This window comes from Lacerta agilis, chromosome 12 (genome assembly GCF_009819535.1).
Source record: "Lacerta agilis isolate rLacAgi1 chromosome 12, rLacAgi1.pri, whole genome shotgun sequence".
In the NCBI taxonomy this organism is placed as follows: Eukaryota; Metazoa; Chordata; class Lepidosauria; order Squamata; family Lacertidae; genus Lacerta; species Lacerta agilis.
Window position 1 is genome coordinate 33344134 of NC_046323.1, and position 259792 is coordinate 33603925.

At 43.1% G+C, this 259792-nt stretch overlaps 3 protein-coding genes across 4 annotated transcripts; all 3 read right to left on the minus strand.

Moving 5' to 3' along the window:
* Positions 1-2308: 2308 nt before the first annotated feature.
* Positions 2309-12909, minus strand: C1QL3 (complement C1q like 3). The gene is made up of 2 exons (XM_033165778.1): positions 11905-12909; positions 2309-4363 (listed from the first exon to the last, which is right to left on the minus strand). The coding sequence occupies exons 1-2, from the start codon at positions 12490-12492 to the stop codon at positions 4184-4186; spliced, it is 768 nt and encodes a 255-aa protein (XP_033021669.1). The 5' UTR covers positions 12493-12909; the 3' UTR covers positions 2309-4183.
* A 25314-nt stretch (positions 12910-38223) lies between these two features.
* On the minus strand, positions 38224-102530 carry RSU1 (Ras suppressor protein 1). 2 transcript variants are annotated; one of them, XM_033165356.1, is made up of 9 exons: positions 102318-102530; positions 100183-100298; positions 95749-95799; positions 81908-82028; positions 80585-80703; positions 78074-78156; positions 77574-77688; positions 70601-70733; positions 38224-38417 (listed from the first exon to the last, which is right to left on the minus strand). In XM_033165356.1, exons 2-9 carry the CDS (start codon positions 100289-100291, stop codon positions 38315-38317), a joined length of 834 nt encoding a protein of 277 aa, XP_033021247.1. In that variant the 5' UTR covers positions 100292-100298; positions 102318-102530; the 3' UTR covers positions 38224-38314. The 2 variants fall into 2 exon arrangements, with proteins under 2 accessions (XP_033021247.1, XP_033021246.1); XM_033165355.1 differs by having other exon boundaries at positions 100183-100299; positions 102324-102529.
* Positions 102531-105335: 2805 nt separating this feature from the next.
* Positions 105336-239651, minus strand: CUBN (cubilin). Its single transcript, XM_033165105.1, has 67 exons — positions 239529-239651; positions 239269-239398; positions 236619-236711; positions 232114-232152; positions 231372-231473; positions 229917-230020; positions 225379-225505; positions 223807-223975; positions 223565-223696; positions 221959-222054; positions 219535-219656; positions 217090-217276; positions 215441-215553; positions 214450-214684; positions 212211-212392; positions 211254-211416; positions 210968-211158; positions 206801-206960; positions 205188-205366; positions 203472-203634; positions 202958-203174; positions 202045-202175; positions 199423-199609; positions 198241-198401; positions 197051-197232; positions 193363-193519; positions 192238-192425; positions 184800-184959; positions 171623-171804; positions 163743-163917; positions 162172-162353; positions 159075-159231; positions 158349-158465; positions 157605-157718; positions 156559-156687; positions 155544-155676; positions 152774-152979; positions 151543-151724; positions 150875-151067; positions 149739-149936; positions 148761-148907; positions 143246-143436; positions 142401-142584; positions 141084-141258; positions 139123-139301; positions 138801-139010; positions 137637-137777; positions 137172-137353; positions 135847-136018; positions 134489-134695; positions 133795-133944; positions 133237-133358; positions 132306-132531; positions 131013-131200; positions 128686-128845; positions 126719-126868; positions 125147-125344; positions 121168-121297; positions 119404-119621; positions 113254-113462; positions 112067-112229; positions 111021-111229; positions 110385-110541; positions 110081-110256; positions 109478-109643; positions 107085-107320; positions 105336-105531 (listed from the first exon to the last, which is right to left on the minus strand). Exons 1-67 carry the CDS (start codon positions 239645-239647, stop codon positions 105424-105426), a joined length of 10911 nt encoding a protein of 3636 aa, XP_033020996.1. The 5' UTR covers positions 239648-239651; the 3' UTR covers positions 105336-105423.
* Between the last annotated feature and the right edge of the window lie 20141 nt (positions 239652-259792).

A 259792-nucleotide genomic window follows, 5' to 3' on the forward strand; every position in this document is an offset into this window, starting at 1 on the left:
TTTTCTTCTAAACCCTCCAATTTATGATGTATTTTATAAACAAAGCAGTTGAGCAAGATTTCACTTTTAGAAATGCTTGTGTCACAAACTATTGTGGAGACAGTGCCCAAAATCAAAATATGTAATAACAATAACGAACTAATGTAACAAAGCCTATAATTTACACATCAGTTTGTCAAGATATGATTTAAAAGTTTGCCTTTTATTGTTTCTGTGGTTCTAACCAAAGAAAAATGCTGATTTTGCTAATGAAAGTGTTATAACTGTTTAAAATGACAGTCTGGTGATCTAACATTGTTTATTATATTTCCACGCGTGCACAGCATTTGATATCCTGTGGCAATAAATTTCTTGTATTATTTCATATTGGCTGTGCATGTCTAGTTATAGGCCACATTTGAGTGAACTGCATAGAAAAAGGGATTGCACATGTGTAGTGGAAACATTATTCTGCATTTCCCCCCCAAAAAACACTCTGCTGCATCCAGAGTCACAATGGAAGCTTCTTTCCAGGGGGTGGGGGGAATAGCCCCTCTGCATAGGTGAATCTGCTCCTTCATGACTTTTGTCTTGCTTGAAACACGCTATTTGACAATGGGGAAAATCTCCAATGCTTTGCGGTCAATTGATGTATACCAAGTTTACTCTCCATCAAATCAATTGTGAAATCAGTAGATGAAGTCAAATGTATTTTTCATCAAAGCAGAAACATTCAGTTCATATATGCTTACATTAAAATGAAATAAAAATTACTGCATCAACTCACAAACAATTGTTAGGATAATTTAATCAGAATCGGCTAATCTAGTGAAAAGTACTCTTATTTTGAGAGAAGAATATGTGCTGTTGGATACATATTTTGCTATATATAAATAGCATGGTGGAGCATCATGGATTTGAATGCCTTCCAACGAGGGAGAAGAGAATGGAATAATGACATAATTCCAATGTTCCTTTTGGAGAATAGATCTACCTTTTTAATATCTGATTTACAAACATTTAAAAAATAAAGACTGCATTATGAAATAAGGGAATGATATTTTGGAAACTTGAACATACAGTAAGCCTCACTTTCAAATGGAAGTTGAGCTTTCATGGTTTCTGTTAATGGGCTTGTGGTGTTATTTCTCTTTATAAGCAAAATATTAAAATAAGTTCATTTACGCAAGCTCCATATTTGCAACGTGTTGATCCTAAAACCATTATGCCCAGAGTTAACTACAACTGGGTTTTGGTGGAAATTACTTTCATGTAAAAGCATTTAGGAGTGAATACAACAAGAATTAGGAAAGCATTTCAGTGGTGGACTTGAACAGTCCAATTTAGAGTCCTCCGATAATTTCTGCTTTCAATTGTTTAGTGGGTGTTTTTTTTTAAAGCAACAACAACAACAACAAAAAACCTGTCAGAAACATTAATTGTGTCAAATGGTTTTTCATGGAAGTACAACCGAAAAGTCTCTTGACCCTCTTGACATAACCAAAATAGGTTTAAAGTAAACATGTTTTTTTTTTGTTTCACATTTGAGAATGTCTCCTTTTGCATAATTTATTACCTTTTAATAATATACATATATTATACAATCCTATTATTTATTCCGCAATCTGGCACTCTGAGGGCCTTTGTATTGGACTAATGGTAAGACGAAGCCCATCCTTTTTGTTTAAGCACACTTACAGGGCAATCCTGCATGCCTACTCGGAAGCAAGTCCCATGCAGTAGTATCCTGGGTAAGTGGGCATAAAGGTTGCATCTTAATACATCCTCATTACTCCCTTTGTAATCGTTAGTGATGCTTTGTTATACTGTGTATAAAATCTTAAACATTTATGTCAAACAAAATAGAAACTAAAAGTTTTCATCCAGTATTGTTTGTTTCTTGAACACTCATTTCAGTCGGACTTTCAATAATCCATTAAGAACAGCTGTCTTAAAATTTTCTATATACTAACAGGTGCAGGAGAGAGCAAATGTCACTGGTAAAAAGGGTGTAATGAGTTGAATTGGCTCCTTTATTACATGTGTTTAGGAAGGCAAATCAGTATAATAGGCTGCTGTTTTTTACACGTTTTATATTTTATAGTGATTTACCACACATCATTGATCTTCTTGGGGGAAAAGTGATATATAAATAATGATAAATACTGTTGCTTTAACACTAGCAGGCCTGTATATTCCAGCACTTAGCTATGGGTTCTGTTGGTGGCTTTTGGCATATCATATACTTCACCTTCTAATTCCATAGCTATTAATTTATAGGATTGTTACAGAAATAAGATGATGGAAAGGCATTCTGCCCATGAACAACACCATCCTAAATGTAATTGATGGTCTTTCGAATTGTAGGACTTTTTCTGATGCTGCAGTGGAACAGTTTATTTGCATAAACCATCCTAACCACATGCTGGGGCAGCTTGCTCTACAACTAGGGTGAAAAAATGGTTTACTCATCTGATAAATAGCCAGGCACCAACAGTCATATCTCTCACATTCTAACATGATGAAGGCTGCAATCCCATGCATGCCTACTTCTGAGCTTACTTCTGAGATGTCATGCATGGAAGATTATGCTCAAGGCCCCCTTTCTGTATATGCACACATACACACGTACCTGCACGAAATGTTTCAACTTTATGTGTGCAAATATACCAAACCCTACAGACAGGACTGCATTGGATCATTGGCAGTGTGACTGGCACCCTGCTGCGTGTTTGAGAACCTATATAATCAGTTGTACCTGTTTCTATTTATTTACCTTACATCCTGCGTGTGTTTTGGATAGCACCATAAAGGAGACACTCCCATCCAGCAGTATCTAAGTGTGGATGGCGCCCAAGAAATGAAGCACAAGGTGAAAACTATGTAGGTAGGATCAGGCTCAAGCGTCATCAAGTTCTGAAGGGCAAAGCAAATGGGCTGCATCTGGCAACATGTTGGGACAACACTTGCTCCCACAGCATTTTCACTAAGAAACTATCCAACAAGGATAGGTGGACCCCTACCAAAATGGTGCTCCTGAGTATCCACTTTTATGTTTTTTCCTTATAGGCCAATGGTTATTTGTGCCTGTGAAAAAAATGTTGCACCTGGAGACACTGCTGATAGTGGGCATATGACACTGGAAATAGGGTATGGTCTCCCCCCAAAAGATGACCCCCATGGTGGGAAGAAGTCTTTGTAACACTTAACTAGGTTTCTAAAACAAAGGTAAACACCAGATCATATACCTAATGGAAACTGCAATATATTGTCTTGACAGAACTGAACTCTTCTATGGTTTTCTCTCTTTTGCACATTGATTCAGAGCACTGCAAGTGCTTCCATGTGCATGTGGCCCCTTTGCTTTTGCAGAGACTGCCCATTCACTTCAGTGGAGGCAGCAGAATTATTTGCATAAAGGGAGTTTATACAGACTTGCTCCCTCTGTTGAGATGAATGGGTCAGCCCTTGTGGGTGATGCAACTCCTTTTTGCATATGCTGGAGCTACAAAATGTGTGTAAGAAATCAACGGACTGGAGCAACAGAGAAAAACGGAAAACGAGACACAACTGTGCTACAATCATTTTCAACCCCTGACTTGCACCTATATACAGTAAAATTAGAGCTAAGGCTTGAAGCAGGTTAATTTTCTATTTCTAGGTAGTTAAGGGCATAGAAGGACAAGGCAAATAATTCCTTTGGAGGGAATAAGCAAAAATTCAATTATGTCTTCTTTTTATTGTAAAATCATTCCTCACCACATACTACGAGTTGGATCCACACGCATCATAGTTAGCAGGTAAGTCACAAGTACCAAAGCTGATGGATGGATAAAAGCAGCAAGATCATAGCACACCAAAAGTATCATATATGCCGAAGAAATAATTCAGTGCTTTAAAGATTTTTTCCCCTCTATAAAAGTTGTGATCTATATAGGACTTCATTCACATGGACACTAACAACAAGGAGTATTTTGCTTTGGCGATAGTGGATCACACATCTGTTTAACTTGCTCTATATATTTTTTAAACACACTCTCTGGGTTGTACAGATGTGAGTCAGGTAGCATTTTGCCCCCCTTTAATGAGGTGTCCCTCGGCCAGTATCCTCTGGGATTCTTGATTCGTCGATTTTGTTTGTTTGTTTGTTTTGCCACGTGAATCCATCACTTAGAAGAATGTGATTTTGTGTTTCACTTAATTATCAGTCAGCATAAATTATAAATCCAGAAAATGTGCTGTATTTGTTGTTGTTCCCTCCATGTGCTTTCCCTCCATCTAATTTTATGTAGACTTCATCTCCTGGCTCCAAATGTAGAACGACGCTGTTACTGGCATAGTCGTAGTTTTGGTCTGCATCCTGAGCAATTGCACTAGCTCGCACCTAAATAAAACAAAACACAATGAGAATATGTGGTTTACAATTATAATACACGTCAGCTCTTCTGGAACGGAAGTGCACATGTGGCATGCTCCAATGCCCTTTATGATTACGTTCTTGGTAGAAAAAGGTTTTGCCTTTAACACTATGGCTACTGACATATCAAGAGACTAGCAGAAGAGTCAGCCATAGCAAATTATTTTAACTTACACCACCCAACATCAGCTTATTTGACTGAATAATACATGACTATCGTCTATCAACATACGCCTGTAACCTTTAGCAAAATCACTTCTAATAACTAGAAACACTATTTTATGTACAGTATTTGTTTTCCATATGCATAGCCAGGGCCAGATTTAGGTTTTATAAGGCCAAGGTAATGGGGCCTTTTATATGTCCAGCTGTCCTTTGTCAGCAACAAATTGTCGCTGTTTTTTGTGTTGAATATATGCTATATGGTAATTTATGGACCTAATAGGTATCTAAAGCCAGTTGCACATAACAAAAGGCAGGCGGGGCCCATTATTTCCATCATAGGAGCCTACACGACACAAAACACTGTTGCTGTATTTAGGTTTTCTTTTATTTGCTTTTTAGCTTATCTTTTGGAAATCTACATCCAGTGTTTTTATTCCTTTAAAAAAAATGGGGGGGGGGCCAAGAGAGTGGGGCCCTAAGCCATAGCTTGTTTAGTTTATACGTAAATCCAGCACTGTGCATAGCCCATGCTCTTGGGAGCTCAGGGTGGTGTGGGTGAGGATTACTCTTCTTACGTTAGGATGAGAAACAGACAGGCCCAAGGTCAACCCAAGAATTGTACTGCTGGGAGGTATTCAGAGCCAGTACAACACTAGTCACTTCACCAGATCAGTGCTCTAGGCTTAAGCCAAAATATACAGAACTGTGAAACAAGCAGCGATAGCTCAGCTGGTTAGAGCATGATGCCGAGTTCTATGAGCCTGGTGTTTTGCCAGTGTGCTTTGCACCTTATTTTCCTTGAACTGTGCCTCCCACTATGCATGACAAATTGCTTCTGACACGAAGGGGGATTTTTTCAAAGCAGCTTGTGAACATATTAAATGAAAAAGGAATAAGCTAGCATTCCACTGGGCCAGCACAATCCCACCTAATGAGCCTAAGCAGAGGGAGGGGGTTGGGGGAGAAGCCGACCACAGTCTTGATCTCATATCAGATTCAACAGGTGTGTATCAGTCTAACATTGCACTTGACTCCTGTTGGCTTGGCTCGTGATCAGAATCAGGCCCATTGTAGGAGAAAGGATATGAGATTATCATAGAGATGTCAAGAGGGGTAAGCATATAATAAAACCACCCCTTGATGCCTTTGACTTTGAATCAATGAACTTTACGTCATGTTTAAGGCAGAGTTTAAATTGATGTACAAAGAAGATGCAACACAGGAGCAGGAGCAAGCTACAAAATCAACCACCTCCACATTCATTGAATATATGCAGTTTGAAAGCCATTCATGAAATTAAATTAATGCAGTGGACATGTACATCGCACCAGCTTTTCTGCTTTGAGATTATATTTTAAAATCCTGAATTCTTAATAGCTTAAGAGTTGTAAGTGTCTTGGAGTTTTAAGGAATGCCATATTGAATTTCATATAATTAACAAACCTGGCCACAATCCTAAGCCCACTGAAGTAGAACTGCGTATAGACCAGTTTAACAGAATTGTTCAGAAAATTTATAGTTTGGCTTCAGTAGCAAAATATTTAACTATTTATTTGTATGCGATTTATGTTAGTATAACACATCATCTGCCTTGTTGCCTGTTCTTATTCCACCACAGATATACATGACTGCTGGTGATTTAGTGCTTTTGCAAACCTGAACTAAATAATGCATAACTTGGCATGCAATCTCCTGGATATATTTTTTAAAAATCTTTTTGGAATTGAAAAATGTACAGTAAGTAGAAGATAATAATAAATACACAGATCCCTTTCAAAAGTATAAATGACATGTTTCCAAATTAAATTTTCATGTGATATGATCCCACATTAATTCAGAAATGTTAACAATGGATAAGACTTTTCACCATGCTAGATCTCATAAGGTATTAGGAAGCTTAGAAATCACAGAAGCAAGAAAAACCTCCTCTTCTGCATCATATAGCAAGGTTCGGAAAGGCTTAAAAGATTTGTAATTGCTTAACAAATGTTCTAATTTAAGCCGATATACTGTATAATATCCTAGGCAATTCTACTTTGGATTTGTATCTTCAGAAATATGACACTTATTGAAGTGATCTGCCTTGGCTACTCATAAAGCAAAAAGTATCAAATTGTGTATTTCCTAAGGGTTAACGGGTGCTTGGGAGGAGCAGGTGACCAGAAATATTCATCCCTAGGAATTACCCTGTTTTGAGATCATTACTGATATTACAAATAGTAAAGAGGAAGAAGGGATGATTGGTTTTGTTTGAATTATTATCACAGAGTTTTAAGTTCAACCAATGTCTGCATTTTATTAAATCGGACTGCTTAAATTATCACACAAATTCTATCCATGCACTATGTAAATGCTGCACGTTGAATTTATGTAGCATTTTATGTTACAGTCTGATGAATCCTCCCCACACCCCACGAAAAAGCACGAGGTCTATTTTGCTACTGGCTCTAGCATTAAATGTGCTTCATATATCACTATGTAAAGGCAGTGGGCACTCTCCGCAGCAATGGACACTGTCTGCGCTAAAAGAATTGAAAGATCTATCGATTGAACTCCCAAAAATACTTTGCAGATTGCAGTCATTTTGTGTGCAGCTACAATGCCTTGTGACTTAACCTCGATCCCACACAATGCGCGTGCTACCTTTACAAGACTCTTGCCTCTTTTGTTGTTGTTTGGCAACCAATGTAATTTCTTTTTAAAGCCTATAAGGACAATCTTAGAAAAAACCCTCAGTGTATTGCAGTACACGTTAAAGGTGCCTCAAAATTAAAAACAATTAATGTGTGTGTTACATAAGTTTCACAATGGCTCGCCTCACTGGGTTATACAAGTATACAGGGACATTAAAACTGCAAACAAACCAATTATGTTATTGCTTCAGCACTTCTATATTTAAGCTAACTGTTAAGGAAGGCAATGTGTTACATGGGAGTCCTTGAGATATTCAATAAATGTCGCTCTTGAATGATTCCACCCCCAACCCTGCAAGTCATATTCACTCTCAGTACTCATGTTTTCCTACATTACCATGCTGAATCTATTAACACCCTGCTCTCTTTTTGGCCAGTCCCACCAATATTTTGTTTTGAAAGCTCTATTGTCCAAGTTCATTAGCTGCCAGCTTCATCAGATCAAACAGTCCCCCAAACTAAAGCTACTCACTAATATGAAAAAAATGTCTTAAGAATTTCTTATGGCTGAATAAATATAAACTGAGTTCAGAACTGCATGATCAATATTTGTCTATTCTGTTTGTATAGTGACTAAATTAAGCAATTTATAAATGTCTGGAATTACGTACTTAGTCTATCTTCAGGCTTATTTTAATATTTATGATCATAAAAATATGCCATGCACTCTACTGTGTTCCATTTTTATTTCTATCAAGTGTTAATAATGCTTTTTAATAACCAAAATTAAAGTTTTTTTTTCTTCTGAACCAGATGGTTGTACGTGTGAGACATGGCAATTTGCTGTGTTGTATTTAATGTTTAACAATGTGGTCTCCTCTCTAAAAGCAATATTTATGGCAGGTGTTTGCTAATTTGATTAATTTCCACTGATGTCCCTATAATTTCATTTTTACAGTACTTTTGAGAAACCATAAACAAAAGGTTAAGTGGCATATCAGATTAATATACCAGCCTTTGATGCTCTCATCTGTGATCTGCCGTTTAACACAAAGCTGAAGTGACTGAAAGAGCTCTCATCTGGTTACGGTACACTGGTATTCCCCAGTACCAGTGTTCAGCAATTTCTGCTTCATTATTCTGCCTTTCAGGGAAAAAAATCTCTTCAGTCTCAGGCACTATCTACAAACACACAATATCATATTTCAGCTTTTTTGGAACCTTGGCTAGAATACTGTGAAATCATGTTCACTGTGCTACCTACAATTAAGGCTATATAAAGTAATGAATGAAAATAAAATATTAAAACTGAACCCCTAATAGTCTGGTGAGTCGCTGTAATCATGAAAACAATCACCAGCAAACCCTTTGGGGGAGAAACGGTGTAATCTATGCTTACTGGACAGCATTTAGCACCCTACTGGTGTAAAATAACTATTCAGAAGTAAATGTAAAATTCATACTTTCTGATAAAGGTTTGTAAAGCTACCTTATTTCTAAACTTAAGACACGCGATATAATTTGACCAAACTTCTTTTTTTGGTTTTCCCTTTTTTAGGATTAAATGTTTATATTTGATTGTGCATACATCTGCAATGTTTATTATACTTTATTTTCACCCATAAACAATCTATTGGACTTCTGCATCAACAAAGCCCTTCTAGGCTCATGTTCTGACTCATTTTATCTTACCCTGTGCCATTATCAATCTTGCTTACAAAGACAATAATTAATGCAAGTGTGCTTGTGTTTGATATCTATGTCAGATCTCTGGGGGCCACTTTAAAGCCAAAGGAAGCAGGCAGTTGTGCCACCATTTTGACTACTTAAAATGGATTATATACACCTTTCACTTTATAAAGAGGCGTGATCTTTTAATGTTTGGCCTAGTGAAGCCTTTAAGTGTGGCTGGGAAGGGGTGCCAAATTTGGAAGCAAAGCAAATATGATGTAGTTTTAAAAGCTTTACTCTTCACAGACCTTCCTCTTAACAGAGGTTGGAAAGTTCCTTCACCTATGCGACCCTGTGCATGTCTGAGTTAGGAGTAAGCCACACTGAGCACAGTAGGACTTGTTGCTGAGTAAATAAAAACATGTATTGATAGGGTTGTAATGCTGGGTGTTATGTATACTGCAGTGCCAGCGGAGTCATGAATCTTGAACTTATGCTTGCTTGTCATTTACCCTCCCCGTCTCTCCACCTGTAAATGTTGAGTTTGTAAAATAATAATAATAATAATAATAATAATAAAATCTTAAAACAAAACAAAACCTGGCCACTCTCCAGGAGGTTATTATCCCTAAAACCACGAATCTGGGGCGGAAAGTTCCCATTCCCTTGAGCCCAGTCCCTTCCCAGCCCCGGCCATTTTCTTCCTTTCTCGAGGAGGCGTGGGTGTGGGTCACCCAGAGAGATCCTTTCCAACCTGCTCCGTCGTCGGAGCGGATGGAGAGCCTCCCCTGTCTTGAAATGCCTCTTTCTTTCAGGGAAAGTGCGGGGCTGGCGCTCTGCTCAGGAGCTTCTCCTCACCCCCGGGAAGCCGCCCCTCCACAATCCCCACCCTCTACCCGCCTTTCTCCCTCCTGCCCGCCTGGAGACTCCGGCGCCACGAGGAAGGCGCGCAGCAAAAGGCCCGCGCTTTTCCCTCGGCCCTCCGGGCTCCAGCGACCCACGAAAGGAAGGCAGGCCGGGGGGGGGGGGAGGGAAGCATTTCTTGTCGACATTGACCCCCCGCCCCCGTTTAAAGCACACACACGCCAAAAAAAAAACCACAAACACAAAAACTACGCCTGCGCGCCGCGCGTTCTTTACTTTCTTTATCCTCGTTTTTTGCAACCTGGCCAACAAAATCCACGAGGTGAGTTGTTTTGCCCTTAATGACTGATCGCGGCCGGATTCGCGCCGCGTCCACTGGGTCGTTGTAAACCCATTTTGTTGTTGTGGTCTCGCTCATTTGTGACTCTGAGAAGGCGGCTGGGGGGGGGGGCAGGCAGGGAAAGAGAGAGGAGGAGGAGCGTTTATTAAGAGACCCAATTAAACGAGGCGCGGGGAGAGGAGAGTCTCTCTTGCCTCAGAAACGACCACCAAGAGGGGGGGGGGAACACGGCACACAAGCGGGCTGGGTTTCCACTAGACGCCTTCTTCACACCTCGGGAAGTGAGAGTGGGTGGGTGCCCCTAGTGGGGACGCACCCTTCCCGGATCCTCCCCCCCCCCCCCCACAACGTCGGGGCTCCATTTTCGCATGAGTCCGTTTCCCTCCCTCTCAGGAATCCTTTCCCTCTCCCCGGCATAAATTGATTGACCCGACGCCCGCCTGCTTTTTGCGACTCACGGTCCACTGAACCCCATCAATTAGGCACTTTCACTCTCTGTACTTGATGGGAGGCGGGGGGGCGGGGCGGGGCGGAGGGCAATGTGCGCTTTTGCTTCGAAAGGAGGCCAGCCAGACCTTCTGCACCGGGGGTCCCTCTGGCTCATCCTGCCAACATTTATGCCCCAGACTGAACCGCCCCTTCTAACGCGCCCACTTAGGCTCGGGTGCCAGACTACAGCTCCCATCATCCCTGGCCATTGGCTGTGCCAGCTGAGGCTGATGGGAGTTGGAGTTTCACGTCTATGGGGGTCGCAAGCCCCCCATCCTGGGGTTGCCACCAGCCGCAACTCTTTGGTAGGGTTTCCCAAATGGACTCGCGTCCGACGTCCCGTGGAGCCTCCGCTGTTTTCCCTCGCGGAGGAGGGGAGAAAGGAGAGGCGTCCACGTGGATTTGTCTTATGGGTGGGTACAGGCTCAAGGTGCACAGCTTCCTCCCTAATTTAGCCTTTCCTCATAAGGGGGAGGGAAAGGCCCTTCCTTGCCATTTATGCAGCCGCAGGGACTGGGAGAATGGAGCAGCTTGTGCAACGTAAGTCGCCTCGGGAAGCAGCGACGCTTACTCAGTAGTCTGCACATACGGAGCTGACGGGCTGCCTCGGGTGTAACGGCAGCAGGACACTGCAGCCGAGCCCTGTGGCTTTTCCTTGCCATTTCCAGACTTTGCTGCATCCTGTCTCCCGCAGCTCCTTCTTCCTCTGAGCGGGCAGGCTGAGCCCCGGGACCTTTTTAACGATCCCGGGGTTGTCTGTCCGTCGCACCCCCCCCCCTTCCTCACCACGTTCAGGTTCAGCCGTTCAGCACGTGAACAAGGAAGTGTGCCTTAAGTATATAAGCAAAGTCTCATCTCTTCACCACTCATAGCTCCTAAAAGTCTCCAAGCTAGTTTGACAAGAGAGATCTCTTAACATCAGGAATTAAGCGCTGGGCACCTTCCCAAATCTCACCATTCCTCTCGGGCTTTGAGGCTGCCTCTTTTCTACTCACTATCGCTTCCAGGCTTTGGGTTTAGGGCTGGCAACTCTCCCTGGCAGAAATTCAACAGGTGCAGCTTTGTCTCTGGCACAAACGCGCTCTTCTCGCCTTTGCCTCACCTGTTGAATTTCCACCTGGCTGGCCAACAAGGAGAGTCGCGCCAGGTAACATTAACGCAGGCAAACAAAAATAGATGGCAAGCCTGACCTTTTTGGCCTCCACCCGAGCTGCTGTGCCCCAAAGCGCGGAGAGCAGCCGAGGCGCGCTCCCCGCGTGCGCCCACGTGCGGGCTCCCCTCCCACCGGCTTTCTTCCTCTCTCCATCCATCCCTCCCTCCCTCTCTTTCTCCCCGCCAGTCCCCACCTGGTTGTTCTTGCACAGATCGGCCCACATGCTGGTGCCGTCGCCGCCGCGCATGAGCACGTGGTAGGTGAAGAAGTAGATGCCGGGGATGGAGCAGGTGAACTTGCCCGTGGTGGGGTCGTAGTGGTTGCCCAGGTTGGTGACGACGTCGTCGAACTTGAGCACCTCGTAGCCCTCGTGCTGCCGCTTGAGGCCCGCGTAGAAGGCGATCTTGGGCACCGTGCTGTAGGTGGCGGCGCTGATGGCCCCGGCCGCGTTCAGGCCCGGCGCCCCGGGTGGGCCTGGCAGGCCCTGGCGCCCGGGCTCTCCTTTTTCTCCCGGCGGGCCCACTGGCCCCGGCGGGCCGGGTTCCCCCGGCGGCCCTCTCGGCCCGGCCTTGCCCGGGCGGCCCGCCTCTCCTTTGGGGCCCTGGATGAAGGTGGGCAGGGACTGCATGAGGCCTCGGTCCGGGGTGGCGGCCGTGCTGGGCGCCTTGGTGCCGCCGTACGGGTCGCACACCATGCGGCAGGTGCCCAGCATCTCGTAGTGCGCCGACGTGCCCGCCGAGCTGACCAGCACCGGGATGAGGATGACCAGCAGCAGCACCATGACCACCCCCAGCGCTCCGGCCGCGATCAGCCGCCGCCTGCTGCCCACCAGGCGGCTCAGCGCAGGGCGATCCTCTTGCCTGCTTTTGGACAAAATCTTGATGGTGGGACGGGAACCTCCTCGAGCCGAAATCCTCGCGGGGCACCTTCCCCGCGTCCCAGGGGGCTGCTCGCCCTCTTGCTCCTCCTCGCGGCCGGGAGGAGAGCGCCGGAAGGGCTCCTTCGCCCGATCCCCAAGGCCGAGTCCCGAGAGCCTCGCTCCCCGTCGGGGACACCTGTGGCTGCCGCCGCCGCCGCCGCCGCTGCTCCCCTCGAGAGGAGCCGCGCACACTTTTATGCTGCTGCTGGCGATCGACTTTTTTCCCCCGCCTGTGCCAGCTCGAATCAAGTTCCCTTCTTCTGCTCCTCCCGATCGCCTCGCTCCCTCGCTGCCTTCCCGCGGTTTTTTTTTACCCCCCTTCACCTCTCCCCCTCTCCTCTTTCCAACCCCTTCTTTCCGTCACTCATTCATTCTGTCTCTTCAGCAGTCAGCTCTACACCAGCTCTGCGAGGGGATCGGGATCGGAGATTGCTGGGGAAATCCTGCTCGCGCCACAGCCGGATCAAGAGAGAAAGACCGAGGGGAGGAGAGGGGCGCTCCCCGTCGTCAGCCTTGGCCGCCTTCCTCGCTGAAGCTGCCGGGGTCCGCGAGCCGCTCGGTGCCGCTGCCGGGAGCTGCCCACAGGCTCGTCGTCGGAGCGCGCGCAGCCAAGACGAGAGGAGGCTGGCAGAGGCGCCGCCGGGGTAATTTATAAGCGCCCGAAAGCGCAGGGGAAAGGGGAGCTGCCTTGGCATCTCATCCCAGCATCTGCTCCGCTCATCCCACTCGCCCAGAGTTTGGCATCTCACTGACAAGTGTGAGGAAATGTTTTCCTCCCCTCTCTCCCTCCACAACCCCCTCCCCGTCTTACTTTTTTTTTTTATTAATTCTCGCTGAGCAGAGAAATTGTGAGCATTTCCCTTGCTGAGCCCTGAGTGATGACAGCTCCCCCCACCCCGTTTTTCTTTTTCTTTTTCTTTTTGCTGGAGCAGATCAAGGGGGGTGGGGGGGGAGAGAGAGATCTACTTAGCACCTTTTGGATAACCTTCAGATCACTGATCCAGAATGTAAAGGTCACCCACACTTCTTGTTGGATAGTTCCCCCAGCGGTCTCTGTCTGTCATGTGAAATATCACTTTTAATACAAGGGCAGTGTATTACATTTCACCCAGCAAAAAGCCATTTGGAAACAGCATCCGCTCCAACCACTGCCATGCACAGAGTTGGACGTGTTTCCTGGTTTAAATCTGCATCTACCTAAAACACATGGAAAAAATACCCTGTCTCTGTTTCTCTGGAAATTAAATGCGGAACTATGGTAGTATGTAGGATATAAAGGATTTCCCCCCTGCTCTTTGGCCAGACACTACAGCATCATCATTATTATTAGTCGTCCGTTAACAATATTTCCTTAGGCAACACTGTAAATATCTTTATAATAGTGCTCCTTTAAATATATCACGCTATGAGACCCTCCAGCAAAGGCGATATACATCAAAGACAAGGAAGAAGTTTCTGTGCCAACTCAAAGAGTGTGTCCAAAGAAGAGGTAGTGTTTGCTCAACTGACTTCTCCTTTCTTAAACTGCCCTCCATCCCTCCTTCCCGTCCTCCCCACTGGAGATGGGGTGAATGCCATTCTCCGGCAAGGTGACTAAGCCACCAGCTTTCCATAATTTAAACTGGTAGTTCTCTGCAACAGATATCAAAGCTAGTACCATTTCCCTTCCAAGCACAAGGCAGAACGGGGCTGCCTTAAACAAACAGGCCAAATTGATTCCTAAATCATACTTCTGCATTCAGGAGCAATTGGACGTCAATCAAATGCAGGTGACATTTGCCTGTCAATACAGGGATGATGGCTGAACGAGTGTGACTTATTACAGCGGGGCGAGAATCTGAAATGAGCAAAAGCAGCAAATAAGCAAATAACACCATCCCCGGTGAGTGTTGATCAGAAAGCTGTGATCTTGTCTGGGGCTTGCATAGCACGAATCTCTTCTTGATAATACCGCTCCCACCCACACCCACCCCACCCCACCCCCCGTGGACTCCCGTTCTTTTTCTTCTGTTCCGTAACACAATAAGGTCAAAGAAGCAGCCAGTGGGGAAACAAAGATCCATCGATTCTTCCTTTTAAGTAGAAATGTCAGCGGCTCCTTGCACTCTTTCCTAAGAGAATCAAAAAGCAAAGAGTGTGTGGCCACGCCATGCCACAGATGGACCAGCCCAGCTCCTTATCTCCACGGCGTGCTGCTGATAAAAGCCTCAGCTTTTGGCATTTGTAAATATTCCCAACGCCGCCCCTTTTTTCTGGTTTTTGTCAGAGCTCAACCTTTAATAAAGTTGTTATCTCGGAAAGACACAATCCAGTTGCCAGATCCCTTTGCTTCAAGCTCCCAGGCCATCCTGTGAAAGGCTTTCTTCTTCTTATTTTTAACGGGCGTGTGTCTTGTTTATGCTACATCAGCTTCTCCCCAAAGGAAGGTTTTCTTTGTAAAGAGAGAGAAAGATGGAAAAGTCAGAAGTGCAGCCAGTTTTTTTTTTTTGTATTCCTTGCATAAACACCAAGTTTTCAGAGCATCATATTTAGCTATAAAAAGTGTGCACAATCTATCATTAAATATTATTATTGCACTCATATCCTACCTTTCCTTCAAGGAGCTCAAGGGGGTGAACATGGTCTCTCTCCCCCCCCCCCCCACTCCAGCTTATCCTCACAACAACCCCTTGTAGGTAGGGCTGAGAAGCAGTGGCTGGATAAGGTCACCCATGGCTGAATTTCACACATTTCATGGCTGAATGGGGATTGTGCCCTGTCTCCCAGGCACTAGTCCAGCACTCTGGCCACTAGGCTACACTGCTACTGACAAGATCATTCCTCAAATGTGGATCATTATGTAGCCAAAACGTAAGAGGGAAGTGTCAGCAGGCTGGGAGAACCTCAAACTTGCAGAAGTACAAAAAAAAATAGGGAATAAAATCTAAGGGGCAAGGTGTGTGTGTGTGTGGGGGGGAAACAGCATGTTCAATAGTGATTGGATATTTACTGACTTTTAAAGATGAAAAAATGCAGAAGAGAAAAAGGCAAATAAGGCATGGCTTCCTGACTGGTGGAACATTGGAGAGCTCTCTGCACTGCAATGTTTTGTTGGAAGGCTGGGTACCCCAAATGGTGCTATTTTGAGAAACAGGAACGATGATTAGACTATAGCTCAGTTGGTAGAGCATGAGATTCTTAATCTCAGGGTCATGGGTTCAAGCCCCACGTTGGACAAAAGATTCCAGTACTGCAGGGAGTTGAAGTAATTCTGTGATTCTATGCTATTTGTACGGTGTGGTTAGAATATCCACATGCTGGGTGAATCCCAAGGTTTGCAGAAGTAGAAACAATTTGTTTTAAGGGAAGGCCCCCCCACAGGGACTGCCTCAGCTAGCCTGGTGAAGAGGAAGGTGCTGTCCCACTGCCAGTGCTGAACTAAAATCCTGCAGTCAGCCCAGTTGGTTTCTATATGTGGGGTGGAGAGAATCTTGTCCACTTCAGGCAACAAAGTGTCTTTGGCTATCTCTGCTCAAGGAGCATTAATTAAACGGGAGCAGCTCAAGGTGCGCATACATGCACACGCACATGCACACAGATCCATTGCACTGATCTAAGTTCAGAGTGCAGCAGCTCCAGGCAAACAAGCCATCCTGCTGTACTACCCTCAAGTTAATCCTCTTTTATGTATTTAGTTGACTAAGACAAATGGAAAAATTCTAGGCTCCAATTCGACATGCTTGTAATGGCGCACGTGAGAAAGAATGTGGTCCTCAAGGATAGGGAAAGGTTTCTGATACTTCCATTTCTAGGATATACAATGTTAGAGAAGTGTGGTTGCAAGATGAATTGGACTATGCCTGAGCATCTAAGAACAGCTTTTTAATTTTTTTTTACTGCAAGTGAGCACAGCCTTTTCCTACCTTCAAGGGGTTTTCGATGGACAGGCAGATATTTCACCATTTCAAATGCTGATTCTACAGTTCTCAGTCTGTCCTCTCCTCCATGCTTCTCACACGATGTCCATCTCTTCACACACACTTCAGGTATTATGCTCTTTTTAAAAGTGCTACTCATACCTTTGTGCAACCAAATATTCATTTGGTGTCATGAAAAAAGCATACCAAATTTTATTGTCGAAAGGTTGCAGGAACAGCCTCTAAAACCACCAACAGGAAGCAAGTTGACCTGAAGAAACAAGTACTCACTTTTGGAAGATTTAGCATGGAATGCATACTGCACCCTAGGATATAATTTGGGGTTTACTGGGCTTAATTAAAAGTGTTTGAGAGCCACTTTTCACACGATTTACCACTCGGCACATGAAGATGAATCAGTCATGTGCAAAGTTAGTACAGTGGTACCTTAGGTTACAGACGCTTCAGGTTACAGAGTCCGCTAACCCAGAAATAGTACCTCGGGTTAAGAACTTTGCTTCAGGATGAGAACAGAAATTGTGTGGCAGTGGCAGCGGGAGGCCCCGTTAGCTAAAGTGGTACCTCAGATTAAGAACAGTTTCAGGTTAAGAACGGACCTCCAGAACGGATTAATTTCTTAACCCGAGGTACCCACTGTGTTCTCTTACTGCAGCTAGTATTCTCTTACTGCTTCATTCAAAATAATAACATCTGAATAGGTGTTGCAAAAAAATGGATGCCATCAGAACAACAAGCTTGATGTCATTGCTTTGCCATGGAGTGTATTTGATGGCTACAGGCATTCATAAAAATTGTTCTGCTACAGGTACTAAATACATACTTCCATTCTAAATTCAGAGTCCTCTTTGAAGCGCACATGTGGCACTCTTTGCAGCTCCCTCTTGCTTTTTCCTCTGATCCCATCTCTACAGTCACCTTTGATATCCATAATCTTTGATAAAAGGCTTCATTTATTAAGAAATATTTGACACGGTGGGGTTTTTTGCATCCTTTTCAAAGGCCTCTTGCCTTTTTAACTTTGGATATGCTAAAAGAGCTCAGCATGTGTAATCCAAGTTTCTTTGCAGAGCTTGCTGTAAAGTGGTTGAGGGGAAATGATCACAAACCATTGTTTTAGGAATACTTTTGCTCTTATAAATCGCATTATTTCCCTCCTCTGTCTTCCCATTCCACTACTGTCCTCTTGACTCTGTTCTCTCTCTCTCTCTCCACTGTCACGTTGATCTTCCAACCAGCTGTACATATTTACAATTCTAGTCTTTTTTCAGTTCTTTTCCTTTAAAGTTTGCCCTTGTTACAGCTATCACTAAAATAAAAACAATGTATGATCCCTTGTGCTTATCCCCGTTTTTTGTTTTTTGTTTTAAAAAGAATGCACCTCCCATTTATTCAGAGTGAGGACAGTTTTACATTTGTACTTTTGAGACCCTTGTGTGATTTGTATCCAGTTTTAAATGTTGTTAATATAGAATAGATAGAGAGAGAGGGATTCAAATGTATTTTAAATCTTTTGTTGGAAGCCGCCCAGAGTGGCTGGGGAGACCCAGCCAGATGGGCGGGGTAGAAATAAATAATAATAATTATAATATAACAATATATATTGTGTTTGATTATGATGATGATGATGATGATGATGATGGTCAAACATAATATATATTGTAGCTGATGGGTTGTATCTCTGCAGTCATCTTCTCAGGGTGTTGCCTCCCTCCAGGGGAAAGAAGCCCACTGGACACAACTCAGTGGATTGGATCAAGACTTAGCCATACTTTGAATAGACCCAATGGGATTTGTGATGTTCCATATTGCACTCACAGGGGGTGTGTATAGGGAAGCAGCAGAGATGCACAATCCTATGCATGATTTTTGAGGTATGTCCCATTGAGCTAAATGGGTCTTACTCCCAGATAAGCGTCCATCGGATTACCATGCATATGTCACCCATTTTTTTTTTTTTTTTTACTAAACATGAATGTACCATAGAAACATTTATACTTGGGACCTGCACATATTGCTACACACACATAAAACTAGGCTTAAGTAGTCAGGAGGTAAGGAGCACATACTTAATGAGCCAAGTTAAGGGAATGGAAAATTATTCTATAAACAAGAGATAAATAATCTAGATAGCCTACAAAGAGATTAGAACAATGTGGGGTACTACAGCATGTTAAATAACTGCAGAAAGCCTACCCTTTACGGAATCAAAAAAATTACAATAATAAATCCATGATAAATGTGATAATAACAAAGAATAAAAAATACAGCAAAAATAAAAGACGAATAGAGAGCCGACACAAATAATAGCGTGTGCCATAAATTATTTTTTGTTTCATTTGTTTTCATTATTAAAACATTGTTAGTTTCATTATTCATTTGTTTACATTACTTTTGCTTCAACCTATGGTGGCTAACCCTGTTCAGCCTCTGAGGGTCCCATTGAGGGTTGGCCCTGGTTCCAAGGGTCACATGCCAAACTTTGAGCATCTCACGCATGCGCATACACAGCACATTCATGCACTCTGCTCGGGAGGACAGGAAAGGAGGCTGAACAGTCACACATACACATATGCCACAGACAGACAAGCACACGCTCACTTATCATTTGTGCTCCCCATGGCGGGACTGGTGTTGCGGGTTCTCCTCATGCCCCGCACTGCCCGGAGGAGCAAAAGCACAGCACCTAAGCTTTCACTTGAATTTGCCTTCATTATTCAATTTTTTTTCTTTCATTGCCTGTTTCTTTTGCAAACTCTTGTGCTTTCACCTATGGGAGCTATAGCAGCAGAGCTGCTTTCAGCAGCCAGCACCCGGCGGCTGCCATTTTGTTTTCCTAGAATGCCTTGGCAATTGCATTGTTCTGAGGAATTTGGGGGGGGGGATGGCAGTCACAGTCCCTTCCCTTAGAAAGCCATGGGAGAGGGTGGGGAAATTTTACACCCCCAATGACCACATTCTCTCCTGCACAAATGTCCAAGGTCACATACCATTGGTGGGCAGACCCAAGAGCAAAATTGGGTGGAGCAGTGTATATCAGTGTTGTCTTCATACAGCAGTTTTGTTTCGACATGGACATCCTCTGGATTCAAACTACAAGAAAGAAGATTCCACCTAAACATTAGGAAGAACTTCCTGACAGTAAGAGCTGTTCGACAGTGGAATTTGCTGCCAAGGAGTGTGGTGGAGTCTTCTTCTTTGGAGGTCTTTAAGCGGAGGCTTGACAGCCATCTGTCAGGAATGCTTTGATGGTGTATCCTGCTTGGCAGGGGGTTGGACTGGATGGCCCTTGTGGTCTCTTCCAACTCTATGATTCTATGATTCTCTTCTCTGTCCTTCACTAAGGGAAGCAAAATACATTATCTGAGTTTAAGGACACATTCCAGACTGGCAAAAACAATTGAAGAGGGTGTGAGGCCGAGTGAGTGAGAGGTGTTGCTGATGGGAAGGTGTGGCCTGTGGAGAATCCTGACGACCAGATAGACCCTAGATGTGCCCCCCCCCCGGCCTGAATTTGCCCTGCACTGCCCTGGAAGGGCATGACATCTAGAGCATTCTGGGAAAGTAAAATGGCAACTGCAAGGGGCTAGCTGCTGAAATTGACAGCTGTTTCCAAAAAGGAAAAAAAAAGAGAGAAGAAAAAGTCCCCTCCCCAATATACAATATTCTAAACAGGATAATGGAAAAAACACTAATTAATACTCATTTGTTATTCATGACGTTCATTTTCTGTCAAATTCACACCCATAATAAATAAGAAGCAACAAGAGACTGGGACAATAAAATAGTCAAACAGCTGCAGTCTTCATTATTGTTCTCCCCAACACCCTAAATATGTACAGGTATATCCCACAATGCTGTTCTGTTAATAAGTGACCTCTTCTGAAAAAACATCACACACATTTAAAAATAGTTTAAATTCCTCTTTCAATTTACCATAATCAAAAACTGCAGACTTACTTTTTTCAAATTGCTTTTGTTTGTTGCATAGATAATTTAAAAAAAGAAGAAAAGAAAGAAAGAAAGAAAGAACTTTCCCTAACCTCCAAGCCTGCATTCAATCATCTTTCTTTGGACTGGGATTGATCTTGCAAGGCAGTGATTCTCTGGATTCTTCACTGTTTGGAGCAACACAATAGGACAGATACGTTCTTTACCTGAGGCCTAAGGATGTTAACCTGACAAATGGGAACATATTGCTTGCTTACCTTCCCTTTTTCTTTCTCCCTTAGGAGGTAAACAGTAAATATTAAGGGGGCTGAAGACAAATGCGTCTTACGAGGTACTGAAATTAAACAGAATCCCTAAAATCTATGAATAAACTGTGGCATAAATCACACAGGCCTTTTATTAAAAGCTATGGCACTTGTTAAAGTCAGTCCTGGGGAGCGGTTATCCATGAAGTAAGAATGGGGGGGGCTTTGAAATGGAGACTTGGATGCTGGGGACTCAGAAGTAGCAGGAGGGACAAGCCCCTCTATTGTGTCATCTACAGTTCTAGACTCCCATGCTGTTGCTCCTCCCTACCTGCAACCTTACACATGAAATACGGTGATCCTTTATATTCATCAGGAATTTGATGGATGTGCAATAAGAATGGATAGCTGGGAGTGGAGAACTCAAAATTAAAATCCTAAGAGTGGTGAATTGCCAGGAGATTTATTGTTATTTTTCTCCCTTGTCAGCCTCTCAATATATTATTCTCTTTGTTCCCTGCTTATTAATTCCTGAGTTGCTAATGGTGTAATTTACTTTGCAAATTGCAATCATTTTAATTATTCATTTGTAAGGCTAAAAAGAGAGGGTGGGGGGTGATAATAAAGCAGGGAGTGTTTCAAGCCAGGGAATCCTCTTTCAAGATACAGAACAGGCCACTAAGCTGCTGAGGATCGGATCCCGATAAGTGCCAAGGGTATTTTGAACTTTTGCAAAGTCCTTCCAAAGAACCCTTTTCCTGGACTCACACTCTTGATGCTAAACGTCAGTACTAGCGTAGTTTTGCTTGCTCATGCAGTGGTGATATGCCCAGCCTCTCTGGAGAATTTATTCTGGTGCAGCGTGCAGGACTGGACTGGATTAAGGATAGTATTCCATCACAATTGTTACTGTTGTTGCTGCTTTTCCATAAATGTGTGTACTTATGGAGCAAATAACAACAACAACAAAATCAAGTGTAAAACACAACAAATCCAGTTAAGAGCACTACATTTAAAACTACTAAACAATTAAAACTATAAAATGGCAATATGTATTAGACTGAAGCAAGCAGAAAAGCAGCAAACAGCTAAATGTAAAAAAAAACACCATTTTGAATGGGTGGGTTTTCAAAAATTGTTCTGGATGGTTTTGCATCCCTCCTAAGGCAGAGGTAGAAAACTTTTCTCCAGCATGGGGCCTCCCAGCAATCTTCCGGGGGAGGGTGGGGCCAGAGGCAATAGTGGGCGGAGCAATAACTATATATATTGTTTTTGTACAGTGGGCTAGTTTCCCCACACACACTCAGACACCCCTTTATAGCCTCCATTCAGGGGAACATGAGGCTTTAGCAGAGTTCAAGGGCACGTTCCAGCCAGGCAAAAAACCCTGAGGATGCCTAGCAAGGCTGGTGAAGGGTTCAGCCTAGAGAAAGAGGGTGTGGCTGCAGAGGGGGTGTGCCCTGGAGAGAATTCCAAGGGCCAGATAGAGAGGGCTGGAGGGCCGCCTTTGGGCCTCTGGCCTGAAGTTCCCCACCCCTGCCCTAAAACATCACTCTGGCCTGTACCTAAGAGTGGATGCCAGACCAAGACCAGCCAGCTCCTGCAGAAGGAAGAAGCTTCCGCCAAAGAAGATAAAGAAGATTGGCAAAATTAACTATTGAACTATGCAGGACAAATTAGCAATTTGAAGCCCAAGAAAGATACTTTGAGTTTATAAAAAAAAGGGCAATGTTTAATGCATACCTTTTAAGCTTTGTGTATAGGTTTCTACATTAGTATAACTTTTTAAAGTCGCTTGTAATCAGATGAAGAAGGTTTTAAAATGGGATTGTTAAAAATATAAGGTGTTATAGACGTGCTTGAACAAGTCTAAAATAATGAAACCAAGAAGGTGGGCGGAGGGAAGTCAAGCAAAAAGTAATGGTTTAAAAATGTGTTTATGATATTTTTTTTCTTTTTTGTTTTGTTATTATAAAATCGATAAATTGCTTATTTTAAAAAATCACTCTGGCAATGCTGCTTGGTCCAGTTTTGTCAGTGGAAGCCAAGTGGCAATAAGCATCTCCCGCTGGTAAGGTGTCAAATACAACCCCTCCATACCCTCCAACATTTCTCTGAAGAAAATAGGGTCACAGTTATCCATATGCAGATGAGATTACTGGGATGTGCTACATGCAAAGCGTATGCCTTTGAAGACCAGCTGGAAACACCACTTTAATTCAAAAGTTGCAGCTACTGAGGGTGTTGTAAGCCAAAAAGGGCTTATCTTCTGAGTTAGGCCAATAAAACTCAGAGACAAGAAGAGTTAGGAGTCCGTTGTTGTTTATTGCAAAGCAATAGGTTACAGTCAAATCTTTTTGCAAAACTGCAGCCCTGCCCAAGGGTCCAGGCAGGGGTATTTATAACATTTCAAACAAAGGATTTCAGTTTTAACCAATCATGTACACCCTTACCTCATTGCATGTTTAATACGCATGCGCAATAAGCATTGCTAACTAAACTTTGATTCTCAACGTGATCTGTTCCATTGTGTCTCCCCCCCCCCCGTCTCTTCTTCCTGTCTGAGACTGACTGCTCTTGGTCTTTGCCCTGCCATACCAGAGCCTGCCATCTCCCCCTCTTCGGGAGACATTTCCTGATGGGGGCTTGAGCTGGGAGATGAATCTGTGGAAAGTATGGGTGGCGGTTCTCTATAACCCAGTGACTCCCCTTCCCTGGAGGAATCGCTATCTTTTCTCCCAGCTCTAGCTTGCTCCTCTGTCTCTCCCTGCTCCTCCCGAGTAGTCCCTCTATCCCTGACAATATTCAAGGATTTATAGGGGTTCACATTATCACATTCATTATGGCCCTTTGGGCCACTACCACAAGGGTATGTGAATGGCATAGCCAAAAGCTGCTTTCACTAGATTCATTCAGTGCACGAGGTCGTGGTTCCTTTGAACACCCATAATATGCATCAGGCAAGCAATGGTGATCCAACAAGTTACAGTCTTAATATTAGTACATCTTCCATACATTCAGACCCCAGGAACTGAGGGCTGCTACATCAAGCAATACATTGTTTTGAATTCATGTCTAATAAAGAGAAAACATATTTTTGTTGCTGCTGTACTAACTTATTTATTAGATTTATATCCCCATCTTTCTTCCAAGGAGCACGGGTTGGCTACACGGTTCTCTCCCCTCCTCCTTACAACAACCCTGCAAGATGGGTGGTGAAACAGAGATAGTGATTGACCCAAGGGTCCAAGTCGTGGCTGAGTAGGGATTTGACCCCCAGTCTCCCAGGCCCCACACTATCTCTGTAACCACTTTGCCAGACTAGCTCCTAATACTTCTAGAAGCAATAACAAAACTGGATAAGCTCTAATTGCGCCCAATAGGGAATGTCATTCGGCTACCTCCATGAGTCATATATTGTAAAACACTTTGCCACATCCACATTTTACGTATTTGAGGGCCGGCCATGTGCGAAGAGGCCCCGAGGAGATCCTTTGACGTAGGCCTTGAAGGCGGATCTTATCTTCACTGAGGAAGTAGCAATAGCTCCTCAGATAGCTGGTGTCTCCCTCTCCTTCCCTGCCTCCCTCTCATCCCCTTTAACAGTTGCCAGTTTCGGGAAAGTTCAGCTGATGCCGAAGCCCAAACTTCTTTGAGTTTTCCTTTCCAAGCGAGTATGTTTGGAGACCTCCACGTGGGAATCGTAGGAGGCAGAACAGAGAGCAAAAACTCGGGAGCCGATCGTTCTGAATGGGACAGATGGCAACTCTAGCCAAAAATAGCTTTTTCAAGAAGTGGAACACATGGTAAGTTGCATTAATTTTAATAATTGCTTTTTTATGCCTTGATTTTTTTTTTTAAAGCTGGCAAGGACCTCTCTACCCAAGATAATTAGTATACTTCTCAGTTTGTGCTTTGCTGTTATTCCCCCCCCCCAAACTCTACGGTTACTGAAAGCTGCCCACTTATGTCAGGAATACTGTGCAACTGTCGGATATGCATCAGAGCAAGGCTGGTGGGTTGGTGCCTCCTGAAGAATAGCTCTGCTTGCTTTATCAGGAAAGTGCCCGCGAGATCCCGACAAGAAGGGATCTTTTGTTTCGTTACTAACGCGAACAATTTTTGTGGGGGAGAGGGTGCCCCATAAAAGTTTTTAATAGTATTCTGTATTATCTGATTTTCAAAGATAGGTGGTGGGTAGTAGTCCAACCCTCCAAGTTTGTCTGAGCACATTTTGGGAGAAGAGGACATTTTTAAGCTTCTGCAGCCATCATGTAAGACACATTGCTCTGTTGCAGACTAATAAATGACCCAGAGATCTGATTCCTTAGTCATCTCACCTTGCAAAATTGATGACTTTGAAAATGTGTATGAAATTCACCCTTTGCTGCAAAACACTAGGGGGGGGAGCCTAGTCAGGTTCCTAGTAACAGCTGATGGGTGCACCCTATTTTCCCCAGGTTACTGGACTAAAATGCCACCGATGGGAGACAAGGGTGAGTATTTGCCTGTAGGTGCGGTTTGTACTGTTACCCAAGATGGATGCCTCAGTGAGTTGAGACATGAGAAATCAGAAACACCATCAGAATAGAAAAAAAAACATGCTTCAGAGGAGAGAGAGAGAGAAAAGTTGATTCAGTTCCTTCCTTCTGCTGTAAGTCAAAGATGTTACTTTTGACAGGATGGCCAGTGAGCCGTGATTTATAACATTTTCATAGCATTTGCCCTGCTTTATTGGTTTTATTAGAAATACTGTGTGCGTGCTGAGGTTGGGAACTCAATGAGATGGGAAGCCTCGGAAAGAGAGAGGGGAAGAGCCCAACCCTCCACATTTCCTGAAAGAAGAAAACGCCACTCTGAGGCCACATTCACGCCATACATTTAAAGCACTATGATACCACTTTAAACCGTCATGGCTTCCCTCAAACAATTATGGGAGCTGTAGTTTGTCAAATGCTGCTGAGTTGTTAGGAGGCCCCTATTCTCTTCACAGAGCTTCAATTCCCACAGGGCTTAACAGTCAAACCTTCTTCCCATGGAACTCTGGGAATTGTATGCCGTGGGCCAGGAGTCAGCTTCACCTGCTGAGTAGCAGGAGGCAAAGTGACTCCACCTGCTTCTGATTAGGCTACTTGCTCCTGATGAGAACCAGCTGGCTCCAGCTTTCTTCAGCAGGGTTTCCAGCCTCAGTCAGTTGCTGGAAACAGCATTTGTCGTTCCTTGCTGCTTCTTGCTTCTCATGACCTCGGACCCTTGGCTTTCTTGACCCCCGGATCATCTGACTACATGAACTGAGATACTGCTGACCTTAGGACTGGACTGAACCTTGCATATGGACTCTGCCTCCAGGCAAGTATCCTCCCCTGAGACTCGGCTGGTTGGTTGGCTACTCCCTCCACTGAGCTCTAGTCAGTTAAGTATTTCCGGTTTTTTTTATCTGCCCCCCCTCCCCTTGCCTACACTTACGCACCACTTTAAAAAGTCTCAAAACAACTTATAATTACAAAAGCGTACAGGATAGAAAATTTCCAACACACCAAACAGATAAAAGAACATTGATTGATTGAAAGTATTCCTCTTGGTGCATATTAAGTGGCTCCTTGCATGGGGGGAGGTCGGTGCAGAATAGTAGGGATGCGGGTGGCGCTGTGGTCTAAACCACTGAGCCTCTTGGGCTTGCCAATCAGAAGGTTGGCGGTTCAAATCCCTGCGACAGTGAGCTCCCGTTGCTCTGTCTCAGCTCCTGCCAACCTAGCAGTTCGAAAGCACGCCAGTGCAAGTAGATAAATAGGTACTGCTGTGGCAGGAAGGTAAATGGTGTTTCCGTGCACTCTGGTTTCTGTCACGATGTTCCGTTGCGCCAGAAGCGGTTTAGTCACGCTGGCCACATGACCTGTCTGTGGACAAACGCCAGCTCCCTCGGCCTGGAAGCGAGATGAGCGCCACAACCCCATAGTCGCCTTTGACTGGACTTCACCATCCAGGGGTTCTTTACCTTTTAGGTGCAGAATGCAATCCACGCATCCATAGAAATGCTGCATTGTTATTTATGTAAACTGGCGTGTAATGATCCTGCAAACAAGTACTTAGTTTCTTAATACAAAGCATGTGACCTTATCCCAACGAAAGATATGTGGATAACCAATTTCTGCATAGCTTTTGGCATGTTCATGACCTCAGAGGACAATGAGCGAAAGTCTTCCATCAGACAATATATCCTGGAAAAGACCCTTGGAGATGGCGCTGGATCAATTAATTCAAATGGGATGAAGTCTCCTGTGGAAAATGGGCCATCTCTCAAAGGGTAATTAAAATAGAAATGTTATACTATAATTAACCTCCCATACTTCACATAAGCTCTTTTTATGAGGTAAAATATTTCTTTTTTGGCTCTTTAAATTCTGGAGTCCCGTTAAATACAGACAGGACAGATCCCATATAGTTGTAAAGTTGTTATACACAGGCTGTGAACCTGGGAGCAGGAGCGGTTGGTCAATCACAAAAATAATAGTCAATAGTAGGAAGAAACATTTCTTAAAGGCTTTTAATTATAGGCTGCTTTCATGTGTGTAGGATTTTTGCATCTGCGCTCACAAAGACTGGGGGCTTCAAAAAGCAAATGCCCTATGAGGCGAGTTGGTGAGGGTTTGCCCATCACTAATTCACATATCATTGGATGAGAGAATGGGGGTTGAAGTGGAAGTTTGTCTGCCTGGAAGGAGTAAAAGGTCCCACGTTGAATCTCCAGCATGTCTAGGTAGGCCTGTGAAAGATTGTCCGAAACTCTGGAGAGAGCTGCTGCCTGTCAGTGCAGACATTGCTGAACTAAATGGCTCATGGTTTGACTCATTATCAAGCATCTTCCTAGGTTTGTAAACATTTCCTAATCAAAGTCACTGTAGAACCTGGATTGCTTTGGAGTTTAAATTATTTCAATCTGTCTTCACGTATGGTCCTCACAGTCCCCAGAAGTTTCAATAGTTAAGGAGTAGCAGCCCATTAATTCTATGGCCCCTTAACCTTGTGTTTGAAGGGCCTTCCTACTCATTCTGAGCAGGATCCTGTCCCAGAGCCCTGCCTTGACGGCCCCACTGCCTACCATGGATGAACAGACTGAGAATAGCCAAAGTTTAAGCTTAAACCCACAATTAGGTGTCCAGAAAGTGGCTTTGTCTTCAGAATTGCTGAGGCGATAGTCTCCCCATAATCCTGCTTTGGTTGCAAGGGTGTATGTCCTAATGAAGATGCATGGCACCTATTATCCCGTTAGTGTTAATGGAAGGGAGAGACACCGATTAGCAGAAGAATGAACACCAGCATATTATGCACAGTTAACATTAAACTGCTTGTGGAATGCTGAGGTATTTTTCTACAGAGTTTAAAGGGCTCTCCCTCACTGAGAGCTGTTGTCTGCTCTCCAGGATGATGGACTCAGTAGTGTGACTCTCGAGTCACTTGCAAAGAAACGGCTCTTCACATTATTATTATTTTTATTTTATTTTAAAAATATGGCTTTATTGGACCAAAGCATTTATTTGAATACACCTATCCCTCCTTTTGATTCAAAACCCTAGAGGTCTCTGTTGGGGCCATGCCAGAAAGCTGCAGCTATAGTTCCTTGTGGTGCTCTGGCTATAGGCTCCGCTTCCTGTTCAGTAAAGGTTGAACCAACATACTCTTGATAATGTGTCTGTTCTGGTTGACAGCTAACCTTTGCGAAATCTCCACTGCAAGATGTCCACTGATTTAATGCTGCCGCCTTGTCAGGCAGAGATTCTATACATTGAATATTCAATCTCACTTCTGTTGCAAACTAAACTTTTCCTCTGGGAAGGAGCTATACAGGCCATGTTTGGGAGTTTGGAGTATGAACTTCCTCCTGAGCTAATTATGAGCCATAATTAAGGACTCGGCTACATTAGTAATGAAAAATTGTTTTCAATGCATTATAACACCGTGGCAGCAGATAGCGCTGTAGAGTTCAGTCTTTCGCCAACGTGATTTCCCATTATGACATTTACAATGTGTTTTCCTGAAATGTTTTGTTTGAGGTGTCTGGTTCCAGCCTATGTTAGCTTGAACACCCACAGTGGTTGTGTCACAACCACCCTAAGATGGCTGAAATATCCCTGCTGTTGGAAGATTAGGCTCCACATAAGGTGTTACGGGTGCCACCAACAAATCTAAGGAAAGGGCATCCTGTGTCGCTGCCACTGTCTAGGGTTGCCATACATCTGGGAAATCCCAGACATGTCCTCTTTTGGGAGGCCAACATGCCCATCTGGGGGGATTTCTACATTTTAAAGGAAGTGTTCAGGTCTGAGGGTTTTTTGGGGGTGGGGTGGGGGTGGCTCAGGCTCAGGTGAGGGCAGCTTGGGCCTGTGTGTCTCTTTCCCCGGCTTGGGCTGTCCTCTTTCTTTGCTCTTCAAGACATGGCAACCCTACCACTGCCAGGTAAATTTTGAAGGAAAGGGGGGGGGGACAAAATGAAAGAGGAGCCTGTGTGGGGATTGGTCCTGCATAGCATCATGATCATCATCATCCAGGAGCACACCTGGACTATGAACTTACTCGTTTAGGAGGGGTGTGTGACTCCACCCAAAATGCAATTGACCAATCATCCAGATTTAGGAACTACCCATCGCAGGGTCTTGCCAGGATTCTCACTCCGTTTCTTACACTCCGCACAGGTACAAGCTCTCTGTTGTAACAACAACAACATCATCAACAACAACAACAACATTTATTATTTATACCCTGCCCATCTGGCTGGGTTTCCCCAGCCACTCTGGGTGGCTTCCAACAGAATGTTAAAATACAATAATCTATTTGTACACGTGTTTGCATGAAAAAGCCTAACTTGTTGATTTGTACAGCCCAGCTATTTGTGTACACAGGTACACTAGATGGTACACTATTGCATTTGAACAACTGTACAAGTATACAGCTCAACTATTTGTGTACAGTGGTGCACAGATTGTACACAGAGGCAATAATGCTTCTGAATACCAGTGGCCAAAAACCACAGGAGGGGAGAGTGCTCTTGTATTTGAGTTCTGCTTGCTGGCTTCCAACAGGATGCCGAATTGGATGGGCCACTGGCCTGATCCTGCAAGCTCTTCTTATGTTCATGTTTTCAGGATTCACAAATGGCCCCATGGGATCATACTACAAACACATTTCCTATATTCCCCCCACTGCTGATCTTCACCATTTCACAACTGAACACAACAAACCCTAAGCTTGCTAGATATGTTTTTTTTATCATGCATATGCTGCAGTCCTTGTTGACTAATGACACCCAAAGAATTTTTTTTAGCATTGCCTAACAGCGTTTAACTGCTTTGTTTTACAGGACTATATATATATATATATATATATATATATATATATATATATATAATATATATATGACATGCATGATATTTAATACTAGTTGTTGTTCAACGTTTTCTTCTAGGATTAGCCAATAAAAAATAATAGTTAATATAATTATGCACGCAAATGATGTAGCTGGATGTTCTTCAGCATCAGGCCTTCAATATCTGACAGCATATCAAAATAACTCTTGAATGGTGCGCCTGCCATCCACTTGAAAGGCTCAGTTGATTAATTGTCACACCAGGAGGGGTGTTGATGCATGGCGCTGTCAGCCACACAGAGCTCAATTTGAGCAAGGCTCAGTCCCAGAAACTTTTTCTTAAATGCCAATGCTCAGCCCTGGAGAATGCAAAGCACGGTGAAAGAGGGCGATGCATTCCTGAGCATGTGCAAAGTGCTCTTCCCTCCCTACCACCAGTCAGCCTGCACTCCTGTTCCAAATCAGAGGGCAGGGCAGAGTGGCCTGCATTAGTGGAATGAAAGCTATTTGGCTCAGGATTTCTGAGGGATTCAATTTTAGTTAGGAGGGCTGAGTGGCCCAACACCCGCTTTCCATGCAGATGATCCCAGCAGGGATGTCTTAGCCATTGAGGCTACTGGCACAAGGCGCCATGGCCTGGGGAGGGCGCCTGCGCCCTCCAGCCCGGCTGACAGCGCCACTCTCACCCACCTCTTCTTGGGCTGTGGATGCGGGGAAGCTGTCGGGGAGCCTCCCATCGGCGCTGCAGCCAGGCCTCCCTGGACGGCAGCACCACGCCACCACTTCGGCCGAGCACAGCTGGCAGCGTCCCCACCCACCCCTCCAGCTGCCCACCATGCCTGGCCCTGCCCGGTGGAGCACGAGGGGCGCTGGAGGGATCTTTGCGCCAGGGCGCCAGATTTACTTAAGATGACCCTGGATCCCAGCATGCCCAGTTAAAGCAAAGGTTTCAGGGAGGTGGGGAAGGCCCCTCAACTGATCCTCCTGAAAGCTTCTGCAGCCAGCCAAGAGCTGGATGGACCAAGGGTCTGATTCAGTAGTACAAGGCAGCTTCATGTGACATCCAGGCAGGCCTGCTCCTCAGCTAGGGATGCTTCAAGAATAAGCTTATGATGAATCCCTAATCTGCACCTCCTGGGTGAATGTGCAGATTGGAAGGCAGTGGTCCTTTGGTTTTGCACTTTCTCTGAATTCTATGATGCTGTTTTTGGCTCCGAAACGGATGAAACCGTGTTTACTAATGTATATTTCAGGATGATGTGTATTTTGAGAGAAGTAAGTTTAGAAATGCACATTTTCTGAGGATTCATCCAAAATACATATTTATATACACATTTTGGTGCGGATTAAAAAGGAATGCAGGATTGGTGCGGATTAACGAAGAAATGGGATAGAACAAATTCACCTCTGAATACATGCAAAGGTTATACAGACAGGAAACGGACTGATCTGTCCAACCCTCTTCATTTTAGAAATTAACCCCTGTAGCTGCTTCTACAGGATATCTAAACATTAATCTAGATTTGAATAAAAGAGCAGGAATTCCTAAATGCCTTCATAAAGGGCAAACTGTGTTGTAGATATGTTGCACTCCTGTATTCGGCTCTTCTTTGCATTTGCAATTCAACCATCTTGTCTTCTGGCATTTGAATTGTTGCCTACAGACTATAAATGAGCTAATAATAATAATACAGCAATAATAATAAAAATAATGTTTGCTACATAGAGAGTAACTAAGTGACTTACATTTTAAGAGCATAGAGTACCGGTATATAATAACATCAGGAAAACAGAACAATGAATTATAATAAAAGTCATAGACGATGAAAATTATTACAAATTATTACTTGCCTTTCAGCCTAAGGTCTCAGGGTGTGTTGCAGCAACTAAAACACAACATTAACATTAAAACACAATTATTGCACAATATTAAAAACAGTTTAAGACTACCTAGAATAACTTAATCCATCAAAAAAAAATCAGCATCAAAGACCTATCAGCAAAGCAAAAACGTCTTAACTCGATACCTACATTAACATTCATCACTTAATGATGGCTGTCACTCAGATGTGTAAATAGTTTCCTGTGGAAGGCAGGGCACTTGAGTTCCATCATGCTCCATGCAGGAACTGTGAATGCGCCTTGCAACGTGAATGCGCCTTGATGCTAAACCTGATGAGTTGTGAAGATGTATTTGTGAACAGTTTGGGATCTGATTGAAAGAAACAAATAGCCGCCTGATGTTCAAACCACATAGCAGGGACGGGGAACTTGTAGCTTTCCAGTCGTTGTTGGACTGCAACTTCCATCAACTTCAGCCTGCCTGGCCCGTGCTCAGGAGTGATGGGAGTTGTTGTACAGCAACATTTGGAGGGCTACAAGTTCTTCTGCCCCCGACATATGATACGCGACCCTGGATCAAGATCCAGGGGAGCTAGGCGAGAGAACAGTGTGTTCATCTGAGGAGGAGGAGAGTAACAAGCAGGAACAAGATGATTAGGCTAGGGCAGGGGTGGCCAACTCCCAAGAGACTGAGATCTACTCAGAGTTAAAAACTGGCAGTGATCTACCCCTGTTTTTTAGGGGTTGAGGTCAAAGTTTTTAGGGGTTGAGGTCAAAGCTTTTTTAAGGGGAGCCAAAGTTTTTGAGCTTCTTTGGGGAGAGCCAGTGATCTACCACAGACGTCCGGTGGTCTACCAGTAGATCACAATCCACCTGTTGGACATGCCTGGGCTAGGGGAAGCTCTCCAGATGTTTTAGATGACTACTCCCACCATTCCTGAGAATTGGCCATGTTGGCTGGGACTAATGGGAGTTGTTGTCCAAAACATCAGGAAGGCACCAGCTTGGTGAAGGCCCACAGAACAGTTTCCACACGGCCTGGATTCCTGATGGTCACCTTGCAGCTGCCTGAGCCTGAGAGCCAGGTCTTGGCTTCTTCTCTGTAGGTGACTTAGAAATTGACTACAAACCTTTGATTTCCACGATGTTTCGTTCACTGCCAAAGCACAGCTCTGGTTCTTTTAAGGGCTTGATCGTATTTTTAGCACTTCCTTCAGCAATTGTTGCATGGCTGCCTCTGAATTATTTGGAATCTTAATTGGTGGAGCAGATGCAAGAGCAAGGATAGGAAAGGGGGGGAAAAGAGAAAGAATTCCCTGCTGAATTTTCAAGGACGTGCTTGTCAGGTCTTTGGGAGACATTTATGCTCTAAGGTAACACTCTGGAAATGTTTTTTTCCCCTTGTATGTTACGAGCAATGGAATGGATTTTTTTTTTCCAGCGCTGCATCTTAGTTATTTTGCTTTCTGTTCCAGCTAGCAATATCATACCCAGGGCACATAAAGGATAAATATTGCATTTTGGATATCTCCCCAGCCTGCCATTGCATTCTAATGATATAACAGATAGACCCACTGACAATTGAGTTTCCACCCTGGCCCGACAGTTGTAAATGCCCCAATTTCAAGTAAAAAAGATTTGATTTTTGTGTCCGGACTCAGAATAGATTAGCCTTGGGTCCACACGCTACATAATAAGCAGCTGCAGTCCCATAAATGAGCAGAACATGAATGAAACACAACACTTTAGATGGCGAAGGAGTAAAGCTGGAGGTTCGTTGGGGAGAATGTAGGAGAAGATAACCTTCTTCACCAGTTGCCAGAAACAGTAGGAGGGGGAGCATGGCTACCGTGGAACAGGATAGAATAGAATCATAGAACCAACTGTAGAGTTAGAAGGGACTCTGTGGATCATCTAGCCCAGTGATGGCTAAACTTGGCCCTCCAGCTGTTTTGAGACTACAGTTCCCATCATCCCTGACCACTGGTCCTGTTAGCTAGGGATGATGGGATTTGTAGTCCCAAAACAGCTGGAGGGCCAAGTTTGGCCATCACTGATCTAGCCCAATCCTCTGCAATGCCGGAATATGTGACTGTCCTATCTCATGCTCGAATGCATCCTTGGCACGCTGTAACCAACTGAGCTATTTAGGTTGCTGGGCTCGATGGATTGGCCTGATCCAGCAGGCTCTTAGTTTCTTAACCTCTCCTCTTTCTACCAAGCACACTTTGATATGGAGGCGCCCTACTTCCAGCTTAAGTGGCTTGTAGAACAGTTTTCCTGCCTCAATTTACCACCCTTTAAAAATGTGCATGACTGGCAAGCGCCCAAATGGAGTATCTCGACAGCAGTTCACTATTTTTATCACTGAAATGTTAGAAGATATGCAGAAATGATTTAATCAGCAGCCTACACTTTTGAGAAATCCAAGCTTTAAAATTATATAGACCTGAAAGAAGAAGGAAAACTTGCTTCAAAAACTGGTCTAATGACTGGTGACCGGGTGTTTACAAATGGCACCTGCAAGATCTTGACTGTGAGTGTCATGCAGGGCTTATTCACGCTTATCTTTCTCTGCTCTGACACGAGTGTTGAAGCCTGGAACTCTACCCGGAAAGAGCGGGGCAAAAGTTAAGTGTGGCTAAGTCCGTAGGAGTTGGAGTGCTGGCTTAGGAACCTGGGAGACCCGAGTTCAAATCCCCGCTGAGCCATGAAGCTCGCTGGGGTGACCCTTGGGCCAGTCACTGTCTCTCAGCCTAGCCTACCTTGCAGGGTTTAGAGCAGGCACCCCCAAACTCAGCCCTCCAGCTGTTTTGGGACTACAACTCCCATCATCCCCAGCTAACAGGACCAGTGGTCAGGGATGATGGGAGTTGTAGTCCCAAAACAGCTGGAGGGCCGAGTTTGGGGGTGCCTGCTTTAGAACGTAAAATTTGGGATGGAGAAAGAACCTTGAGCTCCTTGGAGGAAAGCTGAGATAGAAAATAATACTTTGGAAAAAAACAAAACAAAACAAAACCCTTGCAGCATGGAGTGCTCCTGTTCATTGTGCCAGCCAGTTGCCCATGCCCTCCTCTCCAATAGTCCATTCCATCCCCTCTCCCACTTGGTTTCCAGTCATCGGTTGTTTGGAGCTTCCCCCACACACCTTAGGGTTTTTTTTCTCCCCACCAAAAGTTTCTTGTACTTCTGCAAAGCTTCATGTTTCCACAAGGCTGCTAATGCATCCGTTTTGTGTGTAGATCATGGGGGGGGGGGAGCCTGTGGCCCCCCAGAAGTTGTTAGGACTCACGTATTCCTATCACCCCTGACTGTGGGACTTCGCATGTTCTTTAAAGGTGCAGGGCACATGCAGTCCAGGTCTGGTGTTTCTGAGTCAGAATCGCAGAAGCTTGTTTTAAATGAGCCCAAGAAGTTTTCATAGCTTCCGTTACGTATTTAATGCAAAACTAAAATGTAGCGGGTGGCGCTGTGGGTTAAACCACAGAGCCTAGGGCTTGCCAATCAGAAGGTCGGCGGTTCAAATCCCCGCGACAGGGTGAGCTCCCGTTGCTCGATCCCAGCTCCTGCCCACCTAGCAGTTCAAAATCACGTCAAAGTGCAAGTAGATAAATAGGTACTGCTCTGGCGGGAAATTAAACAGCGTTTCTGTGCGCTACTCTGGTTTGCCAGAAGCGGCTTAGTCATGCTGGCCGCATGACCCGGAAGCTGTACGCTCCATCAGCCAATAAAGCGAGATAAGCACCGCAACCCCAGGGTTGTCTGCGACTGGACCTAATGGTCAGGCGTCCCTTTACCTTTAAAATGTAGTCTGAGCCGATATTCCCCCTCCCCCCCCCCACATGCCAAAAGATCTGAAAAAGTTTGCGACAGGTTGCAAAGATCTTGATTTTAAGAGGGAGAAAACATATGTTTTGGCACTAGAGCACAATTTATGACTGCACATTTTTTGTTTAGCTGTTAGACTCCTACCAGATGGAAACCTTACTTTTTGTTTTTATGTCGTGCCACCATATTTTATTTTATTTTTTTAAAAAGCGGGAGGGAGACATTATTTCAGATATAGATGTCAGCTGCTTAATCACCTCCCAACTATGATTTCTAGGTCTGGATGTGGAGCAGGCTTTATGTAGATAAAAATATTTCCTTCGGTAAAATCCACACACTAATTTAGAACAATCCTTCAATCCAAGTTTCTTTTCTTTTCTTTTTTTTTTACATAGGAGATTAAATTCTATTTAGGTTCCTCTCGTTAGCTACATTAAAAGACAATTAAACATTTGCAGAAAGTTTTTTTCTTCAAATGGGAAAGTTTCTTAGAAAAAAAAAAGCTTCTAGCAGCTGGTAGCCCTCCTTAGTGATAACGTTTCCCCATTTTCCACCCAAATTTACAGGGGAAGGTGGGAGGATGTTCAAGGAAAGCATTGTTACACACCAATAAGAAAGGAGAGAAGCTGATTAAAATTTATCACGTCTTGCGCAGAAAGTGCCATGTTTTAAATGAGGTTCCCTAGTAGTGCTAAAAAGATGCAAGCTTGGGGTTGTTGCCAATGCTTGATACACTCAGAGTAGATCAATGGTCAGGACTAACTTTGATTCATTCAGTGGGTCCGAGTAGAACTTGGTTGGATACAATTCTTAGCCCCTTTTTTTGCTGGTGGTGCAGGAGGTCGTTTCCTTCCATTTTGGGAAACAACAACAACAAGTTTATTAAATTTGTGAGGTCCATGCCTTTACACAAAATACCATAAAACATTATTAAAAAGATAAACAATAAAATTATTAAAATAAGTTAAAATTCATGCCGCGCTGTCCCAGCAAAGGAGACTACCCAAAACCCTACATCTGTCACCCCATTTTGGGAATTGGGAGCATTGGAAGAGCCGTTCCGAGACCTACAGATCCAGTTGTACGTGTGACTGAGCTTGTGTCGGTTCTTCTTGGTGCATCCAGAATTAGGAAGGCCACTTCCACGTCATCAATGGGGTGGGTAGAAGATTTGCATGCTCTGTTATTGAATGTTGCTGTTGATGATGTTAATATGAATTTAGGAAATTGATAATTATTTCATTTTATTCATTGATCGTGTATCCGGGCTGTAAACCGTCATGGCAGTCCAAGAGAACTTGAAGACACCAAACTAGCTGAGCTCAACTAGTGGCAGTTAACGTAGCAGTGACACCAGTAGTTTGGTGGTAGATCAGGCTTCCTTTTTATGCAGAAAGCTACAGGCTCGTGCACAGACGTCACCATTTTGAATGATCTGTTGTGTGGCAATGCTGGAAAAGGGCTCAGCACAAGATAATTAAGAGCCTTTGCCCATCAGATGGGACTTTACTGGTCTAGATGGACCAATGGACTGACTCAAGATAAAGCAGCTTAATGGGTCTCCTTAAATTTTTACTGATGTAGCAGAGTCCACAGTAGGTAACATTCTAAAATGCGTTATAACACTGACACCAGATGGCGCTGTAGAGCTAAAATCGGAACTCTGACATTTTCCATTGTAATAATAATAATAATAATAATTTATTTATACCCCGCCCACCTGGTTGGGTTTCCCCAGTCACTCTGGGCAGCTTCCAACAAAATATTAAAATACAATAGTCTGTTAAACATTAAAAGCTTCCCTAAACAGGGCTGCAGTCAGATGCCTTCTAAAAGTCTGGTAGTTGTTTTTCTCTTTGACATCTGATGAAAGGGCGTTCCACAGGGCGGGTGCCACTACCGAGAAGGCCCTCTGCTTGGTTCCCTGTAACTTGGCTTCTTGCAGTGAGGGAACCGCCAGAAGGCCCTCGGCGCTGGAACTCGGTGTCCAGGCAGAACGACGGGGGTGGAAACGTTTTTTTCCAGAGCATTTTCAGAACTTTTTAAATAGCTGTGTAGATGCAGCCTGTGTTTGCCCACTCAAACATTATTTTTTTAATGCACTTTAAAAGATGTACCATGTATAACTGAACCTACTTCCTCGAATATAAATGAAACATGCCACAAAATCCAGGAAAGGGGAGAAGAACATATGGTACAAAAATGATTTTATTTGGGAATATTACATAAAATATGATTGAGGCAATAAAGTGTAGCCAGCTGTGTGAATTAGTTAAGCCAAAAGTACATTTCATACATGTTTTGAGAGTCAATAAAGTGGTTTACATTGGATCAAACGGCTATATGATTTAAGCAGAAATTAATAATTATAATGGATTACTTAGCCAATGCACTTTACACTTTGTGAGTAGCTGTGGATATAAAAAGGTATTCTTGTTTTTATTTTTATAAAAACATCCATTTCTGCTAGCAAAAAAGTATATATAGGAATCGGACATGCAAAAAATTAAAATAGAATTAGAGGAATGGTGAATACAGGTGGCTTATTTGTTCTTGGCAGCTAAAGGCTTCCGGCTGATCTTCTTGGACTTGTCATTGTTCTTCTTGGGTGGTTCGGGATTCGCCTGCATGTGTCTGCCATAAAGGCTATGGAGAAACAAGGAACACAAAGAATTTGTGAACTCAAGTGTAGCATATAAAACAATTATTACTATCATCATTATTAATTTAGTTATACCCAGCTTTTCCCCCTGATGGGACTCAAGGAGGCTTAGAAAACAAGAGTGTCATTTAATTAAAAATTATCAGTCCTGACAGCTACCTCATCCTCCATTTGTGATTGTGTTGGAGATGGCTCACTGGCAATGAGCCTATTCTCCACACATCATTGTTCCATATGTATGCTGCATATGTCTTACAATAATAATAATAATAATAATAATAATAATAATAATAATAATACTCAAAGCTGTTTTCAACATTGAGAAAATATATCCCCAAAATAAACAAGCCTTGTTTATCCATTAAACAAGGATCCAACTAGTCTGATCAAATATCTAGGCCTCAGCTGCCCCAAAGAATCACTGCCCTACTGGGCATCACGGTCACCATTTGGGCAGTGGTTCCTCCCAGGTTTCTTGCAGTGCTTCACAATGGAAGGCTGATGGGAAAAGTGTCACAGTTGACACTGGCAGAGAAATTAAAGCAGAATAACTTGTGCAGGGTGGGTGGGTGGTCAGAATGACAAATTCTGTGGACATGTGCTGGATGTTCATAATGTTCATAAACCACGAGGAATGTGACGACAAATTGCTGGAAACATAAGTAATGCTTTGGAAGGATTTAATCTTGCTTGCTTGAACTTGGAAATGGGATTTCAAGGTCGGTTCTGTGCTGTGACCCCCCCCCCCCCCAACCTTCTAAGATCAGGGTTTCCAAAGTGGTAGACTCGAGTTCCCACCATCCTTGACCATCAACTATGTTGGCTGGGGCCGATAGCAGTTGGAGTCCATCATCTGGAGGGGACCAGGCTGTCTACTCCTGTTCTAAGACGTCATCCTATTATGTAACCATATGCCAGCAGTTTATGTTTGTATTAAGTTCATGTTCTGTTTTATTTGTTTTGTTGTTAAAATTTGAATAATCTATCTAATTGTATCTTAAAACAAACAAACAAACAAACAAACAAGTTCTGCATGCTATGACATTTCTACTACTTCCAAGCCAAAGCGTAAGAGTTTTTACACAACAGTTTTGTGGGAGGAAGATCCAGGCTTCTTAAATTCTTAACCTTGGAGACATTGACAAAAATTGGGTTGAACTGGCAAGATGGAATGTCGATGTAACAGAGAGTGAACTGGCTGCGTAACCAGAATACTCGAGGGCTTGATAAAGTGACACAGAGCAATGGTGTCAGAATCTTCTCTGCCTGCTCACACATGATGGATTGTTGCAAGAGAGCTACCAACACATCAATGCCACATTAATACAGACCCCTGATTAAATGTTGACGAAGTATCCTACAATTAAGATTGCCGGCACTCACAGGAAAGCTAAATAGACTCCAAGGCTGAGAGGATTTACACTGAACACCAGAGAGCAATTAATGGATAATTTATGAGTAATTCCTACTTAAAGCAAAATTAAAAGCCTTCGAGACAAAACAGGATACGAATGTAAACTTGCTCTGTTGACAAAGAACCTTTTGGAAGATACTGTGTGTGTCAAGAAAGAAAAGAGATCCCGAAACTTTCCTGTTTTGAAAGGGGACTGCTCTGGCGGAAGTGAGGGAACAGCTTAAGAAAAACCCGGCACCTGTTGTATGCAAACATAATCTCAACCAAGCTTGACACTCAGCCTTCAGAATGAATTACTCTTTCTTCTTTCTTCTTTAAAAAGCCAAATAGTCACTTTCTGGAAGTAAGGGCACTGGGGAAGTGCTGTAACTCAGTTGCAGAGCACATGAACTAAGTTAAAATAAATAAATTCCATGCTCAATTCTTAGCATCTCCAGGTAGGTCTGGCAGAGACCTCAGTTTGAGAGCTGTTGCCAATCAGTGCAGACAAGGGTTGGGAAACCTGTGGCCCTCCAGATGTTGGGCCAAGGTTCTTGAACAAGGTTCTTGATCAGTTTGTCATGGACCAAGATCTCGGTGGTCTTGGAGGAAACTGGTTTTCTAGATCTATTTCAATTGGGGTTTAGGCCTGATTTTGGCACTAAAACTGCTTTGATCACCCTGTATGACGGGAGAGAGACAGGGGAAACAGTTCCCTGTCAATTCTCCTCAACAGCTTTCAATACCATCAACCATGCTATCCTTCTGGAGCGGCTTTCTGAGTTGGGGGTTCAATAAGGCTTACTCCCAGGTAAGTGGGGTTAGGACTGCAGTCTTAGCGCTTCAAACAAAAACAGATGAACTCCAAACATCCGTTCTTCTCAGCAAGTGCCATCATAAAGTAAACTAGTAATTATTATGATTATTTGCAATTATTCACCACTTACTACATAAAATGTCTCAAAGCAACTTAGAATTGCATTCCAGGCTCTCTTCAGTGAATATGCTGGCAAAGAGAGACTCACAGATGTAACTGTGGTAACGCGGAGGCAACAATAAAAATTATTCATTAATGATTTGCAGTAACAGGATAGTAAGATAAGGATCGCGGAAAAAATTCTGAGTAGGAAGCCACTTACAGTGCAGGGGACACAATGATCTAGGTTGGACTTCTTGACCCTTGAGTGTGTGTGCAAAGGCCAAGAGAACAAGCATAGAGCAAGGCATCCCTAATGATTCTACCCTCTGATTTACACAGATAGACGTGTGTGCAAGTATCAGAATCTACAGTGTGCAAAGAAACTCTGAATATTATGCATTTAAAATGTAAAAATAAAATAAAATACACTGAATCCTAACAAGTTTCCATTTGTCCTTCCTGTTAACGCTACATGTTCACACATTAGCTGTTGATTATGTAAGGCCAAGTAAAAAGACTAGCTTGCAAATTACTCTCCCCACAACGGCCAGTTGGTGCGGAGATGGTGATTTTTAAACGGGATGCTCCATGCAAATCTCCGCAGAGCAATAATGAGATCATAGCATAAAACCAAGAAAATTTCATGTCCTTCAGACATCTGTAATTATGCTGTGTGGCAACTAAAAAGTTGTTGGCGCTATAATCGTAACTGATAAATGGCACAGCCTCTCTAAACAACAACGCAGTGAGACCCGCCGCATTGTGTGCAGATTCCTCATTAAGGAAAAGGGCAAATAGTTTTCTAGAGGATTTAATGTCAGTCTGAAAATACTTTTTTAAAAAAACCCACCAAAACCCTCCATAATAAGGTTTTCTGGGTTTTTCTTTCTTTTTGCTATAGAGTCTAGTTATAAATACTCTCTCTGCAACAGCACACAAGTGTATGTAATATGCAAATCTATAAACGAAACCAAAACAAAGGTAGCCGAAGAAACACTGTGCAATCTGTACCCTGCCCCACTGAGGGTAACAAATGAGAACACTCTGGCTGCTACAGCAAAACTAACAATAAGGGAGAAAGATGCTCATTAAACTTCATCATTCTGTCCACTTTAATGATGCCTTTACTTAATAAAAATTCCCTGAGCAGTTGCAGGGATATTAGGCAGGGTCTTTGGTTATGTATCAGGGGCCTAAGCTGTCACTAGCAAGCCTGCAGTTCAGGAGGGGCAATCCCAAGAGGAAAGAGCAAATACAGCCTCCTTTGTAATAAATGCAAAGAGAATCAATAACTGCAGCTTGGTACATTACTTAAGCATTTAAGAAAATAGGTGATCTGTCTAAATTAAAGTGCGAAGTGCTAAATGCTGCAGTTTAAAGCATAAATCAAGAGGCCTGAAAACCTCAGACACTGAAGCTATAAATCCTTTTATTAAGGCTTATAACGTTAACAAGGGCTATTAAAGGGGCTGGAAAATGTGAAAATATTTTGAAAGTAATTCCACTCCCAGTTAAGTTCCCTTTGCTAAGCACTGAAAATGTCAACAGGCCAGAGCTATGCTTTTTGAAATGGGTGGGCTGAAAGGGAAACAGAACAAACTCAACTACAAATACATATGATGCTCTTGGGGGAAACACTCTACATGTTTGTGCATGAGTCCATTATTTATTTGTTTGTTTGTTTTTATTATTAATTATTATCATCCCCATCATAAAACTGGCTGATGAAGCCTTTTAAGTTATGAAAATGTGGCAATGCAAGATGCCACCGTGGAAATAGGAGGTTTATGCCTCTCTGGGAAAATGCATTGATTTCTCACTGCATGGTTAAGCCACATACTCAGTCCTGGAGAAAGTGTCGTTTTTAGATGCTTTAGCAGTATGCCTGAGCGAAATAACTTGCACAGCAGAATGAAAATATTCCTGCAGATTTCAGAATTGAGACATCGCTCTCCTCTAGCCTGCCTCAGACTTATTTCATTGCGTTGGCTTGATGCCACAATATTTTGACCTATTCTGGAATAACACGCCTATATTTTCACCATTTGGTCTTTTACAAAAACCAAGCATTAACAGTGGTACCTTGGGTTACAAACACTTCGGGTTACAGACTCTGCTAACCTGGAAGTAGTACCTCAGGTTAAGAACTTTACATCAGGATGAGAACAGAAATTGCGCAGCAGCAGGCCCCATTAGCTAAAGTGGTACCTCAGGTTAAGAATGGACCTCCGGAATGAATTTTGTGACCAGAGGTACCACAGTATTTCAAAATGGGCAGTGTTACTGACACGCTGCGCCAGAAAGTTACGACTCTGCATTGAGACTTTTGTGTTTAACAGGGAAAAGCTCAGGAGGGGAAGGGAGGGCCGCATATTGTAGGGTTGCCATATTTTAAAAAGTGAAAATCAAGACACAAAAGTTTTTATGGGGTGGGTTCCCCCCCCCCCCAGTTGTTGAAGTTTCTGAGCTATTTTTAAGGAAAACCACCAAAAACAACACTGCCAACACGGGTTGCCATATGTCTGGATTTTCCCGGACATTTTAGCGATTTCTACCCGGACACTGCTTCCGACTGCAGTATTCTGGCTATGCCTGGGAAATTCCAGACATATGGGGACATGGGAGGTGGGGTTGCTGCATACTTCTCTGCCACTCTCTGCAGTGTTTGAGCCCTCACACGTTCTTTTGAATTCTCAAGCAGGCCTACCGTCCTCAAAAGCCTTGACTCCCCAGGTGGTTGCCTTACAAAAACTTTTGCCCACAGAGCAAAATGGGGTCAATCATTTGGCTATTTAGGTAAAAGGGAAATTCCTGCGTAGCAGGGCCAGTCAACCTCTATAGTCTTTTGGCCCAGAAGAATCCGAATTACCTGTAGATAGCTGGCCCTATTATACCCACTGGTATCACTCAGCTAGAAGAGCATCATGTGCTTTATTGTGTGGGCGAAAACCAGTCACCTGACTTCACTGTGACATCAGGCGACAGCAAAAGTTCCAGGAGTACCCCCAAGCAACATATGTGCTCCTTCAGAGGAAATGTAACCCCATCAAGAGCAAGCAACCTCCTATCCATCCAGTCTAGGGAACAGCCCACCAACAGTGGTTCAGTCTTATCTGGATTGAGCTTCAGTTTATTAGCTCTCATCTAGTCCATTACTGAGACAAGACAATGGTCCAGCACATCCACTGCCACACCTGCAGAAGGAGAAGTAGAGCTGTGTGTCATCAGCATATAGCTGACAACATACCCCCAAACTCCAGATGACCCCACTCAGTAGATGCTGTAGATGCTAAATAGCATGAGGGGTAAAATAAAACCCTGAGGAACCTCACATTGAAGGCTCCACAGGGCCAAAGAGAACTCCTTCAACATCACACTCTGGAGATGACTACCCAAGTAGGACCAGAACCACCGCAAAGTGGTGCCACCTACCCCAACTCAGACAGTTGCTCCAGAAGACTACCATGGTTGATGATATCAAAAGCCGCTGAGAGGGCAAGGAGAATTAACAGGAGGACATTTCCCCTGCCATTCTTACACCTGTCATTATACAGGGTGACCAAAAGCAGTTTGTGTGCCCAAACCAGGCCAAAACCCTGACTGAAATCCTGATTGGATCTAGAAAAATCAGCTTTCTTCAAGGCTGTCTGGATCTGGTCCGTGATGTTCTTACGTTATTGCAGGCTCTCTCTCTCTGTTTCTCTTAAAAATGGACAGAAAACCGTCAAAAGTTGGAAAGCTTTCCCAATAGTATGGCTGGACACTCTATGCAAGGGAGAGTGCCAGCTGCAGATACAGCACCAATTTGAAAGAGAAGGATTCTAGTTTTGCATTATATGTTCGGTGGGATTGGTGTTGCTCTCTTCCCCTCGTTGCCATGGCCCACATTACATGAGAGTAGAAAGCCTAGAGTGTGGGATACAAAGTCATATTTACAAGCCTGAAAATACATAACGAGGGTGATTAGATATAGGCTCCAATCCCGTGGTAATTCCCAGACCCAATTTTAAATTCACATTTTAAGTGGCATGTCATGATGTTGTTTGTTTGTTTGTTGTTGTTTTACATCTCACAAAACAAAACTTGCAAAAGCACAAGATTACCACTGAGGCCTTGTGGAGAAGAGTCTGCTAATTAGCAGCTGCTTCCATTATCTGTTGCTACAGAGTTCCAGGGTTGTACATATGTGTTTTCTGCATGACTGTGTCGAAACTGTACAGGTTGCAAAGGGGGCCCTTTCCCCACTTATTCATCAGCACTTTCAAAGCAAAGCAACCCACCATCAATTAAGGAATGAAACAGACATTATGAAGGGCCTCAGCAATTTTTCATAACCTCTCACCATGGAGGTAAGACTGATTGAGAGTTTATTCGGGTGTGACTCTCACTCTGTGCCAGCCAATCTTTATAGTAAAACTGCAGTGAAAATGTCACTTGCTGTAATGAACACAGATCGTAAGTTAAGCCTCTCGGATATTTCTCTATTAGTTCTCATTAGATCCCCCCCCTCCCGCATTTGTTACATTTTTCAGAAGGAGGGGGGGTGGGGGAAATAACCATGGAACATAATCGGCTCATTGTTACTTTAGATGACCGTGTTAAAATGGTAACTGAGCAATAAGCAAACAGAGACAGTGCCAGAGTTGTTAGCGCTGTTCACGTTCTGATAGTTAGCTTTCTAGATTGTCTTAGGTCTCTATGGGCTACATCTGAAACCTAATGAGAAGATAATGAACTGGAACACATCAAAATTAGGAGGACTAATCAAATAATTGGGTGTACCAAGGTGATCCATCCTGAAGCTTTTTATGTATCTCAGTGTGTTCATGGAGCATACTCAAGACTCTTGTAGTGCCAGCCCACCCTATAGTTCGCTAGCACAATACAAAGTGCTGACCTTGGCCCTGTATCTGAAGGAGAATCTCCACTCCCATCATTCAGCCCAGACACTGAGATCCAGCTCTGAGGGTCTTCTGGTGGTTCCCTCATTGCACGGTTACAGGGAATCAGCAGAGGGCCTTCTTGAAAGTCGCACCTGCCCTGTCAAGGAGATATATAACTATACAAGGGTGGCGCTGTGGTCTAAACCACTGAACCTCTTGGGCTTGGTGACTGGAAGGTCAGCGGTTCGAATCTCCGCAATGAGATGAGCTCCCGTTGCTCTGTCCCAGCTCCTGCCTACCTAGCAGTTCGAAAGCACACCTATGCATGTAGATAAATAGGTACCGCTGCAGCGGGAAGGTAAACAGTGTTTCTGTGTGCTCTGGCACTCGTCATGGTCCTCGGTGCACCAGTAGCAGTTGAGGCATGCTGGCCACATGACACGGAAGCTGTCTGTGGACAAACGCTGGCTCCCTCAGCCTGAAAGCGAGATGAGCGCCGCAACCCCATAGTCACCTTTGATTGGACTTAACCGTCCAGGGGTCCTGTACCTTTTTATAACTATAAAACTTTTAGAAGACCTCTGAAGGCTGCCCAATACAGGGAATGTTTAATGTTTGATGTTTCACTGTGGTTTTATAATTTGCTGAAAGCTGCCCAGAGTGGCTGGGGCAACTCAGTCAGATGGGTGGCATAATAACCATAATCTATTACTTATATGCCACCCATCTGATGATGATGATGATGATGATGATGATTAGGCTCCCAAACTCTGTGTGGTTCACCAGAGTCAGGGATGAAAATGGGATGCTTGTATAAGAAACCCTGTGGCATGGATTTGCCTTTCCCCAAGACTGTTTCCTCTATCGCAGGCCTATGTGATAGAGTTAAGTTGGGAGTGAATGGATCTCCCATGTGCTGACACCCTTGTATGTAACACAGGTGTAAGGCTCTCAAACAGTGTCAGTAGCAGTGTTTGGATGTCATGGTAAGCCACAGTTAACGGTTTAGCACACACATGCCCAGTGTTCTCACTTGGTTCCTCCCTGCTACCAGAGTTCCCAGATTCAGACAGGAAGGGGCATTATAAACCTGGATCCATGTGCCAAAGCCAATGTCTGACAGGAGGAGGGAGGGGAGCCTGGCCCCAGCACTCATTCATAAACCATGCTTTATGAAGTCTCAAGTGTTCATCCCAGCTGGGTCAGTGGTACGTTCTTCTTACCTGGCTATTTTATTTGTTCATTTATACTGTCACTGAAAAGTATTACTATCCAATTCCCTTGGCTGAATGGTTGAGAACCACTTGCTGTGGTTTACTGTTGGTAACCCTGAAAGCTTTGGTAAATAAAAGAGTTTTATATCTGTTCTTCTAATGCAGGGATATTGATTAATCATGCAAGTTGAATATGTGTTGTAGTTTCAGGTAGAAGGAATGTTTCTGCTATATATATATATATATATATATATATATATATATATGCACAGAGAAATACCAAATGTTTCTCATATGTCTGCCAACACATTTAACTGATCCTACAAAAAGAGAGAGAGACCCCTGATGTGTTCACCTGCTGATTGATGATCATAGAGAGTAGAGACCGAAGCATGAAATCTTAATGCAAAGACATTTCAAACTGCAGCCAAATCACCAGGGAAAGACAGTCAAACAACTTAATTCTGCAAAGTTTGTGACAACATCAGCGACTTAAGAATTGGTCCTGGTTTTTCCTACTTTAACTGTCTGCCGATGCTCAAATATTTACTACCGTGCAACAGCTCACACTGACACTCTGCAACATCAATTCCTGTTTTATCTTAACCTGAGAATTAAAACATGAATGCTCACGGGTTGTATTTTTAAGCAAGGTACATGCAGTATATTTTCCTTCCCGGGGGGGGGGGGTTTAGCACCAAACACACCTGCTACTATGATATAAAATCATTTTATATTGAATGTCCACTAGGCTACAAAATTGCCACATAAAGTTTATATGTTTTTTAAAATGCTGTCTTCAAGCTTGGAGAAAAAGCAGTGAAAGGGGCTGGAATCACAGATATGCTTATTTGGAATCAAGTTCCAATGAAATCCATAAGACTTTGCTTTTCCATTTAACTTTGCTTCAGATCAGGGTCCAGCAAGGACAAATTCTCAACACATAGAAAAAATTCAATATATATTTCTGATACATTGAGCTGTTGATGCCTTTGATTATTTGGCTGCATCTACTTCAAATTCTGTATTTAATTAAAACTGGTACAGACGGTTCCTGCATCGTTAGAGTTTGAGAATAGCAGGTGCAAAATAGGCAAGGTGATATCATTTATTGGACCAACCTCAAGTAGTTCTTATAATCAGGTATATAAGTGAAGATTAGTATACAGTTTATGTAACTAACCGCAACACACACACACACACCCCACTTACAGCACAATATGCATTATTTTCAACTGGGAATTAACACCTTATCATAGTAACTGAAAATGTAAACACCCCAATCTAATAATGTCTTGTAAGTTGCAGTGATTTTTATAGCACCAGGGACTCATTCAGCCACTTCCATGCAAATGCACCTATGTGGTCCTTGCAGAATTCTCATCTCCACCGAAGACGCTCATCCCTATCACAGAAGGTAGCTAAGCAGCCACCCCTTTTAAAAATGTGTTAATTTTGGCTGTGGAAATATATACAAAAAATAATAATCCCCCAATACAAATCAAAACAACTTCGATATTTCAAAGAGCACCAGATATTTCCACTTGTCTTACAAATGCTAGAACTCAGGAAGAGGTATTATTGATTGGTAATGAGCTTCCACTGAGATTGAATTAGCTGATAAGTGACTTGATGTTCATTATTGTCATCCCCAACGATAGGTTCAGATAATGGCATTGGCAGCTGCTGCTGTTTGCTGGCGTGAGGTCCAAGGCAGACACTGAACTGGAGCTTAGAAGGCAAAAGGAACCTCACTTACTTCTTTCTGAGTAATCCCTTTTGTGATCTTGGGCAGTGAGCAGAGCACATGTACTGCAGACGGGAGGGCCCTCTCTACTAGGGGTACCAAAGAGCTGCTGCCAGTCAGAGTCTGCAATATTGAGCTAGATGGACCTGGTCCAAGCCCGCTTCTTCTGTTCCTATGCTGAGGCATTTCCTTTCCTTTCTGTGGTTCTTTATTACAGTAATATATGAAGCAGAGATGTTTAAAAATGTCTAAAAGGCACCCCTGTCTTCAGCTGTTTTTGACTCACTATGGAGAAAAGGATTAGCCAGCACAGTCAGACCCTCCATTGCGCGACTGCATCTCTCGTCACGCCTAGACACTGGCCATGCTGGCTGGGCCTGATGCGAACTGGAGTCCAACATTGTCCAGAAGCCACAGGCTTCCCACCTCTGCTTTAGCATGTCCACAAAGGTGTATTGGGTTGGACAAAGTTAAGCAGCAGGTGGAAACCAATTCCAGGTGTCAGCTGCAGTCATTGCTGCTGCCCTTCCGCCTGCCTGCCAAAGTGTGGTGGCCAAAGGAAAAAGTGGAGCTGCAGCAACCAGGGCTGGGTTATTTGGAGGCTCATGCTTATGCACTACAATCAGCGCATAAGCCCATAAGATGCCACACTGGAGCTCTTGCACTATTTGGAAGCATTGCTATCAGACTGCGTATACATATAAAGCGACAATTTGATTAAAGGTCCACAGATGGTGGATGCTCCCTCTCTCCAAATTACTATTCAGAGTGCTTTCAGCACTTAAACAAGGCTGAATCATACACACACACACACACACACACACAGAGAGAGAGAGAGAGAGAGAGACTCCTTTTGACTATCAATAAAACCTGCTGTCATCCGATATCTCTCAATAGCACTCACAGCTAAGGGTGGTCATTGCAGCACAATATCCCCATGTGCTATAACCTTATGCCATAATCTTAGGTTTGGGGAATTCTGTGTCCCGTGATGCACAACTATCTGAACTGAAGGAGATACATCCGGACAATGTCAGCTGAACACATAAAATACGGTGACTCAGTGAAAAGGATAATAAGATATCATCTCATTGAATAGAAAAAAGGAGGATATTAGATAGCCTTAAGAATGATGGATAGGCTTCAACTAGAGGGAAAATTTCAGCTAGATGCATGGCAATCTGAAACAGATCTGAAAAATGTTTACAGCCTTCAGATGAAAGTCTGATACTGTATTGTGGGAAAGGCATTCATTAAATCGCTTGGGCCAGACTTTTCACTAAAATAAAACGTCAGTGGAACATGCCGAGGACCACACAAGGATTAATTGTCCCTTTACTAACTTTCAAAACTCAGCCTAACTATCAAAGTAGCTGCAGAAGACAGTTTGGAAGCTTCAGCTGGGGCAGAGATGCAGCAGTCTGGGTGTGTGGCAACACGAGAACGGGCCTTCTCTGCAGTGGCTCCCCATCGGTGGAATGCTCTCCCAAGGGAAGTTTGCCTCGTGCCTTCATTACACACCTTTAGGCACCTGGCAAAAACATTAATTTTAAACCAGGCCTTTGGTTGATCTGTTTGACATCCTATACCCTTTTAAAATGTGGCTCTTTTCTGGTGTGTGTGTGTGTGTGTGTGTGTGTGTGTGTGTGTCAGTGTCAGTCATTGGGTTGTTGTTTTTATTCTGATTATATATGTTGTGATCTTTTCTGTGAACCGCCCTGAGACCTCTGGGTATAGGGTGGTATATAAACTCAATCAATCAATCATAATACATGCTTGACAAGCATGTGCTTGCTCCCATATGCAACTGAGTGTGCAATGACCATACCACCCACTGGCTTTGGAGGATTACCAAACGTGAATGCGGTCCTCAGCTTGCATGTGATTGCGTACTATGGCATTGTGTTCGCATCCTGCTCTTCTGTACATTAAAGGTAAAGGGACATCTGACCATTAGGTCCAGTCGTGGACGACTCCGGGGTTGCAGCACTCATCTCGCTCTATAGTCCGAGGGAGCCGGCGTACAGCTTCTGGGTCATGTGGCCAGCATGACTAAGCCGCTTCAGAGCAGCGCATGGAAATGTCGTTTACCTTCCTGCCGGAGCAGTACCTATTTTTCTACTTGCACTTGACGTGCTTTCGAACTGCTAGGTGGGCAGGAGCTGGGAGCAAACGGGAGCTCACCCCGTTGCGGGGATTCGAACCCCCGACCTTCTGATCAGCAAGCCCTAGGCTCTGTGGTTTAGAACACAGCGCCACCCGCGTCCCTTCTGTACATTAGGGGTAAAAATAACCACAAAACAATAATATGTGAACTAGAGGGCGAAATTCACCCCCCACCTTATTTTTCCATAAGACTGCATCTACAACTGCATGAAGGAAGAAATGAGGATTATGAGCCAGGCAATGCTAGGAGTCAAGTGGCAGCCTGTTCTGTGATTGCAGCCATCTGTTGAAGTAACAAGAATCACAATTGCTCTCTTAGTGGTTCTCTCTCTCTCTCTCTCTCTCTCTCTCTCTCACACACACACACACACACACACGTACATGTTGGTCAGTGTATTTTAATTAACTAAGTAGCATGAATGGTATTGAGACTGTAGATGAGGTTTGGGGGAATGTAGCATTATTCAGACTACTTATATTTAAAACAATTAAAAATTACAACCAACGATGAGTTAAAAACCAGATAAAGACACATGTTAACATTCCACATATGTGGATGGGCTTGACTAAGTGACCTGGAAGGTTCAGCTCTTAACGGTCTAGGCATTGTAACTGTTGTGCTTATAACTGTTGTTGGTATTTGTCGTTTGCAAGCCACTTTGGAATTCATACGAATGGAAAGCAGCGTAGAAATACAAAGAATGAAGCAGAGCACTCAACCTCTCCAATCAGTAGCGTGCTTGTGCATACAGTCATGTAGAAATGGGGGGGGGGCCTTGCATGTGTGAGCTGCCCTCTGACCCTCACTACACTCTGCATCTGATGAATCAAGCTTAGCCCCTCTTAAGTGACGGAGACAGAACTGAAAAGAGCTTTGATATTACAGTACCACCTCGGGTTACATACGCTTCAGGTTACATACTCCGCTAAACCAGAAATAACACTTCAGGTTAAGAACTTTGCTTCGGGATAAGAACAGAAATCGTGCTCTGGCGGCACAGCGGCAGCGGGAGGCCCCATTAGCTAAAGTGGTGCTTCAGGTTAAGAACAGTTTCAGGTTAAGAACGGACCTCCAGAACGATTTCTGTTCTTATCCTGAAGCAAAGTGCTTAACCTGAAGCATCATTTCTGGGTTAGTGGAGTATGTAACCTGAAGCGTATGTAACCCGAGATACCACTGTATGTCCTACATATAGCCCAATCCGATGAAAGTTTACTCAGAGCTCCCCTTGCCCCCATGAGATCCGGCTGTCGTGATGCGAATATTTTGGTTTCGTTGAGGCTCTGGGTAGTGGCAGTAGGGTTGCCAGGTCTGCTTCCAAAAAATAGCAGATAAGAAAAATTATATATTTTCTTACAAACATTTTAACACGTATTAAAATACCATTTCATCATAAAGCTTTTGAATAAAAAAAGTCCACTATTTTGTGAAAAAAAAATAGTGAACATAATGTGAAAAAAGTGGACTGTCCACTCAAATAGTGGACACCTGGCAACCCTAAGTGGCAGCAGAAGGAAAGTGTACTCATAACGGATCAGAAATTTATTTACTAAAGTTATATCACACCCTTCCTTCCAAAAGGAGTTCAGGGTGGCAAATATGCATGTGATTAAAATTTTATATATATTAAAAAACATATATTGGGTTTAGACATGTAATGGCTATGTTTAATACTTGGTTTCTAATCTTTTCTGTTAATATTGTTTGTAACATGCCCTAGGCCTTAGGGTGAAGGCTCAAATTCAATAATAAATAAATAAATACAAAGTAAACCCACTAAGTTCAACTGGAACTGACTTGCATTAGATATAGGACTGCACTGTTTACATCACTTGGAAAAGATACAATCAGGCCCCCACCCATCTTGGTGGAGAATTTCTGGGCTTCTCTGAATAGGAGGATATGTAGCTGTGTAGCAAAATTTGAATGGTTTGATAGTCAAGCATTTAACACAGGCTGATGCAGTGTATAAGTTATTCTTTACTACCATAAGCAACTGAAAGTTTTATGTTATAAAAAAAGAATTTGGGGTGGGGGGAGAGAGAAACACCTGTAAATGCTCATTCTTCAAGTCTGCATTTGATACTTTCTATGAGCAGATAAATTTTCAGTGTCACCGTTCCTGAGTTTTGCTGCTATTTTTATTTCCGACTTGACAGAATATTCAAAGCTGACAAATGTGGTAGAACAGACAAAATTATTAAAAGCTTCAATTTACAGCAAACAGTTGACAGTTTGCTTTTGCAGCTCATAAAGCAAAAACCTTGGAGATGTAAATACACAGGTATTTCCATGGTAAGGCAGAGGCAGCATGCCTCAGAGAGGTCTTGAGACGGTGTTCACGAAGTATTTCAAATGAAAAGAACACCTCAAAACATATACATTCTTTCTAGCATACCTTGTAACTAAGGTCAAATCAAAATGGCTACCTAATCTGTCATTCCCATTCGGAGCTATATGACTTGGGGTAGCCAGTTCAGAGGTGTGGAGTTTGCTGATTTTTTTATTTTATTTTTTGTGGGAGCTGAGGGGCCAAACCATTCTGTTTCATTTGCTTCTGGGAAGAGGAGCTTGTCAGAAATGGCAGCAATTCCTGCCCCAAACCCTAGAGAGCCACTGGGTATAGATCAGGGGTGCTCAAACCTCCCACCCCCGGGTCCCTTTTGAGAAGGCTAAACATTACTGAGGCCCACCAGCCATGAGATAGAGATGCAAGGGCAAAGCCAGTCAGAAAACAGGGGAGGTCGGTGACTGGCATAACCAGTCGGCAATCAGCAACATCACTTTCTGTTGATCTCTCAGCCCACTTTGGAGGTTGCCAAATTCTTTGCTATGGTGATTTCTTTGTGCCCCGGAGTTCCATAATTCGACTTTCCTCAGGTTAAATACAGACATTGATTCTGGAGGTATCATGGCTCAGCCTCCCCAATTTAGGCAGAATTTGCCGATCCATAGGCTCTAAGCTTTCTATTTACCGGTAGTCAGACCAAGTGGAGAAGGCATTCTGTTTCATGTATTTCCCTCCTCCCCACATGCCTCTCAAGGAACGTATACTCATTTCCTGCCATTTTTACCCTTTTACACTTAACTTTCTTTCACCCCTTCTTTCTGCTTCTTTTATTCCTCTTATAACAAGCTCTCTTTCTTGTCCTCTTCCTCTCCCTTCTCCGATTATTATAAATGTAGTACTGCTAGTAGTTTTGGAGCTGCTGGATGCAGCACCTGCCCAACCCAAAGGCTACTGACTCCATGACTGGAGAGGGGGACAGGGGCAGGACTGTGGTCCCCAGCCTAGAGTTCGAGAAACCCTGATGTGGGCAGTACTGAGTTAGATGGGCCAGTGGTTTGATATGGTATAAAGGCAGCTTCCTACAGTACAAACTGAGCCCCTGCTGTCAAAGGTGGCAGATTTTTAAGAGTTAAAAAAGAAGCCACTGCTCTGCTAAGCACCACTCCTCCCAAAAGGAAACACAGGAAGTCAGTTTCCTTGTGATTAATCATTTGCACAGGATTATACCGTATTGGCCTGAACGTAAGCCGCACCCGAATATAAGCCGCACCTTTAAAATTCAAGGGGGGGGGGGAGAAAAAAAGACAATACCTGAATATAAGTTGCTCCCTCAAAATTCCACAGGCACTCACATCCGTTCTGTTTTACCGTATGTCTGTTTCAGCAACGATATCGTAAAAGCCAATTCTTGTAAGGTCACAAGTTTAAGCTACACTTTAACTTTTCACGGTCGGAATTTGGGAAAAGAAAAGTGTGGCTTATATTCAGGCCAATACGGTAAAGCCTGCTCTAGCCCGAGTTGAACTATTGTTCCAGCTAGCCCAGTACTGCTTACACTGACTGGCAGCAGTTCTCCAGGGTCTTTCCCAGCCAAATCTGTAGGGATTGACCCAGGGACCTTCTGCATTCAAAGCAGATGATATACCACTGAGCTTCCACTTTCCCCCTTCTTCTGCACATGTCTTTAGAAACTCCATACCTCACACAGTTGGCGGACCTTGGGATCTCAAATTTCAGTGGCACCCTGTGCAACATCAAAATTCGGCACCCCCTCGTTTCTCATTCTACCTCATAGTTGTGGTGCCCCCCCCCACAAAAAAACTGGTTGTGTGCCCTTCAATTTGCCTCCGCCCCTCACTCTTGAGTGTTTTGATGTTATCCAAGTACCGGAACCATTTTGTTCAACAGTGTTCACAACATTCTCAGAAATGCGATTCTCAAAATTCTTGGAATATGCTCATATTCAACTAACAAGGTGCTTTTAAGCCATTAACTGCAAATTCCACAGTGTTTCTCTATAAAAATAGGATTAAGCTAAATGCGAAGTGCTTAGCACAAACAAGCCCCGCTAACATTGCATCCCTAGTTGCCGGTGCTATCCAGCACTAGGCATGTTGCTAAATCCTCTGAGCGAAAGGGAGGGAGAAGCTGGTGATGTATGTATATGATATGGGGGGGTTGAAATCAATCATCAGGCATTTATAACTGATCAGCAAAAAGGATGGAAGAAAACACAAGAAAAGGACAGAGGGCAAAATGCAGATTGACAGACAAAGTTCTCCACAAGGAAGTGAAAGGAAGCAGACGGTGAAGATTTTCATGCTAGAAGCCGTTTCGCTCATCTACAAAGACTAAACTACAATTCCTAACAAACAAGGTAATAAATTGGTTGGTATTTTAAACTTGTCAAGAAAATAATTCAGCTAGACCTTTTGCGGATTGACCATAATTCACATTTATTTGCAGCTTTGAAGCAAAGGACAAGGTATTGGGATAATAAAGGTGGCGCTGAAACACAAGTGAACAATCAAACAAAAATTACAAAAAAAAACCTGAAGAAGTAGTGATTTGCATATGTTCGTATTGCAGAGATGGCTGAGAACCTCAAGTTTCACTGATTGCAGCAATAATTCTGAATGCAAACCAGATTCTGCCAGGTTCTCACTAAATTCTGTCAGGTAGGTTCCACACTCTCTTAGTCTTTAAGCCAGACGGGGGGAACTTGCGGTCCTTAAGATAGTACTGAACCACAACTCCCATCAGTCCCAGAAAGCATGGCCAATGGCCAGTGATGATGGGAGTTTTAGTTTAGCCACATCTGGAGGTCCACACCTGCTTTAAGTGAAACTTATTTACTACGGCAGCCTTTCTCAACCTTGGGTCCCCAGATGTTGTTGGGACTACAACTTCAATCATTCCTGACCACTGGTCCTGCTAGCTGGGGAAGATAGGAGTTGTAGTCCAACAACACCTGGGGACCCAAGGTTGAGAGAGGCTGCACTAGGGGCTCTGATGTGTAATATAAACTAGGGTCATAAACAGGGGCTGCTATGCCTGAATCTGCTGAATTGTTACTGTTCATTTTTTACTGTTTTGCCCTGGCTTTGGGGGTAGTGTTATAAGCGTATAGTTAAATTGGTTTTATATTCCATTTGGTTTTGTATTTCAATCTACTTTATGAGCAGCTTTGTGGCGCATGTGCTCAAAAAGCAGATTACACATCTTTTAAATAAATACAAACACAAATACAAACACCCCACCAGCTTTTATTTTATTCAAATGGTCAACTGTGTAGCTTATTCTGTGTCGTATCCAGTGTAGCACAGCTCAGTGGAAGAATACATGCTTTGCATGCAAAAGGTCCCAGGTTCAAATCCTTATGTCTCCAGGTACGGCTGGGAAGGAACCTTGCCTGAAACCCTGGAAAGCCACTGCCAGTCAGAGTTGACTGTACCAAGGTGGATGGACTTGTTCCTAAAAGGGTGCTTTGAGGGCCACCTCCTCTCACACTGGCTCCCCATACGCTAGGGTTACCAGACATCCCTGTTTCCTGGGGATAGTCCCCGGATTTGCGAATAAGTCCCTGGACAAATTCCATCCTCAGAATGTCCCCAGATTTCATCTAATGTCCCCAGGAAATGCAGCAGCGGCAGTCTCAGCAGCCCTAGCTGTTGGCTCTGGCTGGCTTCAGGAGCTGCTCGGAAGTCCCCATATGATGGTGGTGCAGGGGCTCTAAGATGCAGCTTCCGGGCTGCCTCCACCTTCCCTGACTCCAGCAACTAAGCTGTGAAGGGACGCTTCATGCTGCCTATCGGAGCAGCCTCCCAACTCCTACTTGCATGCAAGCAGGAGCTGCGCGGGGATCTCTCAGCTGTGAAGGGAGGCTTCATGCTGCCTATCGGAGCAGCCTCCCAACTCCTACTTGCATGCAAGCAGGAGCTGCGCGGGGATCTCTCAGCTGTGAAGGGAGGCTTCATGCTGCCTATCGGAGCAGCCTCCCAACTCCTACTTGCATGCAAGCAGGAGCTGCGCGGGGATCTCTCAGCTGTGAAGGGAGGCTTCATGCTGCCTATCAGAGCAGCCTCCCAACTCCTACTTGCATGCAAGCAGGAGCTGCGCAGGGATCTCTCAGCTGTGAAGGGAGGCTTCATGTTGCCTATCAGAGCTTGCGTGCAAGCAGGAGGGGGCAGGGATCTCTCAGGCAGGCAACGGGAAGCCTCCCTTTCCAGCTGAGGAATCTCCGCCCCCTCCTGCTTACACGCAAGTAGGAGTTGGGATGGGGCTGCTCCGATGGGAAGGGAGGCATACCGCTGCCCGAGCCTAGCCGCCGCTCTCTGCCCTCCTTTTCCGCCTTCCATGCCTGACCCACCGCATACCGCTTCACCACCACCACCACCACTGGAGAACCAACAATTCAGGGACTGCCCAGGCTCATGGAGAAAGGAGATAGAAGCCTCAGAGGAAGGGGAAACGTGACAGTTGAGGTCAAGGCGGCAGCCACCCCAATGCCACCACCATCGCTGCAGCATCAACGTCCCGAATGTGTAGTATGTATGTATGTATGTATTTAAAGTGTCCCCGGATTTGTTGAAAAAAATCTGGTAACCTTACCCTATGCTCCCCCTATGCTCTCAGAAAAATCCACTTGAGGGTTATGGAACAGAATACAGGGGCTTCAGAGGAAAAATCAATGTAACTCAGGGTGGTGTAATCTTACAGAAATGCCTCTCTGATCATGCAAGTCGCATTTCGGATCCAACCCCGTATTTTGACTACTGAAATTTGGAATTTTGTTTTGCCTTGGGCACCAGGGTGTTGGGGGTCCTTTCCGGCAGCAAGGACTGTTCTGAATTCTGAATCAGGCAGCAGCGAAAAACTGCAGTTTGGTTTTAAATGTTTCTTCTGATCTATAAGAAACAGTACCAGTGAGTAAGATATATATATATATATACACACACACATGTATGTGTTGTGTGTGTTTTAATAAAAGCTTGGTTCCCACACAGAGGAAAGATATGTACATTTTTAGAGAGCTTCAACTCTGAACTGAATCGCCTCTCAGCCCTCAAGAGACTTTTCTGTCAGTATAACAAGCTCGAAAACAAAATATGAACGACAAGTGCAGATAGTTAGCTGATTGAGAACACAGAGTGAAAAGTAACCATATTAATCTCTTTCTTCCCAGAGATTGTGCAACTTCCAGGCAGAAATATCGATCCTGACCTAGTCTACAGCAGCATGGATTTATAATCAGTGTTCCAAATATAAGTTGGAGAAATTTGTTCCAAAATGACAGCTTTTATCTCTTTCCCTCTAAATTTATCTTAGTTGGGTTCCTAATGAAAGGTCATCGTTGTTAAAGAATGTTTCCTTGGTGACCAGGAGGGTGTGTACAAGGTTGTTACAACATCAACAAGCCTGAAACTGACATCAGAAATATTGTCTGGTCACTTCTTGCTACAGCACATGGGACTCATTCCAAAGGGATTGGATGTGTTAAGTCTGCAGCAGCAAAATACAACAACCAAGAATCTTGTGGTATCATAAAGACGGGAAAATTATGATGGCGTTAACGATGGGGTGGGGACTACAAGTCTGCTTCATCAGATGCATGAAATGTAACCCAGTTACAGGAATATAGAAGATTGTGGTTGTGGAGGTGAGATTGCGAATGGTAAGGTCAGAGGGAAATGAAATGCAGAAAGCACTGTGATAATCATGATATTAAACAGTTGCCATTCTTAAAACAGATATAGGACAACTGCATGCAGTCTCTGGCAGTGTGAAAGTTTAGATTCTTTTCCGAAAGAAACGTAGCTGAATTAAAGCATTACTCATTAATGAATTCTGCAAAGTTCCCCCCATATGTATTTACCTAGCAATTCACTCTAGAGCAATGGTTCTGAAACATTTTTTCTGACGGACCATTGGAAAACTGGCAAGGGTCTTGGTTGACCCCCTTAATTATTTTTCTGACTGTTGCAGCTACTGTAATGTGTTGTGCTGTATTATTTTTATTGCATTTTTTATTGCTTCTTCTGTTTCTTATACACATAGTATTTCACTGTGTTACTATTTGAATTTCACACAATTCAAATTGTAATGCAATGAAATACCACGTAAGAAATAAAAGGAGCAATAGCAATACAATTAAAAACATGTACAAAGCTTTAATGCAAAGGGTGTGCTATCTCCCATCTTCAAACGCTAATCCACAGGCATGCTGTGGACCATTAAACGAAGCTGCCAGACCACTGGTGGTCCTTGGAGTTTAGGAACCCCACATCTAGAGTAACCTACATGGAATTGGCTGCAGGGAGACTGGAGAAACAGGGGAAGAAAATGGGATTAGGGATTTGGAGAGGAAGGAATGCTGACCAACCAACTCGAGGGAAGCACAGAAATGTTTTGCACATGTGCACATACTTATGAGGTGTGTATGGGGAGTGGGAGTAGAGAAGCTGATTATTTTGCTTATGCACCACAATAACTGGTAGCTGGGCCCAAGTTCAAAGTCCACGGGGTTTAATTTGCAGCGTTTAGCTGAAATTTCTGTTTGTAAGAGCAAAAGGCAAACAAGCATTGGGTACGCCTATAGGACTAATTGCAGGATTTGATAATTTCCTATCTAGGCCTATCTACTCCAGTACTCTTGCTCTCACAGTGGCCAACAACACACCTATGGGAAGCTTGCAAGCAGTGATCTTGGCATTTTCATACACTCTGCCTTCTAGTATGAATATAACCCATGTGGATCATGTGCTTTTAACTCCACCCCAATATTGTCTTTTTTCTCATCTGCTGACCATGTGCTTTTTGAGAAAACCTAACACATGAGCCCATAGTGGCGGCTGTTGCCCATTTGGGACTGGTAGGGTGGAAGGCAGGGAGACCGGCAACAGAGGGAGCCAGAGGCAATGACAGGTGGAGCCACAAATTCTAGCTTTGTCCCCATCCTCCTCCTTGCTGCGTTCCACACTGACACTTAAGGGGGAAGAAGCTGACAAGCGGTGCTGCACCCTGGCCTGGTTGTGAGAAAGGAGACAGGCAGGCGAGGGCTAGCTGAGGGAAGACGGAAGTTGCTTATTATTTTGTTTTTATTTCTTTGATAAATTTATATTCCACCTTCCCTCCCAAAGGAGCACAGGTTGGTGGGGACCAGAATGCAATACCTGCTAGCAAGTAGGAGCTCTGTGCAACTGGGACACCTGCAAAATCAGGTACCCCAATTCTGCAATGTCTCTGCTTCTGAACAGGCGATCTCATGTTGGACTTTCTTCCTACACAACTGCACACAGCACACATTTAGTAAAAAGGGGGTGGGAAATTGTCAGGGGGTGGGGATGCAGACTAAGAACATCAACTCACTCCTTTATCTACACACTTATGCCCTGCATGTCAGTAACACCTGAACAGGGCTTCTGTCACTCTTTGTAGTTTAAGCTTCCCAACTGCATATTATTTCTTAATTAAAAATCCTCCCACATATGTATTTTTTGTTTTTGTAAAAAGGCTGCACCTATTTGCTCCAAAGTCATTCAGACGACTTCTTTTGTTTCTCCTCCTTCTAGAAATAGGAGTTGGCAAATGTTCTATGAGACACTGATAATGCCACTGGGATTCCTCCCCACCCCCCACTCAGGGATCAGCTGAAAATTTACACGATTTCCATTACAATGATAAAGTGGCCAGGATAATATATTGGATCAAGAAACATGAACTGAGCAGTTCATCTAGGCAGTAGCCAGTTATGAATATTTTTAATAAATATGCAAAGATGATATTCTGTCACATAAAATAGCTAGTCAGTGGTAAACCTGCGCTGCATTCTTGCCCATAACGTTCCAATTCCCAGAATTAAATAATCATGTCTATGAATATAAAGAAAACTTTTGCTCTTCAATATCTGCATTTTGCATTAGCTCTATGATTCATTTTGATTACCACTATATTTTATCCATGAATATCTATTTATTTATACATGTTACAGATTTATTTGTAATACCCATTTGTGTGGATGTGTGTGGTGGTTGCTGTCGTGTTTTTTTTTTAAAAAAATCACTGTTGTATTCTATAATGCCAAAATGCATTGCCTATTGATATCTCAATTCCCCCTTATTCCCAGGACAGAGTAAAATGGAAGGGAATTACTGGATTGCTCAGGAGGTATAGCAAGAGAAAAGAACCACCAGGACAATGAAGAAATCTAAATAAATAGCTGTATGAATACCGACTGAACAGGAAAACCAGCGAATATTCACATTCTAGGCCTGGCCTCTGCAGTACATATAAAATGGGTTTGAGCTAAATAGTGATCCAAGAAGTCTCAACATTACAATATGTGCAGCAATAATAGCCACCAGGCCACAAAGCCCCCTCCTCTCCCCACCCCAGGGGCACTTCCTATCATTTCTGAATGTGGAACAACCATGAAAATATAAAACCCCACAAAATTCTTAAGCATTTTGCTGGCTTTGTTATTGCAAATAGCAGAGGAGAGATTAAGATGGTTTCTGGCATATACTATTACTCCTGTAACTGAAGGCTGTTCCAAACAACAAACAAACATACAAGGATTCCCTCCTCATAGGAAAACAACATGCCAGGGGAAATACCAGACAAGAACCTTATGCTCCAGTGTCTGGTTGTCTAAGTGCAGGAAATTTGCTTGCCAACAATTTCACTGTGGGAAGTGTACTCACTGGAGGGAGGTGTGGCAGGAAGTTCCTGAAGCACCAGTGCAGGGGTCACAGTCACAGTAGAAAACCCATTTGGACGGTCTGGATGCCTGTGAAGAATTTCCATCGCTCCCAGGAAGCCTGGGAAATGGGAGTTCCCAATGACTCTTGCTCAATCCATTGTGCTAGGAGGCCTTGGGAAGGCCATTTGCCCAGGCTCCCTAGCAGCCGTGGATGCTCTGACTTGACCTTTGAAAAAAGAGGCCTCTGCTGGTGGTGCATGCTCTCCCTAGTGCCACATGCTTCCCTTTTACACAAAGTTATGTTTGAGGGAGGACTGGCAGTAGGGAGTGTTGGCAGGCATGAACACTGCTGGCATCAGGATGTAGTCATTACAAGTTGGGGCTAAACTTCAGGAGCAGCACGCTCAGCTCAGAATAGGCTGGGTGGTGGGGTACTTTTGAAACGGCCACTGCAAGCCCTCAGTTACAATGTGAGGCACCATCACTAGTTCTTTCATTTTACAGCTTTATCCTAACAATTCCACGTGGCAAAGCTTTCTGGTTGAGCGGCATCTGAATCCAAAGCCAACACTGTAGCTGTACCATACCCCCGCCCACAGTTTGTATTTATTAAACCTTTACCCCACCACATACCGAAAGTGCAATTCAGCTCACGTTGGGCTGGAGGAAAAGATTCCTGCTAAATCTCCTGATTTTCAGTTTGCATCAGAAAATGTTCTGATGCCCTAGAGAGCGATGTGATTCAGCATGCTTATTTTACTTGTATTTAGTAAACAAAGCTAAAAACTTTGAAAATGGCAAGCTTGCAATTCACTGTTAATAATAAAATTAGGAAACAAATAAGCTTCAATGGAAAAATAAAGGGTGGGGTGGGGAAACTTCTCAAAATTTTCTGCCCCAATTCAGAAACCAATTTAGCAAGATCCATCTCCGAGAGGTAGACTACTATGATCCAAAGTTTGGTGGAACTCAAGATACACAAATGGAGCTTTATGTAAGTAGGACTTTCCTTGCACACAGTTCAGCGCTGAGTAATTGGGTGCCTAGATCAGAGGTTCCCAAACTGTGGTCTGCAAGCTTCATTCACATGGTCCATGTTGTGTCCACAGATCTACGGCTGATCGCAGAAGATGGTACATCCATCGTACTAAAAATGCATATTGATTTTTAATTGTATATACATTGCTTTTTAAAAATTTCCTATATTGTTTTTTATTGGATTGCAGCTTGCATTCTATGACATTCTAATTGTAATACAATAAAATACAGTATGTACAAAATAAAAGAAGCAATAAGAATACAATTAAAAATCATACAGCACCTAGCACAGTGTGTTAGAACTGCTAACAACCGTCAGAAAAACCATTAAGCCACCTACCCATACCTGCAGCAATTTTTAAAAGAGGTCTGTGGGATGAAAAGGTTTGGGAGCCACTGGCCACAAAGAATATTCCCACACGACACCTCTAGGAACTTCAAGTGCCATTGGACTCTTTGCCTGCACACTGGATTGGATTTCACAGAACCTATGAAACAAACTTGTTTTGCTACTGTGAACATTTTCAAGAATGTATAAATAAAGCCTCCATTGGCAACAGTAAATACAATATATGACTGCCTGAAACACAGTCCTAAACGATCCTTTACAGACCACTTTGTTCCTCTATTAAGATGCTACTTGTTTCTTTGATTTATCTGATAATAAATTTTTGATGACTAGGTAAGTCCCATAAAATTGCTCAGGAGCAGACTCCATTGATTAGTAAGTCTGAGGAATTGAAACTGTCAGGAATTCATGTGTTAAGGGCGAAATTACTGCCAAACATGTATTAGATCATCCATAAAACACAAGAGGTTCATTTGGCAATATTATTTTGCATCCGTTTGTTCAATCCAGTTTCTATTCATGCTCACCACTGTTAAGCTTTGCATACCTTCCCCCTGCTTAAAACCAACATTAAGCTTAATCCCGTTCTAGGATTGTAAGGAAATGCTGTAATGAAAATGACATTCAGAAGTTAGTTAGGAATCAAGTCAGGGTTGGTGGTGGGGGTTGGGGAGAGGGTTATTTTTAGACCATGAAGTTCTCTGCCGAAAACCGAATCATGTCAAGTTTCTTTGCTGAAGATAAATTACAGCATGTGCTTGCAATCCAACGGGTTACATGGGGAGCTCTGCTTATTCAAGATTGCTTTCTGCCTCCTACATTGCTGCCCAACAAGCTGTTCCTGAAATCCAGCAGAATTCCTGGAGTGAGCCTCTAAATGTAGCAGAAGGAGGGTGAAAAGAGCAAGATAATAATGATAATGATAATAAAAAATAATGCATGCACAAAAGCACTTGCAGATAATTAAAGAGTTCAGCCTGGGGACTGAAGAAACTCTAGAATTATGTGAAGCAAATCTGCAATCGTATCCATGCACAATCAGAATTCAGCATTCTGAGATTTTCTGCTTTCGCTTAACAAGTTTCTAGATCTTATGAGGAACCAGCGTCACATGCATTCCAATATGCATGGTGATATTCCTGCAAAGATATCCATCTGGATTCCCTGTTCCCCAAAGTAAAATTTTGTTGCAGGAGCCAAAGAAAAAACAGCTGAATTTCAGGGTAACATTTCTGCCACTGTTATTTCTCAGCGCTGTGCCTTTGACCTTAAAAAGTACCCTGAAGAGAGAATACATTGCCTAAAATAAAAAATAAGGACTATGCTGAACTGTGACTTGTCCAAATTACACAGAAATCATTTCCACTTAAGCTTTTCGCTGGATAAAAAAGTTGATAAAATCTCTCCATAAAGCAAAAGCCAGTTCTACAGCTTCCCGATAGCCCTCAACAGCAGAGTAAAAAACAGCCAAGGATAACACAAAAGCCTTAAACAATATCAGCTTGAAATAAGAAACTGGAGCTCCATAAAATACCAGCATGTAATAAAACAAGATATTACTGTGTTGAGAATAGAAACAGCAGCCCGTTCTGTTTTATTATAAAAATGCTGCTTTTTAATTTATGTCCCAAATAAAAAACAGTAACGTACATAGTAACTCATCCTGCCTAGTTGTAAATAACCTCACCGGAATGAACAGCCGAAGCATTTTTGAAGTTATAAAGGGTTAAGACTTTTCCTCCATACTTAGCGTTGCTCTTACTAAACAACACGAGGAATGTGATTGGCCTCCAAAGCAAAGGATGTGGACCCAATTCGGCCCATGCAGCCTTTTCCCCCAAAACACACCCAGCTGCCCCACATGCAGCATCATACTGTCATGGCAGATGTGGGGCAGGCGGAGACACGGCTGCTAATGCACAACCGGGAGCCTTCAGGTGTGTTCCTAACTGTGCACTGGCAAGATGGGCTTGCTTGTTGTCACTGCCAATCAGCTGACTGGTGGCAAGAGAACTGGCTACACTACGCAGTCCCCCACGGGGCACTTTTTAGCACAACCAACCCTTGCGGAAAGCAGACCTTGAAGTTCACACCGATCAGCTGATCTGCTTGGCTGGGCTTAGATTTTCCTATCTAGTGTAGCCTGCTGCGCTAGAAATGAAGAATGGCTCACTTGATGCCATTGTGACATCAGGTGACTGGCAGGTGGGCAGGGTCCACTCACCTGTCAAAATGGCCCACCAAGAGGGGGGGTCGCAGGATGCTCTAAATACCCCACCCCTGCTCTAAGGTTTTGTATTTTACACCATTAACTCTTCTGCCTTAGTTTGCTTCTGGCCACACAATACTTTTTCCTCATTCATCTGAATTCACCAGGAATTTCCCATAGTATATTACCACTAAGACAGCCTTTGCCAATGGCTGTGCTGGCTGGGCAGGAGGGCAGTTGCAGTCCAGCAACATCTGTAGGGCACCAGGTTGGAAAACGCTGCGCTAAGGAACTGATGACTAAATATAATGTTGTGGATATTACAGAAGTCTGTATTTTGATTTTGTGTATATGTGTGCGTGTTTTGTTATTGCTGAAAGTTGCATTTTAATCTGTTACTATAAGCAGTCTTGGGACGTGGGTGGTGCTGTGGTCTAAACCACTGAGCCTAGGGCTTGCTGATCAGAAGGTCAGCGGTTTGAATCACCGTGATGGGGTGAGCTCCCGTTGCTCAGTCCCTGCTCCTGCCAACCTAGCAGTTCAAAAGCATGCCAAAGTGCAAGTAGATAAATAGGTACCGTTCTGATGGGAAGGTAAACGGTGTTTCCGTGCACTGCTCTGGTTCGCCAGAAGCGGCTTAGTCATGCTGGCCACATGACCCGGAAGCTGTCTACAGAAAAACGCCGGCTCCCTCGGCCTATAGAGCGAGATGAGCGCTGCAACCCCAGAGTCAGACACGACAGGACCGAGGGGTCAGATGTACCTTTACCTTTATAAGCAGCCTTGTGTGAGTTTTTCTTATAAAGGAAGACTTTATTTGTTTTTTAAACAAAGGAATTAAGCAAGCACTCAATATATTCCAATGAATACAAATCCTACAAGAACTGACTGAGTGCTCATTTTATTTATACTCCAATTAGTTACACTTTTCTTGCTTGAGTTAAGCTCTTGAGAAACCAGTGCAAACACAGTTAACAGATAAATCAAAGGCAAACTTTGGGACCTTTTTCTAAATCAGAATTGTGATCCTCATTACTGACAGTACACTAGGGCTGAAGCTGCACAGCTTTGTTATGGACTTGAGACTTGAGCGGCAATAATGTTTAGGATTATAATGGAAGCAGAGGTGCCTATCCAGTATAAAGACCCATTCTGAAGTTTCTATTGTATTATAGCTATTCTATTAGCATTCTATTAAGTATTGTTGGATTGCACAGCTAAGTATTGGCAGCAGGGCTGTTGGCTCCCAGGAACACACAGTGCTAATGTGGTTATTACTCATATAATCTAGCAGACCTACACGAGTAGAGCATTTAAAATGTTCTTATAGCACTGAGTCCCAGAAACACAGCTATTTCTACCACACATATATGCTAGAATGAGAATATGTGAGACTAGGTGCCCAACAGTGTGCTACACTCTTGGGTTGCTGCCACGATAACTTCCTGAATGTAAACATATAGATTGAGATTTACTCTGATTCACAAGGAATCATGTCAAGGGATCTTTTAACTCCATCTGACAGTTTCCAAGGGGAGAGGAAGTTAATTCTAGAATGGTAATAAATTGGAAGTTTATTCTCTATAAGAATCCTGCTGAAATCAGATGACAAGGTCATACAAACAGCACATTTGAAAGCAAGTGTTAAGACGAATCCATTTGGTGTAACAGCTGCTTTAAAAAAAAACAAAACACCTCTGCCAAATATTTAAGTAAAGGAAATACTTTAGCTTTAGCCGAGATGAAATCATCAGGTAGCAACAAGAACAACAACAAAAGTATCACAAGTGAGAACACTAAAACAATTTGCTTTTTAGAAAAAAGAATGAACCATGGAGAAATGATCTGAAGGACATGATTAATGCTTCGAATATACTTGGAAAAGTGCCGCCTGTTTCTAAGTGCTATCAGCGAAGCCCACCCATCTTTGCTCATTGAGGTTTAACCACATCATCAAGTCACTAATTATGTTACACTAATTCGGTATGATATTTCCAGACCGCAATTCTTCATAGGAGTTTCATTTGCTGTTTTTGCTCTCAACATTTGTGCCTCTGTGTAGTTGCCGAGTATATTATAGCCAATAAATCATACTATCCATCATGTCTTTGTCACTATTCTAGACATACAAGATCCTCAGAGGATACACATAACAAAAAAGGTCACTTTGAAAAGTTGACTAGGGGCACAACCACTCCCCCACCCCAGTGTAGATATTGCCTTTTAGATAAAGCTGCTGTCATTATGCTTTACATGCTTTGATGCTTCTCTGTAGGGAAACAAACTGTTTAACATGCATAAAGGAACACCCCCACAAAGATAACAAAGAGAGCTATTATTTTGGGAAGTACTCCGTGGTAAATTCCTAGGTTCAGTCCTTAGCATCTCCAGGCAGGGCTAGGAGAGATCCTTATATGGAAGGCTGGAGAACCTCTAACATTCAGTGAGCTAATTGGACCAAAGGTCTGACCTGGTATAATGCAACTTCCTATGAGCAAACAATTTTGACTGCTGGAAAGCGAGGTTTCTGCTTATCTGAGAAAGCCATCGTTATGCAGTCACATTCCCAGATAAATGGCAGCAGCAAGGATAGGGTGTGGTCTCTCCGAAGGACTGTGATAATGCTTGTTGAGTGAAGCTAACTGGGCCTCAGTAATTGACGCCATCTTTGCCCATACCTGGGGTGGTTCAATTGGCAAGACATCCATGGTCACCCTGGAGACTGCATAACAATTTCTGCTCAGCTGGTCCAGTTTCCTTTTGTGTTTACATAAGGCGCAAATGATACATGCCTCCTCTTGGGAGGTCTGTTGCTTGCACATCTGTAAACATGCAAAGAAATCCCAAGTACCTCCTGGGAGCAACATGGAAGCAAATGTGGGTACAGGTAACGATTTACAAAGTAATAACTTGCCACGATGTGCACAGAACTGCACTGTAATTCAACAGTATCAAATACCTTGCCAGTTGGGGAGGGCAGTTTTACCACACCCTAGCTTCCCAGGATTGCTGAACAGGTGTGGGTGCAGTGAGGTTTCACTCATGAAAAAGCTGCTTACTGTATGGGTGGTTATCATGGGGTAGAATTTTCCACACCATGGGACTCTGGTACCCAGGAGATTTTGCCGCTTGCGGTGAACGACAAGATGCTGCCCCACCCCCAGTTGCATGTACAAGAGGCAGCCACACCAGCAACTGAGTCCTGCTGGCAGCTTTCATTACGCCCGAGGGGAGCAAGCTCACTTAAGGAATGCCAGCTTGGAGGCATGGCACAGAGAGCTCTATTCGCTCCTGACCCCTCTACAGCTTCCACCCAAGGCAGCTGCTTCCCTTTGCCTGACAACCCTGCCAGTAGCTGCTAGCATAATGCATGGTGCACCTTTGTTAGGCTGCCTAACAAAAGAAATAATTCAAGTGACTACCTTGCAAACTCACCAACATGTTGGTACGCAGGCACTGCTAGGACACTACCTGAATACTATGGTCAAAATAAATTTATCAGTGTGTAGGTAGGCTTAAAAAGAAAAAAAAAGAAAAAAAACTTTTTGTACGGCAATCAATTTCAATTCTTGAGCATATGGCCATTTCATCAGATGCATGTTGTTAATTAACAAAAGTTGAGTGTGCACTAAACCTTCAAAACATGTTTGAAGCACGTTTCTCCCTACCCCTCAAAGAATTCTGGGCACTGTAGTTTGCTATGGGTTGCTGGGAATTGTAACTCTGTGAGGGGTGAACTACAATGCCCAGAATGTGGCATGCCAGAATGCCAGGGAAAGAATGTGCCTTGAATGAACTTTAAAGGTACAGAGTGTGTGCAGCCAAAAATAAATTTGTTGTAATGCTATACAATGCCCCTCATGTGCACACCTTTATTAGAGCAAGCAAGATAACCAGATATTTGTGTACAGTGTTGATATTAAAAGCTGCCTTCTCACTCAGACAGAAAGAAATGCTCCAACCTGCCCTTCCCCTCCAGATGCTGCCACTGGTTGTAAGCAGGGGACTTCAGCAGGAACAAGCATGGCTTGCAAGACCATCTTTCAAACCTACATCCCATCAAAGACGTTTGCCCACCTAAGGATCTATCACACTCTATGTGTAATTACATCCTTCTGTCTGATAAAATGATTGCGCTGCTGAAAAATTACTGGATTCCCATCTCTTTCAGTGTAGCCAGGCATTTCGTTATGGTTTCATCATAACTCCTAACATATGGCAGCTGCAATTTGACATATATCCTCTAATCCATGGGTGGGTAATTCATTCAGCACTGAAGACCTTATTGAAAATGCATCATAAACCAGAAGGTGGAAGCTCAGTTCAATAATTTATGCACCTATAATTCCCTCTGCATAAAACCTTCTTGGCCATGGCGCTTCTGACCCCAGAGCTGTTGCAAAGCTGAGATGCACCTTGTACTTGTGTAGTGTCTGGGCAAATAACCACCAGTATATGACAGGCAGAAGCCTATGTAAGGACCTCCTAATGTTGCTGGAATACAACTCCCATCAGCTCCAAGTAATGGTCAAGGATGATGGGAGTTGTAGTCCAACGGCATCTGGAAAGCACCACATTGCCAACACCCCCATCAAGTAAACAACAGCCACCTAGCTTAGTGGTTGCACCCTACCTAAGCAGCTCCCTCCTGCAGCCACCAGAGGTGCTTCTGAGGAACTGCTTTGCCCTGACGGAAGGAGAGAAGAAGAAGCAGTTCCTTCAGTGACCAAGAGTTTCTTTTGTCTTTCCTGTTTTATTATATAACTTTTATTGATGCCATTTTAAAAAACAAAAACATTACTGAAATTGCTTTGTGAAGTCCACCTGAAAAAGCAGCATACAGTTAGATACCTTAATGTAAATAAATAAAGTACCTTAAGACACGTTCTTCTGAGCTAAGGCGCAGCATAGGTGCTCTCTAGGCACTCCAGGCCACCAACTTTGTGAACAGGAACAGATGCTCCACCAGAATCCTTCCCTTTATGCACCTCAGCTGTGCATTCCAACACACAAGCCAAGGTGCAGGCAAATGGTACGGACTGGGCAGTGGCGATAAAGTGTGGCATAGTCCCTGCTGCTATTCATTCTGGGGAGGAAGGGCTTAATAGGAGCACCTCCATCTTCAGCTTGGTTCAGGTGGGTTGAGTCATTGAGGTAACTGACCCTGATAAGACCACAAGGGCTTTGTGCCACAACTCCATTAAAAAAAGAGAGAAAGAGAAAAGCTATTGAAGACAAACGGAAGCACAATACTCACTATTTGTACGTCTCTGACCGAATATATTCAAACACATGAGAAATGCCCAGCTGGAACTGATCCGCAATAGGGGTGACCCAGGGATTGTTCTCTGCTTTGAAGACTTGCTTTTGACCAGTCAAATCCAAGTTACCTGAAAGGATCGAACAGGCATTTACTCTTCTTGGATAATTTAAACAACTCCGGCATTTAAAGAACCACGAGCGAGAGAATCAACCAAGGTGCAACGTGATTCTAAACATATTTACCTGTAAGGAAAGAGTCCTAATGAGTTGAAGTCAACTTCTTTCTGAGAAAATCTGGATAAGACTCTATTTGTGCAATCAAATCCAATTTTCTGTTAACTCATAAGTACATCCCACTGAGCTGACACCAGTGGGGCTTACTCCAAATTATCCTGCATCCTGAGTATCCTTTACATAAGTGTTGGGAACCCCCAGCCCATGGACCTAATCAGATGCAGGAGGAGTTTTAATTTGGCCCGTGAGGCCTTGAGCCACGCCCACAAGTCATATGTGGGTAAAGACACAGCTGCAAAGGAAAAGCCAGGAACCTTAAAATGCACTCCAGGTTGTTCCTTTTAAATCTGGTACCAGACACAAAACCTACTGGGATTGTTTCCACTCAGGAGCTCCCAATGATCTCCAATCAGCTCAGCAGTGACTTCAAGCCCCACCTAGATTGGCTGGGGTCTTTGTTTTTATGCCCAAGAGCAGGCACCCCCAAACTCGGCCCTCCAGCTGTTTTGGGACTACAACTCCCATCACCCCTAGCTAACAGGACCAGTGTTCAGGGATGATGGGAGCTGTAGTCCCAAAACATCTGGAGGGCCGGGTTTGCCTATGCCTGCCAAAGAGCCATATTCCCTCATGGACAACCTTCCTTTAGTGGGAGGGTCCAGAGGCAAAAGTTGGGAAAAGCATCAGATACGACTCCGAACAATGTTTGGTAGACTTCATTCTGGTCAAGAAGCTTCTACACATAACCCTCTCTTCCTCTTCCATCCAGACCAGCAAGTTTGAAAACACATTCCAGTAGGCAAAAGGCACACAGCATGGCTGTGAGGGTTGCGGTCTGGGTAGGGGTGTGTATGGCCTTGAAGGCAGGCTTGGGGAGCTGACTTTGGGGCTTGGTTACCTGCCCTATGTTACAGACTATCGCAGGGAAACAAAAGTAATTAGAAAAAAAAGCTATCAAACAAAGCTCAGAGTCTTTAAAATGCCAGGTTGAACTATTGTTGTGAGCAAAAATGTCACAAAGCTCTTTCCCTGCTAATGTGAATTTGGGCATGGCTGAGAGACGAGTCTAGGTTCTGCTGAACCATGCCATATGTGAGATTTTATAAGGTAAGTAAGGGCTGTGGATAATATGCAGGGGGGGGGGGCTCTGTTGCCCCCTTGTATTGCATACTGGCAAAGCTATCAGAAGAACCTCGCTTCCCTAGTGCTGGATCAACAAGTGGCAGCAATACATGAAGTTCAGGCATTATACGGGGAAGTGCGTGGTGGCTGAGCTAAGCAGCACTAGAGGGATGGGCTGCTTGAGAGCAGGTGCCCCCCAAAGTCGCTGTGGTTTGCTCTGGTCACACAGTGTGCATTTTCCATGCTCTGTGCAGCACATGAACCTTAATGCAGCCCAGGAGAGAGCCAGTGTGGTGTAGTGGTTAAGAGCGGTAGACTCGTAATCTGGTGAACCGGGTTCGCGTCTCCGCTCCTCCACATGCAGCTGCTGGGTGACCTTGGGCTAGTCACACTTCTCTGAAGTCTCTCAGCCCCACTCACCTCACAGAGTGTTTGTTGTGGGGGAGGAAGGGAAAGGAGATTGTTAGCCGCTTTGAGACTCCTTCGGGTAGTGAAAAGCGGGATATCAAATCCAATCCAGGAGGGGAAAGTGGGTGAGCCTAATGACCTTGGTACACGTGCAAAGGAGAAAGATGGATGCTCGTCTCAGACAGGCCCTCTGAACCATTTGTCATTCCTCTTTTGTCAACTGTCTGAAGGCCTGTTCTCCTCTCGCGTAGTAACATGCAGGCACCAGCACTCCGCCTCTCTGCCAGCCAGGCAGCAATTGCCTTAAGCACTTCATGCTTGAGTGTGCCTGGCTTGGAGCCTCGCACCCTGCCTCCTTTATTAGAGGCTCGGGCGCGCTCCTGTTCTAACAAGGATCAGGCAGTAGGATTAAGCACTGTGACAAAGAGGAACCTAATAAGCGAGAGGCCGGGGTGTCTAAATCTATGCTGGCGAGCTCAAATAACAGATTCGCACAGTTCAACGTGCCGTTTTAAAGGCAGAGGCTGCCGTGGAAGCAAGCCGGCACTGTGATTATCAGTAACCCCCTGACCAATGCTGCTATGGAGATCATATTTTACTTCGAGGCTTATTTGGCAATTGCAAATTGGATTTGCCATGTTATTACCTGGAAGAAGAAAAAACCACAACACAGACACTTGTCTCTAAAGCCCCCAACAGTAAGCACTCACTTATGCTTATAATTCTGCAAGCCTTGCCATTGGGAGAAGGGAACGATCAGCCCGCCGCCACTCATGCGAATTGCAAAAATCTGGCACAATGCTCAGAGTGTAGGTAGTCGGATCCAAAAATCTCATTCAGAGTGCAGAGCAGAACGCTCCAATCTTGAAATGGTTGAGAGGCTTACTGCCAGGACTAAATCACACATAGATTTAACTTTGGCTTTCTCACCCCTCAAGCATAATATTTCCAATAGAGTTACCAAGTACTAAAATAAAATAATTTAAATTGGACACATTTGAGAAGGGAAACAAATCATACACTAGGAGGTTGGGGACCAGCTTTAGTGGAGAAGGGCAGGGCTTCTAGCTTTTCCATTATGGGCAAATGAGGCAGTGCCAGGAAAGGACAGCAAAATGCTAGTTACTTAACTTCAGCCTATCTTATCATGGGGATGAGGGACACCCTTTAGATTTTCTTCCTCAGGCACCAAAATATTGATTCCCCCCCCCCCCGAATGGAAGGAGAGGAAGTTATTTAACTGAATGAAATATAATAATAATAATAATAATAATAATTTATTATTTGTACCCCGCCTATCTGGCTGAGCTTCCCCAGCCACTCTGGGCGGCTCCCAAACGAATGTTAAAACAATACAGCGTTAGATATTAAAAACGTCCCTAAACAGGGCTGCCTTCAGATGTCTGCATCTTTTTCAGGATGTCTGCATCTTTTTGCAGAACAACGTAGGTCTTGCACAAAGTGTGGGGCTGTGTTAGTACCTTGACAGCATTGTATCTGGGTACTTTTCTCCCTGAACAAAGCGCAAACATGGTTTGCAGCTATCCAAAATGCTTGTTGTGGGCAAATGTCGAATAGATGCCTATTACTGTAAACCTTACAAATGTGGGTTGGCCAATGCAAGGAAAATTCAGATGACCCCAACTGGATGCAGAGAAGGAAGAAGGGGAAACAGAAGCCTCTTGTGACCTGGCCACAAGGACGTCAAGATGAGTCTTGGAAAGGAATATTTCTGGAGCAGCAGAACTGGTCTAGCACCACACACACAAACATACATTAAATACTTTCTCAAACAAATGTTTCCATTGCTGGGTCTCAAAAGCTGAGTAAAGTGGAGACCTTCATTAAGCAACATTCATCTCCAAAATGACTTCAAATCAAACACATAATTGTAGAAAATGCTTGAAAACGCTGAGAAAATCTGCCGGGAGGAAATGCTCGTTCTAGCATTAACTAATTAACACTGGAGTCAGAAGAATAAGAGATAGAGGTCAGCAATGTGTTAGAATTTACATCCTGCAAAACTCAAATTTACATGCCAAAGTCATTGGAAATGAATGACCCTCTGATTCACCAAGGAAAAAATTGAGTATCTCATCTTGCTTCAAGAGAGATTTGCACTATTTGGAACATATGTTTAAGTAATTAAAAGGGTAACAGGGTTTAACTAAAAGCATCATTACTCAACAGGAAGTGCTTTTTATTCCATCTCCACCTGTCTGTCCCTTTTTCTTTAGCAGTAAGGATAACATCAGTGGAGACTTGACTTGGGCCTTGAGTAGGTCCTACTGAGCCAATTCAAACCCTCAGTTTAGTAAGCAGGGATGCAAGCAAGCCTTTCCCCTTTGCTCCTACTTGACTAAAAGTGGGACTAAAATCTAAAACAAAGCAGAAATTAGGAGAGTGGAAGAGTGGAAGAGTGGAAGGGGGGGGGGGGAGAGCAGGCCGAGAGAAGAAGCAGATGGACTAAGAGAACTTCAACAAAAAGTACGTTGAATTGGGAAAGAACAAAACCTTACCCAGGGGGTTTATGTTTCATGTACGAGAGCCTGGAGAACGAAGGCCAAGTGTTAGACTGCTGCCTATACTGAGTTGTAAACTTCAAGTAAGCAGCTCAAGAAAGTTAGGAAATTGTTTTGACACTGTGACTGTGGAATGCTGATCCAAAAATGGTGATACAGGACTCTATCCCCTCAGGCCATTAGTGTATTGCCATGCAGACCCTGAGTTAATGGACTGTCCTGGCATTCTGAAGACACCCTATTTTAAACTCATAACACATGAAGGTTTTATATTCCAGAAAACCAGAGTTTCTCAGCTCAGACAAAAATCAGGAGCTATGCTTCATTAAATATTTCCAGGCTGCACGCACAAAAGGTTTATTTGTATCTCAGTTAATTATGCTGGGATAAAACTCATTTGAATCTGGCCATGCTGTTCTCTCATCAGACTTTATCTGTATACTCTCCCCTCTTTCTTTTTTTCTGTTGTCCACCTTCCAGCCCTTAAAAGATCCTCAAGCATTATCATAGATTTATTTTGCAGGCGTTATCTGAAGGATAATCTCATATGCCTGCATTGATCCCAAGATCATTTTCCGAGGCCCTTCTCCAGGTGCTGTTAAGGAGAGGCCTTTTCAGTCATGGCATGCCGGCTGTAGAATACCCTCCTCAAGGAGGCCCACTTGGTACCCACATTGTGGTCTTTCCAGCATTAGTTGAAAAGCTTTCTTCCTTCCCCAAGCTTTTTGCGTTATAGCACTTTTTAGACCCTGGGCACAATGCTTTAACCTGTGTTTGATTTTATATTCATATTGGATTTTAATTTTTTTTATGAGTTAAAGAATAAATTGTACACCATCAAGAGAACTTGTCATTGACGAGCAAGATAAAAATACTGCAAATCAATAAGTGAAACTAAGGCTAAAGTTTAAGTGTCCTTTTCTATTTCCGCTCAGAGGACACACTCTCTTTCTGATACTCTGAAGAAAGAAATTAATTTTATTTTCTTATTTGGATATAAATACCTCCGAATCCAACTTTATTAAAGGCTAAGTAAGGGATAAACCCTCTGAACAGAACGTACAGTTAGGTTATATGTAAAAGCACGCCTGCCACGATTTTCTTCAGCTTTGCTCTACACTTTCAGGATTACATTTTTATTACTTTGAGACCACGTGATTTGCTTCCAAAAGAGAAAGACGACTTGGCCTCAGGACCCAATCCACTGGGGAAGTATTCTTTTTCAAGCCCTTCTGGAGTGACTGGAAGCTGCACAAGAGCAGGCAGCCTCTGCTTCAAGGGGGACTGAGGAGGAGGAGTTCACAGTGAATTCTGCTCAGTTCAAAATTTATTTCTGTAGAAACAAGCATGCAGGCAACCCCCCCTCCACCAAATAAACCATGACTACTTTGGTACAGCTGAGCTGAAATGTATCTCAGGAGACTTTTTTTTCTCAGAAAACATTCAAGCTTTTTTTTTTTGACCCCTAAAAATACTGCCATTTCCCCTTCCAGAATGAGCTAGGGGCCAGGGGTATTATTAATTACTACTACTGCTTATTACATTTGTCAGTCCCTCTATACAAAAAAAGGGGGGGCGCTTGAAGTCAATTCACAAGACAGAAAAAGAAAACATAAAAAGCTGAACAATACAAAACACATAGAATGCTCGTTCAACAACTCATTAATAATCTGATATTGTAATTAAATCTGTTGCTTTGTTTTGGCTTTCCCCCTTCTCTACCTTCTAAAATGCAACTCCAGTCGTTGAGAAATCAAGAGTATATATGGTAAGAAATTTAGTGTTCCCTGTCACTTTATGTGACTGGTTGCAACTCTGTTGTTGAGGTGAATCATGATGTGTCTTACGGTGCAGCACATAACATTTTAAATTCAGGGGGGAAAGACAACACCTACTAAAATTTTATCTATGGATAGTGCTGCTTACCACAATCTCATGAACTGCATTTTGAGGAACAGTGTCAAAGACAGACAGCCAAGGAACTAGAGATGTGAAGGGTGAGAGAGGGGGGAATAGAAAAACTGGGAGGGGTGGGCCCAGTTATTCCTATTTTTCTGGAACACCCCCCCCCCCCAGTTTTAAAACTTATAGCATTTCCCTTTGGTTTCACAGGCTGAGAGTAACTCATTCACAGCCCTAGAGTATAGCACAAAATGATGTAGACCACCATTAGTTCTCCTAGTGGTGCATCAATAAAACTGTGAGCACATTTGCTAAGCTAAGCAGGGTCCCGTATGGTTTCAAATTGGATGGGGGACCCTGCGTGGGAGATTCCTGCATTGCAAAGGGGTTGGACTCGATGACCCCCGAGATCCCTTCCAACTCTACAATTCTATGCTGAATTAATAGTTTGAAAAAGCCATACTGTAAACAAACAAACAAAAATTATGCTAACATGCTGCATTATATATAACACGTTAAATACAATACCAAATGCCACTACTGCCAGGTGTGACAATATTAAGCTTTGCCTCCCATGCTCAGAAATGTTCCTTAAGTATTTGCTCGGCTTGCTAGTTTGTGCTTAGTAGGGGCTGGGGCTGGGGGGGGGCAGGGGGGAGACGCAGAAGCAGCGATGAACACGTTTTAAAGATGCTAATGGCTAAGTTTGGTTACCAAAATGAAGGGCTGTGTTCAAGTAGGCTTTCAGGCACCCTTACAGCAGGAATGTCCGAGTCTTACCTAGCTCAGGAGGCAGCACTGTAAGGCGGTTCCCCTGGATATGAAGTTCTTTAAGCTGAGTGAGTTCACCAATTTCTTTAGGGAGAGATATCAGGTCATTATCCCTAAGGCTAAGCTTTAAGAAAAAGAAAAAAAAGAGAGAGGGTGGTTGAGTGGGAGAGACACAGACAGGCACACAGTGTTGTCAGAACAATTCTCAGTTGAAAAGAAGCAGATGTTTATGTCAAAATCAGCCATAAATAAATATTTTATACTGCAAAGTCCTTTCTTTCTCTTTCTTTCTTTTTTTCTTTCTTTCTGACACTTCACCCCGCCCTAAACATTCAATTCCTCCAATTTAGTTACAAGTGTCTGCTGATTAACAATAGGCAATGCCAAGAATAGGAGGCCCGTTTCTTCAAAGCCCCCACCGCTGTCCTGCAAATTGACTTGATTCTACTCTTACAAGGGCCGCAAAAGCGAATTGATTTTTTTCCCAAGAATTTAGATAAATTACTTACTATCTGCAACTTTGTGAGCTTCCCAATATCTGGTGGCAGGATTTCAAAATCGTTGTCACTTAGATAGAGTGCACGCAGGGTGGCTGCAAATTAAACAGCAATATATAAACAGGGTGGCATACAACCCAAACCATTTGAGGCCTGATCAATAAAAAAGTGTCAGCTTTGATTAATAACCCTGACTTGGTGAAAAGCCTTTGACATACCCAAGGCTCACTATAATAACAAGCAGGTCAAACTTAGATTTACTGGCTTATTGTACTGTTGGGTCCGCTCAGGAAAACATCTATATCCAAAAGGACTGACACAATTAACAATTCCTATAACATTAGGCCCTGGCAGGCCACGGCACACCGTTTCAATAGGAGTCTGCCAGGACAGAAGCCATCACAGCTTATTAACTTCCAATTCCTAGTCATTATCGAAATTTGCATCTACAACCCGCCCTCAAAAGCTCCCGATAGGCTTCACCCTCTGCATCTCTTAGAAGTCTGCTGACAATAGCTGAGAAGTCATTTTAGATCGGGCTGGAGTACAAACACAGCAAATACAAGAATTCATTTTGTACAGATCTGGAACCTAAGAAGCTGCCCTATACCGACACAAACCATTGGGTCCTCCAAGCTCAGGACTGCCTATACTGACTCAAAGCTACTTGCCTGGTTTTCAGACAGAGAATCATTTCCCAGCCCTACCGGGAGATGCCGAGGATTGAACCTGGGACCTTCTGCATAGAAAGCAGATACCTGGGCCAGTGAGCTTTGGCTATTCCTGCTTTATTCCTTTCAAGAAATGATAGCAAATTTGGGGGAAATGGGGATGGGGGTAAAAGGATAAATTGGTTTCATTTTAGTTAATTACCTTTTTCATGGCTCCCAGGTGGCTTAGAACACACCACACCCATCCCAACACTGAACGTAAGGACACCGAAGGAAAAGCAGCCATTTCACCATGGAAAGATGCTTCTGACGGAGACACAACCTCCAAAGCTGGACCAAAATTGCATCGCTCAGACTCCTCAGTTGTAGATCAAACATGTAGGCCACAGAGGCCATTACAGTCATACCTCTGGTTGTGAACGGGATCCGTTCCGGAGCCCCGTTCGCAACCTGAGCAGTGCGCAACCTGAAGCGCTGCGTCTGCGCATGTGTGCGATGCGATTTGGTCTTCTGCGCATGCATAAAGCGTGATTCAGCACTTCTGCGCATGCACAAACCGCTGAACCCGGAAGTACCCTGTTCCGGTACTTCCGGGTTCGGCGCGTTTGTAACCCATGACGAACGCAACACGCAGCATTCGTATCTAGATGTATGACTGTCACTAGGTCTAGTGTCAGGGATGGGGAACCTTTTTGACCTGATGGGCCAAATCTTTATCTCCCCACGGTGAGCTAACGTTAATGGGGGAGGGGAGGTAGTTGGCCCCATGGGTGGGGGGTGAGCTCCCTGCACAGCAGCTGATGCTGATGTTTAATCATGCTTTGTGCCAACCTAGATGTGCCTCTACTGGCCCCACAGCTGGGGTCACATATGATGTGGAGGTGACCGTGGTTTGGGGGAAATGACCCGGTGGGTCAAATTTGGCCCAGGGGGCCAGAGGTTGCCTACCCCAAAGGAGCCAACTTCTAGGGGCTGAGGGGACTGGCCCTCCTAAAGCTGATGAGTATTGCCATTCAAATAGGGTGTGTGTGTGTGTGTTGCATCATGTGATTGATTATGCAGGTTGGGGCTTGCCTGCCCCCCCAATATTTTATTCATGTTGGCACCTCTGCCAACCTCTGCTCTAGTGTGGCACCATGTTAGAGTCTCATGAGAGGGATTAAAACAAGGACAGCCAACAGGTTGCCCTCCAGAAGCTGTTCAACTACAACTCCCATCAACCCTGACTTTTGACCGTGTCGGCTTGGTCTGATGAGAGTTGGAGCCCAACAACATCTGGAAGGCTACCCCTGGATTAAAAAGAAAGGATGGCTCACTTATTTGCTGCAGGCATCTTGCCAGGGGCGGGGGTATTAACTGGCCAACTGGCCTAGCTGGTCTAGGGCAGGGATCAGCAGCCACGAAGCCCTATATTTGCCAAAGGTGCTGCATGCTGAACCCAGGGCTGATAAATAATTGTTCATGGAAAACAGATTATAACATGATGGCTTGCATTTCTTCTCTCGCTTGGTGACCTTCTTAACTGTCCCAGGCGGGTGCTGCATTTGCTGAAGTTTTAGCTCAGTATGAAATGGAATAAAATTCAAGAAAATATGGCCAAGGCGGTAGCTCATACAACACTCCTAGCCGTCCACTTACTCCCACCGAGATCAGGTGACTGTAGATCAAAAGGTACAGATTGCCAAGCTATGCAGAAATATTCAAGGCGGCTCATAGAAGGAGGCATATATCTCTAATATTCTTTTTTTAGAGTTCAGCCTCCCTCAAATAAATTTTACCTGCAGAAAGGAAAGCAACTTTTCAGGATGATTTAACACATTTTAATTTTTTTTTAAAAAAAATAGTTTCTTACTTAGATAGAAGAAGTTTCCGGGAAGGGAATTTTCGTTTAAGTTATTGTAAGTCAAATCAAGAACCTCCAGAGCAGGCAAGGAGCCAAATCCTCGTGGCAAGGTGTTAAGCCTGTTCATCCTAATGTTAAGAGAAGGATGTGTAAGGTATTCATTTGGGATATGAAAGCAAACATGTTATTTCATTTAGTATATGCAGGCAACTGCTCATTTACATGTGTTCAAGGAACACACAACTGCACAAACGCGCATCACCGCAAACCCAGAAGTGGCACAAAAGGGGGCAAAAACAGCCACAAAAGAGCGCAAAAATGCTGCAGAAACAGTGTTGAGCAATCCCACAAGCCTTTGCAAGTGCAATCCCAGGAGCTCTTGCACCGACCTTTGAGGCCTGTTGAGAGTTGGGAGTTTGAGCAAGGAGGTTGGGAGGGTGTTTGCAGGCCTCTTCAGCAGCATTCCTAATATACGCGGTTTCACTTAAACATGCAGTGCCTTTGAACGTAACTCCCGCATAAATGAGGAGTTGCCTGTATAGCTTGTTTCTCTCTGTTAAGCCATTTCAGACTTTACAGACCACATTCTCTCTTGTACATTTGCTTTGGATGCTGCATAAGGTGACACACCCAACAATAACATAATCTAAAAACACATAAAAAAAGGAAAAACCCACCAATAACACAAAGAAACAAAAACAGCCACATTAAAAAAACTCACAATGGCTAAGGAAATGTCCTTTAAAAACAGAAAGGGTGCTTCCAGACTGTTGCTGTTTTGGGCGGGATTCAATCACATACTGGGAAATTCAGGTTGAGCAATTACAGTTGATTGGGAGATCTTGTGCAACAGATCTGCTTCTCCAAAACATTTGCCTTTTTTCCAATAGAGGAAGTGATGGAAAAAGTGTAGGGCAACACTTTCTTTGGTGCAACAACATCTCACCTCCCATCAAACAAATCAGAATGAATGCTGCTTAAATAACCAGTGTCATCTAACATCTCTGCAAACAAATGAGGATGAAGGCTCAATAAACAGCTCCCTGGGAAGAGAGGTTGACTGGTAAACCGTTCTGAGAATTTTACCTTTGTACAACTGGCTAGTTTCTGCACAAATATCTCTCTCTTTCTCCCCTAAATCCAGGCAACCAAAAGAGGCATCAAAAGAGGTCAAGAACTCATTCTAGCCAGGCAAACCCACCAGAGAAGTGAAGAAGGGCCACTGAGAGATGGAGCCTGGGGAAAGGGCTGGGTTGAAAGCCCCGGAAGGCCACATTTGGCCCATGCCTGTCTTACGAAGCATCCAAGCAACTGATCAGGACGGATACGCACCCCAGGTTCAAGTGCTTCAGCTTCTGAAGGCTGCTAATCTGGATTGGCAGCTCCTCGATCTGATTGTTGAAAAAGTTGAGTACTTCTAAATTCCGGAGGTCTGCAATGTTTGCAGGCACAGCTGTAAAGAGAAGCACAAGTCCCTCAAAAAACCAACAGCAGCATGAAACATGCCACCCTTCTATTTATGGACCAGAAATACTTTCTTTAGGTTCAGAAAATTCATGCATGGCAACTTATCTAATATTCATTGGCAGACATCTATTAAAAAGGCAGTAGTATACCGCTGGTTACAAGGTGATGGAGACAGATAACAAGGGTTGGCTGCTACTGACCTGCTTTCCCAAAGACACCTTGCAGACCACTGGGCAAGAGAATGACTGGACTAAATAGGACCTTTGCTTCACCTAGAAATAACTACTCTTATGGGTGGAATTCAATTGGTGCCCTTCCAGTAGCAGAAGGGTTACTGAGCCAGCAGGTGCCTTCACTGATGGAAGAGGATGGGATGTGATTTTTGCCAAGTCCTCCCTGTGCAGCCCACTCCCATGCCATCTTCCACCCTGATGTGAAGGATCCCCAAACTCCATGGAACACACTTTTGGAGGGTGTTGGGGATCAAAATCCCTCCCACAGACACAAGGGCACCCATTAGATCATACCCCATGTTTGTATGTAACTAAATATACATTATACATTTGCAACCTGACAGAAGGAATGTTAAAGTGATGCAGTGGAGGGAAGAGACCAGCAGAGGTCAGCAGAAAAAACATTATTTTATTTATTTATTTATTTATTTTTAAATAAAATTTATGAAACTTATAATTGTTCAAAATATTGAAACCCCAACGCCCTGACCACTGTAAGGCTTAACTAGTTGAACCCTGTGCCACCTTCATGCATTGCACGGCAATCAAGGAAGCTTGCTGAAGTTACATCTGTGTCCCAGAGGGTCATAACACATGCAAGGGCTGAGGGGCCCCTGGTACAGGTACTCCAAGATACATGTGCTGTGCTTAGCTTGCTGCTTTTTGTGCAGGTAACAATTTTCCTAGAAAGTTGTGCCCTGGATCCATCGTAATAACATAAGAAGAGTCTTTGGATCAAGCCAATGGCCATCACAATGGCCTATGAAGGACCCGAGTGCAGCTTGAGATTCCACAAAACTGGCATAGAGTGGAAGCAGAACGTAATTATCACGGCTAGTAGCCACTGATGGTCTTATCCTCCATGAATTTGCCAAATTCCCCTTCCGAGGTCCTCCGAGTCGGTGGCCATCACTACTTCACCACCAGGCAGTGTCCACACATTCTCAAGCAAGAATTAGAAACCCCATTTTCCTTCTCTGAATGAAGGATGGAAAATCTTGGAACATTCTGATTACCATTTTGTCCCTTCTTACCAGTGAAGATGTTTACTATCCAACTGCTGCCTGTGTCAATTGCAAAGCCACACTCCATACACCATTAAGAATTGTCACTGATGGGCAGGCAAACGGGAAGGAAAATGATGTAAATCTGCAGACTGAGCGTGGGTATTCTTGCATCAAAAACACAGTCTCAAAAGACACCTGGATTCCCACAGGGAACAACAACAAATGCACATCTATATGCTATAAATTGATCATATGGATGCCCTAAATAACATTTTTATTTGGCTCCATCATGAATAAAATAGAAGCAAAAATGCATTCCAAATAAAATAGCCCATTTGGATTGCTGTTTAAATAACCTATTATCCCAGGCAGACATTCATTTAAAATTCAGTTAAATTGTAACAATTAAAACTCAACTTTAAATAATGGACTGTTCAGCTGGGCCACTTTTTGATTCGCGTCCCAGGAGGTAACTGCTGTGATCAATACACACACATACAAAAAGGTTACATCAGATTAGCAACAGATCAATGTGTTGATACTACCTAGAAATATGAAAAAAATACAGTTGCATGATATGAATACTACTACTCAGATAAAGATTAAGACTCTATATGGGTTTAATTTTCATGTTGAGCTATTAAGGCGAAATCTAAGCAAGCAAATAATGTTTACATGTTTTGGGGGATTGTATCCATTCAAGCTTTCCACTGTATTATCACCCAAGGACACAATTTCAACATGATCCATATTCCAGTTAAACTGAATTCCTAAAATTTATGCCCATTCAGACACAATGAAGTCTATAGAAATAATTGGTTTGCATCCTTGTGTTTCAGATTATCTGGATAAAATGGATCTGGATGTTTAACAGCAATGTAGATAACAGATTGAACAACATATACATCCAAATAATTTGCAAAACTATCATCGAGGGAATATCTCATAGCATAGGCATCGCTCCCCATCCCATTAAACCCAATGAAACAAATATTTACACAGTAGAGTATGAGCCCTTCATTTCCTAGGTTTTTCTTATCATTACTTTCTTCAAAATAAAAAAAATTAAAAACTAGACCAGTAGCACCTTAGAGACCAATTAAGTTTGTTGTAGGTACAGCATAAGCTTTCGTGTGCACGCACACTTATTCAAATACACTGAAGAATACACTTCAGATACACTGGTTTCAGTGTACCTGAAGAAGTGCGCATGCACACGGAAGCTTATACGTAGAACAAACTTAGTTGCTCTCCAAGGTGCAACTGGACTATTTTTTTATTTTTTATTTCGACTGCGTCAGACCAACATGGCTACCTGCCTGAATCTAGATTACTTCCTTCAGTGTGTATGGAGGTCCTGGGCTGCCCAGGTGACAAGACACACACACCCCGGCCTTGCTGATGTGACCCAAAGGAAAACAAAGCAATATGTTTGGCACCAGTTTGGCTGCCGGAAGGAGGTGTACAAGGCGCCATCCAACTGTCTCAGGGACTCCACTCCGGATTTGTGTAGGGTTTGGATCTTAAGACTTTTTTTTCTCCCAAAGACAACCCGCAAGGCAGCAGAGGTCTAAGACTGAAGTTGTTCTAACAGATGAGTTACCTTCCCAGGTTGATGAGCCCCACCTGCCCCTCACTTTCTTCTACAGAAGAAACTGCCTTCTGCCTAGGCCTGCACCCCAGGGTGGTCACTTCGGTGCTGCTAATGCAGAAGCTTGACTTCACCCCTGGAGGCACACTCTATTGTCTCTTGAGACAGATGACAAAACCTTCATTCAGTACTGAAATAATTTCTAAACACCCCCCCCCCCCACACACACACAGTTATACATTGGGATGGTGAATCTGCGGCCCACCTCATGGTGGTTAAATACAATTTCCATCCATTGGCTATGCTGACTGTGCAGGGTTCTAGATTGTGCAGAAGCCTAAGTGACTACAGCAGGCTGTCCCCCCTAGCAGTTACCCCTCTGACTAGTAGAGAGAAGTGTATGTCCACGTAGCTGGACCAATCCTCAGGGAAAGGCTGGGTGAACAGCATGCGCTATGAACACAGGGAAAGCAAGCAAAAGGATTTGAGCAAAGTATCCCTCCAGCAATCCCATATCCCCAAACTGCATACAGGCAGACATGATGCAGATCCCTAATGCAATTAAACCCTGTTCTGTGGGTACCGGCCCTTTTGACAGGATGAGAGATTATTTTACTCTCCTCACTAAATCAGTGCAATTTAAGAGGACAAACGATGCTAAATGTGAATTAAAGCTAGGTTACGCAGATTCTGTGTGCACTTTGTGCTGAATGGAATGTCCCTCCTCAAGCCACTTTGGTGCAAGTGACAACATTTCATGACAAAGTCTTTCAAATAAAGGCTGCATCTTCTGGAAAATAACTGAAGATCTGAATGCATCCTCGATTAGAGCTGCAGCAGGGGTATTCAACATCTTCAGATGTTGCTGGAATACAACTCCCATTAGCCCCAGCCAGCATGGCCTGTGGTCAGTAATGATGGGAGTTTGAATTGTTAAGCTTTTAAAGTCTTAGATAACCCCTTTTTACCATTTATTTCCTTACTGTTTTGATACATACCCCCTGGCCTTATCTCAGGCATATGAAGCTGTGTCCTAGATATCGCTTTGTCACCACCCCCTCAACCACCTGTGAAATCTACTAACCTTCGCATCATTAGTTAATTAATTAATAAACAAATCAGAAATGAAAACGTCAACTGAGGCTCTGCTTCAAATCCCTCGACCCCAGGAGGCAAGACTGGTGTCAATTATAGGCAGGGGCTTTTATGTTGTGGCACCTAACCTATGGAATGCCTTTCTGTTGTTGTTTTTTAAATAATATTTATTTTAAAAAAATTAACAAAAAAAGACATAATACACATCAACACAACATAACTACATAAAAAGTAACCACAACAACATACATATTTCTTATAACTAACCCTGCCTTTCTGATCAGGGTTTGTTAGGTCCTCATCACTCTATTGCAGTGGTTCTCAAACTTTCAGAATAAAAATTTGCTCACACCACACCGAATTTTTTTTTTATCAATGAGAAATAAGTTAGAAAGCAAAAAGAAACAATTCCTAGCAATTCTTGATTTTGAACATAGTTGAACACAACTACCGTATATCGCGGCGTATAAGACGACTTTTTAACCCCAAAAAATCTTGTCTGAAGTCGGGGGTCGTCTTGTACGCCGGCAACATCATGGGACACTACGCGGAGTTCCGTCCCGCCGCTGGCTGCGTGCGCAGTCTCGGCCGCCATGGAGCCTCTTCCCGCTGCTCCAGCCGCCGCCGCTGCCTCAGCCGCCATGGAGCCCGGGCTGGGCGTGGGCGGCAAGCGCGGAGCGCTCCGTGCGGCTAGAGGGGAAGCTCTCCCCACTGCTTCAGCCGCCGCCATGGAGCCCGGGCTGACGCCAAGCGCGGAGCGCTCCGTTCAGCTAAAGGGGAAGCTCTCCCCTCCGCTTCAGCCGCCGCCATGGAGCCCGCGCTGGGCGTCGGCAGCAAGCACGGAGCGCTCCGTGCTGCTAGAGGGGAAGCTCTCCCTTCCGCTTCAGCCACCGCCATGGAGCCCGCGCTGGGCGTTGGCAGCAAGCACGGAGCGCTCCGTGCTGCTAGAGGGGAAGCTCTCCCCTCCGCTGCCATGGAGCCCGCGCTGGGCATCGGCAGCAAGCACGGAGCGCTCCGTGCTGCTAGAGGGGAAGCTCTCCCCTCCGCCGCCATGGAGCCCGCGCTGGGCGTCGGCAGCAAGCACGGAGCGCTCCGTGCCTCTAGAGGGGAAGCTCTCCCCTCCGCCGCCATGGAGCCCGCGCTGGGCGTCGGCAGCAAGCACGGAGCGCTCCGTGCTGCTAGAGGGGAAGCTCTCCCCTCTGCTTCAGCCGCCTCCGCCGCCATGAAGCCCGCGCTGGGCGTGGGCGGCAAGCATGGAGCACTCCTCTGCGGCTAGAGGGGACGCTCTCCCCGCCGCTCCAGCCGCCGCCGCTACCTCAGCCACCATGGAGCCCGGGCTGGGTGAGTATACCCCAAACTCTGTTTTTCACCTTGAAAAGTTGGGGGGCCGTCTTATACGCCGAGTCGCCTTGTACGCCGCGATATACAGTACTTTATAATATGATCACGGGACATCCAGAAATTATAAAATTATAATTATAAAACAATGCAGCTACATAAGAACACGATTATTCCCAAAATATAGTACTGATTGTCCTGAATCTTCCTGCCATACTTGCCATGCTCTCCTGCTGAACTCTTTGAGAACCATGGCTCCATTGCTTCAGGTGGTTCGTGACGACGTGGCTTTTGTTACTGATACAGTTTTTGGTAGTTTATGCTATTTTTGTGCTGCCGGGATTTGTTAAATGGGTAGGACAGTGTTAATTTTAAAAACCGGAGTATATACCAGAATTTAGGGATCATGTTTGCTTTGTTTAACTTTTATTACGGTTTCCCCCCACCTCGATTCTTTTAGGAGAAATAGGTGGCACTTACTTTTTAAAAAATACCGTATTTTTCGCTCCATAAGACACACTTTTTTCCTCCTAAAAAGTAAGGGGAAATGTCTGTGCATCTTATGGAGCGAATGCATGGTCCCTGGAGCCAAATTGCCCAGGGGCCAAAAGCAGATTGTGCTCTTTTTTTAATGAAGAGATGAAGGGGGTGTTGAAAGGAAGCCGCTGAACAGCTGTTCAGCAAGTGATCGGGAGAGAGATAAGGCTCCCTTTCCAGCTCCGCCTTTCCCAGGCCTCCATTGTTGAATACAGAGAGAGGCTGTTTGTTTCCCCAGCGACATGTGACTGGCTGATTAGATTATCTGTCTGGAAACTGTAGAAATGGCTGTAGGACTAGAAGCTGCAGAACTGTGAGTTGGACCCCATAAAAACGGGGCTTTTCCTCTTTGCAAAAAACCTGCACCACTTTCAGCTGATCCTCAAAAAAGCAGGGCTTTTCCCTTTGCAAAAAAAGCTGCACCACTTTCAGCTGATCCTCAAAAAAACAGGGCTTTCCCCCTTTCCTCCTCTAAAAACTAGGTGCGTCTTATGGAGCGAAAAATACGGTACATACCTATGTGCTAGTTGTACCCATCAACACTTTTTAACCCAAACATATCCTGCCCTTCTTATATCTTGGAACTCAGAGTGATGTGCAAAGGGTTCCTAGGTGGTCTCTCATCCCAGCCAGTTTTTTTTTTGGAGGGGGGTATAAATAATAAAATCATCATCATCATCCATGCATTGACCAGACCAAGATCTGATTGGTTTCAACAACATTTCTGCATCATCCTGGGACCAGTCCAAGGGGGTGGGGGAGTTATGTTTCGAGCAACAAGAAGGCAATGTGTGCAGATTAACCTGGAATGTCAAAATGAAATTCATATTAAACCTTTTCCCAATGTTCACTTTACATAGCAATGTGCTCCCCCCCCCCCCGGACAAGATTATATGTTTTCTAAATCCCTTCAGCATGCGGCCTGACTAAAAGATGGTTATTGATTTTACTCTAAGCTTCAGAAAAAAGGACATTTTTTAGTTTAACGAATGAAAGATGACTTGACACAAGTATTGTACAAAGATATTGCCAGCCTCTATTTTCATATAATTGAGAATGGGTTTGATTGAAATTTCAGCCGTCTTAACCATCTGAGCATTTAACTTGGAAGGATTCACATGAGGGGAAAATGGATTAAAGCTGTAAGCCTTCATATTACACAAGCATTTAAATTTTTATTTTTAAGTTTGGAAGTCCTATGGCTTTTGTTTGCCTGAAGATATCCAGATTAATCTTGATTGTGTTCAAACTAATGCATGCCCTGCAAGACAGCTCTCAACATCCCATTCAGGACTGATCTCATCCAGACCTTCCTAGCTGAAACAAGACCAATGCATTGTATATTTTCTAGCTACCGTCCTGGCCTGCCCAGGATTGCTGTAGCATGGGAAGCTTTCTTATACAAGTTCAGACCATTTAGCCTAGTAGGCTAATTTAGCCTAGAAAGGCTGCAGCTCTTCAGAGTCTTAGGCTAAAGTGCTTTTCATCACCCTATAAACTGATTCTTTCAACTGCGATGCCAGGGACTTAACTTGGAACAATGCAAAGCAATATCCCTTAACATGCATATTGCTTTACTGTGGCTCCAGAGTTAACACAGGCAGAGTTTGCCCATTGTTATTTCTAATTCTGGACAGCAAACTGAACCGTATAAAGGTTTTCAATACCTCCATGTTAAACATAGCTGCGAAGGGCAGGCGTGATGAGACTGCCGTTTAAAATCCGAGCTGCTTACAAGCAAAACTTCAGCTGACTTTTACTTAAGTACCGTATTTTTTGCTCCATAAGACGCACTTTTTTCCTTCTAAAAAGTAAGGGGAAATATCTCTGCGTCTTATGGAGCGAATGGTGGTCCCTGGAGCTGAATTGCCCAGGGGCCAAAAGAGGATCATGCTTTTTATTTTACAAAGAGAAAAGGGAGTGTTGAAAGGACCCCGCTCAGCAGCTGATCAGCAAGAGATCGGGAGAGAGATAAGAGTCCCGGCTCCCTTTCAGCCCCGCCCTCCTTTGTTGAATGTGCTGCAGAGGGAGGTTGTTTGTTTCCCCAGGACATGTGACTGGCTGATTAGATTATCTGTCTGGAAACTGTAGAAATGGCTCCCTTTCCTTAAGATTTTTCAGAAATGTGAGTTAAACCTCATAAAAATGGGGCTTTTTCTCTTTGCTTTTCCCCCTTTGCAAAAAAAGCTGCAAAACCTTTAGCTGATCCTCGGGGGGGGGGGGAAACCCAGGGCTTTTCCCTTTTCAAAAAAAGCTGCAAAACTTTTAGCTAATCCTTAAAAAAAGCCTTTTGCCTTTGCAACAACAGCTGCAAAACTTTTAGCTGATCCTAAAAAAAGCCAGGGCTTTTCCCTTTGCAAAAAGCTGCAAAACTTTTAGCTGACCCTCAAAAACACACACACACACACACAAAGGGCTTTTAGAGGAGGAAAACCAGAAAAATATTTTTTTCCCTTGTTTCCTCCTCTAAAAATGAGGTGCGCCCTATGGTCCGGTGCGTTCTATGGAGCAAAAAATACGGTACCCGCTTCTATTTATTTGTAGTACTGACACCCTGAATTCCCAGCACAGTGCTGCTCAAGGTGGCTACTAAAAACAAGAAAATTCATCAAAAAGTAAATATACCATAAAAAACCACACACCAAAAATCAATAGATGAACAACCCTGGAAGCAAAGACAGCAGTCCTTAAGAAAATATTCATTCCAGTCAAATGAAGCACAGCTTTAAACAGAGAGAGAGAGAGAGAGGAGTTTTCTCCCTCAACAGGATGCCATCATGGAAGGGATGAGGCAAATGTCCCTAGAGAGGAAATTCCAAAGTTTGAGTGTGGCCACTGAAAATGATCCTCTTGTGTTCTCTCTACCCGCAATCTCTTTCAAGTACCGGTATGTGTTTCTAAATTCTGAAATAGGAAACTGCATAGATCAGGGATGGGGAACCTGCAGCCTTTCAGATGTTGTTGGACTACAACTCCCATCCTCCCTGATCATTGGCCATGCTGGCTGGGGCTGATGTGAGTCCAATAACATCCACAGGTTCCCCTGTTTTGCTCAAATGCCTGGATCCACTTCTTCCTTCTGAACCACAGGTTCCTCACCTGTGATATTAATGCAAAGCATCCAGACAACTGTGGAACAGACTGCGCAACTGGCCAACAAGTACTTGCTCTTAACATCTGAAGATAAAGAGCAGAACGAAGCCAGCAAAATCCCAGAACAGGTATGGTTGCAGAATTAGGGTCTATCAAGGATGGAACTGCAAGTTGCCTTATAACTTACAAAAAAAGCATTCAATAATAAACTCCTGCATACAGTCACAAGTTTGCTGAAGTTTCACAAAGTGGCTTTTAAAGAAATAATAATAATAATCTCAATAGTGACCTCCACTGGACAAGTCAGACAATGCTTCTGTCTTTAAAAGAAAAGAAAAGAAAATCACTTCACGAATAGCACTTCTTAAAAAAGAGAGAGAAACAAAAATAACTAACCTTCTGGAAATGTCATGTGCATCAACACCAGCAATTTTTCACATAAATTAGGTCCAAAAAGTGACCTCTCAAAAGTATTTGCAATCAGGTTGAAAGTAATATGCTAGGTAGTTTATGACAACCCTGAACTCCCAAAAGTTGCAAACTAAAGAGTCATTCCTAACAAGACCCAGATAGAGTGGCAATAACGAAGAAACAGATATATTTATTAATAAATTATCTGGTGAGAAGAGAAGAAAGGGAAGTGGCAGAGGCCTTCTTCTAACAAGACTGCATACCTCCAGAAACCAGGATGACCCATTCCTAGTCCAACTGAAAGCTGGAGCAGATTATCATTGAGGAACTTGAAAACTGCTGAACTCTGACAAAAGATATTGGTGGTCATTTTTGGACAGAAGACAGTTTAAGAGAAGGAAAACAGAACCTTGATTGTCCAGAATTCTAATGGAGAAAGCTGCAGAGATGTGAGCCTCCAAATAAGCGAAGCGAAGCGAAGCGAAGCGAAGCAAAGCGAAGCGAAGCGAAGCAAAGCAAAGCAAAGCAAAGCAAAGCAAAGCAAAGCAAAGCAAAGCAAAGCAAAGCAAAGCAAAGCAAAGCAAAGCAAAACATGTATGTGGCTCTCATCACCCCTGGCCACTACTTATGCTAGATGAGTCTGATGGGAGCCAGAGGCCAACATCTGGAGAGTAGCAAGTTCCCCACCACTGTGCTAAGTAGTGATCTTCAGAAAACTCTTTCCAACAACTAGAAGAGCAAGGAAAAGTGGGAAGTAACTGAAAAGTGCTACAACTACCAATGTCCTTGGCCCTTCTAGAGTTCCCAATAAGAGCTTCTGCTCTCCCACTATGGATCCCAGTGGTCTTCAGAGACCCAAGGGGTTCACTTTCCTTTGTAAAAAAAAACCTGGTGAGATGTTCACTCAGATTCACATCCTCTGAGATCTGTTTATTTAATATGCCTTGTTTCCCCATCAATCCCTCCACCATCAAGTGTGTAAGTAGTCTCTCCTTTCCCTCAGTTGCTCCTTGCCCTCTTCACTCGCTACTAGGGTGTCTAGCCCCAGAACTCCCATTGTGACAAGACTTGCTCTGAGCCAGATATTCGCTCTGTTCTTCTTCTGGTATGCCTCCATCCTTGCTCCCTCCCTGCTTGAAATCCCCTCTAAATGGGCCACCCACTATGTGTTTATCCATCAGCTGAGTCAAGAGTCTCTCTTCAAGGCCACCCTGCCAGCCTTTCCTAGTCTGTTTGGCTTACCTCTGCAGCTAACTGTTGGACTGAGCAGGGAGCTGCTGCACTAGTCATTCCTGACCACGCTTAATGCAAGCATGGTGCAATGGATAGCATGTCAGACCAGGACTGAATCCGTTAGCCAAGATTCGCACCTTGGTACAGCTTACTCTCAACTCAAACCTATCTTGCAGGGTGTTGTTATGAAAAAAATTGAGGGGGAAGAACCATTTATGCAATTTTGAGGAGGGATATAAATGTAATAAATGACAAATTTAAAATTAACCATAATCATCAGTAGTAATATCTAAAGGGCCTCCAAAACCTTGTTGAGATGTCTCCAGACTTTGGGAACCCAGTGGAACCCTGCACATGTCTACTCAGAGGTAAGAAGGACTTGCTCCCAGGCAAGATGTAGAATATTCCCCCTCTTTGCATAACCCTCTCAACAAAAATATATGAGCTTACTTGTTTGCTCAGTAAGTTTGTTACCTGTCGCTTCAGGCTCTCATTCATAGCCTTTTCGTGGTGCTCACCTTGGAATGGATCCAATCCATCCTATCTAGGCAAGAGTTAATTTTCTCTCTTTTTTTCTGAAAGGACTATTATCGGTCAAGTAGAAACTAGTTGAAACAATTCCTCAAATTTCAGGTTTGATTGTCACAGATATCCAGAAAGATACATAATTCAATGTGCAACAGCTCCTAAAATCTCCAGAAAAGCCTTATAGTATGGCAGATAAGGAAGCCAAGGTTTAAGGAAACTGAACCTTATTTGAAGAATTTGCATTTAAAATCTATAGCAACCCCCCTTTGCTGCTGCCTCCTTCTCTTTTTGTCTTAATGGCTTGAAATCATGCATATTTCCCCAATGACAGATGCATGCAAGCATATTCTCCTTTGCTGATCTGTGGATGAGGCAGACACTGGTGTGCCTACACGTGGCAGATTTATTGATAGAAAGATGAAAAGCACGCTAAGAAAAATGTATAAAACATGGAGATGTGAAAGCAAAAGAACGAAAGCAGGACATCATGACTTACTTTAATGATATAGGGCTGCCCATTTTTGGCAGGGTGACGGATGAAACACTGAACTGTATCCAACTAAGTTAACAGTAGACCCATTTGAAATGCATGTCCCTATGTTAGGCAGGCCCACTGATTTCAGTGGGTCTACTCCAAGTGTAACTTGCTTTGGATACAACTTACTAACTGGAAAATACCGGACACCATTCATGCATATTTATTGCCTTAGAAAACGGACATATTTACTATAAACAACAGAACAGCAAAGCAGACACACTCATTTATATGCCAGAAAACCAGTAAGAGATGCTAATATGACCTTAGTGGGGCATATCAAGTGTCATCGACACTGTTTTCTCCAAGTCATTTTGAGGACTATCTACTCAGACAATTAATTGTATCTTTTTAAGGGATTAGGTCAAGAGTGTCCAAAGTGACAAATATTAAAAGTGAGATTCAGTCTTTTAGAAGAGGTTGGTAGGGAATAGGCATTTATTTTTATTTATTCAACCTCTACCCCAACCTCCAGCAATTTGCTTGGTGGCTTACAATGGGTAGAAGTTTCCAAACCACAATTTAAAATTAAACACAAATACATTTTTTAAAAATGCATTAAAAATTGTATTAGCACTACTTTAGTTCACTGCCTACTGCATTATTAAGACCTATTTCAGCAGTGCTTTCATAGTAATTGTTAACACGGTTTGCTTTAGCCTGATTTGTTTTATGTTGTCTGTATTTTTTGTTTTTTTAAACACACTTCATTTGTAAATTTTCATTATACAATATAATTTACATTGCAAATACTGATCTATATGTTAAAAATGAATAATATAGATGTAAAATAGGGTACAAAGTATCTTTTAAAATTTAATACACTTTCTTAAATAAATTGATTTTTTAAAAATGATGACTAACCTCTTATTCTTCCTTCTAAAAAAGTGACTCTGCCTGCTCTCCATTCATAGAAGAATTATTTGAGCCTATAAATACATACCATTTATTCCTTGTCTTGAAAATTCCTAGTTTTTCCTCCATATATGGAGTTGCTGAACTCCAACCTCTGATAACTCTAAATCTCTCTCTTTAAACATAGCTGCTAATTTTACAATATTTAGTTGTTCCCAGAGTTTCCCAAAAAGATGTATTTTATGAGTTTTCTGAGAGCTTCCCTAGGATTTGCATACAAGATTCTGACAACCAGCTGTTATAATATATAGGAGTAGAGTTTTATGGTATAGGATCATTCCGATTAAGGGTGGGTTTACAGATCAAGGAAACTCAAACAATTTCGGGGGGGGGGGGAAGAAGCCATCCCATAGAGAAACGTTTCCACAAATTTTCTAAAAGAGGGTAGAAGTGGCAAATGAGGCATGGTGGACTAAGAGTGGCTGGGATGCTACCAATGAGAAAGCTCTATCCCTTATCAATGCTACAGGGAGTTCCAATAAGAGCTCTCAGAAGGCTCTTAAAATGAAAGAGGCCACCCCCCTCGGTCGCGCTGCGGTTTAAACCTCATGCAGCCACACCCCCTGGCTGCCAGATTGGTCGGCCGGGGGGGTGGCGTGGTCGGAAGTCTTGGTGACATGGGCGGCATCCCTCTGCCCCCAATCTTGGTCGCTGGGGGTCCCAGATGCCAGTGTGCAACACCGCCCCCCCCCCCCGGGAAGTGGAGCAGACCTCTCAGAAAGTTCACAATCTTAAAACACGATGTTATGGCAGGGGTGGAGATTCCCTTTCAGCCCAAGTGCCATATTTCCTTCTGAGGGACAGTAGTTAGCAGGGTCAGAGGCAAAAGCAGGTAGATTAACAGATGTAAATGTTTGCTTTGGAGGCAGGCTCCAAACTCTTTCCACCCTCCATCCAGACAAGCTGCTATACTGGTGACAACCAGCAACCCTCTCTCCCAGACCCGCATTTAAAGAAAAAATGCTATGCATTGACCATAACACATAGTTTGGCCCATCATATACTTGGCCCAGAATTTTGACCACGACTTGGCAGCTGGTTCTAGAAAGACAAGAAGCACCACTTGACCATACGCCAGCCCTCTCACAAAATGAACCACATCCACTGGCCTTGCAATCTAAGGAATCGGTAGACAAGTTCATTTGTGCTTAGGCAAGAAATAAAATACTTAGGAATAGAAATGTACTTACTTGTCAGCTTGTTGTGACTGAGGACCAGCTGTGTGATATTGGACAGAGTGACTGTAAATGAATAGAGACAATAAAAGAATAAATAGGGCAAAAATTGCATTGGGGAAGAAGAAGAGAGGCATATTTCAACAGGAGTGCATCTGAATGGTAGAGAATAAATACCAGCATACCTTTCTAGCAAGCCTAACAGGTTACAAAAGATGGCCCTTTGGACTAGATACAGGTAGGTAGCCGTGTTGGTCTGCCATAGTCAAAACAAAATAAAAAAATCCTTCCAGTAGCACCTTAGAGACCAACTATGTTTGTTCTTGGTATGAGCTTTTGTGTGCATGCACACTTCTTCAGGTACCAGTTGGTATCTTCAGATGGTATCTGAAGAAGTGTGCATGCACACGAAAGCTCATACCAAGAACAAACATAGTTGGTCTCTAAGGTGCTACTGGAAGGATTTTTTTATTTTTTATTTCCTTCGGACTAGAGATTGCATTAAAACAGAATTAGACTCGCAACTCAACAAAATTATTACGAAGGGGAAGATTACCACATTGTCACAATTCATATCCTACAGGAAACTTATTCTCTTGGTAACTGACAATTTCTTTGTGATTAATTGCTGTAACTAAACATAGCGTAATGACAGGCAGTTTTGAGAGTTAAGGGGGGGGGGAATGTCACTGAAGATATTTGACAGCAAAACCCTTAAAGGAAGGACTGTGCTCAACTATGTCACCAGATCCACAAGATGGCATCCTAGCTTCATTTTCAAGGCTTTAGAAAGTAGCAGATGATTTCAGAAGATTCCTTATGCTGCCATCGTTAAGACTCACAAAAACAAGACAGAAAAAAATAGAAAGTTGACATTATTACAGATCTTGAAAGGGGTTTGAAGTTTATGCCAACTCGTCATAATTTGAAAATAACTTCTTTACCTAGGGAGCTGAAAATATTATCTGGTAATTTATGTACAGGGCCAGTGAAGGATGGCTAAGTTTAACTTACAGACATTCTAGCCAATATGCTAGCCAATGCATAAATATGCTAGCCAATGCATATTTATTCAGACATGCAAATCCCAGTGAGCTCAGCAAAACTTAAACTCAAGTAAGTGTGCACAGGATTGCAGGCAAGCAGAACGATCCTAACCATGTCTACTTAGAAGGAAGCCCTAGTGAATTCAGTGGGGCTTACTCCTAGATAAGTGAGGTTAGGATTGTGGCCTAAATGACTTATATGCACCCACTTTTTACAGTGTTTGGGTGCACTGTACATGAAGCATACAACATACACTAGTATTCTTGTAAAGGTAAAGGGACCCCTGACCATTAGGTCCAGTCGCGGACAACTCTGGGGTTGCGGCGCTCATCTCGCTTTATTGCCTGTACAGCTTCTGGGTCATGGTGAACCAGAGCAGCGCACGGAAACACCGTTTACGTTCCCACCGGAGCGGTACCTATTTATCTACTTGCACTGCGTGCTTTTGAACTGCTAGGTGGGCAGGAGCTGGGACCGAGCAACGGGAGCTCACCCCGTCGCGGGGATTCGAACAGCCAACCTTCTGATCGGCAAGCCCTAGGCTCTGTGGTTTAACCCACAGCGCCACCCGCGTCCCAGTATCCTTGTACCAAGCCATTATTATTTATTACACCTAAAAGAAAAAGATGGTGACAAATAACATACCAGAAGCATTTCCGGCACAAGGGACTATGGAAAGAAGGAAGTTGTGGAGGAGAATGGCTTTCATCTCCATTAATTTCAGTCAAGGCTTGTACACATTGCATTATCCACATGCCATTAATGTGCCATCACATTCAAGAAGGTAGCTTACAACATGAAACTGAGTTTAAAGAAAGACAAGGCTTAAATGCCAAGACGATGGAGAGTAGAAAAGAATCTAGGTGCTCAAGAATCTAGGGCAGGCAGAAAAAAAAATGAACATAAGAAGATTATTCTGGATCATGAGGCCAATGGCCCACCTAGTCTAGCATCCTGTTCTCACAGTGGCCAACCAGATGCCTGTGGGAAACCTACAAGCAGGTCCTGAGCACAACAGCACTGTACCCACACTTGTGATTCTCAGCAACTGGTTTTAAGGGCTGTACCAAAAGCAGCGGTAGAACATAACCACTGTGCACCCAATGGGACTTACTTCCAAGTAGACATGTATAGGATTGCAGTCAGATACTTCCGCCCTTTTAATTTTCAAGGGAGAAATGACACTTTATACAACACACTTTTAATCGCCAAATGCCTGCCTTCCTGAGGACAAATAGATTTTGCCAGGGGTCTACAAATGTTGGGTTTGGCTTTGTAGTCAAGACCTCTATTTGGTTGCCACCAATTTCATTCTCAAACCCCCTGTGCACAGGGAATTTGAGCAAAAGACAGGGTCTTCTCTCATTTGTGTGGGATACTGAGGAAATAAGAAACAGTTCGAAAGCATGCCAATGCAAGTAGATAAATAGGTACTGCTCCGGCGGGAAGGTAAACGGTGTTTCCGTGTGCTGCTCTGGTTCGCCAGAAGCGGCTTTGTCACACTGGCCACATGACCTGGAAGCTGTACACCAGTTCCCTCAGCCAGTAAAGCGAGATGAGCGCCGCAACCCCAGAGTCGTCCGCGACTGGACCTAATGGTCAGGGGTCCCTTTACTTTTACCTTTAGATGTTTCTCCCAATGCTTGAAAGGGCCCTCTTAGTACACGGCAGTATTGTTTTGCTGACACCGATTTCTTAACCTGCTTGAGAACTGCAGTGGAAATACATGTGGTGCCAGTTGCCATGCTCACCAGAGGGCAAGGGGCACTTGTCCCTGACTGTACACCCTGTGGACAGTTGTACACTCCTGATGTATGTTCAGGTAGACGACTTTTTTAAAAAAAGAAACCTTCTTTTGGCATATAGATGGGGCATTTCCAATGACTAATGTTCATTTTCTCCTAGCCGAAAGAGTTAACGCTTTCCCCATGTGGCCTAGACATTAGCAAGTACTACTGCCTAATTAACCAAATGCCACAATGGGAGCTGAAGTGTGGCATCTGCCTAATAAGCTGCCTAGCTACAAACCAATAAATAACTTAAATATCTTTGACATTATTAAGCAATATGATAATTTCTGATGGGATAATTTAATGTTTCAGACAAAGGGAACTCTTGAGACAGGTGTTGCTACTTATCTAATGTCACATCGTGAAAAAGAAACCTGTTACAGCATATCTGAATTATTTACGAGATAATTAGCATAGACTGAGCACCCGCCTGTCTCCGAAGATTCAGGGGAGAGGTCGCTAAGACACAAAAAGAGAAACTTCCGTTGCTCCAGATTTCTTTACTGCCAGCAAAACCATTACTAATTTATGTTCAATTCAGAGAACATATCATACAAGAAGATTAAGGAAAGGTCTCAGCCGATATGATCTTTTTTACAGTCTTTTTAATCCATGGCGCCAGAAGAAGAGTTTCCCAAAATATGACGTTATTTGCATCCAGAAATTGACATGTTCTTGCCCTCGGAACGACCCTTTACAGTTTATGCAAAAGCTCTTTTAAATAAACCCCAGCTTCTTACTTCCTGATGATCTTCCAATGGTTGCTTCAGAAACTAGCAACAGATAAGCAAGTGGGTGTTCAACTCATGAAAAACTAGAAAAACTGAAGCTGAGGATTATGTAATTTAATTTATCCTCCAATCCTTCAGATCTCACAATTTTGTAAAGTCACCTAAATGCTCCTTAAGTATTCAGGCTCTTGCTGTATTTATTCTCTTACATTTCTGTCCCATTGAGCCTAAGTTTGCATCTATGTACCACCAAGGCATTAACCAAACACAGATTGGCTTAGCTTCAGAAATGTTAGGGTTTCATATGCCAGTTAGGCCATAACCCAATATATTGGGTATCTACAGACCCTTGAGCTATTTTCCTAAGTGACATTAATAATACATTTTTGTTCTAGGAATTATTTTTAAATTAAACCCCCCCCCCACTGTGAATATAATTAACGGTGGATATAACGTGGGATATAACAATTCTAAATGTATATACAAGTCCGTGAAGTATTATTTGGTTTGAACAGTATGGCAGTCATGTGAGCCAGCGTTTCACCACTGCTCTAGGGCATACAGAGTATTTCTCTGGACAAACTTATGTGGGAATCAGACATCCACACATTACATTTAATGTACAGCTGCTCCTTTTCAGGAAATCTTCAGATGATAACACCTCAAAAGCGTTTCAGGGCTCTGATTTCAGAGGACTTCAGAAATGTCTTTCTCTCCAAAGATATATGGTGATATATGGCTCTTGCAGTGATGTGCCCTTCAGCATTTTCTGTGGTGGTGACATGTGTTCAGACCCAAGAATATAGAAGCAACCTTATGCTTGGAAGTGCAAGAAAGCCATGATGGGGGAAAGCAGGGAGAAGAGAAATACGGGTACTTACACAAGCCAGATATGTCCAGCATACTAGAGATCCCTCGATCGCACATGTCCACCTCCAATAGGTTCTTCTCCCTACTCTCCTCCACAATTTTTTTCAGTGATTTGGACATGGTTAAGCTGGAACCAGAACAGAGAGACACAGTGGAACAGGAATGAATGACAAATATGGAAAAGTGATATAAGACAGTAAGAGGCAGATATATTTTACTGTCCCAAATGAGTTAATACAATAGCCCGTCTGAGAGAGAGAAAGATGCTGCTCACACAAGCATTCTAACCACACAGAGTAGCCTTCCCCAACCTGGTGCTGTCCAGAAGTTGTTGGGACAGCAACGCTCAACCAGGCAAGGTGTACTGTTTACACCAACTGTCAAGCCCGTAAGCTACGTACAGCTTTTATTAAGGTGGAAATTGTTTTAAAAACTTATATGCCAACTATTTATCAAAAGAAAATCCTGCCAGCTAATAAAAAGGGACAACAGCAACACAAAACCATGCATAGTTCACTGGAATCATAAATCAAACTATTTGCATAAAAACCTCAGACCAGACAGTGACAAAGCAGCTGTCAGAACTCAAAAACATCAGAACACCAGCAAGAGGAAATATCCAGTCAAAAATATTCAGTAAACAACCACGTCTTCATTAGCTGTCTAAAAGTGGGAAAGGCCTGGAATCCCTCAGGATGGGTGTCACTATAGAAGTCTTACCTGTGGTCACTGTCAAGGGTGCCTCATCCTGTTGAGGAATAAGAACATAAGAGCCTGGGGGACCAAGTCAATGGCTCATCTAGCCCAGCATCCTGTTCTCAAAGTGGCCACCCAGAAAATGATGAGAGCAGGCAGATAGGCTCATACAACAGGTGGCAGTCTTCAACCTATGCATGTCCCAAGCCATTTAGGGCTTTAAAGATGAACACCAGCACCTTGACTTGAGCTCAGAAACTAACTGGCAGCTAACACAGATCACTCAAAACATGTGGGGTAGATTGAAAACGCCCTACACCCATCAGCATCCTAGCTACCTCAACGATAGTCCTTCCTATCGTTTCCCTGCCACTGACAGGTGGAACAATCACAGGGGAAAGGCTCTCATAAAACCTTGAATAACTGGGCTCAGAAGAAAGAAGTTCTAGCAATTGCCTCTTAACTCTGCAAAGAACGAGGCAGTCAGTTTGCTCACACATTAAGCTGGAAATAGGCACAAACCGTGTCCATATATGCACAAGTATTTGCTTAGGGAAGTGTACACTCAGCGATGTGCACAGCTCAGCTAACGTGTGTGCAGGGGCAGACTCTGGTAATACCGTGCCCTGAGCAAGGACAAAAATTTGGCACTTCCCTAAATATTGGATTTCCACAATAATTCCTTTTGGCTCAGTTACTTTTTGTTAATGGATCTTGTTAGCAGATACCCATCTAAACATAGGTATTATCAGTGCTTTTTTCTAAAAAACATGTTTAGGGGTACTCTTATTTTGACTCTAGAAAATAGTTCAAATCGTGAAAAATAAATACAGTAACTGGACAAAAGTACAAAGATTCACAAAATGTTTAGCGGTGTACGTCCCCCCAGAAAAAAGCACTGGGTATTATTATTATTTTATACCGCCCTAAACCCAGCGCTGGTGTGCGCAGCTGCACTCATGTTACACTTCCACGCAAATCACCGCACAAGTGTACACAACTCAACTATTCGTGTACTCCTTGGGTGTTATCACCTCCAGCGTTTCACAGCAGAGATGGGAAACCCATCACCCTTGACCACTGGCCATGCTGGCTGGGATCTGGGCCACAGATCCCCACCCCTGTTTAAGAACCAAGAACCTCCGGGTTCTTATTTTTGCTTTCCATGGCACTCTGTGCAGAAACGCAGGAAGCTCCACTCGCGGGCTGCTGCCCGTCCACCAGAGACTCGACCCCGCTTTGCAGAAGGAAAGGAAAGAGCGACGCCGGCCTCGGGAAGAGAAGAAGGGGCGAGTCCTTCCTAGGTCCAGGAGGCTGTCAGTTCACACGACCAGCAGCGGCCAGGGAAAGGAAGCGGGCCAAGGGGCTCCGATTCGCAGCCCCCCAAAGTACGAAAGCCGGGCAGGCCCCGCCGGAGCTCTCGGGTTTCGGGGGCGACGCAGCAACTCACCGACGGGACGGGACGGGACCGGGGCGCTGCTGGCTGCTCAACTCCGGCCGGACGGGCTCCCCGCTTCACGGCACACGCCCTGCTCTGAGGCGCCGCCTCCGTCCCGCCCGCCCGTCGGCTCGCGGGGCGAGTGCCTCCCTTCTCAGTGCGCAGGCGCCCGGCGGGGAGGGCGAGGGAAGCCCGGCGCGCGCCGCTCCAAGTAAGGCGAAGCGCTCCGGGGAGCAAAGACTCCGCCCGACGCTCGGAATGCGCAGCCGGCGGCTGCCCAACCCGAGAAGCAGCTCCGCCTTAGCCCAGCCGCCATTGGATGGGAGGACCCAGGAGCGAGCCAATAGGCGGCGGGCCCGAGGCTATGGAGAAGCGCGGGCGGTGGCACTGGAGGAAGTAGTTGGGAAGTTTCGCGGGAGGCGTCTGGAGTCTGTTCTTCCTTCCCACTCCACCCATTTTTGCGTTTGGGCAGCCGGATGCCAAAGCGCATCCTTTGCACCGAGACCGGAATATGCGGGGAGGAAGAACGCGCGGGCCAATAATGGGTGGAAAGGGGAATCAAAGGAAAACACTCTGGAAATGAAGGACGCGGGAAGATCCCAGCTGCATCAGAGGAGAAGGTGCATCTGACCTGACATCCTGTTCTCGCAGTGGCCAAGCAGGTGCCCGTGGGGCGCAGGTCGTGCAGGCAGGACGTGGGCGCAGCAGAGCGCTCCCCACTTCTGCCCCCCCATCAGCAACTGGTATTAAGAGGCATCCAGCCACAGCGGGCGCTGCGACTGCCCAGGGGTTTTGGCTTCACCCCAGTGAAGGCGCACTCTCCCGTTGTCTCCCGAGACAAACGGATGTCAACAACTGCCTCCAGCTTTGGAGGTAATGCGTTGTCATCATCGCGACTACTGGCCACTGATAGCCTTAATCTCCACAAATTTAATTTCCCTTTAAAGCTGCCCAAGTTGGTGGTCATCAGCACATCTTGCAGCTGAATTTTTTGTTTGTTTGTTTGTTTAACTGTGTTGTGAAGTCATTGCTTTTGTCCGTCCTGGATCTTCCCAGTGTTAGCTTCATAGGGTGACCCAAGTGTCTAGTAGTTTGACAGGAGAAAAGGTTTATTTTCTCCATAACATGTATATATACTGTATATATTTACACTTCTGCCATGCCCCTCACTTACTCATCTCCCCCACTCCCCAAAATGCCTTAAGGCTTTAAAAGCAACAAATATCAAAAGCTTTCCCCACAGGAGAGTTGCTCCATTTTGGGTGCTCTTTGCTGAATCTTTTCCAACTCCACAATTTCCCTTTTGAGGTGTGGCAACCAGAACAGTAAATGGTATCCCAAGTGCAGTCACACCATAGATTTGTGTAATGGCATTATGGTACATTATTTTCAGTCTCTTTTTCCCATGATTAATTTAGGCCACTGCTGAAATAAATCGGCAAATGTCTCACTTCCAGCTGTCTGTACGTACGGACATTACTGAAGCAGAAGGAAACCAGTCAACTCCACAATGACTACTTACAATCATGGTTCTGCAGTTATGGCACTCTCATGAGAGAGGAACATAGGTTTACTTATATTCACCCTTCCTGTCGACATCCTCAAACCATCAACCCCAGTATAACCAAACAAGCGAGGACATAGCATAAGCATACCCAGCATGACTGATGCTTAATTTAAAAAAACCCATCAATTAGTAAAAAAAAAAAAATGGTAAGGAGGCTACTGATACCCAATCCCAACATATGTATCCCAATGAGAGTTTGTTTTAAGATCCCATTGCAGGGTCCTCTTACTTGGCTTTGCATAGCATACAGGTATCTGCCAGGCTAGAAATAGCACAAAATGCCCCTTGCATTTTGGAATGGGCAGCTCATCCCCACAAATGACTTTTACTCAGCAAGCTTTACTGCCCAGGGTCAAAAACCACATTTGAGAGGTATGTGCACCACTTCCACTCAATTTATCTAGTTATTAAATGTATTAATCGCCTTTCTGTTAAAACCCACTCAAGGCCATTTACAGGCTTTGGCCAGGTTCCAATGAGTGTAAGTGCAACTTGTTTCCATGTGCCGGAGGAGCTTTTGCTTGTGTTCCTCAACATGGGAAACCACTTTTGAAGCTGGGGGAACATTTCAAAGCTTTTAAAATTTGATACACATGGGACTTTGCTGTTCAAAATGGGTGGTGGGGAGGTTAAAACAAACCCCACAGTACATGTTCAAGCCCTCAGATGCACCTAAAGTAATGCCTTGGGTCCTAGCCAATAAAGTTAAATACCGGTAACTCACATACTAAAACCCCAGTATCAATAAAACCAGAAGACAGTATCACAGCACAGAAGCTACCATCATTTGAAGAGAGAAGAGGCTTTTAATGTTGTGCTGCTGCCTTTTTAGAGTCATAGAATCCTAGTGTTGCAAGGGACCTTGAAAGTCACTTACCAGTACTTCAGCCTTCTTCAACCTTGGATTTTCCAGTGTTGTTGGACATTGGCTAAGCTGGATGTGGGGTGATGGAGCCTGTAGACCAGCAATGTTTAGGGACCCAAAGTGGTTGCACAATTATTATTATTATTATTATTATTTTGTATTTGATCCGAAATACTGTGGTTATAGATATAATCAACCACAGTATTTTGGATTTTTGGAAAGTGTGTAAATGTCCCAAATGAGTGATATGAACTTTAGACAAATTCACATATCTTAGAACATAGCATGATTTTCTGTATCCAACAGGAACACTAGTTGATGTCTCCCAGTCCACCAATAATTTTAGTTCAAGAGTGGGGTTTTTTGTTTGTTTTGTTTGTTTGTTTTGCAATGCTCCAGTCTTCCCATCGTCTATATAGAAGAGTGATTTTGGAGAATAGTTTGCTTAGGGGCACTCAGCTCTCATTTGGCGTCATTTTCAGTGTTGTGTGCCCAATAGCAAACAGATACATATTCTTACAAGCAATCACAAATAGCTCAAAATCATTTGAATTTTTAAAAATACACATAACAACTGCATTGACCAAAATAGTTTTATTGTATTTATGGAAACAATTATATTCTTTGAAGTCTCTTCAATACAGAGAAGTGCTGAATAAATGTATTTTTTCCACAGAAGCATTATTTCAGCTGTTCCAAGTTAGCCTAAACCCTGATGGTAGAGTTACATACTCTGAATGGAATTTTATAAACACTTCATGTGATGCAGCTGTAAATGGAGCAATGTTGGTGTCCTGAGAAGAAAAGGGGGAATAAAAAATAATAATACAGATTACAGAACCTTTTCACAGAAAGCACATTCCTATAAGAATGCTACACAGGATGATTCCAGGCTGTCTTTATTTTGCACAGAGGATTAAATCACATACCAGCAAATTCAGATTGTGCAATTAAAAGTTTATTTGGAATTCCTCCCCTGCTAAAGTGGGCTTTTTGCTATAAGGAAAGTGATGAGGAAACGTGTTTGGAAGTGTGGGATAACAATTGCTTGATGGAACATAATATAACTTCCCCCAAACAAATCAGAATGAATGCTCAATAAATAGCTGACACTGTCTAACCGCCTCACAAACTTTGTGGGGGGGGGGGGAATCAAGATGAATGTTCAACAAACAAGTTGGCTGGAACCGACCCTGGTTTAAGGCATCCTTTTTATTGTGAATTTGTGATGATATTGGGGTGATTATACATGATGCTGCTTTCCATACGGTTTGCAGCTGCAAAAGTTTTGGGGTAGACATACTGCTTACTTTCCAATCAATGCAGATCCTGCTGAAACGTCCCTGTAACTTTTTATACTGCAAATGTTCTAATTTAGTTTTCTTTTTTTGTCTTGCTTTTGTTGCACTATAATGCAAGAGTGCCGTGGCCCCAGATGGCAACAGTGTGACAGCATTGGAAAAGCATCACAAAACAATTAATGAAGCAGAATGAGGTGTGGATGTTTGATGAAATGTATCTTGGGTTGTGCCAAGTATTGCTTACAAGGGATGTGTACACACCCGTACCTATAAAGCACGTTTTCCCCACCCAGGAATCCTGAGAACTGTAGCTTGCTTAGAGTGCTTGGAAGTGTAGTTCTGTGAGGGAGAAACTACAGTTCCCAGGATTGTATTTGTGTGTGTGTGTGCGCGCACACACTTTAAATGTGATTTAAAGGTATGGTGTGTACAGACAGAACAGGGTGCATTTCCATTGCTTCTGGTGGTGGCAGGGTATTCTGAGCAGCCTGTGGATGAAGATTTTAAAGGTCAGCCAGGCTTGAGTGCAAGGAGCCAACCCTTCCTCGTTCTCAGGTCCCAAGCCATGTAGGGCTTTTAAAGGTTATGAGTTTGAATAAACACTCTGAATTCTTCCTAGAAACAAATTGACAGCCAGAGGGGTTCATTTAAAAGTGACAAGATGTGTTCCCTACAACAGCTGTGTTTTGTACCAACTGCAATATGACTGAACTGTCTTCAAAGGCAGTATGGTATAGTCCAATTAAGATTTCACCAGACTGTGTATAGCTGAGCCGCTTGCAGGTGAGGAATCTCATAATTCTATCCAGCACTGCTTTGTCTGCATTGCAACATGAAAGGGGTGAGAGTTTGTGAAACGAGGTATTAGTAAATCTCATTTTGGGCACGCGCAGAGGAAGGAACTAAAATAGAAGGAACACTTTAGCACAAACTCCACTAGATGTCACTACAGTCTCTCCGTTGGAATAACCATGTATATTACACAACTCGCAACAGAGCTGGAGCCCACACTGGCAAACATCGCATAGTACAAAAGTAAAACATACCATTCCACAGTACGGTCCCATAGATGCATGGCTACTGTCCGGTCCATTATAGAGTTTCAGATAGTTGCTACTACAGTCACCAGGATCATCAATGCTGATGAAAGCAAAATTGACGGTAACAGCCCTTCCTTGGGGGGCTTTAATTGTCCACTCGCAGTCTGTCTGATTTTGATAAGAAGCTGGGTACCCAGGGCTGGCAAATGAACCAGTCTCACCATATAAAGTACCACCACATCCTACAAACAGAATGTTAGTTAGTGCTAAATATTTTGTTGTACTGCGCATTTTGTGATGGAGCAACATTCTCAGCAACAGACATAATGGAGGAAGTATCAATGGTTATGCTGCATCATGGTATGGCATTTCTTAAAATAACTTCATTGGGCTAAAACTGGATGAGGAAGATCGCATGAGGGTTGTTTTTCCCCTTAAATCCCAACTGGCCTGGATTTATAGGAATACAACTGCAAAACATAACATAACATAACATAACATAACATAACATAACATAACATAACATAACACGAATTTTTAGGTTATGTCTTGTCATTGTTCGTGAATTCCCAGGCAGCAGCCATGGCCAGGAGCACGTTTTACCAGCTTAGGCTTGTTGGCCAGTTACAAACCTTTTGGAGAAGGAGGCTCACCTGACCATTGTAATGTATGCAGCATCCAGATTGGGTTGTTGTAATCCAGAATGTGGCAGCTAGACTGGTGACTGGGAGCAGTCCCCAAGAAAGACCACATAACACTGGTCCTGAAAGATCTTCATTGGCTCCCAGTATGTTTCTGGGCACAATTCAAAGTGTTGGTGCTGACCTTTAAAGCTCTAAACAGCCCCGGCCCAGTATACTTGAAGGAGCATCTCCACCCCCATTGTTCTGCCCAGGCACTGAGGTCCAGCGCCAAGGGCCTTCTGGTGGTTCCCTCACTGCGAGAAGCGAAGTTACAGGGAACCAGGCAGAGGGCCTTCTTGGTAGTGGCACCTGCCCTGTGGAATGCCCTCCCACCAGATGTCCAAGAAATAAACAACTATCTGAGTTTTAGAAGACATCTGAAGGCAGCCCTGATTAGGGAAGTTTTTAATGTTTGATCTTTTACTGTGTTTTTAATATCCTGTTAGAAGCTGCCCAGAGTGGCTGGGGAAACCCAGCCAGATGGGTGGGGTATAAATAATAAATTACTACTGCTGCTGCTGCTACTACTACTACTACTGCCACACTGTACAGTGATTCATCTTTGAAGGTGATCTGGCAATTTCCACTAGTTCAAAGCGTTATCAATATTTAATCTCAGGAGTTGGTTGAAAGGAGCATATAATGGGATTGTTAAAATAACTGCTCTGGCTCCAAATTTGTTTCCAAGCACAATTCAAAGTGATGGTTTTAAACCTTCAAATTTTATAAAGCCTGATGTCATGAACTGGCAGGACACCGAGGAAGGAGATGTGGATCCCAGCGAGGAGTGTAGCTATGATTGGATGAGGCCTCTTCTGCTGATGTATGGCAGGGATGGGGAACATCTGCGGTTCTCCAGGTGTTGCTGGACTCCAACTCCCATCAGTCCCAGCCAGAATGGCCAATAGTCAGAGTTGGTGGGAGTTGTATGCAAACACCTTGAAAAGCAAAGTTTTCCCATCCCTTCCATACATCAACAGAAGAGGCCTTATTCTGAGATTGCTCACTGATACAAGTTGGATTTGTGGGGATGAGAAGCAGCGAGTGGTTCCCTTTCCTTCAAACTATTTCTGCAGCAAACCAGTCCAGTCCTTCCATTCAGGAATGGTCAAAGGTTTCTTATTTCAGCACATATTTATTTAGAAGGTGAACCTGACACAGCTGCTAGATGACTGGCAACCCATGTTTAATAGTCTACTCCAGGCTTCCTCAAACTTGGCCCTCCAGATGTTTTGAGACTACAATTCCCATCATCCCTGACCACTGGTCCTGCTAGCTAGGGATCACGGGAGTTGTAGGCCAAAAACATCTGGAGGGCCGAGTTTGAGGAAGCCTGGTCTACTCAGTGGGCGTCATTATAATATCTTAAATGTAGTTTAAATTAAGTCTTAACATTTAAAAAAAATAATTTGTAAGCTACCCTGAGAGCCTTGAAAATCCAAGTAGCAGGATATAAGTGGAAACAAACAAACAAGATGTCAAGGCAATAAGCAACTATTTAACTTTTAAAAGACAACTGAAGGCGGCCCTGTTTAGGGAAGTTTTTTAATGTTTGATGCTGTATTGTTTTTAATATTCGGTTGAAAGCTGCCCAGAGTGGCTGGGGAAACCCAGCCAGATGGGCGGGGTATAAATAATAAATTGCTATTATTATTATTATTATTATTATTATTATTATTATTATTATTATTATACAATGAAAACAATTGCTAGTACCAGTTGGTGATGAAGTCCAAGTGATTTCATAGCCTTCACTGGAAGCTAGGATGTTGCTTTTGAAACGGAGATACACAGCATGATTTTTGGTAAATACAGGATTGGGTAGGGTGTTTCCACAGTACTTGCCAAGCAGTGGAGAGTTTGCATCACTACCATTTCTGACCTTTAGAAGAATATAGAAAGCCATTGTTAATGAAATGTTATCAGTGATGAATAACTAAAATCTTTGCAACCGATACAGGTAACTTGATGGAAACAGCCTCTGTCATGACACTAGCAAGTATCTTTCATCTTTTTTTTTAAAAAAAGGGGGGTGATTCCTACAAGTGCTTTGTCACAATGCTGACCTTATTATCAGCATGGTATCTGAGTCAGACCCTGCACATGGCAACAGAGGCAGACTTGTCACATGGAATACAGTACAGTAGCAGAGTGCTAGGAGGTGCCATGTGACCCATTCTGGTCTATCATCTAACCTAGCATTAGACAGCTGCTACTTGAAAAGGAAATTGCAGACATAGGAGGTAATCTGGATCAGGTTCCTGGTTTAAGGAAAGGGGCCCCATGAAGCAGACCATGTGAAGCAGATAATTGTCATACCTCTAAGAAATCACGGCATCCACCGTGTTGTAGGTTAAAGGAATTGAAAAAGAGAGAGATGGTGTGATTTAGTGGGGAACGCAGAATAATAGTACAATCCAAGTTGTGAGGGTAAGAATCAGGCCAGCCCGGGCTTTTCAGGTAGCCAAATGATTGGTTGTATTCTCTGTTGCAGCCTAGCAGGAGACAAATATATAAATATAAATATCGTTTCTACATTTTACATTATCTTCACACCTTTAGATTTTCACTCTCCATGCTAATCATTTTTGGTGCCTACAAGAAGCAGGGTGAAAAGCTTTACCTGAAGCCAGGTAAGAGAAGCTAAGTCCATTATTAACCACATAGGCTTCTGATCTGAAAATTACAACAGCAGTCCGCCCATAAGAATAAAACACAGGAATCGCAAGATTTTCGGAGCCGCAGAATCGGTGGACATGATCAGTACGTTCTGGATTGCCCTGAAATGTAAGAAGCAAGAAGTCAAAGCTCGGGGGGAGGAAAAAAAGAGCATATGGAAATGAAGGAGACTTTCCTAACAGATTGTGACATATTGTGGCTTGTGACATTTTGCACAGCTATTGCAAGATATAGAACCATGTGAACACAGGCATCTGGTTGCCAGTGTTTGTGTGACATTCTTGGAATTAAAGGCAACCCGATCCTCCTCACTGATTCCTTCTCTCCTAGTAATTTTTATGGTCCAGCTCTCACTTCCATACATTACTACTGGGAAAGCCATAGCTTTAACTATACGGACCTTTGTCGGTAAGGTGATGTCTCTGCTTTTTAAGATGCTGTCTAGGTTTGTCATGACTTTTCTCCCAAGAAGCAGGCGTCTTTTAATTTTGTGACTGCTGTCACCATCTGCAGTGATCATGGAGCCCAAGAAAGTAAAATCTCTCACTGCCTCCATTTCTTCCCCTTCTGGCTGACTTACCAGTGGTGAGTCTTGGAACTCTAGATAATTCTGAGAGCAGTCCTGGCTGGACTGGAGGTGGAATTCTTGCACCACTATTTTCACATGTTGCTCGGGAGGAGCATCAATAACCCATCTGCAGTACGTAAATGGAGGATATGCTTCTGGAAAGTAGGGCGATGTCGCCCTTTGGCTAGTAGAAGTTGCATTATACACACCTCCACACAGGCCTGTTAAAAACAACAGCAACACAGATTAGTTTTGCTTGCTAGGCACTCTTTTTGTGGAGGAACAAGGCTATCAGTAGCTACTAGGGATGGTGGTCCCTAGTTGCGTCTGAGGCAGGATGCCTCTGAATACCAGTAGCTTCAATATTCACAAGGGGAAGGTGGTGTTGCGCTCCAGTCCTGCTTGCAAGTTTCCAATAGGAATCTGACTGGCCCCTGTGGGAACTGCTTAAGGGGTTTATTTTGCAATAAAATGGCATATTAATTTAGTTAAATGAATAAACACAGAACAAGGATGCTGGACTAGATGGGCTATTGCACTGATCCAGCAAGGATATTTTTATTTACTTCAACTCAGAATCATAAGCTGTTGACCTAAAGCGATATTTATTTGAAAGCAACAAGACACTGAGGTACAAATGTTCAACATCAAGAGACAAAATGTGCAGATTCAAAATAGATCAATTATATCATGATGGGTTTTTTAATATTTTATCTCTATGACATTGGAGTTGTTTTTCTCTTTAAAATAATTGAAGCAATGTGCATGTTTTCTAAATTAGTGGCCTAACAGTCCTAACCAAGCCCCACCTTCTAACCCCTCTGATCTCCCCAAATCCTCTCCACCCAGACAGATACATTTCAGTCATCATCTCTTCCATCAAGTCTTTTCTTCTCCAGGAAGCTGGATTCTCTCTATAATCGGTTTCCTAATTTGATAACACTGAGCTATATAATTGCTGGTTTTTAAAGTTTTGAAATCCTCCCTGGAGTTGTGCAAGACAAAGGAATGGCTTATTTTACAGGATCTTCTGGGAAGAAAATGAAAATTATACTCACTGTCCACAGTAGTGTAGGTAACATTGAAACCTGCTCTTTCTACATACATGTCAGTGACAAACTTAATGGTCAAGAAGTTGTCAGTAGAAAGAAAAGGAGCTGGAACTCCGGAGCCACAAAACTTGCCAACAACTGTAGCATTTTCATTACTACCATCGAACAGCTAAAAGACAAAACAGAAACACGACTTTCTATGGCATGATATGTGTGTGAGCTGAACAGTTAAAAGCTACAGGAACGATTGGTGCAAGGAGTTCAGGTGTTCAGTTTGGTTACATGTCTCACAGGGTGTCTTACAAATGCAAGAACTACTACAATTGATAGTTCAGCTGGTTAGAGTGTGGTGCTGATAACACGAAGGTCACAGGTTCGATCTACATATGAGGCAGCTGCATATTCCTGCATCACAGGGTGTTGAACTAGATGATCGTAGACCACAATTCTAGGATTCTATGAATTATTATTATTATTATTATTATTATTATTATTATTATTATTTCAAATCAAAATAATGGTCAGGTTAAGATGTAACCTTTTATCCAGATGCTCTGTCCTTGCACCACCCCTTCCCTCTTCTCTTTTTGGTGCACTGCAATTGAATAATCATTCAGTTAACTAACCATAGTTTCCTGTTACAGCCAAGGCAGGAAACCATGGATACAAGGTTTGGCACAAAGCAGGATTGGAGCCCAGAGTTGTGTGTTTGTTTAGGAGGCTATTCCTTGCAACCATTATTACACAGTTTGGACATAATGGGAAATTATGGTTATGTAGCTCAGGAGGACGTCGATCATAGCATGCCAAGATGGGAGGAGAAATGGAGCAGAACAAGAATCAAGCAGTCAGACAAAGACTCATGCTTAAGAAACCAAGTTATGCAAGTCCAAATGGAATCAATTTCTCATTTTGATTTCGTGTAAAAAAGGAAGACATTTCCAACTAAACATTTAGTGCATGTTCACTTTCTTGTTGAACTTGAATTAACCTTTTCTTTTCTTTTTCTTTGAGAAACTTGAGGACATGTCCGTTTAGAGTCATAAAACTATTTATTATATTTCCTTTACCCCTGCAGTCAGGTGGACTTTGAATGAAAAGAAATAAGGGAACAAAAGTTATTTTGTAGCCTATGGTCAAAACACAGCAAAGAGAGTGCCTTGCATTTCTTGATTAGCACACACTGATCTTACCTGCACATAGTCATAGCGGCAGTTTTGAACAGACGATTCTGCTTCCAGTTGAAAAGTGTTAAAGGTGAGATTGACCAGCTTGTTTATGGGGGCAGCTATAACCCACACACATTCAAGATCTTTGTCATATTTGCCATCCATGTCGGAGTCTGGCGAGCCAAAGCTGTAACTTGAATTTGTCAGATAACCACCGCAACCTTGCTGAGGGCCTGTTAAAAAGAGAGATCTGCCATGTACTGCATGTTTCATAGCAGTATTTTAAAGGATGTTCTGTATTTTTTTTTTTTTGGTCATATTTAGTATCACTTTTCCTATTCCGGTCTTGATGCTTATTGTCAACTATGGGCTTTTGGGGGCTGAACTGCATCGTTTTTATGCTTTGCACAGATTTTTTCAGTTTTTGTTTTGTTAAACTAAGCCCTTTTCAATATTTGGACAGCAGAATCTCACACGCTGCCATTGCTTCTAGACTCCATAGACAAACGACTCATACTATTCACTGAACGCGAGAAGATTGAAGCAAAATTTCCCTTAAACTCCTCCCTCGTTATATTCAGTGTAATGTGTGAAAGTGGCGGTGGATATGTCAGGAGCCGGCTCCACAGCTACCAACAGGACTGGTTATTTGATAGGAAGGGATGCATCCCCCTGACCAAGTAGTCAGAGGCAAAAAATGCCCCAGCTGCATAATAAAAGAGCACAGCTGGCTGCACTTTCCAGGAGAGTCCCAAATTGAGGGAGAGAAAGCATGGAGAAGTGATAGCTTTGGCGAGAGGGGAGCCAGAAAGGTAGAAGAGACAGAAGGAAAGCAGGAGATTGGACGTATATATTTATTTCATATTTATAAGCCACTTGATTGTAACAAGTGTGCATGCACACGAAAGCTCATACCAGGAACAAACTCAGTTGGTCTCTAAGGTGCTACTAGAAAGAATTTTCGATTTTGTTTTGATTGTAACAAAACCTCGTAGCAGTTTACAAAAAGACAGAGGGAGGATGGAAGAAAGAGGGACAAAAGGGGGAGCAGTGTGAAGTAGGGGGGATAACTGGTGGGGAGCAAGGGACAGAAATAGCAGGAGTTGGTAAGGAATGTATGCAGACCAGGCAAAAATTTCTAGTGGCAGATTTAAGGGAGTCAAGAAGGGAGTCTATCAGACAGGGGGTGAAGGGGTGATGGAGGTGAAAGGTGGTGGAGGGGTAAGAAAATACACAGGAGCGTGATTATGGTTGTATATGATTTTTTTTAAAAAAATTAATGTATGAGAGAATGTATGCAAATGTATGAATGTATATTTGTAAATGTCTGTTTATATATCTTAATAAAAATTTAGTTTTAAAAATAGACGGGGTGCCAAAGGAAGGCTGCGGGAGTGCAACAAGGAGTAGTTCCCTTGAGAAATAAAGCACACAAACCAAAGGGTTCGGTGATTGCCCGTTGATGATAAAAGAATACATAAAAAGTAAGTAAAAGCAACATACATCTTATCATGTCACAAGTTTTTTTATATAAAAAAACAGTAGGTGGAGCTGTGTCTTTGTCTTCAGCCCACAAGAACTAATATTCCTAGATTCTATTAAAGTCATTGGGATGTTAAAAAAAAGAAGTGCTTACATTTGTATGCAAACATCTAATTGCTCAGTCAATAGAGCATGAGACTCTTGATCTCAGGGCCATGGGTTCGAGCCCCATGTTGGGCAAAAGATATTTATTTATTTATTTATACCCCACCCATCTGGCTTTCCTGCATTTTAGTGGGTTGGACTAGATGACCCTCTTGGTCCCTTCCATTTCTACGATTCCATGATTGTTTGTGGTCAGGTGATCAGAAATGAAATCTGATGAGTATCAGGTGCTTATAATGATCAGATCAAAATAGGTATATTTTTTTGCTTGGCTGCATTTTTTTTAAAGAAAAAAACCCCCCAACATTATGGAAAAGAATACTTCATCATAATGAACTTGGGATGCTGATAAACCAAAGTAAAAAGATCTGCTGAGATTGGATGCAATGGCTGACATGCCTTAATAAACCAATTGGGGAAACTGTTTTGTTATTTATTTACATACTCTTTTTCTCCTATGATGAAACTCAAGGTGGCAAAGAGCCCAGGCAAGCTCTCATCACTTCAACAAGGTTACTGCATCATGTGTCTTCCAACCATGGTTCTGATGGCATTTCCCTGCGTAACATATGCCTAAGAATCAAAGAACCTCTTCAGCCAAGCCATAGGCTTGGACACACAAATATACATGCGGAGGGATCACGCTATATAGCTGGGCATCCTGGAAAATTTCACAGCAAGAGCTGAATAGGGCCTTTCTAGAAAGCACGGGATTAAGTCAGAGCTGCTGCAATGCCATTCCCCTAGGGATGGATGGAACAGTCCATTTCTTGATTGCATCCACTTCACATGTGTGTATTTTGCATTAGTCGGTTCTGCCCCATTTCTGCATCAATTTGAAGCTTTTTTTAAAAAAAAAAAAGTGTGAAAATTTGCATTTAATTATTCCATATCAGAATCTGTATTTAAATACGTATTGCATCACAAAACAAACATTTAAATGCATATTTGAGATCAATGTGTGCATTTCAGACTAAAATGCATTTTGGTACTTTTTAAATTTCAGAATAGTATCACAAAACTTGGAGAACTATGGCCAGGCGGTGCAAATTTTGTTGGGTTTGCTTAAAAATGTGAACAAAATTATACTACATCCCTAAATGCCCCTGCTCCCAGATGCTTTTTCATTATACACACCTGGAGGACCAACAAGTTCCTCCCACCCCCACTTTGGTTGATTTGGATAAAGGCCTTACTGTGGATTTTGAAATTTTATAAAATGGGATAATTGAAAGAGTGCGTAGAGCTCTTTCTGAGCCCCTGTCCGTGCAAACTGGAGCAGCAATATTACCCTGTGTCTTTTGCACATAATGTTTCTGCTAATGTAACCCATTGCAAAAATGTGCCTTTCTTGTGACAATCTCTCACTGCTGACTTGGCGTGAACTGATGGAAAGAGGTTTGAAGCCAAATATTGAGCAGTGTGATTTTGGCTTAAATGTAGTGCCTGTATGCTGTGACAGCAGTATTAGTGCAACAATATTTCTGGCTCAAATGAGATAATTGCGAAAGAAGCAGCAGCAGCAGCAGCAGCAGCAGCAGCGAAATTGATAGAATTACAGACACAACATTGGTTGGAATGGCACCAGCAATCATGAAGGGATGAAATATGAGAGAGTCACATCTAAGGCAGAGGTTTTCTCTCCATTCAAAGCATGGATGATATTCAATCCATTCAGCTCCACAGGAGATAACTGTAAATACTTGGACTTAATTATAAACAGATCTCTGGTAGGGAACTAAGCCAACATGTCGAGCCATATGTAGAATATCACTTCTGAGTAGCTCATGCTTTGTTACATTCTCTTTGCCCCTCATCACCGCAACATTAAAAAGGTGCCAGAATGACACAACAAAACCCAGAATGAAAAACATCCAAGCTAAAAAACAAAAACAAAAATCCAGAGGTAGAGAAATCAGACAAATCTGAATCCTGGGTAACCCAATTAACTGAGACCTCCAATCAACTAGTGAAATTCAGCCTGTATACTTGGGCTATGTACTTGTTTAGGCTGATTGCCAAGCCAAATTGAGAGGGATCTGGGCATTGGTTGGGCAGCCCAGAGCAATTTGGGCCTGTCAGAGGGTGGGGCATCAGGTAGGGAGGGAAGGGGTGACTAAAAGAAAGGACTACTAGGCAGTTGCATCTTCAAAGGAGAAGGTAGGGGTGGGTGGGTGGGTGGGTGTGCTTCTTGCTCAATTTCTCATTCTTCCCACTCCTTGAAGCAACACCACACAGGATTAAATCTTCCTGCTTACTATGAATAAGCAGGAAGTTTTCATCCTGTGTAGTGCTGGTTACTACTGCTTCACAATGTTCCCTTCCAAGTGTCAGAAAACCAGGCTGAGGAGTACAGCTCTGAGGAGGAATGGTGGGAGCCTCCCCCTCCTGCTCCTGACCAGAATCCTGAAGCTGCCCAGGAACAGTGGAGCAGTATAGATTTGTAACAGTGGTTTGCAGAGGGGCATAGTTTTGAAGACAAAAATTGAGAAGAACTGGGGGGGGGGTGTGAACAGCAAAGTGAAGAAGAACAGGAAGACAAGAGAGCTAACGCTCATTAAAGACTCTTTAAATGGTAAGGGACTCCTTTCGCTTTGTCCTGCTTATCTACGGCCAAACGGGGGGGGGGGGGAGGAAGCCAAGTCCCAGGAGCCTAACACCAAGTCACTGCCTTCCCACACTTCCCCCTTCTTCAGTTTGGATTTTCACAGACCTTATCTTTTTCAGTGTATGCCTGGTAAGAGTAAATCTGGATTGAAAGAGGGGAAAGTATGGAAGTGCAGTGATCTGGAGGAGAAATCATATGGACAATGGATAATAAATGGAGGTACAGAAGCTTACCATCCACATTAAATGAGAGTATTGATGAGACCCTACTGATGCAGTACCCCTAATAAAAAGAAGTTGTTGTTTTTTTATAAAAAGAAGTTGTTTTGACTAAATCGCATGATGCTGTTTCTTCTCCTCAATTTTTTTCTAATTAATTCCTATAGCTTCTTTTCATGTCAACAAAATGCTCATCAATAATAATAATAATAATAATAACCCAGAAAAGATGAAGTAGAGATAACCTTATTTTGAAGGAAGGAAATCAGGAATGTTTAAATTGCTCCAAGTGAGTTTACCATTTGTGTTCAACTCCTTCCAAGATTTAATTAGGGCTACCCACAACATTAAGCAGAGCACAGTAATCACATTAGCCAATCTCACTTCGCTAACACAGCCAGGGTGGTGTACACTTGTTAAACATTAATGAAGAATTGCGTTTCACATTTGCCCTGTGGATGCTGCACTAATACAACACCTCTTGGCCTTTCTGTTCTGGCGGATGAGATGGAGCTCCTTTCACAAGATTAATTTCCCATGAGCTTTCTGGCTTTACTTGATTCAGATATGCCTTCATCACCAAAGTGCCCTGCTGATGTTCAGGACTGCCACACCCATCAGCCACAGCCAATGCAGTTCTGCTGGTTGGAGCTGATGGGCATTGTAGTCTGATGCATCTGGAGGGCACCAGGTTGGTGAACCTTGATCTAGATTTAAGCAGAGTTCTTTAACCTACCTTTGAGGGAGGGAGAGGAGAATCCAGAATCCAACCTTCCTCCAAGAGGAAGCAGCACTTTAATTTCACAATGACCTTGTAATATAGAGAAGGTGGCACTCCAGATATACTCCTTATCCCTACATTCCTTTTAGATGGAATCAAATGAAAAAAACCCCAGCTACCAGCTTGTGGTGTGTGCATGTGTACAATGGCTCAGTGTTAAGGATATTTCTGCTACGTCACAAATGCTTTATGACAAAGTGACAAAAAGTTGAGGGAGTTACTCCTAACATACACCGCAAAACCCCAATGAATTACCAAAAGAAGAACAGGTAGGTAGCTACCATATTTTCAGCCTATCACTGATCTATTCAACCGTCATAGGAAGGATGAATTAAAGTCTGCATAGTTAACATTAGGAAGAACCAATTATAACATTTTTATAGCATGAAGCTTGAAATGAGGTGGACACATGCTGAGTTTCTCAAGTGGGCTTCACCACTCCTGTTGGGGGTTCCACCTCTGAGTGCTTCTCCATGCAACAAAAAGCTCCCCTGCAAAGGTAGAGAAGCCTGCACATTAAGGAGAAATGTTCTGGCCCAATCCACTCTTGTGTGTGTTTTACCCCCATAGGAAAACATTCATAAACAATCATCTGGTGCTGCCCTGTCCCCAGTGTGGGGCAGTTCACCCTACGAGCGCAGGATTCTACCACCTCATTCTGCTGCGCATGAAGGTAAGGCTGGGCAGAATGACTAAATAATATTAAACCTTTATACTTTACCCTCACTATGAGTATAAAAAAGGGTACTTCAGGTCTACTAAGGTGCTAAGCATTCACGGATATGCCAGTCTAGGTTTGCACAAACGAAGCACCTAAAGAAAAGAAAATGTAGCAAAGTTTTCCTATAACTCATGCTATTTCATAGCAGCTGGCTTGCATTGAAGGTGCTGGGAGAATTCCCTTTGGCCGTTCCTTTTACCTAGTGTCTCTCTGAACGATGCTCTCCATCCATTGGCTGTTCCAGAGGAATCAGTCCTGAACAGCAGGAGCAAGTTGTTTGTGGAGCTCTTGATAGAAGGTGGGACGGCTGCACCACAGAACGTGCCCAGGAGCGGAGCATAGATGTTCAGGCCATCATACACAGTAACAGAATCCTTGTGGCAAGATGAGGATGCTTCAAGGTGGAAGCTGTTGAACCTGTCAAGGGCATTTTTACTAGTAAGTGGGATTGTTTCAGTCCTGCTTTTCTTAAAATGCATTTGGGGATAAATATCGCATCTGGCGACAGATATCGGTCTCGGGGTGACCAACGCAGCATCCTCTCATCAGCCCCAACCATCATAGTCAATGGACTAGTATTTTATTTCTTTACAGGAATATTTATATACTCTCAGCTCATTAAAAACAATCATGGCAGCATGCAAGAAAAATATGATTAAAGTATCATAAAACACAGAACAAATGAAGAACACTGAAACGTATCTACTCTTCAAAAACGTTTGGTGAAACAAAAATGTTTCCAGTGGGTGACTAAATGTCAGGTCGTAAGTGCCTATCTGATTTCAATAGGAAGAGCGTTCCACTTTGCTGGAAAGAATTATGGCAGAATCTGTCAAACTGGGTTTCTCTCGGTTCCTCGTTTTTCCAATCTTAAGTTCAGTCTACATAATACACACAGAAAAACAATGCATGTGTTTTCCTGTATATTTATCCTATTAAATACATTTGGGCCTAAAGTACGCATTTTCTTCAAGCCATGTTCCTTACTATACTGTATTTTTGCATGTTCCTTTCACTTATATACAAAGATTGTGCACTTTTCGCTAATGTTCACTTTTTGCACACACTTTTGGGTTGGCAATGTGCATCACAGAAATTCAGGGAAGTGCACATTTCAAAGGTTCACTGTGTTTTGGTTTGCATATTGGTCTGGGGTGTGCAAATTAGGTGGATGCATATTAAAATGCAAACCAAAATAAATTTCTTATCCATTCCTGTCCACAGCACCTGAAAAGTACCATGTTGTCTACCCTGGTCTATTCAAGCACTGTGGCATTCTGACTCTTTTTTTTTAATGGGAAAGGTTCTGTACTGAAGAAAAAGCACTTAACGGTAGAACTACCATCACAATCCAATGTAAGTTACAGGTGGGTAGCCGTGTTGGTCTGCCATAGTCAAAACAAAATAAAAATTCTTTCCAGTAGCACCTTAGAAACCAACTAAGTTTGTTCTTGGTATGAGCTTTCGTGTGCATGCACGTTTCTAAGGTGCTACTGGAAAGAAATTTTTATTTTGTTTTAATCCAATGTAAGGTTATTCAGAAATAAGTCCCACTGAACTCAATGGCGCTGCCTTACAAATAAAGTTGCATAAAATTGCAGTCCTACCTATATTTGGAAACAAATCACACTGGGTGCAGCTAAGGTATTTTGAAAGTAAACTTCCATGGGATTGGCTGCATACCTTTAAAGCACATTTCTCTCCACAAATAATTCTGGGAACTGTAGCTTGTTAAGGGTTGCTCTGTGAGAGGTGAACTACAGTACCCAGAATTCTTTGAGGGAAAGAATGTACTTTGAATATGCTTTAAAGATATAGTGTGTGCACAGTCCTAGGTACTACGGCACTAACAATTCCCATGCTTGCTGTTCCTATAGCAGTTTAAAACCAAACCAAACCAAACCAAACCTAGAGACCATGATTTTTTCCATCATAATCTGAAAACTGCTCTTGGCTTACATACTTGAGTGCCACTATCTTGTTGCTTCTGACAGTGATGTAGTACGAACAGTTCATGTTGTGATGGTACTCAGTAAATGAATGGGTAGGGCTCCTGACTGTACCCCGAGAGCTGTTGAACACTCCGCCACAAGCTGCAGTGAAAGGCAAAAGATTGTCATTACTGCCGAAGAACCTCTTTGCCATACACACTTTTGGTCTAGGGTTTCACTCAAATGCAGTAAGCGCTGGTCTATTTTGTTGATACCTGATCAAATGTCCCTTTCATTTGCTCCTTCAGAGTCGGAGTCCAACAATATCTGGAGGGCAACATGGAGGCATACATTCTAGTATATATATATATATGTAATTTGTTATATGGTTTGAAAACCAGCGTACTCCATTTAATAAAACAAATACTAGTATGGATAAAGTAAAGTAAAGTAAAGTAAAATGCTAAGTAAGCAAACTTGAAGACATAGTAAATTAAAAGAGAGATAAATGTTCTATGTAGACCTGATAAATAAATAAAATAAAATAAAATAAAATAAAATAAAATAAAATAAAATATTTATACCCCGCCCATCTGGATGGGTTTCTCCAGCCACTGGGCGCCTCCCAACAGAATATTAAAAATGTGATAAAACATAAAACATTAAAAACTTCCCTAAACAAGGCTGCCTTCAGATGTTTTTTACAAATGGCAAAGTGCTTTGGATGAATACTGAGTATCTCTCTCTACACATTTCGACATACCACTGTTGAAAAGCCATTATGCAGCTCAAAAACGAATGAAAAGGATACAGTAGAAAGAATGACTGAAATATTTTGTAGGCTGTCACACAAACTTTTGAGACTACTGCTATAGTCTCTCGTTTTCCATCTTCTAGAAGTAACCTGGGCAGTTCCAAACTAGAACTTCTGAGCATTCTTCTAAGCAATAATGGGGCAATAATCTGTGTATGAGCATCTTGGTAATAGGGGCAGCGTAAAAGAAAATAGTCTATGGTGTCTATCTTTCCATCATTACAGGGGAAGAGCCTTTTGACAACGGGGATTTTTCTGTAACACCCATCTAAAACTGCACATGTAAGGGTGGCACACCTGGCAAGTGTAAACGCCCTCCTATGACAGTGTACCTCTAATTGGGACAGGTAGGCAGCTGGTTTACAATATATCTTGCATTAGCAGTGGATGAAAAAGAAGGTGCCATAGGCCAGTTGTAGGGAACCTTTGGTTCTGCAGATGTTACTGCACCACAGCTCCCATCACCCCTGGCCAATGGTCACACTTGCTGAGGCTGATGGGAGTTGTAGTCTAGCAATTTCAAAAAGGCCAAAGGTGCTAAGGAACTGCATGGAGGAAAGCAAAAGGCATTCCTCTCAGAAGGTGGAGGAGGGCCAGAGCAAAGAAACCAAATGAGCTGCCAGGGAATCAAACACACCCAGCAAATAAATTCTGCAAAGGGGATTAGAGCTCTCTGCTCCTCCTCTGCCAGCCCTCAGGGAGGCAGTAAACTGTCCCCCCCTTTGGCAGGCATGTAACTTTTGTGGGCTTATTTACAAGGGTGAACTAAAGTACGGTACAACAGAAGATGCAGATAAAACACAACAATTCGTAAAAGTTAAAATTTTAAAAAAAGAAAAGAACCAGCAGAAACTGAGCACTCAGCCTGGAGGTTGAAGGCCTGCCTAAACAACAATGCCATCGGGTAGGTGGCAAAAAGCTTTCAATGGATCTCCTGAGGCAGAGTTCCACAGAGCGGCTGCCCCAGTTCAAAAGAGGCCCTTTTCTGATGACCACAGAGGCTCATATGTGAGGAGACCATTGGTTTCTTTAATAATTTGAGCCACAGTGATGGTTGTTTCCTGTGTCCCTCATTACTTCACTGGTGCAAGGGAAAGGCTCTGCAATGCCCTTCAGTTGGATTCAGTAGGAGATCCCAACTTTTTGGAGGTGGAGAAGAAGAGTAGAAGAAGAGTTTGGATTTTATATCCCGCTTTTCACTACCCAAAGGAGTCTCAAAGCGGCTAACATTCTCCTTTCCCTTCCTCCCCCACAACAAACACTCTGTGAGGTGAGTGGGGCTGAGAGACTTCAGAGAAGTGTGACTAGCCCAAGGTCACCCAGCAGCTGCATGTGGAGGAGCGGAGACGCGAACCCGGTTCCCCAGATTACGAGTCTACCGCTCTTAACCACTATACCACACTGGCTGTCATTGGAGTGTGAGTGAGTGGCTTTGTAACTGCTGCATGGCTCCCTCAGAAGTTAATGTCTGCTTTAAGATCTACTGAAGAATTCTTTTTTTTTTTTATTCTCCATAATGGATGCCATTGGGAGTCTGAGAGGTGGCTCACTCTTTGTCCCCTGGTTCACAGCTCTCTGCAAAACCATCTGTGACCACCATTGTGCTCTGTTTTATAGTCTTCATTTGGCAGTCAACCACTCTGGGCTCTCTCCTGACAAATCGCCCAAACCCACTGCTGTCCAAACTTCTAAAGGACTAGTCATCACAGCGACCTCTAGCATTGCAAAGCAAATTCTTTAACAGGCGATGAATGCCTAGGCTCCCATTCCTCATTTTCAGCTACGGTAGGGTGGAGTCTATTGAGCACTGCCCTTTGGACTGTTGACAAATAAGAGACAAAAGCACAAGAGGTTTAAAAAAGCAGTGCTTATGGTACGCAGGGAGAGAAAAGCTTCTCTCTTCTTCCCCCTTTTGTCTTTTGTGAAAGATGAAGCTAGAAGGAAACAGAATGTTCATGGCTAGAATGTGTTTTGCATGGGCCAAAAAGCCAATAAAAAGCTACTAGTCATACTTCACAAATGTCAGGAGTCAAAGGTCAGGTGGCAGCAGCCAATTTGAGTGAGTTATGAAGGCCTCTTTCACAAGTAAATTAACATTGTCAATCCTTCAATGGTATTCTGTCTAGCCAGTAGCCCTCAGGATGACTCATTTCAAATAATGATACTTGATTTTATGCTTTGAGGCAAATGGCTGTTTCTCAAGGCTATGGCATGGAGGGGGAACATACTACATGGTACAAAAAAATGAGGTTCACATACTTGTTATCGGCCCAAAGATTGATTAAGTCTTAAAAAAAATGTTTTCCAATGTCAAGGTCTGTGAGGTAGCTGGGGCCTAGCTATTTTCTTTGACTCAGAAGCCACTCTCATATTCTTCCCTGCCTAGAATATTTTATACTGGACTAGACACTTCCATTAGCTCAATCCCGTGGGCACTGGACAGTTTGTCTTTAAGAACATTGCACTATGTGATCTTTGCAAAGTAAATTCATATGTAGCAGAACTAAAGTGTTCATAAGGGCTTTCTTATGAGACCAAAATGAGATTAATGTACAGGGAGTTTTTAAAAAGAGCAAACAAGAATAATGCTTTATAGGATGCATAAAATTTACAAAAAAAAATGTATTCCCTGGAAATGTGATGATGATGATAAAAAATTACAAGAACTCACTAAAAAAATGACTACAGATATATGCTGAATGTGTGCACATGGATTTCTCCATTCTGGATTCCACTATTTCGGTGGCAAAGGAGAAGCAGAGGGGAAATTGTTCTGCAAACTGCTTGCTAGAATCCCATTCTGGCACTGAACCTTGAATCATGCAAATGTTAAAAACATGGTATTGCATTCAGGGCCATTTTGCTTCATTGCCAGTGGGATATACACAATGAAAAGAGATGGCCCTGAACTGCTTATTTGGCATTGGGCTAATCCTGAGTGTTTTATGACAATTATTTCTGAAAACAGGAGGAGTGCTTTGTGTGTGATATGTCACAGTTAACTAAGCAGTGGTTCTGAAAATAGCTGAGGTTTTTCATTAGTTAGTGTCTTGTTTGTTTGTTTTTACAAATTTGGAGGAATCCAGAAAGTCAAGGGATAGTTAGGTCTTCTTCCAGGGCATCATTTCGTTGCCTGATGCATAGAAACACATGTTATTCCCACCAACAAAAGGCTATATTTAAATGTGGCTACTCACGGATTGCAGCATAAGTGGCCAGAAATCCGACACCAACAGTATGAGAATCTGTGTAGAAATTCAACAGTGTGGATCCAACGATGCTGATAGGATGAGGGATTTCATTGCCGCAAAATGTTTCTTTGGGGTAAGGACCAGGTCTGTTCCCTCTGAAGACCTTCACTCCATCATAAGCACAATCTCCTAAGGCATTATGAGCTGCACGGCATCAAATTTAGAATGGTTCATCAATATTTTGTGGAATTGTTTACCCACCCACCCTCTACCGGTAGGTACTTTTAAAGCCAATTCACCCCATCACAGAAACTAGACTAGGACACCACTTGCAGAGCAGGAGTGGGAGAACTTTTTCAGACCAATGAAAAATCTTCAGGGGGGCAGATGCCAATGGTGGGTGGAGGCAGAAGAAAAAGTGAATGGGATTAGAGGCAAAGGCAGGTAGACCATCTCCTCTATTTAATTTAAGGAAGAGAACATCAAACACAGTATCAGATGATAACTTCTTTAAAGAGAGAGAGAGAGTGTGTCCCATATAAATTTCAAATTTCCTTTCTCTCAAAACTGATTGCAAAACTGATATCTTTTTCAAACTGCTTGGTTAGAGGTTATTTTTTATATATGAAAAAACCCTAAAGTGGATCATGCTGTAACCGATAGGTGACATTCTTGCCTGCTGCACGACTGCAATTTTGTTTCTTGTTTTGTAGTAAACAAGAAGCTAGCAAAAAAGTAATAATCTGGAGTGGCACAAGTCAGCACAATGGTACAGTTGTTTCTGATTTCCAAAATACAAGCACATGCCAAGATGAGTGAATCATCTCTTAGGAATCATCTCCCACTCCTTGTGTGCTCGATTTCAACTAAATATTTGTGATACAGTGTGTTCTGTACCCTTCTGGTTAGAGTGAGCCTAGAACACTTTTGAGCTATAATACATCATTCCAAACACAGATAAAGAGCGAAACCGTTTGTTTAGAGACAGCTGGTCTTGGAGGCCTCATAAAAGATAAATAGGAACACTAATCTTCTAAGTGGCTCCTTTACTGTTCCTGTAACGCTTTTCGGAAGTAACTACTTGCTGCTGAATTTTTTCCTACTTTATGGATGCTTCTGAAATCCTCTTCATCTAGAATTGTACCCCAGTTTTCATTTCCCACACTGTCTTAAACAACATTGTGTGTGCATATATGTGAATAGGGAAGTCTGATACATCAGTGTGGCAACTCCAGATCTGCCTACTCAATGTGAAGGCCAAGGACAGACATCTGGGCCAATGAGCTGTGCTGTGCTGTGCTGCTGGGAAAGCACTGCAGCAAGTGCCCAAGATTTCCAGGAGCTGATACCTGCTCAGAATATGCCTTTAGACACATTCATTCTGCCAGAGGGAACGTTTTCACAATTTTGTAAATACCAAGGTGAAATAATAATTTATTATTTATACCCCACACATCTGGCTGGGCTTCCCCAGCCACTCTAGGCAGCTTCCAACAAAATATTAAAATACAGTAATCCATCAAACATTAAAAGCTTCCCTAAACAGGGCTGTCTTGGATTAACATTTCTGTCACTTACATTGCAAACCGAACGTTTGGAAACGTAGGATGACGATGGACTGCGGTTCCACATCTATGATATAATTGCAATTCAAGTTGTTGTCGTATTGATGGGGAAAGTTAGGAGAGGCAATTCGACCAGTTGGCGCAGTGAAGTTCACTCCACACCCTGCATGTAAACAAAGAAACACAGTCAGTTGCCATTGAAAAAGTTCAAAATCAATTATCTCCATGTGATTTCTGGGTATAAGGACAGAATGGTGGTTGTTGTTGTTGTTGTTGTTGTTGTTGTTGTTGTTCAGTCGTTAAGTTGTGTCTGACTCTTCGTGACCCCATTGACCAGAGCACGCCAGGCATCCCTATCCTCCACTCCACAGAATGGTAAGGACATTTAAAATACTTTCCACTTTTTGCAGCCTATAAAGTGTCTCAGTACATGCTCTGGAAAGGTATTAAAGTCAAGCAAAAAATTAAAATATGTCAGTTTAGTCTTATTATTTATCCTCTACCCAGCCAAATGAATGTTTAAGTTGATTTACAAGCAATTACTGGTAATGATTATTGCTTGTGTGTGTGTGTGTGTGTGTGTGTGTGTGTGTGTGTGAATATGTATGTATGTATGTATATATATATATATATATATATATATATATATATATATATATATATATATAACCAATACATTTGTCTCATGCTTCTCATTCTAATACATCTAAAACCATGCTTCCTCAACCTCAGCCCTACAGATGTTTTTGGCCTACAACTCCCATGATCCCTAGCTAGCAGGACCAGTGGTCAGGGATGATAGGAATTGTAGTCTCAAAACATCTGGAGGGCCAAGGTTGAGGAAGCCTAATTTAAGATCCTAGCTCTCACTGAGAAGTGAGAGCTATACCACTTCAAACCTCAGGTGGAGGTCTCATGTGTCTATATATTCCTCTACAGCAAAATAAGATAATTCCTGCATATAGACAACCAGCAAATGAGAAAGTGTGCAAAACCGGAACTGTTCTCCTTGAGACATTTAGTTGTCTGTGTGTAAATAATATTTTCTATAAAAGAGGATTTACTCTTGTGAGCCTTCACTTGCAATGTGATGTGGCATAGCTACAACTGAACTTAAATCTACACCCCACACATACCCTGGGATATGGATCCATTGTGCCATCAGTTTGCATCAGTGTATCAATCCTATCAGATCTGGTTAGTGTCCCAGTACACTGCCACAAATGGAGCTTCTGTGGAGAAAGGGAAGTCCTTTACTCCTATCCTCTGCATTTGTGATGCCACTGTACTGACACAGTTTGAATTGTTGTTGTTCAGTCGTGTCCGACTCTTCGTGACCCCATGGACCAGAGCACGCCAGGCACACCTATCCTTCACTGCCTCCTGCAGTTTGGCCAAACTCATGCCAGTCGCTTCGAGAACACTGTCCAACCATCTCATCTGCTGTCGTCCCCTTCTCCTTGTGCCCTCCATCTTTCCCAACATCAGGGTCTTTTCTAGGGAGTCTTCTCTTCTCATGAGGTGGCCAACAGTTTGAATTAACCTCCCAATAAACAGTGCCAACAATATAGAGGCCTACATCCTAATCGGTTTCCAATTCCGGTATGCAAGCACCCAAGCTACACTTCCAATACAGATGGCGCTTCAGATGTAGATCATCACAGCAATCCTTGGATTCAGAATTATTTACTGCATTTTACTTCTTTAAGACCAGAATGCATCTACCTCTTCCAAGAAGGCTAAATATTGTGCTGCTGAATATAAAACTCTCCAAGGACTTATTTTAGCATATTTGTAATTTTGCTTTCTGTTCTGTGCCTGGCATTTTATAGCACAATACAGTTATTAGTCATTTTATTACTATGGCTCTCTATTTTGTTTTGCTTGGATTTATTTTATATATTTTACAAAGTCTCTTTTTTCTAATACTGACTATTGACCATAATAAAGAGGTTGATTGATATTGATTGATTTACTTACTGTTTATAAAAGATGCAGAAAAGCCACGTCCTGGGATGTCCTGTGACTGAAACACTACTGTCATCACATTTCCTGGCGCAACAATAGGTCCGGGAGCTGAATTTCCACACCCAACAGCTAATACTGCATCTTCCTGTTCATTATCACGTCCTCTCAACACCTGAGGGAAAGGGTTACTCTTTTTTGAACATCTAAATAAGGCCTCGTGCGGGTTTTCATTTTACACCAGCTCCAAACAGTTTATGGCAATCCTGGTTTTAGCTTACAGGCCAGCAAAACAGCAGGATGTTAGATTCATACAGAAAGACAATGGGCATATAATAAAAACACCCATTCTCAGTTGTCACAAGACCCAAACCCTGATTGTAGCACCAGGTTTCAAAATGTGAAGGGGGGGGGAACAGTTAGGAGGAAATCTTACAGACGGCACCTTTCGCTTCAGCTCTTCAATGGCACTGTTAAGTCTCAAAGCTCAGTGTACTCGCTGGTACAGTATTTCCTTGCTGTAATGTACTCAGCTGAATCCTAGAACAATAGGATCCAGAATGCAGCAGTCTGATTGGTCCGCAGGAGCCACCCAATCCAGCTCCAGGTGGAAGTGAATCAGCGACCTGATTGGCCTGCAAGAGCAGCCAATCAGGCTCCTGGATGAAGTGAATCATCAACCTGACTGGCCTGCTGGAGCAGCCAATCAGGCTTCTGGGGGAAGTGAATCCACAACCTGATTGGCCTACAGGAGTAGCCCGGAATTAGCCAATCACGTGGGGCCCATTGTGTAAATAATGTATATATAGCAGACATTCTAGGGAAAGATTCATTGCTACTATGAGCTGAATAAAGAGCATGAAATTCACACTTAACTCCCAGTATATTTCACTTACTTTACCTGCTAGTGTCAGTTTCAGGCTGCTAATATATTTTAGGAAAGAAAAATACAGTAATTTATATGCACTGCTTTCCCCCCCTTAAAAACGTTTAGCGGTAGGCCTGCTCTCATTTTCCTACTTATATTGAAATATTGCCCCTCGACGAGACCAAACTTAGATTAACAAAATGTTTAGGGGTATGTGTACCCCTGCGCCTCCCCAGAAAAAAGCACTGTTTATATGTACTGTGCATAACTGAAGAAGAAACACCTGAAATCATCTATCAGTGTTCAAATGCAGCCTCAAACTTTGACCAGGGAGGTGATGGAATTAACGGTGTGCTTAGCATTAATTCACTCTTGAATGTAACCCTGCTTGGGTGAGTTTTTCATTCTGGGAGAAAACTTATTAAAATCCATTAAGGTGAACAAGTTCAAACTGTGGTGAGCACGGTTATTAATACACAGGTATTGCTGGTGGAGACACCAAAGGCCCAGTACAGCTCTTGTGTGTTTTCAACATCTTCCCTTTTCAAAAGGAAAGGCATCAAATCGCTTCCTTTAATGGCACATTGAAAACTTCACCCAAAGAGCAACAGTGGGCAAAATCCTTTCTGATTTCTGCACCCCCCCACCAAGGATCTCTTGTGCACAAAAGCATATTTCAATTAACATTTTCAAACTCTATCCCATTCAGTAGGCTGAAACGTGAACTCTAAATTGGCCAAGGTATATTCCCATTGCTTCTATAAATATACGCCATCTTGGCCCTCTTTGAGCAATAATCCAGCCGCTCATGTCTTCCTACACGATGATAAATTATGCCTGCCCTTTATGAACAAGTGGGAGTTGTGTGCTTTTGCACAGTCTGGGAATAACAACACACAACATCTGCCAAATTCTTTAGAAAACTATTACGCACTAAGGAATGCCAAACATCCCCTTCTCTTCAAGTGTCTTCCAGAGAAGCAGATCTTTAACAGCCGAGGAAGTATACATTATTATTTTGTTATTCCTGAACATTTTCAGGTATTTGATGAAAGCAAAATTAAAGAAGAAGGTTTTCTGATACAGAATGCATAACAATTTATGTAGAAGCAGGCACAGATTGGGGTGTTTTTCTGTCATTATTTTTCGTATAAAATGTGATTAACTTGGCCTTGTTTTTCCAAAAGGACCCTTGTTTAGGGACCAGTCCTAAGCACCCTGGGAGGACTGCCAAGGAGCCATTGGATGTTGTGGACCTACCTGTCCACTTCTGGAGTGGGACATCTGTGGGCAGACAGGAAAATTCACCACAGAAGCCTCCTTAGCATGGAAGTGGGATGCTTTACAGAATCAGTCCTTCTACTTACCTGCAGCTCAATCCTTAGACCTGCTTCACCAACCTAAAACTGCTTGGCTAGTGAACTATACTTACTCTTACCATAGTCCACAATACTGACAAAACATATTTACTTACCTTCACATAACTGCTCTGACACTGTCCATAGCTATCCGGAATCTGGAAATTCTCATTGAAGGTTATCTCCAAATGTTTGCTTTCATGGGTAATTATTGTCCATGAGCACCTAATGTTACTAGGAAAGTCCTGGGGCCAGTGAGGAGAATGGATGGTGCCATTTTCGGAATGAAGGATGCCCCCACATCCTGCAGAAATGGCAGAGGATTATAGAATAAGTAAAAAAAATATGCATGCATTTGGATGGAAGATCACACTACGCAGTCTTCCTGGTGAAAAGGTATGGGTTCATGGTCAGATGGCAGTGGCTTCTTCTGCTAACTGTTGGAGGTAGGACCATCACTCAGTGGCAGGGCGCCTGCTTTTCATACAGTAAGTCTGAGGTTCGATCCCTGGCATCTCCAGGTGGAGCTTTCTGAAACCTCGGAGAGCTGCTGCCATTTAATGCGGAATACAAAACTGGATGAACCAATGGTCCAAGACAGCTCACTACTTTCCCAACCATTTGTAACCAAAAGCAGTCATGTATGACTTATGTAGCACACTCTGAAAAGTGTATTATTCCCTATATCAGAGTATTAGTCCCTATATCAGAGTATCTTTCCTGACTGTGTGAAGCGATCTACTAACAGGCAATTCACAAAGAGTTTGCATGTATCAACTGCCTTCAATCAGCTCTCCCTCTGTGCCAACATCTCAACAATAGCTTAAGGAGCATTTACCGCACTGATGTAGATCATGCAAATGGGTCCTAAAAGGGTCCCAGTGTGGTGTAGTGGTTAAGAGTGGTAGACTCGTAATCTGAGGAACCGGGTTCGTGTCTACACTCCTCCACATGCAGCTGCTGGGTGACCTTGGGCTAGTCACACTTCTTTGAAGTCTCTCATCCCCACTCACCTCACAGAGTGTTTGTTGTGGGGGAGGAAGGGAAAGGAGAATGTTAGCCGCTTTGAGACTCCTTCGGGTAATGAAAAGTGGGATATCAAATCCAAACTCTTCTTCTTCTTCTTCTTCTTCTTCTTCTTCTTCTTCTTCTTCTTCTTCTTCTTCTTTAAAAAGGGTGTTGTTTTTTTAAGAGAGTGGGAGATGGACCTACTTTTTGCTCATGGCATACATGCATTTTATCTCTGACTATCAAAGATTTCCTTCATTAAAATTGTTCTTTATTCCAGCAATGGAGACATTTCCCTGTCCACTACCATATCCAGAGATGGAGGGGGTTGGGGAGTCCTACTTCACAACAGTCAATGCTATGCATTAGAAGGAAGGAATTTATAATGGTTCCCTGCTTACCTAAAGAATCTGCAGTCCATGTTGCATAGAAACCATCTCCCTGCACTGAGTGGTCGGAATTGAAGTTTATTAATAACTGATTGGAGCCTGACTGAATGGTGCCTGGTGATGAAGTTCCACAGTATCGCCCAATGACAGGAGAACTCGGAGATCCACCATTCAGAATGGTGAGCGAGTCCCATCTACAGGTCCTGTGATTTTCAATTTCAAAGTCCACAAAAGTAAGCTGTGGGAAAGCAGTAAGAGACGACTGTGAACACAGAATAGTATTTGTGAAAATGCATCAGAAACAGAGCTATCTCAGTCTGCTAAAAGCTTAATATGATAAAATAATCTATTTGTCCTCATTCTTACTCTAGCATAACAGACATCATAATGTGCTGAATTCACTTACTTGTCTTACTTTCTTTTTTTATTTAGGAGGAAGTGCTAAATAGAAGCAAGCCAAACACAACCCACCAACCTTTTATTGTAGCTTCCAAGGTGTTTAACAGCCTCCTGTTTTTCTAATCCCAGGCAAACGAAAAAAGGAGAGAATTTTACTGAGCTGCAGGTATTTGCTGGTGAGATGAATGCAGCTTAGTGCAGGGGAACCCAGCATTTTTGGTGAACGCATCTGGAAACACATTGTTGTGCACACCAAAATGTACCCGCTGCCCCACCCCCCAAAAACAGGTAAAACACCTACACTCCCCTCAAACAAATAAAACAGACAAAAAAGCACACACACAAACATTGCAAAAAACGAACAACAGTTCACAACAAAAAATAGAAGGGGCAGAGGGTCTTGGAAGGAGTCAAGCGGGTGGTCTGAGGGCATGACGACACCCATACTCTCAATTAGAGTACTTCATGTAAAAGTTTCCTTGTTCTTATGGATAAAATGCACCCATTTATTTTATTATAAGCTGATGAGAAAAGCAATACTCACATTGATGGTATGTCCCTCTGGTGCTACCAAGAGCCAGGAGCAATGGCTGGAACTATTGTAAGGTGCCGGGTAGTTAGGGCTTGAGATAATTCCACTTTCACCTTCCATCACACCACCACAGGCTGAAATAAAATTTGAGATCTTTGAAGAAGCTTTGTTCATTGGCTCATAGAAAATGCAGACATGCCAGTTCCTAGGTGGTTTCATTGGGTGGGTGGGGTGGGTGGGAACACACTTCACCTTCATTGCTTGCATTCACATATAACAGGAAGCCATTGTTTGTTTTAATCGTATCTTTTAACAAGCCACAAGCCATTTCACAGATGAGCAAACATGGTATGTCCCATTTCCCTAAACCTTGATTTGTTTTCCAGCTGCTCTTGCCTTGTGCATTTGTACAGTGACAAACATTTGGGATGGGATGTCCAAACAAACCATGGTTAAGCAAGACTATTGGGTTCACGACATGGTTTATTAATAGAAAACAGGTGTTTGCCTTGCACTTTCAGTACAACCTGTTAGAATCACCATACACAGTAAAAGTAACATGAAACTTACCCAGAGATCCATAGTGGATGAAGAATCCCTTGTCTGTATTTTGATCATTGCTCAAAAATTGTATCCAGGTCTGAGGAGCTGCTATTAGCAGTGGATGCTGAGGTGGACTGTGGCCACATAGTCGGTATAAGAGCTCTCCATCAGAATCCCCTAAATAGAAACATGGTGCTATGAAATATCTAAAGCCAGCTAAACTTGGCTGCCTCAAAGCAAGCAAAGATACAAAGTTTTTTGCAGTACCTTGGCTTCTTGAACCACTGTCCCTATTATTAATTGACAACCATGGTTTAACCACAGTTTAAGAATGTATGCACGACTGCACCACTTGGCCCTCTCTGGCTAGGTAAAACTGATATTTTGGTGTAGTCCGATGAATAAAATGAAATACGGAATAAGAGAGGGTAAAAGGAGGCATTCCAAGGGCAGCTTGGGATCAAATGGACCTAATGTACTTCCATCCCTACAACACGTACCTTGAGGTGGGGGGGGGGGATAGGACCAAAGCAGACTAAAGGAATAACAACAGGGAAAACTCAAAATCCCACCACAATCACCTTTCACCCTGCAGATAGGAACCCAGCAGAGCTATGGATTTGACTGTTCATTCACCACAACTCTTCTGTTGCCACCACCATGCTCCCCACTAGGAATTGCTCTGTTATTTATTCACTGATTATAGGCAGCTGTAACTAACCTCTCCGGATTTCTAAGTAGTCGTTCTGGCAATTAATGTGCTGCTCCAAGTGGAAATCTCCAAAGAGAAGGTAAAGAGTTGTGATGGATGGCTGTGGATTTTGGATGACCCACTCACAGTTCAGGTTGTTTGCATAATTGCTGGTGCCATCATAACCGGGAGAAGTGAAATTCCCACCACCTGAACTGAGCAGATGGCTGCCACACACTGAAAGAAAAAAAAAAAAACACCATTTGGAACAGTAAGGCAACATTTCATTATTTACCTGTTTATTACATTCATATCTCACCTTTCTTCCAAGGAGGTCAAGGTGGTGTAACATGGATCTGTCCTTCCCAACTTTTTCTCACAACAATCATGTGAGATGAATTAAGTGGAGAGACAATAACTGGCTGAAGATCATCTTCCACATTCCACTGTTGATATTGGTACTAGTCTACCACTGATTACCAGGCCAATATTCTTGGTACTTCTATTACTCCATAACTCTCAAAGCAGGTAACACATTTGGAAAAAAACAACATGGTAAAACCTCTTCTTCTAATGTGCCCCGAAGAGTTGATCATTCCACTGCCCAAACATACCAGAGAGGCACAGCAAGTTCTGACGTTATTTTGCCCTACTCTGCCCTTCAAAGACTGGATAAATGAAGCAGAGGCAAAATAGCTTGCTGTTGAAGTACTCAGATTAAAGTCAATGTCACAGAAGTAGTGGTTTGGCCACCACAGGTAGCCAATGTGGTGCTGGATCCAACCCCCATCAGCACCAACCTGTAAGGTCAGAGGTCAACACTGATGGGAATTGTAGCCTGGCAACATGTTACAGATGTTGCACTGGTTACCACAGTATTAGAGATAGGGCTGCTCCAAGACATTTCACTGCTTGAGGCTGAAAAGCAAATGAATCTTCACAGCAAAGTACATAATATCCCACGGCTGGTTGTGTTATTTCAGTATCTGAGGCAGAAAATCCCATGAGTACCTGTCCTTGAGAATAAAAATGCAATAATAATAAGTTAAATAACTAGAATTTGCCACCTTTTCATGACATTCAAAATCAGGGACCTGAGGCGGCCGCTTCACTTTTTTCTAACAATAGGGCAGGCCCTGATTAGACACTCATTGGGCAGGTCAAAAATTAGACCGAATCTTTCCTTTACTCCTCACCTCCAGTTCTCCTACTTGCATGTTAAAGATGCAAGCAGAGAACTATTAATACTGGAACTTCATATAAGTCAGTTTAAAGAGAAATGCCATGTTATAAGAAAGCTGCTAAACAGACTTTATATTAATTCTTTTTGTCAGTGTTGCTGTAAGTTGCAAAAACAAAACAACAACCCCCCCAACATGTTCTATTACCTGCTTCTTCATCAGAAGCATATGTAATTCTGAAGCTTGCCTCAAAGCCATCATGACTTTTTACCATGACGACGGTTATCTTGTTTCCAGAGGATTTCACCTGAGTCCCTGGAGCCACCAAACCACACAGCGTGGAGAGTCGAGGTGCGTTTTCACCAAAGCCATTGTGAACCTACTTGCCAAATAGAGAATAACATTAACAAGCATACCTTTAGAAGAGGCTTTCTTCTAAGTGTGGGATGGCCATCAACGTGCCTCAAACCCCATTGGAATCCTTGAACAAATGCGCTTTGAAACATGCAGGAGGAAGGTGCCTTACACGGAGTCAGCCCATTGGTCCACCTGGCTCAGTATTGTCTTGACAAGGAGTGGCAGAGGCTTTTAGAAGACAGGGGTCTTTCCCAGGTCCACCTTTAAGATGCTCAGGTCTGAACTGGGGACTTTGTATATATAAGACATGTGCATTACCACAGAGTCCCTTTCCAAGCTCTTCAGTCAAGATTGCCAAATGATTGCAGTCAAGACTGATACTCTACGTGGCTGGGAAGAGGGTGTTGCACTCAGGACCAGATGTTCCACCTCTTCTGCTGCTGCAGCCTGCCTAGCTGCCTTCCTTGTTCCCAAACCTTTGTGTGATGTGGGACTTCAACACTGCACCAGTGGGCAAGCATGCCAGTCGTAGCAACACTTATCATAGCAACCTGTTGCAAAGCAAGGAATTCCTGCCGTGGAGGTATTAGGGATATCAGGGAGTGGATTAGGTTTGGTAAGCCCAACTTCCCTGTGTTTTAAATGCATCTGTATTATTTGCACTGGAAGTTGGTCTATTTGGATAAAGGGGGCATTGCCACACCAACCTCAGCCTGTCCTCAGTCAGCCCCCACCTGCCTGCTTTCCTACTTACAGCCAACCAGGGGGCAGTACTGCCAGCTAGCTTCCTCCTCCTTAAGTCTCTGTGCTGTGCTTTACAGAACTCAGCAGGGAGGAGGGAGATGGGGACAAAAACAGTTGCCATTGGCTTGGCTCTAGCTCCACCTACTGTTGATCTTCCTGCCTAATGAGAACCATCCACCACTAGTCATTCCTAAAAAGCTAGGAGTGTTTTAATTTCCATTGCCCTGTTTGTAGCCAATTTAACTTTGCTATGCCATTTCCATATGAGTTTGGCCAAACTGCGAGAGGCAGTGAAGGATAGGCGTGCCTAGCGTGCTCTGGTCCATGGGGTCATGAAGAGTCGGACATGACTGAACGACTGAACAACAACAACAACAAATGCCATTTCCATATTCCACAGTAGTACAAATAACCCTTTCCCCCACACTTACAGCCACATAATTCGAGCTACAGTTCTGGTAGAGTCCAAAAGTCATGTCATGAATGGTAAGGGTGACCCGGCGTCCCAATGGCACCATGATCCTCCATTCACATTTTAATTTGTGCAGGGCAGGATTCGGATAGTTGGGGGACGTAAATGTCCCAACAGTGCCATGGAGATCACCTCCACACTCTGGAACGACACAAATAATAGGCAGTCTGAACAGATGTTTTCTGGGAGAGCGAAATAAAATGTATAGTGATTCTGAGGAAAGGACAAGCCAAAGGAAACGCTCAGGTGTCTGCAATGGTTGCCTTGTTTACCATATTTCGTCTTGATTCATAATTAAGGCAGAAACTAAAATCAGAAAAAAGATCTGCCAATAGCAGCTGGACTAGAAGAAGACAAACCCAATGGCATGGAATAAGCAATAGTCAACATATGAAATGGAAACCACACTGTTTTTGCAGCTGACCTTCAACACTAGCAGAAAAATGTAGTCTGAAGCCTGGAGCATTGATGGATCCATCAGTGGCAAACTTGATGTAAGCCAAGTTGCTGGAGGTGTCCAATGCATTGGGTATACTAGCACCACAGTATTTACCTAATAAATCCCCTAGGTAGTTAGAGGAAGAAAGAAAGAGAAAGAGAAGTTAATAAAGAGGGTGAGCATCTGATCTGAGGGTCTCAGGTTCGATCGCTGGCATTTCGAGGCATGGCTGGGAGAAACTCCAGTCTGAAGTGTTAGAGAGACACTGTCAGTCAGTGTAGACAGTACAGAGCTGGATAGACCAGTGGTCTGACTCAGTGTAAGACAGCTTCCTGTGTCCCAGTCATTGTATTTATTTATATTTACTTGCATACTACTTGCATTCTGTGTATGTTAGGCAAAACTGCATAAATATGTCCATTAGGAGACATTTGCACTAAAACGCTTTCCTTCACCACCATCACCTGAGACCCATCTTCAGGTGCCTCCTCTATGAGAGGTCCAGAAGGCCTCTAACATTCCTCAGAAAATAGAGACACTCTAGCCTCTGCAGTGGCTCCCCATTTGTGAAATGCTCTCCCCAGGGAGGCTTGCCTGGCACCTTCATTTAGGCGCCAGGTGAAAATGCTCCACTTCAACCAGGCCTTTGGCTGATTAACATTTTATGTCATTTTATATGTGTTCGTGGGAGGCGTGGGGTTATTGGTTCGTTTTTGATTTATTGTGTATTTTGTGTTTTTAGTTTGTTTTTTTATGCTGTGAACTGCCCTGAGATCTTCAGATGAAGGGTGGTATACATATTTTAATAATAATAATAATAATAATAATAATAATAATAATAATAATAATGCCATTCCTCATTAGGACTGAAAAATATAGAGAACCAAACATAAGACTGAAAAAGCCATAAATTTAGAAACACCAAAATTACCACCGGAATTGATCAGCCTTAGTAGTGACTGATGGTTTCTGGGATGGGGTGGGGCGAGGGATAGCACAGAGAGGATTCCAAAGTTCTTCCCCAGTTGCCTGCTCACAAGGACAGCCATGCCCTATTCAGAATTGTAATGACTTTAGCAGAAAATCGTATCAGACTGTTAGTTCCCCGCACATGCAAGGAAGAAAGAGTAATGACATGGTTTCACAGACCTGACGCATACTGTTCTCGAATTTCCAGGTAGTCATATCCACACTCAGTTGAGTTCTGGATATCTAGTGCTTCAAAGCGAATGGTGAGAAAATGGCCCACAGGTCCACGGAGAAACCATTCACACAGCAAATTGTCTGGATAGTGGAGATTAGGGAATCCGACACTTTCAATGACTCCGTTTTGTCCCGTCAGTGTTCCACCACAAACAGCTGCAAAGAAACAGAGTCTGATCACTGAAATGGTCATACGTATTCCGGTCTTTCATTTAAGGATTTTGGATCTGTAAAAATGCTGGGTATTATAATTTTTTTTTCATTTTACCTCTTGAATACTTGACATTGAATCCAGTGTGTTGGTCTATACTGTCTGAACGAAATCTCATATATAAGGTAGAACCTGATGACCTTTGAATGCCCGGTAAAGAATTCCCACAAAGCTTGGCGATTACTGGTGAATTGGCGTCGGCACCATCTCGCAATTCAAGGTAACTTAATGTGCAGCTGAGAGAAGGAAACAGATACATTTAAACTGGTGAAAATTGCTTTGCAACATTTCAGGAAGTATCTGAAACATGGAACTAACATCCTTCAGTGAATGACACGGTAGCTCAATTCTGAGCAGGGCAGGAAAAACAGAGACAGACGCCCTAACAATCAATAATGCCTAGGGTCACCTGAGATATAAATAAATTATAGAGCAAGAAATATCTAAATAGGTCACAGCATTGTGGAGAGTTTGCTCTGCAGTACTTTATCCTCCTGTCTGAAGCATGATCAAAAATGGCATTTGAGGACTGTGTTAAAAAACTGAATTTAGAATGCTTAGTTCTGATTCATTAAGTGCCAATTATGAATGCAATTAGCTCAATCAAGCATTTTTGAAGTCTTTTAATTAAAAATCACTGTAGGAAGAGTAATTGGGACTATCTTCAGACATATATGGCTATGAAATCGACCATATCATAAGGATGATTTTTTCTCTCATATAAATTCAGTGGGGATGCTTTTAGGGCATATAATTGTACCTGAGTATCAGCAGATGGAGAAAGGAAGAAAGGAAGGAAGGAAGGAAGGAAGGAAGGAAGGAAGGAAGAACTCAGTGTATGAAGTGTCTGCAGGGAAATGTAAGACGAAGAAGAACATTTCTGCACTAATATTTTTCCCCCTAAATGAAATATACAAGGCAAACAAAACTGAGAATATAAAGATTCTTAGAAACCTCTCCTCCAGAAGGTTCTTCACATTTATTTTAAAGTTAACAGTACATTCTAAATGGGGGTAAAAATGCCGTATCCTTCAAAAGACACCGAATTCATAGCAAATAAAACATGCCTGTGAAACAACTGACACAGTCATGCTTCCACTGATGCAATGCATGTAAGTTAGTGGGGGGGGGACCTGTTGTTGGCCTCCCATCTCCTATCTGTCCCAGCCAGTATGGTCCAGGATGATGGGAGCTGCAGCTCAGAAATATCTGGAGCACCACACACTCTCAAGCTCTGATATAGCCCTTAAAGAAGAACATAAGCTAGCACTTGCCCCTTCCTTAGGTTGCTAGTTGACTCCCTACATGTCTTTCTACCTTTCTAGCAAGTTTCAGGAGATCCCACCCTGGCTGTCAGACATCCTGGCTCCTCCCAGTGACCCTATGGCCTCACCCAGGCTCCTCCCTTCTCTGATAGCGATGATTCAATTTTGAGAGAGAAGAAAGTGTTGATTGGGATGAGAGCTCTTCCCCATCATGGATTGGGACATGGATTTTTAATGGGGAGACATTTGACAAGCAGAGAAACAGACTGAATGTTCTGTAGAAGGGTCCCTGTTAGCCTGCAGCTGCAAAAAGTCCTCCCCCCAAAAAAGCCAGCGTTGCCATTTTGCTTTACTGTAGCGTAAGTACAAGACTGATTATGTTACAACCATACATCTGCTAGACAATACCAGCCACTGCGGTGCCATAGAGCCAATGTCCTGAGATCAGTGCTTCCATAGCTTACTGGGATGGTGCACAGGTGGGAAGTGGTGCCCTAGCAGAGGTGCTGCAATGGATCCACTGGCACACCCGCACAGCCCCCCCCCCCGCCCTGCCCTGTCCCTGCACCATCCACATAAGTGGCAGCAGCATTGGTGCCAGGAGAGCTCTGCTACACCATCCCACCATGCCAGTCACGCCTGTCTTTAGATTTAGAAGAGAAATAAAAGCAAGAACCCCATTACATTAACCCCAAACCCTCCACGATAGCTTCAGAAAATTTAAAGAAAGCCAATACAACAACGTGCTCCTACTTGGGTGAAGACTGGATATCAAAGTGACCTTCAAACTGCAGCTCCACTGCAGTCCCATAGGGAGCAATGATTGTCCACACACAATCGGCATGCGGTGGGTAATTGCCAGGATGGCCAGGTGAAGAGACAAATCCCGAGGGATTGGACTGGCTGATATAGAAGTTCCCTCCACAAGCTGGAAACAGAAGATGAGGAGGAGCTGGTTGAATGTGTATAATAATGTCTTCTATTATAAAGACACCAAAATGGATCATCTATGAGACCCACCTTAATTTTCTGGTATCATAAGGACAATGTACGATACATTATTCTGTTGTTTTTGTATGTGTGTGTGGAAGTTTTTACATGGAATCGTTTATAGCTTTGGTTTTTATCAGTTCTGCCCTTCCTTTCAAAATTAACACACAGATGCTCTCTTCATGAGTTATCTTCATGGAGGGGACTTCATACAACGATGACAGCATGGGGCCATGCCACTGTCCCTGTCCCCTGGATACACATGCATCAGCAATGATATATGCAGAGAAGAAGACCTGCCTGAGAGCAGCTGCTTGTGCATAGGCTTCTATGCAGTTGTGACACCTGCGTGGTTGGGAGTCTCAGCTGCGTGGAAGTTCACATCCATGCAGATGTTCATGCCTAGCTTCCTCCCTGCAGGTAACACACCAACACACTGACGTCCAGAGGGTGGGGCCAGTGACATGCCCAATGCCTAGGGGCAAGACCAGCGGCATGGCCCTGCTTTCCAGTCAGCCCATGATGCCCCTTAAACTGGGTAATATGTAAAGGAGGGAAGTTTCTCCTCATATGCTATATGCCATATAAACTTTGTAGCTGTTTCCCTACAGGCATTCATATGAAATATGCCAGTGTGGTCCTTCACCAGAAGTATCAGAAAAGATAATGTGCAAATGAGGTCCAGGGATGTATTTTGACTAAGCTGGTGCTCCTCCACTCAAGCAAGGACCCGAGCACTGAAGCCATGCTGAATTTTTGGAGTATACCAACAGCTATCAACTGTGATGGCTAAATGGGCTCTCCAAGTTTGGAGGCACTATGTCACAGACAACAGTTGCTGGGGGAATTGCAGAAGGAGACAGCCATTGGTTTCCTGCCTTGCTTGTAGGCTTCCCTGAGGCATCTGGTTGGCCATTATGGTAAGAAGGATGGTGGTCCAGATGGAGGTATGGTCTGAGCCAGTTAGGCACTTCTTAACCATTTAATGTTCCTGTCAACCATGGATCCTGACATCATTTGAGAACCACTGAGTTATGAATGTTTCGGTAGCCCCTGTTTGTATTTAGTGCCAATACTCACCAAGACCCTTTGCCTCGTACTTCAGTTTGAAACCTCGCCCTCCATTACTGCTATCAGAAAGGAAGTGGACAAATAGCTGGTTGTCTGTGGTGTACATTGTAGAAAGGGAATTGCTACCACAAAAGCGTCCATTCCTGCTGCTAGGTCCTAACGGTGGGGCAGAAAGATCTGGTCCATTCCTAAGCTAAAAAACAAACAAACAAACCCCAAACATTAAATGTGCAAGATGATTTATTTCATTTCCACAACAAATCTATGAGAACAAGCTATTACTTCCCATTTTAAAGATGTGGAATTGAAATGGACAGATACACAGTTACGTGCCAAAGGCTACTCAATTAATCCAGGGAAGAATTGGGACTTTAACTCAGCTGCTTCAGGCCTAAGGATGTCAGAAAGTCAATAAACCCACTATAGGGTTTTGTATCTCAACCCATATAATGAAAAGGGGAAATGCTGCTGTTTTATGATGGGAACTCAGGGCTAACAAGTAAGAAGTAAGCAAGCTGGTTACTGGTCCCTGGGGTATTCTGGAGCCAAGCCAGTTAAGGTTTTAAAGATAATAACCTATGGTTTTAGCCAATGAATTCATCCCTTTAGCACATGAACTTCTGCCTGTGTAACAGAGTTTCCTCTCCCTCACTTTTCTATGTGCACCTCAATGTGTTCTGGGGTTGAGGAAAACCTGGAACAGATTGGAGGGGCTCATGTGGGGAAGGAAGAGGAAGGCCTTTGCTCTAACGGGATGACTTTATTGGATAGAACCACAACACTATAAACTGATGCTCAGAAACGAAAGAGTAACTGGCTGAGCTATTTCAATATTGCTTTCCTGTTGTCCTCACCTCAACATAATCTCCACGGCTGCAGGCAGCATCTTCATTTATCACCTGGAACAGCTCCTCCGAATGGATGCCAATGATGAAGCCAACAGTAACCATAACATGCCAAGAACAATTAAGGTTAGGAGGATAGGTTTGCGGATAGTTGGGTGAAGTGATCACACCACTGTCTGTGTACAAATAACCACCACAACCTAAGTTAAAAGAATAAGACTCTGTTAAGGAAAGGACTATTTAATTTATTTTTATTACATTTCATTCCTACCCTGTCCAAATCTCTGAAATCTCAGATTTATCAGTTTGGTGCTTCTAGCTCTTATAGAATCATCCTCACAAAAGCAGTGCATATTTTGAGCCAGGGCCAAACTCGTAACATACATGTTTTCAGGCCCAATTAATTCATTTGTAGGAGATCTTCTACTAGATCTTCGCTTACAGATTATGCCAGTCACTTTAATTACAGAAGCAGGGGGACTTCCGGCAGCGATGCCATTGCGGGAGGTCGTGGGCTGCCTCGGCTGCAAGGCGACCCAGTCCGTCCCGGGGGTTGGAGCCCCGCTACCGCAAAGCGGGGCTCCGGTGGGGTGCGGGAAGAGCGTCCCGCACCCTGGGCTCCCCGGCTGTGCCCATTGTGGCTCCGAACCCTTCCCTCGCTCCCCCTGTAAAGGGGGAGTGGGGGTGAAGGGACGACGGAGCCGGGCTATAGGGGAAATGCCCCAACCGGGGTGCAAATGCGGCGACAAATCCTGTGATGAGCGTCTAAGTTCTACCTGTCTTTAATGATCTGAAAGAACCCGGTGGTTGTGAGTATTTGATTGACTTTTATATCTTTGGAATGATCCGGGGGGAAGAGGAAAGGGAGCCTGCCTCCCTCCCTTCGGGACAGAAAGAAAATAACCAGTTTAAGTGACTGCTGCTACAATAATGGATACAAAGTGTTTGGAATTTGAAAACTGAGACTGCTGAGATTTCCCTCTGGGGATTAAGTGGGCAGAAAATATCTCCATTTAAAGTTTTGGTCTTTACGCTCTGGCTTCAGAAAAAATGGCGATGGAAAATTTGGACTGACGTGGGAAACAATTGAAACAAAGGAAGGAAGAGACAGGAACTGAAATCTGACACTCACCCTCTCCCCCAAAATGCTGGACTTTGTGTTTGAACTTGTTTTGAACTCTGGACTAACGGAAGAAGAAATGCTTACTGTCTTGAGGCTGGAACTGCTTAATCGGAAATTGCAAGTCTTGAGTGGGATTATAAATAAAAAAAATCTACTTCCCACAGAGGAGGCTTTTCAAAAGTTTTACACAATGGAAGCAAACCTTGGCAAAGAGTTAGAAGGGATGCTTGAAGGATGGTCTGAAATGGCTGGGCGACTCCGGGAAAAGGAGCCGCTCTCTGGGGGTGGCAGCCCCGGAACGGTAAAATCTACAATATCCAGACCCCGAGGTGGGAGCTCGGGGGCAAGGGACATGGAATTAAGATATCTACAAGAAGAAGAAGTATGGTACAAAGAAGCGGAGGAGCCCAGAAAAGATGTGATGTGTATCCTGAAGCTCGATGCAAGGTTTCTTGTGAATGCTGCCTGGATCTGTGGACATTTGGGAAAAGAAGACAACTGGAAGATTGGTTCCGGCGAAAGACAGAGAAAGACAATGGACAGGGGGGGTGTGGGGTGAAGTATTAAATGTAAAATTTAAATGGTCTGTTATGGTATCTGAAATCGGAGAGTGAAGGTTGTTAATTATAAGTTTATCTTGAATAAGTAAGGGGATATTGGATTTTAAGTTAAAAGCAGCATGATAAAAGACAGAAGAAATAAGTTTAGATTTTATAAGAATATTCTGTTAAGATTTATGATATAATAGGATGATTAAGATAATTGTGTTATCTTTAATTGAAGTTAAACTCTTTTTTTAGAGAAAAGTTGTTAAGAAAGTAAAATATGGATTTAAAACCGAAGGTGAAAAGGCAGGGGAAGTCAAACGTCAAGATTCGAAAATAGAAATTTTTTTCGTTAGGTATATAAACAAGAAGAAGAATCCTGGCAATATATGTATTTGTATTTGTTTTGTATTTGTAGGTGTGGGTCTGGGTGTGTGTTGTATTATGAAAATGCTAATAAATTCTTCATAAAAAAAAAAAATTACAGAAGCAGGGAACGGGATCCAGCTGGCAGGACAGATCCAGAATGGCACCTTTCTCCATGGGCCACCTTGACAGGTGAGTGTGGCTGCCCGCCTGTCAGTCACCTGACATCATACAATGTCAGGTGAGAGACTACATTGAACCTGCAGTTTTCAAAGATAGAATTGGGATGTGCACTCTTGGTGAACTCCCAATGCTTCCTTTGCAGCTCTGACTTTAACTCAATTTGCGGTTGCAAAAAAACCCCTCATCATTTGCAGTTGTGGCTTGAATTCACCCTGGGGCTACAGCTGCAAAGGAAGAACTCAGAGCACCTTAGAAATGTGCTCCAAATTCCTGCTTTCTGGCTGTGGTTCAGCACTTTTTGAATTTGGCACCTTTTACTGTTGCTTCATGCTTACTTGAAATCAAGTCCCATTGTGGCCAATGAGGCTCTTACTTCCAGGTAGCATGTATAGGATTGCTGTGTGCTGTTGTGCCTTTTCCACAATCAAATTTGTCACTAATGTATCTTGCAATACAAAAATTTGAGAGCGAATTCTCTCCAGTGCCAGATATGATGTGTAACATGTGGCTCTCGGTGCTTCTGCAAAGGTTTGTTTCATGATTCACTGGCTTGTTGTTCAGTCGTTCAGTCGTGTCCGACTCTTCGTGACCCCATGGACCAGAGCACGCCAGGCACGCCTATCCTCCACTGCCTCCCGCAGTCTGGCCAAACTCATGCCAGTAGCTTCGAGAATACTGTCCAACCATCTCATCCTTTGTTGTCCCCTTCTCCTTGTGCCCTCCATCTTTCCCAACATCAGGGTCTTTTCCAGGGAGTCTTCTCTTCTCATGAGGTGGCCAAAGTACTGGAGCCTCAACTTCAGGATCTGTCTTTCTAGTGAGCACTCAGGGCCGATTTCCTTGAGAATGGATAGGTTTGATCTTCTTGCAGTCCATGGGACTCTCAAGAGTCTCCTCCAGCACCATAATTCAAAAGCATCAATTCTTCGGCGATCAGCCTTCTTGATGGTCCAGCTCTCACTTCCGTACATTACTACTGGGAAAACCATAGCTTTAACTATACGGACCTTTGTTGGCAAGGTGATGTCTTTGCTTTTTAAGATGCTGTCTAGGTTTGTCATTGCTTTTCTCCCAAGAAGCAGGCGTCTTCTAATTTCGTGACTGCTGTCACCATCTGCAGTGATCATGGAACCCAAGAAAGTGAAATCTCTCACTGCCTCCATTTCTTCCCCTTCTATTTGCCAGGAGGTGATGGGACCAGTGGCCATGATCTTAGTTTTTTTGATGTTGAGCTTCAGACCATATTTTGCGCTCTCCTCTTTTACCCTCATTAAAAGGTTCTTCAATTCCTCCTCACTTTCTGCCATCAAGGTTGTATCATCAGCATATCTGAGGTTGTTGATATTTTTTCCGGCAATCTTAATTCCGGTTTGGGATTCATCCAGCCCAGCCTTTCGCATGATGAATTCTGCATATAAGTTAAATAAGCAGGGAGACAATATACAGCCTTGTCGTACTCCTTTCCCAATTTTGAACCAATCAGTTATTCCATATCCAGTTCTAACTGTAGCTTCTTGTCCCACATACAGATTTCTCAGGAGACGGATGAGGTGATCAGGCACTCCCATTTCTTTAAGAGCTTTCCATAGTTTGCTGTGGTCGACACAGTCAAATGCTTTTGCGTAGTCAATGAAGCAGAAGTAGATGTTTTTCTGGAACTCTCTAGCTTTCTCCATAATCCAGCGCATGTTTGCAATTTGGTCTCTGGTTCCTCTGCCCCTTCGAAATCCAGCTTGCACTTCTGGGAGTTCTCGGTCCACGTACTGCTTAAGCCTGCCTTGTAGAATTTTAAGCATAACCTTGCTAGCGTGTGAAATGAGTGCAATTGTGCGGTAGTTAGAGCATTCTTTGGCACTGCCCTTCTTTGGGATTGGGATGTAAACTGATCTTCTCCAATCCTCTGGCCACTGCTGAGTTTTCCAAACTTGTTGGCATATTGAGTGTAGCACCTTAACAGCATCATCTTTTAGGATTTTAAATAGTTCAGCTGGAATATCATCACTTCCACTGGCCTTGTTGTTAGCAAGGCTTTCTAAGGCCCATTTGACTTCACTCTCCAGGATGTCTGGCTCAAGGTCAGCAACCACACTACCTGGGGTGTATGAGACCTCTATATCTTTCTGGTATAGTTCCTCTGTGTATTCTTGCCACCTCTTCTTGATGTCTTCTGCTTCTGTTAGGTCCTTTCCACTTTTGTCCTTAATTGTGGTAATCTTTGTACGAAATGTTCCTTTCATATCTCCAATTTTCTTGAACAGATCTCTGGTTTTTCCCATTCTGTTATTTTCCTCTATTTCTTGGCATTGCTCGTTTAGAAAGGCCCTCTTGTCTCTCCTTGCTATTCTTTGGAAATCTGCATTCAATTTCCTGTATCTTTCACTATCTCCCTCGCATTTTGCTTGCCTTCTCTCCCCCGCTATTTTTAAGGCCTCATTGGACAGCCACTTTGCTTTCTTGCATTTCTTTTTCATTGGGATGGTTTTCGTTGCTGCCTCCTGTATAATGTTACGAGCCTCCATCCACAGTTCTTCAGGCACTCTATCCACCAAATCTACTTGTAACCAAACCGCTCTCTCCCACTCAGTTTGCTGCTGAAATGGCAAACCTACAACAACTGTGGTGCTATTTCCTTGACAGGGGAAGCGAAAACTTCTTCTGAAGCAACTGTAAATGTTTGGAAATGTATGAAGGACTAGGCATCTCCTCTTGTATCATTTTAAGATTCTGTAATTTGATTATTCTGTTTCTCCAGGACAGAGGTACATTAAAAAAATTAATCATCTTGCAGCAGTCTAATCATGTTATCATATACATCTGGGTTCCTTCCCTTCCTTTCTTCCTTTCTTTCTTTCTTTCTTTCTTTCTTTCTTTCTTTCTTTCTCTTTTGCGTTTGTAAGGACTTACAATTTTTTTTTAACTACGTAAAAACAGTTGCACTGTTTTGTGCTATGCAATTCATTTTCCTTTAAAATAAAATAAAATAAAGAAGCCACAGCAGTACAAAGGCAGCTTGCAAAATCTTACCATAATAGAGAAATGTTTTCTTACTCTGCATTTCCAGGCAGATATCGACAACAATTGTGCAGTGGTTTTGAAGTCACACTTGAAAATTGGGTGAATTTAAGACTACATCTCAAAAAACTTGCACTCGTGGGATTCACAACATTTATGTGTGTGTGCAGAGGATTGTTGCTGAACAGGACAGGCAACAGTACAAAAAATAAATAGATTCTATAATCACTTCCTTCCAGTCCCCCCCCTTAAATCTGCAAAGGCACTCAAAGAACAGTTTTAAATGACAACTTACTTTTGTGGTAAGAAGCATTAAACCCAGCACCGGTAATACTTGCATCTGAAGTGAAGCGAATGAACAAAGCATCGCCAGTGGATCTTATTGGTCCAGGAACCTCACGACCACACAGAGTGGCCAGGACTGGTGCAAGGCTGTTGTCTCCTATGAAAAAGAAATGGAAAATTGTGATTTCCATACTTCCATTACTTGTGGAAGAAACAGCCATGTTTTATTTGGAGAGGCAATGTTAGAGATGGAAGTTCTCTGTTCACCATTTCATTGGTAGCCAGAAGATGGACTGGTTTGCATGCAACACTAAGCCAAACCATGACAGTGGGGATCCATGACTGTGTGGGTACTCACAATAAAAACCACAGGCAACTTTTTCCTCACCATGCTTTCCTGCCGCGGTGCTAATCAGAGCTAAGCCATGTTTTGGCTTAGTGTTGTGTCAGACCCTAGGGTCACGGTTTGTCTCTCTGTTCAGACTTTGTGGCAGGTGCATGGTGGCCTTTGGAAATACTTCTGTGTGGCATTTTAAAATGCAGTGGTATGGAGCTTCAACAATAGCCTCCTGGCAGCATCACCACGGCTACTTAATGGAAGATGGAAGGGTGTGTGTATGTGTGTGTGTGTGTGTGAAGTGGTGCTGAGGTTGAGGCTATGTGAGTGCAGCAGCAGAGCCAATCTAGCACTCCTGGTGCTGCAGCCATAAGGCCCTGGGCCTTGCCTTCTCCTCCCCCTAGTAAGCAGAACTGCCACTAGGAGGCTATTGCTGCAGCTCTGCTCTATTGGATAGCCCTATCTGATGGCAGAAATCTGTGAGAGTCGCTTACTAGAGGGATGAGTCCCAGTTCACAATGAGTCTAACACAATAGGGGAGGCGGAAGACATGTAGACACGGGAAGCTGACAAGCATGAGAACTGCAAATTGCATAAACCAGGATTTCCATTTGCGGTCTACAACTATGGAAAGGTGCCAGTGTTTCTCACCATCTCTGAGGACAAGTTTATCGTAGTTGCATGAGCGATGAGACTCAATATCCAAGGATAGGATGTTGATCTCCAGTGTTGAGTCTGGCGCTCTGATAACCCATGTACAATCGGCAAAATTTCTGTAGTTTGAAGGCCAGTCCGGTGAGAACAGAAATGAAGGCATTTCACCGGTTCTTGAGAAACCTCCACAGGCTCCTGTCATGAAAGAGAAAATCATGGGTAAAAATAAATTAATTTTTCATCCTGTTTAGTGACAACACTCTTTCTCTTCCATGCTTGTTTCTATGTACTGTAGCCCTCTAGATTTGTAGATTACAGCTCACATCCCTCCTGATCATTGGCCGTGTTGGCTGGGACTGAAGGGAATTGGGGTCCATTGGTGACCTATCCCTTCTAGAGTATGTGTAGATGTGTGTACAGCATGCGCATGCATGCATTGCGCCCACCTAATGTCTTCTTGATACAAAATCAGGGCCTCTCCTGATTATTTTAATATGTGGGCAGGAAACGGGCCTCTGATGCTCCTCAACAACTGGCCTTGCATTCTGACACTGAGGTTCAGTGTAGCCTTTTATCCTCCATGAATTTGTCTAATCCGCTTTTAAAGGAATCTAAGGCAGTGACCACCATTGAATCTTGTTGCAAATATAAATGTAACTGAGCTGTCGCATCTAACTTGACAATTAATGCAATCCCTCTGACTGCTAAAACCACCTCATATTGAACAAAAGGTTTACTATACAATAGGTAGCTAATCTTCAAGATAAATGCCGCAGGTGGAAAAGGTGGTGGGGTTGTGATTTCCTAGGATACGAGCAGAGGTCTATGGGCTTAATTGTGTTGTAGAGTCAAGCCTGTCCTCCTGCCTCTCTGTCCTGTGCTATCGGCTGCTCCTTGATTCTGTGTAGAAAAGTCAAGGCAACACTAAGCTGGCATGTGTACTGGCACGCGCACTAGAACGGTATGCTCTCCAATGTTTCACTTGGCTTAAAAGCATGCCTGAAAAAAGGTTGACTACCACTGGATGATAGCATTTCATCATGCAGACTGACAAACATACATACACTTTCATCATCTGCCTTTCTCTCAGTCGCTCTCAACGAAAAGGTTAACCACATGGGCAGGAGACCAACCTATAGGAATGGCATGTCCCACAGCTGTAGGTGCTTCCACCACATTCCAGTCCAAAAGGAAGCCCTTTCCATTTACAGAAAAATCAGAGGTGAACTGGAGAGTAACAGAGCTTCCAGAGGAGGTGAAAGAAAATGGGGCTACACCACAGTACTTTCCTATTAGACGAGAGTGTGTGTTGGGCCCATCATATACCTGCAACAGTGAGAATAAAGATTAGTAACACTGATAGGGTTTTTTAGGTGCAGAGTCAACATTTCTCAGGATACACTTTTCTGAGCAAATTTCTGACAGTTCTCCTTCTCACCCCCTGAGGAAAAAGAAGGCCACTTTTCAGAATTCCCCCCAAATACTCTCCACTTTTTGTGGGGGCAAAGACTTCCTGTTTGCTTCTGTCAGAAAGGTCCTCCTTGTGGGTCTCCTCCAGGCATCTGGTTGGCCACTGTAAGAACTGGATTCTGGACTAGATAGGCCTTTGGCCTGATCCAGCAAGGGTCTTCTTACACTCTTATAGTGGAAGGATCAAAGTGGTTGTATGTGTGGCCAAAGGACTGTTTCATGCCTCAGCTCATTTAAAACTGAGATATAATCATCAGACAGCTCCTTTTGCTTTGTGACTTATTTGTACCAGAGTTTACCAAAATAAAAAAGTTTGCAAGTTCAAGCCCACCTTCAGCTTGTCAAAGTAGCAGCTATACAAATCTTCAATATCCATCTGTGTGATCTGACCATGGACCACTTGTGTTGTGTTGGCAGTTATTGTCCACTGATAGTTGGAGTAGTGAGGGTAATTTCTAGGCCACAGTGGAGATGCAATTTGTCCACTGCTTCCCACCATAGTATTTCCAAACACTGAAAAACGAGAGGTGGTTATTATTATTATTATTATTATTATTATTATTATTATTATTATTATTAATGTTTTGTTGAATGATTTTGCTATGTAGGTAAAAGAGGGGATATTTTCTTTGAGACCCTCTCCACCCCCAAATACTGCCTCCAATTTCCCCTTAAGTTTCATTTCCCCTTGCAAGGCTTTGCTATTTTAACTTAAACAAAATTTAAGCATGTGGGTACCGTCATGGACAATGTGTTGGGGCTGCACAGCTCACCTGACCTCCCTCTAGGAGAGCCACTGTTGAACAGCAGGATGGAGAAGGGGGTGAGGGCAGGCGATGGTGAAGTTGACACAGTGCAGAAGCGCAGTCCTGCCAGCATGTTTGCACTGTGCCAACCTTGCCACTGCTCTCCTTCCCAGTATGCAGCAGCGACTCAGCTGGAGGGAGGTCAGGTGAGTGGTGAAGTCCCACTACGCTGTCCACTCCTACCTGAGTGAAGAGGGACCCTGAGCTGTATCAGGGTGTCCTGATACAAAAGAGGACATGGCTCCTGCACATTTAATAGTTGTATGGAAAGGGGGATTTCAGCAGGTGTGGTCTTGTTTTTAGAGTTGTCAGTATACTAGTAATCCACCATTTTTTACTTTCTGAATTTTGTATGGTATTTTCACCCTTCCACGTTGCCAGTGCATGCCTGCCACCTCTACCACAGACACCAAGGGTCTCTGGTTAAGAATGCATCCAATGGCAAATCACACGCTCTTATTTGATGTAGCTTTTACATTGCCTCTTCATATTTTATGGATTTTTGAATTTACATGTGCCCAGGGGATTTATTTATCTTCAGTACTTACATCCCACCCACAACAGGTGTGTCTGTGTGTGAACTAAGCTATCACAAAGTTAAGGAAGTTACATGATGCTACATGTGGTTGGCTGGCACTCTCCAGAAGTGAAAACACAGCAATATTATCAAGGTGTATGTCTACACATATCTTTCTTTCTTTGCTTGCAAATGATTTGTAAAGTGATTGCTTCCCTTTGAGTTCAATATTTACTTACTGTGAGCAAATGTGGCCTGGAAGCCCCTTCCATCACCTGAGCCATCTGAGACAAATATCACCCACAGGCCGTGCCCAGTGATAGACGTATAATTCTCCAGCACAGAGTCGCCACAGAATCGCCCCACCAGCTGGCCACTGAAATTGCCTTCTCTAATTTCTAGGTAGTCCTTGTGGCATTCGTCACTTGCTTCCATCTGAAAATCTCTGTTTTCAACAGCAATGTGGGCACATTAATTGACATAACAGTGCATGGGATAGAATATATAACATACAAAGGAAAATGAATGTACTGCATCAAGCAATTATCTCTCAGTGATTTCACACTTTTCCTCTTACAAGGGTCAGTAAAATGCTAATGGTATTTAAGGGCTCCAAAATATTCCGTATAAAATGGGATCCAGTCCATTTGCAGTGTAACACATATGGGAAAATTTATCAGTGAGCCTCATCACATTATTACAAATTACAGCTATCCTGTTATACTGTCTACTTCTATATCCTATCCTTTCCACGGGTGGTATACAACTTAGTTTTACTAAGTGTAGACCCATTGAAATTAATAAACCTAACTTAGTCATGGTTGTCAGTTTCACTGGGTCTACTCTGAATTAGTTGAATACCATCCATGGTATCCTGTTCGCCCTATGCGCTATAATACAGGGTTTAAGGCAGGCATCCCCAAACTCGGCTCTCTAGATGTTTTGGAACTACAACTCCCATCAGCCCTGACCACTGGTCCTGTTAGCTAGGGATGATGGGAGTTGTAGTCCCAAAACATCTGGAGGACCGAGTTTGGGGATGCCTGGTTTAAGGCATCAGTTTACCACTCTACACATCTGGAAGGATGTGCTCTTCAATTGAGATGAACCAGCTTTCTTGACACACTGGCATTAGTAAGCCAATTGACACATGTTGGCTTGTGGATCATGTGGCGCAATGGGTCAGTGCATCTGGATGTTAACCAGCAGGTTGGTGATTCGAGCCCAGCTTGGGATGGCAGTGGGCAGGTTTCATGCATTGCAAGGGGTTGAACTAGATGGCCCTCAAAGTCCCATCCAATTCTATGACTCTATAATTCTAATCTATACAAATGCATTGTTCAGAATTCATTCAATTTTAAGGAAATGCATCATTTGGGGTTTTTTGGGGGGGGGAGGTTCAGTGTTTATTTTGCTTTTTAACTGCATGAAACCCAAAGGAAGAGCTCCTTACCATTTTAAAGGTTCTGAATGTATTTTTAGTTTTCTTTTTTGTCCATGGGTGTGTATGCATTCCTTGCAAAATGCATGACTTCAAAAGCACATGCGATGGGTTCTGGCTTAACTGCTAAATGAAAGATGCCGATCTGCAATTTTGTCTTAAATCATACGTTTGCCCTTATACAGAAGTTGTTCTTTCTCATCCAAGGGTTTGTAGAGAATAGTTGATGTTTCTGAGAAGGGATTATATAGGATTCTGCACATGCTTAGAGACCCTATTCCCTTAAGACACATTGGCCAAGTCTTCTTGTGAGCATGGGGTGGGGTGGGGATTAAAAATTGGATCCTCTGCATCTCAAAGTTTCACCAGCAACATCTTGGCTGACATTCATTCTTGAACAAATTGGCTTTGTCATATGTGTACACCAGGAACTAATCTGAACCCTGCATGCTAGGTAAACTGTATTTTTCCTATATCAAAATTGTATTCTGTATTTTGAAGGTCAGCCATGAATAGAAAATCAAAGCCAGAGTTTTCTATGGTTAACATGCACAAAATATCACTACTCAGATTTCCTTCCAGTTTAAGTGGGCCCATATGTCTTCAGGGCACTATGAAATGGAACCAAAAGCCCATCTGGACACACTTCGAACTCATTTAGAGCTATTCCTTGGAACATGCTAGAGGAGCAATTTTGTAAGACCAATATTCAAAAAATAAATAGCTTTTCCCAAATAAAAAGATACAAAACTGATAACAGACACAGCAGATAATAACTGACATCTTAAAGACGGTTCAAAGACCTCCCATTATTTCGTGATTTTCCTTTCAGTTATGAATAACTGGGAAGGAACTGCTGACACACACACACAACACACACACACGTGTGTGTGTGTGTGTGTGTGTGTGTGTGTGTGACAGAATGCTGTGAGTGCTGTCCTTATTGGCACATTTGTGTGTGCATGACTTTGTGTGCATTCCATTAGATTTAATTGCTTAGTGCACTGACGTGGATGTACTTGGTTTTTTGCCTAGAAGGTGTGTGCACATAGGATTTCATGATTTCCTCAAGGAGATAAGGGTGTACTGCACCTGCTTCATTCTGCATTGTACATTCATTTCTTACAACTGTGCAAGAGACTCTGGACTAGGGGGAAAGTATTTGGGAATGAAATACCAGTTCAGTTTGGTCAATCCTAGACATGTACTATAATAGCTGCTTGATTAGTCTGGGATATATATGTGTGTTTGTTTTGCAAGAGATCCCACAGAGGCAAAAGAAGGAGGATATCTAATAATCTCTCCTTGTTTATGCTATACCAGAGGAGTGGCATTTACAGCATAGAATACAATTGTTTCAATGTCGACCATGATATGCTCTCGATAATGCATGGCGGAAGAAACAGACGGCAGGCCCTTTATGGCCACTACTGTGTTCTTTTTCCAAGTTGTTGTGGGCACCGCTACACTTTTACATGCTGGTAATTACATTTCCTACTAAACACAGCATTTCCTTCCTGGAGCTCCATTAAAAGGTTGAACAATAACCCTTTGGAAATTCAATTTACGTGAAAGACAGCTGGAGCCGGTTGCCAGGGGAGACCAGAATGTTCCAGACACATTCAATATTTGGCGGGTAAGGATCAGGGAAGTTGGGGCTATTGAAAGCTCCTCTCTCCATATGGAAGGTACCTCCGCAGGCTGCAAAGGAGAGAGGGAGAAATGAGCTGCAAGAAGATCAACGGAAAAGGAGAAAGATGCTGCAAGCAGATTAGAGGTTTTGTTGTCCAGGAAAAAGTGGGAATTCCTTTTTGTGTAGCTTCTTAAGAAAAGCAAATATCTTCATCTCGGATTTATGACTCAGAATAGCAAATCCTAGTTATAGGAAGCTTCTCTAGTGGATCAATTTCTCTACTCTTGCACATTGTGGGGCTGAAAGTTTTCCATGGTCCTCACATGACACTTTTGCATTAAATGAAAGGTGCAGGCTAGAATACATTAAAAAAATGTTACACTGAAGACTCCTCCTAGCAGGTGGCATCGAACCCCCTAAATCACTGGTTTACCCTCTCCTGGTTCCCTGCCTCCGCCACACACTGTTCAGAGCCCTGCTAGTCCCTGACAACAGGTGATACCAAGCACTCAATCCCACCCATAGTTCACTCACCTAGAGCAGCTCTGTGCTGACCCTTGGTTATCAGCCAATAATCACTCCATCTTCTTCAGCCTAGGATTCCCAGGTGCTGCTGGACTACAGCTCCAACCACCCATTGGCTAAGTCGGGTGGAGATGATAGAAGCTTTAGTCCAATAACATCTGGGGACCTAGGGTTGAAGAACACGGCTGCACAGGACCCAATGTCCACTTGCTTATTGACTGGGCAATCTGTCACAGACCCTAGCATTCCTACTGGGTTTTCACTGACTGCCTTTACTGTCCCAGCTCCAGCCTTGCTCTTTCCTTCTTGATGAGATCATTGCTCAAAGCGACTGCCACATATTTAAGAGTTCCTGATGCCAAGGAATGTGGCGCAACACTTTAAAATGGTTACCCCCATCTAGGAGTATGCAGAGACAGGCTTACCAGATGTTGATGCAGCAACAACGGCATGGAAACCTTTGGCAGTATTTGCATCATTGGAGATGAAACTGACAGACAAAGCACTGCCAAAAGAAGTGACAGGATGTGGAATGGTGGTGCCACAGTAGCGCCCTGAAAAGACCAACATAAGATAAATTAAATGTTTGATAGACCTTTTGGGGGGTCATGTTTCATCCATTAATCATGGGCCTGTAATCAGTCCTCATTTCTTTATTTTTTTTTTGTTTAAAGAAGTTTACTACATTGCTCTTCAATGGAGCTTCTGGGATAGCTTCCAAAATGAAGATACAGGTGTCAAGGGCCTTACTACCTGTTATGACATAGGAAGCCCTTACATTTGGGGAGGGGGTTAAATTCAGTACCAGGTGCAGAAGAGGGGGGCACTTCACAAATCCACCCCACACCTGGTATTAAATGTCACCTATCTTCCACCCATTCCAACTTTAAAGGTCACAATTTTGTCTGCAAACAAGTGAATTTGCTAAAAACAAGAATAATGATGATTATGATTGTAAGGTCCTCAGTTAATTGCTCATGAGTGACCAGCCGAACTCCGTAGCTTCCTTTTAATGGTTTTATTGTGCAAAACTATTTACAGTGCAGAGCTAACAAATCACGTCTGTCTCATCCATCAGCAGAATCCGGGAGTGCCCCTTTCCGGTTTCTCCCCCAGCATAAGTGTCTAGGGATACGAAATCCCCCCTTCTTTCCTTACGTGGCACCCCTCTGCGCAATTGGGGTGTGTGTGTGTGGAAGTGGCGTGCCTCCCTCTGCGCCAGTGGGGTGTGAGCTCTCTCTAAAATCCCCAGAGCCTTGGCTGCCAGTTCCCTGAACCTCCTCCCCTTCCCCACTGGAGGCATCGCTGCTGCTCCCACTGGAAGAGGAGGTGCTGCTTCTCAGGTGTCGCTGAGGCTCTCTGTAGCATCCCGAAAGCCCTTGCACCACCCTGCACTGAGCCGGGGACAGTTCCCTGACAATGATGATGCATAATAATAATAATGCAACAAAATAAGTAAATGCTAACATACCCTGCAGAGGTGCATCATAATTATCCCCTTCCTGAATTTCTACGTAATCAGTGCTGCAATTATGCCATCTGTCTTCAGTTTCAAAGTCAGTAAATGACAGTGTGACATGATTGACTGTTGGGAGAAAGATATGTAAGGGAAACTTTTGCATTTCACAACAGGAGGACCTGAGTTAATGTTCACATTGAAGGCTGGCTATTTATTTATTTATTTGATTTTTTTTCCCCCCTCACCAGGATAGAACCACTTAATCATATTGAGATGGTTCAGACATGCACGAACAAGGAGCCTCAGGCTCATTGCACTCCTTCTTCACACTATTCTAATGCACAGCGATCTCCCTTCTCCTTTCCTGGTCTGCACATATATTCCCAATTTTATCTGCAAATGAATGCTAGTTTCAAAGAACTGTGGGCTCTTGTGTGCCAGCACAAGATTTGCATTTGCACTGTTGTAATTTGAGCTTTATAGCATTCAGCACAACCTTGAAACCTTAGGGGCACTTAGGGATAGAATGCCGAAATTGTGCGTTATCTCATTTTGCCCTAGAACCTATTTTTTGCATTAATTCCCACTCAGAAAAAGATTTAAGTGTCCCTTGGTCATGCCCATCTACCAGGATACAGAACTTCCTGCAAAGAAGAAAAGAAGGAATTTTGCATTGTTATCACAGATGAGGGGAGGATGTTAGTCATTCAGCCTGCTTTCCCACAACAGAGGGATGTGTGTCTGTTGTTAACTTACATGGTTCCTGAGCTAGGATAATCCAACTGCAATTCTGATTGTTTGGGTACTTGGCTGGGTACAGAGGAGAGGAAATGGCTGCACCAACTGAATCAACTTCCAAGACACTTCCACATTCTTTGGAATAAAAGATACAAATGAACATTGGTTAAGGTGTGTATAAAACTAGGCCTGGAAGCATAATGAAATTAGACCTTCCTTTAAAATCATGCATGCACAGATGCTGACAATATGTGATGAAGCTGCTTTCTGGAATCTCCCCAAATCACTTCCCATAATGGTCAAATATCCATTTCGGGTTTTTTTTTAAATAATGATATGAAGCTGCCTTTTATTGAATCAGATGGTTGATCCATCAGTGGTGGGCAGAAGATAGTTTGCAATCTACTGATTTAGATTTCTAGGTACATCAGCAACTGTTTCTCACTCTTAATAGTTTAACAAAAGGTTGCTTTCCTCTGAATTAGATTGCTGAGCTAAAGAAAACTTTGAGGGGAGCCAGGATATTGCAGTTGGGTTGTTGGCAACAATGTTTTCTTTCTTTCTTTTTAACTTACTGGGTTTTTTCTTGAAAGGTTAAGAAAGGGAGATACAGACTGGCATTTAGATAGCAATTGTATCGTGTTGCATGCATGATGAGAAGTGATCGCACGATAAACACTCAGTCTGGAAGTAACCCTAGCCAGGACAATAATTAAAATATATTCATGACAGTAAGAAACTTGCCTTCAGTGAACTGAGCCCTAAAGCCTCTGAGATGGACAGTGCTGTCAGAGCGAAACCGTACAAATATGGTATTTTGGGTGGACAGGATAGGAGAAGGTCGCTGCTGCCCACAAACTTTCCGAAGAAGTGGAGCTTCAGCATTGGAACCATCAAATACCTATACAGCAGAGCAGTATATATGATTCAAGTTAAGAACCTCAGAACAGCATTGCTTATCTACCAAGGCAAAAATACACAATATGAGAATGTTGTAACCATAGTCTGGGCAGCAAATAAAGCTAGCCAGTTACATCCAAATTGTACATGTACTGTACTAATACCAGGTTTCAGGTGTGATATTTGAAGTTATTCATGTGTAGGAACCTGAGACAGAAGACCGGATTTGTTTGTGTGGAGATTATACAATGTAGTATCAAGCAAGTGTTACACTACACTTAATTTTCCTTATTGCAAAACGTCTCTTGGGGAAGAGGGTTTGTTTCATAGGAACTCCAAATCAGCCTTCAATGTGCATCCTGAATTTGAATCCCACTCCAAAATAGTGGCAGTCTGGATGCCACCAGAATTATTGCTGAAACTGGTGTTTTACCAGGGGGCGTAGCTGATATGTGTTGCTATTTAGCATTTTTAGCATGGTTTAGTACAGGTTCAAACTAAATTCAATTGGCTCTCTTTATTTTATTTTATTTTGTATTTATTTATTAGTTAAATTTGTGTTTCATAACTCTTCCCCCCCCAAGCTGTTCACATCAGTCTGGCTTCATTAGTGTCAGATTAGTTTCTGTTTGTGTACACACCAGTGGGCACTGACAGGGCAGGGAGGGCTTTGCCCTATGCAAAGGTTTTCACACCTTGTCAAGAGATCAATTAGGAATAGCTTAAGGATTCTGGGGGAAATTTATAAATGATCTTAAAGACCATCGTAAACAGTTAAAATCGTTAGTAGGAATGGAATATCACTTGTAGTTTAATGGTGAGTTTTGATATACAGTAATGGAGATATAAAAGATGCAGGAGGAAATGATTAATACTAGGACCCACAAAGAGGAGGATGGAAGTCCAGGAGATTCCTTGGAATCTTGTTTTTATGATTTATGTTCAATATGTGATTGTAACATCTTAATGTGAAAAACCAAACAAATAAATAAAAATAAAAGCGGGGGGAGGGGGAGGGGGAGGGGGAGGAATAGCTTAAGGGTTCTAATTGGTGTGAATCTGGTTTGAAAAACAATGCCCCAAACAGTAGTGTTTCATAACAAACTGCAAGATGCATATGCATTTTGTAGAATGATGTGCAAACACATATTAAAAACCCAGCAGTGGAAATGCAGTGAGTACACAGCAGCGTGATCTCAGCTGAGTTCAGTTACCCCTCTGGCAATTGTCACTAAATAAGGAAAGTCAGTGGAGAATTACATCTTATCTTGTGGAATAATCCTCCACCCCCCCCCACCCCCCGGAATGAGCTTTATGTGGTGTATAAGATTTTGCCACATCCTGAAATGCCACTGAAAACTGAGTTTCTTCAAGAGGCATGATAAATTGCAAATCTCATCATGTGTGGAGCTGGTGGGTAAAAGTCACAATGGGATGAGTCAGGCCTCTTCGCTATCAGCAAACTGTGACTGTCAAAATGTCATAATTTTGTAATGCTCATTCTCTCATTGTTTCATTTTTTATTTTATTTTTTTGCAGGAGGGATAGAGACAGAAGAATGAGGGAATCTGGAAGTTGGGCGTAATGCACTTTTCAACAGCGACCAGATTTCCTCGCTTCCCCTGAAAGTGCCTCATGTTCTTGTGCTCATGCCCTAATCGTCTCCAAATGCTGGAAAGCCTGACCAAAGACGCCGCTTCAGATTGGATGGCTACAAAACACATGAGTGAAATGTACAGAAACTGGTACATTCAGCTTGGTGATTTTTATAACTGTGCTTTCCTGGAAACAACAAACAGTGTAATTTATCACAAATACTCCACCCATGTGCATTTTGCATAAGCATCGTTGGGTAATCAGAAACATGGATACATTATTAGGTCAGAAAAGGTCTGTGTGCGTGTGTGCGTGCATGCACACACATGCAGGGTGGAGAGATTGGGAAGGAAAGGATAGCTACTATTGCTTAGTTTTTGGGTGGGGTCTCCTCTCTTCCCAGCCTAGCACTGGGGTAGTGGTGGTGTTTTGTGTGCCATCTCTTGTTCTGAGAGAATGGCAGCTGACCATTGGTTGTGAGGCTGATGGGAGTTGAAGTTCAACACCATCTGGAGGGCAACAGGCTAGCCACCCTGAGCAAGAGATGAGGATCAAAAGGGAAGGGGTTGTCCCACATGAATCCCGAAAGCAAATCATATTATTACTATAAATGAAACAGGGTGGAAACCTACTTGGAACATCTCTTCCTATAACACAGGAATATAAGCCGCCTTCTTATTTGCTTATATTTTAAATTCCTGATGACTTGAAATATCGCTTATAGCTTTCCAGGTTTAGCCTGCACTCTATGTTCTCTTAGCTTATATTGCTAAGTTGAAACACAACTCAAAACTAATCGGTTCCAGTTGTTGGAAGAGAATGACTCATAGCTTACTGGTATTGCAGACCACAGTGCAAATTTCAGTTTGCTCGGTACTTTTTGTGGTTGTTAGAACCTAAAACATTATAATTTTTTTTCAAAAAGCCTGCCAACATGTACAGTAGCTTCAGAAATGACCCTTAAAAAAAACAGCAACTTTGATTTTGCTCATCAAGTGAAGGACCAGGACCATGGTATGATATTGCCTTTCCATCATGCACATAACTTACATGGCTCGTTTTTTGTACATTGGTACTGAGATAGAAAGTGCTATACTTGCAGGAACATCCATGTGAAACTACTCTGTGTACACATACAAGTGGCTCCACTAGCATCCTGGGTACAACCCATGTGAATAAGTAGCAGAGGAATTTCCCACAGAAATTTATCCCCAAGCTGTTATTTGCACTCACAGCAGCTTCCCTCCTAGGCAAATAGCAGCTGGTAGGGTGAGGACAAATTTCACTAAGACATGGGAAAGTGTTTTTCTTCTTCCTTAAAAAATAATAATCTCTCAGTACTCACTGCAACATAGTCATAGCTACATGAACGATGAGATTCTATTTCAAAGTCTGTGAAGTTCAGCAGAACACGGTGGCCCCCATCGACTCGAATGACCCAAGAGCAGTCACTGCTATTGCTGTAAGGCTGAGGATAGTTGGGAGAATGGATTTCACCGCTTGGAGCTTGGAAAACTCCTCCGCAACCTAGAAGTGAAGGTAACGGATGCCCCATTTGAGAAACCTGCATATTTTACAGAGAGTTCAAATGACTATCTGCGCTACATGTCGTATGTAGTGCAATGTATCAGCAAAGCCATTAACTCCAGAAATAAATGCTAACCTGTTTATTAGGCTGAAATTGAAACAACAGTCCTAGCTGGGCAGCTTCATTAACGGGACCCCACTAATGGCCACTTTGGTGGGCATCGAAGAAGACAATGAAAATTTGCCCATTGTGCTGGCTGGCTGGCAGGAGGGTAGGAGTTGGATTCTGCATGGCCCAATTTCTCTGGGTTGTGCAAGCAACTTCATGACACAGCGCAGGCACTTAGACAGGGAAGTGTCTCTCCACTGCCTGGACAACTAGGTGTCTCTCCCAGTGCTGGCCTGGGGCATTTGGCTGCCTGAGGTGAACAGCGAGTTGGTACTCCCTCCTGCTTCCTTGTACAGAAGCCAGTGAGAGTGGCAGTTGACTCTTACTTCTTCACGACCAACCGGACAGCACCCTCCACTGCAAACACCCTGGCAGAAGCTCTGGATTGGCCCCAGGGGCATCGCACCACCCCTTCTTTCCCCTGGTAAACAACAGTGACCCACCTGCCAGGAAGCTGGTGCAGCAGCTCTGCCCCACCCAGTGAGTCACTTCTGCTCCTGCCTTTTGTATGGAAGGCCACACAAAAACCAGAAGGGCACTTTGTTTTTTACACATCGTCCTCTCTCCAATGTCTCTCCATAAAAAGAGGCGACATTATCATAGTCTGTGTGGCCACGTTTCAGCCAAGACGTGAAGCAGGGCTGGTGAGTGTTGCGCTTCAGCAGTATAACAGCCACAGTGGTCAAAATAAGCCACCCTGAATTCTCAATTTCATGTTGACCCATCCTACGTTGAGCAAGGTACTTGACCAGATGACTCCCAAGGTCCCTTCCAACTCTGTGATTCTGTGAATTTAGGGTTCCACAGATTCTCTGAGTTAAAAAATAAGCTGAAATGCTGTGCTTTGAGCTCAATCCTTGTGCATCCCATCCTTCTCCGGGGCAACTGCTTATTGTCATTTTAACACATCTCTAATTACAATGATCATGGGTAAAACTTTGAACAAAAAAGCACAGGAAGAATGAGCTAGCTCCATGGTGCCACACTTGTACTAAGTATTGTTGCAGCGTACTAGGAGAATTTGGAGTTCAGCATAACTCTGGGGTGTTGTCTTCTGCACTGCCTCTTCGGCTGCTCACAGGCCTTACATTTAAAGTACATTTTAAGCAAGTGGTATATAAATTGTTGGAAATATAGAAATAAAGAAAGTTAAAGCACATGACTCCCTACCTAAAGAATCTTGGGAACTGTAGTTTACACACACACACACTCATTCTCACCTCCAGGTATCTCTTGCCAAGTGGCATTGAAGCCCCTTCCATTCACAAATCTGTCTGCCTTGAATCGGACTGAAACTGCATTTCCAGTGCTAGAGACATGTAGAGGATTTTGTAGCGATCTGGGGGTGCACAGTTGGGCCAACCTGGGAGAAGATAAGTCAGGCCCACCATAGATCTAGAAAGAGAATAGAAACAGCAGAAGCAAGGCTTGCTTTTTAAAGAGGAAGCAACAACTATGAAAAGCAACTAGTGTCCCATAAAGAAAGTAGATTTAACATTTCATATGAATAATAAAAATTGGAAGTCAAAATAAATGTACGGAGTTGAATGAGGCTAAACGACATTCCGCTGCCTCTTCCAGCCTCCCTGGGGTCATCCACCATTTGTGCAGAGCTCCTGTGTTCTCCTACATCCTGGAAATGATGTGATGCCAATCCAGAGATATAGCCAAACCTCAATCCTGTGTCAACTTACCTGAGAGTAAGTCACATTCAATTCAACATAGAGACGCACCCTGATAGTCTTCCACCTCCAGTCCCACTTTTGACGCCCTTGAATAGGCTTTAGATTTCCCCACAAAGATGTGGAAAGGCAAGGGCCACAAAAAGTGTGTATCAGGGTACACTCAGCCTCTAGGCCTTGGGGTGATGCTGGTTTGCCCTACATGGCAGGTCAGTTATGAAGAAACTTGTCAAGTTTGCTGCTTTAATATTTCTGTAACATTTCAGTAGGAACAGTTAAATGCCGTGGATTAATGTATAATGCATCACCTGCTAAAGGTCTCAGATTAACATTTTTTTCTGAGCTAAGCAAAGATTTTTAAGCTCTCCAAGGCCTTTTAACAACTTTTAACACTTTGTAATATAACTTGACATCCCTATTTATGCCTGCTTTATTACTACCGGTCCATGTTTTAGTGGTAGCTGGCCATGTTTCTGCTCTTTTTAGCTTTTTTAATATGAGCTACATGGCTTTAATTGTCTCGTTTTATTTGGGATCTTTATGTCGTGTCTGCTTTTGCACTATTCTATGTTACTTTCATAAAAAGCTAATTATTATTTGTCGCCTAGAGATCTCATGTTATGAGACGCTGGACAAGTGCAAATAAGAAATACCGGTAAATCATTCCAACTGCAGTATTTTGAACTTAATATTTTTGGCTCTGATTCTAGGAGTTGCCTGGATTTTTTTTTTTACACTTATAGCCCCATCCTTGATGGGCTTCCTAATTGTGTCAAGCCCCTAATTGTGTCAAGCTCTTCAGATAGTCATGGGCAACATGTGGTGGTCTGAGGAAGGAGCTGCAACATTGGGAGTGGACTAAAAGTGTGGCCCTGATCCAAAGTGATAATGGTAATGCTCCACATGCATTGGGAAAGAAAGGTTCCCATATCTTGGGGAAGCTTCTAAGTGTGTTCAGTGGGATCATATAGAAGTCCACATTGGATCTTTGTGTTCAACCTTTGTGGTGTTTTCATGTGTGCCCCAGTGTTCTCTATACACTTTTAACCCTTGTGAAATTCAGGCAAATGTTCCAAGGGAGCATCACCACACACTTAAAGCACATTCAACACACATTTAAAGCATATGACTTTCCCAATAAAATATTGGGAAGTGTAGTGTATTAAGGATGCTGGGAACTGCAGTTCTGCAAGGGGAGAAGCTTTTGTTCCCAGGATCATTTAAGGGAAATTGTGTGCTTTAAATGCACTTTGCATTTGTGTTAATCAAACTATCCTCTAGCATAAAAAGGTAAAGGGACCCCTGACCATCAGGTCCAGTCGTGTCTGACTCTGGGGTTGCGGCGCTCATCTCGCTCTATAGGCCAAGGGAGCTGGCGTTTGTCCGCAGACAGCTTCCGGGTCATGGGGCCGGCATGACAAAGCCGCTTCTGGCGAACCAGAGCAGCACACGGAAACACCATTTACCTTCCTGCTGGAGCGGTCCCTATTTATCTACTTGCACTTTGACGTGCTTTCAAACTGCTAGGGGGGCAGGAGCTGGGACCGAGCAACGGGAGCTCACCCTGTGGCAGGGATTCGAACTGCCGACCTTCTATCAGCAAGCCCTAGACTCTGTGGTTTAACCCACAGCGCCACCTGGGTCCTTACATCCTCTAGCATAGGAGTAGCCAAAGTGGTACCCTCAAGATACTACTGAACTTCATCTCCAATTGTCCTTGACCAGTAGCCATGCCAGCTGAGGCTGATTGGAGTTGCAGTCTCACCATATCTGGAAGGCACTATGTTGAGTACTCCTGCCCTAACTGCTCTAGTTTATGGGTGTTTGTGAACATAAATACAGTACAAAGAGATTATGATGATGATGACAACTGTCTCTTACTTAGGATTATACTCACACAGAAAATCAGGATAAACCCAACTCAGCATTCTCATTTTCATAATTTAATAAACCTTAATACCCCTGAGGATTGATATTGTGGTAATAATTTGAGAAGTGCTGCAAACACCTCTCAATTGTACATTTAGTCAGCTGCATATTTAAACCCCCAAAGGGATTTTCTTTCCAACTCCTAAGCCAAGGCTCACGAACAGATTTTTTTGCAAAGTGAATCAGTCCCATCAGTCCTAGATATATATCAACAATATTCCTTTTGATTCATTCTTTTTGAATGTAACTGTCACAACGAGATGTGCTCCACCCTGCCATGCCTTTCCTATGAGAATTATAGAAAATAACAGTCCCGTGTTTTCCCAAGGAAAATACTCAGTGGAAAGAACAGGGCAGCCCCTCCAATTCCATTGCTTTGAATAATGGAGAATGTAAAATAATAAGCCGTCACTGAACCATGATATTCCACACACCCCACAAAATGTATACAGATAATTTAGCGTATCTAACTTTAGTTTAGTGGCTCAAAGGTCAGAATATATGCTTTCATTTGAAAGAGTAGCAGCATTTTGGCTTCTCAACTAGAGAAAGGGCATGTGATTCAAACTTATAATCACTCCTCTGTCCTATCGGTTCTTGAAACATGGTGTGGATATTACAAAAATGAATGGAACTGCTGTTAAAAGGAGATCTTTATTAAATAGTTGGCCTTCAGTTTGGGGAGGGCAATGGGGGTGCGGGGGCAGAGCCAATATGCTCATCTCAGCACCACCCCTGTCCCAGTATGGAATTTCCATATTTCTATAAAGCCTATTATATAAGGCACCTCCCATGTTCTGCACTATCATCACAGCCAATCAGGGCATGGTGGGCAGCGTTATACAATGGGTGAAGGAAGGGCTCGTTATGATGCTGAGCTTTCTTGATCACCTTAGAAGGTTCTGCAGAAAGCGAGCTTGGACACCTGAATCCTTTGTGAATACAGATCATCAAATGCCTGCATACCCTCCAACATTCCTCGGCTGAAAATCGGGATGTATGTCATGCTGCCACACAAGCCAGCTGGCTTGCGTGGTAGCACAGCACCAAAAGACGTGTGCTGCTGCATGAATCTACCTGGCAGCTGCTTGCTCCCTTCCTCCGCCTGTGTCACACCTTAGACTACCATGACAGTGGTGGTGGTGGCTTGGGTGAAAGCAGAGAAGGGCCGGCAAGAGTGCTGCATGTATCAGCCACCTCCACTTCAGAGGGGAACTGCCTCCCATGCACGTGAGGTTCCTCCTTCACAAGGGTTCCAATGCATACGTAAGCCCTGGCTCATCCTCCAATCCAAGATCAGTGGCAGAAGGGTGGGGGGGGGGAAATGAGACATTCCAGGATCAAATCCGAAGTTGGGATGGCTTCTGTAATTCCAGGAATGTCCTGGGAAAATAGGGACACTTGAAGGATATGTGTCTGTACCTCTTTTAAGCTGCTTCTACTAGTAGTAATGATAATAACAAATCAAAGGAAAATCAAGATGAGAGGCTGCATACATACCATGTATTTAAATCACGTGACTTCCCCCAAAGAATCCTGGGAGTTGTGGTCCACCCCTCACAAAGCTGTAATTCCAGCAACCTTGACAAACTACAGTTCCCAGCATTCTTTGGGGGAAAGTCATGCACTTTGGATCTATGATGTGTACACAGCCAAAGATCATGGCATGCTGAAGGCTGAGCATCCTGGGCCTCCCTCAGCCAGAACCAAATTTCTAGCAGGGATCCAATGAGTATCTTACATGCTCAGGAGACATGTCTTTTCACACACACAAGGAAGAGTTGCCAATTGTGCCCTGAGAAATAGAACTAAGCCTCCTGACTTCTTCCTTCCCTTGGACTAAGAGAAAACTTGCTGCGCGCCTGCTTTAAGTGTCCTGCCATGAAGCTGTATATAGCCATGTTAAGAAAACCATTCCAGAGCCTGAATCAGTAGCCAAGTTCCAACAGATAACACACTGATTTCTGATGACCCCCTGCCCAGTTACAGCACTTCAATGCCATCCCATGCCATTATTGGAAAGTCCACCAGCCTTCAAGAACAGCTTTTGATTGGCCCAAGAGGCTACAGAAGGAAGCGGGGAAATGTGAAAGCCCTCTTGCATGAGTGGAACTCCATTTGCAACGCTCTGGACCCAAGCCTCCACCCACAATGCCCTACTTGGTCTCGGTCCTAAGATCTTAAAAGCAGGATGGGTAACCAGTTGTTGTTAGGACTTGCAGCTTCCATAAACCCCAGCCAGCATCGCCAATGACCGAAGGTGATAGGAGTTGTGGTTGAATGACATTTGGAGGGCCACATATTCCCAGTCTCTTAAAAGCAGCTGAATTGCTTGCAAACCAAAGGGGGGGGGGGAGAAAGAGGGGGAAATGGATTATTTGTGGGTGCACCCTACAGGAAGGGTGCAATACATTTGTATTTTTCTTATCATGGCAAACAGCAGTGGAGGCAATTTTTATCTGGAAAACTGAAGAAAGAGAAAGGGTAAACTTCCCCTTTCCACACCCTGCTTCCAATCTGGATTCCCCCACCCCTACATGGCTACTATTTCAAAAGAAAAGTTTTAAAAGATGGAGCAGGAGCTGTACATCTGAGTCATCGCCTCTCGCTTGGTCCTTAATTGGTTCAATGCCCTTTTGCATCAACCACCAGTTTCACAATTGCCTTTTGTACAGTTTCAAAAAAACGTAAAGGCTATTTCAAAAGCCAACCGGCTGAGGAGTGGTTTCTCTCCCCCCCCCCCCCACGCCTTTTGCTGTGGATGCCAATTCATCAGATGCTTTCACAAAGGCTGGAGCAGAGACAAGCCAGACTGTTTCCATGACAGAAAAGAAATATTTCATTTCATTTTATTTTTTAAAGTTTGGCTTTGGCTATAAAGGGGGTGAAAAACATCCAATTGTTAGCACATGAATCCCACATGAGGGGGAGGGAAGCTACAGGAAGCTTAGAAGAATATTGGGGTGTGGTCCATGCAGAAGAGCCATATGCTGGAATAGAATGGGGAAAAAAGCTGTTCACAAGTCAGAACGCCCCTATGGAGAGGGGGCGGGATAGCTCTCTTCCAACAGATCACACAGAGGGTGCAGCACAGATCAATAAAGCCCGTGGTTTTAGTCTGGCTTTTGCCATTTGCTTCTGCTCTGCTAGTTCCGTTTATTGTGACAATCAAGCCGGCATTCCAAAGTTATGAGCAACAGAGAGAGGCCATTTCATATGGCCGGCCATCCTCGTGGTGCAGATTTCAATGGTAAAACTGGCCCCCGCTGAGATCTGACTGTTCTCCCCGAGAGAGAACAGAGAGGTTCAGGCAGAAGGAAATATGCAGCTTTATCCTGCTTTGCAGGACTGAGAAGGAGGTGGGGAGGGAGGGAGAAGAGTACAGTGTGCAGAAGGAGGGTGGGGGTGAGGTGGAGCAGGAAAGGATGCCGTAAAGCTCTTTCACATCTAAACTGCAATGCCAACTTGGTGTTGCTGCTCTGAAGGACTGAGAAACGGTCAGCGAGTTGAAAGTTCTGCCGAGCAATCACAACACGGTGGTTATGACAGATGCAGGTGATTGCAAAGTGTCGCTGGGGGAGAACCAGTTCAATGGAAAGAGTGGGAGGGGTCTGGTCTTACACTGTAGATTGCATAGTTCCAGTGCTATCATCTCTTCCTGTTATGTACTAAGCTTGGATCCTAGAACAATAGGCTGGTAGGATCGTAGAATGCAACAACTGGTTGGCCTGCAGTAGCAGCCCAATCAGGCTCCAGGGGGAAGCAGAATCAGCCAATCGGACGGCACTCATATAATGTATATAAAATCCTGAGGTTTTGGGGTTGGAATCCAATCACTGTTTTACACGCTGCAATAAAGAGCATGAAATCACTGCAGGACTCCGAGTACATTTCACTTCCCTTAGTCTCCTCCTCTCCAGGCTAAGCAGACCTATCATCCATTTCTCATAGGACTTGTTCTCACCGTCCTGGGCATCCTCCTCTGAACGTGCTCCAGTTTGTCAATGCCATTCTAATAGACGAGGCACCCAGGAACGGACACAAGACTCCATGGAGCTGCTCTCTTCAGTTGCACATCATCAGCTCATCTCTCACCCTTTGAGTCTTCTGAAGCCTCCTATCTTCAAAGCACCCCCGTCAGTGACTCCTCCTACTATCACAATCCTCATATCAAATTTCTCTGATCTTTCATCTCCAGGCTGATTCAAGAGGCCGCCTCAATCTGCTTTACTGGGATTCCTCTTTTAATCTACTTTAGCCTACTTTTGTCATCTTCTGATTTACTATTTTGCTTGTCTAAAATCATAGCTAGTAGGCAGGAACTTTTACTCCCTCTATTCCCCACAGATCACGCTAGTACAACACCAGAATTACCTATTATTATTATTATTATTATTATTATTATTATTATTATTATTAAATTCAACTTGGAAGTTCTTCCATTTTAAAACTAGCACTGGTACTTTTTTCTGCAGGCACGCAGTGGGCAAATACCAGATGCCAGCTTACAGTTGTTCCACTTCTGGATCAACCTAGGAACGGTTGCGAAGCATGATCTTCATTTATGTCCCTTGCCTGACTGATGCATAATGATGGCTTGCTTAGACGTAAGATGGCACCATGAGCCCTGCAGGGACAGAAAAGGAGACCAAACAGAAAGAGGGAGACAGTGGTCACAGCAGCAGGATGGATCTTGAAAGCTGGAGGCAGTGGAAATGGAAACAATCAAAGCTCAAGGGGGGTGGAGAGCAGGAAGGGGAGTGGGTTGGCCAGACTCATTGTTCCAAGCAGAAACACCTCGAGGCTAGCTATGTCACCAGTATTTAAACTTTCAAAATAGTCCCTTCAAAATAGGTTCAAATGCTTTTCAAAAAAGAGAGTTCTGAATTGAAACCACCACAGCCAACAGTAAAACAGTTTGTGTTTTTCCATTATTCTGTGAAAGGTTTCCAAAAACAGTAGTTTCACTGTGCTGTGATCACGATGTCCTAGCACACTTCTGTAAGACAACAGCACACACACACACACACACAGAGCGGGGGGGGGGGGCGCTTTGCAGGGAGGGTGAGATGGGGAAGAAGAGAGGTTCATACAGTAACTCCTGATAGTTAATTAAGAGTCCCTGTTTCCTCTTAGGTAGGGATATCTTTCAGATTGATCAGCTTTCATGAATCATTTTAGGAACATGTGACTTCTAATCTGGGGGATAGCAAGAAGATAATATGAACTCTCTTGAGAAAAGAGGTAGTCTTCATCAATGGATTTGAAAACTCTGTGGTACATCATGCAAAAAAAAAAAAAAAAAAAAACCAGCTTCTCAGGTGTGCTTGCACCTCAGGTTCAGGTGTCTAATAGAGGGGGTTGGTAACTGGGACATATCCATATTGTCAGGAATATGTTTCAGATTCTTTTTCATTCACGAAACTCTAGTCAGTAAAAAGACCTGGTTCTGAGTCGTCGTCCCTCCCGCCCTAATAAAAGCCACCTACCTCTAAAACATCATAGTTGCAGCTTGAATGGTATTCAACGTCAAATTCCACTATGGTGAGTTGAATGCTACTACCGGGGGCTGTGTGAATATACCAGTGACATTCCCTATTGTTAGGGTACTTGTTTGGATATCCTGGGCTATGGAAAGATCCAGATGTCCCAGAAAGCTCTGCACCACACCCTGGAAAAAAGTAGGCAGCACAGTTAGGTTCCAGTTTTTGTTAAATGTACATATTGCTTTCCACTACAAGAAGTTCCAAAGTGATTTGCATCCAGGGTAAAAATACAGTAACAAAATAAGCAAGTTAAAAATATAGTCAGAAAACAATTACCATAAAAGAGTTTATCATCTCCATCATATATAACCACCCCACCCAACTTAAGATGAACACCAAATCAGGACAAACATTCCATCATTGGTGGTGTGCAGATGCCCAGGATAACCCCATTCAGAGCAGGATGCATTCCGTTCATCCAGGCAAAAGAACCACCCACTGACAATGTCTCAGTCTTATATAGATTGAGCTTCACTTTGTTGGTCCTTATCCAGTCCGTTACTTGGATCCAGCACATCCACGGCCACAGCTGCTTGAGCTGTAAAGAAGTAGCGTTGTGTGTTATCAGCATACTGATGGCAGTGCACTCCAAACTCTGGCTGACCCCATCAGCGGTTTCATCACGGGGGATAAAACTGAACCCTGCATATTCCCACATGAGAGGCTTCACAGGGCCGAACAACATCCCCAAACCCCATGACTGTCCAACTGGAGCCAACAATCCAAGTAGCAGCAGAACCATGAAAAATAGTTCTACTCTGGGCTCACCCACACTTCCGTTTGCCCCACTGCTTTCCCCTGGGAAAGCCTATGTTTTAGTGCTGAGTTGGAACAAATGGCAACTGGGTTTTCTTCAGGTTGCCACTGGTTCCAATTTAGCACTAAAGAACAGGTTTCCTGGGGGAAAGCATTGTGGCGAAGGCAAAACCATGTCTAGAAAGCACAGGACAAGCAGCAAACAGCTCAGACCCATGCTTTGTGTGGACGAGCCCTCAAGAACCCCATGCTCAGTGGCACTGAGAGATGCAGAGAGATAAAGGAGAATCAACAGGGACACACTCCACCAATCTCTCTCCCAACAGAAGGTATCATACAGGGTAACCAAGGCAGTCTCAGCATCAAAACTGGGCCCAAAGCCCAGTAGAAATGGATCTGAAAAATCACAATTGAAGTGGATCTAGTTAAGGATAGAGGGGAAATAACCATCCAAGTGCAAAGACACTTGTGCCAGTAATATGCTTAAAAGGTATGCATGGACTAACATCAAGAGTAGGATGAAGAGGAGATGAAAGAAGAATGAAGTGGCTACATCAGGAAGTAATGGGCATGTTTGCAACAGGAGCAGGAAACCTACTTTTTAAAAAAGAAAGAAAGAAAGAAAGAAAGAAATTATATTAAATTTAAATAATTTGGACAGATTTGTATTAATTTGGAAAACCAATAAAAATAATATTAAAAGGTATGCATGCCCAATTCACATGTAATTAAAAATATCAAGTCCAGTTTTCAGACTAAAGCTAGAGTTCACTCTTTCTACGTTGACCTGTCTACGTTTGCCACAGACTTCCTGTATGTTGCAGGAAGTTGTGGGTAAATTCTAGAGTGTAGAATTCAGTTCATGATGGGCACCAAGAAGTATGTCAGGGCTCTCCACCGTGTGAATTGAGAGTGCAGCCTAGAACACACCCAATGCTCCCCTCTGGCTGCACTCTCAATTACATTTCATTTTCACTATTTATTTAAATGGTTCTAACCTGCTTTTCTGTTCATAGGCCTCCAAATTAGCTGTTAAAAAAAAAAACCACCCACACAGAGACACACAATTAAGATAAAACTAGCAGTATTACAATGCAGCAGGAAGCCAACAATATATGCAAGATCCAGGAACCAAATAAAATCAATCAAAGCCAATATCCCAGTGAAATAAAACAATTGCCATGGCATCCCAAAAGCCTGTAAGGTGGGGGACACGTAAACTTTAGGGGGGAGTGGCGTTCCACCATGGAGAAGGCCCTGCTCCAATGTCACCACCAACTGCAGTTCTTATGGAAGTGGAACAAGGGGCATCAGGACCCAAGCTCCTATCAACTTGGGTATTGATAGACATCAGTATGCAAAATCTCCCTCTGAACTAAAGCAGCTACGCTTAAGGATATCAATGAGATTCTGATGGGATCTTGACCATTTTGAAATGCTGACGAATTTCTGTACAAACTCGGATTCTGTTTCTTCTGTGTTTCCCAAAGCTGCCCATCCAAATTAGCTGGAATCTGTGGGTTTCTTCTCAAATAATTTAGCTGGCCAGAAGAGGGGAGCATTCTGGGGCTAAAATGGAAGCAGTTCCAAGTGTTGATTTGCTGTAAAAACATGCCTCCCCCCCCCCACACTGTCACATTGTTTCCTACTACACATTCACCATGAGTCATTAGAAATGCAGAAATAAATGCCAGACCCCTTTGCAGCTGGTTTTCTCATAAAGGGGGGGAGCAGGATTTGATATGAATCATTTCCTTTATTTCACTGTATTCGTTTCACATATGGTCTCTAGGGAGGCAAGGGTCTAAAATGGTCAATCCAATCTTTTACTACCACCCTCTTATCGAGGCAGAGATGCACACAGATTGGTTGAGATCTATGCTCCACCAAAAAACATATGGCCCATCCCGATTAATAAAACAGGCATAAATGAGCAACAAAGGGCAGGAAAGACAAGGCCAAGGGAAGCCACTAATAGGCGTTCCCCGGAGGATGTGGCTTCTACTCAGTTTGTAGCAGGCGGGGATGGGGAGGACCAGCTGTTAGTTCCCCTGAGGCCCTGGAGCCAATTTCTACTTTTCAGCAGATGTTATTTTCACGCTCGGCACATCCGTTCTTCAAAAAAAGATGCATTTTTTTTTAATAGCTCAAGTTTCAAATTCTACTTAACACTTTTCTTTAAAAAAGGGTGGGGTGGGGGAACGAAATTGAATAAGGAGCTGGATTGGGTTTGTAGTTCTGACCCTGATGCTGATGATCAGAGGACCATTGAACTCAGGGCCAGCAGGAGTCAACAGAACCTGATGCCACAACATCCAGACCTGTAGAAGTCAGAACCTTCACAGACACTTTTTCATAGGCCAGGGAAACTGAACTCCTCTCACTCTACCTCATCAGTTCAAGAGTGCACAAACCACAGAGCACAGGAGAAGACCCTTTAAGAGAGACTAGTTCTCCCCAAAGGAGTGGAGTCCAGGAGAAGGGGGACTCAAAAAGCATCAGTTCATTTCCAACCTTTTTAGGATTAAGTGGCTCTCTAGGAATTCTCCTTGGTGCTGAGCTAACTGATCTGTTTTGTTCAGTGAGCTCATTTTCTTCTGGTCATTTATTTTTGCACGAAAACAGATAAGAAAACACTTGCACTATGTCAGGAGAAGCAGAGTTCGTGCTCAGGTTTACTGATTGGTAGAATTGGCAGCATGATCCTAAATATACTTTCTTCATTGATTTTTACATACCTCCAAAGAAATGTAGTTACAATTTCGGCTTCAGAGCTGCTGAGATTAGCCTATGAACAGTGCCATGCAGATTTTTGTAACAGCTATTAGTTAAGATAAAACTATCCCTTTAGTTAAGATAAAACTCAGCCTTGAATGCTCACTGGAAGGACAGATCCTGAAGCTGAGGCTCCAATACTTTGACCACCTCATGAGAAGAGAAGACTCCCTGGAAAAGACCCTGGTGTTGGGAAAGATTGAGGGCACAAGGAGAAAGGGACGACAGAGGACGAAATGGTTGGACAGTGTTCTCGAAGCTACCAACACGAGTCTGACCAAACTGTGGAAGGCAGTGGAAGACAGGAGTGCCTGGCGTGCTCTGGTCCATGGGGTCACGAAGAGTCGGACATGACTAAATGACTAAACAACATCCCTTTCTCATGTGATCCCCTCAACACACTCAATGTGGGCAGGTGTGTGGGGATTGTCTCCAGTCTTATGCAGTAGGCAACCACCAGCCTCACCCCTGGCCTTTGTACATTGGGTGAAAGTTAGAAGAGACTCTTTGCATGTACAACTGCAAGTGTACAGAGCCCATAATACAACTGTGAACCATGGTCATGCACAAGGAGGGCCATGCTCATCTTTGGCCCAAATACATGAAAGTCTGGGCAAGGCCAGCCAGTGTGACCCTGCACCCCTCTATGTGTTGACTGAACATGTGTGTAGGAAGTATGACCTTTGTTAGACTTCTCTCCCAGACTCTGTTTCTTAATAATAATTTAATAATAATTTATTATTTATACCCCGCTCATCTGGCTGGGTTTCCCCAGCCACTCTGGGCGGCTCCCAACAGAACATTAACAACACGATAAAAAATAAAACATTATAAACTTCGCTAAACAGGGCTGCTTTCAGATGTCTTCTAAAAATCAGATAGTTGTTTATTTCCTTGACATCTGATGGGAGAGCGTTCCACAGGGCGGGTGCCACTACCGAGAAGGCCCTCTTAAGACTAACAGAATTGCAGCAATAACTGCAAGACCATGAGTCAACACGCTTTTCAAATATTTTTCAGGACTGGCTTATTTGCATTCAGATCTAAGCACATATAACCATTTCAACAAGCATAAGTCAGTGGGACAGTAAAGGTGCATTCATATCAGCTACAATTGTTTTTTTCTTACTGGCCATGTGAGCCAAGTCTCTCAGAGTTCCATCTTTCCAGATTCGTCCTCCACCATGTCTCAACTCCTACCATGTTTGCCCCACAACTTGTTTTCCAGCATCATCTCAAGATCCCCCCCCCCAAGCAGGCTTCCCCCACATGGTGCCATCCAGACACCACTGAGCTATGACTCACATCAACTCTGAACATTGGAAATGTTGGCTGGTACTGATGAATGTAAGAAAAAAGAGAAGAGCCTGCTGGATCAGGCCAACGGCTCATCACAGTGGCCAGCCAGATAGATGCCTATGGGAAGCACAAAAGCAGGATGCAAGTGCAGCAGCACTCTCTCTACCTGTCATTCCCAATGACTGGTACGCAAAAGCATACTGCCCCTGACATGACTGGTAGCCATGGATAGCCTTATCCTCCATGAATTTGTCTAAGCCTCTTCTAAAGCCATCCAAGCTGGTGGCCATCACTGCCTCTTGCAGGAGCCAATTCCATAGTTTAACTATGCACTGAATGAAGAAGTACTTCCCTTTACCTGTCTTGAATCTTCCAACATTCAGCTTCAGTGGGTGGCCCTGTGTGGATGTAGCTGCAACCCTGTTGCAATGTTCCTATAAACACAAGGGTGGAGAATGTGTGGCCTCCAGACATGGCTGGACAACAACACTCATCACCCCTGGGTACTGAGCATACTGCCTGGGGCTTCTGGGAACTGGAGTTCAACAACATATGGAGGGTAGGACCACAGGTTTCCTCATCTCTGCTACAACACTAAGATGTTTCTATCATGCTATTTTATTGCAATTTTCTATTGGCGCAGTACGGGGTGAGCTCCCGTTGTTCGGTCCCAGCTCCTGCCCACCTAGCAGTTCAAAAGCATGTCAAGTAGATAAATAGGTACCGCTCTGGCGGGAAGGTAAACAGCATTTCAGTGCGCTGCTCTGGTTCGCCAGAAGCGGCTTAGTCATGCTGGCCACATGATCCGGAAACTGTCTGCGGACAAACGCCAGCTCCCTCGGCCTATAGAGTGAAATGATCGCTGCAGCCCCAGAGTCGTCCGCGACTGGACCTAATGACCTTTACCTTTACTGTTGCAGTAGGGGGTTACTTCCACTTTTCTCCACATTTATTTGAAGACGTTCCATAGGCTATTTCAGCTAAATAATAATAATAAATCAACATGGATCTTAAAACCCATGTTAAAATTTTATCGTACATGTTGTTTTTGTGAGCATAGACATATTCAAACATAGTTGAGTTTCACCCCTGAGGCATGTAGTAGTAGCCCAAGTTTGGCAAGGAGTGAAACTGACCTATAAAAGCTTATGCTATAAATGTGCTGGACTTCAAGGTGCCACAGGGCCCCTTGTTCTGAATATTGCAACAGAACTCACCCTCTGGAATTTGTCTAACTATAAGCATGCAAAGCTGTCTTCACCAGCTTGCCTGCCAATTACAGCTCAGCAGAGTTAAAACGGATCAACAGGAGGAACATTCACAGTAGAAAAACCAAATAAAACGGCCCTTGGACACTGATGAATTTTTCCCAGCAAACAGCAGCTTTCTCATGTGGTTTAATTCCTAGGGGAAACTACAGTGCTACACTGGCAGCAATTTACTGCATATCTGGGGCTGAAAGAACTGGGAATGTTTCAACTTAAACAGACATTTATGACTCAACTTCTCCCACTGATCCCTTCCTGTTAGCCACAAATACATGTTTTTACTGAAAACTCAAAATGGGCTAGGCCACTGCAAAACTCCTGATGTCCAAAACTTAGCTCGCAGGCTTTCTAGTTCAGCAACTCCTGTGCCAAACACTTGATTTGTACATGGGTTAGTCTTCCTGAATTCTCCATAGATAAATTAAGTTGATGTCTAATTTAAGTTAATGAAAATTCCTCAGTATGTTGTTATTTGTTATTGGCCTTTATTGGCGTAAGTTTAAACAATAAGATCATAAAATCATACAAAGTAATCCAAATACTGTATTTTTCTGTATATATAACACGCCCCCGTGTATAAAACTACCCCTATTTTTGGGGACTCAAAATTGAGGAAATGGGGGGAGGTTGCCCAGAGTTGTTGAGCATTTTTTGGGGGGGAGGGCTTTGCCAACAATCTTCGTAGTATCTATGTAGACTTATTTTACTGGGTGCTCTAATAAACGTCATGAGTGGACCGGAGTGAAGCCTGCTCACTGACGGCCTGCTTGGCTGGCCCCGCTTCCACCAATGCTGCCGATTGGATAATTTTAATTGAGGTTTGGTGGGAACCCCGATGGCTGTGGCATTAGAGAGGCGGGCCAGCACAACCAGCTGGTAAGTCCCACGAGGCTCAGGGGTGCTGTGTGCGGTCCTGCAAAGGGCGCCCACAGTCAGAGGAGTGAGCGTTCATTGCTGAACAAGTATGCTATTTCAAGTAACTAATTCTGCACCTAGGTGAATTTTCAATGTGACCCTTAAATAAAAAAGTACGTGAGATCAGGATGGAGCAAACTTTTTCATTTCAAGGGCCACATTCACATCTGATAAGCCTTCCAGGGGCCACATGCCAGTGGTGACTGGCCAGAGCCAACAGCGGGCTGAGCTACAAATGTGGCTTTTACCTCTGTACAGTAGGCTAGTTTCTACACACACCTCTGTCCTCTTCCCCAGCAAGCTAGAGGCATTATCAGAGCTCAAGAATACTTTCCAGGCAGGTCAAAACACTTGAGGAGGATGTGTGAGTGGTGTGTGTGGCCTGAGGTTAGTCCAGAAAGTCAGAAAAGAGAACTGGAGGGTTGAATTTGGCCCCAGGTCTGAGGTTTCCCATTCTTGCCCTAGAGCTTTTATGCCTGAAATCTCATCCTCACCCAGAAGTTTTTACCTTTGACATAGTCTCCTATACCCTGTAACCATCCCAGACAGTTAACCTCCTGATCTGGTCCTGAATGCACACCTCCACTTAACACATATTTCAGGACTGACTTATAAATTTCACCTTTGCAACTTGGTAGTCACTAGGGGGAAATGTTTCTATGCAGCTAGAACTCTTTATTGCAGTCGCTACTGTCAATTGCAGGGTGTGGCTAGACTGTGTGTTTAGATTCCGCGCTGGTGCCAGTGAAAGCTGGTACAGGAAGCAACCGCGCAACTCAGGAGGAACACTGGGTTGCCGCTTGCATACTTTATCTCTGCAATGTGTAATCCTGACCACAAAGAAACGGTTTTTCAATGACTACCAGTTTCTATGTGGAATCTGATCATTGTGAAATTACACCTGAAATGACTTGACCCACACATCTCAGATTGATGCGCAGATCAGAATTTTGCCACCCAACATTCTTCAGGTGTTGCAGCACAGTACTCAGGAGTTTAAAGTTACACACAAAAAAAATGTTTTAAAATACATATTTTGAATGGTATTTTTTTTAAAAAAAATAGAAATATCAGAAACAGAACAGGGTTATGGATTAACATGCACACACCAATGAAGGGGATTATAAGACAATACCAGAAAGATACGCCCATCTCTAGCTACCACATTACCAAGACAATGTATGAATCAGGCCTCATTGAGACTTGATGAGCAGTTGCCCTTTTACTTCAATCCAGGTTCACTTCTATGCAAGCAAACTCCTTGCTTGCTTTCTGCTCCTACCTGCTTCCTGACTTCTCCTCCATCTCTATAGCGTCAGGCCCGCCCACATTCCTTTGTGAAGTGGTGGGGAGGGGCAGAGTGGGGCTAATGTATCAGCATGAGCACTGGGTGGACTCTGTCCGCTATTGTTAAGAATGTAAATATTTCATCTGGTTACTTCTGCAAAACAACCCAAACCCACAGCCCTGCATTTGCTGGGATCTGCTAATAGGCAGGCTTGTCGTGATCATAGCTCATGTGACCTACATGTGCCCATGTTCCTCTCCGGAGTAGGTGCCCACAACACTTCCTCTCCGGTTGCAGAAATGTCCTACTATTCTATCTTTGATACCTCAGATCAAAGATAGGAAACTGAAGCCAGATGCTAGCCTAATCATAATAAGACACAGTGACTAGATTTCCCTTTGGGGAGGAAATGATAAAAACACTCAATTTAAAAAAAATATATTATAAAAACATTTTCTTTACTTATCTGAAAAATCAGGAGGTTTGAAAGATGTCCAATAGAAATGTGTCATGCTTTATTATTAGTATTATTTGCTTGAATCCAAATATAGAATAGCTGAATGAGAATTTTCAAATGCTTACTGAACGGGTGACACCAAAATAAGTGTTTGTTGGGAATGGATTCCCAATACAGGAGCATTTCTCCCTTAAATCAGCTTGATGCTTTTTCTTCTCTCTCTCTCTCTTTTGGAAAGCAGAGGGAGACATATCATTTTGTCGCTGTTAAAAATAGAAGGGAATTTACAAGAAAAATTGCAATTAAGCAGGAGCCGGTGTTTCAAAAGATACAAACAGAGACACAAAACTGTAACAAAAAAACCCCTGAAAGCATACATCTCCCACAGTGAACTTTCGTACATTCCAGGAGTTGTATTGCACAGCAAAAGAAAATTGCAAAGGTCCCAAAGCGAGGGAACATTTGGATCTGAAATGTTTTGGTGGCCCTTGTACAGACAAACAAACAGCTGCACTTAGGATATGACTCCAGAGAATTAATTACATGCACCAATTTAGTCACAGCTACTTGTAAAGCATTTTGGGAAACTATATATATTTTGGGGAGGAAAAAAAAAACCATGAGAAAAAAGAGGGATAGATCTGGTTTCCTTTTTTTATATAGCTGGCAAAGTTCTTAGAGTTCCCTCAGAAAGTACATATGATGTCTACCGACCCAAGTCATAGTTGCTTGGAAACGATACAACAAATAAGAAGTATGCAGTCTGGTGGTGACCACATCTTCCTTGGGCCGGCTTCCTTATAACTTCAGATTGAGTGCAAAATAGTGATTTAGAAAGACCATGGGCCTATCCCAATAAACCACCACTGGAATAAGAATGCTTCAAGATGAATTTGCGTACGTTTGACCGCTGTGGTCCTTAGCTATGTGGACCTGCATTGATTCCTCTTGGTTAACTTACTTACGGCTGTAGCATATCAGCACATCTTCCTGTTTCTTCCCCTGCCCTCAGACCAGTGCTGCCCCAAGACATTTTGCTACATAAGACACAACAGCAAATGTTTCCTCCTAGTCAACATGCCAAGTTGTTTCGGCGTCTGAGGCAGATAATCCCACAAGCACCCTCCTCCCCGACATGACAATAAATATACAACAACAACAAGTTATGCAAACTATCAAGTTGCTGCCTTTGGAGGCAGCAGTGATGCACAGACATTCAGTTTGCCAATTTGCGACAGCAGGTGTGAGGAACTTCTATCATCCCTGGCCACGACTGCTGGGGCTGATGGGAGTTGTAGTTCAGCAACTGCAGATGGTGACAGCAGTCACGAAATTAGAAGACGCCTGCTTCTTGGGAGAAAAGCAATGACAAACCTAGACAGCATCTTAAAAAGCAAAGACATCACCTTGCCGTCAAAGGTCCGTATAGTTAAAGCTATGGTTTTCCCAGTATGAAAGTGAGAGCTGGACCATCAAGAAGGCTGATCGCCGAAGAATTGATGCTTTTGAATTATGGTGCTGGAGGAGACTCTTGAGAGTCCCATGGACGGCAAGAAGATCAAACCTATCCATTCTCAAGGAAATCGGCCCTGAGTGCTCACTAGAAGGACAGATCCTGAAGTTGAGGCTCCAGTACTTTGGCCACCTCATGAGAAGAGAAGACTCCCTGGAAAAGACCCTGATGTTGGGAAAGATGGAGGGCACAAGGAGAAGGGGACGACAGAGGATGAGATGGTTGAACAGTGTTCTCGAAGCTACTAACATGAGTTTGGCCAAACTGCGAGAGGCAGTGAAGGATAGGCGTGCTCTGGTCCATGGGGTCACGAAGAGTCGGACACGACTGAACGACTGAACAACAACAACTTCTGGAGGACCTAAAGCTCTCCACATCTGCGCTACAGCAAGGTGTACATTGAGAAAAGAGTTGAAAATGTGTTCACAGCCCTGTGACTTTCTATTTGATATATGCCTCTCTTGTTCCAAACTCACCTATGGTTACCGCAGGAACTTAAAAATGAGAGCACGCTAAATCAAAAGTTGTCAAATGCTCACATGGAGGTCATTTATGAAACCATTATGGCAAAGGCTAAAATTAAATACATACTGCAGGTTAGAAAAGGCATGGACAGATTCAAAAGAATGCCAAGGGGTGGGCAAACTAGAACCAAGCCAAAAGATTTATAAAAAAATTTTTTTTGAAAGGGCAAGATAACTTTCTTTGAAATTTTGTTCTGCATCTTTCACATCAAGGAAAGAGGGCTCTCTCTCCAGCTTCTCGCTGGAATGCCTTGGCAGCAATGCCACTGCATGTTGCATCGTGTCTCTTCCAAGGCATTCCGGGAAGTGCAACAATTCCAGTGAAAATTCTCCACCTCCTCACAAGAAAGCAGAAGAAAACCAGCCCCCATTTTTACATGGGGATAATATTTTTTTGGGAAACCAAGTAGGGGATTTTCGCCTACCCCTGGTTAAAACGGCAGAATCAATGAGGCTAGGCAAGGCGACTCGCTTTAAAAGAAAGTCAAAACCTTGCCCGATTTAAAAACACAAACACAACGCAAACTTAATTTTAAAAAAAGAACATTAAGTTAGGGAAGAAGGCATTTGAAGAGCAATCTCTCTTCCTTTCAGCCTTGCACTCCCTTGTGCTTACTGGAGGCAGCCAAGAATAGCAGCAAACTGCGGGGGAGGGGGTTAGAAAACAAGAGCGGGAGTCCCATTTGGCATTGGGTACTGCATGTGAAAAGTAAGGGGGGGGAAGGACCCCAAGGAACGCTAAGTAGAGTGTTCTAAGTGGAGCATTAGCAGATTATTCCATTCTTGATTTGAATTGCATGGGGAGCTTACTTGCGGGGGGGGGGCATCTCTAGTGCCTTTACAAGACATCACAAAATCAGTCCCAGAACAATTTTGAAGGACTTACATAATTTTTTTTTTTTTTTTTAGCAAACAGTAAACAAAGGGCAAGTTGAAGATCAGGCAGTTGATTGCCTGGGATTTTCTGTCCTTTCCGATAAGCCTGTTACAGCGCCACAGAATGTGAAAGATTGTGGGTGGCCAGAGAACAAGGGGAAAGCTGCAGCTAAGATTAAATAATTTAGGGGATTTCCACCCCCCTCTAAATAATAAGGTACAGTGCTCGCCAACAACTAGAGACTATTTAGAAGTTCGGGAAAAGAAAAGAAAAGATAAGTTAACGCTGCAGCCCCTCAAAGGATAATGATGTCATCTGTCTCCACAGGGGGAAGAAAAAGGCCCTTTCCCCCTCTTCCTTTGTCTAGCTCTCGGATGACATCACCTCACAGCCCTGAGATCTTACTGCTGTCGTTCAGTAACCCTTCCCCTGCTGGGTTTCAGCTGAAGAGCTGTCTTCCTTTCCACAAGTCACTCTTTTCTCAGCAGTGCCGCTGACCCTCGCTCCCCTGCCCCCTCAATCCCGCCCCCTCAGTTCCTCCTTCCTGCCGCTTCGGATTCAGGACTCCTCAAAAATTCCAGCCAAAGAGAAAGTCCTTTGGGATATACCCAAGGATTGCAGTCTGTCAGCCTGTGCTGCAGAGGAACCTCCCCTTCAAAGGCAGAGTAGGAATCCATACAACTGCACAACCCAAAAGAGGGGCCTCAGTGGCAGATCCCAGCCGCTTTGCGGGGCTGTCAAAAACTGAATTGTGTGAACTGATTAGGCGGACAAGGCAACTGTGGCTATTTAATTATTTTCCCACCCCACCCACCCCCTCTCTCCGAATTGATGGACAATGCCACTGGTTTTCATCTCCCTGCAGTGGTATGCTGTTGTCAAATAGCTCAAGCAACAAAGCCAAACTTACGTACAGCCATGTTTTCTCAAATGCAAGAGAAGAAGAAAGGCAAAGATAATTTGCATCAACATGGCTATTAATGCATTGCATTATGACAAGGTGTGCATGCTGGCTTGGTCAACAGAGTGCATGGCATCTCCTGGTGCACAGGGACACTGGGGCACTAATGGTTCTGCAGTCAACTGTGTGGTATACCAGGTGTGAGGTATTCTGAACAGAAAGTGTGACAGAATCTCCTGGTGCACATAAACTCAAGTTCTCAGCCTTTTCCAACAAATATTTCTAGAATTTTGAGCAGCGCTGTTGGTGTGAGTGTGTGTGTGTGTGTGTTTAAAAAATGAGGTACTGGTACTCATGTCTTGATAAGAGTGCTGTGGGTGCCAGCACAAAAATGGCTGCCACAGGCAGCAAAACAAAACAAAAAACCAGAGGTGACAATACTTGATGCTAGTCAGTACCACCTCAGAAAAAAGGACGGATTCTGAGATACCACTTGAGGAACAAATTTTGTGTGAAACGAAATGAGAGAATTTTTTTTTTTACTTACCATTTACATGCCATAACATCTGAAATCCTGTAGATTCGCCTATTTTATCAGAGAAAAACACCACATGAAGGCTGGAGCCTGTTGTGCCTCCAGCTGGGACATCAGTATTGCCACAGAATGTGCCTATCAGGCTGGATTGGGCATTGGGTCCATCATAAAGCTGAAATCAAGCATAAGGAAATGGAATGGAAATAGATCGCTGACTTGATGCCAGTTTTTTGAAGTGGACATTTAAAAAGAATAGTGATCATCTGCATTGCGTGTCTCAGGTATAATCCAGATGTGTTGCAACAAATGTGGCTGATTATTATTATTATTATTATTTTAAAAAACCACTAATCCAGTAGTCTGTCAGGGGCTGAAATGCAGGTGGTTTCCTGATCCCTTGCCACCCTTGGATGTTCTATTAGTGTATAGTGCAATAAGTCACACATGAGATCTATTGGTTAATTTTCTGTTTAGGGAAGAAGTACCTGCAGTGTTTGGTCTCCTAAAAAAAACCAAAACATTAAAAAGTGCCTTGTCAGATAATATCAAAGTGCCATCTAGCTCAACTTTTGGCTTCTAATAATCAAATGCCTTTGGAAAGCTCACAACACAAATGCTTTACTCCTATAGGGAAATCTCTCCCACAAATAAGAATACACTGCTTTAAGTATGGGGGGGGCGGAGTGTAAGAAAATCAACAAGGTTGTGTTGTTGTTTCTTAAATGGAAAGTTCAATGCACCCTGACATCTATTTTAAGCATATAATTTTACAGCATTAGTTACTGGCACAATGAGAAGCAGGCATTTAACTCTGTATTAGGAAATATTTGTGCTTGAAGTCTGGAGAAGCATTTACCTTCTATTGTGATTGTGCCCTACAGTGGTACTCTTTTGATTTTCTGACTCATGGTTCATGTCATTCTGAGACAGTCCAGCAAAGACTTGCCATAGAAATGATGTTTGAATAGCCCCATTGCTAAGACATTGGCATGCTCTTTTTCAGAATTTCAATAGAAACTTCGGGGGGGGGGCATGACTATCTTGGAGCATCTACTTTTCAAATAGTCCCCTCCCTGCACGAAAAATCACCCCCTTCCTTTTTTGTGACCCCCCCTCCCGGTATGGCGGAGCCCTCAGGTAGGTATGGGAAAGAAAATCAATTTTGTTCACATTTAATGAACTACCAAATCACACTTTTCAAACCTGCATGCAAAGCAAAGCACAATTATGCTTCAAGGTTTGCACATCTCCGAATTTTGCAATGAAGTTCCTCAATCAAACAACGTGCACAGAAACACATACATTAGGAGGAAGTATGCATAAAACTGCATAGATCTGTGAAAATAACATACAGTGGTGCCCCGCTAGACGAATGCCTCGCTAGACGAAAAACTCGCTAGACGAGGGCATTCGTCTAGCGGAAGGCAGCCCCGCAAGACAAAAAAGTCTATGGGGCTGCCTCGCAAAAAAGTCTATGGGGCTGCCTCTTTTTTTTCCATCTAGCGAAAACGCGACTTGCATTGCCGCTTTGCTAGACGAAAAACCCGCTAGACGAAAATTTTCGCAGGACGAATTATTTTCGTCTAGCGGGGCACCACTGTATAAAATGCAGCATATTGGGGGAAGGTGCTTGCAAAACGATGTATATTAGTCACAGCTACGTACAAAAATGATTTTTTATGAGGAGAAATTAGCACTAAAAATGCTGGTGAATTTTCATGAGGATTTTTAAAACAGAGAGAGAGAGAGAGAGAGAGAGAGAGAGAGATATCGCTGCAGAAATGTACAGAACTGAATTTAGGATTGGAGAAATGAGGGAAGCTGAAACTAACAATTGCCTCAGGGCAAGAGTATGGAGCAGAAATTCAGGATCAAAGTTTGCAAGATGAGCACGGCTGGCTTGACACATATTGAAGCAAGTGAAATAATAATATGCATTGCCATCTAAAACCATTTGAAGGAAATGAAGGTAGAAAAGGCATTTGCCGCTGTTGTTGGAGAATAGATGGGAGGGACGGTGCTACTCTGCTAGTTCTCTCAGTGACTCTCAGTACCACCAACCATGGTGTCTTTCTGTACCACTTCTCCAAATTGAGAATAGGAGGAAAGGTTTTTAAGTGGATCCAAATAAATAAAATTCAGAAAACCAGTACAAAATGCTCCTTGATAAAATAATAAAAAATTAAACAACAGATAAAACAAGCAAGTCATCCCAAGATTGCTATGATATAGCCAAGGCCAATGGTACTAAACAAATCCGCCTATTGAAACCTTTTGTTTGCTCCTTCGGGGGGGGGTGTCAGTTGGGGTATTTTGCACCAATTTATTGTGCTGTTGTTGTTATGTATTAAGATTTCTTAACCACCCTGCACCACGAGGGAAGGTTGTAACAATTTAAAAATGCAATATAAAAATCAGTTTAGCTGGGATAGCTCAGTCAGTAGGGCATGAGCCTCTTAATCTCAGGGCTGTGGGTTTGAGCCCCACGTTGGGCAAAAGATTCCTGCCCTGCAGGGGGTTGGACTAGATGATTCTTGTGGTGGTTTTAGATCTATGATTCTATGATTCCAAAACAATTTACAGTTGAGAAACATAGTGGGTGTGTGGAGGGAGGAGGGAGGAGGGAGGGAGGGTCAACTACACAGGAAATATGCCGTACACATTTATGAAGGGAGATAATTCTACAGCTTAGGGGCTGCCACCCCCAAACTTCTGAGGACACTAGAACTACCAAGATGGCCATCCCTGCTGAGTTTAACATCCAATAGAAAGGAAGGAGGTGGTATTTCAAATATTTGGAGTCTACGTTGTTTACAGCTTTAAACACTAATGTGAACACCTTCAATTGGCTGCAGAAATTAACTGCCAACCAGTTGGTAAACATAATGCAAAGAAAACAGAAGTTAGCTGTGATAAAAATCCTTGCGGAGGTGGTGAACACCCCCCTCATAATTCTTTCCTAAACTTGATCTCAGACAGCAGGAACTTCGTACTTCTACGCAGTTTCTATCAAAACAAACCAGCCATTTTCAAATAAATAATGGTTGCCATAGAAACCACTTCATGTCGTACTGCTTCCAATTTGGTTCTCAGAGCGGGACAGTTATTCACAGGAAATTCAAATGAAAACGGCGAGACAGCTGTTAACTGCTCGAGAGTGAGGCAAGAGCTAGGGTTACAGGCATTTGTAAAGCGGTCCCACTTTCTAAAGGAAAAGAACAGCTGCACATTTTCGTGAAGAATTTTGAACATCTCAGGCATAATTCAAGTCCTCAGTAAAGCACAGCCAAGAGCCAACTCAACTGAATTTAGTACTGCCATAGAGATATTCGTATCTTAAGTCATTTCTATATCTTGCCTTGTGGTCTTCAAATGGGCCTTTTTATTTATGGCTTCCATCAGAGGTCACCAACCTTTTTAAGCCCATGGGCACATTTAGAATTTAGAGTGAGTGCTGTGGGCTCTATACATACTTTATTTTCCCAAGGGATTTGGGTAAATAGAATCCAGTATAATTAATCTGAGCCTTGAAAAGTACGCAGAACTGAAAGAGGAAATGGGAAAGAGTCTCTTTTCCACATTTTTCTTCAGCTCTGTGGTCTCCTCAAGAGAGAAAAAGAGAACCACACCCAACACCATGGGGGCAGTGAATACGGAGATGGGGGTCTCAGAGACTTCATGAGTGCCAGGGGAAGACCTCAAGGGCACCATTGCACACATGGTCATCATGAGAGTGACTGCTGGCTTACATCTTAAAAGCTGGAAGAAGCAAGGCTATATTATTATTATTATTATTATTATTATTATTATTATTAGTCTGCCCTTCCTTCCACAGGAACCCAGGATGGCAAACACACAAATGATAAAACATCTAAAAATAATTCCAATATAGAAACAGTATGGGAAAGATCTCTACTTAAAAGGCTTTAAAGCTATTATTATAGTTATGGTTATTACATGGTTGTATTTGTATCCCCCTCCCTTTTCCCGAAAAGACCTTGAACCCAGAGTTTTGCATTTAAAAAAAACATAATAAATGGCACATCTGACACTTTCATTTTTGTGTGCTATTATATGTTATTTTCATTAATATATGTACTTTCCCCACACACTTTATTCAAGTACATGCATTTCAGTCCACACTCCTTGACTGGAGAATAATTGTATTGCAAAATTCAGGAAAGTGTGAATTTTGAAGAATGGCTGTATTTGGGCATATTTGGCCTTGCTCCACATGGCAGCTCACCAAACAGGCACTCCAGGGGTTAGCAAAAGGCAGTAATAAGTCCAGCTGCTGCTTTATACCCATACATAGATATATCCTTGTCTTGGGAAATGCTCAGCTAGAGGAAATGAATATAATGGCTCAATGCCCGACACAGACTTTGGTACAAATGGGCAACCCCAACTGGAGAATGTGAGAGCATAAAGAGGAAGCAGTTGATTAAAAAGCACACCATGATTGAGTCACCATCCTTCTCATCTTCTAACTATTGCTAAATGACTTACACCAGGGCTGGGGAATCTGCGGCCCTCCAGATGTTGCTGGAGGGTGTGCTAACTGAGCGAAACGCACAAGGACATCTAAGCAGAGAGGAGGCCCATAAGATCATTAAGTCCAGGGACTAAAATTATCTAGCTGCACCACTGGCAAAAGCATCAGCTATTCCTCCAGCCTGCCATTTGAAATTTGCAGATTTAGCCTTCTTCTTTGTTTCTTCAGCAGCCTCCAACAGAGTCTACTTCTCAGACGGACTTAGTTTTCATTTCATAAATATCTTAGGAATATTTATGATCAGCTGGCATTCTTTGGCTCACTGACTTTTTTTCACAGAGGGGTAAATAACAAAGCTATTAAATTCTGCTAATCCTTAGCAAATATAACAGAGCTGATATTGATCTGCTAGGCAGGCTAAAGATCAGTATGCAGCCAAGCCAAGGGTGTTGTTTTGAGAAATGCACTGGCACAATAAACCCTGTGCCCATTCAAAACCAACCCGCAGGAAATACCACAGATTGCCTTCTCATAGTTTCAGAAGGAAAGCTGCATTTTTTAGCAGTGAAGTTTCCCCCCCTTCAAAGTGAAAAGGAATTTGTGAATAATTCGCTCATTCCAATCACTTAACCTCTCCAGTTTTGCTTCACATCACTTTGGTTTTAAAACATGCTTTATATCTCAAAGAGAATGAATTATATCTAGAGTGTCACATTTCCCACAGATATTTCTGGGAATTTCATAAACAGAAGAGAAGCACAGTAGCTATCTAAGTTATGCTGTGTGTGTGTGTGTGTGTGTGTGTGTGTGTGTGTGTACCTTTTCTGAATTTTGCAGTGCTGGTCTCCTAAGTACAAAAATGCATATACCGAGGTAAAGTGTGCATAAACATGGATATATTTGTAACAATAATATACAACAGGGCACTATCCTAGAGGGAAATGCTTCGCAATAATGCATACAAACCTGTGTATATTAGGGAAAAATTGCACTAAAAAGTTGATGAATATTTATGAGGACTTTTGCAAATTGGTGTGGGAATACAGAATAGCGAATGCAAGACTGGAACAATGAGAAAATGAAACTGACAGATTTGCTCATTCCTCATGGCCAATAGGATTGGTAGCCTTATACTTCAGAAATTGATCCAATTCCCTTTTAAAGTCGTCCGAGTCAGCAGCCAGCACTGTATCTTGTGGGACCGAATCCCACAGTTCAATTGGATTAAGTGGCAATAAAAAGTGGCTGAGCCACAGTTTACAAGCATGCAAGGATTCCAAGTGTATTAGAGAGGTTAATGCAAGCTTCCTTTATGGTTTCTCCAGGGACAGATGTATGCTGGTGATACATCTGAGAACACCCATCTCTCTCTCTGCTGGGTCTCATTGACTACCAGAAAGCTTTTTAACAGTGGAAGGGACTCTCTCAGGAAGTGGTGGGCTTTCCTTAACTGGAGGTTTTTAAACAGGTGTTGGGTGGCCATCTGTTGGGGATCTTTTAGCTGTGTTTGCTGCACTGCAGTGGATTGGACTATGTGGCTTTTGGGAGACCCTTCCACCTCGGCAGTTCCATGGTTCTAAGTGAGACTATGGCACATCAAACCAAGAATACCAAACCTATGAACATTCCCATAATTCTACTGAGTATTCCATCTGAATTAACTGCAGGCTTGTTACACCCGACTAGCATTTTGCTACATGCAACAGCTAGTATAGCTTGGTTGGTAGAGCAGAGCATGGCCATGGGTTTGAGCCCCACGTTGGGCCGTAGATCCCTGCATTGCAGGGGGTTGGACAACTCTACAATTCTACATACATATCCTTTATCTGACCGATAGTCAGAAAGAAACTCTACGATTCTATGATTCTGCAAGCCATTGAAGCATGAAGCCTCTTCTTTCTAAGGCTCGCAATACATCAGGACATTTGTTAAAAAACACACACAACCAAAACCAAAATGGGAGAAATTGAATTAGCTACGCTGATACTTCACAGTTGCCCCGTTGTACATTTTGATCACGTTGCCCTGAAAAGACAGGGTGTGGCAGCTGAAGAAAAATTGCAACTAAAAATAAGCTATTAGTCATTCACTGTGGAGCTTGCATGTCTCAGAGTAAAACCACCCTCATGGAGGCATTTTGAAGCATCAGGAGCTCTTAGTCATCTGAGGTTTGCTGTAATTAGAGACTATCTTTCTCTTGCATCCTTTACATTACTACAGTGGTTTTAGTTCTGCTTTCAGATTGCCAGGTAGAAAATTTCTTAACCATGTCAGGATAAGATGCATAAGCATTGGTCTCCCTGGTTTCAGAGCAGGGGTTGCCAACATTTTGAGGCCCATGGGCACAAACGGGGTTGAACGAATATGCCACATTCAGTTTCTCTCAGCTTCTCATTGTGCCAATTTGAAATTCAGTTTTCCACATTTCCACATCAGTTTGTGATTGAGGGGAAAACACACACATACCATACTTCTCATTCAAGTTTCTTATTATACACATATTCTTCTCTGCAATTTTACCTAATATACACATTTTCGCACAGCATTTCCGCCTAATACGTGTTTTTGTATATTGTTTTCATGGATATATGCATTTACACATATGGAAGATCTCTCAAGTTTGGGCAGCTGGGAGAAGAAAGAGGGCTTTGTTTTTCTCTCTTTCTTTTTATTCAGATTAGTTTGTTTTTTTTGTTGCACTGTATGCATTAAAAATTCAATACAAAATTAAAAAGAGGCAACGGGCATTTCAGGAAGGGTGTGCAGTTTTACGAATTTTCCATGTTATAAAGTCATGCATTTCAAACACAGTGTGAAGCAGCACTTAGTTTAGTAGGCTTCTTTCAAGCTCGAACATTTCCCCCTTTGATAACTCACACAAATAGAGTTCCTCCTCAATTTGCCCTTGTTCCTCTTTCAACACCATATGCAAAACAGGAAATATTTTCTTCATACCTTTAAATGGTCACGCCCACAGTTTTCTCCTCCTTCTGTGCTAAATTCTGAGAAGCTGTAGTTGAGTGCATTGCCAGTTGTAGTTTGGATGGTCCAGGTGCAAAGTGAATCCGGAGGATACTTATTAGGGTAGTTCAAGCTCTCCAAGATGCCTTGCCTACGGTTGGCAATGACCACACCCTGGCAAACTTGTGAAAATTGTTGGGAAAAAAAGGTTATACTTTCTAAAGTTTTCTGTTCTATATATTCAAAGCATCAACCAGCACTGATACAGTCACACCTTGGAAGCTGAACAGAATTCATTCCGGAAGTCCATTCAACTTACAAAACATTCAGAAACCAAAGCGCAGCTTCTGGTTGGCTGCAGGAAGTTCCTGCAGCCAATCGGAAGCTGCAGAAGCCCCACTGGACGTTTGGCTTCCAGAAATGGTTCAAAAACCGGAACGCTCACTTCCGGGTTTAGATCGTTTGGGAGCTGAAATGTACGAGTACCAAGGCGTTCGACAACCAAGGTACAACTGTAATGTCTGTAACTAACAATGACAGTCACAGATATTTTGTAGAGGAGAATCCCACTTGTTCATCATCTCTTATGCAATATCCCCCAACACTCTTTCCAAAAACCTCAGTGGCTTTATAAAGATGTATTTGAAGAAAGAAAGAAAGAAAGAAAGAAAGAAAGAAAGAAAGAAAGAAAGAAAGAAAGAAAGAAAGTTAGTTTCTGGTTTAAGCAAATCTTCATATCCAGCTGGATCACAGCAGCAGTACTACCAACATGCTGATTTCTTTTTTATTCATGATTTATTATTGTGGGGAGGAGATGCGATGGGGGAAAGGGAAAAAAAAAGAGCAGGAACAAAATGGGATGCAGTGTATCTTATATAGAAAAAGGGTGGGGAACCTCTGACCTGCAGGCCAAACATGGCCACTAGGGTTTTAAATTTGGTCTGAAGTTCAGCTTCATGGTCATGTTTCTTTGTCTTGTCATTACATACTTGAATAAATGGAAATGGGGAAGGAACTTTTCAACTTGGATCAGGAAATGCCTGGCAAAGGTATGCGCACAGAGATAGCCGGAACTGGATGCCACATTCATGTTACGGAAATCAAATTGTTAGTACTTACTCTGCTTATAACGAGCAAAGAAACCTCCGCCTCCCAAAGTGGCATCTGTCCTTAGTTTTACATACAAACTGTCCCCAGTAGAGTGGAGGGTGGGCGGTATCTGATCATCACAAAATTTGCCCAGCATCTTAGCATTTGTACTGTTGCCATCATAGACCTATATAGTTATAGGGCAATAGAAACATAGAAGTAAAAATAATATTAGCTGACTGCTAAATTGATTATATATAATTTTTGCATGGGGTAGATGTGCAGTGCAGTGGGAATTAATCTCGTATTTCCTCAAGAATGTATGCAAATGAGCACATGTTGAACATAAGGTAAAGGTAAAGGTACCCCTGACTGTTAGGCCCAGTCGCGGATGACTCTGGGGTTGCAGCGTTCATCTTGCTCTATAGGCCAAGGGAGTCGGCATTTGTCTGCAGACAGCTTCTGGGTCATGTGGCCAGCATGACTAAGCTGCTTCTGGTGAACCAGAGCAGCGCACGGAAATGCCGTTTACCTTCCTGCTGGAGCGGTACCTATTTATCTACATGCACTTTGACATGCTTTCGAACTGCTAGGTGGGCAGGAGCTGGGACCGAACAATGGGAGCTCACCCTGTCATGAGGATTCGAACCACCGACCAGATTCTGATCGGCAAGCCCTAGGCTCTGTGGTTTAGACCACAGCACCACCCGTGCTTGTTGAACATACCACAATCCTATTGTGCAATCCATGGGATACAGCTAATTGAACTCACACAAGGCTAGCCAGACACATATTTGATTCACGATACCATGAGATGTCTGCTGTGGGTTGTTTCTGTTTTGAGAATTACCGTATTTTTCGCTCCATAGGACGCTCCGGACCATAGGGCACACCTCATTTTTAGAGGAGGAAACAAGAAAAAAAATATTTTTCTGGTTTTCCTCCTCTAAAAGCCCTGTTTTGTTTTGTTTTTTTGTTTTGTTTTTGAGGATCAGCTAAAAGTTTTGCAGCTTTTTTTGCAAAGGGAAAAGCCCTGGGGTTTTGGGGTTTTTTTTTTGGAGGATCAGCTAAAGGTTTTGCTGCTGTTTTTGCAAAGGCAAAAGGCCTTTTTTGAGAATCAGCTAAAAGTTTTGCAGCTTTTTTTTGCAAAGGGAAAAGCCCTAGGGTTTTTTTTTGTTTTTGTTTTTGTTTTGAGGATCAGCTAAAGCTTTTGCAGCTTTTTTTGCAAAGGGGGAAAAGCAAAGCTCCTTTTGCAAAGGGGGGAAAGCAAAGAGGAAAAGCCCCATTTTTATGGGGTTTAACTCACATTTCTGAAAAATCTTAAGGAAAGGGAGCCATTTCTACTGTTTTCAGACAGATAATCTAATCAGCCAGTCACATGTCCTCGGGAAACAAACAACCTCCCTCTGCAGCACATTCAACAAAGGAGGGCGGGGCTGAAAGGGAGCCGGGGACTCTTATCTCTCTCCCGATCTCCTGCTGATCAGCTGCTGAGCGGGGTCCTTTCAACACTCCCTTTTCTCTTTGTAAAATAAAAAGCACAATCTGCTTTTGGCCCCTGGGCAATTCAGCTCCAGGGACCACCATTCGCTCCATAAGACGCACAGGTATTTCCCCTTACTTTTTAGGAGGAAAAAAGTGCGTCTTATGGAGCAAAAAATACGGTATTTCATCCTGGTGCTGTAATTTATTTATTTTGCTGCATTTATGTGCCACTTTTCCTGATGCAATATCTGATTAGGCAGGATCACACCATGGTGAAAAGTAAAGTAAAAACAAGAAAACGGGTGCAAAAGTAGCTGCAGAGAAACCATGGCTGTATTTGCATGTCATGCTAAGTGAAATCATGGCTTACTGGAACCATGCAGACATTCAGCTGTCAGCCACTTTGCTCCGCCCTGGTTTCTTTTAAATTCCATGCCATGTGGAGATGAGGTTTGGCTTAGTGTGTGACCTGAACCTGGTCTCAAAGTTAAGCTCTCTCCTCGATAAACATGAAACACAGCCATAGTTTCTTCCTGGTTGCAGTTTGCTAGCGAGGAGACACTTTAACCAAGCGTTCCCGTGGTTGGAAGCAAAGTGGTTGCAGGCTCTTCTCTGGGAGCCCAGAGTTTGACTTACGAAGTCATGCAAACCAGGCCAGTGGCTACACACAGGTACTGGAAAGGTGTATGAAAGAATGGAAGGGACTTTTGGTTAGACCACTGTGACATGGCAATTTTCATCAGAATCAAACCTCATAAAACTTCGGCATGACCCTGCTGATAAGCATTATTAGGATAATGCTGACTGTTCAAATATTTGCAAGACACATATGTGCTTTCAAGAATAACAGAAGTGGCTGGAATGTCCTGCATTTGGATGCTGATTGTTTTTTTTGGGGGGGGGCATTCACCAGGGGGTAAAAAAATATTCTAATGCTCTGATTATTAAGAAAAATATTCAGGTCATTTATATAACAATTTGAATATGGGCAGACAATGGAGTTCTTGTTAGGGAACTCACTGCCTTTGTTGTTATAATTCATTAAAGCATTTTGCTAACAGCCTGATGTGCAAGACACATTCCCGCTCAGGCTGAAAAATGTTCATCTTTATACAAGACAGCTCTCTGCGGAAGCGAAATTTAAGTGGCAGGATGCATTCTAGAATTTCTTAAAGTGATGGCACACTTTATGAAGGAACATCGACTGAAGTCCCTGCCTATCCTTCGCCATCGCATGGAGAAAAATCACTGACTACCGACTTCCAAACTTGATCCTAGCTCTAGGGAAGGGACAGTGTAGAAGGGAAGAGATCGTTCATGGGGAGGAGTTATAACAGTAGCACTTTGCTCCCAAACCCATAAGAGAGGGAAGCTATTTCCCTGTTCCCCCACTTCATGATAGTGGTCCCAACAATGGAATCAGCAGCTAAGGGGAAAGCCAAGGCTGAGGACCTCCAGATGCTGTTGGACCAACTCCCATCAGCCCTACTGGCATAATGAATGGTTGGGGATGATGGGACTTGGACAACATCTGGAGGGCCATGGGCTCACCATCCTTGGTTTAGCCACATTTATAGTCTCATTCTTGGGGCTAAAAGGAGCAAATGGAACTCAGACAGCAACCAGAAGGACTCTCTTTTCTTTTCTTTTCTTTCTTACTGCTTTGCACTCTTCTTTCCTAGAACAGTTGAGACCAACCATAGTGACTGACTGCATATAGAGTAAACGTGCCCAATATGGCCAAGAATGAAAAGTCCTTGATTAGGAGGAGGTTTGGATAGGGAAATTGCAACTCCAGGGCTGTGTCCTCTGAGACTAAGTAATGGGGAAATGAGGGGTGGAAATGACATCCATACATAGCTATGGGCAACAGTTTCTGCCACCATGGTGGAACCTTCCCCCAGGCACTGGGTGGCTTGGAATATTTCTACAGTATAAAGGGAAAAAAGGCATTGTGTAAACTGGCTATTAGTGGAGAATTGTTCTATTGGTGTTGAAGGTCTCTTTTTACATTACTTTCATGTCTCTAGAACAGTCTCTAGTACCCCCATCAGCCCCAGCCAACATGGCCAATGGTCACTTGTGATGGGAGATGTAGTCCAACGAAATTTGGAGGGCTGCAAGCTGAGGAAAGCTGCTCCAGAGCCAGCCACATAGTGCCATGATTCTTACTGACCATCCTTGGGGATAATCAACCTTATGGGGGGGGGGGAGAATAAGCCACCGTACATACAGCAACATAGTCATATTGACAACGTGAATGAGACTCTAGGTGGAACTGATCAAACTGGAGTTCAAAGGGGCTTCCATGACTTGACTTGAGGAGCCAGTAGCATTCTGAATTGTGGTAGTAAGGCAATGGATAGTTGGGAGACATAAAGATTCCAGAAGAAGTTGCAAGGGTTCCACCACAACCTGAAAACAAGTACAAAGAAAACACAGCTCAGCCACATTGACCAACCTCTGCTAAGGTCCAAAGTGCATGCCCAGTAAGGGAGAAATCCTTAACATTTCACATCCACATTGGAGGGAAGTGGTATATGCCATGCAACATTTTTTACTCAGGGAACTGGTAGTCTGAAAATCAGTGGCTCTGGATGATATCAAGATTGTGACTGAAGGTTAAGTGGCAGGAGGGCAAGAGACCACTTGAGGAAGAGACTGAGGAAGGAAAGCTGGGCTGTAGTCCTGCCCTTAGTAACAGTACCTCCATCAGTAATTTCACTTCCATCAAGAAGAGACCATAAATTTCCCCAAGGGATTGTAGAATCATATAATTATTTAGTGAATTTATACCCTGCCCTTTCTCCCAAAGGAGCCTAGTTTGGTGAGGCACCCTAAAGTACCAGCAGTTTAATGACCCCTTCTTGCCACTAGTTATTTATTTATTTGACAGTATTTCCATAAGTTGCATCAAGGGGGCTTAGGATGCAATAAAATCAATCTATAAATATCAATAAAACCTAATTAAGAATGTCAATAGAACAGCATTCAATACTGCAATCAATAGCAATTGACAGATTTACATATTTATAAAATGTATACAGCACTCTGCTTTTTCTTTAGCAAAAGCCCAGATGGCTTATGGAAAGGTCGCACCATTAATGTAAGAAATTATAGCATGCAACATTCTAAATATTAAAACCCAAAACTATTTATGCCTGCCTACATTTTTCCCAGCATCTTTAGCATAGGCATAACTGGACCCTGGTGGGCCTCCTTTGGGAGGGAGTTCCACCATTGTGGCATCACCACTGAAGGGGCCCTGTAAATGGACCTGATTATAGTCTCACCCACAGTTCCCAATAAGAAGGGCCGAAGTTTTGTTGGGAAGAATTTGCCAACAAAACAGAGAAACAAATAACTTTCTCCCTGTCTGACAGTAATAGACACCACTTTCTTCATCTGGCGTTCTGATTTTACCTGTTGATGTCCCATCCCAGTAAGCTGAGAATCCAGTGCTCGTATGCAAAAAATCACTTTCAAACTTTATCCACAGTTTGTTACTCTGGGAGATTGTAACTGGAGGCAACGTTGAGCCGCAGTATTTCCCAAGCAATGGCGATGTCTCGTAACCTCCATCTCTGCAATCAGGAGGAACCGCACAATGACAGTTAAAAGGAAACCCTTGATTTGATTGAATACATGGAACTCGCAGAACTGACCGCGAAACTCCGAGACCAGAGGGAAGAAACGGTGCAGGAGGATTGGAAGAAGTTCAAAGACTATTTGAAACGACGTGAAAAGATAGTCATTTGAAATTGAAATCAGAGGACATTTAAGGCTACAGTAATGCCAGAAGTTAGATTAAGATAGGATGTAAGAATTAGTTAGAAATATGATATGTATGTTTTTATTAGGATTAAGATTAAAGTTAAATGATGATTATTAAGATTAAGATATGATGAGAAAGAAGATTTTTACAATGTTATAAAGTTACTAAAGATTTAAAATGAACGCAGAAGAGAGGATGTGAGGAGGTCCCTAAATAATGTTAGGAATAAGATAAGGATAGTTAAATAAGTGTTTTTTGTAGTTTTGTAGGTTATTTTTTTGTAGTTTTTGTAGTTTTTGTTGTATTTTGTATTTTGTGTGTGTTTTATTGATAAAATTTAATAAATTTCTTTAAAAAATAAATAAATAAAAGGAAACCCTGCTGTATGTCCAATCACCAAAAGAGGTTCAGTTGGTAGGAATGTGAGGCAGGGGCTTTCCTGGGTCAGCTCCCCAATGATGGAATTCAAGCTCACTGCCACTGCCCTCTCTGTCCCGTTATGCAGCAGCAATGCAGCTGGAGGGAGGTGAGGTGAGCAGCACAGTCCCACAACTCCGCAGCCCCCCTGGTGTCTCCTTGTTAAAAGGATCAGGTAGCAGTGATGGCACTGGTGATATACCCGAGACCCACTGCCAGTCACAGTAGACAGTACTGGAGTAGATGGACAATCAGCCTGACCAGGTAGGAGACAGCTCCTTATGTTGCAAGGGATATTTAGCATATGGTGTTCAGGGATAGCGGCTGGAAGAGGGAGCATCTTATAATGTATTACAAGGTGAAGTGGATTCATGAACCTGTAAGATATTACTATGAAGATCTCAGAAACTTGCCTGAGTTCTACGTAATCACTTGAGCAACTGGCCCCTTCCTCCAAAGAGAAGTTGGTGAAGTGGAAAGCAATCTGTTTGTTGTTCCCCACATGGATCCTGTAGATGCATGTCATTCGGTTGGGATAGTGGCCAGGATAGTTTGGAGATGTTAACTCACCGGATGCCTCCGTGTATTCATGTGAACAGACTTGAAAGGAAATGGAACGAAACAGGCAGGCAACGTTTAAAAGACATTGGGAATCTTGGCCTCATTGAAAAGGTCTTCATAGGATACAAAGAATTGGAAACAACCCCTGTTACTAACCACTCCCCCCCAAAAAACGAGCTATTTTTGCTTGTTCTTTGCTACCACTTTAAGCTAAAATGCATCTATCAAGACCGAAGATTCAAAAAAGATTTCACCTATTTATATATGATTTACAGAAATTTCATCTAGACAAAAAAAGTTTTTATTGATAAAAATAATAATAATCAAGGGATGTTAAGGACTTCATCCTCAGCTTAAACCAAGTTCTTTTCTGCTTTTTCTGGAAGACCAAATCAGGACAGTTTCACATACCGGTAGCTAGCGAGAGATAATGGCAGGGGCAAAAATGACCTGGGCACATAGTTCACAGAACACGATGTCAGAGCAACCTTCTGTGATCTGTGGCCCTTCCCCAACTTCTCTTGACTCCAGCTCCCATCAGCCCCAGCCAGCCCATCCAACAGTCAGGTGTGATGGGAGGTGGAGATCAAAACACCTGGAGAGCACCAAGCTGGGAAATGCTGTGCTAGAGAGAAAACCTAGGCCCGGATTCAAGCACTAAAATATATCCATCTTGTGCAGACGGAGCCCCAGTTTGAGGTTTCCCATTGCAAAGTAGGTGGGCACTTCCTATTACAATGTCTTTTGTGAAAATATGTGCTATCCTTCTAGTAACATGTGCATATAGTTAAGGGAAAATGTGCTTCTCTCTCTCTCTCTCTCTCTCTCTCTCTCTCTCTCTCTCTCTCTCCTCTTCTTGAAGAAACCAATTAACTCTAAATTTAAATATTATCTCTTCTGTGCAGTTTTTCCACAGTAGATGAGGATGGATCTTGAAACATAAGCAGCAATGGTGTGGTTGCCTGATGCTTAGTGCACTTATTTTGGTTAGAGCTGCACAGTGTTCAGAGGAGATTAAAGACAGATGAATATAAAACTTAAACATCCTTCTTGGCTAATGTCCTGCCATGTAAATTTGTCCAGCACTAATACAGTAACTCTTCCTTTTTCATTTTCCCAACTGGAACAGAGGTACCCTATTCAGTAACACAGCATCCAGCTCCTAGATTAAATGCTATCCATGTGAATTATAAATAGTGCATGCACAAAGTTTTGGGTTGGTGATCTTTGTCAATAACAGGAAATCGCCTGATGTCTTGGTGCTTTTATTAACCATTAGGAGAAACTTGTGTTTCCGTCCATTTTCAGTATATGAATTCCAGCTTGCCTAGGGAGAGTAAAATTGTACTGAGTAGCTGTGCACAACGTTCTCTGCCAGGGTGTGAAGATGGCTAGACCCATCTGGTTCTGATCGCTGCCAGTCCAAGCCAGTCCAAAGCTGGCTCTCATGGAAAGGGCAATAAAAACTGCTGGAAGCTGAACTGTGTAAACAGCCAGTGGAAGATTAAAACACCATTTTGTTGTCTCTTTCTTATGCACCGTTGCGCAACCGAGAAAATTAAAGCTGGGACATTTCCCTCTCCTGTTCCTCCAGAAACACAATTCAGATCCATTATTTGCCAAGATTCTAATTTTAAAAGCTAGATGAAGGGTTTTGCATTGGGCATGATTTTTCTTTTAATTTGATCACTCCCTGTCAAAAGAGATTTGCTACTTTCCCCAAGAGTTCTTTTATCCTAATATTTGCAACCTCCAACTCACCCTGCATCCTCCTACAGAACATACTCTATCTTCATTCATATATATATATATATATATATATATATATATATATATATATCAGACAATGGAAGAAAATATCGGCACTTGAAATCCTGCTGGTACTGGCACAGAGTAACATAATTAACTGACTTAATTTTACCAACTCGGAGAAAAGAAGGAGTCCAAACAAAGACCCTTTGTAGATAAGTTCAAAAGCAATCCCATTTAGAAACATTCAGCCACGGACATTTCAAATTGAATCTTTATCCCTCTGCAGCTTGGAGTGAATGCATTTGCCAAGCATGACATTCATTGCCAGCCTTTGCTCAGTCAAAATCCAAGGACTAAGTAAGATCTCCTCTTCCCTGACATTATCATCAGTCACTAGCTGCGGCCCTATTGGGAGAAGGCAAGCCTCAATTAATCATGGGCAAGTTACAGACAGGCTTGAATGCTGCATTCCTCCCTATGTTGGGCTGCCAGGGCAGGTCCAGCTGTTAGGCACACTAGCCAACTGGACTGCTGTTTGAAGCTTATTTGTCCCAAACCTACCTCCACTCAACAACTGAGGTCAGCAAGATGGATCAGGGGCTGCAGGGCAGCTTACGTGGCAAACACATCCCCACCCACCCCAGCATCTGCTTCCCGAGGAGCCAACCTCATGGAACCTAACAATAACACCGGTCCTGGACACAGTGAATGTCAAAGCATACCTGTAGATGAATTCAACGAAACATAATTAACCGAGAACCCTTCAGAGGCAATATTGCGGTTTGTCACAAAATATAGCATCAATGTGTTGCCGCCACTGGTCATAGATGGTGGGACCGACCTCCCACAGTACCTGAGCCAAAACAATTATAAATAGCATATAACTGACCTGTTAGATCAACCCTGTTTTGAGAACCGCTTTCAAATCCCTACTTGGCCATAAAGCTCACTGGGTGACCTTGGACCACCCACCAACTCTCTGCCTAGCCTACCTCACAGGGTCGTTGTGGGGATTCGGGGAGGGGAAGAACCATGGGCACCATCTTGAGCTCTTTGGAGGAAAGGTGAGCTATAAATGCAATAAATAAACAAATATAAAATAACCTCTGGTGGACAAATGTGCAATCAAGTATGTCACCACCATACATTTTAAAATGTTCAGCTAATATTCTAGCCTTCAAAGTAATAAGGAACAGAAAAATTGGACTGTTCTGTTTTACCATACCTTAAAGAGGATGGCTGGCGAAGTTGTGACAAAGAAAGGACTGGGTATTGATTAAAATTAGACAGTGGATGATGATGATGATGATAATAGTATAATTTGTACCCTGCCCATCTGTGTTGCCCCAGTCACTCTGAAGCTTGATGTGATGGCAGGCTACATCAAGTACACTTACAATGCAATCGTATACCTGTTTACTCACAAGTTGCACTGAATTCTATAGGATTTATTCCTCCATATCAGCATGTATGGAAGGTGCTGGGAACCTCTGGCCCTCCAGAAGTTACTGAACCGCAACTCCCATCAGCCTTAGCAAACACTGTCAACAGCAAGGGGATGGTGGGAGCAACATCTGGAGAGCCAAAAGTTCCTCACACTTGCTGTATCAGATTGCAGATTTTATAAATACATACCGCCCCAGCGTTGTCATAGTGCTGTTGTCATAGATTTCAAGGTAATCTCTGTTGCAGTTGTAATCAAATTCCAAGTAGAAATACGAAAAGGTCAGGCGGATCAAGTAACCAGGCTGAACTAAGATGGTCCATGCACATCTGACACCATGCGGGTATATCGCTGGGTAGCCAGGACTTGAGATGATTCCGTTTGGTTCTGTGAGAGTCCCTCCACATGCTACACCACAGAGGAAAACAGGGTATAAATCAAGGCATCACAAGCCAGCTATGGAGACAGTTAATAAATCTTTAAAGCATTTTGATTATAATATACTTTTTTGTTAAAAACTTTCTAACTTTATATAAAAAGTGTTTGCATTATGCATTTAAGCCCTTTGTAAGGACTGTACTTTCTCCAGAAATACAGCATTTAATTATACAATTTAATTGCTTTTCATTACATCAGTCCAGGTAATTTGGTGACAATGGTGGGGAGTCAAAAGGAGAGAGAGTGGGGAAGGGAGGCAACATTTACCTGCATCCAAAGACTTGTATTCAGCAAGGAAGCCAAGGTTTTCAGCAGATGAAGCTCTGAATTTGATATATAGATCGTTACGCATAGACTGAATTACTGAAGGCACAGTTTCCCCACAGTATTTCCCCAAGGAAGGAGCATTCACATTGTTTCCATCTCTGACCTGCAAGGGGGCAAATGTGCAGAGCTCATGAAATAGCTGCCACATTAAGCATACATAGGAAACAGGCTTGTACAGAGTCAGGCCAGGTGTCCAGGGCAGCCGTCTACCAGCTCCATCTGGTATGCAGGCTGAGACCTTACCTGCCTGCAGACGGTCTTGCCAGAGTGGTTCATGCTCTAGTTATCTCTTGCTTGGACTATTGCAATGCACTCTATGTGGGGCTTACTTTTGAAGGTGACCCAGAAACTACAACTAATCCAGAATGTGGCAGCTATGCTGGTGACTGGTTGTGGCCGCTGAGACCATGTAACATTGGTCCTGAAAGACCTACATTGGCTCCCAGTACATTTCCAAGCACAATTCAAAGTGTTGGTGATGACCTTTAAAGCCCTAAACCAGGCATAGGCAAACTTGGCCCTCCAGATATTTTGGGACTACAATTCCCATCATCCCTGACCACTGGTCCTTTTAGCTAGGGATGATGGGAGTTCTAGTCCCAAAATATCTGGAGGGTCAAGTTTGCCTATGCCTGCCCTAAACAGCCTTGGCCCAGTATACCCAAAGGAGCGTCTCCACCCCCATCGTTCTGCCCGGACACTGAGGTCCAGCACTGAGGGCCTTCTGGTGGTTCCCTCACTGTGAAGTTACAGGGAACCAGGCAGAGGGCCTTCTCGGTGGTGGCACCCGTCCTGTGGAACACCCTCCCATCAGTTGTCAAGGAAATAAACAACTATCTGACTTTTAGAAGACATCTGAAGTGGAGACACCCAGAGTGGCTGGGGAAACCCAGCTGGATGGGTGGGGTATAAATAATAAATTATCAACATCATCATCTACACACTGATTGGCAGTGGCTTTCCAGGGTTTCACTTGAAGATTTCAGGGATTGAACCAAGGACCTCCTGCATGCAAAATTGTTCTCTACCCATGGGCGATGGTCCTTCAGCTACTGTAGTGGAATGTTATTCTTTTCACACTTTAAGGTGACCCTACCTAATCCATGCTTTCCAAAACAATAACAGAACCGAAATGCAGCTCTCTTTCTCTGAATTTTGCAGTGCACTTCTCCATCCAAGCAACGTGTGCAAAAATGCATGTGCTGTAGTAAAGTGCACATATTAATGAAAACAACATACCAAAAAATCATTACATTACGGGGAGGTGTTTTGCAATAATGTGTACAGTAAGCCAAATTGCACAGTAATGTGTGTATTTTAGGAGAAATTCACTGATGAATTTTCATTAGGACTTTCAAAATAATTGCAAACAGATGTGGAAACATGGAGAGCTGTATTTAAGATTGGAAAATAAAAATAAAAACAGAAAATGGAAAGATTCACCCAACTTTAAAATACTCTATTCTCTCTCTCTTTCACTCCTGCCTCTCTCATTTGAACCCGAAATATGTTTCCTCAGAATAAAAGTCCCATCAGTTTCACAGGGACTGACACTTAGTACACTTAGAATTGACTGATAAAATTGAGCTCAATAAACCAAGATTTATATTTGGGGTTCTATCTTTTTTTTTTTTTTTGAAAAAAAAGACACTTCACCTCAACATAATCCAAGTCACAACTGCTGATGTTACGGAGCTGAAAGTCAGTGAAGTTCAGAATCACTCGATGGCCTTCTGGCTGAGAGATGATCCACTCGCAGATCTTGTAATGAGACAACGGCCTGGTATAATAGGGTGATCTGATGACACCTTCACCGGACAAAGCTCCTCCACAGGCTGCCAATAGAAATGGAACATTAGTAATTCTACAGATAATACTAGGAAGCAGTTTCAAACCAGGGTGGTTTTTTAAATCAATGGGGTTTTTAAAAATAATAAAATAATAAAATAATAATAAATAAATCAGATTTTTTAAAAATTTAAATCGGATTTTAAATATAAAATGAATTTGGAGGAAAACTCTTTCTAAAGATTTAAGTTACATTATATTCCAAAGGCTATTCATTAGGAAATAAGGATTTGTTTTATTTTTTTCATGTGTGTTAAAACTCAGCCTAAGAGGGTTTTTTTTTTAAAAGTTGTTTAACCACATCAGTTAACAAAAATGGATCCATATGCTATAATGTTATTGTTTTAGTTAAATAAACTGTTTACATTGTTATTAAAGAAATGATTATTTTTCTTTTCCAATAAAGTACAGCAGAAAAGTTGTCCAAAGATAAACAGTTAATTTATTAAACCTCACAATAATTTCATAATTAGCTGTCTATGTATTTCTAATCGTATACCCAAATCAGTAGTTTTTAATATAACTGTAAAAACTACTCTGAAAATTTATTATTCCAAAAAATGAAACCTTCATCTGGTTGCAAATATTAAGATTATCCTAGTGATAATGAGTCTTTTTGTTTTTAAAAAAGGAGATTTAAATCAAATCTTACTGACTAGTGATTTGAATTGTGATTTAAATAAAATCAACCCTGTTTCAAACCAAGCAAAAGGATTGATATAAGCTCAATATTGTCCACACTGACTGGCAGTGGCTCCCCAGGGTTTCGGAGAGAAGACTCTACCTAGACATGCTAAAAATCAAACCTGGGTCCTACCTCACGTTCCATCACTATGCTATGACCTACCTGGGATACTTATAGCTACTTTAAGTCCATAGTGTGCTCCATCATAATGATATGTGAGAACCTGGTGATGTCCTCTTTCCCCTATCAACTTTATTTAAAAGTAATTGAAACATAGGAAGCTGCCTTATACTGAGTCAGACTATTGGTCCATAAAGCTTAATATGACCTACCTGGCCTGGCAGTGGAGCTGCAGGATTTCAGGGAGAAGTCATTCCCAGTCCTACTTGGAGATGGAAGTAATTGGACCTAGGCCCTTCTGCATATAATAGCATATGCTCTACCACTGAGATACAACTCTTTACCATATCTCAGGTTGTCCATGGAATTTCACTTTAGAATTGATTAATAAATCTTTACAGAGAATGTCTAACGAAACCTAAATTTGCTCCATCAGAGTTTTTCTCAAGTCTAGTCCTATAAAAACTAGCAGACACCATTGAGTTCTATGGGAGAAAATACGTAACGGCCCGCCCCAGAGGTGGGTGTTGCACAGGTAAGGGATAATAATTTGCTCAGTTGATTTGCTCCTGGGTCCAAGTGAGGACTCGCGGCATTTATAAACCATTTCCCTTACCAACATCATAAACGGCCCTGAAGCTAGATCTTTGTACTGAGGTATCAGACTTGAACTTGACCCAGAGGTTGCTGCCATGGGAAGTGATAGCCGAAGGAAGTGTATTGTTGCCACATAACTTGTTGATTAAGGGGTCCATCTCAGTGTCACCATCCCGGACCTAGGCCACAAAAGAAAATGAAACCACTGAAAAGGTAAGCATCAAACAGAACCATGTTTTCGAGGGAATGGCTGGGTGTGCCCCAGACCAATACAAATTCCAGGTCAAGAAACAACAGCTTTCAAACACACCTGCTGCTTACCAAACTGGTGACTCCCATATTGGCTGCTGAAGAAGGTAGAAAGGTGATTTTAATCTTTGCATGTTAAGGCGTTAAAGATCTGGCAACCCCTCCTCTTAGTCCCTCTGAACCATTCACAAGTCTCTAGTGGCTAGAGGAACCATTCACAAGTTAGATGGTGTTATTTCAGATATGCCTGCACCAGTGCCGGATTTACGTGTAAGCTAAACAAGCTATAGCTTAGGGCCCCACTCTCTTGGGGGCCCCCCAAGAAAAATTAAAGGAAAAATCCACCAGGATGTACATTTCCAAAATATAAGATAAAAAGCAAATAAAATAAAACCTACACACAGCAACAGTGTTTTGTGTTGTGTAGGCTCCTATGATGTAAGTAACGGGCCCCACCTATCACTGGTTTGCTCATTTCTATATCAATTACTTTGATAAAACACATATTTTGTTATGTGCAAATAGCTTTAGATACCTATTAGGTCCATAAATTACCATATAGCATATATTCAACACAAAAACAGCGACAATTGGTTGTTGACAAAGGACCGCTGGACATATAAAGGGCCCCATTACCTTCAGTAGCCTAGGGCCTCATCAAACCTAAATCCAGCCCTGGCCTGCACCCTGGCACACTCTCCACCAAAGCCTTAATGAAAGAAATGATGACAACGGAGGGTTAATACCAGAGCACAACAATAACACAGGACCTCATCTGGCCCTATCAGGGCTAAAGTAGCCGTGATGGCAGCCACGGGATTGGAAATGGTGCGTATGCTTTTTAAAATGTAAATGTATCGGGAAGGGATCCAGAGCACCCAACTACCACTGGGAGAGGTGTGTAGGGGTGTGTGTGTGTGTGTCCTACAGGAGATTTAATGTTCCACCCCGACACTGTGGTTCTGATCCAGACTGGACATACGCCACTTGCATTGTGGGAATGGGGAAAGCTTCCGCTTACTCCAACTGAACATAGATCCAGATTGAGACAACAGCACGGGGCAAAGAGTTCAAGCCCCTGCCCCCTGCTCCATGTCAAAATCCTGTATCACAGTACAAGCCTGCAAACGATTTTTTTAAATGAATGAATGAATGAATGAATGACACATTTGTGTGTGCCCCATTTGTACTAATGGACCAGCCTCCACTGGGGATGTGCTAAACCTTTGTATTTGGGTAGAATGCAGCCTGAAAACAGTGGAAGGATAAACCACCTTAATCTCAGTTCACAGCTGTTAATAGATTTCTGATTTATTTTAAACATGCTGGTATAATGTGACCCATAAAGTCCTAGCATAGCTAGGGACTGACATACCTGTATAATTTTAATCCTTAGGCTAGTATCAGATTGACCTTTCTGCATGAAATAATATCCTGCTGTCACGGTAAAGATGCCCGAGCAGCACCATCTTCTTAGTGATCCCAGGCACTAAGGGCTGTTTCTCGTGTGTTTTCAATTAAAAAATATGCCGTGTCACATTTCTGAAGCATCTGTGTGTCTCCATTATACTGAGCTGCAATTAGACACAGCTTCCTCGAGTGCATTTAAGTGTGTCCATGACAATGAAACTGAAAGAAGAAGCCACTTAAGAATAACTGGCGTACACCATATAGAGTGGCATGTACAAACAATGTACGATATAACCCATACTACATGCACTTGTGCATGGGATTCCCTTCTAAATAGGGAGGTGTATATATAAAAAGTGTCATACAAATAACTTGCTGTTGATAGCACCAGCATGCTCTGGCTGAAAAAGAAAGCACTGGTTATATTTGGTCTTTGTCGAGCATTTATTCTGATTTGTTTGCGGGAAATTTATATGATAACAAGCACTCATCTCGATCTCATTTGTGGGGTGTTTATATGCCTTTCCATTAATCATTTGTTCGTTCCAAACTTTTCAGTGCATTTCTGTATCACTTTCCTAACTGCAAATAGTCTGGGTTTCGTTTTAAAGTGTATTTGCTGTACTGGGGGTGGCAGAGCATTAAATCTACTTTAATTGCGGAAACCTAAATTGACAATACACACTTGAACCTCTCTTGAAAAATAGTGACAGTCTGGACTGGAGGCACCCTACATGACCTACATAATAGCCTTTCAATGAACTTTCATGGAAAGGAAAACAACAGCAAGAAACATCTCCCCACCTCTTGTTAGGATGCTTTAAAGCAGTTCCAGTATTGGGTTGTGTTTGCCATTTTTTAACAGCGTTCTACGCTTCCATTCCTCAGCTGAGTGGATGTGCAAGGAACCAGGGTGCCAGGAGTTGCCAATGAAATGCAGACACATCAGAACAAAGCTACACTTCCTGCATTTGATCGCCAAATAACAAGGTAAATGCTTTGCTGAACTAACACAAAGTGATTGGGGCCTGGCAGAAACAGTTTTGTTCCTCTTGTTGCAGTGGATTTCACTGCCGTTTTGCCAGCAATTAGGGGAGGGAATTATGAGCCCAAACAAACAGAAGCTGTCTGTTTTCATTACACACCAGGCTTCCCCCTGATTTGGAAATTAATTACACTTCGTTCCAACCAGTGTCAAAGGAAGGAAGGAAGGAAGGAGTAATGTTATTACAGCAACAAGCCGAAGCTGTAGATAACAGTTCAGTTTATATTAAAGATAGTCCACAGGAACCCTTTCTCATTTTTCCACCTCAAAAGGCAAGTTTCAAGCTATATAAAGACAAATGAGTCAGCTGATCCCCAGATGATGGCTGAGACCCAAAGAGCCTGAAGCTCCCCCCATTTTCTTGCAATTCTTAGTATCAAGAGAAGTTTCTGTGGAGGGAGAAGTTTCTCCTCCTTGAGGGAGGAGAAACAAACCTACAGCCCCATAGGTTCAGTAAACTAATTGCATAATTATTTGAATCTGGCCAATATATAATTTGAACCCAATATTACTGTTGGCTGTTTTAGCACCTGAGAACCATGCACCTTTTATACTTCTTTAACAGCTTCTGTGCTGCTGGGTCAGGCCAAAGGCCCAACTAATCTAGCATCCTGTTATCACAGTGAGCACCCCGATGCCTGGATGCAACCATCACTCTCCCCACTTGTGATTCCCAGCAACTGGCATTCAGAGGCAAGGAGCATAACCATCATGACACTCCATTCTTTGCTACTCTTGGTGCAATTCTGCCTTCTATGCACCTCTTAAAGGTACAGGGCCCTTTGCACAATACGGCTCTGGCAAAACAAACTCACTGAGCAATGCTTATCCTTATCTTGTATTTGGCACACTGCAACTTGAGCGCTCAATCATACGGAGATTATAAAGAGTCAATCTTATCATAGTTATGTTTCTGTGCTGATCTACCTTTGCCTTTTATTGATTGCTCTTAACTTGTTTCTTGTCCTCTGTGGCTTTTGGACCCTAATGAAGCTGAATGTCTATTTCCTTGCATACCCTAAGCCAGAAACTCGTCTCCATCATTTTTTTTGGGTGCAGAGACTTTCTAGAGATGCTTGAATAGATCTCCTGTCACTTTCAATTTCTTTTTTAAAGTATCACGAGCCCCTTCAAAATATATCAGGACAACGGACCAGAGGGAGAAGGGGTTACCCATAAGGTTGCCGGCCAGTAACTCCTAAGGTACCCATGGAAGGTCTTCCTTAACGGTGCAGATAGGTTTGATTTCCATCAGGAAAATGTTGCAGGGGAAAAGGGATAACCCACCTCCCCTCCAGCATGCCACAATCTCATCCAAACTAGGATAATCCCCACCACGATTGTTTTTTTAAATAGATGTAAAAAGATGGGGAATCAAATCACATCTTTAACAAATGTCTCATCTCATTTGGCCCATCCTCCTCCTCCTCCTTTCAAAGCCAACCTTCCAACTCTACAATTTGATGATTCTATCAAAGTCACCTCAACGTAGTTCCAGTTGCAGCTGGGATGACTGTCCAGCTCCAGGTGTGTAAAATTGAGGATCATTTTTTCACCGGGTGGTTGTCGGATGATGTAGATACATTGCCTGTTGTTAAGGTAATGATTGGGCCAGTAGGGGGACATGATAACCCCGCTGCTGCCTGTATAGTTTCCTCCACAGTTGGGATCAGCTGCATTGATGAAAAAGAAAAGGTTACTCAAAACAGCATCTGTTTGCCCTGCGAAGAGCTGCAACTGTAGACCCGGTATGCAAAAACACACTCACCGGTTGATGTTGTATATGTGATATGGAAGCCTCTGTCACTATTAGAACCATCGGAATGAAAATGAACCAAGCCATATGGGCCAGTGGTTTGAAGAGGAGGTGGCAACACAGAGCTGCAATATCTTCCAAGGAGGGCATCTTGAGGGAGGAGGCCATCTCGAATCTAAATAAAAGCACCAATCCACATATTCATATCATGTCACACACACATGCACTTTATGGGGTGGACTTAATCCAATTTATAGTAGCTCCAATGAAACCAAGTTAGTCCCGGTTAATTTAAGTCCCATTGATTTCTTTGGGTCTGCTCTAAAAGCACGACTAAGACCACATTCGCGCCATGCATTTAAAGCACTATGATATGACTTTAAACAGTCATGGTTTTCCCCCAAAGAATTATGGGAACTGTCAGTATAGCATCTACAGTCATACCTTATGTCGAATGGAATCGGTTCCAGAAGTCCGTTTGACTTTCAAAATGTTCGAAAACCAAAGCGCGAAGCTCCTGCAGCCAATCAGAAGCCGCGGGAGCCCTGTTGGACATTCGGCTTCCAAAAATAGTTCGCAAACCGGAACAGTCACTTCTGGGTTTGTGACATTCGGGAGCCAAAATGTTCGAGAATTAAGCTGTTCAAAAACCAAGGTATGACTGTATTTGAAGTTGACATTTATTTAAGCTGCTTATCTGGACAGCTGGAGTCTTTATGCAGGTGTTTGTGACAAAATAATGGTTCAAATTGAATTATACTGGCCTATCAAGGAGAATTACCTCTCCCTACATATGGCAAAGTTTCTAATTTTTAAGTGTTTGCTGTTTTATGCACACTTATCTGGAAGTAAATCCCATGGACCTCTGTGGGACTTACTTCTGAGTAGAAATGCATAGGGCTGCACCAGTAATCTTCTATCCAAGGCAGCATGTATTATGAATAACATTTTTCTTTTAACAGATTTTACCTCCAGGTAGTCCTGGCTGCAATTATCATGGTGCTCAAGACTCAGTGTGCCAAAAGCAAATGTGATGAGGAGGCCGGGATTGGTCGAGATGATCCAGTAGCAATCCTTGTTGGGAGGGTAGTTACCAGGATAGCCAGGTGAATTAATTGAGCCATAAGTACCAGTCAGCTCACCACCGCACGCTAAGAGGGAGACAGAAAAACAGGGGGTTCTTATTTACATTTTCACCACAGGGAGAAAAGCCACTTGTCCTAATTTGAAACAGACATCCCTTTATTTGTGAGAGGGCAGTCCTCTCTTTGAACGTGCCCTCTATTTGAAGGGGCTGTCTGTTTCAAGGTAAAGTACCAAAAGGGTATCGAGAGCAGGGCCCTGGTTGCTGTCCCTTGATGGACAGCAGTCACACAGGTCACCATCTTCCTCTCTCTGGGGAGTTGAATCACATTTCTAATCATCTCACCAGAGTGGGGAAGACAGTGACCAAGTGACCTGCGTCTAGGTGCTACTGGAAGGAATTTTTTTTATTTTCTATTTTGTTTTGACTATGGCAGACCAACACGGCTACCTACCTGTAACTGGAACTAAATTTGCTAATCGTTGCTGAATTTGCATCTAGAAATGGAAATTAGTTCAGGTACTCTTTTCCCTGCACATTTTGTGCCCTCATATGTCCTCTTTTTTGGTGGAACGTAGTGGCGTATTTCCTCTTTCTTCAGTGATGAATATGTGGCCACTCTAACTGCAAGCCATGTGCCCTGAAAACCAGACATCTCAAGACTTCTTGCACCAACCTGGGATGGCATTGTAGCTATCAGAATAAGCTCTGGGGCATATGATTTTTGAGGATGCCTGAAATCCTTAGTAAGCACTCAAATACCCTGGGAAGTGAAATGTCCCAGGGTCATAGACACCCAGAGTACTCTCAATGACATCACTAGGTTGTGGGGTGCTTGTTTTTTTATATATATAAAGAAAACTCCTATGCACTGCTGCCCGTTCCAATATAAACCAAGAGACATCACTCTTCACTTCATATTCAGCTTATAGGCCTAGAGTAACACATGTGTTAATCATATATGACAGACACAAGGCTTCCGTGTTATTTCTGAACAGGGAATGCATAATATGTGACATTTTCCTAAGAGAGCAGAATTAGAAGCTATGCATTTTGCTTGGAATTAGTAAACTGCTCAGCTATGAACATAACTAGCTTTAAAAAAAACAAACAAACTATTTTAAAACATATGTTTTCAAAATGTGGACTGCTGTCTTCAGCTCTGCTTCGTTCAGGGCTCATCCACACAGGAGTTTAATGCAGATTTGAAGCTGCATGTGTTTTAATCCCCACGCCACCCCCAGCACTGTCCGAATGCCATGCTTCTTATCTAACTGGCAGCCTGTACTTCCCCAGCATTAAATTTGGATTTTCCCAGTTCAGGGATAACCTGATAAAAGAAGTAAATCCAATATAAAGCTACATGTTACCGAACTCTGGATTGCAATGAAGTTCATTGTGTGTTGGTGCATTAAAAAACCTGTCTTAAAAAAAAAAACTTTAAATATATATGTCTACATGTACAGCTAAAAAAATAGATGCACACATGCCCACAACAGACTTTAGGTTTCCAGAACTTGTAGAGTGGGGAAATACTAGTTGAGGGGAGGGAATAACAACACTCAGCACGTGCATCTGGGAGAGCCAGTGTGGTGTAGTGGTTAAGAGTGGTAGACTCGTAATCTGGTGAACTGGGTTCGTGTCTCCACTCCTCCACATGCAGCTGCTGGGTGACCTTGGGCTAATCACACTTCTCTGAAGTCTCTCAGCCCCACTCACCTCACAGAGTGTTGTGGGGGAGGAAGGGAAAGGAGAATGTTAGCCGCTTTGAGACTCCTTTGGGTAGTGATAAAGCAGGATATCAAATCCAAACTCTTCTTCTTCTTCTTCTTCTTCTTCTTCTTCTTCTTCTTCTTCTTCTTCTTCTTCTTCTTCTTCTTCATCTCATCAAGCAGCGCCCAGTAATGTGGTAGGGAAACATCAAGGCAGATTCCAGAGACATAAAATTGAAAGGGCTCACAAGGGCAATGACACACAAACGCACACAAGGGAAAACTGACTCTCATCTCCATTAACTCCCTAGTGTTGCGGGCACAGTCTTACTCGTGGGTTTCAGCTCTTGATGCTTTTAAATGCAGCAAATGTCTGCAAGGAGCCTAACGTTTTCATGCACCACCATCTTACCTGGCTGCCGAGACTCCCAATGAACTGTAAACCCTCGTGCATTCATCATGTGGTCAGAGTAGAGCCAGAAATACAAAGAGTTATGGCTGCTGAAAAGCTCTTCTGGAGGAGAAGACCCACAATATTTTCCCAGCACGTTTGCTGAAGCCGACTCTCCATCGTGAATCTGGAGAAAGCCTGACCTGCAGCTGATACTCTCCTCCAGATGGAAGACTGGAAATGTGATCCGCAGGATCTAGCAGGAAAGAACAGAGAGATTCATTTAATTTGCTTGTTTTTTCTATCCATGGAGTATGAGAGCCTTGGCTGAAGGATGATTAGATATTGTTTATACAGTTACACTGTGCAGATTAGATAGCACACCTGTCCACACAGTCATATGTTTGCCAGAACATTTGGAGGTGCTCTGTATAATTTCCTGACAAACCCCAGAGCAGGCAGAAGGATTAGCTATTGCCAAAGGTCAAAGGAAGAGAAAAAGAGATAAAGAGGTGGATATACACAGAAGTTGACCAGGGGATCTAATCCCAGACGCTCCAAACTATTTTGGTAACCTGATAGCTATTCTGGATTTCATATTATCCCAATTCAACAGGGACACTGAATTCCTCCCAGAAGCTTGGGAGTCCCCAGATTGAACATTCCCCACCCACACCCCTGCTTTTAATTTCCCAAAGACAGGACTGGTCAGGTCCAGGAGACATGAACCAGAGCTAGGTGAAAAAGAAAGACCCTCAGAATGAAGCCCAGAAATAACAGAACTGAACTGAGATGCCATCTTCACAAACACCTGCATCTGGTCCCCCAACTGCCCCACTTTTTTTTCATAATTTGGGGTGGGGTAGTCATTTTGTTGCTGCCATTGTTAAACAACAGAGAGTCAGAAATCCTTGCCAATCTACTTCCACCCAGTGATCTACCTTCTGGACTCCCTTGCCCTAAGATTTTTTTGCTGTTATGCCCTTTCACCCTCAGGTTGTTCAGCTCTTACCTTGTCGTTTGTAGTCCGAACCACCCAGGCGCAGCTGACCGTCTGATTATATTGCTCAGTGTGATTAAGGTAGCTGAATGAGCCTGACAGGCCTGAAAGTGACCCTCCACATGCTGCAGTTATGGAAAAGAGTAAGTAAGTTAATATCAGCAGTTCCTTGAAGGAAACGAGAAATACCTATTGGGATACCTAAAAGATCATCTCACCTCTTACCCAACCAGTCACTGCCCTCTGCAGGAGAAGACCTCCTGTAGATATCAAGTCCCTTCTGTACAATGAGGAAATTGGGCCTTTGGTGTGGTGGCATCTGCCCTTTGGAATTCCCTCCACTTACATACCAGACAGGTGACATACTGTATCTATTGCCTCTTTGGTGCCTTTTGAACACCTTCCTTTCTCAACAAGCTCTCTTCAACAGATTAAAATACAGTATTTGGCCCCCATCTCCACTTCTGAGCACAATTCAAAGTGTTGTTGCTGACCTTTATAGCCCTAAACGGCCTCGGCCCAGTATACCTGAAGGAGTGTCTCCACCCCCATCACTCAGCCTGGAAACTGAGATCCAGCTCTGAGGGCCTTCTGCAGGTTCCCTCACTGTGAGAAGTAAAGTTACAGGGAACCAGACAGAGGGCCTTCTCGGTAGTGGCGCCCTCCATATCAGATGCCAAGGAAATAAACAACTATCTGACTTTTAGAAGACATCTGAAGGCAGCCCTGTTTAGGAGAGTTTTTAATGTTTGATGTTTCATCGTGTTTTTAGTATTCTGTTGGGAGCTGCCCAGAGTGGCTGGGGAAACCCAGCCAGATCAGTGGGGTATGTATGTATGTATGTATGTATGTATGTATGTATGTATGTATAAATAAACTATTTGTTTGTTTGTTTGTTTGTTTAATACATTTAAAACAGTATTTATACCATTTTAAACAGTCATGGCTTCCCCAAAAGAATCTTGGGAGCTGAAGTTCATTAAGGGTGCTGAGAGTTGTTAGGAGATGCTTATTCCCTTCACAGAACTACAATTCCCAGAGTTTCCTGGGAAGAGATATTGAATGTTAAACCCCTATGAGAGTTGTAGCTCCATGAAAAGAACAAGGATCACCTAGCAGTTCTCAGCATCCTTGCGGTCAAGTAGGGATGGAGAGATACACTGTAAAGTCTGAAAGCTGTTCAGGACAAGAAGCTAGGTCCAGGTAAGCAGCTTTAAAGGACTAGTTGGAATTCTAGTTACAGGTAGGTAGCCGTGTTGGTCTGCCAAACAAAATAAAATAAAAAATTCCTTCCAGTAGCACCTTAGAGACCAACCAAGTTTGTTCTTGGTATGAGCTTTCGTGTGCATGCACACTTCTTCAGACACGAAAGCTCATACCAAGAACAAACTTGGTTGGTCTCTAAGGTGCTACTGGAAGGAATTTTTTATTTTAGTTGGAATTCTGTTTCCCATTGATTGCTGCTAAGTTGACAGCTGCAATGCCAGCCTCTGACCACCTGCAGTGGATGGAGCTATAGAGCATCAAAGAACAGGCAACAGCTTCCTTCTTCAGACAAACTGCCAGAATGGCACAGATCACAAGGCACCCACATCCTGCTGCTAGGGCCTGCCGTTTAGAATCTCTGAGTGCCTTATGACATTCATTTACGGTGCACTTACCTTGTTGGGGTGTCTGGCATTGAGGCCCAGTCCAGCTGCTTGTACATTCACAAGAGTAGCCATTCACTGCATCGGTGCAACTTCCTCCGTGCTGGCAAGGATTGCTGGAGCACTCGTCAATGTTTTCTGTACAGTTGGCACCCGTCCAGCCAGGATGACACACACAGTTGTAGCCAGAGACTGTGGTCTGCAGACATAAAACCAAACAAAAGAGAAACCAAACACATATGAGTCTACTACTGCCATAACCTAGAAGCAGTTTCAAGGTACTTTAGAGCATGTTGAACAAGCTTTGTATACATGGTTGCTATATGCTTAATAATAATAATTTTTGCGTCCCATCTTTCCTTCTCCAGGAGCCCAGGTTGACATGCAGCAATCACAATATATAAAAACCATCATTAAAATAGTAACTAAAGCCCGTGCAAATTCTACAAAGATTTGGCTTTTGGGACACCACTGCAAATAATGTAATATTCAGCAAAAGCCAGATCCATGCTGAATTTAGACCAGTGGTTCCCAACCTTTTTTTGGCCATGCTCTAAAATTCTGATGCCCCCCCCCATGACATCTAATTCTTATTATTCTAAAAGTGAACTATTCATATGGAGGATGCCTAAAAGGCCATTCACTATTAATAACTCATTCTTAAATTGCCCCCCTGTGGGGTGTGTGCCTCACGTTGGGAACCATGGATTTAGATCATAGCAACATATACAGATAAGTGGCTCAACATAGGCAAAAAGAGCTAGAAGTCAACCATGTGGGGTGTCCTTGTGCTGAAATGGAAAAAAAATAAACTACAATAAAAAATAATTTGTATAGATTTTCTTCAAATCAAAGCATGTTGCTGAAAGCGTTGCAATAACCCTGTATCCTTAGCCCATGGGTAGTCAAACTAAGGCCCGGGGGCCAGATCTGGCCCAATCGCCTTCTAAATCCGGCCCGCGGACGGTCCGGGAATCACCATGTTTTGACATGAGTAGAATGTGTGCTTTTATTTAAAAGGCATCTCTGGGTTATTTGTGGGGCATAGGAATTCGTTCATTATTTTCAAAATATAGTCCAGCCCCCATAAGGTCTGAGGGACAGTGGACTGGCCCCCTGCTGAAAAAGTTTGCTGACCCCTGCCTTAGCCCAACATTGACCCTTTGGGAACTAAAGTGGAGACATATTGGCAAGGTTTGCACAAAACCAAAACTTATGGTTTATTATGGTTTATCATTACATCATGGGTACTTCTGCACTAGGGACTTCAATATGGATTGCCACTCATTGCCCTGTAAAATATGAGGGAACACTGACATGGGAGGAGATAGGAGATGTACATGCCAAATGGCAAAAAGTAATATAGCTTAGAGTGGGAGAGCAATCAATGGACAGCACTAAAACCCTCAGACTCATGTGCTCCCCCTTTCCCTTTCTGGCAGGAGGAGACTGAAAACTTTCACCTCCATTTTTTATTAACCACAGTTTAGCATTGGGGTGGAACCCTAAACTGTGGTTAGCTTTAACTACGGCTTGGCATATTTCAGTAATAAACAGGGTGGGTTCAGACACATTGCTAAACTGTGGGTAGGGATGAGGGAGATATTCAATTCAGTTCACATTTAAGGGTTAACCTATCTATTTTGCATTTTCCAAAACAGTGTGCGAACAGAAATACAGCCATGCTTCAAAATTTATACTTCTCCGAATTTTGCAATGCAGTTTTTCAAGCCAAGTCATGCGTACAGAAATGCATACACTGTGATAAATTCTGCAAATAGATGCATATGTTTGAAAAAAATAACATACCAAAATATGCTTTATTGGGGAATATTGCTTTACAAAATTGTGTATATTGGGCAAAATTTGATATAGACATATTTGTATTAGGAGAAATTCACACTGAGCTGCAGATAAAACTTCACGAGGACTTTAAAAAAAGTAAATTAATTTGCAATTCCCACCCATATGAAAAATTGTCATTTAAATGCACATTTCTCCTAATATATCATTTTATTAATGTGCACATTTTTGAAGGCATTTAAAAACACAATATGCATTTTGTGTGTTATTTTCAAATGATATTCATAAATAATAATAATATCACATGCATTCCTATGCAAACTTTCCTCCAACATATTCATTTTTGGTTGGCAACAATATCACAAAATTCAGAGAAGTGCAAACTTCAAAAGAGAGCCGAGTTTCAGTTCACACGTTGTTTCGAGAACTGTGAACTAGGTAAGTTCACATAAAATGAGAATGAAGTCAAATTTCTCTTCATCCTTACAGTTTAACGTATTAATTTTTATACATCCTTTTTAGCAATGCAACAGCAACGTAATATGTTCTTATGTGTTATGAGCCAACGTGTAACTTGATCTTCTCAAAGCTTAATGTTATAATAATTCATGACATCTGAAATCTTACGCTTTTAACATAGCAATGAACACTTACAAGACACACTCCATTTAGACAAGGGTTTTGCGTTTGGCAGATAGTGCTCATTGCAACACATCCACTGGGGCCATAGCCACTCCCAGTGTATCCAGCCGGGCAGATACAACTAGGCAAAAGGCCTGCAAAAAAGAAGAAGAGGCAAAAATAATCAAAGCTATGAACATCATCATAATTTGATATTAATCATGTTGAACACACCTGTTTCAAGGGGCTGCTTTATCAGCAGCAAAATCTTCAAACGATCCATTGTAGTTGGGGGTTTTTTAAGTTGTGACTTACAAATAATTTAAGATGCAGTCCTCTGATTTAAGTCAGTTTACTTAAACTAGCCTGGTTTGAAACCCATATGCTCAAGAGAAATGGCAATGCCTGTAACCAACGATTTAAGCAACAGAGTAAAATAAAAACCTTTTTTAAAAATTATTTTAAAACAACAACAACAACCTTGATGTAGGCAATATTTTCCGGCTGTTTAGTCAAGCAGAAGCTGTTATCAGGATTAAGTGTGTAGTGCTGTTTGGAGGAAATCCATTTCAATTATTAGGCTAAATATAATGGCTTGTTTACTCAATACTTTTTTACAGGGATTAGCCCCAGTTAAAAATCTGATTCAATTACAAAGCATTGAAATTCCTGATGTGCAGGATTAGAGTGCCTGTGCTTGTTATTTAACTGTAGTATTGGGGGAGTTCAGGGGGCATCGTATCCCTGCCCCCTGCATGTTGGCGAAGCCCCCAGTGCTCGGCATCCGTGCCAGGGAAAGGAGGAAGAAGTCAGAAGATTGAAGTGGGGAGCTGACAGGCATTCAGCTCCCCATAGTGATTGGTCCCTTAACCTGAGCTGAGTTTCCTTTCATCCAACCGTGTGCTCATGAGCAACGCATCATGGATAGAGATTTGCATAAAATGTACATGTATTAGTAGCAGCAGCAACAACAACAACAGCATTTAAATTTCTATCCCATCCTTCCAAAAGAACTCAGGGCAGCAAATACCAAAGTGGTGAAAGAATACTATAAAAATAGAATAAAAACATTTTTAAGAACAATTAAAAACTTCTAAAATATTTAAAGGCATCAAGCACGTCTTTATATTAGGCATTGTTTTAGATATCCTCCTCATGTATAAATGATAATAAAGTTAGCTCTAGGACAGCATACTGAGAAGGCACATAGTTCTCCCCACTCTGGGGAGACGAATTGTAGTTCTATTTAAATTACACCCATTATTTCTCAGTTTGCCTCACCAGAGCCAGGAGTTCAAAGCTGCAGGATTTGTTTCCACCCTCTTGCCTTTTATCTTCACAACAAGCCTTTGAAGCAGGTTCAGCAGAAGCAGAATGGGTGAGAGAGACAGATCACATACACACCATACTTTTAAAGCACAGGGTTTCCACAAAACAATCCCAGGACCTGTAGTTTTACCCCTCGCAGAGGTATAATTCCCAGAACCCTTAGTAAAGGTAAAGGGACCCCTGACCATTAGGTCCAGTTGTGTCCGAATCTGGGGTTGCGGCACTCATCTCGCTTTACTGGCTGAGGAAGCTGGCATACAGCTTCCGGGTCATGTGGCCAGCATGACAAGCCGCTTCTGGCGAACCAGAGCAGCGCACGGAAATGCCGTTTACCTTCCTGCCGGAGCGGTACCTATTTATCTACTTGCACTTTGATGTGCTTTTGAACTGCTAGGTTGGCAGGAGCAGGGACCGGGCAACGGGAGCTCACCCCGTGGCAGGGATTCGAACCGCCGACCTTCTGATCAGCAAGCCCTAGGCTCTGTGGTTTAATTCCCAGAACCCTTAAACTACAATTCCCACAATTATTTTTGGGGAAAACTAGTGCTTTAAAAGGCCTCAGCCCAGTATACCTGAAGGAGCGTCTCCACCCCCATCACTCAGCCCGGACACTGAGATCCAGCTCTGAGGGCCTTCTGGAGGTTCCCTCACTGTGAGGAGTAAAGTTACAGAGAACCAGGCAAGGGGCCTTCTCGGTAGCGGCACCTGCCCTGTGGAACGCCCTCCCATCAGATGTCAAGGAAATAAACAACTATCTGACTTTTAGAAGACATCTAAAAGGCAGCCCTGTTTAGGGGAGTTTTTATGTTTGATGTTTTATCGTGTTTGTAATATTTTGTTGAGAGCTGTCCAGAGTGGCTGGGGAAACCCAGCCAGATGGACGGAGTATAAGTAATTGTTGTTGTTGTTGTTGTTGTTGTTGTTGTTGTTGTTGTTGTTGTTGTTGTGTGGATGTGACCAGTGACAGGCCCAAGACCACCCAATGCACTTCATGGCTGAGTGGGGATTTCAACCAGGGTCTGTTTATCGTTAACCCAGTGTTCTGTTCCACCACACAAGGGTTCATCTCCCAACCCCATACAAAGCAGGATGAGGATGAGGATGGTGATGATTTAGCAACAGCATTACCTGATATACTGGTACATGCAGCGAGTGGATGACAACCTCCGTTGTTTACTGAGCAAATATTAACCTGGGTGCACACTTTCCCATCTCCTTCATAGCCTGGTTTGAATAAAACAGCAATTTTATGAAGTTGTGGTATCATATGATAGCAAACATGTGTTTATACTGTCAAGCCGTTGAAAAGATGACAGAGAACAGTGACAAATGAAGCCAGAGGCAAATTCTTCTCCAGTTTTATCATTCAAGGAAGGCTTGTTCGGGTCTCCGTGACATTAGCACAAAGCCTGTCTATTTTAATATAGCTTATAAATCAGCAGGAATTTGGGCTATCCAAGTCTCATGGGCTTGATGATATCATCAGCTGTTGCACTTGGTTCTGCAGTGACTTCCCTAGATCTCTGCCATGTGACGGGTTCCTGTAACAGCCCCAGATGCAATGGGGCTGAAGTGGTTGGTGCAAGCCAGATGTAAGCTGGCATCCCTGTGGAGCCAGGCTCCATTAAACTTTCCCACAAACAAATCACTCAAAGGCGGGGGTCGTGGTGATAGGCTTCCTTCCTAAGGACTGCCATTTTCAGTACATCTATTTCTCATTTTTTCCTGTCTTAACTTTGGTTCTCCACATTTCCTCCTCAGTTGGCAATTAAAAAGCAAAAAGTCCTCCTCAAAACCCACCAGCATCTTAATGCTAATTTATCCTAAAACACATGTGTTTGTAGGGAATTTTTGCCTAAAACACACATTTTTTGCAAAGTGATTTCCCTTAATAGAATGCATTTTGTATGTTACTTTTCACAAACATATGTGTGTTTATGCACACTTTACTGCAATATATGCATTTTTGTACGCATTGCTTGGCTGGAAAACACAGGAGAACTTATCAAGGGGACAGGTAATGTTGTGCTTTGTAGATCTGGAAAAGGCAGGTGGGTGGAATCCCCCCCCACAAGACAAGCTTAGCAGGTAAGAGGGAACTGGAAATGGCAACAGCAGAGTACCTGTTTCACAGCGTCACGAAACTCCAGGGTACAAAACGAACCTTAATATCCACTTCACCTATCCTTGCTAGATCCTCTACCATTTCCTGGACTGTGTGCAAACAGAATCAAAGTGCTTCACATTTGTTGGATAAGCCAATGCATATTCTCTCAGCAGTCCAACTGAATGCAATAGGAATTGTTCCCCTACATGCGCCCAGAAGATTGCAGCCTAAAATGCTCTCAGGAGACTCAGGGAAGTCAACTGCTTTCAAGTAAGGAAGGAAATTCACAGTTTCCTACCCAACCTGAATGGAGATTAAAAAAGTCTTTTACACTGTCAAAGACTGTGATCAGTTTTTGCCCTGCAACACATTGAAATTTGCCTTCTTTGATAAAATCACCATAAAACCTCGCAGTCTCATGATAAATGACATTATTGCAACCAGGTGAAGAAAACCATTGAACCTTTCTATTCCTAATGTATTTGTATTTCTGCAGGTAGCTGAAAGATGGCAGGTTCCCAAAGAACAGGTTGGACCAATTTGCCAGATATTATTGAGTAGGTACAGCAGCATCAAGGTCTACAAAACAACAAAGCTTGAAAAATACAGAGGACATCCATTGTTTACCTGGTGGACAGTAGCTGCAGTGGAAGGAGCCCATGGTGTTGACGCACTGAACCATTGGGGCAGTTGAACAGCCTCCATTATCTATCTCACATTCGTTAATATCTTGGCAGGTGTAGCCGTTTCCTTGCCAACCTATGGAAACAGAAAGCTTCATGATACGGCTGGCCACTGTGAGGATAGAGTGATGGAGCAGATGGGCCTCTGGCCTGATCCAGCAGGACTCTTTTTATTTCCCTACTCACCTGATGGACAAGGACCGCAGGAGTAAGAGCCTGGCTTGTTTTGGCACTGCACAGGAGGATCCAGTGAGCAGGGAGGTTTAGGGAGGCTACACTCATCGATGTCAGCAGTGCAGGCAGGGCTCCCCGGTGGCGCCATCCAGCCAGCATCACAGATGCAGCTGTACTTGGGCTGCCAAGTTAAAACAGGGCAATCATGAACATGCCAGTGTAAATGCCACAAGAGGAACTGCTCCTAATAAACCTTTTGCACTATTGCTAATTTCAAGCCAGGCTTGCAGCCGTGCGGTGATCTGCCTTTACAGAGCCCCATTTCAATTATGGTCTGTGTTCTTTCCCCAAGCTTGTTCTCCTCTACTAGCAGCAGAGGCTTAATGTGCGCCAGTAAAAGGGAACCTGTAATTTAATCATAATAAGCCAGAGAATGACCAGTAATCATGAAATCAGCCTAAATATAATTAAATTCAGCGAGCACAGCCTACTAGTGTATCGTAAGACTGATACAAACATAACCATCTGCAAATAAACTTGGCTGCTCTGTCTGGAATACTGTGGATTGTTATGCTTTGGGGAAAATTCACAAACAAAGGTAATTCATTCACTGACGAAATGCATTTAAAGCTAGTATAGTCTGGACCAGAGCAATTCAAACTCCAAAACAAGGGCCAAGGGTGCCAGCAGGATCTTATGGCCCCAGCACTCTGTGGATGTGGCTTTCCAACCCACTTGATAAAAGGCTACAGATTAGCATGTTTTGCATTATATGCAGATTTGTGTCCTCTCTTGCAGGTGAAGGACCCAATAATAAATCAGTGGCCACACACATAATAAAATGCCTGTTAGGCAGAATGTGAACAGCTGAAGTTTTTGCTATAATTGTATTTCCATACTAGAAAAGGCTTAACCTATTGAATTTTTGCCTACCACGTAGCTGCTAAAGGCACAAGGATGCTGCTTTTACACAACACCTACATGAAACCCAAGCTTAAGTTTCAATCCTAAACCCACTTACCTGGGAGTAATCTCCATTAAACACAAAAGACTTACTTCTGAGTAGACATACATGCCACTGAACTGCAATTTAACTATAGAATAAATTCTTGGTGGTCCTTGGCTCCTGCCCATGCCAAAGTCTTTTTGTAAAGTTTTCACATTTTGCATTTGCTATTTAGGGATGGGGGCAGTTCTTTAACTCTCACTTGTACTTATTATGTTGTATTATGTGCAGAAAATTGCCTCTGGGGAGACTGCGTGATCTCAAACAAACCCACCCTAGGAAAGATGCATCCTGGTTGCTAGGGAAAAGGAAGGACAGACTGCAGATATTCCAAGGACTAGAAAACAAAACAGAAGCAGGAACAGTGCACTAAAGGGGAACAGAAAGCAGCAGCATTTTAGGACCCCAAGAATTCCTATTGCCTGGTGTCCAAACATCTATCACAACTTTAACTCAGTGGATAAAAAAGTGGGAGCAGCCAGGCTTGTTCATCTCACAGAAATTGTTCAGGAGGCTACCTGCACATTTTGCTTCATAACTTTCTTTCTAGGAGGGCTAGAGGGGCTCTCTTCGCTTACCTGACCAGGTTGCTCCCTGTTTCCATCAACACAGAGCCCATGCCCACAGAGAGCAGGAGATCGCCCTTGGCAGTCATCAAATTTTGATACGCAGTGAGGTCCATAGGTTTCTGGTGTACAGGTGCAGCTTTCAGAGGAAGAATGAAATAACATTGTAACACCCTTCCACATGTCTAAAGTCTGTCCTTAATCCACCAAACATTAACTATTAACCATGCTGTGTTATGATGTCTTAATTTGTACACTTATATCTCCTGCAAGTTCCAAAGACCTCAGGAGAAGAGGCGTAGGGAGCCTCTTGGGTGCCTGGGGCAGCATTGCCACGTGCAGGCACCCCCTGGGGGCGGGGCGTCCTGACGCATGCATCATGATGTCACAACGCATGCATCATGATGTCACAACGCATGCGTCAGGACAGACTGTCCATCCTGACAGTGCTGCAGCACGGACAGGGAAGTCCCACGAGCCAGCGCTCACTCGACGGGTCGATCGGTCGCCGCTGGAGCAGCAGCGCTGGCTGAGATGGACTACACATGCCCGGATTTCTGGGCATGCGCAGTTCATCCCACTGGTGCTGCTGCTCCAGCGGTGACCACTGAGCGAGCACCGGCTCCTGGGGCAGCCCCATAGCGGTGCTGGCAGGCGGACCCCGGACAGGCTGCGGGGCAGAGCGGCTTTGCTCCGCAGCTTGCTCGGGGCCCGCCAGCAGGGCGGGGCTGGCCCAAGTGTCACCCCCCTCCCCTGGAACCCGGGGCGGACCTCCCCCACTACCCCCCCTCGCGACGCCCATGCTCAGGAGCCCATTCCACAGTAACAGAGCAGGGCATTCAATGTCGTGGCCTCTCTTCTGGGGAAGAGCTTTGAGATATGACAGGTGCCCTCTGGAAACAAATGAAGACATTTTTGTTGCAGCAGGTGATCCCAACAAGATAAATGGGCCTCTACCATGGGTGTCTTTTTTGTTTTGTTTTAAATGCATCTGCTAATTTATGTGTTGATTTAGAATGCAAGAATTAAGAGTAATAATATCATGCTTTTTTAAGTGTCCAGAAAGATGAAGAAATTTATGAGTCATCATAAACGTGATTTCCTTGACTTGCATCAAAGTTTTTCTCTATTTTGTAACATCTAGTTAACTTGGCTAGTGTTTGGATCTAGAGCCTGCCTTGCTTCCATTAACCTGAAGCCATTCCCTCCATTTCCAGTGTTTCAACTGTAAGTGGCATTCCTTTTGTAGCCAAAACAAAACAAAACACCACACCACACCACACCACACCACACCACACATTAGATGGAGCTATCAGCAGGTTTGGGGTGACTCCAAGGTCTGCAGGAGCATACTAAGGGGAGAAGCTCCTAAAAATAGTCCAATGAGGACTGAGCATACTTGATGCCTACAGAATGCTGATGGTGGGGATGGAAAACTGAGAGGGGTAGATAGAAAAGAATGGCTGGAATCCTGAACAGCAGCAATCCTCAATGCAACATTTGGTTGCAGGTCCCACATGTCATACAGAGGAAAAAATTAAAAACTAGACAGGAGACCAGGGGATGAACTATCTCAAGAAACATCATGCAACTCTGCTTGGTCGCTAAACAACAACCCCACCTGTCTCCTTCTTGGTTAGTCAACTTTAACAATAACAACAGAATTAACCCTTAAGTTAGTTACACAGAGAATAATATCTGCTGTTGCACTCCCAACGAACTGCAAACAGGCAAAACACTGTGCCGAATTGAATAAGAGTAAAACAGCTGTAATCTCCTCCCTGGTCTGGGGAGCCAGTACCATCACATGTTTGCCCTAAGACATGATTTGGCTTAGCGTTCCATGCAAACAAGGTCACCATATAAAGCAAATGAAGCTTTTTAACTATACATTCACAGTTACATTTCATTGTACTGTACATGTAACTGTATTTGCACAGATCCCCATTTCACTGGTAGCCAGAAGTCCAGATTATTAACTTTTCAGAGTGTTCCACGTTCCATTAACTGGTTGACTTGATACATTAAAAGCAAGCGAAGCTAGGTTACTGAGCCCAGCCTCCAGTGAAGTGGTACTGATTAACTCAGATTTCAAAGCTTTAATGCTCGACTACCCCCTACCCAACTGTAATAAAGCAATGGCTTGTATTTTAACAGATTGTTGATTTCAGACAGCGGGACTTATTTCCAGGAAAACATGTTTAGAATCAGAGTGTTAGACTCTGTAGGCACAAAGCATCTTCCAGCCTTCCGCCAATCTGGGGAAGATAAAACAAATTGCCCGGTTTAGAAGAAAAAGAACATTTGGTTGGCACACCTCACAAAAGTGACCACAAGTCTCAGTGATTAGTCACGCAGACTTCAAAACACCAAGTCCTGCACTGATAGAACTCCCTGAGGAGGTATAAAATGATATTTTATTTTATGTATTTGAATAAGATATTAATTTATTGCTACCGTCATGCTGTCCAGATCAAAGCTTTAGAAACCAGAATGTTCAAAAAGATCAGCTCCATAACAATCTCAACAGAGCAATGAATGAAGGAATTGTTGGTCACTGTTTTCCATTTCTGGTCATTAGTTGTTGTTTTTTCTGAAACATTGCTTTGAATTGAAATGTGACCCTGTTAAGAAAATGTCAGATAGAAAGCAAGAATAACATTTTCTTAACTAGGACCGGACGGTGAGCTCTTTGATATCATCCCTATGGTACTTTTTGGTGGACAAAACATTGTAAGAGCATCTCCACCCCCATCGTTCTGCCTGGAAACTGCGGTCCAGCGCCGAGGGCCTTCTGGCGGTTCCCTCACTGCGAGAAGCGAAGTTACAGGGAACCAGGCAGAGGGCCTTCTTGGTAGTGGCATCTGCCCTGTGGAACACCCTCCCACCAGATGTCAAGGAAAAAAACAACTACCAGATTTTCAGGAGACATCTAAAGGCAGCCCAGTTTAGGGAAGCTTTTAATATCTGAAGGACTATTTTATTTTAATATTTTGTTGGAAGCTGCCCAGAGTGGCTGGGGAAACCCAGCCAGATGGGCGGGGTATAAATAATAAATGATGATGATGATGATCTCATTTATTTTCAAATAGGGCATTTCATGTGTTGAATCTGATGAAACAGGCTGTACTCCTGGTCAACAAATGAAGTTGACATATTAGGTAAAAGGTAAAGGTAAAGGACCTCTGGATGGTTAAGTGTTGTTGCGGGGGGGGGGGAATGGGATTTCCAGTTTTTCTGGGAACACTTGGAAGTCATTCAGGTTGGTAGCCATCAGTTCTCGCTGCGGAACCAAATTCCAGGATTTAACTATGTGCTATGTGAAGTGCTTTCCTTCTCTACCCACCCACCCTCTCTGTCTCACACACACAGTGGAAAAGGAGGCAGTTATCAGAGGATCTGATTGGCAAGCAAGAGAGAACTCACAGTGTCCAGAGTGAGATGGGTGACACTTCAGGAAGGTTCTTGTTTTTAATCTTATGTGTGCACAGACAAAGAAGTGGACTAAAGAATAATCAAATCAAGTGTTGCCCTGAACTAATTTGTGTAAAAGCTTGCAAACTTTCCAAAGCACAAGGAATGCCAAGCAAATATTTGCAGAGCAAGGGATTGTGTGTGTGTGTGTGTGTGTGTGTGTGTGTGTGTGTTGTTATTCCAAAACCAAAAGGCTTTGCAGAGAACTCTGGCATGCGGTCCCATTACACTGAGAAAGCTTTGTCAGGAAATTATGGGTGTTTTTACCAGCTAGTCATTTTTTAAGGAGCAGGACCTTAAAACAAGTCCAAGCTAGGAGGGCTGCATGAAATGTCAGCATGGGAAGGGCCAGAGGCAAAAAGGGGTGGAGCAATGAACTTAAAATGTGAACAGTAGGCTAGTTTTGCTAACATATATATACACACACCCATCCTCCCTATCCTACTCCAGGCAAGCAATATGCATTATCAGAGTTCAAATATATATTCCAGCCAGGAAAAAACTGTAGTGTATTTGCCCTCTTGGCTTAGCATACTGGGAACTGCTGAATCAGCTCTCAGGCAGTGTGTAGTTTAGGTTGAGTTCTTCGTTGCAAGCAACAACCTGCTGCATGGTTTGTTCCCTCCATAAACTGTTTTATATTGAAAAGAGTTGTTATAAATTCCCTGAGTGGCCTCTTCTTTGTGATACTTTTAAAAACCACTCAAGGATGGGGCCGTGACTGACTCCAGCTACAAAAGCTGCTGCTGCTGCTGCTAAAGGTGGCCAGCAGCTGTGGGCTGTTGATATGTCTTCCCATTAATCATTGGTCCTTTCCACACTTTTTCTGTGCATTTCTCGCTCATTTTCATAACCACAAAATTCTACTATTGTTGTTTTAGAAGTGGATTTGTTGCGACAGACCGTTGTTTAATCTGCTTTTGTTGCGCAAGCCTAAATTTCCAGTATCCACTTGAATTCCTCCTGCAAATTGTGAAGATCTAGAGGCACTCTTTGTTTTTGTATCTTGCATGTTCGTAGCACTCAGCAAAACTATAACGGACATCTTCCTATGGACATTAGCAGGAGTTACTTACCTGTAACTACCTGGGGTATTTACACATGTTGCCCCATTCTGGCAGCCTAGAGGTGTCCCAGCATAAACCTGACATTCATTAACGTCGGCAGAACAGAATGGCCCCTGAAAACAGAGCGAAATCGAGCTCATTTCCTGAGTAAAACAGACACACAATGGGGTCCACAGAACCAATGTGCTGATATAGAATTTCAAAAGATTATAATGCAGGATCTGGTTGGCTTGCGGCAATACTGCCCTTCACAAACACTAAAACAAAACTCAGTTGTTCAGATCTCCCCTGCTTGTCCATGGAAATATAGCATGCTTTTATTTAATTTAAAGCATAGGGCCATTATAATAGAAGCATGGAGCTTCTCCTTGGGGAGTGAAATCATGCACCATTAGCCCTCCAACTCCTGAGGCCAAATATGCAAAGGAGCACATGCTCTGCTCGAGGGTTAATCTTTAGAGATCCATTTGTGTGCTGCCATAAACATAATACATCTTACTAATACAAGAGGTTCAGTTAAGCATCCACACTTGCCTCCCCCCCCCCACTTCCTCTGCATGAATAAAATTTTAATTATGAAACTTGGGAAACCCATAAATAAGATGATCAATGTTTAAATGAAAACCATTTCCACCTATGGTGCATTCCTCATCTGATAGCAACACAGCATGGAAAAAATGAAAAGGATCTCTCTCTCTCTCTCTCAGATTTTTCAGGTTCAAATTTCCATTCAGTCATAAAGCCATAGATAACCGAGCTTCTCTCTCTCTCTCTCTCTCTCTCTGTCTCTCTCTCTCTCTCTCTCTGTGTGTGTGTGTGTGTGTGTTATTATTTCTAATGGATTTCTCCTGCCTTTGCTTTCCCCTCTTTTCTTTTGTTGTTATTTTCCTTTCTTTTTTTAATATATATTTCTGACTTCATTTTTTTCTAGGTATTATTTTGCTGTACTGTAAAACTTCAATAAAAAATTATGCAAAAAGAAAAAGAAAAAAATATTAAAAACTATTGGACTGAGTCACACATTAATGCTTCAATAGAATTGTGTTATTGCGAATTTTAATGATGGGTGTTTATATTTTGATTTTGTGTAAGTGGGCTGTTGTTGTTGTTGTTTACTTTGTAAATGGCTTATTCATCCAGCAAGGCTCTTCTTCTTGTGTACTAAGCTGCTTAGCCAAAACATTGGTTCAGCTAACTCAGTACACTGACTGACACTGGTTTTCCAGGGTTTCAGATGGAGGACATTCACAGCCCTACCTGGAGATGCTAGGGATTGAATGTGGAGCCTTCTGCAGATGCTCTATCACTGAACTACAGCCCTTCCTCTTATCGATAACACCATGTTTATATTCCTGCATGCTTCTGTGAGCAATGCGTTGATTGGGTCCTTTGCAGTTGATGGCAGTAGCACTGATTGAACTTTACATATTACATCAATTGGAAGTTGTTGAGCGACTACCTTACCTGCCAGTTGTTGGGGCAAAGACAGAAGAAGGCATCTAGCAAATCAATGCAGGTTCCAGAATTCTGGCAGGGATTGCTGTTACAGGCTTTTCTCAGGATGGTCTGGCACAAAACAAGGGCAAAAATAAACCCAGCCAGTTAGCGTTTATTACTTCATTGGCACAGTCTTTCTTAAATAACCTTCATAGTGTGTAGAGGACTTGGCTCTGTTTAGGTGCTTGCAAACAGCCAATTCAGGGAATAAACTTAATGGGTGTAAAATGAAAGCTCTCCTTTTGCTTTGTCAATAGAAAACCTACAGTATTTCTCAGTAATAAGCATTAAAGTTTATTTATGAGAGCTGTCTGTTGACTCCAGCTGAACTCTGGATGCCTAAATGAATTAGGCTGATTTTGGTCAACCAAGGATTCAGCGACAGGCTTGACCCAGCCCTGGATCACCTGGTGTCAGGTCAGATCTACTTGGAGTGATCCAGGACTTTCAAAAAGGGAGGCAGGAGGGTAGCAAGGAGAGGGGGGGAGGAGGAGGTCCACACAGCTATCCTGGATTGTGCCCTGCATTGGATCAGGGTGTGCACACAGCCATTATCTTCATTCCATCAACACTACTTCACCTTTTGGGTTGTTGTTGTTTTTAAGATACATTCATGCACAGCCCAGGATTGAGCACAATTTATCTTCTTGCCGCACCACTAAGATTTCTGACTACAGAACACTTTGTCTTACGCCATAAAATTACTCACCTGCTCAAGGCTTTGAAGTCTGCCTTCGATATTCACAATCTACAACAGAAATATAAAGACAAACATTTGGGAGCAATAGCTAGACATTACTGGAATAATAGCTAGACATTATAATCAAGCATAATGGGCAGGCTAAGAAGGAAGGGTGGAATTTCAAAGAGAATATATTTTTTCAGTACTGTTGTGTTCTCTGCACCACCACAAGCAGCGAAGAAGGTCCCTGGTCAGGGCTATCCAGATCTGGTTTCATTGGATGAGATTCATGGCACCTCCATAGCATCTGCTTTATTTGCAAAACAGCCCATACTCCTACAAGACAGCAGACCCATTGTCTCACATCAGAACCCCAGAGAGATCTTGTACCCTTAAGGTGCCAAGAGTAGGCTCACAGATCTTTCTCTTCCAAAAGGTTTTTCCACACCCACCCACACCCCTCTTCTCCAAGCTCTGATGAAGAATCATCACCTTCCAAGCACTGAAGAAAATGCCAGGCAAAAATATTCCTCTTTACCCAGACCTATGTCTATTTAATAATCTATGGCCTGTGAAAGTGTGTGGTGGGAGGACTGCTATTATTATGATTGTGTGCTGGCCCCGGGGGTTTGTCCGTGAAGCAAGGTCCAAGTCCAGTCCTGGGTCTAGGGGTCCAAAGGAGGTCAGTCTGGCGGGGAGCGAGGCAGGGAGCAGGTCAAGGTCCAAGGCAGGTGCAGGCACGAGGTTGTAGGTCAAGCATACATTCAAAGCTAAGTTGCTCACACAACTTGGGCTGGGGCTGGCTGGCTTTTATCTGGCCCTATACTTAGGGCGGCCCCGGTCCTCTGGAGACTCGCCTCTCCTCCAGGCCTGGAGGTGAGCACTCCTCCTGTAAGGACTTAGCTCTCTTCGCCTCTCTGTCCTGAGCCTCTGCAGCTCAGGAGAGGCTGGTGGGTTACTGGACCCAGGGGCTGCCTCAGCTTCCTCTGAAGAGGCTGGGAGTGGAGCACCTGCAGGCAATGGGTCCTCCCTCCCATCAGGAGCCAGAGCAGACTCTGCTGATGCCTGCACCTGGGGATCCAGCACAGGTGGGGATCCTTCAAGCTCAAGCCCTGGCCCTGGCTCAGCTGGTTCTGGAGGCGGGGAATCCTGTGCAGGCTGTTGATCCCTCAGGTTCAGCATCTGAGTCTGACTCCCAGGCCATCACAGATTGCTTTACTATTAGGCTCTCTGTCTGTACGCTTTTTACTATGCTTTTATAATGTTTTTCTTGTTGATGTTTTGTGTTTCTAGTGTTGTATACCGCCCTGCGATCTTTCCATAAAGGGGAGTACATAAATTGAATAAATAATGATATAAGAAGCAGGAAAATATCAAACTAAATATAAATTGTTGCCAAATTGAAAAGAAAATACTTTCAAACTTCCAAACATACTTCCAGTAATGTGATATGAAGTAGCTGGCATTAAAGCTCAAAAGAACATTCTCCTTCAGTTTACAAAACATGGTTTCATTTTTGTTAGACAGTAGTAATCATGAACTCCCATTCCTTGGTTCCCAAGACTGTTTCACTCCATGGTTCTTTGTCATGTAACCTAAATCAGTGATTAGTGAAAGAAACTTATTTGTCTCTAGTCATTTTTTAGTCTATTTCACGAAGTTGTGTACAACTCTGTTTTTTTAAAAAAGACCAACAAACTCTTATATTTGCTTCTGAATAAGTTCTTAGTCTATGAAATGTTTTCTGAAGGCCTACAGCCAAAGCCACTTACATCAAGAATGAATTGACCATTGAATGTTTTCAAAAACAAGCCTAAAAAATTGAAATGCTCTAATTCAGAATTTTATGTTTCTGCTCCTGCTATCTATATAGAGATACAGTTTTGTATATTGAATACAGCGCATTTTTAAAAAAGAAAAACATGATACAGAACTGTGCTTGTGTGATCTTCTAAACTCGAAGCAAAAACTCCAGACCACAGGATTGTGGGTTAAGCATTAAAGTACACATTTTATGTTTTCATATTTATGAAGGTGTTTTTTTTAATGTTTACATAGCATTTTCCAAAAACCAATACAAGTTAAGTTAACTAAAGATCCCGAAGCTGCCAAAGTAATTCAAAAAATTGCTTAAAATAGAAAACAAAATGAAATAGATAACTATAGATCGGTATCAATGCTGCAAATGAAGCTAATGGTTAATCCAAAAATAGCAAGATGGGGGCCAGTCCCTCTGGTCTGCGTACAGAAGTTGAACAGACTGGAAGCTGAATCTTATTTCAACAGTGGTGATGGCAGTGTGTCCCAACCACAACAGGCTCACTTGAGGGGTGCAGGCACTGGCAGAAGAAGAGGGGAGCGGGGAAAGCACACTGCTCCTGGCAGCACGATCCCAGTGTGGTGCCATCGTGTCTGCCACCCCGTCTGTGATGGGCGCCACGCCATGCCCCCAGGACATGCACCAGCCACACCCCCGCCTGTTCTCTGCACCCCTGGTGCAGGAGCATGAAACTCCACCGCTGGGTGCAGGAAAGACCACATGGCTCACACAGCCCAACCCACTGAATGTATATGTGCAGACACCATGGCCTACTTTGCTTGAGAGCCAAACTTGCTTACATCCATGGTGATTGGCTGGTTTCCAACCTCCACTTCCTTGCCTCCTTACTTGGACTCTGAGAATGGTATCCTTCTTAATGTCAGACATTTGGGGTGAGGTGGCACAGAAAATGTAGTTTGCCAGGGCAACTAAAAAGTCTTTTCTTCAAAAGCAGAGTTGAAAAAAATATATAAAAATAAAGCTGATTCTATATATCTAAGTTTTAACATAATCTTTCTAGCCACGGCAGCAAATCACAGTGGTGGTACTAATACTCCTCCTACCACCCTGTTCAAAGTGCTCAGCTCAGACAGGTGCCTGTTCTGGACCCAGAAGTGGTGGAGAAACCATCGGTTCTGCTGCCATCACAACAGCGAAGAATATGGGTGGAGGTCAACTAAGTCTTAGTCAGAGTAAAGGTAAAGGGACCGCTGACCATCAGTTCCAGTCGTGTCCGACTCCGGGGTTGCGGCACTCACCTCGCTCTATAGGCTGAGGGAGACGGTGTTTGTCCGCAGACAGCTTCCGGGTCATGTGGCCAGCATGACAAAGCCGCTTCTGGCGAACCAGAGCAGCGCACAGAAACACTGTTTACCTTCCCACTGGAGCGGTCCCTATTTATCTACTTGCACTTTGATGTGCTTTCGAACTGCTAGGTGGGCAGGAGCTGGGACCGAGCAACGGGAGCTCACCCTATGGCAGGGATTCGAACCACCGACCTTCTGATCAGCAAGCCCTAGACTCTGTGGTTTAACCCACAGCACCACCTGGGTCCCATCTTAGTCAGAGTAGACCCATTTAAATTGATGAAGATAACTTAGGCTCGTGTCCATTAATTTCAGAGGGTCTGCCTGTGCCTCTCTTTCCCTACTAGGGCTGCCACTTTAATAATCTTTTTGCACCAGTCAGACACTAGTTCCAAAATTTACTGTTTGCACAGTCCCCTCTGAAGCAGATCAATTCATCCTGCTGCACTGCAGGAACAACCTCCCCGTGTGTGTGTGTGTGTGTGTGTGTGTGTGTGTGTGTGGTTTTTTTGTTTTTGTTTTTTAAGGCACAAGACAGTAGAAATTGAACAGCTGCAGTGGTCCTTAATTTCAACAGGAAAAAGTTGAGCACATATTTAATAACTTTCTCTTATTAAAATCAGCAGGATTTACAATAGCTTAATTAGTGCAGAATTATGCACCACCTGAACAAAGCATGTCATGGGATTTTACATTTGGATCTGCACTGTCAACTTCCATCTGTCTAGCTAAAACTTGTGATTTGCCTGGGAAGCAAGCAAATTTCAGAGCTGGGTGTATGATTAATAATGATATAGGAAACGGGGGTTTTATTTTCAAATTCAACCAGCTCTGGTAACTTTGCTAGAAGTTCTTGCGCACGTTATGTGCTGTTTTTAACGAAAACAACACTCCAAACCAGGCTCGCATGAGTGATTGTGGCAGTAGGTTGGTAAAAAGCATGGAGCTGGAGAAAAAAAAATCCATAGAAATAGGATTTGGTCCAGCACCCAGTGAAATCAGTATATGTCTCTTTATAGTAGAAACAAATACAATGATTTTTGAAAAATGTATTGTGAGCACTGTCCATGTGGTTAAAAGTGCAGAATTCTCAACTAGGATATGAAACTTTATTACAGTTATATCCCACTATTTCCTCCGAGAATTTTGAGACAGTATAGATGGCTTCCTCACTGCCCCCATTTCATCCTCACAATAATCCTATAAGGTAAGTTGGACTGAAAAATAGGAGTGAGCCCAAGGTTGTGCAATGAACGTCATGACTGAGTGGAAATTTGGAAAGGTCATTGCCTGACATTCCAACTCCTACATCACTCTTATGGCAAAAGACTGGCCTTTTTTTGTTTTTCACATGGTGAAGAGCTGAAAATATCTTTGTGTATAACTTTATAGAAAACAAGACTTACCTTGGAATTAAGCTGTGTGATCTGACTGGAAATATTTTGAGGGATACCAGCGATTCTTTTCAGTTCCAGAATCTCATCTTTATTCTTTCTGATCTAAATTTTAAAAGAAATCGACAGTGCTTTAAAATACAGGGAATGAACTCAGTTTTCAGAGATGTTGTGAGAAATCCACAAGGGGGATCAATACAGAACACTGCTGGATGCTGGAGGGAGGCCTACAAGGCAACATCCAACTGCCTTAGGGACTCCACTCCAGATTTGTGTAGGGTTTGCTCCTTAGCCTTTTCTTCTCCCAAAGATATCCCACAAGGCAGTGGAGGTTTAAGACAGTTATTTCCTTCTCCTAGATGGGCTACTGCCCCAGGTTGTCAAGCCCCATCTGCCCCTCACTTCCCTCTACAGGACATGCTGAAACTGCCGTCTTGACTGTTGGACCCACTATTGGTCTCGCCCGCCCAACCTGCATCTTCACATGCAGGGGAAGTCCCTAACTCCCTGAGGGTTTGAGACCCTTTAACTAGAAGAAGAAGAGTTTGGATTTGATATCCCGCTTTTCACTACCCGAAGGAGTCTCAAAGCGGCTAACATTCTCCTTTCCCTTCCTCCCCCACAACAAACACTCTGTGAGGTGAGTGGGGCTGAGAGACTTCAGAGAAGTGTGACTAGCCCAAGGTCACCCAGCAGCTGCATGTGGAGGAGCGGGGACGTGAACCCGGTTCCCCAGATTACGAGTCTACCACTCTTAACCACTACACCACACTGGCTCTCTACCCTAAGCTGACTACCCTCAGCTGGCAAATCAAAGCCATTCCCCAGGATGTGGCCGCTGTCACGTGCTCCTAGGAGCCACAGGTGAGAGCTGAGTGCAGGGTGGGGACCAAAGGTAGACAAACCACGGCAGAAGGAGCACGATATGTCCCCCAACCAGAAGTACTACCCCTCCCCTAACACCCTATACACGCCATATAAGCAGTGTATAAATTTTGGCATATAAAAAGTAAATACATTACTTTCTGCTTGGTTGCTCACCTGCCCTTCCCCTTGGGGGGTGGGGGCAAGTAAGGGAATAACAGCAACGATGAGGTTGAGGGGTTCTCACAAAACGGGGGTGAAAGGGCGATGGCACCAATTCTAGCTTTGCATGTCAATTGTACACATACAAAAGCCCAACCTGTGATCAAAAGGTTTTACAAGGCCACAGTATATTTCTGTTGTTGTTGCCACACGCTAACCCTGACATCACTTCTATTATATGGTGTTGTTATTATAAAGTTCATTTAGATAAGGCATAAATTATATACTATAAAAGCTTATCTTTTAATTTTTATATAAACTCTTAGTTTATGGCCCTGTAATCAATCATAATCATCTCCAGCAGCTATTAAGGGCAGCAAAATAAAATAAAATAAAAAATTCTTTAGACAAATGGGAGAAGATCAGAATAAGATAGAAGCAAGAGCAGATGCTGGATCTGTGGGCTGGAATGCCTTGAAGAGTTCTGAACCCACTTAGTTTGGAAGAAGCCACGTGACTATAGCACTTGAATTTTCCTGGTACTGTTGGTTCTATGAAAAGGGGGAAACCAAGAATACCATGAAGAGAGATAAAGAACTCCAGAAGCACTCGTGGCCTGGACTGTCCCCATAGCAACGAAAAGACCTCATATCACAACTGTGTTTTCCACATGGCCCAATTACTTTTGCAGAAAGGCAAGCACCGTGTGGGGTCGTCCAGTCCAGAGCTGGATTGACTGAAGCGGTCTAACTCACAACAGACGGAAGTGTTCCATCAACATTGTCAACACAACAGTGAAAGAAAATTGCACTATCTGCCAATTAGCTACCAAAACCAAGTTCAAAGTATAAAGTACTATACTGCTTGGAACCAGGATACCCCAAAGGTTGTCTCACCCCTTAGATACTTAATCACTGTGCTGATAGCTCAGTGGGTTGAATCGTGGTGCTGATAATGCCAGGGTTGCAGGTTTGATCCCCATATGGGATGGCTGCATATCCCTGCATTGCAGGGGGTTGGACTAGATGATCCTCAGGATCCCTTCCAACTGTATGATTCTGTGATAGCATCTTATCTGGAGGTCTGTTCCATATGAAATAAGAACCAGGCCATCAGCACCTACACTTTGGAATTCCCTCCCGTTCCGTATCTGACAGGTACCATCTGTGTTGTCATTTTGGTGACTATTCAATACCTTCCTTTTTCAACAAGCCATTTAAGTGGATGCAATCTGCGGCACAGACTTTTATCCCAGTCTCTATGAGTATTAGATCTGAAATTAATTGTTGTAATATATCATTTTATTGTTGATGCTTTGATTTCTATTCATTTGGCATGTTTTATGGGAAGGGATTCATGAATGAAATAAACAAATACAGTTGATGTCTGAAATTATGGTGGCACTGGGCACCACTGTATACTCAAATCGTTTTGGCTGACCTCCCCTCCCCTTCCTCTGTGCCAAATTATTGCCTGTAAGCTCCTCGGGACAGGGACCTATCTTGTGAAGCTCTGTGTGCCCTGATGGCTCTGTGTGCAGGCATATGTAACTCCATACTGATTGACTATAACTCTTTGTATCCAAAAGCCATTTAAAGGACGCCAATGAACCAAATAAAACAACACAAAAGATTACCTGGATCAAAGTCTCCACAAGGTCATCTTCGTTAACTTTTATTCTGCCCTGCGATCCGGTTCTGAATTCAATGTTTTTGGCAGAGCCAGTATGGAACACTAAATTGCCCCTTTCTGAGGACAAGCGAGGCCTGGTGCATTGAAAAGGAAGAAGATTGCACATGGTGTCAAACTTGCCGGAGATATCGTGAAGCTGCTTAATCTATGCTCTGTCTGTGCCGTCTGAGCAAGCCAGGTTAACACCCCAAGAATGATACTTACTGATCCTGACTGATGCTCCTTTCTGCTCTCTTTTTCTCAGTAGACTCAGATCCATAGTTGAACCCAGAAATAATAAGGAATGTCACCAAAGTCCACCAAAGAGAGGCTGGACTCAACATTCCTCCTTGCAAGTCTTCCTGGACTGTGCAGTGGGTTAAAGTGAAATCTGCACTATCTTCAAGGATTAACCCAGTGTCAGGTGTACTTTGCCCTGACAGGACTCTTTGCATATTCACAGAGATGCTTATTCAGCTCTTTCCCCCTTCTGACCCATCCATAACTTAGTTAAGAGAGAAAAGGGAGATTTTATTTGCCAGGAGTGACAATATGCCTGGTGAGCAGGTTTGAAAGAGCAGTTCCTGGGACACGTCAGCAGCTACTTCTTACTGGGCAATGCTTCTCTGTCTTCCAAGACTTCTCTTTGGACTGGTAATCTTGATGTGTGCATCCTGATAGTGCCATGTGACTATATTTTGGTTTTACCTGCCTTGTACCCTTGCCATAGTCCCAGCAATAATAGAAACACGGCTGGAGATTCAGCCATGTTCACAATATAAAACCGCAATATAAAAAAACAGAAAATACATAATAAACAAACAAACAAACAAACAAACAAACAAACAAGCAAAGGCTATCCAATAATCCCCACCTTCCACAGCACATTTTAAAAGAGCACCCATCAGCCATAGGCCTGAGAGGAACATTTTTGCCTGGCGCCTAAAGGTGTATACCTCCCTGGGAAGGGCATTCCACAAATGGGGAGCCATTGCAGAAAAGGCCTATTCTCATGTTACCACCCTCCGGACCTCTCGTGGAGAAGGCACATGAAGAAGGGACTCAGAAGATGATCTCAGGACTAGGTAGGTTCATATGGGGACAGGTGATCCTTGAGGTATTACGGTCCTCAGTCATTTAAGACTTTATAGGTCAAAACCATCACTTTGATTTGGGCATGGAGATATCCCCACCACAGCAGATGACTCTTCCCACCCTGTTAGTGTTGGCTCAGCCTCTTCTACATTGAGCCACCCCCCCTTTAAACTCACAATGACCCCACAATAGCAACTGCCCATAATTCCAAGATGCTGTGATGGTGCATTTGATCCTGTCTGAGAACATTTCCATCTCTTTTAGATATTTCCCATTGTTCTTTGCTACAAAGATATTAACTAGTAAACACTGTTCATTCACAGAAGTGGGTATGTCTGCCAAATCCACAGCTTTTAAGGGTGAATCAAAGGTCACCAATTGGTGCCACCAATCCTTTATCTGTGTATCTGCACGCCCTTATTATCTGTCCTGTTTGCCATTTCTATGCATATTAGACTCTGAATTCTGTGACTAAATCACTGTTTGTCGACGAATGCCCAGGAGGGTATGCCTACACCTTGCCAGAGACAGAAGAGGCCATCTTTATTGATTCAGGACTTATAAACCCAGAAACCACAAGAGCACTTAAGAGGTTTCATATATCAGGGCAGCAAGATATATTGAACAACTAATGGGTTTTGATTTTAAACAAACTTACACAGGAAATTGAGCTGAATTTGATATTGAGAGTCTCCTGCAGGGTGAAAAAGAAAATATTACATTAGGATAAGTATAGTGAAACTGTGGAAAGCAGAAAAGGAAAGTATATCTGACAGTAATTAATTGCCAAATACTTCAGTTTTTAAAAAATGATACATGCAGACACAGTGGAATTCAAGCCTTTAGCCAAATCTGTTAGATGAAGGCTCAGTTCTTACATCTAATTTAGGAACAAACTAATAGGAATTATAGGAATAAAAGGTGACAGTATAAAAGTACATAAATTTATGCCTGGTATGAAGAAAGTGAATAGAGAAACACTTTTCATCCTCTTTCACAACACTAGAACTTTGTGGGTTTTTTAAAAATGTTTTTATAGCGGTACTAAGTAATTGTAGCTGGTTATGGCTTTTCTTACAAAATTGTTTCATTATTTAAAGCATTGACACCTCAACATTTTGCTTAAGTGCAGAAACGTGCAGATGGCTTGACATAAAAATGTGTATTGTTCCTTAACAGAATGTAGAAATTTATTTGTCACTAACAAATGTAAGTTATAGTGCCTGCAAATTAAAACATAGTATTAATCTTGAGTAACACTCTGTATTTCCACAACTGTCTTACGACAGTCACGTAAACTAAGAGAGGTTTATTTTTCCAACAAACATTTTGTAAGGGATGTTAAACATTTGCAGTTACCCATTTGCAGTTTTCCTCCACTTCTAAAGAGGCAATCCATCTTCTGCTGTAGCAGGATGTATGCTGGACAGTTCCCCTGATCCTGTTGTATATTATCCAATACTGTAGAGATTAATTTTGCAACCATGTGTACACGAGGCTGTTTCCCAGCAGATGGTAACACTGCTTTGTGGTTACTTTGTCTGGAAAACTTAATGCAAACAATAATAGAGAATTTAAAATAGCAAATGCAAGTCTACTCTTCATTCTCTCAATCATAGGAATTTTCTCAATTCCAGGTACAATGATTGGTTATTTGACTACCTATGTCCAGCAGTGCAGTCCTCTACTCAGAAGTACAGTGGTGCCCCGCTAGACGAAAATAATTCGTTCTACGAATGTTTTCGTCTAGCGGTTTTTTCGTCTAGCGAAGCGGCAATGACAGCCGCGCTCCGCTAAACAAACAAAAAAAAAAAGACGCAAATTTTTCGTCTTGCGAAGCAGCCCCATAGATTTTTTCATCTTGCGGGGCAGCTTCCGCTAGACGAATGCTGTTCGTCTAGCGAGTTTTTCGTCTAGCGAGGCATTCGTCTAGTGGGGCACCACTGTACATCAATTAGACTTTCTTCTGATTTGATGTTGTGGCGTTTGCCCTCCCTAGAGAATGTATGAATGGGCAGGAGTAAGTAAAGGGTTAAGTGGCTGACCCTAGGCGGACCAATAAACAGAGGGAAGAGGAGCTAGGGGCAGCTGAACAAAGGCAGTTGGTGTTAGGAGTTGGTTAAGAGCAGTTGACTGAAGCAGTTGGTTGGTGGGAGGTTGGTGATTGTGAGGGTTGGTGGTGAGGTAGAGTGGTGAGCGTAGGATTAGGACAGGGTTGAGATAAGAATAAGTATATACCAATGTAACCAATATCTTTTGTTTAAAATCACACCCTGACTGTGACAGTGATTACCAGGGAGGGGATCCTGGTTGGTGGCAGCGAAGCGCCGTGGTGGCACAGGGATCAATAGTCCGTTAAACGACCGGGGACCCTGTGTGTTCGCCACAGACGTGTATAACATGCACTGTATCCAATTCCTTCACTTGGAATGGCCCTTAAACTTCTGTGGCCAACATCTCTCTGTTTTGGAATTCCTGATGTCTAATACCCAATGCACATGACCTCTACAGGACCTGATCCATAAAAAATGGAAATCCAGCATGTGCAGGTGAAGCTTGAAAAATTAGAATATCGTGGAAAAGTTCATTTATGTAAGCAATTGTTTTCATTAGCTACTGGAGTTTAATATATGAGATAGACTCATGACATGCAAAGCGAGATATGTCAAGCCTTTGTTTGCTATAATTGTGATGATTATGGCATACAGCTGATGAAAACCCCAAAGTGGAGATTGTTAATTTGGGGTTCTCATCAGCTGTACGCCATAATAATCACAATTATAACAAATAAAGGCTTGACATATCTCACTTTGCATGTCATGAGTCTATCTCATATATTTGTTTCACCTTTTAAGTTGAATTACTGAAAGAAATTAACCTTTCCATGATATTCTAATTTTTCGAGTTTCACCTGTACTACAATTAGGCCCACAACGCTTCTTGATATTGATTTTACCAACTTTCCAGCAGTAAAATTTGCAACACTGAAAAGCGGCTCTCTTCAGAGTGTTCCCATTTAGGGAACAGCATGTCTTGCTTTGCCTTCTCATGGCTGCTTGGCAAAGGACATGTTTGCCTAGTTTGGAATAATTTTTCTCCGCGTTTTATCCATGCCCAGTGACCTGCAGAGAAACTAGACTCAAGTGGCTCAAGTCCTAAATGCTACGCTCTGAAGCATCCCTTGTTTGCAAGTGGAAAAGTGAAGTCATACTCTCTCGAGCCTGCTTGTCAACCAATCATTCCTGCACTTCACTTCCCTACTCTCTGGTCTTATGTTCAGTAGCAGAAAAAAATAGTCTGACTAATCTGATGTCATCCTTCTGAAAGCTAGTCGCAGGTGCAAGAACATCCTGGTCAATAATGATGTTGTTTCAGCAATCTTTGGAGACCTATTATATTAATGATGATAAAACAATTAGAAGAATTTATGACTCCACATCATAGCTGCTTCTCCCATATCCAGAAGAAAGGAGGACCTATAAATCCATCCTTAATGGCCAAGGAGACTATGAATTGTGATTATGGACCACTTCATGCATTTGAACAGGTACTGCAGAGTGGCCAGTCATCTAAAACTACAGTTATTGTTCCAATTGGCCACATAAGATTCCGCACTCAGAGAATGAGCTCACTGTTAGTATATAACAGCCCTCCCCAAGCGGGTGCCCCCCCCCAGATGTTTTGGCCTACAACTTCCATCAAGCTGTGGAAAAACATACAAGTTAACTGCTCTGGGTGGACAATCATGTTACATAATTCTTACATTTGTATACTACTTCTTTAGCAATTTTCATGCCACATTTGCTACAACAACACTCCTTGAAGGAGCCATTAGGGGAGCCGAGTTGAAACTCTATTGCCACAGGCCCATCGGATTCTGGGTTGTGAAATGGGTAGGAAGAGCAGCCGTGCCACAAAAGGCCAAGGTTTTCATTCAAGCAACCACGAGGGTCCAGGAATATTAGGGGAAGCTATTTGGATGCTTTTCAAGGCTAATCCTACGCAGAGTAGACCCACTGAAGTTAATGGGTATGATTAACTTATGTTCAATACTTTCAGTGGGCTTACTCTGAGTAGGACTTGCACTGAATACCACCTGTTGTCTGTGCAGCACTTGACCCTCCACCTCCCCTCCTGTGCCGCCCTATGTGTAAAGATTTTAATAAGTGGAAAGCACACCTGCCTGTCAACCATGTGACATCATAATGATGTCATGTGACTCTCAGGTGGGTTGCCTTTCTCACCTGTCAGAGTTGGCCCATGAGGAGCAAAAAAGGCTCCCAAGCTCTGCTGTGCTGGTGAGCTGTAGTATCAGGACACATAGGCCTCAATAGCTGCCCAAGGATGACTAGGACCAATGCTCTCCCTGGGAGCAGTTTAACAAGAACTTCAATGGATAATATTAAGATAATCAGATTGAGGGTGGAACACGCTTTTTTGTGTTTAAGTAGTCTATTCTGGGGGGAAAGGCCATGTGTTATTCTTACATTCTATCATAATGTAACCTCTATTTTACAACTGCAGAAAATTAAGGGCTCTTGCATGCTTCCCTGCAAGTGAGATGTTCACACTGGTGCAAACAGGGCCGTCTTGTCATAGGGGCTGGGTGGCGCGGTGCACCAGGGCGCCAGGCCCCCCAGGGGTGCCCCTGCGAGCCTGCCGGCATACCGGGCGCCCCCTCCTCAACCCGCGCCCGCCCCCATGGGCGGATGGGCGGGCGGGTGCTCACGCGCCGGCAGGCAAGCTACAAGCTGGCTGCCCTCCGGAGCCCCAGCTGGAGCACTGGGAAGGGCGCGCAAAGCCCCGCGCCACTCCAGCGCTACGCCCCTCACCCCCCACTCGCCCACCTCCCTCCCACGCTGGCCGCCCCTCAGGGATGAGGGGCGTGGTGCTGGAGCGGCGCGGGGCTTTGCGCGCCCTTCCCAGCGCTCCAGCTGGGGCTCCGGAGGGCGGCCGGCTTGCAGTGCCACGCCCCTCATCCCCCACTCGGCCACCACCCTTCCCGAGGGGCGGCCAGAGCGGGAGGGACATGGGCGGAGAGGCGGCCCACCGGGGGCGCCGAGGGATCGTCGCGCCAGGGTGCCCGATCCCTTTAAGACGGCCCTGCTTGCAAACAATATACCTGGAACTGATTGCACATATCCACATTTGTATTTGATGAAATCTGGGATCCCAGGTTTATTTCTGTCAAGTGTTTCACTGCTTATATCTCCAGACTGACTAAAGCATTGAAAACACACCTAAATACACCTTGAAATTAATCTAGGAATGTATAAATGAGGCTACTTTACCTGAATGTTATCTGCTGTCTGCAACACTGAGCAAGTTCTTTATATATACAGTAGTGACCATACCATTTTGAAAATCAATTTAGGGCAAGATATTAGATTCCTGTGATGTTTCCAGTATTGATTGCGTGCAGGGGTTAAAAGGGCAGTGCTCACTACAGCCTAATGAAAGAATCTGCACAAAACATTATTATTGAATGCAGATGATCTGGGGGGGATTGGAAAATTAGCCAGTATGAATTTTAAAAATAGAAGACCAAACAATGCAATCAATCCAAATAGGGTTTATATTCCCAGTTGCCCTGCTTGTACTCAGAGCCAGGAATTTCCTGTAGTCTTTGCTTCATTTCCTCCCTTTCAGTTTTCTAAAAACAGTTTGATGGGCAATTGCTAAAATGAAAAATATAGTGTGAACTTGACTTTCTTCTGCGCTTGGGTGATTCATGCTTCTTCTGAATGGCAGCCATGCTCTGCTGAAATGGGTGGATAAATGTCCACAGATTCTTAATCAGATGTACTAAATGCGTTTCCTATTGTATGTACAGAAAGCAGGGCCACTTCAGAAGTTTGGGCTCACTGATATTCAAACAGAACCATTAGTAAAAGACATATGGTTTTATTTCAGAAAAGACCCAGAGCAATGAACTCAACCAGATGTTGTTTTTAATCAGTACTTTCAACTTAATGTTGAGCATGTTTATTTCAAAAGGGGACACACACACACACACACACACACACACACACACACACACCCTACATTTAACAATGAGAGTCCAGCAATTTTTTAATGATGCTATGCCTTTTCTAGATTCAATGCGGTTTTCTGTGTAAACATGTCTACTCAGAGGTCTCTTGCAGGCTGTCATTTAATGTTAATTATAGAACAAGGATCTAAGAAATGGGCTTGATTTCCTTGATAACTATTCTGGAAGAACTGGCTGAGGAGAGATGGAGTTTTAGAAAGAGCACTTCAGATCTCTCGCCCATATAGCAAAAGCATATAACAACAGAAAACATTTAAAAGGGTGCATGCTGGGGAGAGGAAGGTAAATGTTTGCACTGGAATGAGGAGGGGTGGAATCTGTACAGTGAGTAGCTAGCAAACTGTTTCATCAATGCTACTTGGAGTGCAAAATGCTTAGTGTAGATATTGAAAGCTGTGGTCAGCTAGAAACTCCAACAAAGACCACACGGCAGGACACATGGAATTCCACAAGAGTTTAAATTACTGTCCTGGACAGCAATTGACTTTGCAAATAAAACAAACAGATGGGGGGGTTGGGGGGGGGAGGTTGCAACTCCTGGGAACATTGTAGTGCAGCCTATCCCAGAGCAAAGTGGTGCTTGCTGCAAGTATTGATCAGCTGATTGGAAATCCTCATCTTTCAATTCCAATGGCACAAAGAAACCAGGGTCTGCAGCTGCTCGCTTTCCTTGCCAGTCCAGTTTGATTTGGGCAAAGGAAAATGCTTCGCCTGGTGTCATGGTGATGCCGGATGACTGACAGATGAACATCAGCTCTCCCCATCACTGTTGCAAGATCAACGGCAGCAGGGTGGAGAGCTGCTGTACAAAACCAGTTTTAGTGTCTCCAGAAAATTATCCTATGCTTAGATGTTTTATATGTATGTTTGTGGAATAAACATGTGCGTTTCCAGGAGGATATAACATGCCACACCTGAAATGCCACTATTGGAAACAGGATACTGGACTGTGCAGCAATTGATGTGATTCAACAATGCAATTGCGATTTATACTTTTCTCCGTGAGGCACTTCCTGTTTTGCCTCTCAGATTGCAGCTACCACCACTGAGGAAGCTGGCATTCGGAATCCTTCTGATATTCAACTAGAGATAGTTGAACATAGTTGGCATTCATGATATTGAACAAGCTGAGAAGCAGTGGCAGTTTAATAAGGACTAGATACATCACTCTGCATAATGCATCATTGCCTTGAAGAAACCATATGAAGTGCATTAACAAATTATTTCGCCAGCAACTCATAGTGTGGCTTCACTCTTATGAGGGATAGCCACGTTTCTTTGAAAGCCATTCAGCATTGTCCTTTGTGACCATTGTTTCGGGCTGGATGTTCCCACAGGCTAGTCAATTCTTTTTTATTAGATCAGGAAGAATGCAGTTAGGAAAAATATGTTCCAGAATAGTCTGGTTTATTGGCTAGCTTTTTAAGAAAAAAGAAAAAAGAAAAAATACAAAGAAAATATTATATTCTAATGTGAAAATAATATTCACCAACACTTCCTTTCAGAGAGGCTTACCCTTTTATGAAGCACATAGGTCTTCTGCAAGAGGGTGGAACAATGTCTAGAAGAACAGCATAACACAGTAATAACTTTCCTGGCAGGAAGTACTGACTCAGTGTTTCCATCACATAATCTTGGAGGTACTCTTTCAGCATTTGCAAAGAGAAGTCATTGTCCGCTTTCCAGTTCTCCCACTCTTTCAAGCTTGAAAAGAAAGTCCTCCTTCTGTGGGTGTTGTCTGCCATTATTGTCATAACCAGAGTCTGGCTCTTTCGTAGGCTCTGGGGAGCTGTGTTCTGCCAAGTCTGTAGGCCCTTTGGACACCTCTGAATCCGCTGGATGTGAGCTCGGGAAATCTTGTCAATACCAAGCATTAAACAAAAATGTGCAAGCAATTAAAGAAATTTTCTCTATTCTGGGCTTAAGAGAAACACACTAGTTTTTTGTTTTTTTGCTGTCATTGCAGGGCTACCTCCAAATGATATATTATGTGATTCAATTTATTTATTTGCAAAGAGGACTTTTAAAAAATAATATTTTATTAATTTTCAAAAAAACAAAAAACCCAACCAAAAAAACCTCCAAACAGTCCATCTTCATAATCAAACATGAAAAAGAAAACAGTTGACTTCCCCCTAGTTCCTTCCCTGGTTCCATTGTTTATCATCATACTGCCTGTCCATTTTAAATTCAAAAATCATTGAAATTACTTATTGTCCATTCATAATGTCATTACAAGTATTTCTAAAATCCTGCTAATGTGTTAACCTTAACATTGCTTCTGTGCATATGCAGTAAAGTCCTTCCAATCTTTTTAAAATTCATTGTCGTCTCTTCCTATCAAAGAGGTATTTTTGATGATGACATTACTCATGCAAGTTGGAGGCAAATTATTGATATGTAAATCTACAGTTTTCCAGTGTTTGTGTGAATTCATCTCTGGCAATGCATTTAAAAAAAAAAATCAAAACATGAATTGCACTATGGCAAGTTAAATGCCTATATGTATAATGCACTTTCTGCTGATAAACTGTTACGCTTGCTGAGTCACTTGGGGTCAGCAATTCTCATCAAGAGAATTAGTTCATTCTTCTGTTTTTCCTTTCTGTCCTGATTACATCCCTAACCTTTATGGCCTGTGGGAGAAATGCTAGGTGAGATCAGGATGCTGGAGGAGATAGGCTTTTGGTCTGATCCAGCAGAGTTATTCTTATCTGCTTAAGAGAAAGTGGAAGGATAACATCTCTGCAGCATCTTCTTCACATTACTGGGTCAGGATTTAGTGTGCTGAATTTTAAATGAAAGCCATTATGTCTTTGCCTAGAAACACAGGTTTCAGAATATATATATAAAAAATCAATAGCATAAGATGTCCTAAACTTTCCTGGTGGCAATTGTGGTCTGCTGACCACTAAAATCCACCATGAAAAGCTTTTGAGTCTGGAATTTGAGTTATGTACCTTATCCTTATATCCTGTCATCTTGGAGGTAGCATCCATGGTTGAAAGTCAAATATAATTGCATGACTGTTGGATTTAGGAAGGGGTTAGGCTACATCAGGGTGGTTAACAGCTTCCATCAAACCTGGCCTTTGGCCATGCTGGGTGGTGGTGATGAGAGTCAAACAACATCTGGGAGACAATAGGGTGTTGTTGTTCAGTCATTTAGTCATGTCCGTCTCTTCGTGACCCCATGGACCAGAGCACGCCAGGCACGCCTATCTTTCACTGTCTCCCGCAGTTTGGCCAAACTCATGCTAGTCGCTTCAAGAACACTGTCCAACCATCTCATCCTCTGTCGTCCCCTTCTCCTTGTGCCCTCTAGGGTCTTTTCTAGGGAGTCTTCTCATGAGGTGGCCAAAGTACTGGAGCCTCAACTTCAGGATCTGTCCTTCCAGTGAGCACTCAGGGCTGATTTCTTTAAGGATGGATAAGTTTGATCTTCTTGCAGTCCATGGGACTCTCAAGAGTCTCCTCCAGCACCATAACTCAATTATGGGTAGCTTTACAAATCTGCAAAACAATTTGTTTAAAGGGTAAGTCATAAAGCAAGAATGTTTTGACCAAAATTGCCATTAGGCTAAGATGCCTTCTACATTTGACATCTGAACAGTGTGACAGTGCATTTCTCCCTCCCTCTTTTTTTTTTTTAATTGACAAAAATGTTCAACATTTCTAGAGTCAGGAGCCCCAGGCAATGAAAGCATGTGAGCACTATCTCAGCGACACACAAGAGCTGGGGGAGTCTAAAGAAATAGCCTTGGAATTTGAGTGCTTGCAGCTTCACTCAGAGAAGAAGAAGAAGAAGAGTTTGGATTTGATATCCCGCTTTTCACTACCCAAAGGAGTCTCAAAGTGGCTAACATACTCCTTTCCCTTCCTCCCCCACAACAAACACTCTGTGAGGTGAGTGGGGCTGAGAGACTTCAGAGAAGTGTGACTAGCCCAAGGTCACCCAGCAGCTGCATGTGGAGGAGTGGAGACATGAACCCGGTTACCCAGATAACGAGTCTACCGCTCTTAACCACTACACCACACTGGCCAGAGACACATGGCCAAGGAAGATTAGACGTGCGTTTGCATATTTCCAGATAACGTCACCCACCCAAACTAGACACTTCTCAGGCTGCAGAGGGTTGAAGAGGCTACACAGAATGGTTTGCTTCCCGAACAATATTTCTGCATGTAAGCAAAGAGATCCTATAATTTAAATAGGAATCTTTCAAAATTCTACATTTCAGCACTAAAGCATTGATGGCAGGAAATGCTATTTAATAAAAACCCTCTCCTTTACTAGATATATTTGTTACCACGTATATAAAACCTCAAACACTGATGATATAATTGATAAATAAAAGTTACATTTTTAAAAAATGTGTCAACAAAATGTTTTTCCCCATAGAATATTCGTAAAAGTATCTAAAGTTCCATTCATATGTGCAAACACTTAGAACTAACTGCTAGTGGAATTTGTAGCACTTAATTATAAGTAACATATGCAGGGAATGCTGCTGTACAGCTAATTAACTAGCTAATGATTTACAGAGCAATCCCAGAAAAGATTAGATAAGAAGAGCTCGTGTGAGGCAGATTTGCCTATCTGATGACAAGGAGGCGTTCTGCCAGCCAGGCATATATCTGCACCAAAGGTCCTGCCAGTGCTAAGAGATGAAACAGGGTGTTTCATCTAATCAAGAATGACTTGGGATTCAACCCCCCTTGCTCCCCTGACATGCCCATGGATCAGGCCCCTAAGCTATGCCAGCCTGGAGCTGGAATAGACATTTCCCCTTCCACAGGAATGGGGAAATGGATACTTTTTTAAAAAAAACCCACAAAAAAAACAAAATAAAAAAAACACCAAAGCAGCTGGTAGCAGGGAAGAGAAAACAGTCACACACACACCATGGTTTAGAGGGACCTGGCAGGCCTATGGATGAGATGATGGGCCTCTCCCACACACAATATTAAGGTTGTCCTGCCCTAATATAATGGACAAACATCAGGTCTATGGACTTATAGGTGTCCAGTATTAGCTGAAGTTTTACTCACAAGGTTTAGTTTCAAGATACCGTGGCCAGTTTTGTCGTTGGTTTTTTTTTTTATCTGCATAACCTGGAGCGTGTAACTTTAGCACTTAGATGTATTCACTCCTTGCCTTCTAGATGTTGGACAATGTACCATTTCATCTCTGTTTTCTCTTGCTTAGGTTATTAAATACTTATGAGCACATAGCTGGCTCCCTATTGCACCAGTTCCTAAAGACCTTCATTGGTTGCCTCTGTGCTTCAGGGGCCAATTCAAGGTGCTCATGCTGACATACAAAGCCCTGAATGGCTTGGGCCCCAAATATAGAAAGGAATGCCTCTCTCCAAAGAGAGCTCCATTGCCCTGAGAAGATTATAGGATGGCAGTGCGTGAGATGGCCTTCTCTGTGGTGGCTCTCAGGTTATAGAATGTCCTCCCTTCCAAGGTGCATCTGGCCTCTTCAATGTATAGATTTTAACTTCAGGTCAAAGCACACCTGTGGAAGTGGGACAAGTGTGGACAACCCCCAAGTATTACATGGGTTCTGTTATGGCGCCAACGAAATGGCATGCCGAAGCCAGCCACCAGAGGCAGACGGAGGCTAGGTTTAACGGACTGAGTCAGGAACCAGCCGAAGTCAGGTACACGGAATCAGGAGCAGGATGAGCAGGCACAACCCCGCTCTTCAGCACAGCAGCTGCAGGTGCTGGCGAGGTAAGCAGCCGGCCTTCCTTAAGTAGCCAGCTTGTCACCACGCCTTTTACGAGCTGCAACTGCCTCCAATTGCTCTCTCCGTTTCTCAGCTCTACGCTCTACAGCTGAGATGGGAGGAGGGGAGGGGGCCCGCCAGCTCCTCTCCTCACAAGAGCCTGATTCTGGCTCAACTTCTTCCTCCTCCTGTTCTGGCCTTCCTTCTTCCCTATCTGCTTCTTCCTCTTCTTCTGAGGAGTGTTGCCACCAGTCTTCTTCAGGTAAGAATCCCTCCATTTCTCCGGACTCTTCCGTGGTTGCCACTTCGCCTAGGTGGGCTTGCCACCACTCCTGCTCATCTGGTGCAACCCTGACAGGTTCCTTGCATTGAGCTATATGTAAGCTGCCCTGCTCAGGCTGAAGACGGAAACAAAATGGTGATCATTATTGCGCAGTTACAAAGAAGAAGAAGAAGAAGAAGAAGAAGAAGAAGAAGAAGAAGAAGAAGAAGAAGAATTCTTATGGAAGAGAGCTCCTTTGGACTTGGCGTGTATTTCGTTCTAAAATATATCAGCTTGTATGGATTATTTTTATACATGATTGTGGACAGAAATTGTGGATGGAAGGACAGAGAGCGCTGGATCCCTGCCAGCTCTTCTAGGGCCCAGAGGAGCTTGGTGGAGGGTTCTTTTGTTCTCGGAGGGATTTAAATAATTTTCATATAATATACAGCTGGGCAGCACGTCCCACAATACAGCAATATATACAGACACCAGCTCATTAAAAGACATCGGAGAGAATTTGTTGACTTGCCATTTATAAACTTTACTTTTGGAACGAAGCCCGGTGCCTTTAATGAGAACTTGATGAACAAAGGAGAGATAAGAGGACTGAATACCAAACAATTGGACAGAGAATAAGATGATTTAATAAATGCCTCTTGTGGGTTAACAACACGAAGATGTGAGCCACAGAAACATCAGATGATTAGACTGAGAATAAGGATGGATAATGTTAGTTGTGAATTTGAAAAATACATGAATGAGGATGATTATCTCTAGACATCTGGAACATGGGAAGTCCCAAGAAATTTTTTATAGTTGGAATATATAATTGGTATATTGTTATTATTGTAATTTGGATTGATGTGATTTAATTCGTCATTAATTGTAAGATTGTTATTGAAAATGAATTCTTTAACAACAACAACAACAACAACAACAGAGTTATATGTAAGCTGCCCTGAACTGCATGGTGAAGGGTGAGAGAAATGCTTATAAAGAAATAATATTGGGGATGACTGTGGCAAAGGTGAAAGCAGTACCCATGGCTTACTTAGCAGTACTGTTACTTAGAGAAAGGGAAATCCATGGCCTAGCCAAAAAACAACAACCCAAAACAAAACAAAACAAAACAAAACCCACCCAACCTTATTTGGAGAAGTGTTGCTTGAGGTCATGGGGAAGTCAATGGCACTCTGCACTATGTTATTAACAGTTGTCGTGACTACATGTGACAGGCAGTGTTATCTCAGCTGCAGGCACTGTGACAACGTCATCAAGTACGAAAAGCAAAAGAAAGATATGCTTTTATTATTATTAATAATAATAATAATCCAGAAAGCATTGGTAAGAAGAGATCCATCACATACGTGTGAGCTTTTTGAGCGAGAAACAGCATTAAACCACATTCTGTTCTTCTCATTCATTTCTAGATTCCCTGATGGAGACAGTCACCATGTAGCAGATGGGAACCAGAAGTTTAATGGAGGGGGGGAAAGGGAGCAGGAAGCACAGCACAGGACTTTTTTCAGAGCAGGAGCAAGTAAGGTTTGTCATCTGCCGTAGCATTGGGGTAAGTGATGAAGCCTCTGGCTTTCAGGCTTTCAAGGTCCACTATTGTCTGCAGCAGATTAGCACAGCAGAAGTCAGAAAACGCAGGGGAACCCAGCAAGCAGAGGTCAATGATCAGGGAGGATACAACAGTCCAGTAACATCTGATGGGCACCATACTGGCTACCCTGCTTCAGAGGATATTCACAAGGACTGGATTGGAGTCAACATTCAAATACTTTTTTCTGCAGTTTACATACTAAATCATCATGTTTAATGGCAACAAACAGGCCTCAGGTACTTATTATGGGATACAATGATTGGTAAGAGAGCACTATCACAACTCAGTCAGAAACTGACACAAATGGGCCACAGCTGCCTTTCCCCGAGATACCTGTAACAGCACTTGCATCAACACAACTTCACTCTGCAGCAATATTTTATAATGCAACCCTGTGTTTTGCCTGTGAGCTGACAAGTGTTAGGCTGGTAGTGCAATACGCTTGGTTTAGTTTGGGACACTATTGCCGTTACCTAAAAAAAACTCTAAAGAAGGCAAAATCACGTTAGAATTTTTGATTCGATTACCTTGGAAGAATATCAAGAATATAGAGAAAAGTCCGGGTCCTGGGGTCAGAAACACCACCCTGTCAGCCAACTCTGTGGAGAGAAAGAGAACAGAGTCAAAGCTATAAGCAAACGTGACTTCTGTGCATTCAGCTCTGAATTCAGACTGGATAATCGATAGGCTTTCATTTCACACAAATACTAGACCTCAATCAAGAGGTTAGGTGCAGTTTTTGTTCATTCACATGCACTATACAGGATACAATTTTCATTCTTGCGACTGCACCCACAAGCAAGCTTGCAGTTTATTCAGCTTTGTTTTGCCTTAGGATTGAGAAGCTTGAAAGCTGCCCAACTGCAGTTTTGGGTGGTATTCAGTGGAAATCCTGCTCACTATAGACACATTGGAATCAACAGACATCCTTTACTTAGAGACATTGCTTTCAGTGGGTCTACTCCAAGAGAAACTTAGTTAAACATAACATTTTGTTTCATCATTATGCCCAGTGAACAGAAGAACTCCCTTTCATAATAGGTGATGAACACAAATCTCACAGCCAGTAACCCAGCTGTGCTGAAGCTGGTTCACACTTCTACTTTTATTTCCTCCCATCTGTTCTTTTTAAAATTTTATTAAATGGCATTAATTGTTGTAGTATTGTACTTCATTTTTTTTAAAAAAAAAACTAAAATAAAATAAAATGCAATCATATATCCCTTTTTGAGAGCTGTATTTCATCTTCCAAAATGTGCATCAATGCATGTTTCCCTCTCTTTCTAAACAGAAGAAGGGAATTTGAAACATGCACGTTGACAAGGAGGTCTCATCAAAATCATAGCAAAATACAATCTGTTGAACCTCTGTAATGATATTCCCCATATAAAGAAATTAATTCGGCATTTTACATTATGAATAGGATGCTTTCATTCTTTGCTTCTGCGTTAAAATCCCATTGCCACCTTAGCTTAAAAAAAGTAACGCTGCTAATCCCATGTGTTTGTCATAATGGTGGCCATTCTCTAATACACAGAGAATGTTCTTTGCAGATTTGTAGTTGGGTCATATCAAAGGGCCAGCCACCACAGTGATGTCAGCAGGAATGTGCATAGCCCACAATGTTATTAGCTAATCACTTTAACAGAACAGCAGGAACAGCACCAAAATTATTCCAATGAGATTAACAGTGAGCTCACTACAAAAACGAGGGGCGAAGAAACATTAACAGTGTCAAAATTTAAATGGCTAGAAGAAGCAAAAACTGCATTTTTAAGATAGTTACCAATGTTTAAACAGTGGTGCTTGGCCATCAACACAATTCTTTCAGGATGGGTGATATATGTTCACAGCAGGCCACAGGAGCCTAGTTGCAACATTCTGCAGCAGCTGCAGTGTCTGAACCAGCTTCAAGGGCAGACTCACATAGAGTGGATTACAGTAATCCAGCCTCAAGGTTATCAGCACATGGGTCACTGTGGCTTGGTCAGATGCAATCCAGGACAGTGGCGTAGCAAGGTCAGGTGGTACCCGGTGCAGAAAACGTCTTGAGTCCCCCCCACCCCATTGAAATTATTAAAAGAAGGAAAAATAAGATACAGTTGCAAGTGTTATTTTCTGCTTTATTTACTTAACATTGTGAGCACAAGCACTTAAAATCTTTCTTTCGTGATGGGAATTTCTGATGAATGATTCCCCCCCCCCACTGAATTTTGCTATTTTGCAGCTTTGGCTTAACGTACAAAGACAAACAAATAGCATGCATCATAATGTTTACATTACTTACCAAACTCACAATGAATCAATGAACTAAAAAAATGTAACAAAAATAAATTCAGCACAGCACTTTATAAGCTTCAGTAATAATGCACAACTAACTCAACAAAACGATGTGGGGTGACTGACCGGCATGGCAGCAGATAGGATTGGTTGCAGGTTGAATGATGATGAGTCACCGGTTGTTTACATCTCGCTTGAGTACAAACTGCAGGGAAGGCTTTGGTTAATTGGCAGAAAGAAACACCCCCTCCCCTTCCTTATGCATACACTCTCCACTACATGCGAGTTCAGCTGTGTTTCATTGTGTTTGTTGACTAAACTAAAAAGTCTCAGTACGTATTATGTTGACTTGTTGAGGTTACTTAATTGTCAGACGAAGTTATTAAACTCGTTTTAAATAATATTATTTTTTCACAAAAGTGTCATGAGTTCCCCCCCCCCCATTTTTCTTATTTTAAAAACACATATTTTTGCCATATTGTCACCCCCCTCAGTGATGACACCTGGGGCGGTGCGCACCCATTGTACCCTCTTCCTACGCCACTGATGCAGAAGTAGAGAATCCAATTTGCTTTCTTACTAAACCTGACCTGTCAAGTCCACATTGACTGGGATTAGAAACCCAAAAGATTTTTGGCATCATCCTGACTACTCACCTCAGTTTACACTTTATTTTATTTCGGCTTTAAGCCCATAGACATAACAAACAAGAACAGAGAAAACGCGCACATTCTGATTTACTCCTCACCTCAATTGTCTTAGTCCACAGGTAGGGAAGTTGTGGATGTAAATGTCATTAGCCACTGTGTTCACAACAACTGCAACCATTTCAGCAAGGCTGCTACTTGCTAGAATTCAAGCAGGGACAATTAGGAGAAAGTCAATTTCAGAACAATGCCATCACTTTTTTAAAAAAAATGTCATTTAGTTAAGAATCATATCCTTAATAAAAAAAACAAAATAGGAAATTCTTTCCAGTAGCACCTTAGAGACCAACTGAGTTTGTTCTTGGTATGAGCTTTCGTGTGCATGCACACTTCTTCAGATACTTTCATGCATGCACACGAAAGCTCATACCAAGAACAAACTCAGTTGGTCTCTAAGGTGCTACTGGAAAGAATTTCCTATTTTGTTTCGACTATGGCAGACCAACACGGCTACCCACCTGTATCCTTAATAAAGTCAGTTGTGCTTCTTCCTGTTCTTGAAATAAAACTGCTAGCCAACTGTTCTGGTGAAGCTGTCACACTGGAAAACAGAGCAGTCATGACTTTTTTTTTAAAATCTGCAGCCACTGAAAACTTCAAGCAAACTCTGCTTCCATGCTGTTCCAATAAGCTGTACAAGGCCATGAGCCTCAGGGCATTCAAGGTCAACAGGACACCAACAAGCAAGAGCTACTGAAGTTTAACTATGAGCACCAGCCCTTATTTCCCTTGAAACCAAACATGTCTCTGTGGAAGGTTATTTCAGTTTAATCAATTAGCTCAAAGGGGTCAGTAAAGTCGCCCTTCAACACAGCTGTGTGCTGGGTGGCATCTGGAAGGAAGGCAGTGGAAATGAATATGAAAGCATAAAAGCAAAGCCCTGCTGAAACAGATCAAAGGCCGATCTAATCTAGCATTTTATTCTTGCAGTGGCCAGATGGATGCCTCTGGGGAGCAGAACATGAGGCCAACAGTGTTCTCCTGCTTGCAGTCCCCTTCAACTGGGTCTAAATGTAATAAAAACCTATTAAACAATGCAGAGTATTGCTGCAATAATCATAATAAAAACACACACAATCCCAGTTTGAGTAACTGTAACAATATCATTAAAGCTGCCCCAAGGCCCAGGAGAATAGAAATGTTTCAATCTGGAATGCAAATGATAGCAAAGTTGGTGCCAGAAAGGCCTCCCTGTAGAAAACATTGCAAAGACAGGGGGCTACTGCAGAGAAGGCCAGTATTTTGATGAGCACCTTCCATGCGTCCTTTGTTGCTTTTTCTTTCTTTCTTCCATGCGTCCTTTGAGGTGGGACACAAGGAACGGTCTCAGCTGTGTATCAGGCTGTTGACATTTGCATAAAGAAGAATTGTATTTGTGAACTAGGAAGTAAAACCTTGCATCAAAGCTTACATTCATGGAATCCCACATATCCTAGTTGTTTTGCAGAGATGCACCTCATATTTCACAGTAAACAGGATGTAAACCTCACAAGGAAGAAGCAACAGGTGACCTGATACAGAAGTTCCACTATAATAAACATTTCTAAAACCAGCATGTTTTGTTGTCTTCTCTAGCGTTCCAGATGAGCAGCAAGAACAGTACTTTGTGTTTGTATACTAGTCACCTACGGTATATGTTAATTTGCTCTGCTACAGGGATAGCCAGTACCTGAGATGACAGATCAGGTAAGTTAACACTGACACCTAGTGTGGGGCAATAAATCAGCTTCAACAGATGAGTTCTTAATTTATAAACAAATGCAATGTGATGTACAAGACCAATGCAATAGCTAGCTTATGGTACACTGGAGGGGGTATTATCTTGGATACGATTTCCAGATTTTAAAATACTTTTTGTCTGCAAACCAAATGCCCAGTCCGCACTATGTATAAAGATGTTTCCAGCCATTTCCCTAGATATGCTCTTAAAAATATAACCACACGATTATTTTTATCACATGGAATATGCTGCTGCTTGTAATGTCCATCATGACGTGGTGTTCTAATGGAAATCATTGCAGTGGTGATCATTCTGTTCATCCAGGGCTTTTAAGCACAGACCATGTCTAGCAAACCCCTAGATAGCAGTGGAACTGACTAAATCTATGCAACCAGCTTCTGCGTAATTTCAGCTGGAAGGGAGATTCAACAGAGAGAGAAAGGAAAGCAAAAGAAAACAATACTGAAAAGGGGACATTGCTAAAATGAAGAGGTTATATTGTTTTATGAAAATACATCTTTGAATATCAAAAGACCATGCAATTTTCACACATTAATGGGTGCAATTATATCTTGCAGGCCCCAGAAATATTTCTGTGGTTTGGTTGAAATGAGCTTCAGCAGAATATTTTACAAACCATAGGGCGGCGGGGATGACGACGACTCAGATATGCACATCTCTACTTCTGCTGTGGGACGCGGGTGGCACTGTGGTGTAAACCACTGAGCCTTGGGCTTGCCGATCGGAAGGTCAGCGGTTCGAATTCCCATGATGGGGTGAGCTCCCGTTGCTCGGTCCCAGCTCCTGCCAACATAGCAGTTCGAAAGCACACCAAAAAGTGCAAGTAGGAAGGTAAATGGTGTTTCCATGCACTGCTCTGGTTTCGCCAGAAGTGGCCTAGTCATGCTGGCCACATGACCCGGAAAAACTGTCTGCGGACAAACGTCGGCTCCCTCAGCCAGTAAAGCGAGATGAGCACCAGAGTCGTTCGCGACTGGACTTAACTGTCAAGGGTCCTTTACCTT

Coding starts and splice junctions, on each gene's coding strand:
- C1QL3 (XM_033165778.1), bottom strand. CDS start 12,492: ATGGTGCTGCTGCTGGTCATCCTCATCCCGGTGCTGGTCAGCTCGGCG. Junction 4,364..11,904: donor ATCTGTGCAAGAACAACCAG/GTGGGGACTGGC, acceptor TGTTTTATTTAG/GTGCGAGCTAGTGCAATTGC.
- RSU1 (XM_033165356.1), bottom strand. CDS start 100,291: ATGTCCAAATCACTGAAAAAAATTGTGGAGGAGAGTAGGGAGAAGAAC. Junction 82,029..95,748: donor CAGTCACAACAAGCTGACAA/GTAAGTACATTT, acceptor TTCTCTTTACAG/CTGTGCCTGCAAACATTGCA. Junction 38,418..70,600: donor CGGTCAGAGACGTACAAATA/GTGAGTATTGTG, acceptor GTTTCTCCATAG/CCTTTATGGCAGACACATGC.
- CUBN (XM_033165105.1), bottom strand. CDS start 239,647: ATGTTGAGTCCAGCCTCTCTTTGGTGGACTTTGGTGACATTCCTTATT. Junction 211,417..212,210: donor GCAGCCAGGACTACCTGGAG/GTAAAATCTGTT, acceptor GCTTTTATTTAG/ATTCGAGATGGCCTCCTCCC. Junction 133,359..133,794: donor CATCCACTATGGATCTCTGG/GTAAGTTTCATG, acceptor ATTTTATTTCAG/CCTGTGGTGGTGTGATGGAA.